At 44.7% G+C, this 205,762-nt stretch overlaps 1 protein-coding gene across 1 annotated transcript; it reads left to right on the top strand.

Annotated features, from left to right (window-relative positions):
* The first annotated feature begins 38,871 nt into the window (after positions 1–38,871).
* PSIP1 (PC4 and SRSF1 interacting protein 1) lies at positions 38,872–174,492 on the top strand. Its single transcript, XM_056521122.1, has 17 exons — positions 38,872–39,084; positions 50,323–50,456; positions 65,961–66,037; positions 66,943–67,081; positions 69,001–69,120; positions 70,605–70,703; positions 109,838–109,888; positions 117,132–117,225; positions 127,940–128,024; positions 138,188–138,389; positions 153,841–153,959; positions 154,692–154,741; positions 154,831–154,901; positions 162,506–162,607; positions 165,865–166,081; positions 171,670–171,766; positions 173,075–174,492. The coding sequence occupies exons 2-17, from the start codon at positions 50,385–50,387 to the stop codon at positions 173,115–173,117; spliced, it is 1,638 nt and encodes a 545-aa protein (XP_056377097.1). The 5' UTR covers positions 38,872–39,084; positions 50,323–50,384; the 3' UTR covers positions 173,118–174,492.
* Positions 174,493–205,762: the final 31,270 nt, after the last annotated feature.

A 205,762-nucleotide genomic window follows, 5' to 3' on the forward strand; every position in this document is an offset into this window, starting at 1 on the left:
AAATTCACTAACAAACTGCCTTGCATTGGATTCCATGTTCTTTTAAAGTGCTCTGGTTCTCTACTATAAGGCTAGTTTCACACTACGGAATTTCTGCCTGCAATTCTGCTTTGAAATTCCAGGCAGAAATTCCGCTTGCTAAAATGTACTGTATAGTGAATAGGTTTCCGTTCACAAATTCACACTTCGGAATTTGTGAAATGGAATTTGTGAACGGAAAATCTGCTTGGAAATTTCCGCCTGAAGAATGGCATTGCTAAGTAACCGCAGAACACATTGCAGTCTATTAGAGACTGCAGTGCCCGCACGGTCCTAGCGCCGACAGTCGGCGCTGTTCTGCCCGGAGATTCCGCAGTGTGAACCTAGCCTAATTGTTTTGATGTGCACTAGTCTATGTTTTGGATAGAATCCTCAAGCTATTGAAGATCTTGACAAATTTGGCTTTGAGGCATTCCAGTGTTCATATATTTTCTATTTATTTATTTGTATGATGTTTTGTTTATTATCTGTATCTCACATTGTATTTCCTTTCAAAAAACTTTTAACTACGTATATTTCATTTCAATTATTTTGATTTTTCTACTGTGAATATGTACACACATAATATTGTTCAGTATTGCTAAGTTAAAGAATCAGCTGTGAGAGCATACACATGACCTAAAACAAGTCAGGAGAGGGCATTCCTATGAAAAATACTAAGGCTATGTTCACATGTCTGGAATATCCGCACATAGGGGGAGATTTATCATTGCTTTTAGAGCATTTTTTTTCGTCTATGTTCAGGCGCAGTTCAGTCGCAAGCAGCATATTTTTAGACTTTTATGCGTCTTTTGATATAGACAGTTTTACTCTTTTTGCCTACCTGTAGAACTTTTTATTTTTGACCATACAGTGGTCACGTATTTATCATTTGTGACTTTTGTCAAAAGTGGCTATTTTGTGCGAAAAGGTAAATTTTTTTTTAGATGCAAAGCTACACCACCTACCAGTAGGCGTGAGAATAATTTCTACCTTCCACAATTCAACCTTTAACCCCTTCCCGCAGAATCCCGTCTATAGATTTTGCGCCAGAATTGAAAAAACCCCAACTAACTCTCCATTTTGCTAAGAAAACACGAAAAAGGGGCGTGGACGCTGTGGAAAGGGGCGTGGTCACTAAAAGGGGCGTTTTCCCGACAGTTTCACAAAAACCCAACTTATTTACTAAGGTTTCCACATAAAATGTGGTGGATTTGAGCTGAGGAAAACCAGACAGATCAGAGCAGGTGTAAAAAAAGCAAAGTGTAGGGAAAATGGAAATTGTAGGGAAAACTTAGTAAATACTGTGGAGAAAAAATTGTAGGGAATTAAAACCCACAAAGAAACCTACACAACACTCTTAGTAAATAAGGGCCATTGTCTTTTTCTTTTCCTTTTTCCACTTTAGACTACTACTCAGAGTAAACATCCTGGCGAAACTTTGTTTGCTCCAAAGAGCAGCCAAAAGCAAGCTGCACAAGGCAAAACCGGTGGGAAGGTAAGTGGTGACTTAACATTAACCTCTTAAGGACGCAGGGCGTATGGATACGCCCTGCATTCCGAGTCCTTAAGGACGCAGGGCGTATCCATACGCCCGTGGGAATTCCGGTCCCCACCGCTAGCCGGTTGGGGACCGGAGCCGGATGCCTGCTGAAATCGTTCAGCAGGCATCCCGGCATATCGCCCAGGGGGGTCATTATGTCAATTCAGTCCAGCGATCTGCGGCGATTCCGGGTCAATCGGGTCCCCAGTGACCCGGTGACCCGGAATTACTGGCTGTTCGGGGCCGTCTCTGACGGCCCCGAACAGCCAGAGCCTGCAGGGGTGAGGTGTCACTGGTGCCACCTCACGATCGCCCTGATTCGTCGGCCGGATTACCGGCCGACCAATCAGAGCGCCTGCTGCGGGTGTCACTCCCGCACCCGCTCCGCCCCTCATCTGGAGGGCGTGAGCGGGTGCGGGAAGACGACCCCGGGTGCTGGGGACCCCGATCCCCGGTGTCCATGTTGGGATCGGGGCCCCAGGAGCGACGGCTGCGGCGAGGGACAGTCCTGCGATGGAGCAGCAGCAGGAGGTGAGTTACAGCCTCCTGCTGTTGCTTAGCAACAGCTCCCAGCATGCAAAAAGGGCATGCTGGGAGCTGTAGTTATTCAACAGCAGGAGGCAGACCACCACAACTCCCAGCATTCCCTTATGGGCATGCTGGGACTTATGGTTTTGCAACAGCTGGAGGCACATTTTTTCTATGGAAAAGTGTACCTTCAGCTGTTGTATAACTACAATTCCCAACTTGCACAAACAGCTAAAGTGCATGCTGGGAGTTGTAATGGTGCATCTGCTGGTTGCATAACTACAACTCCCAACATGCCCGTTGGCTGTCAGTGACTGCTGAGAGTTGTAGTTTTGCAACAGCTGAAGGCACACTGGTTGTGAAACCCATTATTTTTTTTACCTAGCTCAGTGTTTCACGACCGGTGTGCCTCCAGCTGTTGCAAACTACAACTCCCAGCAGTCACCTTACACCATGCACCGTACATGCTGGGAGTTGTAGTTTTGCAACAGCTGGAGGCACACTGGTTTTGAAACACTGAGTAAGGTCACAAACTCAGTGATACGTAACCAGTGTGCCTACAGCTGTTGCAAAACTAAAACTCTCAGCATGTACAGTCTGTCAGCGCATGCTGGGAGTTGTAGTTTTGCAACAGCTGGATGTCTCCCCCAATGTGAATGTACAGGGTACACTCACATGGGCGGAGGCTTACAGTAAGTATCTGGCTGCAAGTTTGAGCTGCAGCAAATTTTCTGCAACAGCTCAAACTTCCAGCGAGAAACTACTGTGAACCCCCGCCCGTGCGACTGTACCCTAAAAACACTACACTACACTACGACAAAAAATAAAATAAAAAGTAAAAAAACACTACATATACACATACCCCTACACAGCCCCCCACCCCTCCCCAATAAAAATGAAAAACGTCTGGTACGCCACGGTTTCCAAAACGGAGCCTCGAGCTGTTGCAAAACAACAACTCCCAGTATTGTCGGACAGCCGTTGACTGTCCAGGCATGCTGGGAGTTTTACAACAGCTGGAGGCACCCTGTGTGGGAATCACTGGCGTAGAATTCCCCTATGTCCCCCCCTATGCAATCCCTAATTTAGGCCTCAAATGCGCATGGCGCTCTCACTTTGGAGCCCTGTCGTATTTCAAGGCAACAGTTAACGGTCAGATATGGGGTATCGCCGTACTCGGGAGAAATTGTGTTACAAATTTTGGGGGTTATTTTCTGCTTTTACCCTTTTTAAAAATGTAAAATTTTTGGGAAAAGCAGCATTTTAGGTAAAATTATTATTTTTTTTTTACATATGCAATAGTCGTGAAACTCCTGTGGGGTATTAAGGTTCACTTAACCCCTTGTTACATTCCCCGAGGGCTCTAGTTTCCAAAATGGTATGCCAAGTGGTTTTTTTTTTTGCTGTCCTGGCACCATAGGGGCTTCCTAAATGCGGCATGCCCCCAGAGCAAAATTTGCTTTCAAAAAGCCAAATGTGACTCCTTCTCTTCTGAGACCTGTAGTGCGCCATCAGAGCACTTTTCACCCCCATATGGGGTGTTTTCTGAATCGGGAGAAATTGGGCTTCAAATTTTGGGGGGTATTTTCTGCTTTAACCCTTTGTATAAATGTAAATTTTTTGGGAAACCAAGCATTTTAGGTAATTTTTAAAAAATTTTTTTACATATGCAAAAGTCGTGAAACACCTGTAGGGTATTAAGGTTCACTTTACCCCTTGTTACGTTCCCCAAGGGGTCTAGTTTCCAAAATGGTATGCCATGTGTTTTTTTTTTTTGCTGTCCTGGCACCATAGGGGCTTCCTAAATGCGGCATGCCCCCAGAGCAAAATTTCCTTCAAAAAAGCCAAATGTGACTCCTTCTCTTCTGAGACCTGTAGTGCGCCAGCAGAGCACTTTTCACCCCCATATGGGGTGTTTTCTGAATCGGGAGAAATTGGGCTTCAAATTTTGGGGGGTACTTTCTGCTATTACCCTTTTTAAAAATGTAAAACTTTAGGGAAACCAAGCATTTTAGGTAAAAAAAAATTTTTTTTTACATATGCAAAAGTCGTGAATCACCTGTGGGGTATTAAGGTTCACATTACCCCTTGTTACGTTCCCCGAGGGGTCTAGTTTCCAAAATGGTATGCCATGTGGGGTTTTTTGCTGTTCTGGCACCATAGGGGCTTCCTAAAGGTGACATGCCCCCCAAAAACCATTTGACGCTCCTTCCCTTCTGAGCCCTCTACTGCGCCCGCCGAACAATTAACATAGACATATGAGGTATGTGCTTACTCGAGAGAAATTGGGCTACAAATACAAGTATACATTTTCTCCTTTTTATCCCTTGCAAAAATTCAAAAATTGGGTCTACAAGAACATGCGAGTGTAAAAAATGAAGATTGTGAATTTTCTCCTTCACTTTGCTGCTATTCCTGTGAAACCCCTAAAGGGTTAAAACGCTTACTGAATGTCATTTTGAATACTTTGGGGGGTGCAGTTTTTATAATGGGGTCATTTATGGGTTATTTCTAATATGAAGACCCTTCAAATCCACTTCAAACCTGAACTGGTCCCTGAAAAAAAGCGAGTTTCAAAATTTTGTGAACAATTGGAAAATTGCTGCGGAACTTTGAAGCCCTCTGGTGTCTTCCAAAAGTAAAAACTCATCAATTTTATGATGCAAATATAAAGTAGACATATTGTATATGTGAATTAAAAAAAATTTTTTTGGAATATCCATTTTCCTTACAAGCAGAGAGCTTCAAAGTTAGAAAAATGCAAAATTTTCAAATTTTTCATCAAATTTTGGGATTTTTCACCAAGAAAGGATGCAAGTTACCAAAAATTTTTACCACTAAGTTAAAGTAGAATATGTCACGAAAAAACTATCTCGGAATCAGATTGATAACTAAAAGCATTCCAGAGTTATTAATGTTTAAAGTGACAGTGGTCAGATTTGCAAAAAATGGCCGAGTCCTTAAGGTGAAAAAGGGCTCAGTCCTTAAGGGGTTAAAGTAGGACGGTAGTGCTAAAAAAGCTAATACCCTTTACCAAAGGATAAGGGGAAAGTTATAGATTGTGGGGAGTTCAACCGCCGGGACCCCCCCCCCCACAAACTCCTTTCTGGGGCCTCGGCAGTTGGCAGCAAGCCGCGTGACAACCCCTGCAGGAAGCCCAATCAGACATGCCCTCACCATGTATCATGGTGGAGGCGAGTTGGCCACCACATCATGCAAAGGTTGTGAATGTACCCTTCCTGTTAACTGTCCGTGCCCCGTACAGGTCCCAGCGGTCAGACCCCCGGCAATCTATTACTTTTCCTCTATCTTTTGGTATTTAGTTTTAATTACACTATTCCTAATTTTTATTCACTACAGTTCTCCTTGGACAATGTGTACTTGTTTAAGGGTATGTTCACACGAGATTCAGACACGAGATTCAGCCTGGCAGTCGTTTATGCAGTGCTCGCAGACTTCCACGCAAAGAACATGTTCTTTCTTTGTGCGGAACAATTTCAATGGCGGAATTGTCTGCCACTGAAGTTCCGCAGTTTGAACGAGTCTTGCGGAAGACCCATTCACACTGATGCTAATGTTCACTGTGCGGAATTTCATTTGCGGAATTCCGCTCACAGAATTCCGCAGTGTGAATATACCCTAATAGTGAGAGCCAGTAACGGTTCGACTGTTGGATATACGGTACCTTCTACGAACAGACGAGCCCATATTGTCTATCACTACTACACAAGTACACATTGTCTAAGGAGAATTGTATTGAACTAACTCTAAAGTATAGTTCAAATAGTTTAACAGTTTCAACATTTAACCCCTTAAAGACTATGGACGTAAATGTACGTCATGGTGCCATGGTACTTAAAGGGGTAGTCCAGTGGTGAAAAACTTATCCCCTATCCTAAGGATAGGGGATAAGTTTGAGATCGCGGGGGGTCCAACCGCTGGGGCCCCCTGCGATCTCTCTGTACGGGGGCCAGGCTCTCCGCCCAGATAGCGGGTGTCGACCCCCGCACGAAGCGGCGGCCGACACGCCCCCTCAATACTACTCTATGGCAGAGCCGGAGATTGCCGAAGGCAGCGCTTCGGCTTTGCCATAGAGTTGTATTGAGGGGGCGTGTCGACCGCCGCCTCGTGCAGAGGTCGACACGCCCCCTTCCCACGGGCTGTCGGGGCTCCGTACAGGAGATCGCAGGGGGCCCCAGCGGTCGGACCCCCCGCGATCTGCAACTTATCCCCTATCCTTAGGATAGGGGATAAGTTGCTCACCACTGAGTCACCACTGGACTACTCCTTTAATGCACCATGACGTACATTTACGTCCCACCATGACCGCGAGCACTGGACCGGTGCTCGCGTCATGCGCGGCAGGTCCCGGCTGCTATCAGCAGCCAGGGACCCGCCGGTAATAGCGGACATCCGCGATTGCACGGATGTCTTCCATTAACCCCTCAGATGCCGTGATCAATACAGATCACGGCATCTGCGGCAGTGCGGTACTTTGAATGGATGATAGGATCGCCCGCAGCGCTGCCGCCGGGATCCGATCATCCAGCATGGCAGCCGAAGGTGCCCTCACCTGGCTCCGGCTGTCTCCCGGGGTCTTCTGCTCTGGCCTGAGATCGAGCAGACCAGAGCAGAAGATCACCGATAACACTGATCAGTGCTATGCTCTATGCATAGCACTGAACGGTATTAGCAATCTAATGGTTGCTTTAAATAGTCCCCTATGGGGACTATTACAGTGTAAAAAAATTGTAAAAAAATTTTTAAATACAAAATCAGCTCGATCTCAGACAAGAGCAGAAGAAGCTGTGAAGGCGGCGGAGGCAGGTGAGGGGACCTCCGTTAGCCATGTTTGCTGATCTGATCAGCATAAAATGTAGCCACGCTGCCGCAGATGCCATGATCTGTGTTGATCACAGCATCTGAGGGGTTCATGGTAGACATCCGTGCGATCACGGATGTTGGCCATTACTGGCAGGTACCTGACTGCTATCAGCATCGCTTCAATGCTCGCGGTCATGTACAGGATGTAAATGTGCGCGAAGTACCACCACTACCAGGACGACCACGTCCGTGGTCGTTAAGGGGTAAGTATTGTGCAAGAACGAACCTTACTGTGGGAGAAGAAAGATCCCAAATATTCTGACAATGTGTACAAAAAAAAGATGGGCGGAGATATACACAACCTTACGTCTGGACTATGACAAATATGGGTGCAAGCTACAAGAGGCAATCAGTAAGAATCCTATGTGAAAGATTTCTTTGGGGGCATGTTCTTAGGGGTTTTGGGTTCAAACCCCGTTCTATGATACCTATGTCAATTTTGTTTTATTTTATCTATTTCATTAGCGGCGCTGACATAGAAAAGGTGGTGCTCGGTCAGGGACAGCTATTTCAAGTATGTGTGAGAGTCTCAGCTGCCAAATGGATTAGGAGCCAAAAGGAGTGGCTACAAGCACGCCACATGACTGTCCTTTCTGCATAAGGTCCTGGAATTAAGATCATAAGTTTGACTTTCTCTGTAGTCTAATTGTTAATTGGAGAAAAATACCAAAGTTTGGTTGATACTCTGCTTGTAGAAGCAGAGTATCATCTTAACTTTGCTAGCTTTCTCCAATTACACTAGTTGTTAGACCAGATTTTTCAAAACCTGGGCATATGATAAGTAATGCAGTTGCCCATAGCAACGAAACAGATTGCTTTGCTCAATTTCAGAGTCTTTTTAAAATTGAAGGTAACAGTCTGATTATTGGCCAGGGGCTACTCAAATACTTTTAGTCTGCCCTGGTTTTCAGTAAACACCTTTTTTGTTGTTGCTTTTTTCTTTTAGAACAGCTTCTAATACTGTCTCACCAATGCAGACTCCAGAGCCCATAGTTGTGGAAGCTATTCCAGAGAAACAGACGGATGTAGAGGGAGATGCTCATCCCCCCGCCACAATAAACACAAGCCTGCGACACAAATCTCAAAAGCATTCATCAATGAAAAAACATGACTCTCAGCAGGAACAACTCTTCCATGAAGCCCTTCAGAAGCTAGAGGAGTCTTGCACATCAAAATTTTTACATATGGATGTGAGGCTACTTCAAGTAGAGGGCTTAATAACTGGCCCGCCCCCAGTCCATGTAGGGACTTTCTCCTTACTCTAGTGCCTGCCATGGAGAAGATGATGGAAGAACAGCAGGTTAATTATAAAACAAAGATCATATGATTAATCATACGATTGTACCACCTTCCCCTTCAGTACAGCAGCCCCGATCCAGACCCTACCCCTTTCTCTGTACCCTTACCAGAAGGTTTGCGCTATGAGGACACTTATGAGGGACACTAATCGGTGACTATGAGCTGTTTTTTTTAAATAATATGTTTAACCCCTTAACGACGCAGGATGTAAATGTATGTCCTGGTGCGGTGGTACTTAACGCACCAGGACGTACATTTATGTCCTATACATGACCGGGAGCATCGGACCGATAGCGCTGATGTGTGCCATTAACCCCTCAGATGCCGTGATCAATACATATGACAGCATCTGCGGCAGTGCGGTCACTAAAATAGATGATTGGATTGCCCGCCGTGCTGCCATGGGGATCCGATCCAAGACACCCCCGATCCCCCTGAAAGAATAGGAGTGAGGTGCCACCCCTTCTATCCCTGTTATTGGTCGTTCAGAAGCGACGACCAATAGCAGATCGGGGGCGTAAGGGTTAACATTCGATTCCCCCACCCACTGTAGTCCAGACAGAGCGGGGGAACCAACGGTGACTGGTGCTGAAGGTGAACTTACCATCGGCGGTGACAATGGGCGATGATCGGCGGGCGACGATGACGTGCGGCTGGCTCCCTGCTGCAGACTACGGAAGCCAGTGAGTTGCCTAGCAACATCTGGAGGGCTACAGAGGTCTCTAAACTGTAGCCCTCCAGATGTTGCAAAACTACAACCCCAGCATGCCCAGACAGCTGTTTGCTGTTTGGGCATGCTGGGATTTGTAGTTTTGTAACAGCTGGAGGGCTACAGTTTGGAGATCACTGTGCAGTGATCTCTAAACTGTGGCCCTCTAGATCTTGCAAAACTACAATTCCCAGCCTGCCCCCACAGCAGTTTGCTGTCTGGGCATGCTGGGATTTGTAGTTTTGCAACATCTGGAGGGCCACAGTTTGGAGATCACTGTGCGGTGGTCAAGTTTGAGCTGTGGCAAATTTTCCGCCGCAGCTCATACTCCTAGCGTGAAACTCACCGTAACTACACTACACTAACACAAAATAAAGGGTAAAGCACTACATATACACCCACTTACACTGCCCCCCCTCCAATAAAAATTAAAAACTTATCGTACGGCAGTGTTTCCAAAATGGAGCCTCCAGCTGTTGCAAAACAACAACTCCCAGTATTTCCGGACAGCCACTGACTGTCCAGGCATGCTGGGAGTTTAGCAACAGCTGGAGGCACCCTGTTTGGGAATCAGTGGTGTCGAATACAGTGTAGGGTGACAGTCAGGGAGCGCGCGCAGGCTGAATGAAAAAGGACCGATGCCCGGCCACATCAGTCCTTTTTCAGGCGTGACGTCACGCCAGGCTGCAGCCGGCCACTAGGAGGGAGACCCCTAGTGGCCGGTTTTCAAATGTAAATTAAACTATTTTAATAAAAAATAAAAAAAATAAAAGTATATTAGAGATATGTTGTAGTACATAAGTACTACAAAAAATAAAGTTAGTGACAGTGCCCATTTAATGACAAACTTAATTGACAGTTTCTGTATCTAAAAGTAAGAGCACACTGTGTAAACAGAATGACAAAACATCTGCCAGAAGTAGAGCTTTTACACCTGAAAAAAATTAAATGAGCGAATGCCAACAGTGGTATTAAAAAGGTGGGCATAAATAAAAAACATAATAAAATCAGAACATTGTGGCCCTGATTTACTAATTTGGGGTAGATAAGCTTTTTTGATCACTTTTTATTCCAAATTCTTCTGGCCTATGAGGTGACCAAAAAAAACTTCCAACAATTCTGTGATTTGGTATTTTCTTTGCTTTCACCATGTGTTTTTCATAATTTGGACATTTCTGCACACAGAAAACATGTTTATTTTATTTATTTTTTTTTTTTTTTATTAAGAAGAAGGATTTGATTTGAATTTTTATAGGAATTTGTATTTGTCATTCAACAAATCTTTTGACATACAATAGAGACAGGTCAAGTGCCTTGATCAGTCAGAGTCTGATGTTCAGACCCCTACTTATCAATTCAATGAGCTGGTATAAGCGATTGGCCCAAATGCTTCTACATACCTTCCTTCCTTTTTTTTAAATTTAGTTATTCAATGTCTAATTTTTTTTTTATATCTGAAAAAGTCTTATCCCCCTTTTTTTTTTTACTGAGCTAGTTTCTCCTCTGCCTATGCTTTAGACGCTCTAATTACTTGCTTAGCCTCTTTCTGCCTAATCTTATAGATTTCCCTATCTTCATTGCTCTGTTTTTTTTTTTTTTTTTTTATAATTATTAAATGCTAGCTTTTTGTTTTTATGATTTTGGCCACTTCTGCTGAGTACAATATTGGTCTGTTTCTTTTTTTTTTCTAATGCAATTTTCTGTTGCCTTCAATAATGCAACTTTTAAGTAGTCCCATTTCTCCCAGAGTTCATTTAAACCATTCCAGACTGATCGGGACTCATTAACCACTAATCTAAATTTAGATTAAGGGGAAATTTATCAAAGGATTTAGACTTTTTTTTTTATTTTTGCTTTGGAGCAAAAAAAAGTTGCCCACATGTTGTGTGCGAAGTTTTTTTTGCAACTTTTTGCCCACAGCAGCTTTGTGAGAAAACACTATGGACAGTCAAATCTCTGTTTGCTGATGCAGTGGTCAGGAATGTATCATTACGACTTTTTCTAAAAAGGCCCGTGAAAAAAAACCCTAGTTTTTTGCAGGTCACCGCCAGGTAGTGACCATGCTTAGAAAAATGACTGGCCACAAAAATGACTGGCCACAGCACTGCACTAATGTGTCTCTTTATAAAGTACAAAACTACAACTGCCAGCATGCCCTGACAGTGAGGACATGTTGAGAGTTGTAGTTTTGCAACAGTTTGAGAGACATAGGTTGGGGATTGCTGTCCTAACATGTGTCTCTCTATATAGTACACAACTACAACACTCAGCTGTTATAACCTCTTCAGGACGCAGCAGTTTTTTATTTCTGTACTTCTGTTTTTCCTCCTCGGTCACTTCTAAGACCCATAACACTTTCAATTTTTCACCTACAGACCCATATGAGGGCCAATTGTATTTTACATAGGTGACCCATATGTCACCAATTGTATTTTACAATAACATCACTCATGTTGCCACCAAATACCATTACCGTATGTATGCGTAGTAGAGTGGATATGTGTGGTTGAGGATGATATGTTTCATACTCCAAGTTAGAGATTAAACTTCTTTAATATCCCATTGAGAACATCAGTGCCGACTAGTCAATACTTACACACTCATATACTGGTTTGGGAATTTAATAAACTCTGCAGGTGCCGAAATACAGTGACCCTGATTTATGAGTGGAGTGCAGTTTTCTTCGTGGGTTTTGTTTCCCAACAGATATTTTCCCACAGTATTTACTAATGTTTCCCTACATTTTGCTTTTTTTACACATGCTCTGAGCTGTGGGGTTGTCCTCAGCTCAAATCTACCACATTTACTATGGAAACCTTAATAAATATGTTGGTATTTTTTGAATGTCGGGTACATGCCCCCTTTTTGATGACCATGCCCCTTTTTCCAAATGGCTACATCCCTTTTACGGGTTTTCTCAGTAAAATGGAGAGTTGGTCTGTTTTTTTTCCAATTCTGGCTCAAATTACTACTTTAAAAAATATATATAACATGTGAGTACTACAAGAGTATGATCCCCACAGCACTGCAAGTGTTAATTGTACAGTATGTTACAGTGACGTAAAATTATCATATGGGGTGCTAAGGTGCAAGGAGGTGAAGTCTTTTAACAATGAATGTAAAGTAAGAATTCACGTGGCACTCGACATATTATGATAAAGGCTTGGTCACTTCTGTCTTTTATTCGAGAATTTCATCAGTTCAGTGGATGCCAAACCATACTGCTAATTGTGCTGGGAGGGTGAACCAGTGCAGGGGAGAGATGAGACGCTAGAACAGTTATGCGTCGAATGACACTTCTTTCGGCCTCTGTGTGATTCAGGTGCTGCACGCTTACATAAGGAGTGCTCAAACAAAAAGGGGAGTGAACAGTACAGTACGCATATGATCGATTAATCTTAGGGCTCCTGAGCCTGTTCTTAGACTATACAGATGCTCCCTTATGTGTATTAACAAATTTTTTTTACCTACATAAAATAATCTGCATGTGCATACTAGGCAATAGACTATGTGTAAACTGCTGCATGTAATAAATTGTTGGACCCGTACTTCATATCCTCCTAGGGTAAAATGCTGTTTTCCTAAATTGTGACTACAGAAGGAGCTATTTTTTTTTTTTTTTTATAAGGGAAATTTCCTGCTGGGGCCATCTTATTTGAGCAATTGTAGGATTGTTTTTCCCCTGATCTTTGCTCATCTTTTTTATAAAACCTCCCACTGTGTTGTTTCTTTTATATGTAATAATGGGACGGTTTCTGGCTATTTCTTGAATATCTTTGTCCCTTTCTAGGATGTACCAATTTTTCGGAACAGAATTTTTAATAATCTGATTCTTTGCTGTATTTTTAAAACTAAAACTAAACCTATTTTTTAGGGATGTCCCGATACTAGTATCGGTATCGGGGCCGATAACAGGTATTTGCATGGTATCAGGGACTCGTCTAATGTCCCCGATACCAAATCCGATACCTGATGGAGTGCTCCGCTTCCCCGTTCTATGGTCCGCATCACTGCCGCTGCCCCGTTCTGGCGTCCGTATCATGGTGTCTTATGGAGAAGCATGTGACACACACACGTCACTCCACTGCGCCCAGGGTAACGCTATGGAGGAAGCAGAATGACGTGTATGTCACATGCTCCTCCATAAGACGCCATGATGCAGACGGCAGAAAGAAGCAGTGGCAGTGATGAGAACAGGGCTGCGGAGCGGCAACATCGGTCAGGTGCAAGTGAAAACTAAACGGGGGGGGGGGGCTGCTGTCTACAAGGACACTGGACAGTTGCAAGTGAGAAACTACAAGGGGGGGGGCTGCTATCTACAAGGGGGCTGCTATCTACAAGGGGGTCCTACTATCTACAAGGGGATTCCTGCTATCTACAAGGGGGAGACCTGCTATCTACAAGGGGGGGTGGTCTGCTGGCTACAAGGGGGTGCTGCAGTCTACAGGAGGGCTGCTACTAATGTCTGCATCTATCTATACTCCCTACTATTAAAGGCAATCTTACAGTAGAGTCATCTGCACTAACTTGAATTTATAGGCAAATAGTGCAGGTGACCCGGTTTCTATTGCTGCTCGCCATGTGATCATCAGCGCAATCGCTCAGGAGACATTGGTCTCGCCGCCAATGCATATGTTCTGCCCAATGGAGAAGAGAGAAATCTTGGCTCATACTACAGCAGCCGCCTCCATTGCATACAACAAGGAACTCACATATCAGCATGGTAAGCAGCGCAGGAAACCGCATCACCCTGCTGTCAGATTCCCTTTAAAATAAAAGTACTCGTAATTGGTATCGGCCAGTACTAGAATTAAAGTATCGGGACTTGTACTCAGTCTTAAAAAAAAATTGTATCGGGACATCCCTACTATTTTTGTCTTGTTCTCTGTTCACTTTTTTTTTTGTCTATTTGTTTTCAATATTTTTCCTGAACTTTTTTATATGTATTTTCAATGACTTCTTTTGGTGCATAGAATCTTTGCTATTTATCCATTTTAGCCGGAGGAACTGGTTGTAAAGTATGTTATTACGGGCATGTTTTGTATGGGAACTTTTATAATGCAACAAAGAGTTTTTCATTATTTTTTTTCTGTAACCTGTTTAAATAGTTTTATCCTCAATCCAGATGCGTACGTCAAGGAAATCTTAACTCTGGTCCCATGACTGATACATAAAAAAAAAAATTCTCCTAATTCTCTGTATTGAGATAGTGAACAAATTGGAAAAACAATTCTGCTGACCTGTCCCATATTATGAATATATCATCCACATATCGAAGATATCTTCACATAACAGGCAAAAAGATAAATGATGCAAAAAATGTGTTTACTCTCCAACATAGGCAAAAAAATATTGGCGTATGTACAGGAGACCGAGGTCTCCATAGCGGTCCCCCGGCTCTGCACATACCATTGCCTGCCATGTGAAAATGTATTACTAGTCCTCCCCTACCTATTCTCTAAAAGAAGCTGATTTGTCTGTGGTTGTCAAAAATGTATTTAAAGCCTCTACATCTGCATTGTGTGGGATGCAGGTGTACACATTTTCTACGTCTATCGATGCTAAATGAAATGAATCTTGCCAAACGAAACACTTAAGGGCAGATAACTCCCTGATATTTAGTTTAAAACAATAGCTGAATTTAGTGACGAAGAAGAACTTTGTGCTCAGATTGTGTGTGAATTGATAGAAGATAGATCTTAACCCCCAGAATAGATGCACCTTAAAATTTTTTATCTTAAAGTAGGTAATCCTTCTACTTTTAGCACCCGAAGGAGCAATTGATTTGTTCCAAAGAGGACGTTAAAGCGTTAGTATACCCCAAAAAAACAGATAATATAACTAAATCTGAAAAGTAAGCACTAATTTGGTTGGCCTATCAATCCAATATCATAGTAACTAAGTCTGATAAGGGGGATTCTGTTGTAGTATGGAACAAACAGGAACATGACATGGAAGTTCAGTGTCATTTATCTGATGTAGCCATGTACAGAAAACTTATTGAAAATCCCACAGGCCGTACTATAGAAAAGCTTAGGGCACTCCTTCTGAAATATGTGAGCAGAAATGTTATAGGAGAAAATACACCAGAATTCTTAATACGTAGAGCACCAAAACCAGAAATGTGGTACATTATACCAATAGTCCAAAGTCCAGGTCTGCAACAGAGGCTTAATCATTCTTTCTATAATGGCTACTAACACCTGTCACGATTCCGGCTGGCAGGTAGTGGATCCTCTGTGTCAGCGAGGGATTGGCGTGGACCGTGCTAGTGGACCGGTTCTAAGAGGCTACTGGTTTTCACCAGAGCCCGCCGCAAAGCGGGATGGTCTTGCTGCGGCAGTAGCAACCAGGTCGTATCCACTAGCAACGGCTCTACCTCGCTGACTGCTGAGAAGGCGTGGGACAGAAGGACTAGGCAGAGGCAAGGTCAGACGTAGCAGAAGGTCGGGGGCAGGCGGCAAGGTTCGTAGTCAGGATGGGTAGCAGAAGTTCAGGTACACAGGCTTTGGACACACTAAACGCTTTCACTGGCACAAGGCAACAAGATCCGGCAAGGGAGTGCAAGGGAGGAGACTAGATATAGCCAGGGAACAGGTGGGAACCAATTAAGCTAATTGGGCCAGGCACCAATCATTGGTGCACTGGCCCTTTAAGTCTCAGAGAGCTGGCGCGCGCGCGCCCTAGAGAGCGGAGCCGCGCGCGCCAGCACATGACAGCAGGGGACCGGGACGGGTAAGTGACCTGGGATGCGATTCGCGAGCGGGCGTGTCCCGCTGTGCGAATCGCATCCCCAACGGCCAAGACAGTGCAGCGCTCCCGGTCAGCGGGACTGACCGGGGCGCTGCAGGGAGAAAGACGCCGTGAGCGCTCCGGGGAGGAGCGGGGACCCGGAGCGCTAGGCGTAACAGTACCCCCCCCCTTAGGTCTCCCCTTCTCTTTGTCCGGTAACTGCCTCCCCTGGGATGAGGACACCTGGAAAGAATGGAGGGTTTCCTCAACGGCAGGCAGTACAGCAGGAGTGGGAATGGGGAGGGAGGGCAGAGGGCGAGGCCTGGCACGGAGCAGTGTGACACCAGGACGGGGACCATGGGGAGGCACAGAGGCTTGCCTGACGGGACTGGGAGGGGGGGAGAGGCACTTCCTGTGGCAGGCAGAGTCCCAGTTCCTGATCTCCCCGGTGGTCCAATCAATGGTGGGGGAATGAAGCCGGAGCCAAGGCAGACCGAGGAGGACCTCAGAGGTACAGTTGGGGAGAATAAAGAACTCAATCCTCTCAAGGTGGGGTCCAATAGACATGAGGAGGGGCTCTGTGCGGTAACGCACGGTGCAGTCCAATCTGGCTCCGTTGACCGCGGAAATGTAGAGCGGCTTGACGAGACGGGTCACCGGGATGCTGAATTTATTAACCAACGACTCCAAAATAAAATTTCCTGAGGCACCGGAGTCCAAGCAGGCCACGGCTGAGAGGGAGGAGCTGGCTGAAGAAGAAATCCGCACGGGTACCGTGAGACGTGGAGGAGCAGACTTGGAACCAAGAGACGCCAAACCCACGTGAGCTGGGTGCGTGCGTGCGTTTCCCAGGCGTGGAGGACGGATAGGGCAATCCACCAAGAAATGCTCGGTACTGGCACAGTAAAGACAGAGATTTTCTTCCCTACGGCGATTCCTCTCTTCCTGGGTCAGGCGAGACTTATCCACTTGCATGGCCTCCTCGGCGGGAGGCCCAGGCGTAGATTGCAACGGATACTGTGGGAGAGGTGCCCAGAAATCTAAGTCTTTTTCCTGGCGGAGCTCTTGGTGTCGCTCAGAAAAACGCATGTCAATGCGGGTAGCTAGATGGATGAGTTCTTGCAGATTGGCAGGAATCTCTCGTGCGGCCAGCACATCCTTGATGCGACTGGATAGGCCTTTTTTAAAGGTCGCGCAGAGAGCCTCGTTATTCCAGGATAACTCTGAAGCAAGAGTACGGAATTGTACGGCATACTCGCCAACGGAAGAATTACCCTGGACCAGGTTCAACAGGGCAGTCTCGGCAGAAGAAGCTCGGGCTGGCTCCTCGAAGACACTCCGGAGTTCAGTGAAGAAGGCCTGGACTGTGGCTGTGGCAGGATCATTGCGGTCCCAGAGCGGTGTGGCCCAAGACAAGGCCTTTCCTGAGAGAAGGCTTACTACGAACGCCACCTTAGACCGTTCTGAAGGAAACAAGTCCGACATCATCTCCATATGCAGGGAACACTGAGACAAAAATCCACGGCAGAGCCTGGAGTCCCCATCAAATTTGTCCGGCAGGGACAAGCGGAGGCTAGGAGCGGCCACTCGCTGCGGAGGAGGTGCAGGAGCTGGCGGAGGAGATGGTTGCTGCTGTAGCAGAGGCAGAAGTTGCTGTAACGTGGCGGTCAACTGCGACAGCTGCTGTCCTTGTTGGGCAATCTGCTGCGATTGCTGAGCGACCACCGTGGTAAGGTCAGCGAGACTTGGCAGCGGCACCTCAGCGGGATCCATGGCCGGATCTACTGTCACGATTCCGGCTGGCAGGTAGTGGATCCTCTGTGTCAGCGAGGGATTGGCGTGGACCGTGCTAGTGGACCGGTTCTAAGAGGCTACTGGTTTTCACCAGAGCCCGCCGCAAAGCGGGATGGTCTTGCTGCGGCAGTAGCAACCAGGTCGTATCCACTAGCAACGGCTCTACCTCGCTGACTGCTGAGAAGGCGTGGGACAGAAGGACTAGGCAGAGGCAAGGTCAGACGTAGCAGAAGGTCGGGGGCAGGCGGCAAGGTTCGTAGTCAGGATGGGTAGCAGAAGTTCAGGTACACAGGCTTTGGACACACTAAACGCTTTCACTGGCACAAGGCAACAAGATCCGGCAAGGGAGTGCAAGGGAGGAGACTAGATATAGCCAGGGAACAGGTGGGAACCAATTAAGCTAATTGGGCCAGGCACCAATCATTGGTGCACTGGCCCTTTAAGTCTCAGAGAGCTGGCGCGCGCGCGCCCTAGAGAGCGGAGCCGCGCGCGCCAGCACATGACAGCAGGGGACCGGGACGGGTAAGTGACCTGGGATGCGATTCGCGAGCGGGCGTGTCCCGCTGTGCGAATCGCATCCCCAACGGCCAAGACAGTGCAGCGCTCCCGGTCAGCGGGACTGACCGGGGCGCTGCAGGGAGAAAGACGCCGTGAGCGCTCCGGGGAGGAGCGGGGACCCGGAGCGCTAGGCGTAACAACACCATTACTGCCAGGGATACCAGCTTTCTTGAAAAATACCAGTGAGTTATTACCTGCCCTTGAGGGTTATGTTTGTCAAGATTCATTTCATTTAGCATCGATAAACATGGAAAGTTTGTACACCCACATCCCACACATTGCTTATTTTTCACGCCAACAATTCTACTTTGCAGTGACATTAGTCATTTTACAAAAAAATCCACGGCGAAACGGAAAAAAAATTCTTTGTCCGACAGAATTGAAGAAAAAATTTCATTTTGTAACTTTTGGGGGCTTCCGTTTCTACACAGTGCATTTTTCGGTAAAAATAACACCTTATCTTTATTCTGTAGGTCCATACGGTTAAAATGATACCCTACTTATATAGGTTGGATATTGTTGTACTACATGCAGGAAAATGTAGATGTTAAAAATTCTCATCTTCTAACCCCTATAACTTTTTTACTTTTCTGCATACGGGCCGGTATGAGGACTCATTTTTTGCGCCATGTTCTGAAGTCTTTATCGGTACCATTTTTTGTATTGATCGGACTTTTTGATCGCTTTTTATTCATTTTTTCATGATATAAAAAGTGACCAAAAATACGCAATTTTTTTCGCGTACGCCATTGATCGTGCGGATTAACAATATATTTTTATAGTTCGGACATTTTTATTTACACTTTTTTTATGGGAAAAGGGGGGTGATTCAAACTTTTATAATGAAGGGGTTAAATGACCTTCGTTAACTTTTTTTTTTCAGCGTTATAGCTCCCATAGGGGACTTTAACACTGCACACACTGATCTTTTACCCTGATCCCTGCAAAGCCATAGCTTTGCATGGATCAGCGAGATAGGGGCTCGATTGCTCAAGCCTGTAGCTCAGGATTGGAGCAATCAAATGTCGATCGGACGCGACGGAGCAAGGTAAGGGGGTCTCCGCTCGTGTCCTAGCTGATCGCGATGTCCTGTTTAGCCCGACTGAACTGCCGGGAAGCGTTTATTTTAATTTTTAGATGTGGCGATCGGTGCCGCATGCTGTTAGCCTAGGGTCCCGGCTATTGTTAGCAGCCGGGTCCAACCCGGTGTGATGCGGGGTCACGGTGTGACCCCGTTTTAAACACTGGGACCGGGCGTGGGGCGCACAAGTACGTCCTGAAGGATTTAAAGGGTACTCCGCCCCTAGGCATCTTACCCCCTATCTAAAGGGTAGGGGATAAGATGTCTGATTGTGGAGGTCTGGCCGCTGGGAACCCCCGCGATCTCCATGCAGGCACCCCATCCTTTGGATAGGGGATAAGATGTCTAGGGGCGGATTACCCCTTTAAGTATGCAGCACCTGAATCACACAGATGCTGGAAGAAGCATCATTCAACACAAAACAGTTCTGTCATCACATCTCTCCCCTGCACTGGTTTACCCTCCGAGCACCTTAGCCGTATGGTTTGGTGTCCACTGTACTGATTAAAATCCTTCAAATAAAAGACAAAAGTGACCAAGCCTTTATCATAATATGGATAGTGCTATGTGAATTCTTTCTTTATATTCATTGTTAAAAAAATTTTTATTACTTTGTAGGATAATTAGGATGCTTAAAAATGTTCCTCTTCTGACTACTATAACTTTATTTTTCCATATACAGGGATGTATAAGAGATCAGTTTTTGCGCCATGATTTGTAGTTATGGCTGCTTTCACACTAAGTTCTTCTGTTTTAAAGACCCATTATAATGTTCCGTTATGAAAACCCTTAAAAACGGCCATTAAACAGCCGTTACAAAATCCCATACGGCCGTTACAAAATCCCACTTAAGTTGTAGCCCGTCATTAATAACGTACATTATTTGTGACGGGAGAAAAAACTTTACATGTACTATTTTTCTCCCATCACAAAATAACGTCCGTTATTAATAACGGGCTATGACGGGTTAAAATGGATAATTTAAAAATCCCATAGACTTTAATGGGATTTTGTAACGGCCTTTTAACAACCGTTTTTAAGGGTTTTCATAACGGAACATTATAATGGTTCTTTAAAACGGAAGTACTTTATAATGTGAAAGCAGCCTATTATCGGTACCATTTTGTTTTCATGGAACCTTGTGATTGCATTTTATTATATATGCATATATTTTAATATACAGGGTGGGCCATTTATAATAAAATGGGAATGGTTGGTGATATTAACTTCCTGTTTGTGGCACATTAGTATATGTGAGGGGGGAAACTTTTCAAGATGGGTGGTGACCATGGCGGCCATTTTGAAGTTGGCCATTTTTAATCCAACTTTAGTTTTTTCAATAGGAAGAGGGCCATGTGACACATCAAACTTATTGGGAATTTCCACAAGAAAAACAATGATGTGCTTGGTTTTAAGGTAACTTTATTCTTTCATGAGTTATTTACAAGTTTCTGAACACTTATAAAATGTGTTCAATGTGCTGCCCATTGTGTTGGATTGTCAATGCAACCCTCTTCTCCCATTCTTCACACACTGATAGCAACACCACAGGAGAAATGCTAGCACAGGCTTCCAGTATCAGTAGTTTCAGGTGCTGCACATCTCGTATTTTCACAGCATAGACCATGGGTGCCAAACACAAGGCCCGAGGGGCCGAATCCGGCCCGCCAGACCTCGTCATGTGGCCCGCGTAGCCGCCGCCGGCCTTCACCTTTTATTTATTTATTTTTTTGACACAAGAAAGCCGCCTCTTCAGTGCATGCGCGGCAGCCTACAAGCCAGAGAACTTCTGCCATCTAGCGGCGCCGGCCGTTCTACACAGGAAACCTCCACTTTACATGCATTCAGGAAACCTCCACCTGTTTTAATATTGAGCGCATGCCATCCTGTGATGTGACAGATCCAACGGCTGCCTGAACCCTTCTCTCCTGTACTGTAAGTACATATGATGTATGTGGGGGGGAGGGGGGTCTGCTTATTAGGGGGGTCTGCTTATTATTCTGATTAAAAGTCTGAGCGGTAAACTTTGGATATACTAAACACTTCCGTGTCACTTTACAGTGGTATAGGGACTATAAACTACAATCAAATAACCCAAAAATGTCCAAGAAAAGTTGATGCAGAGGGAAGGCAATTTCAGGAGAGATGGGAAAGTGAATACATGTTTGTGATTAATGGAGACAAGCCGGTATGTCTTATTTGCTATGAGGCAGTGGCAGTGATGAAGGAATACAATTTACGCTGGCACTTTGAGACCAAACATGGAGCAAAATTTGCTAACCTTAGCCCACCAGGAAAAGCAACAAAAGGTCCAAGAATTAAAGGAGTACTCCGGTTCACACTTTTTTCATTTTATCCCGTCCGGGCTGCAAAATTAAAGAAAACACACTTTATCTTACCTGCCAACGAGCCCCCGGAGCTCTGGTACAGGTGTTCGGTTCCCGGGCTGTATTCTTCTTACTTCCTGTTAGCCCGGCACGTCACACGGAGCTTCAGCCTATCACCGGCCGCAGCGATGTCCCGCCTCGGCCGGTGATAGGCTGAAGCTCCGAATGACGTGCCGGGCTAACAGGAAGTAAGAAGAATACAGCCCGGGGACCGAACACCTGTACCGGAGCTCTGGGGGCTCGTTGGCAGGTAAGATAAAGTGTGTTTTCTTTTATTTTGCAGCCCGGACGGGATAAAATGAAAAAAGTGTGCACCGGAGTACTACTTTAAAAGGTAGCCTGCATTCTCAACGGAATATTTTTGCAAAAATTACAGCAAAAAATTATGCAGCAGTGAAAGCCAGCTATCTTGTGGCTGAAGAAATTGCGTGAGCTTCAAAGTGATTTTCAGAAGGTGCATTTGTAAAGCAGTGTATGCTGAAGGTATGTGAACAGGTGTGCCCTGAGCAGAGACAGGTTTTTAACAATGTCAGCTTGTCAAGAAACACCATCACAGACTGAGTCAGGGACCTAGCCTGTAATCTTAAAACAAAGTTGGTTGAAGAGGCATGCAGTTATCTGGCATTTTCATTAGCTGTTGATGAAAGCACTGTAACATTAGCTGTTGATGAAAGCGATCGCTGCAGGACGCCGGTAACTACTCACGTGTGACCCTGTGACCCGGATATAGATGGTGACTAGGAGGTACAATCACCATCCGTACTGTACTGGGGGCTGGCATTGTGGTCACCCCCCTCAGTACAGTTGTGATTGGGTGGCCAAAGTGGCCACACCAATCACATAGTAATGGGAGGGGATGGTGGGGGCTAGGAGCATGTTGCTCCGTTCTGCACGCCATTCCACAGAGATCTGGCGAGCAGGACGGAGCCCCGTGCTGCCCACCATCCCCTCAGTTGAAAAAAGTGTCCCTTGCCCCCTTTCTGTGGCCCCTTGGCACAGAAATCCCCCAGGGTTAGCTTTAGATTAGGTAGGGACAGGCTAGCGTTTAAAAAAGTTCTTTTTTTTTTTGCTTTGTTTTTTCAGCGTACATCAGTGGGTGTCCAGGGGTCCGTAGCACCTTTAGCTGCGTGACCCCGGCCTTGCTGGGTCGCTGCGGTCTGCCGCCAGCGGTTCTTCTTTTTGGCGCAGATCTTTTTTTTTTTCCCTAAGCGTGTGTGCGGACCCTCTTAGTTATAAAAGAGCGGTCCTCCACCGTTTGTTAAAGCCCACCCACCGCTGATCAGTCCCGTAGTACTGATCAGCGTTTTTTTTTTTTGTGGTGAAGGCGCTTTTTTCGGGTTTTCTAGCGTTTTTTTGCACCCATAGGCGGTCCGTGCCACCAGTAGCAGGCGTGTACTGTGTGGCCGGACCTTACCTGTGTGTGCGGCGTGCCTCACCGCTGTCAGTGATTTATAACTGATCAGCGTTTTTTTTTTTTTGTGGTAAAGGCACTTTTTCTGGTTAACACGTTTTTTATTTTTGCACCCATAGGCGGTCCGTGCCACCAGTAGCAGGCGTATACTGTGTGGACGGACTGTACCTGTGTGTGCAGCCTGTCCCACCGCTGTCCGTGATCAGCGTTTTTTTGGGGGTTCAGGTGGGTGCATTTTTTTGGGGGGTAATGCGTTTTTTTATTTTATTTTTCGGGTTTTTTTTGTGTGGGGGTCTGTGAACAAGCCACCAGCCACTGTTCTGGGCTGAGTGACTTCTGCGCCCCCTGCCGCCAAAAGCGCTAATCAGTGCGCACACCACTGATTAGATAAACACTTTTTTGGGGGCGCAGGGCTTTTTTGCGCTAGAAGTCCCCCTTTTTTTTTTTTTTTTTTTTTAAAGTCCCCTTTTTATTTTATATTTTTTTCTGTTAGGGCGGGTTAGTTTAGTTAGGTTAGGGCGGGTTAGGGAGGTAGTCTCGCACCACACCACACACACCAATAAAGTTTTCCCACAACCACACACACACACACACACACCCGTATCACCATTAGAGTAGGGAAATGGCCCGCAGAGTGTTTTCAGCGGAGGCATATGACATAATTGCCCCCGACTCTGAATGCATCTCAGAGGATGATGAAGACCCCACCTTCCTTATTTCATCGTCGTCCTCATCATCTAGTTCAGATGATGAGCCACCAGGGCGGCGAACTCGCCGCCATGTGGTGCCGCAAACCTCCTCTGCCCTTGACCCTGTGTCCCATGCTAGTATGAGTCCCCTGGCACTCATACTAGTGAAGCCCCCCAGCCAAGATCACTGGTACATTGTACCGGAGAACTTGCCTGGACTCAGCCAGCGGACCACGAGCCCGTGATTCCTGAGGTTGTTGGCGACTCAGGAATGAAAATTAACATCGCCGGGTTCACTGAAATTGACTTTTTCGGTCATTTTTTCAGTGACGACTTTGTTAATTTGATGGTTACACACACGAATCTGTATGCCCAACAGTTCGTCGCCGCTAACCCGGGCTCATTTTTAGCTAGACCCAGCGGCTGGACTCCAGTCGATGCAGCCTAAATGAGGACCTTTTGGGGCCTTGTGCTGCATATGGGTCTAGTTAAAAAACCCAGTGTTAGGCAATACTGGAGTGGGGACATCCTTTACCAGACGTCCTTTACCAGGTTCAAGACCATTCGGAGATGTTTGCATTATGCTGATAATGCAGCATGTCCCCCCCCCCCCGAACTGATCCCGCTCATCAGCTTCAAGGTGAGACTCAGCTTCCGGCAATACATCCCGACCAAGCGAGCGCGGTATGGCGTGAAGATGTATAAACTTTGCGAGAGTACCTCCGGGTACACTTGCAAGTTTATAGTGTATGACGGACGAGATTCCCGTTTTGAACCCCCAGAATGTCTCCCCACTCTGTGTGTTAGCGGGAAAATCGTTTGGGGCCTTTTGCACCCATTGCTAGATAAAGGTTACCACCTTTACGTGGATAACTTTTATACTAGTATCCCTCTCTTCACATCCCTCGCCGCCAGATCCACGGTCGCTTGTGGGACAGTCCGGAAGAATCAAAGAGGCCTTCCGCCCCATCCCCTACATGCTCCTATCCCCCGGGGTGAGTCCTGTGCCTTTTACCCCTGAGAACCTGTTGTTGGTCCGGTATAAGGACAAGAGGGAGGTCCTTATGCTCACCACTATTCATGGGAATGGCAGCACCCCTGTCCCTGTGCGAGGTACCGCGGGACCGGTCCTCAAGCCCGATTGTATTCTGGACTACAATCAGTATATGGGGGTAGTTGATCTTTCTGATCAAGTCCTCAAACCATATAATGCCATGCGGAAAACACGTGTATGGTATAAAAAGGTTGCGGTCTACATGGTACAGGTTGCCATGTACAACTCTTTTATACTGTACAAGTATGCTGGCAACACAGGGACATACCTGGAGTTTCAAGAGGTAGTTCTAAGGGCCCTCATCTTTGGTGACCGCCAAAGAGCGGGTCAGAGCACCTCTGGAACTTCAGTGCCCCGGATCGTCCCCGGCCAACACTTTCCAGGTGAGGTCCCCCACACTGGAAAGAAGGGACGATCTCAGAAAAAATGCAGAGTGTGTCACAAGAGGGGGATTCGGAAGGACACCACCACTCAGTGTGACACTTGCCCCGATCATCCGGGCCTCTGCATTAAAAACTGCTTCAGGGAGTATCACACTTCCATGGAGTACTAAATTTTTAATCCTTTTCCCCGATTTTAATTCCCCAGAATTCGGCTCCAATGTACCAGTCCAGGGCACATGGTCTTCCAAATTTTATACCAAAATACCCTACCCCCAAAAAATCAAACCCAAAACCTATTTCCCAATGCCCCTCATAATATCTTTGTCCCCCGAAAAATGGGTCATGGAACACAGAGTCAACAGCATTGGAGGTTTGCAGTTGCCTCAAATGCGCAACGCTTTCTCCCTCCCTGAGCGGGTTGCGCATTTGAGGTAACAGAATAGGGATGGCCCCACACATCCCCTTCCCAGAATGATGATTCAGAGTATAGGGTTTGGGGCAGGCATCATTTTTACTTTTGGCTGTACTCTGGGAAAATAATTGGCATATCAGTTCTAAAATTGCAATTTTCTTCCCCCCATAGTACTCTTCATCCATTCCTGGAAAATAAATGAAGGGAACACCCGTCTGTTCCAAATCTCCACTTCACCCTATACATCTTCCCTAGGGGGTGTACTGTTTGTAATAGGTTCACATGTGGGTGCTCCTTTCTTGTATTTTCCTCCGAATGTATGTAACTGTTAGGTCCGTAACAAACATCTGCCTCAAATGCAAAGAGTTCTCGCTGAGCTCTGTCGTATTTCCAGGCGACAATTCGGAGTCAAATGTTAGTTGTTCCCAGAAAAATGAAGCAGAGAATAGGTTGAAAATTGCAATTAGTGATGAGCGAACTTACAGTAAATTCGATTCGTCACGAACTTCTCGACTCGGCAGTTGATGACTTTTCCTGCGTAAATTAGTTCAGCCTTCAGGTGCTCCGGTGGGCTGGAAAAGGTGGATACATTCCTAAGAAAGAGTCTCCTAGGACTGTATCCACCTTTTACAGCCCACCGGAGCACCGGAAAGCTGAACAAATTTATGCAGGAAAAGTCATCAACTGCCGAGCCGAGAAGTTCGTGACGAATCGAATTTACTGTAAGTTCGCTCATCTCTAATTGCAATTTTCAAAAGCTACCCTTCATCTATTCCTGGAAAATAAATTTAGGAAACACCTGTGCTTTCAAAATGTCCTCTTATACCCCTATACCCATTCCTCAGGGTGGGTACTTTCTGTAATGGTGTCACGTGTGGGTGTTTCATTTTTGTATTTTCCTCGGAATGTATGTAACCGTCAGCTACTGATATGCCATAGGCCACAAATACAAAGTGACCTCTATGACTTCTGAGCCTTGTTGTACGCCCGTCCTGCACGTTACCCCATATGTGGATGTATTTTTATAGTCAGAGGAAAAAGCCCTCCAAAATGTGTAACCCAATTCCTCATATTACCACTTGTGAAAATGTAAAAAATTAGGTAACCCCAGCATTTTAGTGTAAAAAAAATCTAATTTTCCAATTTATGGCTCACTTTTCCAAAAACCTGTGAGGTGTTATTTTCCACTGTACCCCTTGTTACATTCATTGAGGGGTGTAGTTTCTAAAATGGTGTCACATGTGGGTTTATTTTTGCTTTTGGGGGCTTTATAAATGCACATGACCCCCGACTTCAATTTCAACAAAATTTTCACTCCTTCTATTCTGAGCATTGCAGTGCGTCCACAGAGCAATTTACATCCACATATGGGGTATTTATTTTTCTCAGACAAAATTGTTCTAAAAATTTTGTGGGCCTTTTGCCCTATTACCCAATGTGAAAATGAAACATTTGGGGTAACACTATCAATATAGTGCAAAAAAAATCTAATTTTTCACTTTTACGGCCCACTGTTCAGAAAACCTGTGAGGTGTAAGTACTGACTGTAACACTGTTACGTTCCCGGAGGGATCTAGATTCCAAAATGTGATGCCATGTGGGTTTTTTTTTTTTTTTTGCTATCCTGGCACCATAGGGGCTTCCTAAATGCGGCATGCCCCTAGAGTAAAATTTCCTTCAAAAAAGCCAAATATGACTCCTCTTCTGGGACCTGTAGTGCGCCAGCAGAGCACTTTTCACCCCCATATGGGATGTTTTCTGAATCGGGAGAAATTGGGCTTCAAATTTTGGGGGCTATTATCTGCTTTAACCCTTTGTAAAAATTAAAAAAATTTTGGTAAACCAAGCATTTTAGGTAAAAATATATATATTTTTTTTACATATGCAAAAGTTGTGAAACCCCTGTGGGGTATTAACCCCTTAAGGACCAGGCCATTTTATACCTTAAGCACCAGTGCGTTTTTTGCAAATCTGACCACTGTCACTTTAAACATTAATAACTCTGGAATGCTTTTACTGATCATTCTGATTCCGAGATTGTTTTTTCGTGACATATTCTACTTTAACATAGTGGTAAAATTTTATGGTAACTTGCATCCTTTCTTGGTGAAAAATCCCCAAATTTGACGAAAAAATAGAAAATTTTGCATTTTTCTAACTTTGAAGCTCTCTGCTTGTAAGGAAAATGGATAACCAAAATAAAAAAAAAATTTGATTCACATATACAATATGTCTACTTTATGATCGCATCATAAAATTTAGGTGTTTTTACTTTTGGAAGACACCAGAGGGTTTCAGAGTTCAGCAGCAATTTTCCAAATTTTCACAAAATTTTCAAACTCAATATTTTTCAGGGACCAGTTCAGGTTTGGAGTGGATTTGAAGAGTCTTCATATTAGAAATACCCCATAAATGACCCCATTATAAAAACTACACCCCCAAAGTATTCAAAATGACATTCAGTAAGCGTTTTAACCCTTTAGATGTTTCACAGGAATAGCAGCAAAGTGAAGGAGAAAATTCAAAATCTTCATTTTTTTCACTCGCATGTTCTTGTAGACCCAATTTTTGAATGTTTGCAAGGGGTAAAAGGAGAAAATTTTTACTTGTGTTTGTAGCCCAATTCCTCTCGAGTAAGCACATACCTCATATGTCTATGTAAAGTGTTCGGCGGGCGCAGTAGAGGGCTCAGAAGCGAAGGAGCGACAAGGGGATTTTCGAGAGTACGTTTTTCTGAAATGGTTTTTGGGGGGCATGTTGCATTTAGGAAGCCCCTATGGTGCCAGAACAGCTAAAACCCCCCACATGCCATACCATTTTGGAAACTAGACCCCTTGAGGAACATAACAAGGAATTAAGTGAGCTTTAATACCCCACAGGGGTTTCACGACTTTTGCAAATGTAAAAAAAAAAAAAAAAAATTATCTAAAATGCTTGGTTTCCCAAAAATTTTACATTTTTACAAAGGGTTAAAGCAGAAAATACCCCCCAAAATTTGAAGCCCAATTTCTCCCGATTCAGAAAACACCCCATATGGGGGTGAAAAGTGCTCTGCTGGCGCACTACAGGTCCCAGAAGAGAAGGTGTCACATTTGGCTTTTTTGAAGCAAATTTTGCTCTGGGGGCATGCCGCATTTAGGAAGCCCCTATGGTGCCAGGACAGCAAAAAAAAAAAAACACATGGCATACCATTTTGGAAACTAGACCCATCGGGGAACGTAACAAGGGGTAAAGTGAACCTTAATACCCCACAGGGGTTTCACGACTTTGGCATATGTAAAAAAATAATAATAAATTTTATGTGCTAGGCGGGCGCACAACAAGGCTCAGAAGTCATAGAGGTCACTTTGTATTTGTGGCCTTTGGCATATCAGTAGCTGACGGTTACATACATTCCGAGGAAAATATAAAAATGAAACACCCACATGTGACACCATTACAGAAAGTACCCACCCTAAGGAATGGGTATAGGGGTAAAGAGGACATTTTTAATGCACAGGTGTTTCCTAAATTTATTTTCCAGGAATGGATGAAGGGTAGCTTTTGAAAATTGCAATTTTCAACCTATGCTCTGCTTCATCTTTCTGGGAACAACTAACATGTGACTCCGAATTGTCGCCTGGAAATATGACAGAGCTCAGCGAGAACTCTTCGCATTTGAGGCGGATGTTTGTTACGGACCTAACAGTTACATACATTCAGAGGAAAATACAAGAAAGGAACATCCATATGTGAGAATACTACAAACAGTACACCCCCTAGGGAAGGTGTATAGGGTGAAGTGGAGATTTGGAACAGACGGGTGTTCCCTTCATTTATTTTCCAGGAATGGATGAAGTGTACTATGGGGGGAAGAAAATTGCAATTTTAGTACTGATATGCCAATTATTTTCCCAGAATGATGACCCAGAGTACAGCCAAAAGTAAAAATGATGCCCGCCCCAAACCCTATACTCTGAATCATCATTCTGGGAAGGGGATGTGTGGGGCCGTCCCTATTCTGTTACCTCAAATGCGCAACCCGCTCAGGTGGGGAGAGAGAGCGTTGCGCATTTGAGGCAACTGCAAACCTACAATGCTGTTGACTTTGTGTCCCATGACCCATTTTTTAGGGAGAAGAAAGAAAAAAAAAGATATTGGGCTATTGGGAAAAAGGTTTTGTTTTTTGGGGGGGTGTTTTGGTTTAAAATTTGGAAGTCAATGTACCCTGGACTGGTACATTGGAGCCGAATTCTGGGGAATGAAAATTAGGGCAAAGGATGGAAAATTTAGTACTCCATGGAAGTGTGATACTCCCTGAAGCAGCCTATGCAGAGGCCCGGATGATCGGGGCAAGTGTCACATTGAGTGGTGGTGTCCCTCCGTCTCCCCTTCTTGTGACACACTCTGCATTTCTTCTGGGTTCGTCCCGTCCTTCCAGTGTTGGGGATCACACCTGGAAAGTGTTGGCCGGGGACGATCCGGGGACCTAAAGTTCCAGAGGTGCTCTGACCCGCTCTTTGGCGGTCACCAAAGATGAGGGCCTTTAGAACTACCTCTTGGAACTCCAGGTATGTCCCTGTGTTGCCAGCGTTCTGGTACAGTATAAAAGAGTTGTACATGGCAACCTGTACCATGTAGACCGCAACCTTTTTATACCATACGCGTGTTTTCCGCATGGCGTTATATGGCTTGAGGACTTGATCAGAAAGATCAACTCCCCCCATATACCGATTGTAGTCCAGAATACAATCGGGCTTGAGGACCGATCCCGCGGTACCTCGCACAGGGACAGGGGTGCTGCCATTCCCATGAATTGTGGTGAGCATAAGGACATCCCTCTTGTCCTTATACCGGACCAACAACAGGTTCTCATGGGAAAAGGCACGGGACTCACCCCGGGGATAGGAGCATGTAGGGGATGGGGCGGAAGGCCTCTTTGATTCTTCTGGACTGTCCCACAAGCGACCGTGGATCTGGTGGCGAGGGATGTGAAGAGAGGGATACTAGTATAAAAGTTATCCACGTAAAGGTGGTAACCTTTATCTAGCAATGGGTGCAAATTGCCCCAAACGATTTTCCCGCTAACACCCAGAGTGGGGGGACATTCTGGGGGTTCAAAACGGGAATCTCGTCCCTCATACACAATAAACTTGCAAGTGTACCCGGAGGTACTCTCGCAAAGTTTATACATCTTCGCGCCATACCACGCCCGCTTGGTCGGGATGTATTGCCGGAAGCTGAGTCTCCCCTTGAAGCTGATGAGAGACTCATCAATAGAGACCTCCCGCCCCGGGACATAGGCCTCCCAAAATCTGGCCCCGAAGTGATTGATGACCGGCCTGATTTTATACAGGCGGTCATACGCGGGATCAGTTCGGGGGGACATGCCGCATTATCAGCATAATGCAAACATCTCCGAATGGCCTCGAACCGGGAGCGTGCCATGGCCATACTGTAGAGGGGTGTCTGGTAAAAGACGTCCCCACTCCAATATTGCCTGACACTGGGTTTTTTAACTATACCCATATGCAGCGCGAGGACCCAAAAGGTCCTCATTTCGGCTGCATCGACTGGAGTCCAGCCGCCGGGTCTAGCTAAAAGTGAGCCCGGGTTAGCGGCGACGAACTGTTGGGCGTACAGATTCGTCTGTGTAACCATCAAATTAACAAATTCGTCACTGAAAAAATGACCGAAAAAGTCCTTTTCAGTGAACCCGGCGATGTTAATTTTGATTCCTGAGTCGCCAACAAACTCAGGAATCACGGGCTCGTGGTCCGCTGGCTCAGCCCAGTCAAGTTCTCCGGTACGATGTACCAGTGACCTTGGCAGGGGGGCTTCACTAGTATGAGCGCCAGGGGGACTCATATTAGCATGGGGCACAGGGTCAAGGGCAGAGGCTCCGCCGCCTTGGTGGCTCATCATCAGAACTAGATGATGAGGAGGACGATGAAATAAGGAAGGTGGGGTCTTCATCGTCCTCTGAGCCGCTCTCGGTGTCGGAGGCAATTAGGTCATATGCCTCCTCCGCTGAAAACACTCTGCGGGCCATTTCCCTACTCTAATGTGGATACGGGGTGTGTGTGTGTGTGTGTGTGGGGGGGAAAACTTTATTGGTGTGTGTGCTGCGTGTGGTGTGGTGCGATATTACCTCCCTAACCCGCCCTAACCTAACCTAACTAAACTAACCCGTCCTAACAGAAAAAAATATAAAATAAAAAGGAGCCTTTTTTTTAAAAAAAAAGGTGGGACTTCTAGCGCAAAAAAGCCCTGCGCCAAAAAAAAGCGTTTATCTAATCAGTGGTGTGCGCACTGATTAGCGCTTGTGGCGGCAGGGGGCGCAGAAGTCAGTGGGGGGTCTGGCCACTGACCCCCACACAAAAAAAAACCGAAAAATAAAATAAAAAAACGCTTTACCCCGAAAAAATGCACCCACCTGAACCCCCCAAAAAAACTCTGATCAGTGATAAATCACAGACAGCCGTGGGACAGGCTGCACACACAGGTACGGTCCGTCCACACAGTACACGCCTGCTACTGGTGGCACGGACCGCCTATGGGTGTAAAAAATAAACCGCGTTAACCGAAAAAAGTGCCTGTACCACTAAAAAAAACGCTGATCAGTGATAAATCACCGACAGCGGTGAGGCACGCCGCACACACACAGGTAAGGTCCGGCCACACAGTACATGCCTGCTACTGGTGGCACGGACCGCCTATGGGTGCAAAAACACTCTAGAAAACCCGAAAAAAAAGCGCCGGCACCACAAAAAAAAACGCTGATCAGTACTACGGGACGGATCAGCGGCGGGGGGCTTTAACATACGGTGGCGGACCGCTCTTTTATAACTAAGAGGGTCCGCACACACGCTTAGTGAAAAAAAAAAAAAAAAAGATCTGCGCCCCCAAAAAAAAGGCTGGCGGCAGACCGCAGCAACCCAGCAGGGCCGGGGTCACGCAGCTAAAGGTGCTACGGACCCACGGACACCCACTGAGGTACGCTGAAAAAAAGACAAAAAAAACACTTTTTTTTTTTTTAACCCTAACCTGTCCCTACCTAATCTAAAGCTATCCCTGGCGATTTCTGTGCCAAGGGGCCACAGAAAGGGGGCAAGGGGCACTTTTTTGGGACTCAGGGGATGGTGGGCAGCACGGGGCTCCGTCCTGCACACCAGATCTCTGTGGAATGGTGGGCAGAACGGAGCAACGTGCTCCTAGCCCCCCACCATCCCCTCCCATTACTATGTGATTGGTGTGGCCACTTTGGTCACCCAATCACAACTGTACTGAGGGGGGTGGCCACAATGCCAGCTCCCAGTACAGCATGGATGGTGATTGGTGGTGTATACTACACCACCAGTCACCATCTATATCCGGGTCACAGGGTCACACGTGACCCTGAACCGCTGCAGAACGCCGATAAGTAGTTACCGGCGTCCTGCAGCGATCGCAGATATAGGAGGTCCTCCGGACCTCCTCCTGCACACTGCCGGGATGTCTGCTGATAGAAATCAGCAGACATCTGGCTCCGATCCCCGCCCGGCGAGCGGCGGGGAACGGAATCGCAGCGCATCGCTCGTCTGAATTGACGAGCGATGCGCTGCGATCGCCGACATGGGGGGGCATAATGACCCCCTGGGCATTGTGCCGCGATGCCTGCTGAACGATTTTAGCAGGCATCGGGCACCGGCTCCCCTCCGGCTAGCGGCGGGGGGCTGGGAATGGACAGGACGTACTCCTACGTCCTCGGTCCTTAAGGACTTGGAAACGGGGGCGTAGGAGTACGTCCATTGTCCTTAAGGTTCATTTTACCCCTTGTTACGTTCCCAAAGGGGTCTAGTTTCCAAAATGGTATGCCATGTGTGTTTTTTTTTTTTGCTGTCCTGGCACCTTAGGGGCTTCCTAAATGCGGCATGCCCACAAGGCAAAATTTCCTTCAAAAAAGCCAAATGTGACTCCTTCTCTTCTGAGACCTGTAGTGCACATGCAGAGCACTTTTCACCCCCATATGGGATGTTTTCTGAATCGGGAGAAATTGGGCTTCAAATTTTGGGGGGTATTTTCTGCTATTACCCTTTTTAAAAATTTAACATTCTTCGGAAAACAAGCATTTTAGGTAACATTTTTTTAATTTTTTTTTTTACATTTGCAAAAGTCATGAAACATCTGTGGGGAATTAAGGCTCACTTAATTCCTTGTTATGTCAAGGGGTCTAGTTTCCAAAATGGTATGCCATGTGTTGTTTTTTTTTTTTTGCTGTTTTGGCACCCTAGGGGCTTCCTAAAGGTGACATGCCCCCCAAAAACCATTTCAGAAAAATGTTCTCTCCAAAATCCCCTTGTCGTTACTTCCCTTCTGAGCCCTCTACTGCGCCCGCCGAACACTTTACATAGACATATGAGGTATGTGCTTACTCGAGAGAAATTGGGTTACAGATACAAGTAAAAATTTTCTCCTTTTACCCCTTACAAAAATTCAAAAATTGGGTCTACAAGAACATTTTCTCCTTCACTTTGCTGCTATTCCTGTGAAACACCTAAAGGGTTAAAACACGGACTGAATGTCATTTTGAATACTTCGGGGGTGTCGTTTTTATAATGGGGTCATTTATGGGGTATTTCTAATATGAAGACCCTTCAAATCCACTTCAAAAGTGAACTGGTCCCTGAAAAATATCGAATTTGAAAATTTTGTGAAAAATTGGAAAATTGCTGCTGAACTTTGAAGCCCTCTGGTGTCTTCCAAAAGTAAAAACATGTCAATTTTATGATGCAAACATAAAGTAGACATATTGTATATGTGAACCAAAAAGAAATGTAGTTTGAATATCCATTTTCCTTACAAGCAGAGAGCTTCAAAATTAGAAAAATGCTAAATTTTCAATTTTTTCATCTAATTTTGGGATTTTTCACCAAGAAAGGATGCAAGTTACCACAAAAATGTACCACTATGTTAAAGTAGAATATGTCACGAAAAAACAATCTCGGAATCAGAATGATAAGTAAAAGCATCCCAGAGTTATTAATGTTTAAAGTGACAGTGGTCAGATGTTCAAAAATGCTCTGGTCCTTAAGGTGAAAAAGGGCTCCGTCCTTAAGGGATTAAAAACATGGTTCTTCCTTGGATGATGTCCTCTGTATCCATCACTTCAGGCCGCACCAAGGTAAATGAGGCTCCAGAATCTTGTAAACCCACTGTCACCCGGTCACCCACAGTTACACTCTAAGTTATCCCCTCTTTTCTCCACCGCTCCAGACACCAGAGGAACGTCTGTGTGTCCTCCAGCTGCCGGTGGAGAATTCTTCTTGTTGGGGCAAGTGGCACTCAGGTGCCCAATCTTATTGCATCTGTAACATCGGCGGGTGTCCCCCTGACCCAATGTTGTTCCTGTTGCTTTTGGTGATGATGGCAAGAATTTCCCGGCTGGCCTGGTGGTGGTTTGTGGTTATGTGGCTCCCCTCCGGGTACCTGCTTCAGCTTGTGCAGATCCACGCTTTGCTGCTGGCACCCAGTTATTGGCAAAGTCATCTCCTAGTTCTGCTACTTCCACTGCTATCTTGGGCTTGTGGTCCAAAATCCACTCTCTGGCTTCAAAGCTCCATGTTTGCAGAAACCGATCCAGGACCATCAATTCCTCCAGGGCCTCATAAGTAGTGACTTGTAAGCCTCTGGAGTCAGTTTAAAACTTTTTAGCAGGGCAGAGTTTATTGCCTCATAGTCCTGGTGACTTTCAGAGGGAAGCAAACACATCCAGGGCTTTCCCTCGCAACCGTGGGGTTAGATATCGTCCCCACTGTTCCTTTGGAAGATGGAACTGCTGGCAAACCTTTTAAAATCCCATCAGGAACACATCCACATCACTATCTTTCTCCAACATGGGGAAATGTTCCAAGCGAGGTTTGTGGTCTCCTTGATCCTGCATATCACTGCGTGCAGATAAAGCATCCCCTCTGAGAGAGCCTCAGAACCTCCAGTTAATGTCTCCACTGGGCCTCTCTCTCTGCGGCTCATGCCTGTGCCTCTCTATCTCTGCAGCTCGTGCCTCTCTGTGGCTCGTGCCTCTCTGTGGCTCGTGCCTCTCTCTCTGCAGCTCGTGCCTCTCTGTGGCTCGTGCCTGTGCCTCTCTGTGGCTCGTGCCTGTGCCTATCTCCTTGCAGTTTGGTACTGGAGAAGCAGTTGGAGTTTTATATTAGCATCCACATTCCCAAGGTGTTGTAAGGCAGCCCGGATATGAATCCAAGGCCTCATGTGGAGTACTGTCCTGATAGGGAGTAATGTTGCTGCGTTCCCCAGGAGATATTAGTCCTTGGATGGTAGTTCCAGTTGTAGGACTTTGTCTCATGACACTCAACTCTGCTGCATGGGCATCATACTCCAGATGATCAGCAATAAGTTGTTCCTTGTTCTTTCCCGCAGTAGAGATCTCCTTTTCTTGGCACATAAGCTCCAGAGCAGGCTTGGACTGCTTGCGATATGCCTCCGTATTTCCAAGATGAGACAGAGGAGGTAAAACAGGAGATGGGGAGGGCAGAACTGCCTAGCACTCTTTTTGTGTGTCTTTTAAACCAGCACTGTATATACATTTTCTTTTAGTGCTAAGATTTCTTTACAGGTAAAATCCAGCAAGCACTAAAAATCTCTAAATATATCCCGATGTTGCCACCAGTTGTCACGTTCACACCCTATCGGTCCAGCTAAGATGCTACAGAGAGTGTGATGGTGCAAGGGTTAAAGCCACCAGACCTCTGGGTACCCACTACTAGTTCCAGCAATCACCAAATTAACCCTTTGATAAGACCAGAGCTGATTAATTAAATATTTAATCTGATTAAAGGTATCACAGTGCTACGTATAAAATAAACAAATGACATACAGGTACAAAAATGAATAAAAGTTCGTTAAGACAAGTTCAGAAAACAAAAAGAAAAGTCCTTACAGCATAATGGTATAGCAGTCCTTGAGAGTGAGAGTCCAGCTGTATCTTAGGATCTTGTCAGCTTTTTCCACAGGCTTGAACAAAGGTTTGTCCAGCATCTCAGTTTCATAGTGACCTTTTAGGAGGGAAAACTCCCTCTCTCCCCCCCTCCTCTCTGATCCCACCAGGTGGGGGCATCTCTCTTCTGGGTCCCTTATCTCATTATGGGCCCAGAGACATCTCACATCCTGCTGCTACGAAGGCCTTTGACTTCAAAGATTATAACACATGCAGTTAGACCCGCCCCAATAAAACTGGAATACACAAAAACAAATACAGAGTCTGAATGAACCCTCACCGATGCCTTAGATTATACATTATACACAAATACAATTATAACATGCGTGTATGATTCCATAATCAGGCCCTGGGCCTGACAGGGCCCCTTGCACAGCTCAACTAAGGTGGTAGGTAGGTAGTGGCTTTAGGAGGTAGGTAGTTGATAATGCCCCCAGTATGTAGTTCTCTCAGGAATATAATGCCCCCAGTAGGTAATGCACCTAGTAGGTAGTGGCTCCAGGCAAGTCATGCACACAGATAGGTTGTGTCCCACAGAGAGGCAGTGTGCCCTGGGTAGGTAAGGTCTCGAGAGAGGTAGTGCCCATATATAGGTAAAAAAAAATAATTCCAGTCATGTTTCAGCCAATCCTGCACTTGAGGTCAGGCTCTCAGGATCCTCTGGAGTGGTACGGGACTTCTCTGGCACACCGCGTGATAAAATTACATAATTACACAGCCTGCAGTGTAAGTCTATGCTTTCCACATTCATTACATAAGCTATTTGTGTACTGTACATACAGAAGGTCACTGTTTAACCCCTTAACGACAATGGATGTAAATGAACGTCATGGTGACGTGGCACTTAACGCACCATGACGTACATTTACGCGCCGACATGACTGCGAGCATCGGACCGGTGCTCGCGTCATGCGCAGCCGGTCCCGGCTGCTATCAGCAGCCAGGGACCCGCTGGTAATGGCGGACATCTGCGATCGTGCGGATGTCCTCTATTAACCCCTCAGATGCCGTGATCAATACAGATCATGGCATCTGCGGCAGTGCAGTACTTTAAATGGATGATCGGATTGCCCGCAGCACTGCCGGGCGATCCGATCATCCAGCATGGCGGCCGGAGGTCCCCTCACCTTGCTCCAGCTGTTTCCCGGGTCGAGCAGACCAGAGCAGAAGATCACCGATAATACTGATCAGTGCTGTGCCCTATGCATAGCGCTGAACAGTATTAGCAATCAAATGATTGCTATAGATAGTCCCCTATGGGGACTAAGAAAGTGTAAAAATGAAAGTAAAAAAAGTTTAAAAAAAGTTAAAATAAATTTGAAAATCCTCTCCCCCCAATAAAAGTATAAAATGTCCTTTTCCCCCCCCATTTTCCCCCCATAAAGTGTAAAAAAAAATAAAAAAAAATTAAAGGGGTATCCAAACGATAGGGGATAAGATGTCAGATCAGAATAATGATAAGGTGTCATTTTTACTGAAATATGCACTGCTTAGAAACGGAAGCCCCCTAAAGTTACAAAATGGCGTTTTTTCTTCGGTTTTGTTGCACAATTATTTTTTTTTTCCGTTTCGCCGTGGATTTTTGGGTAAAATGACTGTCACTGCAAAGTAGAATTGGTGACGCAAAAAATAAGCCATCATATGGATTTTTAAGTGGAAAATTGAAAGCGTTATGATTTTTAAAAGGTAAAGGAGGAAAAAACAAAAATGCAAAAACTGAAAAACCCTGCGTCCTTAAGGGGTTAAACAGGGGTCTTATGCTTCTGTGCTGGGGCTGCTGCAGGAGGGTGCAGCGGGAGTGCATGCCCCCTCCTGATGGTGACCCTGCAAGGAGTTGTAGTTTTGCAACAGCTGGAGGCACTCTGGTTGGAAGACGCTGCTCTATACCTTTAAATTTTATTTAAAATCATAGACTACTGTAGATTTTTTTAGGGGATGATAGTTGTGTAAATACTCTACGGAATCTAATCATTACCTGATTTATTATTCTTTTTATATTTTCTTAGTCAAATATGTGAAAAGTGATAGTATGAGCACTGGTGGGGAACTGTCTGTCCCGTCTCCTGGTCTTGTTGCTCATGGAAACTAAAGTCCTCATTCTAGACCTCAATGAAAGCTAACTCTTGATTGGTAGCTAGGGGGCATGAAGACTAGCTGACCTTTCTTATGTACACAGTACATGGCCGGTGAGGTGAAGAAAACTGTGTCTTGAAGCGTTCTGTACACCGTAAAAGAAGCACAGTGCTACTAGTGCGCAGCTTACTGTCCTATATCCAGCACTAAATCTGCTAGGCAGCCTTCTTTTCATTCAGAGAAAGGGAGGGGAGCACCGGGCCGCACCACTTCACCTCCGTAGGGGTTCACCAAGTCCTCTTGTGGGATGTACGCGTACAGAGTCCCTAAAATACCGGGACGCGTCGCTGCTTGAGAGCGCCCGGTGAATCACTGACAAAACATTGAGGCCTGTGCGCGAGCTGAGCTGCAGACAGTTTTGGCGGGAGTTGAGCTCGTGTGTTCCTCCCCTTTGCCGCTAGTGAGGACGCCGAAGGAGGAGAGCGGAGCTGGCTGCAGGCGGGAGAGAGCAGAAGTGTGGAGTACACAGGCTGCGGCGGGGCTGAGCAATAACAGAGGTAAGAAGACTCCTGTCTGCCATGACACCACTGTACAGCGTTCGGTCCCTCCATTACATGAACACACGGCTAGTGGAGTGGAAGTAGCGGCGAAAGCCATGATGTCTTTGCCTGATGCCTGAGCGGCTGGTATAAATAGCCGAGAGGACGCGCCGCCTCTCTGCAGCCTCCGTTCCATGTAATGTGTTCGGGGAAGAAAGGGGGGGGAGCCCGAGCCATGATCACTGCGGCTGGCACCACACGACTTGTCATCAGATGGGCACATGTTGTGGGGGGACTCTTATAGTGGCGGCTAGGGCTGTATGCAGCATGTGAGCTGTGGCCTGATGCCAGCTTTGTCTTGTTTATGTTTACTCCCATCCAGTGTGGGCCACACAAGGGCTGACTGTGTTGTTGCTCGCTGCTGCCCATGTTACATGGTGATGTGTGAGCCTGTGGAGGGGGTGTGTCTGCTTTGTTATTGGGTTCTGTGTGTGGCATGTATGCCGAAGCCTTCAAGTGGCACGTGTGTAAAAATAGACATGCTGCATTGTGATTGCTGGGCTCACATACTGTACAGGCAGATCTATTTTAAACTGTACTATTGGAAAGTGGTTTCCCATAGCGACCAATCATAGGACAGCTTTGATTTCTTAAACTTCTGTTAAAGTAAAAGCTGTGCTGTGATTAGTTACTATGAGTGACAGACTGTTTTCACTTTAACCCCTTCCAGCTATTGGACATATGCATACGTCCAGGCGAACTACACGTTTGCGCAAATGGACGTATGCATACGTCCAAGCGATCTCCTGCTCTGCCGCAGGCAGCGCAGGAGATTGCCGGCGGGACTCAGCTGTCAGTCACAGCCGGAGACCCACCGCAGCTGCCGGTGCCGCGATCGCGCCGGTCCCAGCAGCATTAACCCCATAGATGGCTTGATCAGTTCTGATCACGGCATCTATGGTGTTTGCAGGGGGAGTGCTCCAACGGCGGCGACGCGATAAAATAAGGGGGATCAGGGGTGTCCAAGACACCCTCGATCCCCCTAAAGGGATAGGAGTGAGATGGCAGGGGTGCCACCCCCTCCTATCCCTGCTATTTATTGGCCGGAGCGACCAACCAATAGCAGACTGGGGGCGGGGGGGTTAAAGTTCGGTCACCCCCCCCCCAAACCCCCCCCCCCCCCCCCCGCTATGCCCACCCATCGGTGTCCGGGCACAGCAGGGTGAACCGTGTAGTAGTGGCGGTGGTCACTTACCCAGCGGCACAGCTCCAGATGACGGTGGCGGCTGTGATCATGGTGGAGGTGAGTATGGCAGCGGCATGTCCGGGAGTCTGTTGCCTAGCAACATCTGCAGGGCGACAGTTTGGAGAGTGGTCTCTAAACTGTGGCCCTCCAGATGTTGCAAAACTACAACTCCCACCATGCCTTGACAGCTGTTTGCTGTGTTGGCATGCTGGGATTTGTAGTTTTGGAAGATGGGGTTCAGGCTAGAGATCACTGACAGTGGTCTCTAAACTGTAGCCCTCCAGATGTTACAAAACTACAACTTCCAGCATGCCCAGACAGCAGTTTGCTGTCTTAGCATGCTGAGATTGTTGTTTTGCAACATCTGGAGGGCTACAGTTTAGAGACCACTGTCAGTGATCTCCAGCCTGAACCCCTCTAAATGTTGCAAAACTATAACTCCCAGCATTCAGGAACAGCAAAAGGCTGTCTCGGCATGCTGGGAGTTGTACTTGCGTGCCTCCAGCTGTTGCATAACTACATCTCCCAGCATTCCCTTTGGCAATCAGTACATGCTGAGAGTTGTAGTTCTGCAACAGCTGGAGGCACACTGGTTGGGAAATACCGAGTTAGGTAATAGGTTCTATTACCTAACTCAGTATTTTCCAACCAGTGTGCCTCCAGCTGTTGCAAAACTACAACTCCCAGCATGCACGTTCTGTCAGTGCATGCTGGGAGTTGTAGTTTTGCCCCCCCCCCCCCATGTGAATGTACAGGTTACATTCACACTGGCGGCGGATTACAGTGAGTTCTCTGCTTCAAGTTTGAGCTGCGGCAAATTTTCCCTCGCAGCTCAAACTCCTAGCGGGAGACTCAGTGTAATCCGCCGTCAGTGTCAATGTAGCCTAAAAACACTACACTACACTAACACAAAATAAAGAGTAAAACACTACATATACACACACTGCCCCCCCCCCCCCCCCCAATAAAAATGAAAAACTTATCCTACGACAGTGTTTCCAAAACGGAGCCTCCAGCTGTTGCAAAACAAAAATTACCAGCATTTCCGGACAGCCATTGACTGTCCAAGCATGCTGGGAGTTTTGCAACAGCTGGAGGCACCCTGTTTGGGAATCACTGGCTTAGAATACCCCTATGTCCACCCCTATGCAAATCCCTAACTCAGGCCTCAAATGCACATGGCGCTCTCACTTCGGAGCCCTGTCGTATTTCAAGGCAACAGTTTAGGGCCACATATGGGGTATCACCGTACTCGGGAGAAATTGTACTACAAATTTTGGGGGGCTTTTTCTCCTTTTACCCCTTATGAAAAGGTTAAGTTGGGGTCTACACCAGCATGTTAGTGTACAAAAAAAAAACAAAACATTTTTGTACACTAACATGCTGGTGTTGCCCCATACTTTTAAATTTCACAAGCGGTAAAAGAAAAAAAGCCCCCAAAATTTGTAACGCAATTTTTCCTGAGTACGGAGATATCCCATATGTAGGCGCAAAGTGCTCTGCGGGCGCACAACAAGGCTCAGAAGGGAGAGCGCACCATGTACATTTGAGGTCTAAATTGGTTATTTACACAGGGGTGGCTGATTTTACAGTGGTTCTGACATAAGCGCAAAACAATAAATACCCACATGTGACCCTATTTTGGAATCTGCACCCCTCACGGAATGTAACAAGGGGTATAGTGAGCATTTACACCCCACAGGTGTCTGACAGATATTTGAAACAGGGGTCTGTGATATAGGGGCTTCCTAAATGCAACATGCCCTCCAAAAACCATTTCAGAAAAACGTACTCTCCAAAATCCCCTTGTCGCTCCTTCGCTTCTGAGCCCTCTACTGCGCCCGCCGAACAACTTACATAGACATATGAGGTATGTCCTTACTGGAGAGAAATTGGGCTACAAATATAAGTATACAATTTCTCAAAAATTGGGTCTGCAAGAACATGCAAGTGTAAAAAATGAAGATTTTGAATTTTCTCCTTCACTTTGCTGCTTTTCCTGTGAAACACCTAAAGGGTTAAAACACTTACTGAATGTCATTTTGAATACTTTGGGGGTGCAGTTTTTATAATGGGGTCATTTATGGGGTATTTCTAAGATGAAGACCCTTCAAATCCACTTCAAACCTGAACTGGTCAATGAAAAATAGCGAGTTTGAAAATTTTGTGAAAAAATTTAAAATTGCTGCTGAACTTTTAAGCCCTCTGGCGTCTTCCAAAATTAAAATCACGTAAATTTTATGATGCAATCATAAAGTAGACATATTGTATATGTGAATCCAAAAAAAAATTTCTTTTGAATATCCATTTTCCTTACAAGCAGAGAGCTTCAAAGTTAGAAAAATGCAAAATTTTCTATTTTTTTCACCAAGAAAGGATGCAAGTTACACAAACATTTACCACTATGTTAAAGTAGAATATGTCACGAAAAAACAATCTCGGAATCAGATTGATAAGTAAAAGCATCCCAGAGTTATTAATGTTTAAAGTGACAGTGGTCAAAAAAGGGCTGTGTCCGAGAGGTGAAAATGGGCTGCGTCCTTTAGGGGTTAAGGGTCATGATTTCATGCGCAGGATTTTTTGCTGCAGATTTAAATTAAACACAGCTTGAAATCCTGCACATCAAATCTGCGCAGAATACTGTACATGGGAATAGACCATAAGGGTCCATTCACACCACTTTTGTGAGATCCTGCTGGGAAATTTCAAAAATCCCAGTATCCTAGCCAGATCGGCTCTGAATCTCATTCATTTATATTGGCTGACCGGAGTCAGATAGCAACTCTGGTCATCTCATTTTTGCCCCGTGGTATGCTACAGTTTTCAGGCCGGCCACAAAACCAGGTACGGGGCAAAAATGAGCTGACCAGAGTCACTATCTGACTCTGGTTGGCGCATTTAAATGGATGAGAATCAGCACCAGTCCGGCTGGTATACAGGAGCGCCCAGTTTTGAAATTTTCGGTTGCCGGATCTGGCTGGGATCTCATAAACTTGGTGTCAATGCACCCTTAAACAGTTCTGATGAAGCTGTCCTTAGCATTTTTAGCCAGAACACCGAAAAAGGAGCAAAGCTTTCCATTATAGTTTTTCGCTGGGTCTATATAGCAGCCAATGCTTTCAGAGCTTTCAATTTATCAGAGCTACTTAACCCCTTAAGGACCCTTGACGTACGCGTACGTCATGACACCCTGGTACTTAACCTGTTGGGGACAAAGGGCGTATGCATACGCCCTTGCGTCCTAGTACTTAAGGACGTATCCATACGCCCATGGGAATTTTGGTCCCTGCCGGGCGGAGACCGGACCGGGGTGACTGCTAATATCGATCAGCAGGCACTCCACGCAAATGCCTAGGGGGGTCATTCCTGAATGTGACATGCCCCCCAAAAACCATTTCAGAAAAACTCACTCTCCAAAATCCCACTGTCGCTCCTTCCCTTCTGAGCCCTCTACTGCGCCTGCCGAACACTTGACATACACATATGAGGTAATTCCTTACTCGAGAGAAATTGGGTTACACATTTTAGGAAGATTTCTCTCCTTTTACCCCTGGTAAAAATTCAATAACTGGGTCTACAAGAACATGCGAGTGTAAAAAATGAAGATTTAGAATTTTCTCTTTAAATTTTCTGCTATTCCTGTGAAACACCTAAAGGGTTAACAAACCTTTTGAATACTTTGAGGGGGTGCAGTTTTTATAATGGGGAATTTGTGGGGTATTTCTAATATGAAGGCCCTTCAAATCCACTTCAAAACAGATCTGGTCCCTGAAAAAATTGGATTTTGAAAATTTTGTGAAAAATTGGAAAATTGCTGCTGAACTTTGAAGCCCTCTGATGTCTTCCAAAAGTAAAAACACGTCAACTTTATGAAGCAAGACATATTGTATATGTGAATCAATATATAATTTATTTGGAATATTCCTTTTCCTTACAAGCAGAGAGCTTCTAAGTAAAAAATAAAAATTTTCATCAAATTTTGGAATTTTTCACCAAGAAATGATGCAAGTATCGACAAACTTTTACCACTAACATAAAGTAGAATATGTCACGAACATAAATCTCGGAATCAGAATGAAAGGTAAAAGCATCCCAGAGTTATTAATGCTTAAAGGGACAGTGGTCAGATGTGCAAAAATTGTCCGGGTCCTTAAGGTGTTAAAGGGGTACTCTGCTGCTCAGCTGTCATGCCCCCTACCATAGACTTGCATTGAGGGGGCGGGACGTGATGTCAGGAGGGGGCGGGGCTATGACAGTTTGTTCCAAGCGCCGAGCAGCGGAGTATCCCTTTATAGGGAACCAATCATCAAAATGTACCCCCTGTAGCCATAAGCAACACTTCCTTGAGCTGTTTCTTACCATATTTCTATTTCCGCTGCCCGATTCCCTCCCCATCTTCTGCTTTCATATTTATCTGTCCTGGGGCGTGCACCTGCAGGCTCTGTACCGGAGGTTTCCTGTGCGGTCGCTGTGCGCTGACGAGTGACATCCTCAATGCAACATCACTGGTGATTGCACAGCGACTGTGCAGGATGCTGCCGTAGCCTGCTGGAGCGCGCCCCAGACAGGTATATATGAAAGCTGGGGATGGGGAGGGAATCGGCCGGTGGGACTCTGGCCCCCCCAGAAGCTGTTGCAGTGAATTTGAAAAGGGGGCATGGCTTCTTGCTCCCCGTGCAGATCTGCGTCCTCTGCCTTCACTCCCCCCAGCTGTAGCTTCGGAGAGCTGAGGGGAGGTGGCACGTCTGCACGGGGAGATGCATGCGGCGCTCTGCAGTATGTATGGAGCGGGCTCCGGATTCCTGCCCGCTCCATACTCTGCAGCCCCCGGCTGTTCTCAGTAGCCGGGGGCTGCCGCTAATAGCCAGCATGCGGCGATCGCTGCGGCTGGCTATTAACCCTTTAGATCGCCGCTAACAGCGGTGTCTAAAGGTACATGTGAATGCTCCCTGGTGGGCTAGTAAGGTGGATCGCAGCGCGATCGCGGGGGGAGATCCACTATAGAGGTAGCCGGAGGGCTTACTTCTGTTCCATGCTGTCCCGCTCTGTCATTGATAGAGCCTAGTCCAGCCAGGCTCTATCAATCGATCACAGAGCACACAGATTAATAGAGTTCAATAGAACTCTATTCATCTGTCTGAGGAATCTGATTCCTCATATAAGTGTAATAGTGTTAAAAAAACAAACAAAAAAAAAAGTTTTAATAAAAGTTTGAAGGACACACATTAACCCAGTGGTCTTCAAACTGTGGCCCTCCCAGATGTTACAAAACTACAATTCCCTAGTGGCCGGTTTTCAAATGTAAAATAAAATATTTGAAACAAAAAATAAATAGTTGATATATGTTAGAGATGTTGTAGTTTGTAAGTACTACAACATATCAAAAAAAAAAAGGTTGGTGGCAGTGGCCATTTAAGGATGAAGCCCATGTTGGCCTTAAGAAATGGGCCAATTTTCATTTTTGTTTTTTTCCTCCTTTTTAAAATCAAGAACCCTTTTTTTTTTTTTTTTTTTTCTTCATCTACAGATCCATGTGAGGGCTTGTTTTTTGTGTAATCAATTGCACTTTGTAATGACTAGAGATGAGCGAACTTAGTCATTTGTTTCGTAACAAACTTCTCGGCTCGGCAGTTGATGATTATCCTGCATAAATTAGTTCAGCTTTCAGGTGCTCCGGTGGGCTGGAAAAGGGGAATACAGTCCTAGGAGAGAATCCACCGAATAGAATTACTGTAACTTCGCCCATCTCTAGTAATGACATCTTTCATTTCACCATAAAATGTACAGCGCTGCCCAAAAAATATTATTTACAGGTGGAAATCTATAAGAAACCGACAATTTTGCAACTTTTGGGGGGTTTGGTTTTTACGCAGTGCACTTTATGGTAAAATTGATACATTATCTTTATTCTGTAGGTCAATGCAATTTAAAACAATACCCAGTTTAGTTTTTCTATTTTACTAATTTAAAAAAAATGCTAACTTTTTTTTTAAACTAAATTGATGTGCATAAAATTGTCATTTTCTGACCACATTTTTATTTATTTTCCCGTATAATGACATGTATGAGGGCTCATTTTTGTGCCGTGATCTGTAGTTTTTATGGGTACCATTTTTATTTTGATGGGACTTTTTGATCGCTTTTTATTTTTTCTCCAATATATGATGTGCTTAAAAATCAGTATTTTCGCTGTTATGTATAAATTTATTTTATTTTTTATTTTTTTTGCCTTTACGCCGTTTACCATGTGGGATCATAAACATTATAATTTATAAATATTATAATACCTGTCAACAAAAACTTTTTACATAATGTAGATAATACCATTCTATGTATATTTGTAATATACATTGGTTCAAAAATATGTATATTTTTGTCCCTGCAGCTATTGCCTGTCTGTCTCGGTAAGGAGACCAAACACAGGAAATGAGGGTGGACAAGCAGGGCTCTGTGGCATGCTCCCGGCTCACACATCAGGATGATTGAAAAACCAGGAGTCTGCACAGAGCCCTGCTTGTCCTGCCCCCACTTCCTGTATTTGATCTCAAACAACAAAAAACGTGGTCTCAAATGGCTGGAGGTGCTCAACCCCAAATGCGGTTGTACATTTATACTGGGGGAGCAGATCCTGCCCTTGTAATCCGTTGCTAAGGGCGATCCCCGGCATAAAAATGCATACAATGGAGGATGCCTGCAGCGGACTACAAGTGCCACAATAGAATCCTACACCAGATAGACGGTGTGGATGTGTAACAATTAGAATAATACAATACAGGAATATGGGTGCACTACTGTGGTAGATGTATACAATGACATTGGCTATCCCTCAACACTGATGTTAAAATTGAGACATTCACCAGTGTATCCTTATATGAAGGACATACAAGAGCCTGCACACCAACGCCAAGGTTTCTCAAAATGGCGCGGGACCTAACGCTAATCCTACCTGTGCATGATAAGCAAAACGGGCCAGTGGCCAATTATGGCAGCATTCGGTCGACTCACAACCTCCTCCCAGATACGCTCAGGCGTGACTGAGCACACATGCAATGGGAGGAGGGAGACAAGTTGTAAGCCCCACCTAAATTGCCTAATATGGGTGCATAGCCTCACAGATGCTGCCTTAATGCTGCCTTGAAGATATTCAAGGCGCATTCATTTTGGAGTTTACACACCTCCAAGTATAAAATTTAAACAAACAACAAAAAACGTGGTCTCAAATGGCTGGATGTGCATTTATACTGGGGGAGCAGATCCTGCCCTTGTAGTCCATTGCTAAGGGGGATCCCCAGCATAATATTTAACATCATTGTTGAGGGATAGCCAATGTCATTGTATACATCTACCACAGTAGTGACCCATATTCCTGTATTGCTGTATTTGGTCTCCTCATAGAGACACACCAACAATAGCTGCAGAGACAGCATTTTTTACCCAAAATACACATTTTTCAACCAATGTATATTACAAATATACATGGTATTATCTGCATTATATAAAAATTGACAATAGGTACACTTTAATAGTTTGGATATTTACGCACTTGGTGATACCAAATGTACATTTTTTATTTAAAATGAGAAAATAATGTTTTTTGTTTTTTTTTTATTAGGCAGGGCTTTGTATAATTTTAGAAACGTTTTAATTAGGGATCAGGTGATCAAAAAAGAGCAAAAAAGACCTCGCAAATGGCGCTGCTGGTTCCGTGGAGATGTAGGAATAAACCAAAATCCAAGTTGGAATATTGTAAAAGCTTGTGGATTTTATTGCAAATGAATAAAACCAATAAAAGCAATAGCAATAAAAGAGTGATATAAGTTAAGATTACGCGTTTCGGGGGAGCCACCCCCTTCTTCAGATCAGTATGCATACTGTTGGCATACTGATCTGATCTGATCTGAAGAAGGGGGTGGCTCCCCCGAAACGCATAATCTTAACTTATATCACTCTTTTATTGCTATTGCTTTTATTGGTTTTATTCATTTGCAATAAAATCCACAAGCTTTTACAATATTCCAACTTGGATTTTGGTTTATTCCTACATCTCCACGGAACCAGCAGCGCCATTTGCGAGGTCTTTTTTGCTCTTTTATGATCACCTACTCTCTCCAGGAGACGGTTTTTACCTCACCTGTTACCTCAGGCTCAGCAGCGGCTCCGGCTATTTTGTAACCCGTGCATTGGGTTGATATGCAAGTTTAATACTTGCTCTAAGGTGAGCAGTTACTACCTAAGGGGCCTGCAAGCCCCGCACCTACTTCCCTTCCTTTTCCCTCAACCACCCAACGGTATCACACGAGGCGCCCTCTCTGGTCTCTCTTTTTTTCTCCCCATACAGGTTAATTAGGGATCGACCAATATTGATTTTTTTTTTTTTTAGGGCCGATACCGATAATCTGGTACCTTTTCAGGCTGATAGCCGATACCTTATACCGGGATATCGGCCATAACCTCCACCGATTATCGGTCCTAAAAAAAAAAAAGATATCGGTCGATCCCTAATTTAAAGCGCCCGCTTTAAATAATTGATCTGCAGCAGCTTCTGCCCCACCGGGCAATAGCCGATACCTTATACCGGGATATCGGTATAAGTTATCGGCTATTGCCCGGTGGGGCAGAAGCTGCTGCAGATCAATTATTTAAAGCTGGCGCTTTAAATTAGGGATCGACCGATATCGTTTTTTTTTAGGACCGATACCGATAATCGGTGGAGGTTAGGGCCGATAGCCGATAACTTATACCGATATTACGGTATAAGTTATCGGCTATTTATCCCCCTGCGACACCGCTGCAGATCATTGATTTAAAGCGGGCGCTTTAAATCAATGCACTGCAGTGGCTTTTGCGGTGCCATAGACCGCCGCCCGCTACTCTCCCCCTGCCTCTCCGGGGATCCTATCGCCGCCACCCCCGCACCGCTGCCGCCGCTCCGCGCCCCCTACCGCCACGTCGCACCCCCCACCGCCCCGGCCCCATTGCCTCCCCCATCCCCAGTTTTATAATTACCTGTGCCCGGGGTCCACTCTACATCTGGCTCCGGTGGCGTCCTTCTGAGCTGTCGCTGTGCGCACTGACGGTGACATCACGTTGCATACGTCACGACACTCGTCATTGCGCACAGCGTAATGCAGGACGCTACGCCGTGACGTCAGGTGCGTCGCTGCGCAGCAGCGTCTATGCTGCGCTACTAGGCCGGAGCCTGCCCGGAGTGGAGAAGAGCACCCCTGGAGAAGGACAGCCCGTACCGGTTCACCCTCCACCCGGAATGCCGCCGGACACTACAGGAAAGATGGATGGCCCGGACCACCCTGACAGGTAGGGGGAGAGAAGCGGGTGGTGGCGGCGGCGGCCTATGGCACCGCAAAAGCCACTGCAGTGCATTGATTTAAAGCGCCCGCTTTAAATCAGTGATCTGCAGCGGTGTCGCAGGGGGATAAATAGCCGATAACTTATACCGATATTACGGTATAAGTTATCGGCTATCGGCCCTAACCTCCACCGATTATCGGTATCGGCCCTAAAAAACGATATCTGTCGATCCCTAATTTTAAGCATACTTTTTATTCAATTTAGTTCCTTTTTTTTTTTTTTTTTTTTTTGTTTTGTAGTACAATTGGAAAGATATGTCAATACAGGTATCATTTTAGTTGTATTGACCCGCAGAGTAAAGATAACATGTCAGTTTTACTGTAAAATACAATGTAAAACCCTGCTGCAATCACAAGTTATAAGCCAGTGATGTTGGCAGCAGTGCTCTTCACTCCCTAGTTTGCTACTCTATCCGAATCATTCACTGCTTAAACTGAATGAATCTGATCTGATTGACAGCTCGGGAGTGAGGCATGCACTTCACTGGCTTTGATTTTTCGACCTTAGTAGCGATCTAAAATGTTGTCACCTCATGCTGTCATTCCAAATGGCAGTAACGTTTTAAACACTACATAAGTCTAGAAAACCACTTCAACAATCTTTAATTGGCAGGTGGACTTATTTTTGCCTTTTCTTTTTAGGTACATTCTGGACTTCTGGAAATAATCTTATTCTGCCACTGCCTGATTTATCCCAAGACAACATGACTCGTGACTTCAAGCCTGGAGATTTAATTTTTGCCAAGATGAAGGGGTATCCACATTGGCCTGCCAGGGTGAGTTAGATGCTTTGATACCTTATCAATTTATTATTTTCTTTTTAGTAAAGGTTTGTCTTTTTATTTTTTATTTTTTTTATGTATTTAAATTTTGCATTTTAATGAAAAAACACCACCGACCGACTAGGTGGAACAAGATAAAACCTATATAATAACAGCCTCCTCAGGTCCCAAAGACAAGCTCCATTGCAATAACAGGGATGCAAAAAATGCCATTAGGACAGAAGAGCACATCTGAGACCAAACCTGAGGAGGCCCAACACAGACACAAACACTTACATATACACAAGCACACATCCCGTTAACCCCAACATATCTTTACTTCTGACTACAGTGGCATAATAAGAGCCTTCAACCTCCTTCCACTTTGACTTTCAGACAAAGCTGGGATATCAGCCACCCATTTGTGAAAGGCTTGTGAGAATGGGCTAGGCCCCAGTGTCTGAAGGAGAGCATAGGACTGAGAAAGGGGTTTATAAAGATCCGTAGTGCCAAGGAGAAGCTCCACATCTGAAAACACGGGTAAAAGTCAGGGAGCCAAACTGTCTAATATGAAGATATATTTATAAAAGGCATTTCCAGGGATGCTATAATGTTCATTCATATCCGAGAAGGATAAGAAAACCTGGTCCTCCCCAAACAAGTGGATCATAAATTTTACACTGAGAACCCCAGAAACTTGCCTCCTGTAACCAATGCAGGTGAGATAAATGTACGTTCCCCCACGAGGGTGCCCTAGGAGAAACCAGAGGTTGTGGAAATTTACTTGACACCACGGACCACACTTCAGCTATAGTTTACAGGTATCACTCTCAATCTTCCTTTCCTATTTCCCTTCAGAGTGTATTAGTGAGAGCTTCATAGGAACCCATAATTGCACCAGCCAGGGCTGTCGCTGAGTTTGACAGATCCAGATCGATCCACCATGCTGCACAGACCAAGTTGGGAGGCAAGAAAATAGTTATATTCATCAGGGGCCGCTAAGCCACCATGCCGCTTAGGAGCCTGGAGAAGAGCACAACCAAGTCTGAGAGGTTTTCCCTGCTAGTAGAAGGATCCCAGAGCACCCACATAGTGTACTAAAATATTTCCTAGGTGAGTTCACGGGGGCTAAATGAAAAAGATAAAGGAATTCAGGAAGGTAAATCATTTTAAATTGATCCTGCCAGCCAGGGAGAGAGGGAGTGAGGACCAGGCAGTTAATCACTCCACAGTGGAGCATAAGAGCGGTTCCAAGTTTAGGGACAGAAAATCTAGCAGGGACGCAGTAACCTCCACCTCTAAGTATCTAAAACGGGAAACCACCCACACCCCGGCCCGAAGAGAGGGAGAAAGGGGGACTCCAGACGAAAGTTCCAGTAGGGAGGACTTAGCCCAGTTGACCCGCAAGCCTGAAATCAAACTAAACCGGTCAAGAAGGGACAAGAGAGGACCCCCAGCATCCGCCAGTAACACCAGTGTGTCATCTGCATAAAGGGAAACCTCCTCTACAATAGACCCCCTGGGAACATCACTGATAGCAGGGTACCTACGAATGGCTGCCACCAAGGGCGCCATCGACAGCAAATTAAGTGAGAGAGTGGGCACCCCTGCCTCGTCCCACGACCCAAAAAAGGAGCAGAAACATCCAAGTTAGTTTGAATGCTGGCCCTAGGACTAGCCTATAATAAGCGAACCCAAGTAAAAAAATCTGTCCAAAGCCATACATGAACCCAGTACCTACCAGAGATAGGGCCACAGTGCCGAATCAAAGGCCTATGACCCCACACAGGCGAGTAGCCAATACTCTAGCCAAAATCTTAATATCCACATTCAAAAGGGAAATAGGTCTATAGAAGTCAGGCAGTAACATAGTTCATAAGGTTGAAAAAAGACCAGAGTCCACCTAGTTCAACCGATATCCCTAATGAGTCTCTACTGAGTTGATCAAGAGGAAGCCAAAAACAATTCCTTCCCGACTCCAAATATGGCAGTCAGAATAAATCCTTGGATCAACATTCTGTCCCTATAAATCTAGTATACATAGTCTGTAATGTTATTACTCTCCAAAAATGCATCCAGACCCCATTTGAATTCTTTTAGAGTTCCCCATGACCTCTTCATCTGGCAGAGAATTCTACAGTCTCACTGCTCTTACAGTAAAGAACCCCCGTCTGTGCTGGTGTAGAAACCTTCTTTCCTCAAGACGTAGAGGATGCCCCTTGTTATAGATATAGTCCTAGGTATGAATAAATCATAGGAGAGATTTCTGTAAGGTCCCTGATATATTTATACATAGTTATTAGGTCGCCCCTAGCCTTCTTTTTTCTTAACTAAATAACCCTAATTCTGATAATCTTTCTGATTAGTGTAGTTCTCCATTCCCCGTATTACTCTGGTTGCCGTCTTTGAACCCTCTCCAGCTCCACTATATCTTTCTTGTACACTGGTGCCCAGTACTGTACATAGTATTCTATGTGTGGTCTGACTAGTGATTTGTACAGCGGTAGAATTATTTCCTTGTCGTGGGCATCTATGCCCCTATTGATGCACCCCATGATTTTATTTGCCTTGGCAGCAGCTGCCCGACACTGGTCACTACAGCTAAATTTACTGTTAACTAAGACCCCTAAGTACTTTTCCACGTCACTTGTCCTTAGCGTGCTCCCATTTAATACATAATCCCTCCCCGGATTTTTCTTCCCCATGTGCGTTACCTTACATTTATCAGTGTTGAACCTCCTTTGCCACTTCCCAGCCCAAACCTCCAACCTATCCAGATCCATTTGTAATAGTGCACTGTCCTCTATAGTGTTTACCACTTTACAGAGTTTAGTATCATCTGCAAAGATTGTTACTTTACTATTCAACCCCTCTACTAGGTTACATTAATAAATATATTAAACAGAACAGGACCCAAGATGGACCCCTGTGGTACCCCACTAGTAACAGTCACCCAATCAGAATAAGTACCATTAATAACCACCTTCTGTTTCCTATCAATGAGCCAGTTACTTACCCACTTACACACATTCTCCCCCAGCCCAATCCTTCTCATTTTATGCACCAACCTTTTATGAAGCACTGTATCAAATGCTTTGGAAAAAATCCAGATATACGACATCCAGCTATTTTCCCTGGTCCAGTCTGGAGCTCATCTCCTCATAAAAGCTGATCAGGTTAGTTTGACAGGACTGATCCCTCATAAAGCCATACTGATAGGGGGTCATACGTTTATTTTTATCAATATGCTCCAAAATAGCATCTCTTAGAAAACCCTCAAACAATTTACGTACAACGGAGTTTAAACTAAAAGGCCTAGAATTTCCTGGGTCACCTTTTTGTTCCCTTTTGAAATATTGGTACCACATTTGCTATGCGCCAGTCCTTTAAAACAGTCCCTGTTGCTATAGAGTTCCGGAATATTAAAAATAGGGGTCTGTCTATAACATTACTTAATTCCTTTAGAACACGGGGGTGAATGCATCTGGACCTGGTGATTTGTCGATTTAGATTTTTTGTAGGCGGCACTGTACTTCTTCCTGGGTTAGACAGGTGACCTGTACTGCGGAGTTTACCTTATCACATGGTATTTCACCTGGCATTTCATTTTCCTTGGTGAACGCAGTGGAGAAGAATTTGTTTATATATTTGCTTTTTCCTTATCCCCATTTATAATTTCTTCCTCATTTTTTAATGGGCCCACACTTTCTTTTTTGACCTTTTTGCTATTTACCGTATATACTCGAGTATAAGCCGAGTTTTTCAGCACGATTTTTCGTGCTGAAAACACCCCCCTCGGCTTATACTCGAGTGAACTCCCCCACCCGCAGTGGTCTTCAACCTGCGGACTTCCAGAGGTTTCAAAACTACAACTCCCAGCAAGCCAGGGCAGCCATCGGCTGTCCGGGCTTGCTGGGAGTTGTAGTTTTGAAACCTCTGGAGGTCCGCAGGTTGAAGACCACTGCGGCCTTCAACATCATCCAGCCCCCTCTCACCCCCTTTAGTTCTGAGTACTCACCTCCGCTCGGCGCTGGTCCGGTCCTGCAGGGCTGTCCGGTGAGGAGGTGGTCCGGTGAGGAGGTGGTCCGGGCTGCTATCTTCACCGGGGAGGCCTCTTCTAAGCGCTTCGGGCCCGGCCTCAGAATAGTCACGTTGCCTTGACAACGACGCAGATACGTCGTTGTCAAGGCAACGGCTCTATTCCGGGCCGGAAGCGCGGAGAAGAGGCGCCCCCGGTGAAGATAGCAGCCCGGACCACCTCCTCACCGGACCACCTCCTCTCCGGACAGCCCTGCAGGACCGGACCAGCGCCGAGCGGAGGTGAGTACTCAGAACTAAAGGGGGTGAGAGGGGGCTGGATGATGTTGAAGGCCGCAGTGGTCTTCAACCTGCGGACCTCCGGAGGTTTCAAAACTACAACTCCCAGCAAGCCCGGACAGCCGATGGCTGCCCGGGCTTGCTGGGAGTTGTAGTTTTGAAACCTCTGGAGGTCCGCATGTTGAAGGCCGCAGTGGTCTTCAACCTGCGGACCTCCGGAGGTTTCAAAACTACAACTCCCAGCAAGCCCGGACAGCCGATGGCTGCCCGGGCTTGCTGGGAGTTGTAGTTTTGAAACCTCTGGAGGTCCGCAGGTTGAAGACCACTGAGGGCGAATGATGAGAAGAGGATGATGAAGGGGGGGGGGGGTGTGGGGATGATGAAGGGGGGTGGGGATGATGAAGGGGGGGGTGTGGGATGATTACAAGGGGATGATGAAGGGGGGTGGGGATGATGAAGGGGGGATGTGTGGGATGATAAGGGGATGTGTGGGATGATGACAAGGGGATGATGAAGGGGGATGTGTGGGATGATGACAAGGGGATGATGAAGGGGGGATGTGTGGGATGATAAGGGGATGTGTGGGATGATGACAAGGGGATGATGAAGGGGGGATGTGTGGGATGATAAGGGGATGTGTGGGATGATTACAAGGGGATGATGAAGGGGGGATGTGTGGGATGATAAGGGGATGTGTGGGATGATGACAAGGGGATGATGAAGGGGGGATGTGTGGGATGATAAGGGGATGTGTGGGATGATGACAAGGGGAGGATGAAGGGGGGATGTGTGGGATGATGACAAGGGGATGATGAGGGTGTTAATGACGGGTCTGGATGATGACAGGGGGGGATGAGGTATTTCCCACCCTAGGCTTATACTCGAGTCAATAACTTTTCCTGGGATTTTGGGTTGAAATTAGGGGTCTCGGCTTATACTCGGGTCGGCTTATACTCGAGTATATACGGTATATAGTTAAAGAACATTTTGGGGTTCGTTTTACTCTTTGGCAATGAGTCTTTCTCTCTCTATTTTTGCAGCTTTTATCTGTTTTTTTTACATATTTTACATTTTTCTCTATAGCTTATTAATGCCTCTTCACTGCTGTCCTGTTTTAGTATTTTAAATGCTTTATTTTTGTCCTTTATTGCCCCTTTACTGTTTTTATTCATCCATATTGGTTTTCTTTTATTTCTGACCCTTTTATTCCCATAAGGTATATATTTATTACAGTGATAATTTAAGATACCTTTAAACGTCTCCCATTTAGTGTCAGTATTCTTGTTTTTGAGGACATTATCCCATTTTATACTGTTAAGGGCTTCTCTGAGCTGATCAAACTTTGCCTTCCTAAAGTTCATTGTTTTTGTGGTCCCTCGAGAGATTCCCTTATTGAAAAATAGGTTATAATGTATTATATTATGATCACTATTTCCCAGGTGTCCTTTTACCTGCACGTTAGTTACTCTGTCAGGTCTGTTGGTTAATAAGTCTAGTAGGGCGCCCCCTCTGGTCTGGCTCTGCACCATTTGGGACAGATAATTGTCTTTAGTTATAGTCAGAAACCTGTTTCCTTTGAGATTCACCGGTCTCAGTCTCCCAGTTTATATCAGGATAGTTATCACATTATTTTGATTTGCTGCTTTGTTTATTTGCCTCAGTAATTGATCTGCTTCTTCCATTATGTTTGGTGGCTTATAACAAACCCCTATCAGAATTTTTTTTTATTTTTATCTCCATATATTTCTACCCATAATGCCTCCACATTGTTTCCCTCCCATATATCCTCCTGCAGTGCGGCCGTCAGACTTGATTTCACATAAAGACAAACTCCTCCCCCATTCCGTTTTGTCCGATCCTTCCTGAATAGACTATAATCCTGTATATTGCCCACACAAAGCTATCATCCAACCAAGTCTCTGTTATACCCACTATGTCATAATACTTCTCAGACATCAACCACTCCAGTTCCTCAGTTTTATTGGACACACTTCTGGCATTAGTCATCATGCAATTCAATGGTGTATGTTTTTTCTTCCTATGAAGCCTATCCATATTAACTATTCTAACCCCCCCTCCACCCCAGGTACATTACTAAGTCCCCCCTCTCTATCTACACTGTCTTCCCCCTCCCCCCAGTCCCTAATTTAAACACTCCTCCACCCTTCTAGCCATCTTCTCCTCGAGCACAGCTGCACCCTCCCCATTGAGGTGCAGCCCGTCCCTACGGTAGAGCCGGTAACCGACAGCGAAGTCAGCCCAGTTCTCCATGAACCCAAACCCCTCCTTCCTACACCAGCTTCTGAGCCACTTGTTTACCTCCCTGATCTCCCGCTGCCTCTCTGGTGTGGCTCTTGGTACAGGTAATATTAACAGGTCCTTCCCAAGTTTAGGAAGAACTACAATCAACGCCTCCCTCATAGTCTGGAAGAGCATCAGCTATCGAGTGAAACAATTTGAGTATAGAGGCCAGTCGCTCCTCATTCATCCTATACCAATCGCCTATCATCCCATCCAAACCTCCGTGTTGTAGGGCTCTTACAATACAGGATTTCCTTCTATGCCAATGTAGGAACCTTCTTTACTCAAAACCTAGAGTAAGCCCTCTTGCTATAAATTCAGTCCTGGGTATAAATAGGTCATTGGAGATCTCTGCATTGATCCCTGATAAATGTATTCATAGTTATAAGGTCATCCATCTGCTCAAACTCTTCAGGGTCTTCCTTATACACAGTTTTAAATTTCACAATATCCCAGTGTAATGGGATCGCTCTCACCTCTTGTTTACCCCACCTAAAACATAACTTATTAGCCCTCTGAAGACGCTCTGCTGAGCAAAACAGGTCAGGGGCTAGGTGTTTTTAATTTAAAGTCTAGTGTCACCAGAGTACTTTAGCAACTTTGGACGTATATTCACGTCCGTGGCCGTCTCCTGTTATGTGATGCACGCTCAGCAACCAGGACCCGTGGCTAATACCGGACATCACCGATCGGGCTGATGTCCGGCATTAACCCTTTAGACGCAGCTATGATCATGATGTCTAAAACGGTAGAAGAAACTGCCGGATAGCTCAGCGCAGCTGTTCGGGACCGTCGCGGTGTCCATAACAGCTGAGAGGACGCGGGGGTATACGAGCTGGTGACAGATCACTTGCGTGCCGAGGCACTGGCCTGACAAATTGCCTTGGCATGCAAATGGCCCATCGCCAGCTCCTATACCCACGCATCTGTTCCATCTGCTCCCCTGCATGGCTAACCCTACTAATTTCTACGAATAAAGACGCTCCTGATATGTATACATATATATCGAGATATAACCGAGGATTATTCTGGTGTAGCTTCTAGGGAATGTGCAGGCTATTCTGATTGTTTCTCCTACGTTGCTTAAGCGGATGCCGGATGGTGCCGAAATAATCTCTATTGGACTTGGTACTTTAATGGTGCGTTCACACGCTAGTAACTAGCAGCGGGTTTCCCGCTGCAAGTTACGCTATCATTCATTTGAATGGGTCCGCGGACAGTCCGCAAATCTGACTCTATTGCGGACTGTCTGTGGACCGATTTAAATCAATGGTAGCGTAGGTGTCCCAGCGGAGGCACCCTCACGATCAAACATCTGATTACCTATCCTTTGGAATGGGGATAAAGTGTCTAAGCCCGGAATACTCATTTAACTTACCTGTGACCCCACCGGGTACGTTTTGTATTGTTCCTTATACACAGAGCATAATACTTCTAAAAAAAAAATAAAGGGAACACTAAGATGAAACATCCTAGATCTTAATGAACTAATGGTATGAAATACTTTCGTCTTTACATAGTTGAATGTGCTGACAACAATATCACACAAATTATCAATGAAAATTAAATTTATCAACCCATGGAGGTCTGGATATGGAGTCACACTCAAAATCAAAGTGGAAAACCACACTACAGGCTTATCCAACTTTGATGTAATGTCTTTAAAACAAGTCAAAAGGAGGCTCAGTAGTGTGTGTGGCCCCCACGTGCCTTTATGACCTCCCTACAATGCATGGGCATGCTCCTGATGAGGTGGCGGATGGTCTCCTGAGGGATGTCCTCCCAGACCTGGACTAAAGCATCCGCCAACTCCTGGATAGTCTGTGGTGCAACGTGGCGTTGGTGGAAAAAGCGAGACATGATGTCCCAGATGTGCTCAAACGGATTCATGTCTGGGGAACGTGCGGGCCAGTCCATCGCATTAATGCCTTCCTCTTGCAGGAACTGCTGACACACTCCAGCCACATGAGGTCTAGCATTGTCTTGCATTAGGAGGAACCCAGGGCCAACCGCACCAGCATATGGTCTCCCAAGGGGTCTGAGGATCTCATCTCGGTACCTAATGGCAGTCAGGCTACCTCTGGCAAGCACATGAAAGGCTTTGTGGCCCTTCCAAAGAAGTTCCACCCCACTCCATTACTGCCCCACCGCCAAACCGGTCATGCTGAAGGATGTTGCATGCAGCAGAACATTCTCCACGGCGTCTCCAGACTCTGTCACGTCTGTCACATGTGCTCAGTGTGAACCTGCCTTCATCTGTGAAGAGCACAGGGCGCCAGTGGCAAATTTGCCAATTTTAGTGTTCTGTCAAATGCCAAACGTCCTGCACAGTGTTGGGCTGTAAGCCCAACCCCCACCTGTGAACGTTGGGCCCTCATGGAGTCTTTTCTGACCGTTTGATTGGACACATGCACAATTGTGGCCAGCTGGAGGTCATTTTGCAGGGCTCTGGCAGTGCTCCTCCTTGCACACAGGCGGAGGTAGCGGCGGTCCTGCTGCTGTTTTTTTGCCCTCATACGGCCTCCTCCACATCTCCTGATGTACTGGCTAGGGATCGTCCGATATCGTTTTTTTATGGCCAATACTGATACCGGGGGGAGGTTGAGGCGGTGCATTATCGGATTATCGGCAAGGTAATTGCCGATAAAGTCCAAAATCGTGAATATCGGCCAAACCGATAATCTGTTGATCCCTAGTACTGGCCTGTCTCCTGGTAGCGCCTCCATGCTCTGGACGCTATGCTGACAGACACAGCAAGCCTTCTTGCCACACCTGGAATTGATGTGCCATCCTGGATGAGCTGCACTACCTGAGCCACTTTAGTGGTAGTATGAGACTGAGTCTACAACCCACACGAGTGAAAGCACCGCCAACACTCAAAAGTGACCAAAACATCAGCCAGGAAGCATAGGAACTGAGAAGTGGTCTGTGGTTACCACCTGCAGAACCACTCCTTTATTGGGGGTGTATTGCTAATTATCTATATTTTCCACCTGTTGTCTGTTCCATTTGCACAACCGCATGTGAAATTGGTTGTCAATCAGTGTTGCTTCCTGAGTGGACAGTGTGATTTCACAGTGTGATTGACTTGGAGTTACAGTGTGGTGTTTTTTTTTTTTTTTTTTTTTAGCAGTGTATATACTTTGAGTATGACAAGTTGCAATAAATGTGTTATTTCCTTTAAAGAAGCACTCCTAAAATAGTTTATTCTTTAATATAGACTGTTATCAGAGAGTAATGTAGATGTGCTTGTGCTTATAGATATAATAGATGCCTTGTTCTTTTAGCAGATGTGGCATTGCAACAGAAAGAAGTTCCTAATGCTGCCTACATTTCCCATAAATCCTCTGGCTTTGCAGAGAAAGGGTGTGAAGCCTGGTGTATATGACTAGATTCCAGCATCTATCAGCTGAGACTCCTAAGTGGGTTGGGATCAGTTCCTGTTATGTACAGTTTTGATGCATTCCTATTCAAAGTGTGCTTTTAGACCTTTTGCCTATAGGCAAAAGGGATTTGACCTATAAACACAACTGAGGTGTTGTATTTTGCATTTTACTGCTTTTTGATAATGTTTTTGCTGTAATATCCTTGTGATTTGCGTTAAAAAACTGACGTTCTCCCGTTATTTCGGGAAAAATTACATAAAAAATAAAAAGTTTGCTATGAAAAAACAACCTACCTGATTACCTTGCTCCACCCTTGTGACGTCTTTTGGGGTTTAGTGTTCATGACTAGTATTTAGGTAGAGTAGAAGGCATAGATAAATCCTTTGGTACATACTAAACTATTAAGATAAGAACTCTGGTTGCTATAGACAAAAAAGTTTTTGATTATCTAGTCGATTATCTCTTTCCTAGGATTCCAGTTCTGTGCAGTTATATTTGCAAATTTATTTTTTAACCCCTAAAGCAGGGGTCGGCAACCCGCGGCTCCGGAGCCGCATGTGACTCTTTTACATCTTTGCCGCGGCTCCAGTGTGTGGTTAAAAAGGAGGGGCAAGTTTTCCGAAGCTACAGCGATGAGGATCGAGGGCAGAGTGGGGAGGATCGAGGGTAGAGCCATGGGTTTGATTTTTTTCACCGCACGTCTGCAGATAGTTAAGCCACGCCCCCTCACGGAGGATGAAGAGCGCGAGAGCGCAGCTCTGCATAATACAAGGAGACAGTGGGACAGTGGGGACGGACACAGCTCCTCCCTCCCCCTTCTCTGTACAGACAGGACCTCATTTTTCACGGGGAGGTTTCATGTTTTCACGGGGGGGGGGGGGAAAGCTCCTCCCCTCCCCCAGCTCTGTACACACAGGACCTAATTTTTCACGGGGAGGTTTCATGTTTGCACAGGGGAAACACAGAGCGGGTGAGGGGAGAGGAGACACACTGCATTGCAGGGGCTGGGGAAGATTTCTATGTGTGAGGAGACATATTACACAGGCTGGGGATGTAAAGACTGCAGGGGAATAAATATCATGCTGGGAATGATGGGGGGACGGGAACTGCTGAATGACACATGCTGGGAGTTGTAGTCCCTCTTATGTGTGTGTATGCCAGTGTTTCCCAACCAGGGAATGCTGGTAGTAGTAGTTTTGCAACATCTGGAGGCACCCTGGTTGGGAAACACTGGTGTATGAACTGCAACTCCCAGGAGATTACTGGTATAATAGAGGTGTTGGTGAACTACAACTCCCAGGAGACCACTCAGATACAATATAGGTGTTGGTGAACTACAACTCCCTGAACTACAACTCCCAGGAGACTGCTGAGATACAATAGAGGTGTTGGTGAACTACAACTCCCAGGAGACTGCTGAGATACAATAGAGGTGTTGGTGAACTACAACTCCCAGGAGACTACTAAGATACAATAGAGGTGTTGGTGAACTACAACTCCCAGTAGACTACAGAGGCAGCATGCTGGTGTTATACCACAGACTGAAGACTCCTGAATAACACATGCTGGGAGTTGTAGTCCCCTTTGTGTGTGTATGCCAGTGTATCCCAACCAGGGCATCAGAGGGGAGGGGGGTTTTGCGGCTCCCAGTTTTTCTTTTCTTCGGAAACGGGTCCAAGTGGCTCTTTTTGTCTTAAAGGTTGCAGACCCCTGCCCTAAAGGATGCACGCATCAAGGCGTACATCTACACCCTGCATATTACCGATCACCCCACTAGCCCAGGGGGCTATCGTTGTAAATCTGTACTGTAATCATTATTGATCACTGCATCTGTGCAGTATCGGTTGCTGATCTGATTGTCCGCAGGGATCAGATCAGCTAAGATGGCGACCGGAGGTCCCCTCACCTGCCTCCTTCTGCCATCATGGGGTCTTCTTCTTCTCTGGTCTGCCATTGAGCAGACCAGAGAAGTAGATCACAGATAACACTAAAGCCTATGCATAGCACTGATCTTTATCTGCAGTCTAAAGATTGCAATATAAAGTCCCCTGTGGGGACTATAAAAGTGTAACAAAAAAACTAAAAACTTTTAATAAGTGAATAGGCCCCTCCACCAATAAAAAAAAAAATTCCCTCATTTCCTTTAACCCCTTAAGGACCGGGGTTTTTTCCGTTTTTGCATTTTCGTTTTTTGCTCCTTGCCTTTAAAAAATCATAACTCTTTCAATTTTGCACCTAAAAATCCATATGATAAACGCAGTTTTGTAACTTTTGGGGGCTTCCGTTTCTACGTAGTACATTTTTCGGTAAAAAAAATGACACCTTATCTTTATTCTGTAGGTCCATACGATTAAAATGATACCCTACTTATATAGATTTGATTTTTTAAGACTTCTGGAAAAAATCATAACTACATGCAGGAAAATTAATACGTTTAAAATTGTCATCTTCTGACCCCTATAACTTTTTTATTTTTCCGTGTATGGGGCGGTATGAGGGCTCATTTTTTGCGCCGTGATCTGAAGTTTTTAACGGTACAATTTTTGCATTGATAGGACTTATTGATCGCTTTTTATTCATTTTTAAATGATATAAAAAGTGACCAAAAAAGCACTATTTTGGACTTTGGAATTTTTTTGCGCGCACGCCATTGACCGAGCGGTTTAATTAATGATATATTTTTATAATTCGGACATTTCCGCACGCGGTGATACCATATATGTTCATTTTTCTTTTTATTTACACTGTGTTTTTTTTTTTATTGGAAAAGGGGGGTGATTCAAACTTTTAATAGGGGAGGAGTTAAATGATATTTATTCACTTTTTTTTTTCACTTTTTTTTTGCAGTGTTATAGGTCCCATAGGGACCTATAACGCTGCACACACTGATCTTCTATGTTGATCACTGGTTTCTCATAAGAAACCAGTGATCAACGATTCTGCCGCATGACTGCTCATGCCTGGATCTCAGGCACTGAGCAGTCATTCGGCGATCGGACAGCGAGGAGGCAGGTAGGGGCCCTCCCGCTGTCCTGTCAGCTGTTCGGGATGCCGCGATTAGCCGCGGCTATCCCGAACAGCCCGACTGAGCTAGCCGGCCACTTTCGGTTTCACTTTTAGCCGCGCGGCTCAGCTCTGAGCGCGCGGCTAAAGGGTTAATAGCGCGCGGTGCCGCGATCGGCACTGCGCGCTATTAGAGGCGGGTCCCGGCTTCACTATGACGCCGGGCCCGCCGCGATATGACGCGGGGTTACTGTGTAACCCCGCGTTATATCAGGAGAGCAGGACCAAGGGCGTACCTGTACGCCCTTGGTCCTTAAGGGGTTAAAAAAGGAAAACATTTTAATAAATTTAAATATTTGATATTCTTGGGTGCGTAAATGTCTGGTTCATAAAAACATTGTTAATGAGCTATATAATTTTATATAAATTTTATTTATTTATTTTTTAAATCTCATCATATATCAAAAACAACAAAGACGTGGCCTCAAATGGCAGGAGATGCTCAACCCCTAATGCAGTTGTGCATATATATTGGGGGATCAGATCCTACACTTATGGTCCATTGCTAAGGGCGATTCCCAGCATAAAATGCATACAATGGGGGATTCGTGCAGCAGACCACAAGTACCACAATGGCATCCTACACCAGATAAAAAGGTGTGGATGTATAACATCTAGAATACAAAACAGGAATTTAGGTGCACTACTGTGGTAGATGTAAACAATGACATTGGCTAACCCTCAAAACTGATGTTAAAATTAAGACATTAGACACTGGCTCACAGACTGCTCCCGGGTTACCTCCAGTGGGGTTAGGCACACATACAATGGGAAATGGGAGAAAGGGGCTATAAGCCCCAAGTTGGTTGATATGTTGCCGGCCTCACAGGTGTAGTTTAAATTTTATTAATGTGCCTGTATCGTGACCATAGGTAGCATTAATTTGCACCTGTGAGGCTGGCAACAAATCAGCCAACTTGGGTGGGGCTTATAGCCTTTCTCCCACCTCCCATTGTATGTGTACCTAGCCACCCTGGAGGTAACCAGGGAGTAGTCTGTGAGCCAATGTATACACTATTGACTGTGTGGTTTAATATATTTTTATATTGTGTCCCTCGGGAATTAGAGCAGTGCCGACTGTACTGTCTCTTCTTTCAATATATTTTTATAGTTCGGACATTTATGCATGTGGCAATACCACATGTTTATTTTTATGTACATAGTTTATTTTATTTTATTTTTTTATGGGAAAGGGGGGGGTGATTCAAACTTATATTAGGGAAGGGGTTAAATCGTTTATTAACGTTTCTTTTTTTAAATTTTTTTTTCCTTTTTTTAAACAGTGTTACAGCCCCCATAGGGGACTATTACATGCAATACATTGATTGCAGACACTGATCAATGCTATGCCAAAGCATTTCATTGATCAGTGTTTTTGGATCTCAGGCATGGAGCAATCAATCGCTGATCGGACGCCGAGGAGGAAGTTGGGGACCCTCCTCGTGTGTCCAGCTGACCCTGCATCATATTGGGTCGGTCCCGGCACCTAGCAATGGCCAGAACCCGTGGCTAATATCGGACATCACCGTTCGTGGTGAAGTCTGGTATTAACCGTTAGACGCGGCGATTAAAGTTGATCGCTGCGACTAAAATGTAAATAAATGCTTCGCGGTGTCCCGATCAGCCCAACTGAGCTGACAGGAAGCATTTTTTTTTACATTTTAGACTTGGCGATTAACTTTGATCAACGTTGCTAGGTGCCGGGACTGACCCAATATTATATGGCGGGAGTAGGCGTACAAGTACGCCCTGTATCATTGAAGGGGTAGTCCAGTGCTGAAAAATTTATCCCCTATCCTAAGGATAGGGGATAAGTTTCAGATCGCGGGGGTCCGACCACTGGGGCCCCCCGCGATCTCCTGTATGGGGCCCGGCTCGCTGGCCAGATAGCGGGTGTCGACCTCCGCATGAAGCGGCGGCTGACACGCCCCCTCAATACATCGCTATGGCAGAGCCGGAGATTGCCGAAGGCAGCGATCCGGCTCTGCCATACAGTTGTATTGCGGGGGGGTGTCAGCCACCACTTCGTGCGGTGGTCAACATGTCCCCTTCCCGCGGGCTGTCGGGGCGCCGTACAGGAGATCGTGGGGGCCCCAGTCGGAAATAGGTGTCTGATAGCGGTTTCCTGCATGGCACCCCGGCAGTCCCCAGGAACTGGGCGTGTGGATAGCACACACCCCCCCCCCCTTATGAAGCAGTGCCCGATACGCCCCCTCAATGCATCTGTTAGTTATCAGCTCTGTTTTTAAACTGTATGTGTGAACATACCCTTAAATAACCCCTTTTTAAGGGTATGTTCACACGTACAGGATCTGCTGCATATTAACTTCAATGGGTAGAAAAATAAGCTGTAAAAATATGCAACGGATCCTAAACGTGTGAACATACCCTTCAGAGGTTATTTTACATGATCAATTTTTAACTTTTTTAATTCTATCATTTTTATTTACAGGTTGATGAACTTCCAGATGGGGCTGTAAAACCTCCCACAAATAAAATGCCCATTTTCTTTTTTGGTACCCATGAAACGTAAGTTGTCTATAAATTTCTTTTTAGGGTCCTTTTATAGTGTGTGTGTATTTTGTAAATTTCATACACCCTACTGCTCATTAACTTCAGTACACACACCAAATTATCTATTTACTGCATTTTAGACAAATTTTGTACACACATAGCAGCGATCACAGCAGGCCATTCTATCAGTTATCTTGTCTAACTTTTCACCTCAGATTGCAGCCCACTCTTGTAGTCGGATATTTTTAACATACCTTTCCATATAATGCCAAAAATCATTGACATAGTTTTGACAGTACCCATTTAAATCTCGCCGCTTGCTATTTGTTGTAAGTAGACAAGCTGCTTATAACCAGAAGCAGTGACTGCTTGTGAACAGCACAGTGCCACCTGCCTTATTCCTTCTGTGTAACAGCCTACTGTTGGTGTGGTCACACTGAGGAAATTTCACTAGGCATTACCTCACTTACAGGATAAGTATCATGAAGGATAGGGGATACAATACAGAGACTTATGGAGGCTGCCTTGCCCCCTCCATAAAGCTCTATGGGAGAGTTGTTCGGCAATCTTTGTCTCTTCCATAAAGCTTTATGGAGGGGGCAAGGCAGCCTCTGCTTCGGGCGGGGGTTATGACACGCTCCTGTGCGTGAGAACTGGGGCTCCAAGCAAGAGATCGCGGGGGGGTCGGCGCTCGGACCCCCCCGTGCTCGGACCCCCGCGATCTAAAACTTATCCCCTATCATTTTGGATAGGGGATATGTTTTTCTTCATGATACTTATTCTTTAAGTTCCTCAGTGAAACCGCTCCCTTCTCATAGTTAGACACTTTGGGCTCAGAAAGATCTCTGTATTGTCCAGTTATACTATTTTGTTAATTATAATAATAATAATTAAAAAATTTTTTTTCTTCACCTTTTAAGAGCTTTCTTGGGACCAAAAGACATATTCCCATATGAAGAGAATAAAGAGAAATATGGTAAACCAAATAAACGAAAGGGGTTCAATGAAGGATTATGGGAAATTGATAATAATCCTAAAGTAAAGTTCTCAAGTCCTCAGGTAAATGAATTATTATTTTTTTTTTGCTGTAAAAATTTAGCAATTGCACTACTTATACTGCTAGACTTGGGACAACTGCACAATAGTGAGCGCATTCATGGGTATTATGAATTAGAAGTAGAAATAGTTCATGAACTACGTTTAGAAATGCAGCTGTGATCACACCCCCCTCCATTCAGGTCTATGGGAGAGACAGTAATACAGCATTCGCATATCTCCCATAGAGAGTGGGTGTGTTATCCACAGCTTCGGGCTGTGGTCGCCAGTAATCCGGAGACTGCTCCATGCAAGCATATTACTGGGATACCGGGCAGGAGATTGTGGTGGCTCCTGTGGATAGGGGATAAGATGTCTAGGAGCCGAGTACAGGGGTGTGTAAATTAAAAACAAAAAAAGAAAACACTACTCATTTAAAGGACTAAAACGAAGCACAATCTACTTGTCCCTCATGACAATCTACTTGTTCAGGTACACAAAATAATTTCAACCAAAATAGTTTGTAAATAAGGTCATTATTAATTGGCAGACCTAAATATACTTAAACCACTCTAGGATTGGCCCATATGGTGACTTGTATTTTGCAGGACCAATTGTATCTTTGTAATGCAAACCTTTCATTTTACCATAACATATGCTCTGAAAAAATGAGTTGAGGTGAAATTACTAAATAAAATGCAATTTTTCAAAGTTTTTTTTCTCCCTTTTTTTCACACTATTCACCTTGTGGTCAAACGAATATATTGTTTTGATACTTAAAGGGGTTATCCAGGAAAAAACGGTTTTCTTTACATATCAACTGGCTCCAGAAAGTTAAACAGATTTGTAAATTACTTCCATAAAAAAATCTTAATCCTTTCAGTACTTATGAGCTTCTAAAGTTAAGGTTGTTCTTTTCTGTCTAAGTCCTCTCTGATGACACCTGTCTCGGGGAAACGCCCAGTTTAGAAGCAAATCCCCATAGCAAACCTCTTCTAAACTGGGCGTTTCCCAAGACAGGTGTCATCAGAGAGGACTTAGACAGAAAAGAACAACCTTAACTTCAGAAGCTCATAAGTACTGAAAGGATTAATATTTTTTAATAGAAGTAATTTATAAATCTGTTTAACTCTCTGGAGCCAGTTGAGAGATAGAGATAAATATATCTCTATCTCTCTCTATGTGTTTTTTTCCTGGAATACCCCTTTAAGGTTAGCACGATTACAGCAATACCAAATTTGTTTAGTTTCAGTCATTATTTACTAATTTAAAAAAAAAATCAAAACTTTTCAGAATTTTTTTTCTTTTTTAAATTGCCATTTTCTGACCCTTTTTATAAAGTTTTAATTTTTTTTTCATATACTGGGCTGTATGATGGCTTATTTTTTTGCGCTGTAATCTGTTTTGTATTGTTACCATTTTGGTATTGATCAGATTTTTTTTTTTTATATATTTTTTTTTTTTGGTCACCCTTACCTGCATTTTTTTTTTTTTTTCTGGGATATGACTTTATTTAAAAATAATAAAAATGAAATGCAATTCTGGGGTTTGGTATAATATGTTATGTTATATTTTTATAGTCCGGACAAATATGCACGCAGTGATACCAAATACATTTTTCATTTTATAGTTATATGACCTGGTCCTGCCAAACAGGCCACAGTTTAGAGAACCACAGCACAGTGGTGTACATCAGTGATGGTTATTGTCAGTGTGCTTATACCCTGAGTGTGTGTGTGTGTGTGTGTGTGTGTATGTATGTATGTATATGTGTGTGTGTATGTATCTATGCATGTATATATATATATATATATATATATATATATATATATATATATATATATATATATATATATATACACACATACACTCACACACACACTTTATTTTAATTATTTATTCTGGGAATTATAACCTTTTTACAATATTTTTTACTGGTTTAGAACTATTTGTCATTTGTCAATGCTGCTGAGGGAGAGGCAGAAGAAGAAGAAACACACGAGGGCATGGAGGAAAATGAGGATAAGACACCACACAAAAAAAGAAAGTATTCAGTACCAAAGGTACGTGACTCAAACTGGCTTTGCACATGGCAATTTCTTGCCTGATTAGAACAATTATGTTTACAAGTGCAGATTTTATGATTTTGTTACAATTACACTGTCATACACATATAAATTCAAATTCACCAAATATAATTTAGATATTACATCTGATTTATCATTCTTTTTATGCAAAGCTGTGTTTTGCTTCAAGCTCACTACTGTTGTGGAGGCCTCCTGTTTCCAAGTACATTTATTAGTCTACCTGTAATCTGCTTCAGCTCAAAGCTGCTGTAGATTTCAGTTTGTGGTGCACATACATCCACAGATGGGACGTGCATGTCCTTCTTCATAAACTTGTCAGACTTTTTCATTAAAATGAATCTGACACCTTGTTCACTGACCCTAAACCCAATAAACAGAGTTATAGTGCTAGGGAAACTGATTTTAAAGAGGTATAACTCTGTGGTTAGGTTCCAGAAATCCAGGCTGTATACTGTACCCCAAACAATGGAGGCGGGAGCTGGCATACAGAGCTTCCCTGTTTTCGTCCTCTCTGCTTCTATATGCCTGTCCATCTTGTTTTCGCATGAACGAAGGGGCAATGAATATTTTGAGGAGGGCGGGCATATCAGAACAGAATTGGATGGAGGCAGGGAAACTCTGGATACAGGCTCCCACCTCTATTTCGTAATGGGGATTATCAATGATACCTCCTGTATACAGCCTTGTTCTCCATGACCCAACCATGGAGTTTCTTTTTTTTATCAGGTTTACCTACACTATAGCACTATTTATTGGGTTTTGTGCGGGTAAAAAAGGTGTCAGATTCACTTTAAGACTGGAATAGGAAATTGCAGATCTCCTTTAATACTGCCATGTTACACTTACCCTCTATCCACAGGATAGGGGATAAGTGTCTGATCGTGGGGGGAATGCCGTGGCCCTCCCCATGCAGTAGGGGTGTCGGCAGCAGCATGAGTCCACCGGCGACACGCTCCCTCTATGTATCTCTCTGTACCTCAGTGAGGTTTACGACAAACACATTAGCCATGCAGAGCCACGGCAATGCCGGGTCCCCGTAGGGGAGATCGTGGGGGGTCCCAGCGGTCGGCCCTATCCTGCGGATAGAGGACAAATGTTTAACATTACAGTACTCCTTTTAATATGCAATAATGAGAAAACTGCACTGGTATGAGTGGTATTTTAAATGCGTGTATTTAAATGGGACCCTCACCAATCAGCTTTTCATCCCCTTTCCTATAGATGGGGGGTAACAGGTTGAGATGGGATTCCCTCCTTTGAAATAGGATTGTTGGGTTCCATGGAATGCAGCACTATTCTTCTCATGAAATATAACAGTACCTTGCTTGTCCAGTATGAGCAGTAATATTGCCTCCTTTGATTGTAATGTGTGTTTTTGTTTTTAATTAGATTTCATGTTGTAGATTTTTTTTGTATTCAGATGGTAATGGTTTTGAACTTTGAATATTTTTTTTTAACAGATTTCAAGCAAACACTCAGATACATCTTCCAGTGAAATTGGCTCTCCGGAGAAAGATTTAAATGCTTCAAAGGATGATAGCCTACATACTGGCAGCGATGTAAGTTTGATGTAGCTAGCTTCACAGTTTTATTTATTTATCATTATTATTCATTTTACTTAATTATATATATATATTTTTTTTTATAAAAAAAAATTATAGAAAGATAGTGGCCCTGATTTACTGAGTGGTGCTTACACATCTTTTCCCCATCCAAAGGATAGGGGATAAGATGCCTGATCGCGGGAGTCCCGCCGCTGGGGACCCCCGGGATCATGCACGCCGCACCCCGTTTGTAATCAGTCCCCGGAGAGTGTTGGCTCCGGGTCTGATTACAGGCGACCACAGGGCCCACGGCGTGTGACGTCACGCCTCCGCCCCTCAATGTAAGCCTACGGGAGGGGGCGTGACAGCTATCACGCCTCTCCCGTAGGCTTGCATTGAGGGGTGGAGGTGTGACTTCACACTGGGGCGGAGGCGTAACGTCACACGCCGCCGGCCCGGTGGTCCCCTGTAATCAGACCCGGAGCGAACACGCTCCGGGGACTGATTACAAACGGGGTGCCGCGTGCATGATCCCGGGGGTCCCCAGCGGTGGGACTCCCGTGATTAGGCATCTTATCCTTTTGGATAGGGGAAAAGATGTGTAAGCACCGGAGAACCCCTTTTAAAGCCACCAAATTTTTTGTGGAAACCTTAGTAAATATGTTGGGATTTTTCAAAAATGTTGGGCCATGCCCCCTTTCCCCAGCAGCCACGCCCCTTTTTGGGGTTTTCTCAGTAAAATGGAAAGTTGGTCGGGTATTTTTCAGTTCTGGCGCACAATAGTAAATCAGGGCCAGTGTGTATGTTATGACCTCAAGAATCTCCTCTGTGAGCTTGTCCATAAATGTAAAGGCTTTTATTTTGACTGCTATGTAAAATGACAGCTGATCACCATGGATTCCTGAAGCTGGTCCCATGTCAGTTTTCTGGTAGGCACTTGGGATGTGACAATTGCCTATAGGTCATTGGCTTGTGTATAAACTCTGTAAAGTTACTGTAGTTGGCCTAGGGGTAGAGGAGACCTTCCTATGTTCTGAAGACACAACTTGCTGTAATCAGAATAAGCAATAGGAAAAAACACTAGGATACTTAAAAACATACTTTTATTGGTGTACATTTGTTATATAGGCACAAAAAAATCACACATTTAAACAATAGAAGGTACAATGCAATGTTTATAAAATTCTTCACAAACCTAGCTTGTCCTATTTTGAGGATAGTTTGCTAGAGTAAGGCTATACTGGCCCTACTAGTCGCATAGGACCCCCTACCTGTTACTGCAGGGAGGCTTTCCTAGAGAACGCCAACCTACAACAGGAACCTCCTATCTCTCCCTGGTTCTGGAGGGAATGGAGGTACCGGGTGCAGTACGTATAGCACGTCACCAGCAAAAAAATCAGCCGGTTTGTGGACCTCAGCTGAATTATTCTGTGAGGATACAACTGTAAGCACATCAAATTGGTACAATGATTGCATACAGATATAGTACAAATTAGAACCACATATTTCCAACGCGTTTCGTTGCGGCACAATTTCAAGCGTCGCAACTCTTCAGGGACAAGTGTTTGGAGAGCAGGAGTATAGTTTCTCCCGTCACCTATCTCACTGAATAGTAGTATGATCGTGATACGACAAAGGTATAGATAGATAGATATTCTGATGTGCTTAGATAGTGAAGGCCCAGATGAAGTTATGTGGGTAATGGTCCAAGGGCTTGTGTTCCCTCTTGTATATAGATAAATACCGTCCTGAAATTAAAGAGAGATTCTGTATATAGTGTTGTTTTATACACATTGTTTGGGATTTTGAATAATATTTAAAGCCTACCTTAGATTGGTACAGCAAATGTGTAGGTGCAGAGGCGATACTTGCACAGATACAGTAGTTTAATATGATTTTAGTTTGTATTGTTGTAGGCTGGTAGAGGTAAGCCTAACAGGGAGGAACATAATATAATTACATTATCATAGGTTGGGTTGGTATAGTGACAGGGGAAATAGATAGAGGTATTATTTACCTAGTATGTGAGGGCACAGGGCATTTACCCACAGGATCTAGTTTTTAACCCCTTAACGACGCAGGACGTATATTTACGTCCTGCGCCGGCTCCCGTGATATGAAGCGGGATCGCGCCGCGATCCTGCATCATATCGCGTCGGTCCCGGCGCTCATCAACGGCCGGGACCCGCGGCTAATACCACACATCGCCGATCGCGGCGATGTGCGGTATTAACCCTTTAGAAGCGGCGGTCAAAGCTGACCGCCGCTTCTAAAGTGAAACTGAAAGTGACCCGGCTGCTCAGTCGGGCTGTTCGGGACCGCCGCGGTGAAATCGCGGTGTCCCGAACAGCTGATCGGACACCGGGAGTGCCCTTACCTGCCTCCTCGGTGTCCGATCGACGAATGACTGCTCCGTGCCTGAGATCCAGGCAGGAGCAGTCAAGCGCCGATAACACTGATCACAGGCGTGTTAATACACGCCTGTGATCAGGATGAGAGATCAGTGTGTGCAGTGTTATAGGTCCCTATGGGACCTATAACACTGCAAAAAAAAGTTTAAAAAAAGTGTTAAAGGTCATTTAACCCCTTCCCTAATAAAAGTTTGAATCACCCCCCTTTTCCCATGAAAAAAATAACAGTGTAAAAAAAATAAATAAAATAAACATATGTGGTATCGCCGCGTGCGTAAATGTCCAAACTATAAAAATATATCATTAATTAAACCGCACGGTCAATGGCGTCACTTTTTATACCATTAAAAAAATGAATAAAAAGTGATCAAAAAGTCTGATCAAAACAAAAATCATACCGATAAAAACTTCAGATCACAGCGCAAAAAATGAGTCCTCATACCGCCCTGTACGTGGAAAAATAAAAAAGTTATAGGGGTCAGAAGATGACCTTTTTAAACGTATACATTTTCCTGCATGTAGTTATGATTTTTTCCAGAAGTGTGACAAAATCAAACCTATATAAGTAGGGTATCATTTTAACCGTATGGACCTACAGAATAGTGATAAGGTGTAATTTTTACCGAAATATGCACTGCGTAGAAACGGAAGCCCCCAAAAGTTACAAAATGGCGTTTTTTTTTTTTTCAATTTTGTCGCACAAAGATTTTTTTTTTCCGTTTCGCCGTGCATTTTTGGGTAAAATGACTAATGTCACTGCAAAGTAGAATTGGCGACGCAAAAAATAAGCCATAATATGGATTTTTAGGTGGCAAATTGAAAGGGTTATGATTTTTAAAAGGTAAGGAGGAAAAAACGAAAGTGCAAAAACGGAAAAACCCTGAGTCCTTAAGGGGTTAACCATGCCTTAGGTAATTTTACTTTGTCCTATAGGCAGGTACCTGCATCCTAATGGCTCTCTAAACTATCCCAAGGACGCCATATGGTAGGACATCTAGGGATTATCGCGATTTTTTGTTCCGCGATACTGAATCGATTTTAAAATTCTGAGAATCGATTTTTTTTTTATAAATTATTATAATTAACATTTACTGTATTTCACTCACTGAGTCACAGTCCTATTTGTCTGTCTTATTTTTTTTATAACACTTAAACTCCTGACCACTAGTTGGCAGTGTACCTGTTATCAGCTCTGTCCCACTCGCAGGCTGCTACCGCGAGACTACAGACTCAGAACAAACAGGAAGGAGAACGTACGCACTCTCAGGACAACTCTCGCGGGATCTTGTTCTTTCTCAGCTAGAATAAGTTTTCCCAAGCTTTTAATAGGGAATATCGCGATATATCGTGATATATCGCCAACATGATAGTATCGCAATATATTGCAATATATCGAATCGCCACCCTGGTATCGCGATTCGAATCGAATCGCCAAATTATTGGCGATTCACACCCCTAAAGACATCTATAATTTATTATTTATTTTACCACTCTGCATGCCCATCTCTAGATAACCTGGCACTCCCACTGTTTTACCCATGTACTTTACCCATCTATTTACCCACAGATATTGCCCTATTCTTAATGTGGGAACATCATCCTGTGGGTAAATGCCCTGTGCCCTCACATACTAGGTAAATAATACCTCTATCTATTTCCCCTGTCACTATACCAACCCAACCTATGATAATGTAATTATATTATGTTCCTCCCTGTTAGGCTTACCTCTACCAGCCTACAACAATACAAACTAAAATCATATTAAACTACTGTATCTGTGCAAGTATCGCCTCTGCACCTACACATTTGCCGTACCAATCTAAGGTAGGCATTAAATATTATTCAAAATCCCCAACAATGTGTATAAAACAACACTCTATATACAGAATCTCTATTTAATTTCAGGACGGTATTTATCTATATACAAGAGGTAACACAAGCCCTTGAACCATTACCCACATAACTTCATCTGGGCCTTCACTATCTAAGCACATCAGAATATCTATCTATACCTCTATGTCGTATCACGATCATACTACTATTTAGTGAGATTGGAGAGCAGGAGTATAGTTTCTCCCGTCACCTAACACTTGTCCTTGAAGAGTTGCGAGGCTTGAAATTGTGCCGCAACGAAACGCGTTGGAAATATGTGGTTCTAATTTGTACTATATCTGTATGCAATCATTGTACCAATTTGATGTGCTTACAGTGGTATACTCACCGAATAATTCAGCTGAGGTCCACAAACCGGCTGATTTTTTGCTGGTGACGTGCTATACGTACTGCACCCATTCCCTCCAGAACCAGGGAGAGATAGGAGGTTCCTGTTGTAGGTTGGCGTTCTCTAGGAAGGCCTCCCTGCAGTAACAGGTAGGGGGTCCTATGCGACTAGTAGGGCCAGTATAGCCTTACTCTAGCAAACTATCCTCAAAATAGGACAAGCTAGGTTTGTGAAGAATTTTACAAACATTGCATTGTACCTTCTATTGTTTAAATGTGTGAATTTTTTGTGCCTATATAACAAATGTACACCAATAAAAGTATGTTTTTAAGTATCCTAGTGTTTTTTCCTATTGCCAATTGAATATTACACATAGGTCTACACGCATCATATGCTCCCTCCTATATTGTAATCAGAATAAAGCTTGAGTAATCTTGACTTTCAGCCACCATTATTCAGACACTGGGGAGGTAATCAAAAACAATGTAATTTTTAGGCTATGTTCACGTGTGTTGGAGCGTCGCCATATAATCAGTTTTATTAAAAACAAAAAAACAAAACTCTCATCAAATTTCCATACTCTGACAAGACCACAAAAAAATATTCAGAATCCCCTCATACATTTATTTTCCTCCCAACGCCTGAGAGAATAAAAAACACTATTTCTTCCATACTTTATTATATCTAATGAAACTCTTCAATTTACCGGCTAGCATAATTTCATAGTGGCTAATCTAGTCCACTAATCTCTCCCAATCCTGGACAGTAGGTACCTTCTTATCCATCAAAGACCTAGTTATTAATCATTTAACATGAAAGGCGGGGGGCTAATAAGGAAATCATTATAGCCACCAAAACACCTGAAATCTCAGTAAAAAAAGGAAGTCCCTGGGGTGGAAATATCCCGCCAATATTTTACTCTTGACCTTCCCAATTGCTTTTCTCCAAACATTTTTAACTTAACCTCTTCAGGACACAGGGCGTATGGATACGCCCTGCATTCCGAGTCCTTAAGGACCGAGGGCGTATCCATACGCCCGTGGGAAATCCGGTCCACACCGCTAGCCGGTTGTGGAACGGAGCCGGATGCCTGCTGAAATCATTCAGCAGGCACCCTGGCACATCGCCCAGGGGGGTCCTGAGACCCCCCCATGTCGGCGATCGGAGAAAATCGCATGTCAATTCAGACATGCGATTTTCTCCAATTCCGGGCTGATCGGGTCTCTGGTGACCCGATCACCCGGAAAATAGGGCTGATCGGAGTTGTCAGCAACAGCCCCGATCAGCCTAAAGGATAGGAGTGAGGTCGCAAAGCTGCAATCTACTCCTATCCCCTGCCATTACTCAGAACGGAGTTCTGACCAATGGCAGCACAGGACCCCCGTTCTGGCCGCCCCTGGATGTCGAGGGGCTCTGGGAAGAAGATGGAGGCCGTACCTGCAGGAGAAGATGCATGGGGACCTGGGATCTTCGCTGGAGCCTGCAGGATCCTGATCAGGTAGGGAATCGACAGTGGGGGGGGGGAATTGAAAGTGAAAGTAAATCGATCTTTACTGTGGCAACCACTAGGGGGGCCAAACTGCAACTCCCAGCATGCCCAGAGAGCCAAAGGCTGTCTGGGCATGCTGGGAGTTGTAGTTTTGCAACATCTGGAGGGTCACAGTTTGGAGACCACTGTTACAGTGGTGCCCAAACAGTAGCCCTCCAGATGTTGCCAAACTAAAACTCTCAGCATGCCTCGACTGCCCAGGCATGCTGGGAGTTGTAGTTCTGTAACATCTGTCCCTTCAGATTTAGCAATTTTCATGACATTTTTGAAAATTGCTGCTCTACTTTGAAGCCCTCTAATTTTTTCAAAAAGCAAAAGTATGTCCATTTTATGATGCCAACATAAAGTGGACATATTGTGTTTGTGAAGAAAAATAAAATTTATTTGGAATATCCATTTTCCTTACAATTAGAGAGCTTCAAAGTTAGAAAAATGCAAAATTTTCAAAATTTTCATGAAATTTTGGGATTTTTCACCAAAAAAGGATGCAAGTAACGCCGAAAATTTACCACCAAAAAAAAGTAGAATATGTCACGAAAAAACAATCTCAGAATCAGAATATTCGGTAAAAGCGTTTTCGCGTTATTAATTTGTAAAGTGACGGCGGTCATAATTGCGAAAAAGGGCTCAGTCCTTAAGGTGAAAAAGGGCTGCGTCCTTAAGGGGTTAAAGAGGCACTGTCATTATGAAAAACTTTTTAATATTTTGCAGTAAAGCTGATAAGATTACCGTACATACTCGAGTATAAGCCGAGACCCCTAATTTCAACCCAAAATCCCAGGAAAAGTTATTGACTCGAGTATAAGCCTATGGTGGGAAATACATCATCCCCCCCTGTCATCATCCAGACCCCGTCATTAACATCCTCATCCTCATCACCGCCTGTCATCATCCAGACCCTCATCATCATCACCTGTCATCATCCCACACATCCCCCTTCATCATCCCCTTGTCATCATCCCCACCCCCCTTCATCATCCCCTTGTAATCATCCCACACCCCCCCCTTCATCATCCCCTTGTAATCATCCCCACCCCCCCTTCATCATCCCACACCCCCCCTTCATCATCCTCTTGTCATCATCCCACACCCCCCCCACCTTTCATCATCCTCTTCTCATCATCCGCCCTCAGTGGTCTTCAACCTGCGGACCTCCAGAGGTTTCAAAACTACAACTCCCAGCAAGCCCGGGCAGCCATCGGCTGTCCGGGCTTGCTGGGAGTTGTAGTTTTGAAACCTACGGAGGTCCGCAGGTTGAAGACCACTGCGGCCTTTGACATCATCCAGCCCCCTCTCACCCCCCTTTAGTTCTGTACAGTACTCACCTCCGCTCGGCGCTTGTCCGGTGCTGCAGGGCTGTCCGGAGAGGAGGTGGTCCGGTGGGATAGTGGTTCCGGGCTGCTATCTTCACCGGGGGCGCCTCTTCTCCGCGCTTCCGGCCCGGAATAGAGGCGTTGCCTTGACAATAACGCAGAAGTACGTTGGCAATGAACGTACCTCTGCGTCGTTGTCAAGGCAACGTGACTATTCTGGGGCCGGGCCCGAAGCGCTTAGAAGAGGCCTCCCCGGTGAAGATAGCAGCCCGGAACCACTATCCCACCGGACCACCTCCTCTCCGGACAGTCCTGCAGCACCGGACCAGCGCCGAGCGGAGGTGAGTACTGTACAGAACTAAAGGGGGTGAGAGGGGGCTGGATGATGTCGAAGGCCGCAGTGGTCTTCAACCTGCGGACCTCCGGAGGTTTCAAAACTACAACTCCCAGCAAGCCCGGACAGCCGATGGCTGCCCGGGCTTGCTGGGAGTTGTAGTTTTGAAACCTCTGGAGGTCCGCAGGTTGAAGACCACTGCGGGTGGGGGAGTTCACTAGAGTATAAGCCGAGGGGGATGTTTTCAGCACGAAAAATCGTGCTGAAAAACTCGGCTTATACTCGAGTATATACGGTACTTTCTCTATCGGCTCCATTGGGGGACACAGACCATGGTGTATGCTGCTGTCTCTAGGAGGTATGACACTATGGCAACAAAACTCGGCTCCTCCCAGCAGGATATACCCGCCTCCAGGCCCTGAGCTTATCAGTTTAAGCTTAGTGTCTAAGAGGTGGACATGGTCTGGAGTTCTCTCCAGACCAGGTCTTATGTTTTATTATTTTCCTAGATTTAAGGATGTGTTCGATTTTTTTTTTTATTTATTTAGTTTTTTTTTTTTTTATTCCATTTTCTTTCCTGTTTTCAGGTGGGGACTCAGGAACTGCGGCTCACTGTTTCCCCATTGCGAGTAAGGGGGCACAGACATTGCGTTTATGCGCTGTTCACCCCCTCTCGCCAACGGTCAGCGCCTGGGTTTGTACCTCATTGGTCCGGGTCACCCTATTTCCCTGCTCGGCTCGCTCGCACATGGTAGCCCGGCATGATGCAGGTGATAAAAGCTGGCTGAAGACTTCATAGGAAGACTTCATGAGGTAAGTTCTTCTGACTGAGGTGAGTATATTTCCCTTTCTCCTTAGGTGCAGATTTGCAACATCTGGAAACCCTCAGTTTTGGCCCACCTTTCTCATGGATCTAATGGGGCTGGCCTGGACAGGGGGTCCTTTGTTACTGGGGTGAGCAGTGGCAGTTTGGATGGGGCACAGCTTTCTACACTTTATTTATATATATGTGTGTGTGTGGAATCGACTGTGTGTCTGTTTTTTACATTGAAGCGGCTGACAGCCGTGGCGTTCTTCAATGCGGGCGCTCTTAGCGCCGGCTTACTTTCACTTTCAGCAGCGGCTGCTGCCTGCGGCGTCTAGTCCGCTTAATTCCCCGCGAGCGCACATGCATTCGCATGTGCGCTCGGGGCAAGGAGTGGGCGCCATTACGGGACTTCTTGTTAATACTTGCGGCCTGGTGCGCTTTAGCTCCGCCTACCCAGGGCCGCCGAAGCTTCTCTGGGTGCGTACTGTCCACCAATCATCTCTGTGTGCGCGAATATGGTGGCAAGGGCCAATCAGCAATGCCCCCTGCTCCTACCACGCCCCTCCCTTGCTATTGGCCGGCATTTCTCCTCTCTGACAGCCTGGAGACCACCACGGGTTCAAGTCCCGGGGTGGGACTTAGTGTTGTGGTTTAATTTTAACTCCTTAAGGACACATGTCGTACTGGAACGTCATGTGTCTGCTCCCGATCTATAACGCGGGGCCCGGCTATTAGTTAGAGGCTGGGACCCGTGGCTAATAGCGCGCGGCATTGATCGCGATGCCGTTCGCTATTAACCCTTTAGACGCGGCGTTCAAAGTTGAACGCCGCGTCTAAAGTGAAAGTATGCAGGATAGCTCAGTGGGCTGTTCGGGATAGCCGCGGCGACATCGCGGCATCCCGAACAGCTTACAGGACAACAGGAGGGTCCCTACCTGCCTCCTCGCTGTCTGATCGCCGAATTACTGCTCAGTGCCTGAGATCCAGTGGCAGAATCATCGATCACTGGTTTCCTATGAGAAACCAGTGATCAATGTAATAGATCAGTGTGTGCAGTGTTATAGGTCCCTTTGGGAGCTATAACACTGCAAAAAAAAAGTGAATAAAGATCATTTAACCCCTTCCCTATTAAAAGTTTGAATCACCCCCCCTTTTCCCATAAAAAAAAAGTGTAAATAAAAATAAATATATGGTATCGCCGCGTGCGGAAATGTCCGAATTATAAAAATATATCATTAATTAAACCGCACGGTCAATAGCGTACGCGCAAAAAAATTCCAAAGTCCGGAAAAGTGCATTTTTGGTCACTTTTTATGTCATGAAAAAATGAATAAAAAGTGATCAATAAGTCCTATCAATGCAAAAATGGTACCGCTAAAAACTTCAGATCACGGCGCTAAAAATTAGCCCTTATACCGCCCCATATGCGCAAAAATAAAAAAGTTATAGGTGTCAGAAGATGACAATTTTAAACGTATTAATTTTCCTGCATGTAGTTATGATTTTTTTCCAGAAATTCTTTATTACAGAATAAAGATAAGGTGTCATTTTTACCGAAAAATGTACTACGTAGAAACGGAAGCCCCCAAAAGTTACAAAACAGCGTTTTGTTTTTTTTCAATTTTGTCTCACAATGATTTTTTTTTTGTTTCACCGTAGATTTTTGGGCAAAATGACTGACGTCATTACAAAGTAGAATTGGTGGCACAAAAAATAAGCCATCATATGGTTTTTAGGTGCAAAATTGAAAGAGTTATGATTTTTTAAAGGCAAGGAGGAAAAAACAAAAATGCAAAAACGGAAAAACCCTCGGGGTTAAAAAGGTCCATTGTGGTCTATGGGGATCTCAAGGCATGTGAAACATTAAGATATGCAGACTGTATCAGCAACACAGTGAAATGGAACACAGTCTTGGGTGAGAGAGGCCCAGAACGGCCTCCCTCTAAACAGTTAACTGGAGTGTTAGCCACTCCTTTACTCTGTTAATACTGCAACTCTAAACTGTCTGGTTCTGCTGAACCACTTGTTCTGCCTGCTCCCCCAGACCCCCTTGCTACTCTACCCCGGTTGTTCTTCCAGACCCGGTGGGTTCGGCCACCCCTCCAGCCTGGGTTCCCTCCCTCTCCCAGTCTATATCCGACTTGGCTCAGGTCTCCCGTCATACGGGACTGCCTTGGAGAGGCCCTCCCTGCACCGGCCTTCCGGAGGGTCCCGCTCTCCCCCTATTATGATGCTCTCGCAAAATCATAGGGGTGTGTCATCTGACTCATCCCCTGAGTCTTCTGGCAGGCACGGGCGCTCCCCTCGCAGGCATCGCCCTGTTACTCCGACCTGTAGATAGCGTTGCTCCTCTAGAGAATGCTCCCAGGGTCGCCGCTCTGGCTCTACAGACCCGCGTACCAGGTCTGTCTCTCTCTTTCTTCCAGGGCCGCCTCACACGTTCCCATTCACCTGGAGAACTTGTGGAAGAAGTTTCTGATTCGGCCTCCGACTCAGAGGACCGCACGGATGTGCCTAATGTATACTCATTGGTTGCGGCCATAAGAGACACCTTCCAGTTAAAGGACCCAGGAACTTCGGACGTGGTCCAAAAGTTTCCTTTCATCGTGTCCGACCTCTTCCAGGGCTGCCTCACCTCGTTCCCGTTAACCTGGAGAACTTTTGGATGAGGTTTCTGATTCGGCCTCCGATTCAGAGGACTGCACGGATGTGCCTGATGTAGTGTACTCAGTGGTTGCGTCCATAAGAGACACCTTCCATCTAAAGGACCCAGGAACTTCGGACGTGGCTCCAGAAGTCTCCTTTCTTTGTGCCCGACCGGCACTCAAGATGTTCAGCTCTCACGCTGAATTTTACGCCCTGCGGGTATCCGCCTGAAGTCACCCTGACAAGAAGTTTCAGGAAACGAAGAAGGTTCAAGTGCGGTATTCCTTCGCCAAGGACCTCATTGCTCGGTGGACCTCCTCTCCAACTGTGGATCCGCCGGTGCCCCGCTCCTCTAAGGCGCCTACCCGGCTGTTCGCTGGATTCTTGAAGGCAGCCGCATCAGCTGACAAGAAGGTGGATACTTTGGCAATCTCTGCCCTTGAGGCAGCAGGTTCTTCCTGCTTTTGCTTCTGCCTGGGTGTCAAAGGCCCTTCTAGTATGGTCTTCCAACTCTGCCAGGGTAGTCTTCAAGATCCCTCCGGAGGATTTATTTAATCTAGCTCTCCGATGCTCCGCAGCCGGAGATTTTTGTGTTCTGCTTCCATGTGCAGCCACTGTGCTGCCTTTACCACAAGCTACCTGGTAGCCACCATCCCTTCATGTGGCTTTAAGCCTGGAATGCAGACGCCACCTTCAGGAAGTGAGGCAACAGCTGGAAAAAGATTTCTTTATTACCTCTGGTAAAACTCACAGAGCCGCTTTCCGTCTTAGTCCTCCTTCCGGTTCTGCGGACCTTTGGTACCAACAAAGGGTCTAGACAGGCGTCTTCATGGGAAGAGGGCTCCTCTTTCCGATCCCATTCCTCCCGGAGGTCGGCTATCCGTTCCGCCCGTTTGGCTGCCCCATCAGACACCTGTAGACCTTCCTCGGCCTGAAGGGTTGCCCCCACCCGCCGACCTCTCTCGGGTGGTTGGTCGCCTCTTACCCTCCGGGATGCCTGGACATGCAGCTTCAGGCGAACGTTTTCGAGGTTTATTCCAACCTCTTGGTGGTCTCCAAGAAAGGCGTTTCTGTTCGCCCAGTCTTGGTTCTCGAGTATCGCAGCCAGCATCTTGCGTTCCCATCTCGAATGGAGTCTCTCAGGTCGGTGCTAGCGTCCATAGGGAGTTCCTCTCTCTTGGTCGAGCCTTGTCCTACCTTGTCTATTTGGTGGTCGGGCTTTGCCCTGCCTTATCTGTTTCCTCCCTTCTCTTTTCGGGGTCCTGAGGAAACTCTTAGTGGGACGTTTCCGACATTTTAGTGGCCCAGCAGGCGTGGTACGTTGTCATGGTCAGGCTCTTGAACGACTTAACGTTGTGCCTTCCCTTTCGTTCAGTCCTCCTATCTCATGTCTCCTGTGCCACCCCTATTACCGTCTCTGCTTTGACGGCGTGGCGGTCGAGACCGCGGTTTTGAGAGCAGCGGTTTCTCTTCCCAAGTCATTCGCACCATGCTCAGGGCTCGTAAGTCCTCCTCTGCAAAAATTTACCACCGTACCTGGCGGTCTTATTTTAGTTGGTGTGAAGCTCAGGTCTTGTGTCCTGTTACCTTTTTTGGTTTCACGTCTTCTCTCTTTCTTGCAGTCGGGATTGGAACTGGGGTTGTCTCTCAGTTCCCTTAAGGGTCAGGTTTCGGCCCTTTTCTATTCTTTTTCCAACGCTTCTAATTCTCATGTCCGGACCTTCCTTCAAGGAGTAGCACATGCTGCCCCTCCTTATCAGTCCCCTTCTCCCCTGTGGGACTTAAATCTGGTTCTGGGTGTCCTCCGAGGTCCCCCTTTTGAACCTCTTAGGGAAGTGTCCTTGCGCCTTCTTTCTTGGAAAGTGGCGTTTCGTATAGCTATCGCCTCTATTCGAAGAGTGTCCGATTTGGCAGCTCTTTCCTGCCGTTCTCCGTTTCTGGTGATTCACCAGGACAAGGTCGTTTTCCGGCCAGATCCTTCTTTTTTGCCTAAAGTAGTTTTGGCTTTTCATCTCAATGAGGACTTCGTCCTTTTGTTCCGCTCCTTCTCATCCCAAGGAGCGTTTACTCCACAATCTGGCTGTGGTGCGGGCCGTTCGGTCCTACCTTTCTGTCATCGCTTCCTTTCGTCAGTGCGATCCTTTTTCGTCCTTACGGAAGGTCGTTGCTAGGGACAACCTGCTTCCAAGGCCACCATTTTTCGGTGGATCCGGTCTGCTATTTCGGAAGTCTATCACTGTAGGGGGAAGATCCCTCCCTTCAGGGTTTTGGCTCATTCTACCCGTTCTGTTGGGGCTTCTTGGGCCCTCTAGAACAAGGCCTCAGCCTTGCAGATCTGCAAGCGGCTACCTGGTCACCTTTTGCATACTTTCTTAGCATACCTTAGCATCGGCTGATGCTAGTCTGGGCCGAAAGGTGCTGCAGGCGACGGTGGTTCAGCCATCCGCCTGACAGGTTTTCTTCTTCCCACCCAAGGGGACGGCTTTGGTACGTCCCATGGTCTGTGTCCCCCAGTGGAGCTGATAGAGAAAAGGAGATTTTTTTATTACTTACCGTAAAATCTTTCTCGAAGGATCCATTGGGGGACACAGCTCCTGCCCTTTTGGGGTTCTCTTTGGTTCTCTGTCCGAGGGTGAGTTCAGTTATATATAATTTCTCTGGTTCTTGGACAGTTCGTGTTTTCTTCTTGACCTGTCGGTCCTCTCCTATTGCTCTGGAACTAAAACGGATTAGCTCAGGGCCTGGAGGCGGGTATATCCTGCTGGGAGGAGCTGACTTTTTTGTTGTCATAGTGTCATACCTCCTAGAGACAGCAGCATACACCATGGTCTGTGTCCCCCAATGGATCCTTCGAGAAAGAGAATTTACGGTAAGTAATAAAAAAACTCCTTTTTTTAAATATACATTTATTTTAAAAAAATTAAATTTTACTAAAAAATCTAAAATGAAAATAGCCGCCACTAGGGGTCATCAGTCTTTATGCAGACAGACTACTCTGTATTTTGCAGCATACTGGATTCCGGCAGCAAAGTGTGTTGGTATCCAGTATAGGAGATCACCATTGCACCACTACAGCCTTCAGCTGTCCCTAAACTACAACTCCTGTGATGGAAGTTGTACCGGATGGGCCATTTATATGGATACACCTTAATAAAATGGGAATGGTTGGTGATATTAACTTCCTGTTTGTGGAACATTTGTATATGTGAGGGGGGAAACTTTTCAAGATGGGTGTTGACCATAGTGGCCATTTTCAAGTCGACCATTTTGAATCCACCTTTAGTTTTTTCAATAGGAAGAGGGTCATGTGACACATCAAACTTATTGGGAATTTCGCAAGAAAAACAATGTGCTTGGTTTTTAACGTAACTTTATTCTTTCATGAGTTATTTACAAGTTTCTGACCACTTATAAAATGTGTTCAATGTGCTGTCCATTGTGTTGGATTGTCAATGCAACCCTATTCTCCCACTCTTCACACACGGATGGCAACACCGCAGAAGAAATGCTAGCACAGGCTTCCAGTATCCGTAGTTTCAGGCGCTGCACATCTTGTATCTTCACAGCATAGACAATTGCCTTCAGATGACCCCAAAGATAAGTCTAAGTTGGTCAGATTGGGAGATCTTGGGGGCCATTCAACTGGATATGCGAAATTGCTACATGATGATGTGTTTCCCTCTTTATGCACTGATGCTGGCATGTTCCCTGAGTTTTTCCAGCAAGATGGTGCACCACCACATTATGGGTGTCAGATCCGAGCATTCCTAGATGAACAGTTTCCTGGAAAGTGGATTGGTCGTCGTGGGCCAGTTGAATGGCCCCCAAATTTCTCTTTGAGGAGGAGAAGAGAGTAGTTATCTAGCAGTCCTGCTAAATCAAAGGATAGATGTGTCATGTGGATCTTTAAAAGAGAATTGCGGCATAACACTTTTAACTTCCCCTGCAAAAACAAAAAAAAAAACTAACTTTAACTCTCCTTCCTACGTTGCCCCGTTCCTCCGGTGCTGCTTGGCTTCCTGCTTCTTAGGCTCGGAACATCAAACTGCAGTCAGCGGATTTCAGGCTGCAGCGATGTCCCGCCTCAGTCGGTGATAGGCTGAGCACACTGTCATGTAAGGAGCCCAGGCCCCGCCTTCTCCCTGCCTCCCGTTCTCCTTACATGACAGTGTGCTCAGCCTATCACCGGCTGAGGTGGGACATCGGTGCGGCCAGCGATACGCTGACTGGACTGTGATGTTCTGAGCCTTAGAAGCATAGCAGCAGTGGAGGAACGGGATACAGATATCTACACAACGGGGGAATGTAGAAAGGTGAGCTAGGTTTTTATTGTTTTTATTAATTTTATGGCAAATTAAATTTTCCCAGCAGATAAAACATTAGACTGTGTTTCATTGATACATAATTTGACACGAATGAGGGAAATTTATGAAGCCAGTACTCCTGTTGTCGGGCATTAAAAAGTCTTAAATTCTGCTCTTTCCAAGTGGTCAGGGCTTGACATAAATAGGGAATGTCCTCTAATGCACACCAGATTTACTTAAAGGAAAACGGTCACCGGCACTTAAGAATATTTTAATCTAGCCGGTAGGCCCTCCTCAAAGCGCAAGTTAGCGCTGGAAGAAGGGAACCTTTTGGAGCAGTGGGGCTCCGGACTGCAGGTAGGTATAGCAGTCAGACCCCGCATCGGTCTCCTGTTCACCTGCACTATAACCCGGTGTATCGGGTTATAGTGTGGGGGAACCGGTTACAGTTTTCCTTTAAAGAGGTTGTCCGATCTCCTTACTTCTCCTTTTTCCAGCCATCTACTGCCTTTTTAGTGCTGTCTGAGGTGGTTGGGAAAGCCGAAAGCAGCCAAAGCAGGGGAGATACGCAATTTGCATGATTCCCAGTTAACTTTAATGGGAGTTTCGCAAACAGCATAGTCCCTCAGGTTACTCTGTTTTCGTAACTCCAGATATTGCATAACTTCCCCAGTTCGGCTGCTTTTGGTTTTTCCGACCACCTCCGGCCACTGCAAACAGGCTGGGAAAAAATGGAAGCAAGGAGATGGCACAACACCTTTAACCCCTTAAGGACACATGACGTACTGGAACGTCATGTGTCCACTCCCAATCTATAACGCGGGGCCACGGCGTGGCCCCGCGTCATAGCGGTTCGGGCCCGGCCTCTAACAACGGCCGGAACCCGTGGCTAATAGCGCGCGGCATTGATCGCTGTGCCGCGCGCTATTAACCCTTTAGACGCGGCGTTCAAAGTTGAACGCCGCGTCTAAAGTGAAACCGAAAGCATGCCGGCTAGCTCAGTGGGCTGTTCGGGATAGCCGCGGTGAAATCGCGGCATCCCGAACAGCTGACAGGACAGCGGGAGGGCCCCTACCTGCCTCCTCGCTGTCCGATCGCCGAATGACTGCTCAGTGCCTGAGATCCAGGCATGAGCAGTCATGCGGCAGAATCATCGATCACTGGTTTCTTATGAGAAACCAGTGATCAATGTAAAAGATCAGTGTGTGCAGTGTTATAGGTCCCTATGGGACCTATAACACTGCAAAAAAAAAGTGCAAAAAAAAAGTGAATAAACATCATTTAACCCCTTCCCTATTAAAAGTTTGAATCACCCCTCTTTTCCCATAAAAGAAAAAACACAGTGTAAATAAAAATAAACATAAATGGTATCGCCGCGTGCGGAAATGTCTGAATTATAAAAATATATCGTTAATTAAACCGCACGGTCAATGGCGTGCGCGCAAAAAAATTCCAAAGTCCAAAATAGTGCATTTTTGGTCACTTTTTATATCATGAAAAAATGAATAAAAAGCGATCAATAAGTCCTATCAATGCAAAAATGATACCGTTAAAAACTTCAGATCACGGCGCAAAAAATGAGCCCTCATACCGCCCCATACACGGAAAAATAAAAAAGTTATAGGGGTCAGAAGATGACAATTTTAAACGTATACATTTTTCTGCATGAAGTTATGATTTTTTCCAGAAGTGCGACAAATTCAAACCTGTATAAGTAGGGTATCATTTTAATCATATGGACCTACAGAATAAAGGTAAGGTGTCATTTTTACCGAAAAATGTACTACGTAGAAACGGAAGCCCCCAAAATTTACAAAATGGCGTTTTTTTTTTCAATTTTGTCTCACAATGATTTTTTTTCCCGTTTCACCGTAGATTTTTGGGCACAATGACTGACGTCATTACAAAGTAGAATTGGTGGTGCAAAAAATAAGCCATCATATGGATTTTTAGGTGCAAAATTGAAAGAGTTATGATTTTTTAAAGGCAAGGAGCAAAAAACGAAAATGCAAAAACGGAAAAAACCCCGGTCCTTAAGGGGTTAAATTCATGCTAGAGAGCTAGCGCAAATTGTATCTGTAATCTATGCTATCTCGGAGCTAGTGTAGATTTCAATAAATTATGCTCGGGAGTGCACCTCTTAGTAAAACCCACTAGCTTCTGATTCTCTAGATTTATTAAGACCAGCGTGCGAAGCTCAGCTCATGGTAAATTAGTGCCTATTTTTTTTATTTTATTACAATTTTAACTTACACAATAAAAAAGAACATTCTGTAAAAAGGATAACAAAATAGATAAATAACTGATATGTGGTACATGGAATATAATTATTGATCAGCAGTTTCTCCAATATTGTTTTGCATAAGAAAAGTGGACCCAATTGACCCATTCGAATTCAACTAATCATCCATATTTCAAAAATCCAACCTGTATCTAAATGCAAACTTGTCAAGAGAAAGGAGGACAAACAGAAAACAAGAAAATAAATAATTTAATAAATATAAAAAAATAGAAAAAAAATAGCTTACCAAAACCCATACAGTTTAAAGAGAATCTGACATGCTGTTCAACCGCACTAACCACAATATACTGGGTTATATTGTGGGTGAACAACATTAAAAAGCGGGATCACTTACTTGTATTAATGAAGTATAGGCAGCATTATAGATCTTTTAATCTTCTTCCTGCATTGTGCAGCTCTGGGCCTTGGAGGTGGAGAGCCAGCTCGCCACGCTTCCCTGCCTCCTCTATATTCCCGGTCTGCCCTGCCCCCGTAATGAATATTCAAAAGTATTCACTCACGTCGCTAGGTCATGATATCTCTCCTCCTCCCTCAGCTCCTCCTCCCTCTGAGCAGAGCGCTGCCACATGTCCTAACCACGTGAGAGTAAATATTTTTGAATATTCATTAGGGGGGGGCAGGCCAAAGCAGGGAATATTGAGGAGGCAGGGGAAGCATGGCACGCTCCATTATGTAGAGCTGCGCAATACAACTAAAATACTTATCATGCTGGTAATGCTTCATTAGTTCAAGTTAGTGCCTCCGCATTTTAATGCTGTTCACCAAACACTATAATCCAGTATATTGGGTTTAGTGCGGTTGAAAAGTCTGTCAGATTCTCTTTGATTTCAAATAAGAATAAAATTCCACCCAAACCCCCTGCCAAGCACTCCCAATATTGTGTATAATAACGGATGAAATAACAGGTGCTAATGGCTGAATAACATCCGTCAAAATAACGGGCATATTCTTCCGTTAAAACTGCCATATAATAACAGTACATGACGGATGTTATAACGGGTCTTAACACATCTGCCTACAGACTCCCGCAGGCGGGACTACTACCACTCCCATCAGGGAACAGACTTGTTTCCATGATGGGAGTAGTAGTTCACCGGCCTCGGGAGTCTGCCGGTGGCTGGGGAGGCTACATTAGTGTTTATACTACTACCCTCATCATGGAATAGACTGTTCCATGATGGGGGTTGTAGTACAAGGGCCAAGGGATTGATCGCATCTGGTCTCCCTTCTGAGACCCGATGCGATCAGAAGTTATTAAACGGGAGCTGGTGGCATGCTCCGCTCCCCTGCAATGTACAAAGTATTTTTACTTTTAAATTACCCGCCGGGAGACCTGAATGGCCGATATGGAGGAGCCATTCAGGTCTCCCGGTGGGGGTTTTTGAACTTAGCGTGCCTAATTACTGTATAATTACATTCTCCCTGACTAAAGTATATTCATTTCTCTATCGGCTCCATTGGGGGGACAGACTTTGGGTATATGCTGTTGTTGCTAGGAGACTTGACACTATGGTAACCGAAAAGTCGGCTCTTCCCAGCAGGATATACCTGCCTACAGAGCATGAGCTAATCGGTTTTAGCTTAGTGTCTGCAGCAGACAGATGCTGGTCTGGGGTTCGCCAGACCTGGTCAAACATTATTATAATTTTTTTTCCAGATTAGGGACATTTAGTTTATTACCTTTTATTTTCCTGTTTTTAGGTGGGGACTCAGGAACATAGCGTTCACTGTTTACCCATTTGCGATTGAGGGGGCACAGGCATCTTGGATGTACTGTCAACCCCCTCTCGCCAACGGTCAGCGCCTGGGGTTGTACCTCATGGGTCCGGGTCCCCCACCTTTCCCTGCTCGTCTCGCTGTTTCAGCCTGGCATGATGCAGGTGACAAAAAGCTGCCTGAAGACTTCATGAGGTAAGTTCTTCAGTTTAAGGTGAGTATTTTCCCCCTTTTTTTCTAGGTACAGGAATTCTCAACCTCTGGAGACCCCCTTTCTGAAGCCCACTCCTCTATATTTTTACTAAAGGAATCCCTGTTTCCTTTGTTTCGGGAGGGCTTATTATCTGTCAGTGTTCTCAGACTTCTCTGCAGTGGTGTAGGACTGTTTTTTTTTTTTTTTCTCCCACTTCTCCGGCGCTGCCTGTGTGCAGACGCCGGCACCTATCTGTGAGCTCAGCTCTCCTGGCGCTGTCTTATACAATAGCGGAGCTCGGGCTGTCATTCATTCTGCAGCCGTGCTCTGCTGATGGCCTCCCTTCTAATCCCGGCGCCGGCCCTCCTGCTTCGGTCGCACAGAATGACCGGTGCACAGGGTTCGGCACTGCGGGGGCTCCATTCGCTGTGCGATAACTGCTAATAACATGGCTGCGGGCTCCTCCACTAGCTCCGTCCGCTTGCGGCCAGCAGGACCTTTCTCCCTCATGCAGTGCCAATCAGCATTCTGCGTGCGAGGCAGCCTGCCCTTTGGACCAATGGGATGCGTTCTAGTCTCTAAACCAGCCCCCCCCCCCCCGCTTCTCTTTGGCCCCTGAACTCCTTCCCTCCGGTCCTCTCCTCAGTTGTAGACGTTCTCCTTCAGCTGCTACTTTTTACTGGGGACACAGTCTCGGGTGAGATTGTTTCATCTTGTTTTCTCTATGTCCAAACCCAGGACTATCCGTCCCTCTAGACAGATACCTGGAGCCCTGGTCACCTATTATACTTGCAAGGGCTGTAATACCAAAATGTCAGGTTCTGCTGAACCCACTTGTTCCGCCTGCACTACTGCACCCCCTGAACCTCCTAGTATTTCTACTTAGGATTCTCCCCCAGACCCTGTGGGCTCTGCTATCCCTCCAGTTTGGGTGTCTTCCCTCTCCCAGGCTATCTCTGACTTGGCTCAGGTCTCCTGTTCCGTGGTGACTGCCCTGGAGAGGTCCTCCTTAGGCCGACCCTCTAGGGAGACCCACTCCCCCTCTCCCTCTGCTAAATGCTCTCGCAACGTAGTAGCGCTGTTTCCTCTGACTCATCTCCAGAGTTTCCTAGCAGATATAGGTGCTCCTCTCACAGGTATCGCCCCTCTGCTCCAGCCTTCTGTAAGTGTCCCTCTTCTAGAGGATGGTCGCAACTCTTGATCTCCAGACCCGCATACCAGGTCAGTGTCTTCCCTCATCCAGGGCTGCCTCCCCTCGTTCCCACTCTCCTGGAGAGCTTGTAGATGAGGCTTCTGATTCTGCCTCTGATTCAGAGGACTGAACAGATACGGCTGACATGGTGGACACATTGGTTTCGGCCATAAGGGACACCTTCCACCTAGAGGACCAAGGAACTTCGGACGCAGCTCCAGAGGTTTCCTTTGACCGTGACCAACCGACACCCAACCACACTCTGAAGCTGAATTTGAAGCCTTGTTGGAGTCTGCCTGGAGGCATCCGGACAAGAAGTTTCAAGAGGCAAAGAAGGTTCAAGCACTGTTTCCCTTCACCGAGGATCTCATTGCTCAGTGGACCCCCCCCCCCCGATTGTAGATCCACCGGTCTCCCACCTATCAAAGGTGACTACCTTGCCATTGGCTGACGCAGCTTCCTTAACAGATCCGGCGGACAAAATGGTGGAGACTCTGGCAAAATTTGCCTTTGAAGCAGCAGGTTCTTCACTTCTTCCTGCGTTTGCTTCTGCCTTGGTGTCAAAAGCCCTTTCGGTCGTGGCCACTCAACTTCGCCTGGATCCCCCTCGGAGGAATTGGCTGACTTGGCTCTCCAATGCTGGAGACTGTCTGTGTTCTGCTTCCATGCAGTCGGCCCGCTGTGCTGCCTTTGTCACAGGCAACCTAGTGGCCCTATGTTGATCCATATGGCTCAAAGCCTGGGATGTGGATGCCGCTTCCAAGAAGTCTCTGACTAAACTTCTCTTTACCGGGTCTCTGCTCTTTGGTAAGCGCCTGAATGAAATTATCTCGGAGGTGACCGGGAGTAAAAGTTCCTTATTACGTCAAAATAAGGCTTGCAGTACTGCTTCCCGACTCAAGTCAACCTCCTTTCGGACCTTTGGTGCCACTAAGGGGGCCAGGCAGGCCTTCGCGGGACAAGAAGGCTCCCTCCTTCCAGACCCGTCCATCCTGGAAATCGAACAACCGTTCCGGCAGTTTTGCAGCCAAAGCAGGCAACCGCAAACCTACTTCTGCCTGAAGGGACGCCCCCACCCGCAGATTCTTCTCTGGTGGGAGGACGTCTGTTACTCTTCCGGGACGCCTGGACCATGCATGTGCAGGACTCCTGGGTCAGGGACGTGGTATCCAATGATTACCGGATCGAGTTTGCCTCCCTTCCAAGGGATCGCTTTTTTCTTTCCCGAGTGCCCCCGGTCCCCCTCTCTAGCAAAGGCCTTCCAGGGCGCGCTACAGTCCCTCCTCATCCAGGGAGTCATTGTCCCAGTTCCTACCAAGGAACATTTTCAAGGTTTTTATTACAACCTCTTCATGGTCCCCAAGAAAGGGTGTTCTGTATGCCAAATCTTTGAGCCCAATCTTGAATCTGAAGCGCCTCAACCAGCATCTTCTCCTTCGCCATTTCCGCATGGAGTCTGTTCGGTCGTGGCGACCATGGATCGAGGGGAGTTTCTTTCTTCGGTGGATATCAGGGATGCCTACCTCCACGTTCCGATTTTATTTTTTTTTTCCCAGGACACCAGTGGTACCTCCGCTTTGCTGTTCCGGAAGGCCATTTTCAGTTTGTGGCTCTCCCCTTCGGCCTGGCCATTGCTCAGAGGGTCTTCACCAAGGTCCTAGTGCCTGTGATCGGCCTTCTACGGACCAGAGGTATCTCAGTGATTCCTTACTTGGACGACCTCCTGATCAAGGCTCCGACCAGAGCCCAGAATCTAGAGTCTCACTATAGCCCTTTTGGCCTTGTCTCGTTTTGGCTGGATGGTCAATCAGGACAAGTCCAACCTCTCTCCCACCCAGTCCCTGATATTTCTGGGACTCCAGTTCGACACGACGTCTGCCCGGATTTGGCTCCTGCCGGACAATCTGCTGACTCTCCAGTCGGGGGTTCGAACACTTCGGAACCTCACCCTGGTTTCCATCCACTTTTGAATGGAAGTCCTGGGTCGCATGGTGGCGGCCATGGAGGCAGTTCTGTTCGTTCAGTTTTAGTTCCAACCCCTTCAACTGGCGATTCTATCCCGGTGGGACAGGTCTCCCTTGTCTCTCAATCGCAGGATTGTCCTTCCTCGGACGTCTCGCCGGTCCCTTCTGTGGTGGCTTCGCCCCCCCTACTTCCTCAGGGGTGCTCCTTCCTGCCCCTCCACTGGCAGGTCTTTACGACAGATGCCAGCCCTTCGGGTTGGGGGGGGGGGGGGGAGGTTTCCGGGACCGGACAGTCCAGGGCCTTTGGTCCCCACCGAGAAACCCTTCTCCCAATCAACATATTGGAGCTGAGGGCAATCTATCTCTGCCTGTTACATTGGGAGATCCTTCTTCATGGCCACCCGGTTTGTGTCCAGTCGGACAACTCCACTGCTTCGGCGTACGTCAATCGCCAGGGCAGCACTTGCAGTACTGCGGCGTTGGCCGAAGTATCCAAAATTATTCTCTGGGCAGAACTCCAGCCCTCTCCAGTTCCAGCCCTCTCGGCGATTAACATCCTGGGAGTAAACAACTGGGAAGCGTACTTTCTCGGCCGGTCCTCAGCTGACCCCCGGTGAGTGGTCCCTTCATCTGGAGGTGTTTGCAGAGATCTGCAACCTCTGGGGCACTCCAGACGTGGACCTCTTTGCATCCCGCCACAACCTGAAGGTTCCCCTCTTTGTGACAAAGTCCCGGGACCACCCGGGCTCTAGCCGCGGATGCTCTGGTGATTCCTTGGTCGGGTTTCGCCCTACCCTATTTATTCCCTCCTCTTCCTTTCCAGGGTCCTGAGGAAGCTCAAAGCAGAGGGCGTTCCCGCCATTCTTGTAGCTCCGGACGGTGGAGGGCGTGGTATGCAGACGTGATCCGGCTTTTGGACCACGTACCGCTGTGCCTCCCGCTTCGTCCAGACCTTCTCTCTCGGGGTCCCCTGTGCCACCCCAATTTACTGTCTCTTCATTTGACGGCATGGCGGTTGAGACCACGGTTCTAAGGGCCCGAGGTTTCTCAACCCAGGTGATTCGCACCATGCTAAGGGTGCGCAAGCCCTCCTCTCCAAAGATTTACCACCGTATCTGGTAGGGGTGTGAATCGCCAAGAATTTGGCGATACGATTCGAATCGCGATACCAGTGTGGCGATTCGATATATCCCGATATATCGCGATACTGTCTAGGTGACGATACATCACGATATATCCCGATACATTGCCCACCTGGGAGCATTCCTAGATCCCAATAGACGCCGCTGTCAGCTTTGACAGCGGCGATCTAGTAGACCGGTGCTTACTTTTCACATTTTATCCCGCCCGGGCTGCAAAATAAAAGAAAATGCACTCTCTCTTACCTGCCAAAGAGCCCCGGAGCTCCGGTACAGGTGTTCGGTCCCCGGGCAGTATTCTTCTTACTTCCTGTTAGCCCGGAATGTCACACAGAGCTTCAGCCTATCACCAGCAGAGGCGGGACATCGCTGCGGCCAGTGATAGGCTGAAGCTCCGTGTGACTTGCTGGGCTAACAGGAAGTAAGAAGAATACTGCCCGGGGACCGAACACCTGTACCGGAGTGTACCGGAGCTCCGGGGGCTCGTTGGCAGGTAAGAGAAAGTGCATTTTCTTTTATTTTGCAGCCCGGACGGGATAACATGAGAAAAGTGTGCACCGGAGTACTCCTTTAATAGCCAGCCGCGGCGATCGCCGCATGCTGGCTATTAGCGGCGGCCCCCGGCTACTGAAATCAGCCGGGGGTCGCATAGTACGGAGCGGGCAAGAGTCGGAGCCCGCTCCATACACTCAGAGCGCCACCGTGTCAGATCCGGCCTGCCCGGCTCCACAAATGTGGAACTTTTATCTCCTGATGCCCAGGACATGCTGTTCCGGGCGTCAGGAGATAAAAATTCCACATCCCTAAAAGAATCAATTCAAAAATATTTTGAATCTATTCAGTATCGGCAAATGAAAAAATCGCGAGAATCGATTTTTTCTTACATCCCTAGTATCTGGCGGTCTTATTTTTGTTGGTATGAATCTCAGTCTTTCTCCGGTTGTGTTCTTCCTCCCCGACTCCTTTTCTTTTTGCAGTTGGGGCTGGAGCAACTATTAGCTCTCAGCTCCCTGAAGGGTCAGGTTTCGGCCCTTTTCATTCTCTTCCAACGCTCTCTGGCATCCGATTCCCATGTTCGGACTTTCCTTCAGGGAGTGGCCCACGTGGCCCCTCCTTACACAGGGGTGTGGAAATTAAAAAAAAAACTACTTGTCCAAGGGACTAAAGAGGGACACAATCTACTTGTCCCTCAAGAAAATCCACTTGTCCTGGTTGATGAAATAATTTCAACCAAAATAGTACGATTCACCCTACTAGACCACCAGGGATGGATAGAAGATCCTTTAGACACTGCTGACAGTGATGATCTAATGGGTTAATAGGTGATCGCAGCATGTCAGGCTATTAGCGGGGGGAGAGCTGTAGCTCCTCTTACACCTGAGACAACCACAGAAAAGTCTAGATGTAACTTTTTGATCACCTTATAAAAAATTTCTCATATGAAGTGACCAAAAATGAGCAATTCTGGACTATTATTTACATTTACACCGTTCACCGCACGGTTTAATTAACATCATATTTTAATAGTCTGGACATTTCCACATGCAGCGATACCACTTATGTTTATTTTTGTACGTTATTTTTATTTAAAGAAAATTGGAAACTTTTATTAGGAAAGGGGCTTATTCACATATATATACGCACTTTAAAATATTTTTTTATCACAATTTTTCAGTCTCAATAGGGACTTATGTGTTACTGAGGGGGGGGGGGGGGGGGGTTCTGCTTCTCCAGTTTATATGGTGCATTTTGTGTCAGAAAATGCTGGAAGTTGCATTTAGTTACTAGATGACTACAGCTCCCAGCATGTCCTGATACAGCCTATGGTTCTGTGGGTGTCGCAGCATGTTGCACTGTATAGTAGGACAGTTAAGGTTATTGTGTAACATGCTGGGAGTTGTAGTTTTGGTTTGTCAGCTGCAGAGCCATAGTCTGTGTCAGGGAATACTGGGAATTAGTTAGTAACTACAACACCCAGCATGCCCTGATGCAGCTTATGGCTCTGCAGCTGACCCGAACCAAAACTACAACTCCCAGCATGTTGCACTTTATAGTTCTACAGTTTAGGTTATGGTTCAACATGCTGGGAGTTGTAGTTTTGGTTCGGGCGTGTTTGTGTGCATCCGTGGGGCTCTTGGTTGGCGGGTGAGTATGAAGGGGGCGGGATTCTGGGGGTGCAATTTAGTGCAGGGGCCACTAAAAAAAAAAAAAAAAAAAATTAGATGGCACAACTGCCCTAATGCCCGACGTGACAGTCCGCTCCTATACAAAACATTCATGCATACACATCAGACATGCACCAGCCACTGCCCCCATATCATACATACACACCCCCGCCACATCATACATTACATACACACATACACTCGCACCATACATATACACCATACATACACCTGCCGCTGCCCACCCCACATCATACATACACATCACACTTAGACATCATACACACATCATACATTACATACACATCACACATAGACAGATATTATACACACATCATACATTACATACACATCACACATAGACATTATACACACATCATACATTACATACACATCACACATAGACATTATACACACATCATACATTACATACACATCACACAGACATCATACACACATTATACATTACATACACATCACACAGACATTATACACACATCATACATTACATACACATCACACATAGACATTATACACACATCATACATTACATACACATCACACATAGACATTATACACACATTATACATTACATACACATCACACACAGACATCATACACACCTTATACATTACATACACACATCACACATAGACATCATACACACATTATACATTACATACACATCACACACAGACATCATACACACATTATACATTACATACACACATCACACACAGACATTATACACACATTATACATTACATACACATCACACACAGACATCATACACACATTATACATTACATACACACATCACACATAGACATTATACACACATCATACATTACATACACATCACACACAGACATCATACACACATTATACATTACATACACATCACACATAGACATTATACACACATCATACATTACATACACATCACACATAGACATCATACACACATACACTCACACCATACATATCCACCAGTGTTTCCCAACCAGGGTGCCTCCAGCTGTTGCAAAACTACAACCTGGGCATGCTGGGAGTTGTAGTTTTGCAACAGCTGGAGGCACCCTGGTTGGGAAACACTGATATACACCATACATATGCACACATCATACATACACCTGCCGCTGCCCCCCATCATACATTACATACACACATCACACATACACTCACACCATACATATACAACCACCCTTCCTGCCGCCTGTATTCTCGGCCTCCTCACCTGAGCCGCCATGAGTGGACATCAGAGCTGTAGTCCCGGTCGGTGTGAGGTGAGATTTCCGTCCTCTCCCCTCCCCCCTGCTCTGTGTTTTCCCCGAGCAAACAAGCAACCTCCCCATGGTGGATTAGGTCCTGTCTAGACAGAGCAGGGGAGGGGGAGGGATAGAGCTGTGTGTGGGGGAGGAGCTGTGCACGGAGCTGTCTACGTCCTTCCTCTCACCCGGCTGTGTCTTCTGAGCTCCGTCCATCCTCCGGGAGGGGAGATAAGGGGGCTCTGCAGTCAGCTGGAGGCCGCCGCCCCCTCCATACACTCTGAGGCCGGTGTGAGGTGGAGACTTCCATCCGCTCCCGCGCCTCACACCGACATTAAAGAAAAATAAGGGGGAAGTCTGTCTGTCCCTGCTAGCCCGATACAGGGCTAAATCCATAAACAATTCACCTGCCCGGCGCCCAAAACTACTTGTCCCGGGCGTCGGGCTATAGGATTTCCACATCCCTGTTACAGGTCCCCTACACTTCCTTGGAATCTGAACTTGGTCCTTGTTGCCCTGCAGGGCACTCCCTTTGAACCCCTCAGGGGTTTCCCTTCTCCTTTCCTGGTTTCAGAGTTGGCGGCTCTCTCCTGCAGCTCTCCCTTCTTAATCATCCGCTAGGACAAGGTTGTTTTTCGTCCGGTTCCGGTTTTTACCTAAGGTGGTTTCAGCTTTCCACCTCAATGAGAACATCATCCTCCCATCCTTTTTGCCCCCGCTCCATCTCATCCCAAGTAGCGTTTGCTCCATAAACTTGATGTGGTACGGGCTGTACGAACCTACCCCTCTCACTTCTTCCTTTCATCAATGTGACTCCTTTTCTGTTCTTACGGACGGTCGCTGTAAAGGACAACCTGCATCTATTGACGCTAGTCTGGGCCGAAAGGTGTTGCAGGCGGTGGTGGTCCAGCCTGTCCCCTGACTGGTTTCTGTGCCCACCCTAGGGACGGCTTTGGTACGTCCCAAGGTCTTTGTACCCCAATGGAGCCGACCGAGAAAAGGAGATTTTTTTTTTTTGTTCTTACCGTAAAATCTTTCTTTTGGTGTTCCTGGTTTGGTTACCTGTCCGAGGGTGCGTTCAGTTATTTTTTGTTCTGTGGTTACCTCGGAATGGTCTTGGTTTTCTGCTTTTCGGTCCTCTCCTACTGCTCTGGGACTAAACTGATTACCTCAGGCTCTGTAGGCGGGTATATCCTGCTGGGAGGAGCCAACCTTTTTGGTTTCCATAGTGTCAAGTCTCCTAGCAACAACAGCATATACACTTCAGATCACAGTGCAAAAAATGAGGCTTCACACATCCCCATATACGGAAAAAATAAAGTTATAGGGGTCAGAAGAGGACATTTTTAATTATATAAATTTTCGTGCATATAGTTAAGATTTTTTCCAAAAGTTGCCATAAACAAAATCAAAACTATAGAAGTATCATTTTAATTGTAGGGGCCTACAGAATAAAGATAAGGGGGAGATTCTCAAAGAATTTCGCACCAAAATTTTGGCATGAAAAGTATCGACCACATTTTCAAAGATACAGGTACACCCTCGCGCCCCAGTACTTAACCCCATAAGGACGCAGGGTTTTTCCGTGTTTGCATTTTCTTTTTTTCCTCATCACCTTCTAAAAATCATAACTCTTTCAATTTTGCACATATAATTCCATATGATGGCTTATTTTTTGCGCCACCAATTATATTTTGCAGTGACATTAGTCATTTTGCCAAAAAATCCACGGCGAAACAGAAAAAAAATTCATTGTGCGACAACAATGAAGAAAAAAAAATCATAACTACATGAAGGAAAATTTATACGTTAAAAATTCTCATCTTCTAACGGGCCGGTATGAGGGATAATTTTTTGTGCCGTGTTCTGAAGTTTGTATCGGTAGCATTTTTGGATTGATCAGACTTTTTGATCGCTTTATATTCATTTTTCCATGATATAAAAAGTGACCAAAAATACGCTATGTTGGACTTTTGAAATTTTTTGCGCATACGCAATTGACCGTGCGGTTTAATTAACAATATATTTTTATAGTTCGGACATTTCCGAACGCGGCGATACCACATATGTTTATTTTTATTTACACAGTTTTTTTTTTTTTTTTTTTTTTTATGGGAAAAGGGGGGTGATTCAAACTTTTATTAGGGAAGGGGTTAAATGATTTTATCGCCATGTCCCGATCAGCCCGACTGAGCTGCCGGGAAGCGCTTACTTTCACTTTGATCGCCACGTCTGAAGGGTTAATAGCGCGGGGCACAACGATCGGTGCCGCACGCTATTAGCCTAGAGTCATTATGGACCGACCCGGTGTGATGCGGTGTGACCCCGTTTCAAACACCGGGAACGGGCATAGGGCGTACAGGTATGCCCTACGTCCTTAACAGGTTAAAGGCATATTAGCGATCACTGCTTCTCCCAAGGCAGGGATCAGAACTGGATGCCTGCACAAATCATTCAGCAGGCATCCTGTGGCAATACCTAAGGGGGGTCCTGAGACCCCCCCTCAATAATGGTGATCGCCATGATTCGCCATTCATTTCTGACCAGCGAATCATGGTTATTCCGGGCTGATCGGGTCTCTGGTGACCCAATTACCCAGAAAATAAGGGTGATCCGTGCTGTCTGAGACGGCACCTATCACCCTGAAGGTTAGGAGTGAGGTGGCAGGGGTGCCACCTCCTCCAATCCCCTGCTATTGGTCGGTCACTTGTGTGTGTTGGACGGGGGGGTTGAAAGGTTAGTTACCCTGCTCTGCCCACCCATGGTAGTCCGGGCAGAGAAGGGGGGAACCAGTACAGGAGTGGCGAGCGGGAGCGATCAGCGGCAGCAGGCGGCGAGCAGCAGTGCAGGCGGACACTGTGGCCTTTCCAATATTACAAAACTACAACTCCCAGCATGCATAGGCATCTGTTGGCTGTCTGGGCATGTTGGGACTTGTAGTTTTGCAACATCTTGAGGTCCACAATTTGGAGACCACTGTGTAGTGGTCTGTAAACTGTGGCCCTCCAGATGCTGCAAAACTACAACTCTCAGCATGCCCAGACAGTCCAGGCATGCTGGGAGTTGTAGTTCGGCAACATCTGGCCCTTCAAATGTAGCCGAACTACAACTCCCAGCATGGCTGGACAATCTGGGCATGCTGAAAGTTGTAGTTTTGCAGCATCTGGAGGGCCACAGTTTACAGACCACTATGCAGTGGCCACACATTTTCCAACGTGTTTTAAAAAGTGGTACAAAACTCTGCAATTTGGGCGCAAGAATTAAACATTTTGGCGCAAAAAAAAATTGGCGTGGAAAAAAAGCCATTTTCAAAGGGAGACGAGCCAATTGAAGAAAATATAAGAAAAAAAAAATAAATACATAATAGTTTAGCACAACTTACAAATACAGCAGTTTTTGAGAATCTCCCCCACTCGAAATAAAAAAAATAAAAAAAAATTTATTTTTATGGTTTCACCATAGATTTTTGGATAAAATGGCTGATGTTATTACAAAGTAGAATTGGTGTCACAAAAAAAAAACAAGCCATCATTTGGGTCTGTAGGTGCAAAATTGAAAGGGTTACGATTTTTAAAAGGTATGGAGGAAATAATGTCCTCCTTAAAGGGTAACTCTCATTAAAACAAATTTTTGCTATTGCACTCCTTATGCACTCCTTTTGCTATTAACTCCCATATGCTGTCGGTTGAACAATTCCCCCCCCCCCCCCCCCCCCCCCCCCCCCCACAGCACTCGAGGCTGCACTTCCTGTGTTTGGGCTTCGGTTTAAAGTGTATGAGATGGGAGAAAATGTGCTCCTGAGCTTTTTTAACCACAAATAAAACATAGAAAACTTCATTTTTTTTTTAAGCAAAGTATATTAGAAATATTTTTTATTTACCATAAGGAGTGCAATAGCAAAAATTTGTTTTAATGAGTTACCATTTAAGGGGTTAATGACAGTCCCCATTTAAGGACCAGGCCAATTTTAATTTTTGTTTTTTCCTCCTCTCCTTTTTAAAATCCATAACACTTTTATATTTTTTCACCTACAGACCCATATAAGGGCTTGTTTTTTGTGCGAACAATTGTACGTTGTAATGACGACCTCTTTCATTTTACCATAAGATGTACGGCACATCCCAAAAGAAATAAGAAAACTGCAGTTTTTGGGTTTAGGTTTGCTTTTTACGCAGTGCACTTTATGGTAAAAATGATACATTATCTTTATTCTGTAGGTTAATGCAATTAAAACGATACCCAATTTATTAGTTTTTCTATTGTAACATTTTTTTTAAAAAAAGCTAATTTTTATTTATTTTTTACAAAAATGGTATGCATAAAATTGTCATTTTCTAATCCCATATAACTATTATATCTGCTATCTGTACCATTTTTGCTTTGAGACTTTTTGATCTCTTTTTATAATTTCTTTTCTGATATATGATGTGATCAAAAATCTTTATTTCTCTATCAGCTCCATTGGTGGACACAGACCTTGGGTATATGCTGTTGTTGCTAGGAGACTTGACACTAAGGAAACCAAAAAAGTCGGCTCCTCCCAGCAGGATATACCCGCCTACAGAGCCTGAGGTAATCAGTTTTAGCTTAGTGTCGCAGGAGATGGACACCAGTCTGTGGTTCTCCCCAGACTTGGTCTAACATTTTTTTATTTTTCCAGAATAGGGACGTTTAGTTTTTCTTATTCCCTTTATATTTTTCAGGTGGGGTCTCAGTTCACTGTTTCCCCATTTGCGATTGAGGGGGCACAGGCATCGTGGATGTACTGTCAACCCCCTCTCGCCAGCGGCCAGCGCCTGGGGTTGTATCTCATGTGTCCGGGTCCCCCACCTTTCCCTGCTCGTCTCGCTTTTCAAGCCCGGCATGATGCAGGTGACAAAAAAGCTGTCTGAAGACTTCATTAGGTGAGTTCTTCAGATTGAGGTGAGTATTCCCCTCGGTGCGGGGGCTTGCAACTGCTGAAGACCCCCTGTTTTGGTCCCATTCCTTTTTTATTTTATCTAGTTAGGGGTCCCTATTGGGCAAGGGCTCCCTAACGTTTATTGGGGGCACTTAGGGAATGCAGGGGGCTAGAAGGAGTCAGTGGTGTAGGACGGTGTGTGTGTGTATTCACTTTTGGCAGTTATTCAGCAGCCGTGGCTGCCTTTTCACTTCACCTCATTGCCTGGTGGACTTCACCTCCTACGGTGGACCCACCAGTCTCCCGTCTATCTAAGACTACTACCCTGCCTTTACCCGATGCTGCTTCCTTTAACCCCTTAAGGACTAAGGGTTTTTCAGTTTTTGCACTTTCGTTTTTTCCTCCTTACCTTTTAAAAATCATAACCCTTTCAATTTTCCACCTAAAAATCCATATTATGGCTTATTTTTTTTGTCACCAATTCTACTTTGCAGTGACATTAGTCATTTTACCCAAAAATTCACGGCGAAACGGAAAAAAAAATCATTGTGCAACAAAATCGAAGAAAAAACGCCATTTTGTAACTTTTGAGGGCTTCCGTTTCTACGCAGTGCATATTTCAGTAAAAATTACACCATATCATTATTCTGTAGGTCCATACGGTTAAAATTATACCCTACTTATATAGGTTTGATTTTGTCGTACTTCTGGAAAAAAATCATAACTACATGCAGGAAACGTTATACGTTTAAAAATGTCATCTTCTGACCCCTATAACTTTATTTTTTCACGTACAGGGGGGTATGAGAACTCATTTTTTGCGCTGTGATCTGAAGTTTTTATAGGTAGGATTTTTGTTTTGATCAGACTTTTTGATAACTTTTTATGAATTTTTTAATGGTATAAAAAGTGACCAAAAATACGCCTTTTTGGACTTTGGAATTTTTTTGCGCGTACACCATTGACCGTGCGGTTTAATTAATTATATATTTTTATAGTTCGGACATTTACGCATGCGGCGATACCCCATATGTTAATTTTTTTAAATTTTATTTACACTTATTTTTTTATGGGAAAAGGTTTTTTTTTTTTTTTTTACTTTTTTTTTTTGCAGTGTTATAGGTAACACTGCACACACTGATCTCTCATGCTGATCACTGGCGTGTATTAACACGCCTGTGATCAGTGTTATCGGCGCTCGACTGCTCCTGCCTGGATCTCAGGCACGAAGCAGTCATTCGTCCATCGGACACCGATCAGGCAGGTAAGGGCCCTCCCGGTGTCCTGTAAGCTGTTCAGGACGCCGCGATTTCACCACGGCGGTCCCGAACAGCCCAACTGAGCAGCCGGGATACGTTCACTTTCTCTTCAGACGTGGCGGTCAGCTTTGATCGCTGCGTCTGAAGGGTTAATACAGGGCATCACTGCGATCGGTGATGTCCTGTATTAGCCGCGGGTCCCGGACGTTGATAGCCGCCGGGATCGACCCGATATGACGCGGGGACACCGCGTGACCCCGCAGCATATCGCGGGAGCTGGCGGAGGACGTAAATATACGTCCTGCGTCGTTAAGGATCCAGCGGACAAAAAGGTGGAGACCTTGGCCAAATTTGCCTTTTGAGGCTGCGGGTTCATCTCTTCTCCCTGCTTTTGCCTCTGCCTGGGTTTCCAAGGCCCTTACGATCTGGGTTTCCTGACTCCATCAGGGATTTTCTTCTGGGGCTTCCTCGGAAGAACTGGCCAACTTAATTCTCCTGCTTTCTAAAGCGGGAGATTTTCTATGCTCTGCTTCCATGCAGTCGGCCCGCTGTGCTGCTTTTGCCACGGGTAACCTTGTGGCTCTCTGTAGATCCGCGGGGCTCAAAGCTTGGGATGCGGACGCAGACTCTAAGAAGTCTCTCACTGAGCTTCCTTTTACTGGCTCTCGGCTTTTTGGTAAGCGCCTTGATGAGATCATCTCGGAAGCCACGGGAGTGAAGAGTTCTTTATTACCTCAATAAGGCCCGCAGTACTACCTTCCGCCGTAAATCTACGTCCTTTCGGACTTTCGGGGTCACGAAGGGGGCCAGGCAGGCGCCTTCTCGGGACAAAAAGGCTCCCTTCTTCCAGATTTGCCCATCCTGGAAATCGGATAGCTGTTCGGGCCACTTTGCGGCCAAGGCGGGTACTCGCAAACCCACCTCTGCCTGAAGGGACACCCCACCCGCGGATTTTTCTCGGATGGGAGGTCGTCTGTTGCTCTTCCGGGACGTCTTGACCACACATGTTAAGGACTCCTAGGTCAGAGATGTGGTATCAAATGGTTACCGGATGGAGTTTGCCTCTCCTCCAAAGGCTTGTTTTTTCCTTTCCTGAGCCCCGCGGTCTCCCTCCCTGGCAAAGGCCTTTCGGGGTGCGCTTCAGTCCCTCCTCGTTCAGGGGGTCATTGTCCCGGTTCCCCCCGGGGAACGCTTTCAAGGTTTTTATTCCAACCTCTTTGTAGTTCCCAAGAAAGGGGGTTCAGTACGCCCCATCTTAGATCTCAAGCTCCTCAACCGACACCTCCTCCTGCGCCACTTCCGCATGGAGTCTCTCTATTCGGCCGTGGCGACCATGGATCAGGGGGAGTTTCTTTCTTCAGTGAACATCAGGGACGCCTACCTCCATGTTCCTATTTTTCCGGGACACCAGCGGTTCCTCCGCTTTGCTGTTCCGGAGGGACATTTCCAGTTTGTGGCTCTCCCCTTCGGCCTAGCCACAGCTCCGAGGGTGTTTACCAAGGTCCTTGCGCCGGTGATCGGCCTGCTACGGACAAGGGGGGGGGTCTCAGGGATTCCTTTCTTGGACGACCTTCTAATCAAGGCCCTGTCCAGGGACCAGAATCTAGAGAGACTCACCCTCGCTCTTCAGGCCCTATCTTGCTTCGGTTGGTTGGTCAATCGGGACAAGGCCAACCTATCCCCCACTCAGTCTTTGGTTTTTCTAGGACTTCAGTTCGACACCCAATCCCCTCGGGTTCACCTCCCGCCGAACAAGCGGGTGACCCTTCTGTCGGGGGTTCGTATACTCAGGAACCCCTCCCCTGTGTCCATTCGCTTTTGCATGGAAGTCCTGGGTCGGATGGTGGCGGCCATGGAGACCGTTCCCTTCGCTCAGTTTCATTTTCGACCCCTTCAACTCGCGATTCTATCCCGGTGGGACAGGTCTCCCTTGTCCCTCGATCGCAAGATTGTACTTCCTCGGACATGTCGCCGCTCCCTTCTGTGGTGGCTCCGCTCCCCACTACTTCTTCAGGGGCGCTCCTTTCTGCCCCTCCATTGGCTGGTTGTCACGACGGATGCCAGCCTTTCGGGTTGGGGGGGGGGGTGTCTTCCGAGACCGCACAGTCCAGGGCCTTTGGTCTCCCAGGGAGACACTCTTCCCGATCAACATCTTGGAACTGAGGGCAATCTACCTTTGCCTGTTACATTGGAAGATCCTTCTCCAGGGCCGCCCTGTTCGTGTCCAGTCGGACAACTCCACTGCGGTGGCGTACATCAATCGCCAGGGTGGCACTCCCAGCTTGGCGGCGATGGCCGAAGTTTCCAAAATCCTTCTCTGGGTGGAACTCAGGGTTTCGGCAATTCACATCCCAGGCGTAAACAATTGGGAAGCGGACTTCCTAAGCTGGTCCTCTCCCGACCCCGGCGAGTGGTCCCTTCATCCGGAGGTATTTGCAGAGATCTGTGAACTCTGGGGAACTCCAGATGTGGACCTCTTTGCATCCCGCCACAACCAGAAGGTTCCCCTCTTCGTGTCGAAGTCGCGGGATCCACGTGCTCTGGCAGCGGATGCACTGGTGATTCCTTGGTCGGGGGTTCACCCTACCTTATCTGTTCCATCCTCTTCCTCTTCTTCCCAGGGTCCTGAGGAAGCTCAAAGCAGAGGGCATTCCCGCCATTCTCGTGGCCCCAGATTGGCCTCGTAGGGCGTGGTACGCCGACGTCGTCCGGCTCCTGGACGATGTTCCGCTGCGCCTTCCGCTTCGTCCAGACCTTCTCTCTCAGGGTCCCCTGTGCCACCCCAATTTACCGTTGCTGTATTTGACGGTGTGGCGGTTGAGGCCGCAATACTAAGGGCCCGTGGCTTCAACACATGTGTTTTGCACCATGCTCAAAGCGCGCAAGCCCTCTTCCGCGAAGATATACCACCTTACATGGTGGTCTTATTTTCGTTGGTGTGAGTCTCAATCTCTTTCTCCAGTGGTGTTCTCTAGAGATGAGCGAACTTACAGTAAATTCGATTCGTCACGAACTTCTCGGCGCAGTAATTGATGACTTATCCTGCATAAATTAGTTCAGCTTTCAGGTGCTCCCGTGGGCTGGAAAAGGTGGATACAGTCCTAGGAAACTCTTTCCTAGGACTGTATCCATCTTTTCCAGCCCACCGGAACTCCTGAAAGCTGAACTAATTTATGCAGGATAAGTCATCAACTGCCGAGCCGAGAAGTTCGTGACGAATCAAATTTACTGTAAGTTCGCTCATCTCTAGTGTTCTCCCTTCCCCGACTCCTTTCATTTTTGCAGTCAGGGCTGGAACAGCAATTAGCTCTCAGCTCTTTAAAGGGTCAAGTTTCGGCCCTTTGCATTCTTTTCCAACGCCCTCTGGCATCTGATTCTCATGTTCGGACCTTCCTTTAAGGAGTGGCCCATGCGGCTCCTCCTTAAAGGTCTCCTACACCTCCTTGGGATCTGAATTTGGTCCTTGGCGCACTACAGGGTCCCAAGGTCTGTGTCCCCCAATAGAGCCGATAGAGAAAAAGGGATTTTTGTCTTACCGTAAAATCCTTTTCTCTGAGGATCCATTGGGGGACACAGCTCCCGCCCTTTCTTTGGTGTTCAGGTTTTGGTTACCTGTCCGAGGGTGTGTTCAGTAAATTTTTTGTTCTGTTTACCTCGTACTGGTCTTGGTTTTTGCCTCTCGGTCCTCTCCTACTGCTTGGGGACTAAACTGATTACCTCAGGCTCTGTAGGCGGGTATATCCTGCTGGGAGGAGCCGACTTTTTTGGTTTCCTTAGTGTCAAGTCTCCTAGCAACAACAGCATATACCCAAGGTCTGTGTCCCCCAATGGATCCTCCGAGAAAAGGATTTTACGGCAAGACAAAAATCCCTTTTTTTTTGGTGCTCGATATGTTTTTTAAAGTTTACGCCATTTACTGGGCGGGATCATAAACGTTATATTTATTTAAAAAGTTTGGACATATAAGCGCACGGCGATGCCAAATATGTAAACTTTTTTTTTTTTTTTTTATGGGGAAAATAAGGGTAATTAAATTTTTTTATTATGGGAGGGAATTTAATATAATTTTGGAATTTTTATTTTACACCTATGGCATAGCATTACACAGTAAGATCTGCAATCCGCTGATATAGCCAGGCTACATCATCGGATAGGAGATCGGGCTGCAGATAAGGGGACCCTCCACCGCCATTTTGGTTCCTCAAACCCCCACGATCACTTCACAGGGGTTCCGTGAGCTCCACTGAGCTGCCGGCATCTTCCACTTTCACATTTAGATGCAGTGATCGGATTGATCACGGCATCTAAAGGGATAAATGCCGGGCAGCGGTGGGATGGCTGCTGCTAGGCATAAGCAACAAGTGGAAGGCTACTGATTAGTATCCAACACTCTTGAAATCAAGCGATCTGCTCTAAATCGAGCACAGCTCCTCCGTGTGTCTTAAAGTATCTTAAGGATTCAGGGCGTACAGGTGCCCCCTTTCTCCTTAAGTACCAGGATACAAGGGCGTACCTGTATGCCCTTCGTCTTTAACAGGTTAAAATGAGTTGATTTATGTTGGTATATAACATACAGGCCCCTCCAAAAAAAAATCTGAAATTTATTTTTTAATCTTGCGTGAGACGTGATTACGAAATGCGATTCTCGGCCTTTGCCCAAACCTCTGATCATGCGCAGTGGATGGTGTTGGCCTTTCTGGCTTGTCACTCACTTGCAGCAGTGAGACCATGACTATTTCTTGGAAGGTACCAGTCTTGATTGCTAGTAACAGGGTATTAGTTCACTTTCTGAAAATTGGATTTTGCCCTCTATATTGGCTTTGCAATGTCTGATTCCGGGGGTCCCGCCGCTGGGAACCCCCACGATCTCTCCTGCAGCACCCCCCTGTCATCTGCTGCAAGAAGTGAACTTCGCTACGTGCCTGACGGGCGATACAGGTGGTGGCCGTCATGCCCATTCCCATAAACTTGCATTGAGGGGCGGGGTGTAACGTCATAAGGGGCGGGGCCATGATGTCACAATACTCTGACCCCTGTATCGCTCATCATCAAGCACGGAGCTAAGTTCGCTCCGTGCAGCAGATGACTGGGTGCTGTAGGAGAGATTGTGGGGTTCCCCAGTGGAGAGACCCCTGCGATCAGACATCTTATCCCCTATCCTTTGGATAGGGGATAAGATGTCTAGGGGTGGAGTACCCCTTTAATCACAGGTGTTTAACATGCTTTTTCAACAGCAGCTGGCAAAGTGATTTGTAAAAGTATTTCTTGACATAATATCCCTGACCTCTGCCAATGATTAGAATGATGTGGTGGTGCTTGCGTTTGGAGATGAGGAGCAGTAGTTTGATCCTTGTGATTGTGTTAGTTTGGTAATTCCTGGCATGTTCAAAAAAGAAAAGGCAAAAGTCTATTGGGAATTACTAAGAGAGTTACTAACAATTACTGTTTTTATCCTTCTATGTCAGGCTATTCCTGCTCCTCCTGTTGTCAAGGCCAAAAGAGGAAGAAAAAGAAAGGTAATAAAAAATTGTGTAGAATATAGTAGGAGATCAAAAAACTACGGTATACAAGTAGAAACCTCTATAGATGGATGTCAGCTGACAGATGAATATGTATGGCTAAATGACCCACTTAAAGACACAGCAGATTTTTGTCTTTGACAGTCAATAAAATGTTTGCATTTTAGTTTTTTCCTTGTCTCCTAATAGCCATAACGCTTATGATTTTTCCATACACAGAGCCATATGATAGCTTGTATTTTGCGCGACCAAACGTACATTGTAATGATACCTTTTATCACACTCTTAAGCAAACGAAAAGCATTATTATTTTAAAGGGGTTCTTCGGTGCTTAGACATCTTATCCCCTATCCAAAGGATAGGGGATAAGATGCCTGATAGCGGGAGACCCGCCGCTGGGGACCCCCGGGATCATGATCGCGGCACCCCGTTTGTAATCAGTCCCCGGAGAGTGTTCGCTCCGGGTCTGATTACAGGCGACCACCGGGCCCGTGGCGTGTGACGTCATGCCTCCGCCCCTCAATGCAAGCCTACGGGAGGGGGCGTGATAGCTGTCATGCCCCCTCCCATAGGCTTGCATTGAGGGTTAGAGTGTGACGTCACACGCCGCTGGCCCTGTGGTCGTCGGTAATCAGACCCGGAGCGAACACGCTCCTGGGACTTATTACAAACAGGGTGCCGCGTTCAAGATCCCGGGGGTCCCCAGCGGCGGGACTCCCACGATCAGGCATCTTATCCCCTATCCTTTGGATAGGGGAAAAGATGTCTAAGCACCGGAGAACCCCTTTAAGGGTAAAAATGCAACTTTGCAATTATTAGAAAATGTAATTTTTATGCAGTGCACTTTGATAAAACTGACATGTTGGCCCAGATTTATTAAACTGTGAGAGGAAAAGTGGAGTGATTTTCCCTCAGCAACCAATCACTCAGCTTTCACTTTACCAGAACTCGTTAGCCGAGCTGTGATTGGTTGCTGTTGGAAAATATTCCCACTTTTTCTCTCACACAGTTTGATAAATCTCGGTCAATTTCATTACAACTATACCCATACTTACATAGTTGGGTATTTTACTACTTTAACCTGTTAAAAACATTGGGGGGCATTTACTAAGGGGTTTAGTCATTTTTTTCTGACTATTTTTGGCGCAAAATTGTCGCAATTGCGCCTACCCTATAAATTGTGCGACTTTCCCTAGCAAGAGCTAGAAAGTCAAATTTTTTTTTCCCGCTTAATTTACGCAAGTTTTCAGTTTTGACTTGCAGTGGTCAGGAATTTATTAACTGAGACAGTCGCAGTTGCGCAATAAACTGTTGCAACGGCCGTAAAAATTGACTAAATTTACTCCAGCTCCAACATGGAGCAGGAAAAGCTGCTGCCGCCCGGGCTCCGACATACTTTCTCCCCGCTACCCTCACTGCGCTACCGGGGCACTACAGTCACTACAGTGATTTACATCCCACCCCTCTCACCTGCCAGCGCCACACAACTCCCATCTGTCTGCTGTTGCAAGACTACAAGTCCCAGCATGGCCTTACAGTGAGGACACGCTGGGAGTTGTAGTCTTGGAGCAGCGGGAGCTGAGCGGCGCGGGCGGGAGACAAGGGGGGGGGGGGGTAGCGGGGAGGCCGTGTGAGGAGCCCGGACGGGAGACAAGGGGGTAGCGGGGAGGCCGTATGAGGAGCCCGGGCGGCTGCACTGTAATGTCAGCCCGGGCTCCTGCCCTGAGAGCCATAGGCTTTGGCTGTCAGGGCATGCTGGGTGTTGTAGTTTTGCAACAGCTGGAGGGCCACAGTTTGCAGACCACTGGTGTGTGGTCTGTAAACTGTAGTCCTCCAGCTGTTGCAAAACTAAACAGCTGAAGGGGACCGGCGAAGAAGTTCACTTACCCTTCCGAGGCTCCAGCGACGATCGCTGACGGAGATCGTCGCGCGGCACTGTCGCGCGGCAGTGTCGTGCAGCGCTGGATCCTACGGAAGCCGGTAAGTTGCGCAAGCTTCCCAACCAGGGTGCCTCCAAATGTTGCAAGACTACAACTCCCAGCATGCCTGGACACCCTTTGGCTGTCCGGGCATGCTGGGAGTTGTAGTTTTGCAACAGCTGGAGGCACCCTTGCTGGGAAACACTGGCCTAAAACAGTGTTTCCCAACCAGGGTGCCTCCAGATGTTGCAAGACTACAACTCCCAGCATGCCTGGACAGCCATTGGCTGTCCGGGCATGCTGGGAGTTGTAGTTTTGCAACAGCTGGAGGCACCCTTGTTGGGAAACACTGGCCTAAAACAGTGTTTCCCAACCAGGGTGCCTCCAGATGTTGCAAGACTACAACTCCCAGCATGCCTGGACAGCCATTGGCTGTCCGGGCATGCTGGGAGTTGTAGTTTTGCAACAGCTGGAGGGCCACAGTTTGCAGACCCCTGGTTTGTGGTCTGTAAACTGTAGTCCTCCAGCTGTTGCAAAACTAAACAGCTGAAGGGGACCGGCGAAGAGGTTCACTTACCCTTCCGAGGCTCCAGCGACGATCGCTGTCGGAGATCGTCGCGCGGCACTGTCGCGCGGCGCTGGATCCTACGGAAGCCGGTAAGTTGCGCAGGCTTCCCAACCAGGGTGCCTCCAGTTGTTGCAAGACTACAACTCCCAGCATGCCTGGACAGCCTTTGACTGTCCAGGCATGCTGGGGCTTGTAGTTTTGCAACATCTGGAGGCACCCTGGTTGGGAAACACTGTTTTAGGCCAGTGTTTCCCAGCCAGGTTGCCTCCAGATGTTGCAAAACTACAACTCCCAGCATGCCTAGACAGCCTTTGACTGTCCAGGCATGCTGGGGCTTGTAGTTTTGCAACATCTGGAGGCACCCTGGTTGGGAAACACTGGCCTAAAACAGTGTTTCCCAACCAGGGTGCCTCCAGATGTTGCAAAACTACAAGTCCCAGGTTGGGAAACACTGTGCCCGGCCTCCGCCCCACCTTACTGTAAGGGCATGCTGGGAGTTGTAGTCCTGCAGCTGGGGGCAGGGGACAAGCTTGTCACATTTATTATCACCTGCTCACACATCTCCTGCACCACACAACTACAACTCCCAGCATGTCCTTACTGTAAGGGCATGCTGGCAGTTGTAGTCGTGCGGGGCGGGAGATGTGTGAGCAGGTGATAATAAATGTACTAACCCATTTTTTTTGTTTTCTTCTCATTTCAGATCCGTTTATCCTGTGGACTCCTTCGGATTCGGTGGACTACTTCGATGACCAGCGTTTTTCTTTGTTTGATTTTAATAAAATGGTTAACGAGGGCTTGTGGGGGAGTGTTTTTTGTAATAAAAATTTTTTAAAACCTGTTGTGTTTTTTTCTTACTTTACTAGACAGGCTTAGTAGTGGAAGCTGTCTTATAGACAGAGTCCATTACTAACCTGGGCTTAGCGCTAGCCACAAAAACAGCTAGCGCTAACCCCCTATTATTACCCCGGTACCCAACGCCACAGGGGTGCCGGGAAGAGCCGGTACCAACAGGCCTGGAGCGTCAAAAATGGCGCTCCTGGGCCTAGGCGGTAACAGGCTGGCGTTATTTAGGCTGGGGAGGGCCAGTAACAATGGTCCTCGCCCACCCTGGGAACGTCAGGCTGTTACTGTTTGGTTGGTATTTGGCTGAGAATGAAAATAGGGGGGACCCTATGCGTTTTTTTTTTTTTAAATAAATAATTAAATACATTAAAAAAACGCATAGGGTCCCCCTATTTTTATTCTCAACCAAATACCAACCAAACAGTAAGAGCCTGACGTTACCAGGGTGGGCGAGGACCATTGTTACTGGCCCTCCCCAACCTAAATAACGCCAGCCTGTTACCGCCTAGGCCCAGGAGTGCCATTTTTGACGCTCCGGGCCTGTTGGTACCGGCTCTTCCCGGCACCCCTGTGGTGTTGGGTACCGGGGTAATAATTGGGGGTTAGCGCTAGCTGTTTTTGTGGCTAACGCTAAGCCCGGTTTAGTAATGGACTCAGTCTATAAGACAGCTTCCACTACTAAGCCTGTCTAGTAAAGTAAAATAAAAATAAAACACAACAGGTTTTAAAAAAAATTTATTACAAAAAACACTCCCCCACAAGCCCTCGTTAACCATTTTATTAACATCAAGCAAAGAAAAACGCTGGTCATCGAAGTAGTCCACCGAATCCGAAGGAGTCCACAGGATACACAGATCTGTAGAAGAAGTAACCAAAAAAAAAAAAAGTGTAAGTACATTTAGGGAGAAAAATATGTAATAAACACACACACACACACACACACACACTAAACGCCGTTTACCACTTCTGAGCCATGACTACAATTTACAGTGATCCCTCAACTTACAATGGCCTCAACATACAATAGTTTCAACATACAATGGTCTTTTCTGGACCATCGTAAGTTGAAACCAGACTCAACATACAATGCTACAGACAGTCCAGATCTGTAAAACGTGTCAATGGCTGGAAGAACCAACCAATCAAAATGGGCATTCACTGGTAAAACCCCTGTATTACTGAAGTGTATGCACTGACTGGTATTACATGTTCTGTACACTTTACCTGTATCAGGGTTAGCTGCTCTTTTGGACACCAGGTGAGGGCAACTCCATTACTTGTTTTGGACATTGCCTGTACTGTACAGGACCCCTGAAGAAGCTCCTGTCCTCTACATAGACCAGTGTTTGCCAAGCAGGGTGGCCCCATTTTTTGCAAAACTACAACTCCCAGCATGCCCGGACAGCCTTTGGCTGTCCAGGCATGCTGGGAGTTATAGTTTTGCAACAGCTGGAGGCTCCCTGCTTGGGAAACACTGACATAGACAGTGATTTACAGCTCCCAGCAGATCTTTCTTACTTTTATATGTAAGGATTTGCTTTATCTATATCAGTTATCTACTTATTTTTCTTTGTCACTTTTTCCTATTTTTGGATGACATTTTGGTGCCTTTAGAACCAATTACCCTGTTTCCATAGAGTTATGGTCTCAACATACAATGGTTTCAACTTACAATGGTTTTCCTGGAACCAATTAATATTGTAACTTGAGGGACCACTGTAGTTATTGAATTATTTAGATGTGGTGAAAAAGCTAAAAAAAACTCAAAAACAAAAGATCCAGAAGGAAACCAGCAGCCAAACCTATTCAGACAGCAGGAAAAAGGAACAGACTATTTTTTCGACTACATGAAGTAAATTTCCCACTTTTGCCTATGTGTGCCAAATTTATTAATGCCGTGCAGCAATTTAGTAAATTTGTCGCACATAGTCAAAAATGAAGTAGAAAAAAACAGGGTAAAAACCAGACTACATAGTAAAAGATTAGTAAATGCCCCCCATTGAAGGTACAAGTATGCCCTTGATGTCCATTACTTAGCGCACCAGGGCTGTATGAGGGCTATTTTTTTGTGCTGTGATTAGTAGTTTTTATTAGGACCATTTCTGCTGGGACTTTTTGATCACTTTTTATTTAGTTTTTCTGGCATGTAATGTGACCAAACATCAGCAGTTTTTTTTTTCCATTTATATTTTTGCGTGTCTTATTTTAATAGTTTGAAAAATTCTGCACGTTGCTTTTTTTTTTTTTTTTTTTTTTTTTTTATGGTAAATGGCTCATCTGGCAAAAAACCTATCCATGGTGTAAAAAAGTATAATAAAGCTAATTACTATTATTATGTTAGCCATACTGCACAGATCTCTTAGGATCAGTCGCGTTGTCTATCTTGTAGAGAAGACGTCCAGTCACACACTCTCTTAAACAGAGAGCTCCTGACCCTATTACTGCTCCTTCGATTTTAAAGCAGCAGAAAGAAAAAAATTATTAAAAATCCTCAGGTGGGTATGCTGTGGATTTTATTTTTATTTTTTTCCACAGAAAAAAGTGCCATCGGCCCATTCTGTGGAAAAGCACTTAAATTTTCTTGCTGTGTCCTCACTGGAAAAAATAACCAGTTTATTTGGGCACTGTGTAACAGTTGTATTGTGCACTGCAGAACAAGACACCCTCCAGTGTGTTAAATGGTAGAGATGAGCGAAGTTACAGTAATTTGATTCGTCATGAACTTCTCGGCTCGGCAGTTGCTGACTTTAGACTGCATAAATTAGTTCAGCTTTCAGGTGCTCCGGTGGGCTGGAGACTCTCTCCTAGGACTGTATCCACATTTTCCAGCCCACTGGAGCACCTGAAAGCTGAACTCATTTATGCAGGCTAAAGTCATCAACTACCGAGACGAGAAGTTCATGACGAATGGAATTACTGTAACTTCACTCATCTCTATTAAATGGTGTTTTTTACAACTCTTTTCTTTGGACAAGAGATGGAAAATCAGAAAATGGGGACTTCCTCCATTACATCATTATTCTCTAATGGAGCATAACAAAATCTGTTTTATGGATAACATCTTTAAAATGCAACGGTCACAAAGAATATGCTTGTGAAGCTGCACACGCAGTGCACTAGATCTTCAAAAGCCTATTCTTGGCATACCTTTACAAATACATTTAGGCTGTTTTATACTTTCCAAAAAACATCATCCTCCTTGAACCGGACCAACAGTCTGTGAGGCAGAGCCCAGGTCTGCTCTGCGGCTATGTTGCGCAGTTGATTGACAGCCGGCGCATATGCAGCAGAGATACAGGGCTGCAGGCAGATGAGCCCTGTGTGTCAATCAACTGTGTGACGTAGCCAGAGAGAGGCAGTTCGGCCCTGGAGCAATGTGGAACCTGAATCCCAGAGGGATTATTCAATTTTAAATATTAAATGTATCCCCTTTTTAACCCCCTTATTTCCCTATGGGACTTCCTGAGCATGCTCCGTAGCAATAACTAAACTGATCATAACGGAATATGAAAATAACAGATGCTGTTTGTGTTCATCCATAGACTTCAATGTTAAATTTATAACTGCAGTTATTAGTCTGTTATTTTTGATAACCAATAACTGACGGTAACTGTTGATAAAGGATGACCCGTTATCAGAAGTTCATGATGGGAGGGAATGATTCAGAGGATATATATGGTACTGTGAAAGATCCCTAATTTATTTATAAGGATATGCCGACAATATGCTTGTGAAGCCCTAGTGCACTGTGTGTGCGCAGCTTCACAAGCATATTCCTGGTAACAGTAGCAGTTAAAGCACTGTAGCCATATGCCCAAAGTGTGTTGAGTGTCTCTAAAACATACTCTTCTAAAGTCTGTTTCAGTATGCTATTCATATCATCTGTGTATTTTTACTTTAATTTCAGGTGGATATTATGGCAGAGGCAGAGCGCAATGCAGCTGCTACCCCACAGACTCCACCCAAACCTAGCCCAAAGCGTGGCAGACCACCGAAGTTGGGTATGACACATTTATGTTTTGAACAATGTTAAACTGTTAATGCTAGAAAAAAATATTAATCCTGAACCCTCTCGTACAGCCAATTTTAATTTTATATATTATTTTTTTTTCATCACTGCTTTTCCATTGCATAACAGTATGAGATCTTGTGTTTTGTGACACAAATTTGGTTTTATTTATGGTAATATTTAATTTACCATAAATAGTATTTTATAAATATATATTTTTTATATATAATATATTATTTAAAAAAAATTGTTGGGTGAAATGGAAATAAAGTCAATTTTCTTTCCTATATGTGTTTATTTTTTTTTTATTTTTTTTTATGGTGTTCAGCTAACCCTGTGCATAACAAAACGGTTTCTGGCTCAAGAGTGGCCTTCCTGTCAGCTAGTGAGCTTGTGAGTTTCTCTATCCAGTTCCACAGGTTTTAAAGTTTTGAGCAGTTCCAGAAGATATGCTACAGGAGGCAAACTAACCTGCAACCTCTCCAGTATTTCATTAAAGGAGATATCCAGTGGTGAAAAACTTATCCCCTATCCTAAGGCCCCAGCGGTTGGACCCCCCTCGATCTCATGTACGGGGCCCCGACAGCCCGCGGGAAGAGAGCGTGTTGACCACCGCACAAAGAGGCGGCTGACACGCCCCCTTCGGCAATCTCCGGCTCTGCCACAGAGTTGTATCAAGCAGGCGTGTCGGCCGCCACGTGGTCAACACGTGCTCTCTGGCCAGCGAGCCGGGGCCCCGTACAGAGAGATTGCGGGGGGCCCCAGCGGTCAGCCCCCCCCCCCCCCCCCCCCCCCCCCACGCGATCTGAAACAGATATTTGGGAAGTTAAAATTGTGGGGGGAGGGAGGTAAATTTGGGGTGGTTTCATTTTCACATTATTCAGTGTGGTAAAATTAACAAGTAATCTTGATACTTTTGGTCATCACAATTAAAACAATACCCAATTTGTATACCGTATTTTTCGCCCTATAGGACACTCCGCCATATAAGACGCACCCAATTTTAAATGAGGAAAATCTAGAATACAATGTAAAGTATAGGTCACAGTGATCTTCAACCAGCGGACCTCCAGATGTTGCAAAACTACAACTCCCAGCATGCTCTGAGTTGTAGTTTTGCAACATCTTGAGGTCCGCAGGTTGAAAACCACTGGTATAGGAGGTAATACTCACGTGTCCCTGCCGCTCCTGACCCATCACCGCTTCCCTAGATGTCGCCCTCCATCGCTGTCGCCGTGTCCCCGTCGCTCCGGAACGTCTCTGCTGCCCAGTATCCTCGCTCTCCGTCACCGCCGTCACGTCGCTATGCACGACGCTCCTATTGGATGCGTGACGACATGATGATGATGATGACGATGACGGAGAGTGCCGGCTATGCAAGGGATCTCGGCACGAAGCAGACACCGAGGATGCAGGTAAGGTCTCTCCCGGTGCAGCCGGGTTAGTGTCACTTTCGCTTCAGACGCGGCGGTCAGCTTTGATCACCGCATCTGAAGGGTTAATACAGGGCATCACCGCGATCGGTGATGTCCTATATTAGCCGCGGGTCCAGGCCGTTGATGGCCGCAGGGACCGCCGCAAAAGGTGTGTATTCGCCGTATAAGATGCACCAACTTTCCCCCCCTTTATACGGTGAAAAATACGGTAGTTTGCGTCATATTTTACCAATTTAAAAAAGTTCTAAAAAAAATAAAATAACTTATTGCCAATTTCTGAGACCCCTATAACTTATTTTTCCGTATAGTGGGCTGTTTGAGGGCTTATTTTTTGCACCGTAATCTGTCTGAATTGGTACCATTTTGGTATTGATCGGACTTTTTTACCTTCCGACTGACAGTTTTATTAGGGCTTATTTTCTATGTGACAAGTTGTACTTTACACTGAATTTTTTTTTTAATCATAAAATGTATTTATGAAGCCAGAAAAAATATATATGTAGGGCAAAATTGAAAAAAATATGGTATTCTACTATTTTTTTAGGGCAATAATTTTTTCGGAGTTCAAAAAAACGGAAATCTGACATGCTATCTTTATTCTATGGTCAGTAAGATTCCAATGATACCAAACTTGAATAACTTTTCAGTTATATGGTTAAAAAAAATATTTAAACTGGAAAAAGAGAGAGTAAAAAAACCCCTTCATTACCATGTTCTCACCCCTGTAACTTTATTTTTCCACCTATGGAGTTTTGTTAGGGTTTGTTTTTTGCACCATGAGCTGTAGTTTTTAACGGTACCACTTTTGTGTAGTTTTTGTTTTTTTTTTGGGGGGGGGAGGTATAAGGTTACCAAAAATCAGCAATTTTGGCGCTTGGAATATTTTGCTGCATCAGAAACATAATAATTTAATAGTTTATTAAATAGTTTATACCAAATATGTGATTTTTTTTCTCTTTTGTACAGTGGGACCTATAGCACTGCACACACTGATCTCTTATGCTGATCCCTGCAAAGCCATAGCTTTGCACGGATCAGTGAGATAGGGGCTCGAACCTGTAGCTCAGGCTTGGAGCAATCAAACCCCGATCGGACGCTGCGGAGACAGGTAAAGAGACCTCTGCTTGCGTCCTAGCTAATTGGAACATAGCGATTTTATCACAATGTCCCGATCAGCCCGACTGAGCTGCCGGGAAGAGTTTACTTTCACTTTCAGACGTGGCGGTCAACTTTGACCGCTGCGTCTGAAGGGTTAATAGCGCGCGGCACAACAATCGGTGCTGCGCGCTGTTAGCCCAGTGTGATGTGGGGTCACGGCGTGACCCCGTTTTAAACACGGGGACCGGGCTCAGGGCGTACAGGTACGCACTGAGTCCTTAAGAGGTTAAAGGGGTTATCCAGCTTTCTTTTTCCTGGTCGCTTTTCATTGGGGGACACCTATGCTGATGGGTATATGCTCTTGTCTCTAGGAGACGCTGACACTAGGAAAAGAAAAGTCTGCTCCTCCCTTGTAGGATATGCCCATCCATTGGAAGTGAGGTAATCGGTTTTAGCTAGTGTCAATAGGAGGCAAGACACAGGTCTGGGAGCTTCCCAGACCTGGTATTTTTTATTTTCTAGTCAGGGATGTCTAGTTAGGTTTTTATTTCCCTTTTTCAGGTGGGGGTTCAGGAGCATGGAGCTACCTGTTCCCCCATATGCGACAAAGGGGCACGGAATATAGGAGTATGGGCTGTCAACCCCTTATCGACAATGGCCAGCGCCTGGAGGTTGCACCCTGGGTCCGGGTCCCCTCTTGCCCCTGCTCGCCCCGCTATCTTAGCCTTGTATGATGCAGCATGGCCATAAGCTGGTTGAAGACGCCGGGGAAAGTATAAGACGGCATCTGCAGGCGAGTATGTACACCCGCCACCCCCCCCCCCCCACCCCCCTTCATCCCTCTTCATTCCCCCCCCCCCCCCCCTTAAAAAGGGACTCTATCCTTTATAGGGAGCTTAAAGGGATAAAAGGATAGGGGATAAGATGTTAGATCGCCGCGGTCCCGCTGCTGAGGACCCCGTTGATCGCTGCTGCGGCACCTCGCCATCTTTACTGCACAGAGCGAGTTCGCTCTGTGCGTAATGACGGGCGATACAGGGGCCGGAGGAGCGTGACGTCATGGCTCTGCCCCTCATGACATCACGGCCCGTCCCATTAATGCAAGTCTATGGCAGGGGGCGTGACTACCGCCACGCCCCCTCCCATAGACTTGTATTGACGGGGGCTGGCCGTGATGTCACGAGGGGCGGAGCCGTGACATAACGATGCTCCAGCCCCTGTATTGCCCGTCATTACGTGCAGAGCGAACTCGCTCTGCGCAGTAATGATAGCGGGGTGCTGCAGCAGCGATCCCCGGGTCCCCAGCAGCGGGACCCCGGCGATCTGACATCTTATCCCCTATCCTTTGGATAGTGGATAAGATGTCTAGGGGCGGAGTACCCCTTTAATGTGTGGGGCCCGCTCAGGTCCCCTGGGGGGGGGGGGCGTTTGTGTTTCTGTGAAATACACTAGGTCAGCCACCAGCCCTTTGCAGTGGCTCCCTCCGCTGGTGTTCTTCCCTGCTCACCTCTGCACAGCTTTCTGTCATGTGTGGGGTTCTTCCATTCGGCCAACTATATGGTTTACTTTACCCCCACTGGGGGTCCGCAGCGTGCTGGTTGAGGGCTCCGCCCTTCTTCTCCCCCGTACCAGCGCACGATCCAGGGGTTATGGCGGAATGTGGCTGCGCAAACAGAGGGGAGGCAGCGACACCGCTGTAGGTTCCCACGCGCCACGGCCTCTTCTTACGAACTGCGGGCGCTACCCACGGCCATAACGCTGTGCTCCTCCAGCCGAGTTTTGCTCCACCACTCCACCATGCGGGGATTGGCGGCGCTCTGTAGCAGAGCGGCTCAGTCAGCCTCCCTAAGTTGCGGCCCTGAGGGAGCTATTCCCACCGGCCCGTTTGGTTACCTAGCCTCTGAGCTCTGCGGTGGCTTAGCAGGCGTTTCTAAGTGCGCTTTTCTGTGCCGTCGCTGCTCCTGGGGCTGCCAACATGTGTTTTTTCCTTACTGTCTCCGGGCTGATTACCTTTCTCTGGTGGTGGTTTTTCCCACCCTGGGGGACTGCTTTGGTACATTCCATCAGTATAGGTGTCCCCCAATGAAGAGCGACTGAGAAAAATTTTTTTTTTTTTTATTTTTTTTTTTACACACCGTAAAATCTCTTTTCTCATAGCCTTCATTGGGGACACCGCACCCACCCATTTCTTCACTTTTGATCCGGATGATATTTTCCGCTTGTGTTTTATTTATTTATTTATTTATTTTAATCTGGGGTTCTTTTCTAGTTCTTTGTTGGCTTCTCCTACTGCTCTGTGACAAAACGGATTACCTCACTTCCAGTGGGTGGGTATATCCTGCCAGGGAGGAGCCGATTTATTTTATTTTTTTCCCTATTGTCAGCGCCTCCTAGTGGCAAGAACAAATACCCATCAGTATAGGTGTCCCCTAATGAAGGCTACAAAAGATTTTACAGAGTACAAAAAAATCTCCTTTTTGTGTGTCAGTCAAACAAAAGTTTAAAGGGGTACTCTGGTGTAAAACTTTTTTATTTTAAATCAACTGGTGGCAGAAAGTTAAACATATTTGTAAATGACTTCTATTAAAAAATCTTAATCCTTCCTGTACTTATTAGCTGCTGAATACTACAGAGGAAATTCTTTTCTTTTTGGAATACTCTGATGACATCACAAGCACAGTTCTCTCTGCTGACGTTATTATAATAATAATAATAACGCTTTCTTTATTGCTGTCCTTAGTGGGATTTGAACCCAAGTCCCCAGCACTGCAAGGCAGCAGTGCTAACCACTGAGCCACCATGCTGCCCTTAGCAATACATCTGCTATGCATGGTTGCTAAAATGGACATAGATGTCAGCAGAGAGCACTGTGCTTGTGATGTCATCAGTGTTCCAAAAAGAAAGGAATTTCCTCTGTAGCATTCAGCAGCTAATAAGTACTGGAAGGATTAAGATTTTTTAATAGAAGTAATTTGCAAATAGGTTTAACTTTCTGCCACCAGTTGATTTAAAAGAAAAAAGGTTTTCACTGGAGTACCCCTTTAACCCCTTCCCGCTATTGGACGTATGCATACGTCCAGGCGAATTACACGTTTGCGCAAATGGACGTATGCATACGTCATCGGGACGTATGCATACGAGATCGCGGGTGGGACTCAGCTGTCAATCAGAGCCGGAGTCCCACCGCAGCTGCCGCGATCGCGCCGGGGCCGGCAGCATTAACCCCATAGATGCCGTGATCAGTTATGATCACGGCATCTATGGTGTTTGCAGGGGGAGCGCTCTCCCCCTGCCCATCAATGGCGGCTCCGCGATAAAATAAGGCACCCTCGATCCCCCTTGAAGAGATAGGAGTGAGGTGGCAGGGTTGCCACCCCTCCTATCCCTGCTATTGATCGGCCGAGCGACCGACCAATAGCAGACTGGGGGCGGGGGGGTTAAAGTTCGGTTCCCCCCGCTATGCCCACCCATCGGTGTCCGGGCACAGCGGGGGGAACCGTGCAGTAGCGGCGGCGGCGGCTGTGATCACGGCGGCGGTGGAGGGGAGTATGACTCCGCATGTCCGGGAGTCTGTTGCTAGCAACATCTGCAGGGCGACAGTTTAGAGAGTGGTCTCTAAACTGTCGCCCTCCAGATGTTGCAAAACTACAACTCCCACCATGCCTTGACAGCGGTTTGCTGTGTTGGCATGCTGGGAGTTGTAGTTTTGCAAGATTTAGAGGGGTTCAGGCTAGAGATCACTGACAGTGGTCTCTAAACTGTAGCCCTCCAGATGTTACAAAACTACAACTCCCAGCATGCCCAGACAGCAGTTTGCTGTCTTAGCATTCTGAGATTTGTAGTTTTGCAACATCTGGAGGGCCACAGTTTAGAGACCACTGTCAGTGATCTCCATACTGAACCCCTCTAAAACTTGCAAAACTACAACTCCCAGCATTCAGGAACAGCAAATGGCTGTCTCGGCATGCTGGGAGTTGTACTTGCGTGCCTCCAGCTGTTGCATAACTACATCTCCCAGCATTCCCTTTGGCAATCAGTACATGCTGAGAGTTGTAGTTCTGCAACAGCTGGAGGCACACTGGTTGGGAAATACCGAGTTAGGTAATAGGTTCTATTACCTAACTCAGTATTTTCCAACCAGTGTGCCTCCAGCTGTTGCAAAACTACAACTCCCAGCATGCACGTTCTGTCAGTGCATGCTGTGAGTTGTAGTTTTGCCCCCCCCCCCCATGTGAATGTACAGGTTACATTCACACTGGCGGCGGATTACAGTGAGTTCCCTGCTTCAAGTTTGAGCTGCAGCAGCCGCAGCTCAAACTCCTAGCGGGAGACTCGGTGTAATCCGCCGTCAGTGTGAATGTAACCTAAAAACACTACACTAACATAAATTAAAGAGTAAAACACTACATATACACACGTACACTGCCCCCCCACCACCCCTTCCCCCCCAATAAAAATGAAAAACGTATCCTACAGCAGTGTTTCCAAAACGGAGCCTCCAGCTGTTGCAAAACAAAAACTCCCAGCATTTCCGGACAGCCATTGACTGTCCAAGCATGCTGGGAGTTTAGCAGCAGCTGGAGGCACCCTGTTTGAGAATCACTGGTGTAGATTACCCCTATGTCCACCCCTATGCAAATCCCTAATTTAGGCCTCAAATGCACATGGCGCTCTCACTTTGGAGCCCTGTCGTATTTCAAGGCAACAGTTTAGGGCCACATATGGGGTATCGCCGTACTCGGGAGAAATTGTCTAACAAATTTTGGGGGGCTTTTTCTCCTTTTACCCCTAATGAAAAGGTAAAGTTGGGGTCTACACCAGCATGTTAGTGTAAAAAAAAAAAACATTTTTGTACACTAACATACTGGTGTTGCCCCATACTTTAAAATTTCACAAGCTGTAAAAGAAAAAAAGCCTCCAAAATTTGTAACGCAATTTCTCCTGAGGACGGAGATACCCCACATGTGGGCGCAAAGTGTTCTGGGGACGCACAACAAGGCTCAGAAGGGAGAGTGCACCATGTAAATTTGAGGTCTAAATTGGTGATTTGCACAGGGGTGGCTGATTTTACAGCGGTTCTGACATAAGTGCAAAACAATAAATACCCACATGTGACCCCATTTTGGAAACTACACCCCTCACGGAATGTAACAAGGGGTACAGTGAGCATTTACACCCCACAGGTGTCTGACAGATCTTTGAAACAGGGGTCTGTGAAAATGAAAAATAAAATTTTTAATTTGCACAGCCCACTGTTCCAAAGATCCGTCAAATGCCAGTGGGGTGTAAATTCTCCCTGCACACCTTATTACCTTCCGTGAGGGGTGTAGTTTTAAAAATGGGGTCACATGTGGGGGGTCCACTGTTCTGGCACCACGGGGGGGCTTTGGAAATGCACATGGCCAAATTCTCTCTCCAAAAGCTCAATGATGCTCCTTCTCTTCTGAGCATTGTAGTTCGCCCCCAGTGCACTTCACGTCCACTTACTGGGTATTTCCATACTCAGAAGAGATGGGGTTACAAATTTTGGGGGGTATTTTCTGCTATTATCCCTTGTTAAAATGTAAAATTTGGGGGAAAACAAGCATTTTAGTGTAAAAAAAATAATTTTTTTTTACATATGCAAAAGTCGTGAAACACCTGTGGGGTATTAAGGTTCACTTTACCCCTTGTTACGTTCCCCAAGGGGTCTAGTTTCCAAAATGGTATGCCATGTGGGTTTTTTTTTCTGTCCTGGCACCATAGGTGCTTCCTAAATGCGGCATGCCCCCAGAGCAAAATTTGCTTCCAAAAAGCCAAATGTGACTCCTTCTCTTCTGAGACCTGTAGTGCGCCAGCAGAGCACTTTTCATCCCCATATTGGGTGTTTTCTGAATCGGGAGAAATTGGGCTTCAAATTTTGGGGGGTATTTTCTGCTATTACCTTTTTTTAAAATGTAAAATTTTTGCTAAACCAAGCATTTTTGGTAAAAAAAAAAATTTTTTTTTTTACATATGCAAAAGTCGTGAAACACCTGTGGTATGCCCCCCCGAGCAAAATTTGCTCTCAAAAAGCCAAATATGACTCCTTCTCTTCTGAGCATTGTAGTTCGCCCATAATGCACTTCAGGTCAACTTATGGGGTACCTCTATACTCAGAAGAGATGGGGTTACAAATTTTGGGGGGTATTTTCTGCTATTAACCCTTGCAAAAATTTGAAATTTGGGGGGAAACACAAATTTTAGTGAAAATTTTTTTTTTTTTTTTTTTACATATGCAAAAGTCATGAAACACCTGTGGGGTATTAAGGCTCACTTAATTCCTTGTTACGTTCCTCAAGGGGTCTAGTTTCCAAAATGGTATGCCATGTTTTTCTTTTCTTTTTTTTTTTTTTTGCTGTTTTGGCACCATAGGGGCTTCCTAAATGCAACATGCCCCCAAAAAACCATTTCAGAAAAACGTACTCTCCAAAATCCCCTTGTCGCTCCTTTGCTTCTGAGCCCTCTACTGCGCCCGCCGAACAATTTACATAGACATATGAGGTATGTGCTTACTCGAGAGAAATTGGGCTACAAATTCAAGTATAAATTTTATCCTTTTACCCCTTGTAAAAATTCAAAAATTGGGTCTACAAGAACATGCAAGTGTAAAAAATGAAGATTTTGAATTTTCTCCTTCACTTTGCTGCTTTTCCTGTGAAACACCTAAAGGGTTAAAACACTTAATGAATGTCATTTTGAATACTTTGGGGGGTGCAGTTTTTGTAATGGGGTAATTTATGGGGTATTTCTAATATGAAGACCCTTCAAATCCACTTCAAACCTGAACTGGTCCATGAAAAATAGCGAGTTTGAAAATTCTGTGAAAAATTGTAAAGTTGCTGCTGAACTTTGAAGCCCTCTGGTGTCTTCCAAAAGTAAACACTTGTCAATTTTATGATGAAAATATAAAGTAGACATATTGTATATGTGAATCCCAAAAAAAAATATTTGGAATATCCATTTTCCTTACAAGCAGAGAGCTTCAAAGTTAGAAAAATGCAAAATTTTCAATTTTTTCATCAAATTTTGGGATTTTTCAACAAGAAAGGATGCAAGTTACCACAAAAATTTACCACTATGTTAAAGTAGAATATGTCACGAAAAAACAATCTCGGAATCAGATTGATAAGTAAAAGCATTCCAGAGTTATTAATGTTTAAAGTGACAGTGGTCAGATGTGCAAAAAAGGGCTGCGTCCTAGAGGTGAAGGGGTTAAAGAGTACCTTTCATCAAAAAACTTGATATATTATAGATTAATGTGTGCAGAATAACTTTCCAATTGCATGTTAGTAAAAAAATATGCTTCTTTCTATTTAATTTTCCACTTTGAAAAAATGACCACTAGAGGTCTCCCTACCAGTCCTGGCCGCAAGCCCTTTTTAAAAAATATATATATATTTTTTTTATAGATTTTATACTCATACTGGAGTCCTAAATCTCAGACTGCAGCTGGGACACAGACAAGCTCAGCACTGCTCCCTGCCTGTCAATCAGACAGGAACCAGCACTGTGCTCATAGCACAGCAGGGCATACTCCTGTCTCTGCCTTACTGCATGCCCTCATTCATTTAATTTTACTATCTAAGCTCCGGTCTTTCTTCTCTCTGCACATGCAGTTGTAAACAGAGAGAAAAAGATTCAGAGCTGCCTGCTGAGCTTGTCTCTCTGTTTACAACTGCATGTGCAGAGAGACAAGAAAAATCGGAGATAAGATAGTAAAATGAATGAGGGAATGCAGTAAGGCAGAGTCAGGAGTATAACCCGCTTTGCTATGAGCACAGTGCTGGCTCCTGTCTGTCTGATTGACAGGCAGGGAGCAGTGCTGAGCTTGTCTGTGTCCTGGCTGCAGTCTGAGATTTAGGACTCCAGCATGAGTCTGAAATCTATAAAAAGGGCTTGCGGCCAGGACTGGTAGTGGAAAATTAAATAGAAAGAAGCATATTTTTTAATAACATGCAATTGTTGTTCTGCATACATTAATCTATAATATATCAAAAGTTTTTATATATATATATATATATATATATATATATATATATATATATATATATATATATATAAGGTACCCTTTAAGAGGTTTTTGTAGTGGATAATGGAATTTTTTTATTTATTTTTGTTAAATTTTTTTGTTTGCTTTTTATGTAATTTTAGTATCTCCAGAAGTTGTACAGAAGAAACCTAGAGGAAGGCCAAGGATAATAAGGCCACCTCCTTCGCCTCCACCGGAACCTGAAAAGTAAGATTTTTTTTTGTTTTTGTTTTTTTACTTGTTTAGATTTAGATCTGTTGTATTTTGCGCAAGTTTTTTACTTGCCTGTGTCATTGGGGGAGTACACAGACTCCTTGTGTATTGGCTGCTTTGAAGGGAATCTGACATCACCCGCATACCATCTCTCTTCTCTACCCCCCCCCCCCCCCCCCCCCGATCAATGTGCAGCACTTGTGCCAGGCGCTGCTCGTGAGACTGAAACCTGACTACACGCCCCATTCAATAGACAGAAATCGAGGGGGGCGTGGCATGACTTTATGTCTCTGCCTTGACGGTGGGACCCCTGCGATCAGACATCTTATTCCTTATCCTTTGGATAGGGAATAAGATGTCTAAGGCTGGAATACCCCTTTAATGATGTATGAACCGGGAACCTCATGTGATCCTGCTCCATACATGGTGACCCCCAGCTTTTTTTTGTACCCTTTAAATTGTAATTTTCAGACATTGCAATAATAAACACTAAATACTGGAAGGGAGTGAGGCGCCTGCTCGTTAGAGCTTATGGTCTAAGGGATGGCGCTGTGTCAAGGGGAAAAAAATGTTTTTATTTATGCAGTTCAGCCATATTAGTGTTCATTAACACCACAAATATTCCATAAAGCTGTTGGATCTCAATTATTTAAATGAGCCAAACGGAGTAAGCTAGTGACTCTGTTCTGCTCATTTTTGACAGTATCTGTTTTATTGCAAGTCTAAAATACAGGGCAGGCCACAGTTTTCAGTCCAGCAGCAAAACCGTACACAGTCCAAAATACTCTGCCCCCTATGTAGCCCTATACATAGGAGGTAGTCCATGAAAAGGGGGGTGAACCAGTCACCAACCAATCTCTTAATATCTATAGTGCATACGGCTAGGGGAAAATTAAATATTACTGAAGTTTAAGTATTAAGATACAGCACTAAATATATAATATGTATTATGTGGGAATTATCTTATTAAGTAGTTAGGATACATAACTAATCTGTAAGGATCTGATTTCTTTAATAAAGAATAGAACTCAGTTCTCTGCAGGAGAAAATTAAGTGCCATTACCCAAAGACTACAATCTACAGGGTGGGCCATTTATATGGATACACCTTAATAAAATGGGAATGGTTGGTGATATTAACTTCCTGTTTTTGGCACATTAGTATATGTGAGGGGGAAACTTTTCAAGATGGGTGGTGACCATGGCGGCCATTTTGAAGTCGGCCATTTTGAATCCAACTTTTGTTTTTTCAATACGAAGAGGGTCATGTGACACATCAATTGGGAATTTCACAAGAAAAACAATGATGTGCTTGGTTTTAATGTAACTTTATTCTTTCATGAGTTATTTACACGTTTCTGACCACTTATAAAATGTGTTCAATGTGCTGCCCATTGTGTTGGATTGTCAATGCAACTCTCTTCTCCCACTCTTCACACACTGATAGCAACACCGCAGGAGAAATGCTAGCACAGGCTTCCAGTATCCATAATTTCAGGTGCTGCACATCTTGTATCGTCACAGCATGGACAATTGCCTTCAGGTGATAAGTCTAAGGGGGTCAGATTAGGAGACCTTGGGGGCCATTCAACTAGCCCACGACGACCAATCCACTTTCCAGGAAACTGTTCATCTAGGAATGCTCGGACCTGACACCCATAATGTGGTGTGGCACCATCTTGCTGGAAAAACTCAGGGAACGTGCCAGCTTCAGTGCATAAAGAGGGAAACACATCATCATGTAGCAATTTCACATATCCAGTGGCCTTGAGGTTTCCATTGATGAAGAATGGCCCCCTTAGACTTTTATATTTGGGGTCATCTGAAGGCAATTGTCTATGCTGTGAAGATACGAGATGTGCAGCACCTGAAACTACGGATACTGGAAGCCTGTGCTAGCATTTCTCCTGTGGTGTTGCTATCAGTGGGAGAAGAGGGTTGCATTGACAATCCAACACAATGGGCAGCACATTGAACACATTTTATAAGTGGTCAGAAACTTGTAAATAACTCATGAAAGAATACAGTTACGTTAAAACCAAGCACATCATTGTTTTTCTTGTGAAATTCCCAATAAGTTTGATGTGTCACACGACCCTCTTCCTATTGAAAAAACAATAGTTGGATTCAAAATGGCCGACTTCAAAATGGCCACCATGGTCACCACCCATCTTGAAAAGTTTCCCCCTCACATATACTAATGTGCCACAAACAGGAAGTTAATATCACCAACCATTCCCATTTTATTAAGGTGTATGCATATAAATGGCCCACCCTGTTTATCATTTAAGCTAAATTGATTTAACATTAGTCTCCATATTTAATTTCTTCAGCATGCAAATAAGTTAACTTTATCAAATAAGAAACCTGTGTATCTTATGAGACTATATATAATAGAAAAATCGAATTTGTGCTGAGACTTGTAGTCCCTTAAGCAGATGACGGACATCCTCATGGTGATTTCATGAATGTCCACCATTAAAGGGGTACTACTGTGGAAAAAATCAACTGGTGCCAGAAAGTTAAACAGATTTGTAAATCACTTCTATTAAAAAATCTTAATCCTTCCAGTACTTTTTAGGGGCTGTATCCTAAAGAGAAATCCAAAAAAGAATTGCATTTCCTGTGATGTCCTGACCACAGTGCTCTCTGCTGACCTCTGCTGTCCATTTTAGGAACTGGAGAAAATCCCCATAGCAAACATATGCTGTTCTGGACAGTTCCTAAAATGGACAGCAGAGGTCAGCAGAGACCACTGTGGTCAGGACATCACAGGAAATGCATTTCTTTTTGGATTTCTCTTTGGGATACAACCCCTAAAAAGTACTGGAAGGATTAAGATTTTTTTTAATAGAAGTGATTTACAAATCTGTTTAATTTTCTGGCACCAGTTGATTGAAAAAAAAAAAAGTTTTCCACGGTACTACCCCTTTAACCCCCTTTAGGCGCCATTATCAGTAGCAATCACATAATTTAGGAGCCTTTAAAGTCCCCTTGCCTGCAACATGTTTGTAGGGGCCCGATTTTATGTCCACTGGAGGTCTCCTTACCTGTTCAGTACAGGTCCCATTGCAATCTGTAGAAACTCTGCTCTTGCAGGCATAGCATTTTTCTGTATTTGCTCCTAAAAGTCCCCTAAAAAGGACTTGTGTTAATGGTTTTTTAAAATATAAAAGACTCTCCCCTTATAAAAACTTAAATTGCCCCATTTTTCAAATTAAAAAACATATTTCATATCACCCAGTGTTGAATTCTTCTGTACTTTTTGACATATGCAAACATATTGAACCCCTTAACGACCACGGACGTAAATGTACGTCCTGGTTTGGCGGTACTTCACACACCAGGACATACGGAACGGTGCTTGCGTCATACACGGCAGGTTCCCGCCGTTAATGGCAGACATCCGCGATCGTGCGGATGTCGGCCGTTAACCCCCTCAGATGCCGTGATCAGTACTGATCACGGCATCTGCGGCAATGTGCAAGTTAAAATAGATGATCGGATAGCAGCGCTGCCACGGCGATCCAATCATCTGTAATGGCGGACGGAGGTCCACTCACCTGCCTCCATCCGTCTCCCGATGTCTCCTGCTCTGGTCTGAGATCGAGCAGACCAGAGCAGGAGATAGCCGATGATACTGACCAGTGCTATGTCCTATGCATAGCACTGAACAGTATTAGCAATCAAATGATTGCTATAGTCAGTCAACTATGGGGACATAAAAAGTGTGAAAAAGTAAAAAAAAGTTAAAAATCCCCTCCCCCAATAAAAATGAAAATTGTCAGTTTTTCCCATTTTACCCCCAAAAAGCGAAAAAAAAAATTTATATACATATTTTTTATCGCCGCATGTGTAAATGTGTGAACTATCAAAAGAAAATGTTAATGATCCCGTATGGTGAATGGCGTAAACGTAATTTTTTTTTAAAGTACAAAAATGCTGCTTTTTTGTCCCATTTTATTCCCAAAAAAATTAAAAAATTATCTAAAAGTTTTATATAGGCAAATGTGGTATTGATAAAAAGTACAGATGATGGCGCAAAAAATGAGCCCTCATACCGCCCTATATATGGAAAAATACAAAAGTTATAGGTTGTCAAAATAAGGTGATTTTAGATTACTGATTTTGTACAAAAAGTTTGATTTCTTTTTAACCCCTTAAAGGGGTAGTCTAGTGGTGAAAAACGTATCCCCTATCCTACGGATAGGGGATAAGTTTTAGATCGCGGGGGGTCCGACCGCTGGGGCCCCCTGCGATCTCTCTGTACGGGGGCCAGGCTCTCCGGGGTTGGACCCCCCGCGATCTCAAACTTATCCCCTATCTTTAGGATAGGGGATAAGTTGTTCACCACTGGGTCACCACTGGACTACTCCTTTAAGGACCAGGCCATTTTTACACCTTAGGACCAGAGCGTTTTTTGAACATCTGACCACTGTCACTTAATAACTCTGGAATGCTTTTAGTTATCATTCTGATTCCGAGGTTGTTTTTTTGTGACATATTCTACTTTAACATGGCGGTAAATTTTTGTGGTAATTTGCATACTTTCTGAAAAATCCCAAAATTTGATGAAAAATTTTAAATTTTGCATTTTTCTAACTTTGAAGCTCTCTGCTTGTAAGGAAAATGGATATTCCATTCCAAATATCCATTAATGGATATATTTTTTTAATTCACATTTCCAATATGTCTACTTTTATGTTGGCATCATAAAATTGACAAGTTTTTACTTTTGGAAGACACCAGAGGGCTTCAAAGTTCAGCAGCAATTTTCCAATTTTTCACAAAATTTTCAAACTCACTATTTTTCAGGGACCAGTTCAGGTTTGAAGTGGATTTGAAGGATCTTCGTATTAGAAATACCCCATAACAGACCCCATTATGAAAACTGCACCCCCCAAAGTATTCAAAATGACATTCAGTCAGCGTTTTAACCCTTTAGGTGTTTCACAGGAATAGCAGCAAAGTGAAGGGGAAAATTCACAATCTTCATTTTTTACTCTTGCATGTTCTTGTAGACCCAATTTTTGCATTTTTACAAGGGGTAAAAGGAGAAAAATTTTACTTGTATTTGTAGCTCAATTTCTCTTGAGTAAGCACATGCCTCATATGTCTATGTAAAGTGTTCGGCGGGCTCAGAAGCGAAGGAGCGACAAGGGGATTTTGGAGAGTAAGTTTTTCTGAAATGGTTTTTGGGTTGCATGTTGCATTTAGGAAACCCCTATGGTGTCAGAACAGGAAAAAAAAACACATGGCATACCATTTTGGAAACTAGACCCCTTGAGGAACGTAACAAGGAATAAAGTGAGCCTTAATACCCCACAGGGGTTTCACAACTTTTGCATATGTAAAAAAAAATATATATTTTTTTCCACTAAAATGTGTCCCCCTCCCCCCCCCCCCCAAATTTCACATTTTTGCAAGGGTTAATAGCAGAAAAGACCCCCCAAAATTTGTAACCCCCATCTCTTCTGAGTATGGAGATACCCCATAAGTTGACCTGAAGTGCACTACGGGGAACTACAATGCTCAGAAGAGAAGGAGTCATATTTGGCTTTTTGAGAACAAATTTTGGTCGGGGGGCATGTCGCATTTATGAAGCCCCTATGGTGCCAGAACAGCAAAAAAAAAAAAAAAACATGGCATACCATTTTGGAAACTAGACCCCTTGAGGAACGTAACAAGGAATAAAGTGAGCCTTAATACCCCACAAGGGTTTCACGACTTTTGCATATGTAAAAAAAAAAAAAAATTTTCACAAAAATGTTCCCCCCCAAATTTCACATTTTTGCAAGGGTTAATAGCAGAAAATTCCCCCCAAAATTTGTAACCCCATTTCTTCTGAGTATGGAAATACCCCATGTGTGGACGTCAAGTGCCCTGCGGTCGAACTACAATGCTCAGAAGAGGAGGAGCGCCATTGAGCTTTTGAAGAGTGAATTTGTTTGGAATGGTAGTTGGGGGCCATGTGCGTTTACAAAGGCCCCCCGTGGTGCCAGAACAGTGGACCCCCCCACATGTGACCCCATTTTGAAACTAGACCTCCTCACAAAATGTAATAAGGGGTGCAGTGAGTATTTACACCCCACTGGCATTTGACAGATCTTTGGAACAGTGGGCTGAGCAAATGAAAAATAAAATTTTTCATTTTCACGGACCACTGTTCCAAAAATCTGTCAGACACCTGCGGGGCATAAATGCTCACTGTACCCCTTATTACATTACGTGAGGGGTGTAGTTTCCAAAATGGGGTCACATGTGGGGGGGTCCATTGTTCTGGCACTATGGGGGCTTTGTAAACACGTGGCCTTCAATTCCGGACACATGTTCTCTTCAAAAATCCCAATGGCGCTCCCTCTCTTCTGAGCATTGTAGTTCGCCCGCCGAGCACTTTGCATCCACATTTGGGGTATTTTCTTACTCAGTAGAAATGGGGTTACAAATTTTGGGGGGCTTTTTTTCCCCTTCTTTTCCCTTGTGAAAATGAAAAATTTAGGGTAACGCCAGCATTTTAGTGAAAAATTTTTTTTTTTCATTTTCCCATCCAACTTTAACAAAAAAATTAAGGCTCACTATACCCCTTGTTACATTCCGTGAAGGGTGTAGTTTCCAAAATGGGGTCACATGTCGGTATTTATTTTTTTTGCGTTTGTCAGAACCGCTGTAAAATTAGCCACCCCTGTGCAAATCACCAATTTAGGCTTCAAATTTACATGTGCGCTCTTACTCTTGAGCCTTGTTATGCGCCCGCAGATCATTTTACGCCCACATCTGGGGTATTTCCGTACAAATTTTGGGGGTCTTTTTTTTTCCTTTTACCTCTTGTGAAAATAAAAAGTAAAGAGCAAATTATTTTTTTTACACTAACAGGCTGGTGTAGACCCCAAAATTTCCTTTTCATAAGGGGTAAAAGGAGAAAAAGCCCCCCAAAATGTGTAGTGTAATTTCTCCCGAGTACGCAGATACCCCATATGTGGCCGTAAACTATTTCCTTGAAATACGACAGGGCTCCGAAGTGAGAGAACGCCTTGCGCATTTGAGGACTAAATTAGGGATTGCATAGGGGTGGACATAGGGGTATTCTACAGGGTGCCTCCTGCTGTTGCTAAACTCCCAGCATGCCTGGACAGTCAGTGGCTGTCTGGAAATGCTGGGAGTTGTTGTTTTGCAACAGCTCGAGGCTTCGTTTTGGAAACGCTGCCATACAATACGTTTTAAATTTTTATTGGGGGGGGGGGGACAGTGTAAGGGGGTTTATATGTAGTGTTTTACCCTTTATTATGTGGTAGTGTAGTGTTTTTAGGGTACATTTGCACTGGCGGAGGTTTACAGTGAGTTCCCTGCTAGGAGTTTGCGCTGCGGCGAAAAATTTGCCGCAGCTCATACTTGAAGCAGAAAACTTACTGTAAGCCTGCCTGTGTGAATGTACCCTGTACATTCAAATGTGGGGGGGGGGGGGGGGGGCAAACCTCCAGCTGTTTCAAAATTACAACTCCCAGCATGTACTGACAGACCATGCAGGCTGGGAGTTGTACTTTTGCAACAGCTGGAGGCACACTGGTTGGAAAACCTTCAGTTAGGTTCTGTTATCTAACTCAATATTTTCCAACCAGTGTCCCTCCAGCTGTTGCAAAACTACAACTCCCAGCATGTACTGATCACCGAAGGGCATGCTGGGAGATGTAGTTATGAAACAGCTGGAGGGATCACAACTACAATTCCGAGCATGCTGGGATTTGCAGTTTTGCAACATCTGGAGAGCTACAGTATAGAGACCACTGCAAACTGTGGCCCTCCAGATACTGCAAAACTACAAATCCCAGTATGCCCAGACAGCAAACAGTTGTGTGGGCATGCTAGGAGTTGTAGTTTTGCAAGATCTGGAGGGCTATAGTTCAGAGACTACCATATAGTGGTCTCAAACTGTAGCCCTCCAGCTGCTGTAAAACTACAACTCCCAGCATGCCCAAACAGCTGTCTGGGCATGCTGGGAGTTGTAGTTTTGCAACATCTGGAGGGCTACAGTATAGAGACCACTATATAGTGGTCTCTGACTGCAGCCCTCCAGATGTTGCTAGGCAACTTACCGGCTTCTGTTGGATCCAGGGAGCTTGCTGCACGACATCGCCGCCCGCCGATCTCCGACACCGATCGTCGCCTGCAGCCTCCGCAGATCGGCAAGTGGACTCCGGCGCCGGTCCTCTGTCGTTAACGAAAGTTAACCCCCCCGCGCCCGATCTGCTGTTGGTGGTCGCGTCTAGACCACCAATAGCAGGGATAGGAGGGGTGGCACCCCTGCCACCTCACTCCTATCTCTTCAGGGGGATTGTGGGTGTCTTAGACACCAGCGATCCCCCTTATATTCCGGGTCACCATAGGCCCGTAATGACCCGGAATCGCGCAAATGGCAAGTGTGAATTCACTTGCGATTTGCGCCGATCGCCGACATGGGGGGGTCTGATGACCCCCCTGGGCATTTGCTCGATTGGATCGATATCAGTAGTCACCCCGATCCCCGCCCGGCGCGCGGGAGGGACCAAAATTCCCTTAGACGTACACGTACGTCCTTGGTCCTTAAGGGGTTAAGCGGTAAAAAAAATATAAAAGTATCTAGTCATGGGTATCATTTTAATCGTATTGACCCACAGAATAAAGAACACATGTCATTTTTGAAAACAAAACCCTCCAAAATTTGTAAAATTGTGGTTTTAATTTAAATTTCCTCCCTAAAAAATGTTTTTGAGGGTTTGCCGTACATTTTATGGTAAAATAAGAGGTTTCATTACAAAGTACAAATGGTCACGCAAAAAACAAGCCCTTAAATGGGCACTGTCACCAACTTTATTTTTTGATATGTTGTAGTACTTATGTACTACAACATATCTCTAATATACTTTTATTTTTATTTTTTTCATTAAAAAGGTTTAATTTACATAAAAAAAACGGCCACTGAAAAAGGACTGATTTTGGAGTGGCAATCGGTCCTTTTTCAGTTAGGCTGCACTCGCTCCCTGCCTGTCAGACAGGCGGGAGCGAGCGCATTGGCTCCCTGCCCATTTGCTGGGAGGCCACTCCTCCCGCACATCGCCGCCGCCGCTGTCCCTGCACGCCCGCTGCCGGACTCTGCAGTAACTGCAAGTGTAATGAGGTAACAGGGTATGCGGGGTGGGGGGGCCTTGGGGGAGGAGGAAACGGGCTAGTGCCGTAGCAGGGGGGGGGGGGGGGACGGGCTAGCAAAAAAGAAATAGGATGGTGGGAGCTACCCTTTAAATGGGTCTGTAGATGGAAATAAAAAAGATTATGGATTTTAGAAGGAGAGGAGGAAAAAACGAAAACACTAAAATAAAATTGGCTTGGTCCTTAAGGGGTTAAACGTTTAGCTCAATTGGCTTCTCTAGATATAGTTGTGTTAAAGGGGTAGTCCAGTGGTGAAAAACTTATCCCCTATCCTAAGGATAGGGGATAAGTTTGAGATCGCGGGGGGTCCGACCGCTGGGGCCCCCTGCGATCTCTCTGTACGGGGCCCCGGCTCTCCGCCGAGATAGCGGGTGTCGACCCCCGCACGAGGCGGCGGCCGACACGCCCCCTCAATACATCTCTATGGCAGAGCCGGAGATTGCCGAAGGCAGCGCTTCGGCTCTGCCATAGAGTTGTATTGAGGGGGCGTGTCGGCCGCCGCCTCGTGCGGAGGTCGACACGCCCCCTTCCAGCGGGCTGTCGGGGCCCCGTACAGGAGATCGCGGGGGGCCCCAGGGGTCGGACCCCCCGCGATCTGCAACGTATCCCCTATCCTTAGGATAGGGGAGAAGTTGCTCACCACTGAATCACCACTGGACTACTCCTTTAAGCTTGCAGCAGTGTGCTTCACTACCTGGCTCTTTGCTCAGCCTAATTGCAGGAGACTGTCTCCTTTTGAGTCAGGGAGTGAATTGCCTTGCCCCACGCTTCACCTGGCTCTCTAGTGTCGATTTATTTTAATTTATTTTTTTAATAAATTACAGTAATTGTTTTAGGTAATTTTTAAATCAGTGCTAATTGTAAGATAGGTTGCATTTGTTTTTTGCAAGTTGACTATTGTGTTAATATTCCATCTATTTTCTCACCTACTTTACATCTAGCATAAGAGCTGTTCTTTCTGTTTTTCTTTCTGAATAGTCAAAGTGAAGAAGATCAGAATAAAAAGGCTGCCTTGGATATCAAACTTCAAAAGCAGCAGCCTGTAAGAAAAGATGAAGGTGGAACTGGAGAGGAAGAAGAAAAACAAAGAAGAGAAACAAACAAAAAGGAAACCGAAACTAAGAAGAAAGTTGCTGACAAAGTTTCAGATTCTGAGGATAATGATCGGGAAGAAGAAAAGGTGCGCATTTTATTGTGTGGGTGTATAGATGGCTTATTTTATTTTTTAACCCTTCGTTACCTCCCAAATGTTTTGTGGCTTACGTTTTCGGTGTAGATCACTGCGTTTATACAATTAAATGACATCAGGGCAATCTCTGATGTCTGTCACTACGGCAGACATCTGCTGCTGATAGCAATGGGCCTGGTTACAGTGTGACTACCAACAGTTGGCCACTGAGCACGTACAGAGGAATCCAAATTAACAACACTATAACTCCGGGGGGTTAGCAAAAACCTCTATATAGGTATGTGTTCTAATAAAATATAACTTTTATTACAAAATGTTAATTTGGTGAAAAAAACACACAATTAAAACCACTAACCCAATGGCATCACTATTGTGTCACGTCGTAACAAGTGACCACAGGTATATACATTGGTCAGTTAGTAATTGACAATCAAAGTATGCTAAGACCCGCACACTTAGTGAAACTTGCATGATTGATTAGAATAATCAGTCACTGATTATTACTGACCATGGGTATTGATTAGGCTATATGGATTAAGGGTGCTCAACCACCCTCAAGGGGTAATCCTTTATTCACACCCTTAGTGGCAGGGATAATTAGCTTCAGTGTCTACATTAGTTTACACATCACTCCTAGGAGTAACATTGCCAAGTGATGTGACCATGTGGTTCACTTGATATTATGTATCTCAATATCTCTTATCGATGTCCTGTACCCTGCTGTGCACCGCAGGTACAGACTATTAGGCTTATAGTCGCCAGCCACTTGATTCCTAGAGTTACATTTTGTAGGCACGAATTAGTGTAAGATGCATTTGGAAAGCCATTTAAAGGGTATAACAGTCAAACCCGACATGTTTCGCCACTCAACGTGGCTTTATCAAGGGGAATGACCGACAGCATTGAGTGTCAGAAGAATGTGAGGCCCTTTTGTCTATCCAGGATGATGTCATTATCAAACTAGCCAATATTAACCACTATACTATCAGCCAATGCCACCAATTCCTCATCCACTATGTACCCATTCACTGTTCATCATAATTGCACCTTACTCTGTGAGCCAATCTGTAATCATTGGTTGACATCACCTGCCACCAGTAGCCCCCATTTGCTTACCGCCAATGGGAGTAACCTATTTCCATGCTAATCACCTGTCGGTACGATGTAAACATCCGCCCGCATCATTGCAGGAATGCGCAGACTCTGCTATCGATGTCGGCTGCTCTCCTCGGATCATGTGACAAGTCCAGGGCATTCAACTATTTCTTACCTACATACAACCGTTGTGAATAGAACTACAACCTGAGGCAGTATCTTCTTCATTCGTGCCAATATTAATAGATATGAAAAACCTGATGCGGCGTATCGGTCCGCATATATCTTGCCACTTTTAAACAATTGTACATATCAGGTACTATTGGCATGATAAATATTTTTTGCATTTCCAAGCCAATAAACCCTAGGCCCAAGGGTCCTAGAATATCATAGTTATGGGCATGGTGGCATAATACCTTTTGTACCACATAATTCCAAAGGTCTATATTATGATGAGCACATACCAAAATGAGTAGGCGCATTCCTGAATGATGCGGGTGGATGTTTACATCGTACTGACAGGTGACTGGCATGGTATTAGGTTACTCCCGTTGGTAAGCAAATGAGGGCTACTGGTAGCGATTGACATCAACCAATGATCAGATTACAGATATGCTCACATAGTAAGGTGCAGTTATGATGAACAGTGAATGGGTACATAGTGGATGAGGAATTGGTCACATTGGCTGATAGTATGATGGTTTCTATTGGCTATTTTGAGTATGACATCATCTTGGATACACATAAAAGGGGCTCATTTTCTACTGACACTCAATGCTGTCAGTCGTTCTCCTTGATAAAGCCACATTGAGTGGCAAAACATGTCGGGTGTGAGAGGTACACCTTTTTAAATGGCTTTACCAATGCATCTTATACTAATTAGGGCCTACAAAAAAGTATCTCTTCGAATAAAGTGGCTGGCGACCGTAAACCTATTAGTCTGTACCTGCGGTGCTCAGCAGGGTACTGGACACCGATAAGAGATATTGAGATACATAATATCAAGTGAACCACATGGACCCATGACTTGGCAATGTTACTCGTAGGAGTGATATGTAAACTAATGTAGACATTGAAGCTAATTATCCCTGCCACAAAGGGTGTGAATAAAGGGTTATCCCTTTAGGGTGGTTGAGCACCCCTAATCCATATAGCCTAATTAAAGGGGTACTCCACTGGGGGGAAAAAGTTAAACATTAGCAAATTACTTGCATAAAAAAAAAAATCCCAATCCTTCCAGTGCTTATCAGCTGCTGTATACTACACAGGAAGTTAACAAACATCGCCATCCTGGCGAGAGAACAACGCTCCCTAGAGATCCAAGTGAGCCCCAATAAACGATAAGGCATACCAGAAGAATCTGCAAGGAATAATACAGAGGGCTACTCTGAGGCCCGGATACTACTCGGGGGACAGGTGAAATATAGAAATTTAGGGAGGTAAATCATTTTAAAGATATTGATCCTGCCTGCCAGGGAGAGTGGGATGGTAGACCATGCATGCAGTCGCTCTACAGTGGAGTGCAATAGTGGCTCCAAGTTGAGAGGCATATAGTCTAACAGGGACAGAGTAACCTCCACTCCCAAGTATCGAAAACGGGGAACCATCTGCACCCCAGCCGGAAGAGAGGGCGGAAGGGGGAGCCCAGAAGAAAGCGCCATCAGGGAGGATTTAGTCCAGTTAACCTGCAGGCCTGAAATTGCACCAATTCTGGTAAGTAAGTCCATAAGGGACAGCAGGGAACCCTCAGCATCCGCTATATATACCAGAGTATCATCTGCGTAAATGGAAACCTTTTCCACAATAGACTCCCTGGGAATGCCACATATATCTGGGTCCCTCCGTATGGCAGCTGCCAATGGCTCTATCGCAAGCGCAAATAAAAAGTGAGAGAGCGGGCACCCCTGTCTTGTCCCCCCAACCCAGGGAGAATGGGGCCAAAATGTCCAAATTAGTACGGGTCCGTACCCTAGGCTTATCATACAGCAGGCGAACCCAAGCACAAAAGCGGGGACCAAACCCAAACGACCCCAACACCTCCCAGAGATAAGGCCACAAAACAGAGTAAAAGGCTTTATAGATATCCAAGCTCACCACCGCACCCCGTGGGAAAGCCCCTGTCTACGGCCCCTATGTTGCGCTGCAGACGTTTCACGTTTACATCTGTGGCCCTGCCTGACATAAACCCAGTTTGGTCAGGATGAATGATAGCACCGTAATTCTATACAATCGACTAGCTAGGACTCTGGCCATAATTTTGATATCCACATTCAGAAGGGAAATAGGTCTATAGGAGCCAGGGAGCACTGGATCCTTCCCAGGTTTAGGAAGCACAACGATGAGCGCCTCCCTCATAGAATCCTGGAGGGTACCTGCATCGATGGATGGAGTGAAACAATCTACATAAAATAGGGGCCAGACGCTCCTCATTCATCCTATACCGATCACATACCATCCCGTCTAAACCCTGAGTCTTCCCCCGAGGGAGATCTTTAATAGCATGAGCCACCTCCTCCACAGTAAAGGGGGTATCCAATGCCTCCGCCTTAGCACGTGTAATCGAACGGAGAGTCAAATCCTGTAAGAAGGAGAAAATCTCCCCCTGACAGGGAACAGAGGGGGCAGCAGGAAGAGTAGAATTCTTGGAAAACTGCATTTATCCCTGGAGGATCCTTAACTACCACCCCATCACTTCCCATGATGCAAGGAATAGAGGCCGTTGGGCGAATAGCCCTAGCCAAATATGCCAATAATTTACCCTTCTTATGTCCAAATTTGAACAGGGCAGCTTCCCTCTCCGCTAACTTCAACTTGACCCTGTCTTTCTGGACAACTAACAACGATCGCTGAGCCTTAGCCCACTCCCTCTCATTTTTAGGGGGACTGATTCCTAACATACTCAGCCTCCAGAACCCCCACCCTCTGTAAGAGTGCACCCTCCATGGCCGACCTACATCTCCGCTGACCGGCGACCCCCCGCGATGAAAGCACCCCTAATCTTGGCTTTGTACGCATCCCACTGCATTAAAAGGGTCAGGATAGTCAGTATTATGTTCCCAGTATTCAGTGTGAGCCACCCCCAAAGCCTCCACAACAGCCTCAGCCTGTAGCCAGCCCGGGTGCATGCGCCATATGCGGGAAGGGGGGGGTAGGGCCAAGGTGCAGAACTACCACAATGGCGGAGTGGTCTGAGATCCCCTTAGAGGTGTAGAAAACTTCTCTTACCGCCGGAAGAAGATCCTCAGACGCCAGAGCCAGATCTATGAGAGAAAACGACCTATGGGCCACAGAGTAAAAGGAGAATGAGGACCCAGTAGGGTATTTCCATCTCCAAAGGTCAGTCAAGCCCAACGCCAACCGCCAGGTATTGAACGTAGAGGAGCCATGGTCAACAGCTGTGGTGCGGTCGAGGACTGGATCAGGAACCACGTTTAAATTCCCTACAAAGAGGACAGTGTCAGAGGGAAAAGAAAGCAGTTCGTTAGTAATGATCCCCAGTACTGAAACTTGGAAAGGGGGGGGGGGGGGGGCACATACACAACAACAAGAACAAAAGAGACAGGCCCCAAAGACCAGTGTAAAAGGACAAACCTCACGAATTGATCACAGGCCACCCGAGAGACAACCAACGGCAGGGTTTTAGTATTCAGCACAGAAACCACCCAAGTGGAGTAGGTAGCATGATAACTCCTCACAATCCAGGCCTGTTTAAGGGCCAGGATCTTCTGACCAGTTACATGGGTCTCTTGTAGGCAGACTATGTGAGGAGACCTTCGCTTCATAAAATCAAGACAAAGGGCCCTCTTAAATTTGGAATTGAGCCCCCAGACATTAAAACTAACGACCCTCAGAGTCCCCATCTGGATATAGTACGCTATTAAGAAGCAGGATGGGCCAACTCCTGACCAGGGAGGATCTAGCACCTCGACCGCACACACCCCACTCACACAACAAACAGACAAACAGACATAACACAAACCTAGAAAAGAAAAACAAATGCAACATAGCATAAAGGAAACAACCCCATGAAGACCCTGTCTAACACTAACCGGGACATACTAAACTGTTAAGCCCTAACACAGTGCAGACCTACACCCACTACAGGCACCTGAGGACACCGAGAAAGACTAGTCTAATAAGCCCCCCAATCACTCCCACCACACCAGAAAGAAAAAATAGGCCTGTAACTGAAAACTATCCCAATAGGACCTAGGGGCACAACCTATGGAGGCCCTACACAAGAATTTAACTCCCTGACCACTAGCTACAAACTTTCACGGAGATCAGTCAGAAACAGGCCAGTACAGCACAGCTCAGTCCGGTGGTCTGGAAGGGGGAGCAGCATCAAACCAACCGAGAGCTTCAGATGGAGAAATAAAGAACTTGGTGGAAGTCCCATCTACCACTCGTAGGCATGCAGGATACAACATGGAATAACGATAGCCCTTGTCTCGCAGCTTCGCCTCCATAAACTGCACCCGATGCTTGCGAAGTTCAACCGAGAAATCAGGGTAAAGGACACACTGCTTCCATCCCGAATAATTTCACCTTTGAGGCGCACAGCCCTAAGGATAGCATCTCTGTCCTTGAAATGAAGAAGCTTAGCCAAGAAGGGACGAGGAGGCTGGGCCGGGACCCGGTGAGCCCGCTCAACCGAAAAGTAGTGAGAGGTGGTGTCTGCTGGAAGAATCTCCTTCAGCCAGGATTCGAGGAACCGTACAGGATCTTGCCCCTCAACTCTTTCAGGAAAACCCACGAGGTGGATATTATTGCATCTCAGGCGATTCTCTATGTCGTCCAGATGGCTCAGCACCCCTGTCACCTGTCTCCGCAGTGAGTCAACCTGCTCCGGGAGCGGGTGCAGGGTATCTTCCACCGCAGAAACTCTGCGTTCCAACTCCCCGGTACATTCACAAATCTTTTGTGTTTCATGCCGGAGAATAACAAACTCCTGTCTCAGCTCATCCACCTTTGTCACCATGATGGACTGACAGGATGTAAAGGCAGCCAGAAGTTCAGAAAACCGCTGGTCCAGTGCCACAGCATCATGCATTTGACGAGCAGGAGACTGTTGCTGCGGAGGAGACAGAGAGCCCTCAAAGAATGACAGCGGAGGGTCAGGAGATGTCACCCCAAGGGCGATCCGGATCCCGGGAGAACTGGCTCTGTACTTTCGCCGCCTGCTTAGACACCTTAGCGGCCAATGGAGATGGAGCACCGGGGTCCAAGTGCGAGGGGCCCCACGGAACGGGAGGACCCCTTATTAGAGGAGGCATCCTCATCAGAAGTCGGTCTTGGAGCATCAACATTCGGTTTAGATTTCTTGTGCCTCTGGCTGCCACAGGGGGGCAGCCCATGGTCAGGAGGGAAAGGCAGAGAGCAAGTAGAAAATCACTAGAGTCCAAGCACCACAGCAGAGCACCACAAGTCCCAGCAATGCACCACCCAGAAGCACTGGCAACAGTCTCCAACAGTATGCAGAAGAGCCCCAACAGCAGTTTCACCTTGGGGAGAGGAGCAGTCCAGGAACTCTTGATAGGACTGAAGGAGCCACAGAGTCTGGCCAGCGAGGGGTTGCAGAACTCACCGCTCCCACTACAGCAGCCTCAGCCAAGAGCACAGTAGAGCCCCGGGGCAACGGGAAGCCACGCCCACAAAGCCCCTAATGGCACCAGCCTTTCCTCTATAGCAGACCCCGAGCTCACAGCCTCCCAGGGACCTGGAGAGCCGCCCGGACCACAGCCGACAGCAGAAGCCCCTCACCGCAGCCTCCGCCAGCCAGATTTACTCCTACTCTGGATAGTTCTTAAATTGGACAGAGGTGTCAGCACAGAGCACTGTGGTCAGGCAGAAAGGAAATTCAAAAATAAAAGCACTTCCTCTGTAGTATACAGCAGCTGATAAGTACTGGAAGGATTAAGATTTTTAAATACAAATAATTTACAAATCTGTTTTAACTTTCTGGCACCAGTTGATGTAACCAAGGACATACCGGTACGTCCTGAGTCCTCTGCCTTACTATAACGCAGGGGCCATAGCATGAGCAGTCAAAAGGCAGAATCATTGATCTATGTTCTCCTATGGGATAATAAAGATCAATGTAAAAGATCAGTGTGTGCAGTGTTATAGCCCCATATGGGAGCTATAACACTGCAAAAAAAGTGTGTGTGTGTGTGTGGGGGGGGGGGGGGGGGGAGTTAATAAAGATCAATTAACCCCTTCCATAATAAGTTTGAATCACCCCCCCCCCCCCCTTTTACATAAAAAAAAAAAAAAGTGTAAATAAAAATAAACATGTGATCTTGCCACGTGTGGAAATGTCCGAATTTTAAAAATATATATAGTTTAAACCGCATGGTCAATGGCGTACACGCAAAAAAATCCCAAAGTCCAAAATAGCGTATTTTTGGTCACTTTATATCATGAAAAATAAAAAGCAATCAAAAAGTCTGATCACTACAAAAATGGTACAGCTAAAAACTTCAGCTCACGGCGCAAAAAATGAGCCCTCATACCGCTCCGTACACGGAAAAATAAAGTTATAGGGGTCAGGCGATGACAATTTTAAACATATAAATTTTCCTGCATGTAGTTCAAACCTATATAAGTAGGGTATCATTTTAATCTTATGGACCTACAGAATAAAGATAAGGTGTTATTTGTACTGAAAAATGTACTGCGTAGAAACGAAAGCCCCCAAAAGTTACAAATTGGGGTTTTTTTTCCTTCAATTTTGTCGCACGATTTTTATTTTATTTTTTCCTGTTTCGCCGTAGATTGTTGGGTAAAATGACTGGTGTCATTACAAATAGGATTGGTGGCACAAAAAATAAGCCATGATATGGATTTTTAGGTGCAAAATTGAAAGGGTTATGATTTTTAAAAAGTAGGGAGGAAAAAACGAAAGTACAAAAACTGAAAAAATGCTTGGTACTTAAGGGGTTAAAAGAAAAGAATATTTTTCAGTGGAGTACCCCTTTAATATCCATAGTGGCAGTGATTGATTATTCTAATCAATTGGGTAAGTGTGTGGGTCTTAGCATACTGTGATTGCCAATTACTGACAAATGTATATACCTGAGGTAATGGTTACGATATGACAAGATAGTGATGCCATTGGGTTAGTGGTTTTAATTGAGTGTGTGTGTTTGTTTTCTCACCTATTTTACATTTTGTAATAAGTTAGATTTTATTAGAACACATACCTCTCGAGCTTTCCCATGGCATACATGTACATCATGGGTGGGGAGACTGAGGTTAATCAATGACTAGTTCTACAAATTCCTGATCATATTGAGACTCGAATTTATATATGCATTTTCTATCTTAGCAATTTTAAAGTGACATGTTAGCTATTAGAGATGAGCGAAGTTACAGTTAATCGATTCTTCACAAACTTCTCGACTCGACAGTTTATGATGACTTTAGCCTGCATATATTAGTTCAGCTTACAGGTTCTCCAATCGGCTGGAAAAGGTGGATACAGTCCTAGGTCCTGGAACATTGTAACTTGAAACCATAGAGCAGTGTTTCCCAACCTTTTTCGGGTCGGGGGACACTTCGGAAATTTTTTTTTCCTCGGGGCACCGCTACCGAGGTTGACAAGCAAGAAAAAAAAAGGAAAAACTGTAAAAAAACGCAATGCACTATATCTATTTTTGTAGTTTAAAGTGCTGCTTTATACTGCAACTCACCAATGACGTCTTCTCTAATTTGCATCGTTGCCTTCTCTTCTCCATCTGGTCTGGGCCATCATCACGATTTCTTCCACACACAATTCTTCACCTTTAAACCTGCAAAACAAACCTATTAGGCGCCAAACTTCTTTTTCTTTTTTTTTACATGGGTGACAGAGGGGTGTAGAAGAGTGGACATGGGTGACAGAGGGGTGGACATGGGTGACAGGGGTTTAGAGAGGTGTTGAGGAGTGTACATGGGTGACAGAGGGGTGTACATGGGTGACAGAGGGGTGCAGAAGAGTGTACATGGGTGACTGGTGTAGAGGAGCGTACATGGGTGACGGGTGTAGAGGAGCATACATGGGTGAAAGGGGTGTATAGGAACGTACATGGGTGACGGGTGTAGAGGAGTGTACATGGGTGACAGATGGGTGTACATGGGTGACAGGGGTGTAGAGGAGTGTACATGGTTGACACGGGTGTAGAGGAGTGTACAGAGGGGTGTAGAGGAGTGTACATGGGTGACAGGGGTATAGAGGAGTGTTCATGGGTGACAGATGGGTGTACATGGGTTACAGAGGGGTGTAGAGGAGTGTACATGGGTGACAGGGGTGTAGAGGAGTGTACATGGGTGACAGAGGGGTGTACATGGGTGACAGGGGTGTAGAGGAGTGTACATGGGTGACACGGGTGTAGAGGAGTGTACATGGGTGACACGGGTGTAGAGGAGTGTACATGGGTGACAGATGGGTGTACATGGGTGACAGGGGTGTAGAGGAGTGTACATGGGTGACACGGGTGTACAGGAGTGTACATGGGTGACACGGGTGTAGAGGAGTGTACATGGGTGACAGAGGGGTGTAGAGGAGTGTACATGGGTGACAGGGGTGTACATGGGTGACAGAGGGGTATAGAGGGGTGTACATGGGTGACAGAGGGGTATAGAGGAGTGTACATGGGTGACAGATGGGTGTACATGGGTGACAGAGGGGTGTAGCGGAGTGTACATGGGTGACAGAGGGGTGTACATGGGTGACAGGGGTGTAGAGGGGTGTACATGGGTGACAGGGGTGTAGAGGAGTGTACATGGGTGACAGAGGGGTGTACATGGGTGACAGAGGGGTATAGAGGAGTGTACATGGGTGACGGGTATAGAGGAGTGTACATGAGTGACAGATGGGTGTACATGGGTGACAGAGGGGTGTAGAGGAGTGTACATGGGTGACAAAGGGGTATAGAGGAGTGTACATGGGTGACAGAGGGGTGCAGAAGAGTGTACATGGGTGACAGAGGGGTGCAGAAGAGTGTACATGGGTGTCAGAAGGGTGGAGAAGAGTGTACATGGGTGACGGGTGTAGAGGAGCGTACATGGGTGACGGGTGTAGAGGAGTGTACAGACGTGGTGGGTGACGGGGGGGGGGAGGGGGGTGGAGGACATGGGTGACGGGGGAGTGGACAAGGGGGCAAAAGAGGGACAGGAGTGACAGAGGGGTGGACATGGGTGACAGGGTAGACTACAGGGGTAGACAGGGGGGTAAACATGAGTGACAGGGGGGGTGGACAAAGCGGACATGGGTGAGAGGGGAGGTGGACATGGGTGACTGGGATGATAGGTGGGGGGACATGTGTGAGAGGGGGTGGACATGGGTGACATGAGGGTGGACATGGGTGACAGGGGGGTGGACATGGGTGATAGAGATGGACATGGAGGTGGACATGGCTGATGGGGGGGGGGTGGATATGAGTGAAGGGTGGGTAGAGGGTGGACCTGGGTGACGGTGGGGGGTTTAGACAGGGTTGAGAAGGTGAACAGAGGGGTGGAAAGGGTACGGTACCTTAAGCAAGCCGGCCCGCGCAGCTTGCAGTTCCACAGCAGGCACGGGAGTCCGGCGCAGGTGCAGCTTGTTCCGCCCCAGGCAGGGACCGATTTTCGGCTCACTGCGCCGTAAGGGAGAGGGAGACGCAGGAGACGGGGGGTGAAGGAGGGGGACGCGGGGGACACAGGGAACACGGGGGATGCGGGAGACGCAGGGGACGGAGGGGAACACAGGAGATGCAGGGGGACGCTGTGCGCGCACTGCGCACGCAGACTTCCCTTCCCCCCTGCGCCGTCAGGCTGGGGTGGGACATTTAAAAATAAAAACAAAAAAATCACGGCAAAATCCCGCGGCACCACGGGCAGTGCTGAACGGCACACACGTGTGCCGCGGCACCGCGATTGGGAATCACTGACATAGACAGTGACTCACAGCTTCCAGCAGATCTTCCAGACTTTTATATGTAAGGACTTGCTTTCTGTATTAGATACAAACACACTTAATTTTCTTTAACCCCTTAAGGACCGACCCATTTTTTACCTCTATGACCAGGCTCTTTTTTAAATTTGACATGTATCTCTTTAAATGGTAATATCTTTAGAACACTTCTGAGCAGAGCGATTCTAAGATAGTTTTTTCGTGACACATTGTACTTTATATAACTGGTGCATTTTTGTTGACACATGAAGCATTTTTTGTGAAAAACTTCAAAATATTGTGAAAAACAGGAAAATTTCAGGCTTTTTTTTTATGGTGTACACTGTGCGGTAAAAGTGATGTTATATTTATTCTGTGGGTCAGTACGATTATGGTGATAACCATTTTATATAGCTTTCTATGTTCTTTTCCTTTTCTGAGCAAAATTCTTTTTCTTCCATTCATTTTCCAACAGCCGTAACTTTTTTATTTTTCGTCCGATGCCATTGAGTAAGGGCTTATTTTTTGCAGGATGAGCTCTACTTTTTATTGGTATCATTTTTCTGCTACCTTTTTGATCTTTTTTTATTCCACTATTTGTACCAAAATTGACGAATTTTGCGCTTTTTTTTAATGTTTTTTTTTTTACGGTGTTCACCGTGCGGGATAATTTACATTATAGTTTTATAGTATACGTCATTACGGACGTGGCAATACCTATAAATGTATATGATTTGTGTTTTTGACCTTTTTTGGTAATACAGGGCGATCGCGGCTGCGGTGGGACTCCGGCTGTGATTGACAGCCGGGTCCCGTCGCCGATCTCCTGCGCTGCCCGCTGCAGTGCCGGAGAGAGAGGACGTATGCAGAAGTCCAATTGCGCGAACCTTTTGAATGATTGGACGTATGCGTACGTCCTATAGCGGGAAGGGGTTAATCTTTTTTTTTTCCCCATAGTTATATCAACGGACAGTGGTTTTAATATAAAATGGTCATTCTGGTACCAACTGATATTGAAACTTAAAAAATATATATTTGAGGGGCTCTTGTCTATCTAACTATCAATAATGACCTGGGCTACCCAATCTGACACTTATACCCACAGTGTCTGCAAACATAAAATATATCATAAAAAATATTGGGGCTCAAGGTCAAAGATATATAGGTCCACAAATTTATTAGAATAATTAATACAATACAAATATGTGCTATAATACCTGGAACTCACAGGGCCCTTGTGAGTGACCAGGAACAATATATTAGTATAATTAATAAAATGTTAAAACATAGTAAAACTACTTAATTGAGACCAATAAAAATATGTCATAAAATGTATCCAATGTTGCAAATGAGCGAGACCAAAAAAGGGGTTCAAAGAATTCTAGGTACTTGTCTCCCTAGATAAGTTGCAAAGTTCAAATAGGATACATTGTATTAGAGTAGATTAATTCCTGTAAGAGTCATTGAAACAATGTTTCATTGGGCAGTTAGTTACTGTAGTAATTACAAGTTCACGGACACGGTCAGCTGTGCTGACAGTAGAAATAGTCTTTTGATGCTACAGATCAGTAGTGCAACAATAATATAGCAAGTAGATAGTCACTGTAATTGTGTCAAATAGCTTGGTCTGCTGCGCTAACAGCCCGCTTATATTCTTTATAATAACCAGGTATGACAGTTAGAGTTGTGCAATTTTCGGTACTGTCGGCAAATGGTAATGAAAGATGCAACACCCACTGGGTGTGTATGTATGGTCACCGGTCCCTCTGGCTACAGATACTGCGATCTCCGGTGGCCTCCAGTCCTGCGGTCGCGATCTCCCGGTGCGGGCTGCCGATAGCACTGGAACAAGATCTCTTGCTGCTGTGCATAGGATGCGAACACGCTGCTGGAGATTCTGCCTTCTCCTAAGTAGCGGTGTGGCACAGCTGTGGGCAAGGAAGTTGGGGACTGCAGCGATTCAAACGGCATCCACTAATACAGACCCAGGCAGCGTCCTCGTGTAGGAATGCGCGCGCTGCATGGGGAAGGTGATTGACAGGTATCTGTCCTGTGCTTACAGGTATCGATGGGTGGTCTCAATAATAAGTGGTCAGTATTTTCGCATATATACATATACATACACGCATATGGTCCCTCCCCTACCAATTGTGACATCATATCCAGTGTAAACAATAATAGTAGTGGCAATTTATGAATGAATGTGTTAAAAACCTTTCTTTCAGGGAAATAGGACTTTAAACCAGATTATTTGTTATGGGGTTATTAAACCAACTGGCTGCCAATGTGTAGTGATGTAAAAATATAATAAAAGTGTAATAAAAATATATAATTATATATAATAAAAATAGTATACAAATTGCAGCATGAGTAGAATACATAACTTGTGCAAATAGAAATATTCGTGATATATAGCAGTCAATAATAAAAATGTACCTAATAATAAATTAGTATAGATATAGTATATGTAATGATTAACTAATAGGTTGTTGATGGACTACCATAAATATATTATAATATAAATATGTTGTACAATATATAGAACCATATGAATATCTATGAAATCCATAAAATTATGAGGTAACATGAGTACTCAAATACTAAAAATGATAATGCAGAGAAATAGATAAAGTAAAATATGTAATAAATATAATAAGATATATACAATGTGAGCAAAAACTAAAAATGAATATGACCTATTTAATATTAGGAATATTAATTTGACTAGAACAAAATAACATGGTAATATTGGATCCGTAGACTGGGGAGAGGGCCCAATAAAGAGACCGTCGGAGTGCTGGGAAACAGCCAAACGCTGACAGACTGTCCAAAGGGACCACACCTGTTAATCCAAAAATCCAAATATCTCCATATCATTATTCAGGCCTCTAGGTATCAGGGAGCCAAATTCGAATATTTTAAGATATTCGGCCCTGGACATTTTACTAATATAATTCCCACCTTGATGAATTTGTTGTAGGGCAATATATTTCCAATTTTTGGGGTTACCCTGATGGAAATGTTTAAAATGTGCCGACAAGGGGTGTTTATCGTTCTGTTTTTTTATGTTGTAGCGATGTTCTAAAATTTTTGTTTTCATTATGTACGTCCCACATATTGTTTGTGGCATGGGCATTCGAATAAATATGACCCCCTTACTGGCACAGTTTAAAAACTCATTAATTTTAAAATTATAATCATTAGATGTGGATTTAACATTTAAAGTGCATTTTTTCAAAAGTAGTTGCTTTGCAATTGGGACACTGTCCAAACCTTTGAGGTCCACCAAGGTAGATGGGATTGTCCTTACGGACGGTGGGGGCTATTTTAATCCCTAGATTAGGTGCTCTCGTGTATACAATTGGTGGTCTGTCAGGCAATAATTCATTCAAAGTTCGATCCTGCTGAAGGAGTGGCCAGTATTTTTTATTATATTCTCAATTTGTCTGAGTTGTGTATTGAATGGAATGATCAATTTAGAATTGTCCTCATTGGTAGATAAAACGGGTTCTGGATTACAGGGTGTAAAAAATGTAGATCTGTCTAAGTTACGAATTTTATCCAAGGATTTATGCAGACTCGTCAACGGATACTGTTTTTCTATTAATTGATTTGTGAGTGCTGCGGCTTCAATTTCAAATTGGTCATTTGATGTACAGTTTCTTTTCAACCTGCGAAACTGACTAGTGGGTACATTTGTTAGCCACTGTGGTAAGTGGCAACTTGTGTGCAGAATGAAGCCGTTTTTTGCTACCGGCTTTCTAAAAGTATGGCATATTAATTTATCTGTACTTGTGGTAATTAATCTACTGATGTTGTACTAATATTTGGTGTAAATTTAAGTAGTTTTACTATGTTTTAACATTTTATTAATTATACTAATATATTGTTCCTGGTCACTCACAAGGGCCCTGTGAGTTCCAGGTATTATAGCACATATTTGTATTGTATTAATTATTCTAATACATTTGTGGACCTATATCTTTGACCTTGAGCCCCAATATTTTTTATGATATTGTAACTTGTAACTCTCTCTAGTACAGGGGTCTCAAACTCAAATTATCTGGGGGCCACGGGAGGTAGAGGCTGGATGAGGCTGGGCCGCATGTCCCCTTCAGCCGCCCCTCACATATAATGCCCCCTTCAGACGCCCCTCACATATAATGCCCCCTTCAGGCGCCCCTCACACCGTGGCTGGTGTCCCAGCGGCTCACGCGCTGTGTACTCGCAGCATGTGAGGAAGATTTGTGAATGGAAGAACAGGAGTATACAGCTTCTGCTCCACCATTCTACAGTACCCCCCTTCCTACGCCACACTGCAGCGGGCCACAAAACTTCATTCCGCAGGCCGCGAGTTTGAGACCCTTGCTCTAGTATATGCATATATGTGAGAGTATATGCTCTGTTTAATGAATAATTGTCTTTTTCAAATAGAAGGGCAAAGTTGGAAAATCTACCCAACCTGCTCAAAAGAGAGGCCCAAAACCTCTGCTACATGAAAAAGAAGTTGTTGAGAAGAAAAGGAAACCGGAAGATGCTGTGGAGGTGGAAAGGTGAACAACTTGACAGTTAATTTTATTCTTCAGCTATTGTAACAAATTAAAGAGGACATTTGTGGAGAAGATTTATCAAAACCTGTCCAGAGGAAAAGATGCTGAGTTGCCCATAGCAACCAATCAGATCACTTCTTTCATTTTCCAGAGGCCTTTTCAAAAAGGAAAGAAGCGATCTGATTGGTTGCTATAGGCAACTCAGCAGCTGTCTCTCTCTCTCTCTATAATATTTATTAATTTTTTTATATTTATACACGTGTTTAGATAGAGATATGCATTTTAACTGGACAAAACAGTGCTTACCACTATTCCTTTATTTTTTTGTCTAATTTTTAGAACGGTCTGTGTCTGAGGCCCTGAATAGCTGCAGGTGTGAACTTAGCCTTAAAGTGTAACTAAACTTTCATCCAGCTACTGAGACCATCGCTGGAACAAAGTGATCAAAGTTCTCCCCAGAGCACTGTCCCTTTTTATTTTTGCAGACTTTCCTCGGAAAGCAGAGCGCAAAAAGTATAGCCTGAGTGAAAGTCTCTCAGAAAAGCGGAGCAGAAACTTAAAGCACAGCGCTCAGGGGTGTGCTTGTGTCCCTTTGGTCCAGCGATCCGTAGGGGTTTCAGCAGCCAGACCCCCATTGTTCACAGCTTGACTTGTCTCGTTGATGTAAGATTTGCTGCTATGTCTTACTGTGTGTAATAAAATATTTAGTTTTGGTCACTTTTCTCATCCCTACAGCAAAGAAGAGACAAAAAAGCCTGAAGTGAAGAAGTTTGACAAGAAGAAAGGTTTGCTTTTTTTTTATAACAGATTTAAGTTTTTTATGTCAGCAATGCAATCTAGTGATTGTTTTATTAATGTTTCACACACATTTTAGAAGTCTCCATAGATTCCAGACTTCAAAGGATACATGCTGAAATTAAGAACTCTTTAAAAATTGACCACCAGGTATGTTGTGCAGAATTGTCAGAACAATTGCCATACTTTTACAAAATGAACGTTTAGTTTTTTTTTTGTTTTTTTTTAAGGAAAGTGATCTGTTTAAGAATGATAGTGAGACCAAATGAAATTATAACATAATTATTCTATAGTCTGTTATCCCCCATTAAATGGGCACTGTCAGATCCAAAAACTTTTTATATGTTGTAACTGATGAAAATTAAAGACCTTTTGTCATATGGTTGTTTAAAATGTTTTGATTCTTTAATTAAGAAAACTGCTCCTAAAAATCTCACCACTAGGGGTCCCCATGCCTACTGGGAAACTAACCAGTCCTGCAGCAGCATCAGGCTTGTCCATGAGTAATGGACAAGAGATGACTCATAGACAGGGCTAAATGAGCAGAGAGACCACCTCGCACCACCAAAAGGGAGGGACATGCCTTCTTCCCCTGAGAGGATTTCTAACACTGAGCTAAGGAAGAGGTATTTTTACAATAAAAATAGATAAATAAATAAATGTTACTCAGTACCTTATCCTTACCATGTACATCTATTTTCTCAGTAGCTCTTCATTGGGGGACACTTTACTGATGGGTATATTCTCTTGCCACTAGGAGGCGCTGACACTAGGAAAAAAAGTCTGCTCCTCCCTGGCAGGATATACCCACCCTCTGGAAGTGAGGTAACTTGTTTTAGCTAGTGTCAGCAGGAGGCAAGACACAGGTCCCAGACCTGTTTTTTTTTTTTTTTTTTCCTAGTTTGTCTGAAGTTTAGTTTTTCTCTCCTTTTTTTTTTTTCTAGCCTGGGGCGACTGGAGCATGGCGCCATACCAGTAAGCCTGACTATTTCTGCGTGGTTCCTCTGCTGCCTGTCTCATCATACAGCTGTTGTATCTACGGCAGGAGTTCTGGTACCTCGCTACTGTGCAAGGTGCTGACAGAATGACTCGTTGTCTACTATGGACCCATACCATGCTCGATATGCAGAAAAAATTGGAAACACAAAAGGGAAGCGCATCAATGTGCCGTAAAAGTTTTCAGATATAACGAAGACAAAGAAGTGAAAAAAACTTGCTCACCTTCTGGTGTTGTGCAGTGGGCACAACACCATATCGCGCTTGTATCCCGTTGCAAAGGGAATAGTGAAATCAGAGGCGTCCTGGGATTCCTGGACGTCTGGAGAATGCAAGAGGTGAAGATCCCCGGGGCTCCGGTTCACTTGTAAAAAAAAGGTGTGTTCAAACGCTCACTCCTGTAGAATAGCTTGGCTGGGATCGTGGCAGTAAGAAGTAGCCGGACACGGTTAAAGATATAATAACCGGATTTTATTTGTATAGATCACAGAACGCGTTTCGAGGGGTGGGACCCCCTCTTCGTCAGATCAATGATGTGGCAGATGTGGGAGGCCACTAATTTATGCAAAAAAAAGCCCGCGAAATTTAACAGCAATTACCGGGTACAGATTAAAATACAAATATGCATCTGTGCAATACAATTTCCACAGTGTTGAAGATGTCTCAAATCCAAAGCAAAACATAAATTTAAATTTAACACATATTACAATTAACATGAATGGTGCTTGGATGGCAGATCAAATAAGGTATTACTGCTATTAGCCTGGCCTTCCGTTCAGGGAGCTGAGCAAGTAGAAAAATCAAAGCGCCGCTCTCCATGTTGCGGCGTCATCTCAAAGATAGAGGCACATCTGGACCCTGGTCTTCCCCTGTATGGGAGACCCCTCATCCAGGTGCTCGGGAGGAAATGTCCCAAATTACAAAAAAGTTCATAGTAGAAGCGCCTGTGTTTGTTAAATCGGTCCAGCGCAGGATATGCGCTTCTACTATGAACTTTTTTGTAATTTGGGACATTTCCTCCCGAGCACCTGGATGAGGGGTCTCCCATACAGGGGAAGACCAGGGTCCAGATGTGCCTCTATCTTTGAGATGACGCCGCAACATGGAGAGCGGCGCTTTGATTTTTCTACTTGCTCAGCTCCCCGAACGGAAGGCCAGGCTAATAGCAGTAATACCTTATTTGATCTGCCATCCAAGCACCATTCATGTTAATTGTAATATGTGTTAAATTTATGTTTTGCTTTGGATTTGAGACATCTTGAACACTGTGGAAATTGTATTGCACAGATGCATATTTGTATTTTAATCTGTACCCGGTAATTGCTGTTAAATTTCGCGGGCTTTTTTTGCATAAATTAGTGGCCTCCCACATCTGCCACATCATTGATCTGACGAAGAGGGGGTCCCACCCCTCGAAACGCGTTATCTGTGATCTATACAAATTAAATCCGGTTATTATATCTTTAACCGTGTCCGGCTACTTCTTACTGCCACGATCCCAGCCAAGCTATTCTACAGGAGTGAGCACTCGAACACACCTTTTTTACACGTGAACCGGAGCGCCGGGGATCTTCACCTCTTGCATGGACCCATACCAGTAAGCCAGACACTGGTCTGCATGGTTTCCGCTGCAGTTTGTCACACATTGCACGGCTGATGTATATGCGGCTGGAGTTCCGGTACTTCCCTACTGAGCAAGGTGTCTGATGGGGTGACCCGTTGTCTACTATGGACCCATACCAGTGAGCCAGACAGTGGTCTGCATGGTTTCCTACATTGCCTATCACAGTGCTGATGTAGCTGCGGCTGGAGTTCTGGTACCTCACTACTGCGAGGTGCCCGATGGCATGACTTGTTATCCACCACGAACCATACAAGTCAGACAGTGGCTGCATGGTTCCTCTTCCACCTGTCGCACATCAATCGGCTGATGTATCTGCGGCTGGAGTTCCGGTAACTCACTACTGTACTAGATGTCCGATGGAGTTACCCGTTGGCTACTATGGTCCCATACCAGTAAGCCAGACAGTGGTCTGCATGGTTTCCTACACAGTCTGTCACTAGAGATGAGCGAACTTACAGTAAATTCGATTCGTCACAAACTTCTCGGCTCGGCAGTTGATGGCTTTTCCTGCATAAATTAGTTCAGCTTTCAGGTGTTCCGGTGGGCTGGAAAAGGTGGATACAGTCCTAGGAGACTCTTTCCTAGGAATGTATCCACCTTTTCCAGCCCACCGGAGCACCTGAAGGCTGAACTAATTTTACGCAGGATAAGTCATCAACTGCCGAGCCGAGAAGTTCGTGACAAATCGAATTTACTGTAAGTTCGTTCATCTCTATCTGTCACACATCACATGGCTGATGTAGATGCGGCTAGAGTTCCTGTACCTCACTACTGTGTGTGGTGCCCGTCTGAATAACTTGTTGTCTGCTATGGACCCCATACCAGTACGTCAGACAGTGGTCTGCATGATTTCTTACACCGCCTGTCATTGGCTGATTTATCTGCGGCTAGAGTTCTGGTGCCCCACTGCCATGCGCGGTATACGTAGAAGTGACCAAGCGTGTCCTGCAGACCCTATCAGGATGACAGGGATGCATTCCACATCTCCTCGCCCTTCCCCTATCTCCAAGGGGGACAGAGTTTCTATCCATGTCTCCTAGTCCTCCCCGCCCTCCCGCCTATGACAAATGGGAACAGTTATTCTCTGTTTTCTTTTTGCCAGCACCAGGAGGTGTTCTTGTTTAACCAGGCTGTTGTACGCACAATTTCCGGCACCTTCGGTATTTCATCTCAGGACTGCCGCGGACATAGCCAGGTTTCCTGTACCCCACTGCTGGATAAGGATCTGGAGGAGGGTCCCTATACTTACATAGGATTGATGCCAGTCAGACAGTCCTTCGTCTGTTGGGTCTTCTATGCCACCAGGTCGCCTGTTGGATGGGCCGCACTCCAGTTCCCTGTTTTCTTTGGGTGGTTGAATGGAGTGACTCAGGAACTTCCTAAGGTTGCAATGTTGGGCTGCTAGAGGCATACCACCCTTCCTGCAGGGCCTTTTTGGATGTCTGCGGTTTCTTTCGTGACTGCAGTCTTGGTACCCCACTACTATCGTGAGGTACCCATGTCTGTGTCCCTTCTTATGATGAGGCCGCTCTGTCAATGTAGAGCCCACTTTTCCTTCTGTTCAGTGGGGTGTGCCTTGGGGCTTCATGGGATTTTTTTCCCCGCAGTTCTGTGGAGCACCTCTGTTCTGGCATGGTTCCTGTTGGGGCGACGCAGTCAGTTCTGCCCCTCCCTATACCTTCAGGTACCTCTGGGGTTTCTGTCTAGGGTGGCTTGAGCACCTACTCTGTTGCCTTAATCATCGTCCTTCATCAACCCCAAGAAAAACAGACGATGAAACTATTCAATTTATCCTCCTATTTACTCACTGAATATGAAACCATCTTATTGAGTAGGAGTCTTTCATTTTGCCCCACTTCTAAACCAAGTGATTTCCAGCTATTTTTAGACCTAAATCAATATATTCGAAAGCTGACATTGACACGTCACTTTTCTGTTATTAAAAGAAATACACAGATACAGCCTATGGAGCCCATGATAGCCACCACTATTGATCCCACAGTTAAACATGTTTCAGTTAAACCCACATCATCCTTTTATCCCCTTCACCATAAGGGTAATCATTTGGATACATGTTATTCAGTTGTTCAAAAATGTTTTTATCAAATGTGTGAAAATACACCAACATCTTCATTTAGAGATAATCTAAATGAGAGAGCTGCTATTAAGTCACTACAAAATAATAAAAAAATATGATTATCCGCCCTGCCGACAAGGGAGGGCGGTATAGCTATTCTTGATAGGGAAATGTATATTAATGAAGCGACTAGAATTTTGTCTGATGGTGAGTATTATGAAAGGCTGCTGAAGGATCCCTCACCTGAATATTTTTTGCTATATACAGGACTAATAAATGGAGCCGTTGATCGAAAGCTGTTGGATAGGAGAGAACACACATTTCTTAATATTAAAAACTATTCTGTTCCTATTTTTTATTTGCCCAAGTTACATAAAGATTTAGTTAATCCCCCAGGTCGTCCCATTATTTCTGGTATTCAATCCATTACTGCTCATTTATCCCATTTATGTAGATTTATTTCTTCAGCCTTATGTGTTACATTTACCCTCTTATTTGAGGGACTCCACACAATTGATTCAAGTTCTCAATGACACTTCTCTTCCCCCTGCTTTTTCCTTTCTTTCCTTGGATGTGTGTTCTCTCTATTCCAACATCAGTACAAAACTGGGTCTTGAGAGTGTGGCACATTTTTTAACCAATGATTTAGATATAAATAAAGAACAATCTTTTTTGTTGAGTTGCATACAATTTATTTTAGAGCACAATATTTTTATGTTTAATGATATTATTTACAGGCAGACGAAGTGCTGTGCCATGGGTGCTCGTTTTGCCCCAAGTTATGCTCAAGTGACCAAAAATACGCTGTTCTGGACTTTTTATTTTTTATTATTTTTTATGTAGATGCTAATGGTTTTATTGACATAATATTTTCATAGTTTGGACATAAGGCGATGCCACATATGTTTATTTACATATTTCTGGGTAAAAAGGAGGTGATTCAAAAATTTCTTTAGGAAAGGGGTTATGTCTCTTGTATGTCGGTGATGTCCGACATTAGCCATGGGTCCCAGTGGGCGCTAGGACCATCCTTCTATGACACGTCCTCAGCTTCTGAGAAGCTGTTTGCTTAAGCAAATAATTTTTATGTGCCTTTACTTTTATACCTCCCTCTTTTAGCCTCCAGTCTACAACGATGTGTTGTCTAGATGTGACACTTATGGTGGGTTCAAATCAATGACTTGACCCTTGTTCAGGAGTTTACAATTTTTACATAGCAATATCATTTTTGGTTGCAGAACCATTGAGAGATTGCACTTACATACAGTGATTTGGTGACCTTACAGTCAAGATCTTTAGCACCCCTCAAAGCCTACCTGTCAGATCCCACAAAAAAAATTGTTACTCAGCATGTACATTACATTTTTATGCCTCTAACACCTATATTTATTATAAAAACACCTCTTTTCATTAGCTCAGTGTTAGAAATCCTCTTAGTGGAAAGAGGTGTGTCCCTCCCTTGTGGTGGTGGGAGGTGATTGGTGTGTCTGCTCATGCAGCCTTGTCTATGAGTTATCTTTTGTCCATGACTGGAGTACTGTTTTTAGTGTCCCTGTAGATATAGGAACAGGATATGAAGCTGTGTTCAGGAGTTATGTCTCTTGTGATTGGTGATGTCCGACATTAGCCATGGGTCCCAGTGGCCGCTAGCATTTGAAGCTGTGTTCAGTCATTTAGTTCACATTGAAATCTGCAGCAGAAAATCCTTCACATGAAATCTGCGCAGAATCCTGTGTGTATGATAAGACCATAAATGTTCAAAACATTTTAAACAACCATATTGCAAAAGTTCTTTCATTTTCTTCAGTTACAACATATAAAAAGATTTTTAATCTGACAGTGCCCCCTAAACCTGTCCCTGACTCTCACTGACTCTATCCCTGTTTTTTTTTTTTTCATTTAAACCCCCCTCTTTCTACCTGATTTATTGTCTTCTTGGCTGCTTATTCAGCTTTCCTAGAGTGAGGGAGGAAGGGGGCGTGGCCCAGCATAGAGGCTAGGAACACAGTAGCCAGCAGCTCTGAATCTTCTCCTCTGTTTACAACTGCATGTGCAGTAAGAAGAAAGATTGGAACTCAGATTGTAAAATGAATGAGGGCATGCAGTAAGGCAGAGTCCGGAGTATACCCTGCTGTGCTATGAGCCCAGTGCTGGTTCCTGCCTGTCTGACAGGCAGGAAGCAGTGCTGAGCTTGTCTGTGTCCTGGCTGCAGTCTGAGATTTATAACCACATCATGAGTCTGAAATCTATAAAAAAAAAAAAAAGGGTTTGCTGCCGGGACTGGTAGGGAGACCCCCTAGTCGTCTGTTTTTTTTTTTTTGTTTTGTTTTGTTTTGTTTTAGTGGAAAATGAAATAGAAAGAAGCATATTTTTGTGATAACATGCAATTGGAAAGTTATTCTGCATACATTGATCTATAATATATCAAGTTTTTTTTGTTGTTGTTTTTTTTTTATGAAAGGTACCCTTTAAAGTTAACCTGTCATATTAAAAAAAAAAAAAAAAATCAAATGTCAAAATTCTTTATTGGTGATCACTGAACAAGGCGATCTTGTAAGCATGCATTATGAGACTCTGACTTTCTTTTGGCCACATGACAGAACCAAAGAGTGCTCTTTTTTTTTTTTTTCTTTTTTTTTTTTTAAGAACTTTCCCTCTCATTTAAAAAGAAAAAAAAAACTTGACAAATCAGACACATCAAAAGATTTTATTGGTTGACACATGGGTGTTTAGACTCCCCCAGTGATTATTAGAATGAGAAGCACATGACTGAGCTTTTCACCCCAACTCACTGCAAGAGAGGAGCTTTCTATACTTACTATAGAATCAGTCTCCTTCAGCAAGACAGGGAGAATAGTGGTCAGCACGTGCTTCTCCAGGCCCCAAATGAGCAACATTTTTAACATGTTTGTGTCTGATTGAGGGCCCTTCTAAGTAGTACTTTAAAGGGTTGGACTTGGCATGGGTTTCTTGAGTAAAAATCATGTAAATTGCTAAATAAATTCTATATCACAACCAGCACTTAAGTTTTTATTTTTTTTATATCTTTTTTAATAGGATGTAAACAGATGTATTAATGCCTTGGATGAATTGACCTCTCTCCAGGTCACAATGCAGCATGCTCAGAAGCATACAGATCTGATCACTACACTAAAAAAAGTAAGACCTACCAATGGATTTAGTTTGTATTTTTTTATTAATATTTTTATAAAAACATAAAGTTGTATGGGACTTTAAATGAAAACCCTGACCCTCACAAATGGGGGGTGGGTAAGGGTTAATCTATCCTATATTTTTAGCTGACCTACTAATAACGTGTACCATATTCACCTATAAACGCACTACATGCGCACACATATAGCCCCAAATTTAAAATCAAGAAGAAAATAATTAAAATTAATGTGAAAATATATAGTTTTATTCAATCAATTCATCATAACAACAATATAGTACACACAAGGACTGGATTAAATGTAATAAAATATTATAAAAAGATATGTATATATGTGTGTATGAATAAATAAAATCAATAGGAGACAGGAGGGGAGTCCAGAAAATTGCCACCTGTATACACAGGATAAGAACGCTGCTGCGCAATATAGGGATGAAGGTGATGAAAGGTGCAATAATGAAATATAGGGGAGAGGGGTGACCAATAACTCAGGCCAAAAATTTGCCTACAACATGTGCCAAATTCACACTAAAAGATCTAAACAATAAAGTGCATATGTGCAAAAAGCTCCAAAAATACAGCATATGTGAAAAACAAAGAGGGACATTTATTAATGTTTGCTTATGTATTCTTTTTTTTAGTAATTTTTTCCTTACTTTTTTTTGCTTATGTGTGACTTATTTATCAACTGGTTTCAGTCTGTTGATAATTTTCTTTCACGTAAGCAATTTTTCCTTTTTTACTTTGATAGTAGCTTTTTCTGCTCCATGTTTGAGCTGGAGTAAATTTTGTCAATTTTTAACCCTGTTGCGACTTTTTTGCGCAGTTGCGACTGTCACAGTTAATAAATACCTGACTACCCGTAGTCCATTTTAAAATTATTACTACGTAGTTAATTTCTGGAAAACTTGCTTTTCTCGCTTTCCAGTCAAAATGTCGCACGAAAAATCACGTAGTCGCAGTTGCGACAATTTTGCGACAATTATAGTAAAGAAAACCTGACTAAACCTGTTGATAAATGTCCATAAAAGTGCCTGTGCAGAGAAATAGCAGCCAGACTGGTGATGAACAATACATACAAGGCAGGACTCCACAGCTCTGCTGTTACCCCGCGTTTCGCTAGGGGCTTTGATTTTCATATTCTGAATTTTTATAGCTTTTTGCGCTCCTTGACAAAGCCCCTAGCGAAACACGTCAGAGTAACAGAGCAGAGCTGTGGATTCCTGCCTTGTATGTATTGTTCATCACCAGTCTGGCTGCTATTTCTCTGCACAGGCACTTTGTTTTTCACATATGCTGTATTTTTGCAGCTTTTTGCACATATGCACTTTGTTTGATCTTTTAGTGTGAATTTGGCACATGTTGTAGGCAAATTTTTGGCCTGAGCTATTTGTCACCCCGCTCCCCTATATTTCATGATTGCACCTTTCATCACCTTCATACCTATATTGTGCAGCAGCGTTCTTATCCTGTGTATACAGGTTCAATTGGTTATATACTAATTCTACTTGGCAATTTTCTGGATTCCCCTCCTGTCTCCTATTGATTTTATTTATTCATACATATATTTTTATACTATTTTATTAAATGTTATCCAGTACTTGTGTGTACTATATTGTTATAAGGAATTGATTCAATAAAATTATGTTTTCACATGAATTTTACTTCTTTATTTTAAATTTGGGGTTTTGTGCACATGTAGGGTGTTTATAGGTGAATATTGTCTGTATTCTTAACCCCTTTTTTCATCCTCTTTGAACCAATTACGGGTAGGGTTATTTTGGTCTTTCTCTAACATGTGTACCATGTTTCATGTAAATATCTTTAACAGTTTAGAAGTGATGCAGGAACACACACACATACAATATGGGGGAGATTTATCAAAACTGGTCTAGAGGAAAAGTTGATAAGTTGCCCATAGCACCCAATCAGATCACTTCTTTCATTTTTCACAGGCCTCTTTGAAAATAAAAGAACCAATCTTGATTGGTTTCTATGGTAACTCAGAAACTTTTCCTCTGGACACGTTTTGAAAAATCTCCCCCATAGAGAGGCATTTTTTATTTTATATAATTTTTCTTTTTTTTTTTTTTTTTTTGTCATTTCGTCTTCATGACAGCACCACCTGAGACATGCCCTATTGGCCCCAATATAAACAGGAAGCAAAAAAGAGGTAAAAAAATAAATAAAAAGCCCCCCGAACCACCCCTCAGTAAGTATGGTGGAAAAGGCAGCAGAAGTCAATTTCCTTTTCTTCTATGTGGTCGCACCAGGTCGTGAGGACTACTGTGGTCTCCTCCTTCCCCTCCACCATGCTCAGGGAATTTATGCAACTTTGGAGTCTGCCTCGGGTATATGGGTGTGCTTCCTCTGCTCCCCTTCTTGCACCCGGCTGCTTCCGGCAGTTAGCCTGTGACACTATTGGTCACAACACCAAAAGCTCCTCCATCCAACTTGGCACTGTCATTCTATGAGATGCTGCTGAATGGTCCCCTAAAGCAGCAGGGCGGCCTTAGTACCCACAGATGTGGGTTAATTTGGTCCCGGATTCAAATGCCTGATCTGAGCAAATGTCTGACAACATAAAGGTAGAAGAAGCTGCATTTCATTATTCTTTGTAGTTCAGCACACACCATGGAGAATACACCACCTTTCAGGCTTTGACTCTGCAGAGCAAGTGGTTGCAATCAGCCCAGTGAATACTTGTCTTTTTAGAGTTAACTAACTAACTTAAAGGGGATTTTTCCTCAATTGTCCCTGTTCACCTACGAGTCTCCTTCCTAGAGAGATATGGAGGCCCAGAAAAAAAAACCGACAGTTAAAGGGGTACTCCGCCCTTAGATATCTTATCCCCTATCCTTTGGATTAGATTATAATCTACTGTTTAGTAAATATATCCCAAAACAATGCCAAAGATGGAATGGTACTTTTATAGCTGGGGTTCCCTTAGGCCTTCTTTACATATGTCCAATGATACAGCATGGTATAAAAGCACCAAAAGGAAACTGATGCTAGAGTTGATTCCATGCTTTTCCTGGTAGTTGTAGCATCAGTTGTATTGTTTCACTGCTGGGTGTCTCCTTGCAAGAGACAATCTACATGCAGCCTTTTCTAAGACTGGGTCAAAATGTCAGCATTTGTGTCCAAGTTAATTGGCCTGACAGCGGTTGTGTGAACCCATCCTTGGGAAGTGAAAAAAATGATTGATTATACTGAAAATTCTATATTTCTGTTCAATTTGCAGATTCGACGGTTTAAAGCCAGCCAGGTGGTTATGGAAAAAGCCACCATGCTTTACAATAAGTTCAAAAACATGTTCCTTGTTGGTGAAGGAGACTCTGTAATAACTCAAGTTCTCAATAAGTCTTTAGCAGAACAGCGGCAACAGGAGGAAGCCAATAAAGGCAAGGAACCTGGCAAGAGGGGACCTCCTAAAAAAATGGAAAAAGAACAATCCTCTGGTAATTTTAATACATATATATATATATATATATATATATATATATATATATATATTTTTTTTTTAATAAATACAATTCTTTGCTGTGGGGGGGGGGGGGTTACTTCCTCCCGCCCTGCCCGGCCCCTTGAAGTCCGGAGAGGACGGGAGGAAGACCGGAGAACGCGGCGGGGGATGGGAGAGTGCTGGGGCCCGGGCCCGGTACTTACCTCGTCCCTGAAGACCCGGATCCCGGCAATGAAGACGGCGGCGACAGGTGAGTTCCTCTTCAGCCGCGGTCGGGCCCTTTACAGTAATGCACGTTGCCGTAAAGCGACATGCATTGCTGTATATGGACCCTGTATACTACAACTCCCAGCATGCCCAGACAGCCCTTGGCGGGCTTACAGTGAGTATCAGGCTGCAAGTTTGCAATGCAGCAAATTTTGCAGCCTGATAAAACACTACACTACCACAAAATAAGATAAAAAGTAAAAAATACTACATATACACATACCCCTACACAGCCCCCCTCCCCTCCCCAATAAAAATGAAAAACGTCTGGTACGCCACTCTTTCCAGAATGGAGCCTCCAGCTGTTGCAAAACAACAACTCCCAGTATTGCCGGACAGCCGTTGACTGTCCAAGCATGCTGGGAGTTTTGCAACAGCTGGAGGCACCCTGTTTGGGAATCACTGGCATAGAATACCCCTATGTCCACCCCTATACAAATCCCTAATTCAGGCCTCAAATGCGCATGGCGCTCTCAATTCAGAGCCCTGTCGTATTTCAAGGCAACAGTTTAGGGCCACATATGGGGTATCGCCGTACTCGTGAGAAATTGCCTAACAAATTTTGGGGGTCTTTTTTTCTCCTTTCACCCCTTATGAAAAGGTGAAGTTGGGGTCTACACCAGCATGTTAGTGTAAAAAAATTAATTTTTTACACTAACATGCTGGTGTTGCCCTATACTTTTCATTTTGACAAGAGGTAAAGGGGGAAAAAAGCCCCCCAAAATTTGTAATGCAATTTCTCCCGACTACGGAGATACCCCATTTGTGGGCGCAAAGTGCTCTGGGGGCGCACAACAAGGCCCAGAAGGGAGAGTGCGCCATGTACATTTGAGGTGATTTGCACAGGGGTGGCTGATTGTTACAGCGGTTTTGACAAACGCAAAAAAAAAAATCACATGTGACCCCATTTCGGAAACTACACCCCTCACGGAATGTAATGAGGGGTGCAGTGAGAATTTACACCCCACTGGTGTCTGACAGATCTTTGGAACAGTGGGCTGTGCAAATTAAAAATTTTGTACAGCCCACTGTTCCAAAGATCTGACAGACACCAGTGGGGGGGTAAATGCTGTCCTGGCACCATAGGGGCTTCCTAAATGCGACATGCCCCCCGAGCAAAATTTGCTCTCAAAAAGCCAAATATGACTCCTTCTCTTCTGAGCATTGTAGTTCGCCCGTAGTGCACTTCAGGTCAACTTATGGGGTACCTTCATACTCAGAAGAGATGGGGTTACAATTTTTGGGGGGTATTTTCTATCAACCCTTGCAAAAATGTGAAATTTGGGGGGGAAACACACATTTTAGTGAAATGTTATGTTCATTTTTTTACATATGCAAAAGTCGTGAAACACCTATGGGGTATTAAGGCTCACTTTATTCCTTGTTACGTACCTCAAGGGGTCTAGTTTACAAAATGGATGCCATGTTTTGTTTTTGTTTTTTCCTGTTCTGGCACCATAGGGGCTTCCTAAATGCAACATGCCCCCCAAAAACCATTTCAGAAAAACGTACTCTCCAAAATCCCCTTGTCGTTCCTTCGCTTCTGAGCCCTCTACTGCGCCCGCCGAACAATTTGCATAGACATTTAAGGTATGTGCTTACTCGAGTGAAATTGGGCTACAAATATAAGTATACATTTTCTCCTTTTACCCCTTGTAAAAATTCAAAAATTGGGTCTACAAGAACATGCAAGTGTAAAAAATGGAGATTGTGAATTTTCTCCTTCACTTTGGTGCTATTCCTGTGAAACACCTAAAGGGTTAAAACGCTGACTGAATGTCATTTTGAATACCTTGGGGGGTACAGTTTTTATAATGGGGTCATTTGTGGGGTATTTCTAATATGAAGACCCTTCAAATCCACTTCAAACCTGAACTGGTCCCTGAAAAATTGTGAGTTTGGAAATTTTGTGAAAAATTGGAAAATTGCTGCTGAACTTTGAAGCCCTCTGGTGTCTTCCAAAAGTAAAAACACGTAAATTTTATGATGCAAACATAAAGTAGACATATTGTATATGTGAATAAAAAAAAAAATATTTGGAATATCCATTTTCCTTACAAGCAGAGAGCTTCAAAGTTAGAAAAATGCGAAATTTTTCACCAAGAAAGTATGAAAGATACCACAAAATTTTACCACTATGTTAAAGTAGAATATGTCACGAAAAAACTATCTCGGAATCAGAATAAGTAAAAGCATTCCAGAGTTATTAATGTTTAAAGTGACAGTGGTCAGATGTGCAAAACATGGCCGGGTCCTAAGGTGTAAAATGGCTGGGTCCTTAAGGGGTTAAAGGGGTATTCCAGGCAAAAACTTTTTTTATATATATATCAACTGGCTCCAGAAAGTTAAACAGATTTGTAAATTACTTCTATAAAAAAATCTTAATCCTTTCAGTACTTATGAGCTTCTGAAGTTAAGGTTGTTCTTTTCTGTCTAAGTCCTCTCTGATGACACCTGTCTCGGGAAACGCCCAGTTTAGAAGCAAATCCCCATAGCAAACCTCTTCTAAACTGGGTGTTTCTTGAGACAGGTGTCATCAGAGAGCACTTAGACAGAAAAGAACAACCTTAATCCTTTCAGTACTTATGAGCTTCTGAAGTTAAGATTTTTTTTATAGAAGTAATTTACAAATCTGTTTAACTTTTTGGAGCCAGTTGATATATATAAAAAAGTTTTTGCCTGGAATACCCCTTTAAGTGAACAGTTTACCAATACATTAAATATAAAACGAACAGTTACAAGATTACTTCAACCACTGACTTATATTTTACATCCGTGGCCGGCTCCCAATCTGTGAAGCTCGCTCAGAAGCAGTGTGTGCTTCGTATCTGCGGGGTCACGGTATTATGTCTGGTATTAACCCTTTAGACGCGGCGATCAAAGTTGATCGCGGTTTCTAAAATGGGAGAAATCCATTCCCTCCCTACCTGGCACCACACTGTCCGATCGGCGTTTCATTGCTCCATGCCTGAGATCCAGGCTTCAGCAATCAAGCACAGATAAACCTGATGTATGCTATGGCAGTGCATTGAATAGTGCCTGCAATCAGTGTAATGCATATAGCCCTATGGGGGCTATAACATAGCAAAAAAAGAGTTAATAAAGAGGATTTAACCCCTTCCCTAATAAGTTTGAATCACCCCCCTTTTCCCATAAAAAAAACTGTAAAAAAAATAAATAAACGTTGTATCACCGCATGCGTAAATGTCCGAACTATAAAAATATATGGTTAATTAAACTGCACGGTCCATGGCGTACGCGCAAAAAAAATCCCAAGTCACGTAAAAAAATTCTGATCAAAACAAAAATGGTACCGATAAAAACTTCAGATGACCGCGCAAAATATGAGCCCTCATATCGCCCCGTACTTAGAAAAAAGTTATAGGGGTCAGAAGGAGAATTTTAAACGTATTCATTTTCCTGCATGTAGTTATGACTTTTTCCAGAAGTACGACCAAATCAAACCTATATAAGTAGGGCATCATTTTAACGGTATGGATCTAAAGAATAAGGAGAAGGTGTAATTTTTGCCGAAAAATGTACTACGTAGAAACGGAAGCCCCCAAAATTTACAAAATTGCATTTTTTCTTAAATTCTGTCGCACAATGATTTTCTTTTTCTCTTTTCTGTTTTTTGGGTAAAATGGCTGATGTCATTACAAAGTAGAATTGGTGGTGCCAAAATAAGCCATCATATGAATTTTTAGGTGCAAAATTGAAAGGGTTATGATTTTTAAAAGGGAAGGAGGAAAAAACGAAAGTGCAAAAACAGAAAAATGCTCGGTCCTAAAGGGGTTAAACACTTTAAAACTTAATTTTCTTCCAGCAAACCCTGCAGCTGTCTGCTGGATGCTCTGTGATTCTTTCGGCATCCCCCGGTCAAAACTGAATGCTCCTGAGTAGTAGTTATACCCTTTTGTGACCACTTTAACCAGAATGTCTGTTTGGAAATAGTTTATTGGCCATTTATTTCTTTCAGATTCAGCTGACAGACGTCCTATAATCACCAACCTGATTAGCAATTTTTGATCCACGAACATAACCTTTAAACACAATTTCCATTTTACCACACTCTCATGGCGTTATCATTTATTTGTCACATAGGTCATGAAATGACACGCTTTCTCAAGGATTGTGGTATTATAGTGTTACCATGCCCAAACAACAGTCCAGACATAAATCCAGTAGACGAATTATGGGTAGTTGCAATGGAAAAAAATCCATAACTAATAAACTGCAACTGATGGAAGACCTTAAAGGAAAACTGTTACACAGGTATTGGTGGATAGTGCGGGAGACGCTGATTAAAACGAGCCCTACTTTGGTCTGATCCGTGCCGCCGTTCGCCTGTAATTGTAGTTTTAATCTCTGTGTATATCCTGCTGTAACTGGCAAGGGCGGGGCTTCTGCGGGCTAACGGACACTGACGTCAGCGCCGCTCATGAATATTCATTCCTCCTGTTCTCCCTCTCTTCGCCGCTCCTAACCAGAGGGAGGGATGAATATTCATGAGCGGCGCTGACGTCAGTGTCCGTTAGTCCACAGAAGCCCCGCAATTGTAGTTTTAATCTCTGTGTATATCCTGCTGTAACTGGCAATGGCGGGCAAACGGCGGTGCGGATCAGACCAAGGTAGGGCTCGTTTTAATCAGCGTCTCCCGCACTATCCACCAGTACCTGCGGATAGTGCGGGAGAAAATATGTGACAGTTTTCCTTTAATAGCTATATGACTGATCACTGCAAAAACTTGGTAACTTTGTGCCTAAATGAGTTAAATCCTTGATATTGGGCAAATGGTCATGTATAAAACATTAATTAAATTTTTTTTACCTATAAAAACATGTTATGCATGTAAAGCAAAGTATATGGAGTGTTTTCATCATGAATTGACATACAGGGAAAAGCAACAATCAAAATGCAGGTTTTTGAAACATTTGTATAAATTTGGCCAACACAGTGCATTAGTCCAGTGCTGAGGAGTTAGAATGAATCTTCAAACCAGATTCTACACTTTTGTTTTCATATATATATATATATATATATATATATATATATGAAATTTTTTATTTATTTTTTATTACAATTGATTATTGTTGCCTGCTATTTGTACATTCAATAACCATTTAATGCTAATGAAGTGTTGAAGAAAAAATATATTATACATTCTTAATATTGGGAGAATCCTATTTAAGCCATGTGTCTGGAAAAAAATGCACATTAGTATTGTAGTTGCCCACAATATTAACATTATCTGGACATAGAAGTGTACAAGCACTTAGTATTGACCAGACTTCAAAATGTTATTTTATTCCTTAGATTTAAAAGCAGTAAATGGTGGCCGGGAAAAACAGGAACAAGCGCAACAGAATGGAGACAGTAGTGAGGAGAATAAGGAAGACAAAAGTACTAAACGGTAAGATGCTCTTGCCAGAATGATGGCACATTTGTCTGCGGTAAAGCTGACTACACTGGCAAGGATCAGAGAGAATGTCAGTCCTAGCTGTAACCCTTTGATGCTGTGATTAGCAACCATGGCATCTGAGTGGTTAGAGGGAATATGGTAATAAGCATAGAGTAATTTGTGTCTCGATATTCTGAGACCTACATGTTTGTTTGTTTGTTTTTTATGTAACCATTGTATTAAGCGGTCTCATGGAAATGCAGTTAGAGTGCTCGATCACTGTTCTATATAAAAAAAAAAAAAAGGAATACAAGACGTTTGTGTGATTATTGGGGATCCCAGCTGTTGGGCTTCCAGGATCATTTATCAGTGATCTTGTGGATAAGTGATAAATAACATTTCCCATAATTAACACTTAAAGGCGTTATTGGGCCGATAAAACTTATCCCCATCCACAGGATAGGGCATAAGTGTCTGATTGCAGAGTGCCCCACCATTGTGATTCCCCCCCACGATCTCCAGAAAGGGGGCCTGTCTTACCTCATAACAATCTGGCCCCCACCTTATGTGACTAACTGCTCTCGGGAGTGATGGCCAGCTCCGCCAATTACCGGCCGCAGTGATGTCTCATCTTAAAGGAGAACTCCAGAATATAAAAATCGTCGCCCATGCAGCCGGCAGTAAAAAAAATAAAATAAAGATGTACATACTTTCCTTCGCTCCCCCGGGGCCTCCAGTAACCGTCTCCGGTCTCCGCCGCGATCCTCTTCCTGGTTGCTGGTGGTCGGCGAGTCATACTGTGCTCAGCCAATCACCGGCCGCAGTGAAGTCCTGACTTGGCTGGCGATAGGCTGAGCGACAGTGTGACATTTTCGGCCCCAGCAGCAGGTGCCAGTGTGGTGAAGAATTTTGTGTCTTGAAGCGTTCTCACACTGCCGCTCAGCCTATCGCCTACTGAGTCGGGACTTCGCTGCGGCCGGTGATTGGCTGAGCGCATTATGACTCGACGACCACCGGCAACCAGGAAGAGGATCGCGGCGGAGACCGGAGCCGGTTACCGGAGAGGAGCGAAGGAAGGTATGTACATCTTTATTTCATTTTTTTTCTGCCCGCAGTATGGGGGACAATTTTTATATTCTGGAGTTCTCCTTTAAGCAGTAATTGGCTGGGCATGCTGTCACTCCATAGACCAGTGGATAGGGGATAAAGGCTTTATCCATCAAATAACTTCTTTTTTTTTTTTTATAAGTTTATGTTGTTTGTTCATAGTGTAAATCTAACTTTCTGAATTTGTTTCCTTTTTTTTTTTTTTGTGCTCAGTTCGGAGATCAGTAAGCACACCAGCGATGACTCTGACAATTAGTGGAAGAAGATGATCTGCTTTTTTGAGAACTTTTGTGGCAGTTTGACAACTGACAATTTTAGACTGCTCAGTGTTTTAATTCATTTTGTATCTGCAGTATATTGTTGTTCGGAATGAAAGACCTTGTTCAATGGAGTCAACACTATTTTATTCAGAATTTTTTTATTTTTTCTCTTGTAGTTCTACCGAAAATGGTGTCTCCGCTCTTTAAATAGTTTCTACAGTTAACATGCCTTCCTGGAATGTTTTGCTTACACAGTATTTAAGTACAAGTACACTGTTCATCCAGTCCATTCCATACCATTGCTTGCTGCGGTTAAGTTGATGTCTCCATTGATACTGCCATAGGACTTGCACTGATTTGATTTGGACACAATAAACACATTTGTTGGACATATTAAAGACTTCAGATCCTTTCAGATGTCCTTAATAGGGAATTCTTTTTTTCTGTTATATGATAAAACCTAAGTAACTGCGGCAGTTTTACACACAGAACTATCAAAAAGGCACCTGCTGCCACCACAAATACAAAGCGGATATTTTTTCATGGGCCACCTTGTTTTAATGTTTATTACAAACTGCACATATTGCTACTTACATTCCCATTTGGTTCAGTTTACACCAAAACTGTTCTTATTACCAAGATCATTTTTGCTGGTTGGCTCATTTAAGATTTGGCTTTCACAAAGAAATTTGAGTGTATAGAATACAAAATGCTAGAATTTGAGCTAAAGCATGTATAAATATGCAAAATCCTAAAAGTAAACAGCCAGTACCCTTTTTTTTTTTTTTTTTTTTTTTTTTTTTTTTTTTTTTTTTTTTTGCTTACGGTGAGAATTCTAGCATGGTTTTGCATAATTCCATATACATATTCTGGAATATTATATGCTATATTGAAGGAATATTACTGCACATTAAACAAGAAAAGCTAGATTCTGGAAGCTTTTGATTTCTCTGCCGCTCCACAGGATGTCAGTGTACTCATCTTAACACTCTATACCTTCTTTCTTGTATAGATCCATTAGTTTGTTAGTCTAAGTACCGTAATATTGGTTGTTGTTGTTGTTTTTTTTTTTTTTTTTATTACAGTTTGCCGTACAGCTCCTAATAACCGTTCTCTGTATAATTCCATGTTGTACTTGTGCAGACAACTAAGAAAATGTTGATATATTTTTTATATAGCAGTAACAATTGTTAGGAAAGTGAACCTGAAATTCAGAATTTTTGTGTCTTTTTAATAAAAATTTTGGTTCATTTTTTTTAAATGGTCGTATACTGTGCAAATTAAGCCTGCTATGTAAATATACTGCTGTGCCTGACATTTTGTTGTGCTTTTGTATTGAAGGCTTAAATAAATCTTGGAAGTAAAGATCTAGCTATTACTTAGTTTCTGATCTGCATTTGTTTTACCATATAATTTTACCATAGAATGATAGCCCTCTTTTTCAAATTTGACATGTATTTTTATGTCTTAATACCTTTTGGAATGCATTTACTGAATTTTTTTTTTCGGGACGTATTGTACTTTTATTTTGGTTATAAATTTAAGTTAATACATTCAGCCTTTTGGAAAAAAAAACATGAAAAATTTACATTTTTCTGTCTGTCGACATTTGTTAAATATTCTTTTTAAAGGACGTTAGAAGGTTTGAATATTTGGAAAGATGCTGATACTAAAAGGACATTTCAAAACCAGTTTTGAGTGTCCTCTATGTAAGAAACACACATAAAAAAATAAAATAAAATGAAAACTCCAGCCCCCAAGGTTAGGTGGTTAATAAGCAAAGTTAACTCTACCTATACACCCAGGCATTCTGCTAGCATTTCCTGCTGCTCTATGGCATTGTCTGCCTACCTTTCTAAGTCTTCTGAAATAATGACCCCTCAATCCCTTTTAAATTTCAGTTGCCAGACTTCTGACCATTCCTCTAGTCAACCTAGATCCATTTCCATTTGACGTATTCCTCCAGGAACATCAACCCTGTTATAAATCTTTGTGTCATCAGCAAAAAGACATACCTTACCATGACACCTTCACAAGGAGCACAGAGGGAAAAGACACCTGCTAACTTTAAGAAAAATGCATATTATATAGCAAAAGTACTACAGTTAAAAACTACAGCTCATGGTGTAAAAAAAAATAAACCCTAACATAGCTTCGTGGGTGGAAAAACAAAGTTATTGGGGTCAGAACATAGCATTTAAACAACTTTTTTTTTTTTCCTCCCATTTTCACTTTTTTTTTTTCTCCCATTTTCACTTTTTTTTTTTTTTACCTTTTAGGGTACGGTCCAATGTAGTACATACGCAGCATATTTCCTGCTGCGAAAAATCTGCAGCAGCAGTGGGAAATATGCTGCGTATTTCTCACTGACCGTACACACAGGGCTTTCCAGCGGCAGCCCTATTTGTGTACTGCATTTTAAAGGCGGGGCCGCGTGTCAGTCACACGGCCCCACCTCCAAAATGCATTAGACACACAGGACTGCTGCTGGAAATCCCTGTGGTGTATGGTGAGCGAGAAATATGCAACAGATTAGTGCGCGGTCCCAAGTATGTGCTACTTGGGACAGCACCCTAAAACGAAACAATTACCCAAATTTGGTATCATTGGAATTGTACTGACCAATAGAATAAAGATAGCATATCATATTTGCCATATTGTTAACACTAAAAAAATTCTCACAATGAGAGAAGAGAAGAAAGAAATAACTAGAGATGAGCGAACTTACAGTAAATTCGATTCGTCACAAACTTCTCGGCTCGGCAGTTGATGACTTTTCCTGCATAAATTAGTTCAGCTTTCAGGTGATCCCGTGGGCTGGAAAAGGTGGATACAATCCTAGGAGAGTCTTTCCTAGGACTGTATCCACCTTTTCCAGCCCACCGGAGCACCTAAAAGCTGAACTAATTTATGCAGGAAAAGTCATCAACTGCCGAGCCGAGACGTTTGTGACGAATCGACTTTACTGTAAGTTTGCTCATCTCTAGAAATAACCAGAACCACAAACCTGTGCCCACTCAGCTATTCAGCCATTGCCTCCTGTAGCACAGCACATTGAGAGCAAATTAGAAGTGTAGAGAAGAGGTCCCTTACCAGGGTAGTTGGTCTAGTCTGCTCTAAACAGATGCGTTTCAAGAAGGCAAGCCATGGTTCCTCCATGCGACACAGAAATAGTATCTCCTTATACCAGTCCGTGACAGTTAGGGATCACAGTTCGTGCCACCATCAGAAGGAAGTGGGCTAGGACCCTAGAAGGGGTTTTCCTCGACACAGGGAGGATAGTTAGGAGGATTACCTTGGGGTCATTGCGATGTCACGCCAGCGATAGTCGCTCTACGGGACACCACAGTCCAAAAGGGGAAAAGAGCATAACCACCAGATATGTGACATTGTGCCTCGGGCCCCCTCACTGCCAGCACAAGTCAGAGACAGAAGGGTACATTCTGTGTAACTCTGCAGGCACCCTATACCACGTAGAGAGGAGTTTAAAGTTGGTTTCTTGTGCCCTGCAAGAAATCGACAGTTCAGGACACAAAGTGAAGGCTGCAGACCAGTCCGCTGGGGCAAAATAAGTCTGCAGTTCAGTCTCCCAGGCTGTCACATGTCGGCGGATGTTGAGCTACTGCCTCTAAGAGAAGGCCATAGATCAGAGATAACACCTTGAAAGCCGGGGAGAAGGAAGTGCATAACTTCTCAAAAGGAAGGAGGGGTCTAGCTAAGCGCAAATGCCTACCCCCAGTTTCGACAAAGTGTTTGAGTTGAAGATATTGCATGTGTCTAGCTGGAGTGAGGAGATGTTCTGGAACCAAGAGATCATAGCGGTGGAGTATCTTTCCCTCTAAGGGAAGGCTGGAGGGTCAGAGATGCCAAGGAAAGAGGAGTATTCAGCTCCTGGTAGAAACATAGGATTACCGAAGACAGGTGTCAACGGACCATCAGGGGGAGAAAAGTTTGGTTTTAGAAAGCTAATGTTTGAAGGTCGTGACCAGTTCCCTACACACCCACTGTAAAGCTTGCAATTTCTTCACTGGGATTGTTAGAGGGCAGCCACGGGAGAGATGTGATCTCTATCTCCACCCCGGACACCTCCACATCCACCCAGTGTTTCAAGGAGCGACCATGGAAAAAGTCCAGGAACCGCGTCAATGAGGCTGGGATATAGTAGGCTTTGCAGTCTGGGACTGCTAGCCCATCCGCCTGCTTCCTTCCGGTAAAGATCTGTTTAGATGGCTGCCCCACCAAAACAAAAGAGCGGATCAACTTATCAAGCCTCCTAAAAAAGGAGAGAGTAAGAGCAATGGAGACTGCCTGAAAGAGGTAAAGCAGTCGGGGGAGGATGTTCATTTTCAGGATATTAGCTCACCCGAGCCAAGAGAAATTGCCAGCCGACCACTTCACTAAATCCCTCTCCAGGGCTGAAGACAAAGGTAGAAAATTGAGAGCATAACTGTTGAGGGGGTCAGCTGGGACACGCACCCCAAGGTATTTAATGGACCCGGGGGGAGATTGAAATGGGTGTTCGTGTTGTATGCATGACACTCTGTATCTGAGGTAACATTCATGGCCACACTCTAGTAACCATAGAATTAACGTGACAGAGTGAGAATAGAGTTGAAGGGAAGAGGTGAGGGATGTGTTAACCTGCGGCTGTGGATTGCGATTTAGTGCAGCCACTCGACCCATCATGGATGGGCCCAGACCTATTTGTGCCAGGGAGGCCTCCGTGAACCTCCAGCTCACCCGATCAAATGCCTTTTTGGCATCGAGAGAAAGAAGCCCAAAGCACCATGGAAAAAGCCCACACTGTGGCCCTCATTTACTATTCTAAACCCGACTTCTTTTGTCGGGTTTTTTTGGCGCATCTTTGTCTGCAACATGTCGCAGACATTGTGCGCCAGTCTGCGACACGATGTGGATTCTCCCAAACCCGAAAAAGGGGCGTAAACCGACATTTCTGAGCTTTCCCACGTATTTATAAAGGTTTCCAACCCAAATGTGTTGAATTGTTGTGGATTCTTTCCCGACAACTCAGAGGAGTTGGAAACCAAAACCAACAAACCCACGTGCGACAAACAGGATGCGACATAATAATAAATACCAGGGGAAAAAGCAGTCGGGTAAGAAAGCAAGATAGAAAATCGGGTTGTAAGTCTAAGTAAATGAGGGCCTGTATTGTCGTGTGCCTCCCTAGAGCAAAGAAACCAGACTGATCAGGGTGAACCAGAGGTCCAAGGACTGCCAGACAGTCAGCGAGCAATTTAGCAAACAACTTGGTGTCCGTGTTTAGGAGAGAGGTAGGGTGGTAGCTGGCGCAATGATTCGGGTCCCAAAATTCTTTTGGGTATGACAGTAATATAGGCCCTGAGAGGGGCCGAAGGGAAGTCCGATGTGATGCTATTAAAGGTCTGGCATAGGAGGGGGAGCAGGTCAACTTTTAGAGTCTTGAAGAATTTAGCTGTGTACTGCAGGGTGCTGAGGGAAGGGATCTGGACTGTACAAAGGACTGGGGCATGATCAGAAAGGTATAGGTTCCCTATCTGTTTGGAGGAGAGGTGATGTAGGTAATAGTGAGGCATGAAGATGTCTAGTCTACTATAGGTCCCATGGGGACTAGAGAAGTAGGTGTAGTCCCTGTCACTTGGGTGCTGGAGACACCACACATCTGCAGTGAGTGGAGAAGTCGCCAAAGCCTACTGAGCTGGCGATGAGACAGCAGGGTGTTGTGAGGACGTGTACAGCAGGGGTTGGAGCGGGAGATTGAAATCGCCACTTAGTAGCAACATACCATGCGTGAAGAAGTCTTCTAGGGCACATGTCAAAAAGGAGACCTGAGAATTTTTGGGGGCATATATAGTCGGCACAGTCACTACCTGACTGGAAGCCCCAGGAAAGTGACCCCATTTTAGGATATGTACCCCTAAAGGAATTCATATAGGGTATAGTGAGCATTTTAACCCAAACATTTTTTTTCCAAAAGCTAATTCTGATTGTGCATTTGTGATTATTTCCACAAATGCCATTTCAGTGCCTAATATGTTGTGCCCAGCTTGCACCACCAGACACATACACCCCACGAATTATGTGGGTTCTCCTGGGTCCCGCAATGCCTAGTGTGATGCATGGGCTAGGCAGACTGGGCACATGGCAGGGCTCTTTAAGGAAGGACTGTCCAGGGCCTACTGGAGTACAGAGTTTGCGAGAATGATTTTGGGGTAAAATGAAAATCCAGAACATCTTACTAGAGCAGCTCATCATGTGTTGTTTTTTTTTTTGTAAAGTCCTGCTTCTTGAGCTTTGATGTGGTGAATTATATCCCTGTATTCCCAATGAAAACCTGAGACTTGTGGTACATGGTCAGATGACTAGGGGCCACTTCCATCCTTCAATTACTTCTTGGGGCTCTTTATAGTTGCTAGAGGACTACAGTAGGAAGGTGGGAGGCCATCATCCTCACTAGCAGACTCTGGTGTGTCTGAGGCCAGAGATCGATATCCCTCCTTGGCAATATACATGTTGGGAAATATTTTATCATATGAGCTGTATTTTTTTTAGTATTTGGTGTACAATTTAAGAGACACTGATTTACAGTAAAAACTGACGTTAAGCATACTTGAGGAAGGTAGACTTGACGTGCCCACAGGGTGGGCTGTTGGCAGATGGTTTAAAAAAGCGTGCAAAAAATATAAAGGTGATCCCATAAAATCCAAGGGAAACGCTGACGCGTTTCGGTTTATTAATAAACCTTAGTCATAGCAATATTCATATGTGGGAACCTGTTCCTCTCTTTATACCTGTAGTAAGTGTGGTTTAGGAAAATACAAGGTCCACCCACCTGGAGGGTGGGGGCAGGCATTAATCAGATATGTGTGGGAATTCAAACCTGTGTAATAGATCAGGTAAGAGAGGAGGAAAAAAATAGAAAGAATATTCAAAAAAATATTTATGAATATACATCACAGCAGTATCAATATTTGAACTTGTAATTAGAAATGTACATAAGGTCATTTTTGTAGTTGAGTCCTCGGGGGAATTTGATATCCAGGCGGAGGATCCAGAACGCCTCCCATCTGAATACCAGCTTCCCCCAGTCACCACCTCTGTTAGGAGGTTTAACCCTCTCTATTACTTTACTTAGACTGGACAAATCGCCTCCATGTTCTTCAAAAAAATGTTTAGAAAGTCCTGACATGAAGCGTTGGGTCTTGTTCAGATAATACGGCATATGAAGATGTTCCAGAATTCTTGTTTTGAGTTTGAGAGAAGAACATCCGATGTATTGTAAATTGCAAGTATGACAAACAGCAGAATAAATGACATGGGAAGTATGGCAATTTATGAATGATTTCATCTTGTATGTTGTGTTGTTGGATATGGATTTAAATTCAGAAGAAGTATTCATAAATTTGCATATATTGCAACGAGTATGGTTGCATGGGTAATTACCCTTACAGTCCAGCCAGATACAAAAGAATGTGAAATACTTCAGAAAAATATGTACCTGTCTCTACAAAAACTAGAATCATCCATAACTGATATGAAAAAATCTAAATTTAACAGAGACTTAAAAGACTATACGAACAATAAAGTCTACACTTGGCATCGGAAATATGACAATAAACCAAAATCTATCCTCAAAAAACATAACCACTACAAACATGATAAGGAAAAGAAAAATGTTAGTTTCAGCTCCTCAGATACTGAACGTACAGACTATTACACAGATGGCTCAGAAAACGAACTAGATCAACATGTGGAGTCAGTTCACTTTAACCCTTCCAATACCCAAAGAAATCAACATTCATAAAAACGGGCAAACGCCCTGTGTGAACAAGATCAACACAGATTCCCGAGGAAAAGACACAATACACAAAGGGTGGGAAAAAAACACAAGAACCACATACCCCAGAACAAAAAAAAGAACTATCAGAAATAAAATAAATACCTACCCAGTCTACAATCTTTCGGCTACTATTTTATCTACTTTTTAGTTACAGATCTTGGAGAAAGGTCTAACATTTGTACCTGATGAATCTTTTGATCTATATTATACCTTGCTGGACATTAATACATTTCTAAGATTACTCACAGTTAAAAGACATTTTTAAGTAAACAATGAAAACATTGATGTTCAAGCAAATAGTGAGAATACTATAAATGAATGTCCTCTCAATATTAAAGGAAGAAGCCACATGCCTTTAGCAAGCAGTTTTTCAGAACAACTAGCTACACTAGCACTGACGGAATTACAGGACACACCCTCACTGACTTCTCTAATAGCAACCACCACTTCTACATTTTCCACCTCTAACCCTAAATTTTACCCTATAAATTCACACTGTGAAGCCATGGACATGTTTCAAATACGGGTTGAAAGGGATTTAAAGGAACTGAAAAACACTAAGAAGAAGAATATTACCTCCAATCTTACCTGGCAACAGAAAAAAGCAATTATGGAACTTAAAAATAATGATAATATTATTGTCCGACCATCCGACAAAGGCGGTTTGGTGGTAGTTATGGACTGTTCCCTCTATGAAAAACTTATGCTACAAATGTTACAGGAGATACTACCACCTTCCGTCCGGTGAAAACGGAACCAACCAATATTGTAAAAAAAAAAAACTGTACAGACTGCTGGAAGATGGGGTTAGTTTAAACATTATTACACCAAAACAGAAAGAATATTTATCTCCAACTACACCCACATGTCTGGTATTTCATGCATTCCCCAAAACCCATAAAAATGATTTCCCTCTGCCACTTAGACCTATAGTGGCCGGAATTGATTCTTTACAGGAACTATTGGGTGCATGGCTTGACCATCTTCTCCAGCCCCCACCACCCGGATCCCAGGATTTATACAGGATACGAAAACCTTACTTCAAGCTGTACAAACAATATTTCTTTCAAATAACAGTCTTCCTCCTGGTGTAGGTCACGGGGGTAGGGCTGTACACCTGGAAGTGGCGTTCTCCTGCATAGATAGATATGCAGGAGAATGCCGATTCCGGGCGTGACCTACACCAGGAGGAAGACTGCGATGAGGCAGCCATGAATATTCATGAGCCGGGCAGCCGCTCCGCCCGGTGAAAATGACGTAAGCGAGTCCGTGCTGATGCTGCGGACCTCCCACTGAGTCCCAAGCCTGGGAATACCATATAACTAAAAATGAAGATATCTGGCGAACCGCTGCACAGTTTTTAATGAGGTAAGAAGCGTTTTAATCAGGATCACCCGCACTACAAGCCTGTGTAACAGGTTTAGTGCGGGTGATTCTGATGACAGATTTCCTTTAAGGATGCAGGGCGCACACTGTGACCCCGCATCATACCGGGACTAATAGCCTACGGCACAGATCGTTGTGCCGCGTGCTATTAACCCTTCAGACGTGGTGAACAAAGTTGATCGCCAGATGTAAAACGAAAGTATAAGCTTTGCGGCAGCTCAGTCGGGCTGATCGGGACTATCGCAATAAAATTGCGATGTCCCGATCAGATAGGACGCGAGCGGAGGCCCCCTTACCTTGCTCACTAGTGTCCGAGTGGCATTTGATTGCTCCAAGCCTGAGCTACAGGCTTGCGCAATCAACCCCCTATAACGCTGATCCATGCAAAGCTATGGCTTTGCAGGATCAGGGTAAAAGATCAGTGTGTGCAGTATTATAGTTCCATATGGGAGCTATAACACTGCAAAAAAAAAGTTAATAAAGGTCATTTAACCCATTCCCTAATAAAAGTTCGAATCACCCCCCTTTTTCCATTAAAAAAAGTCCAAAATAGCGTATTTTTGGTCACTTTTAATATCATGAAAAAATGAATAAAAAGCGCTCAAAAAGTCCGATCAATACAAAAATGGTACTGCTAAAAACTTCAGACACCGCGCAAAAAATGAGCCCTCTTACCAGCCCGTACGCAGAAAAATAAAAAAGTTATAGGGGTCAGAATGTGACAATTTTAACCCCTTAAGGACCATGGGCGTACGCGTACGTCTAAGTATCTTGGTAGTTAAGGACCAAGGACGTACGCGTACGTCCGTGGGAATTTCGGTCCTTGGCGTGCGCCGGGCGGGGACCGGACCGGGGTGACTGCTGATATCGATTAGCAGTCACCCCGCGCAAATGCCCAGGGGTATCATCAGACCCCCCATGTCAGCGATCGGCGCAAATCGCAAGTGAATTCACACTTGCGATTTGCGCGATTACGGGTCTATGGTGACCCGGTGATCCGGAATATAAGGGGGATCGCGGGTGTCTAAGACACCCACAATCCCCCTGAAGAGATAGGAGTGAGGTGGCAGGGTGCCACCCCTCCTATCCCTGCTATTGGTGGTCTAGACGCGACCACCAATAGCAGATTGGGGGCGGGGAGGGGGTTAACTTTCGTTTTCCCCGACCTGCCCATCCACAATAGGCGGGGCAGAATGGGGAAACGACAGAGGACCGGTGCCGGAGTCCACTTATCGATCTGCGGAGGCTGCGCGCGACGACCGGTGTCGGAGATCGGCGGGCGGCGATGTCGTGCAGCAGGCTCCCTGGATCCGACGGAAGCCGGTAAGTTGCCTAGCAACATCTGGAGGGCTGCAGTCCGAGACCACTATATAGTGGTCTCTATACTGTAGCACTCCAGATGTTGCAAAACTACAATTCCCAGCATGCCCAGACAGTTGTTTGGGCATGCTGGGAGCTGTAGTTTTGCAACAGCTGGAGGGCTACAGTTTTAGACCACTATATGGTAGTCTCTGAACTATAGTCCTCCAGATCTTGCAAACACTACATATACACCCCCTTACACTGTCTCCCCCCCACCCCCCCCCCCCCCAATAAAAATTAAAAACGTATTGTACGGTAGTGTTTCCAAAACGGAGCCTCGAGCTGTTGCAAAACAACAACTCCCAGCATTTCCGGAAAGCCACTGACTGTCCAGGCATGCTGGGAGTCTAGCAACAGCTGGAGGCACCCTGTATGGGAATCACTGGCGTAGAATACCCCTATGTCCACCCCTATGCAATTCCTAATTTAGTCCTCAAATGCGCATGGCGCTCGCTTACTTCGGAGCCCTGTCGTATTTCAAGGAAACAGTTTAGGGCCACATATGTTTTATTCCCGTACTCGGGAGAAATTACACTACAAAATTTTGGGGGGCTTTTTCTCCTTTTACCCCTTATGAAAAGGAAAATTTGGGGTCTACACCAGCCTGTTAGTGTAAAAAAAAATTTTTTTTTACACTAACATGCTGGTGTTGCCCTTTACTTTTTATTTTCATAAGAGGTAAAAGGAAAAAAAAGACCCCCAAAATTTGTAACACAATTTCTCCTAAGTACGGAAATACCCCAAATGTGGGCGTAAAATGATCTGCGGGCGCATAACAAGGCTCAAGAGTGAGAGCGCACATGTACATTTGAAGCCTAAATTGGTGGTTTGCACAGGGGTGGCTAATTTTACAGCGGTTCTGACATAAACGCAAAAAAATAAATACCAACATGTGACCCCATTTTGGAAACGACACCCCTCACGGAATGTAACAAGGGGTATAGTGAGCCTTAACACCCCACAGGTGTTTGAAAAATTTTTGTTAAAGTTGGATGGCAAAATGAAAAAAAGTATTTTTTTTCACAAAAATGCTGGTGTTACCCTAAATTTTTCATTTTCACAAGGGAAAATAGAAAAAAAGCCCCCCAAAATTTGTAACCCCATTTCTTCTGAGTAAGAAAATACCCCAAATGTGGATGCAAAGTGCTCGGCGGGCGAACTACAATGCTCAGAAGAGAGGGAGCGCCATTGGGATTTTGAAGAGAAAATGTGTCCGGAATTGAAGGCCACGTGTGTTTACAAAGCCCCCATAGTGCCAGAACAATGGACCCCCCCACATGTGACCCCATTTTGGAAACTACACCCCTCATGTAATGTAATAAGGGGTATAGTGAGCATTTACGCCCCACAGGTGTCTGACAGATTTTTGGAACAGTGGTCCGTGAAAATGAAAAATTTAATTTTTCATTTGCTCAGCCCACTGTTCCAAAGATCTGTCAAATGCCAGTGGGGTGTAAATACTCACTGCACCCCTTATTAAATTTTGTGAGGGGTGTAGTTTCAAAATGGGGTCACATGTGGGGGGGGTCCACTGTTCTGGCACCACGGGGGGCTTTGTAAACGCACATGGCCCCTGACTACCATTCCAAACAAATTCACTCTTCAAAAGCTCAATGGCGCTCCTCTTCTTCTGAGCATTGTAGTTCGACCCCAGGGCACTTAACGTCCACACATGGGGTATTTCCATACTCAGAAGAAATGGGGTTACAAATTTTGGGGGGGTATTTTCTGCTATTAATCCTTGCAAAAATGTGAAATTTGGGGGGAAACACACATTTTTGTGAAATTTTTTTTTTTTTTTTACATATGCAAAAGTCATGAAACCCTTGTGGGGTATTAAGGCTCAATTTATTCCTTGTTATGTTCCTCAAGGGGTCTAGTTTCCAAAATGGTATGCCATGTGGTTTTTTTTTTTTTTTTGCTGTTCTGGCACCATAGGGGCTTCCTAAATGCGACATGCCCCCCGACCAAAATTTGTTCTCAAAAGGCCAAACATGACTCATTCTCTTCTGAACATTGTAGTTTGCCCGTAGTGCACTTCAGGTCAACTTATGGGGTACCTCCATACTCAGAAGAGATGGGGTTACAAATTTTGGGGGGTATTTTCTGCTATTAACCCTTGCAAAAAATGTGAAATTTGGGGGGGGAAAACACACATTTTAGTGAAAAATTTGTTTGTTTTTTTTACATATGCAAAAGTCGTGAAACCCCTGTGGGGTATTAAGGCTCACTTTATTCCTTGTTACGTTCCTCAAGGGGTCTAGTTTCCAAAATGGTGTGTGTTTTTTTTTTTTTTTTTGCTGTTCTGGCACCATAGAGGCTTCCTAAATGCAACATGCCCCCCAAAAACCATTTCAGAAAAACGTGCTCTCCAAAATCGCCTTGTCGCTCCTTCGCTTCTGAGCCCTCTACTGCGCCCGCCGAACACTCTACATAGACATATGAGGTATGTGCTTACTCGAGAGAAATTGGGCTACAAATATAAGTATACATTTTCTCCTTTTACCCCTTGTAAAAATTAAAAAATTGGGTCTACAAGAACATGCGAGTGTAAAAAATGAAGATTGTGAATTTTCTCCTTCACTTTGCTGCTATTCCTGTGAAACACCTAAAGGGTTAAAATGCTAACTGTAGGTCATTTTGAATACTTTAGGGAGTGCAGTTTTTATAATGGGGTATTTTATGGGGTATTTCTAATACGAAGACCCTTCAAATCCACTTCCAACCTGAACTGGTCCCTGAAAAATAGTGAGTTTGAAAATTTTGTGAAAAATTGGAAAATTGACGCTGAACTTTGAAGCCCTTTGGTGTCTTCCAAAAGTAAAAACATGTCAATTTTATGATGCAAACCTAAAGTAGACATATTGGAAATGTGAATAAAAAGCAAAAACATTTTGGAATATCCATTTTCCTTAGAAGCAGAGAACTTCAAAGTTAGAAAAATGCTAAATTTTCTATTTTTTCATCAAATTTGGGGATTTTTCACCAAGAAAGGATGCAAGTTACCACAAAAATTTTCCACCATGTTAAAGTAGAATATGTCACGAAAAAACTATCTCGCAATCAGAATCATAACTAAAAGCATTCCAGAGTTATTAATGTTTAAAGTGACAGTGGTCAGATGTGCAAAAAATGGCCGGGTCCTTAAGGTATAAAATGGCCTGGTCCTTAAGGGGTTAAACGTATACCTTTTCCTGCATGTAGTTATGATTTTTTTCAGAAGTACGACAAAATCAAACCTATATAAGTAGGGTATCATTTTAACTGTATGGACCTACAGAATATAGATAAGGTGTCATTTTTACCGAAAAATGCACTGCGTAGAAACAGAAGCCCCCAAAAAATACAAAATGAAATTTTTTGTCGCATAATTAATTTTTTTCCGTTTTGCCGTGGATTTTTTGGTAAAATGACTAATGTTGCTGCAAAGTAGAATTTGTGGAGCAAAAAATAAGCCATCATATGGAATTTTATGTGCAAAATTGAAAGCGTTATGATTTTTAGAAGGTGATGAGGAAAAAATTAAACAGCAAAAACGGAAAAACGCTGAGTCCTTAAGGGGTTAAGGGTGACTCTATTTCAAACTAAATTTACACTAAACTCTATCATAAGGAATGTGCAGGCAACAGCTTATTACATGCTGAAAGTTGCCACCCTCGCCATGTAATCAAAAATCTCCCTATAGGGGAATTTGTAAGAACCAAGAGAGCTTCATCTATAGAACAAAATTATATCTCCACATGTGAAGATATCACACAGCACCTCACAAATAGAGGCTATAAAAAAGGTGACAGATAGAGCAAAAAATATTGTAAACGCCAAACCTGAAGGTTATTATCTAGAAAATAGACAAATGGAAAAAAAACAACTAAAGAAGACTCACCTACTTTCAGCACTCCTTACAGTATACATTTCAATAAGATAAGAGAAATCATCCTTCACCATTTACCTGTATTACACTAGGACGAGAAACTCTCAAATATAATAAAAGATGGTATCAGAATTGTCCCACATAAAGGGAAATCCTTATGCAATCAACTATCTCCTAGTGATTTTTCCCTTTCAAATAAAAAGACCACAAAAAACTGGCTAGACTATAAGGTTAATTACCCATGCAATCATACTCGTTGCAATATATGCAAATATATGAATACTTCCTTTGAATTTAAATCATTGTTATTTATTCTGCTATTTGCCGTACAATTTACAATACAAAGGATGTTCTTCTCGCAAACTCAAAACAAGAATTCTGGAACGTCTTCATATGCCGCATAATCTGAACAGGACCCAACGCTCCATGTCAGGACTTGCTAAACATTGTTTTGAAGAACATGGGGGCAATGGGGCCAGTTTAAGTATACAAGGGATAGAGAGGGTTAAACCTCGTAACAGAGGTGGTGACTGGGGGAAGCTGGTAGATGGGAGGCGTTCTGGATCCTCCGCCTGTATACCAGATTCCCCCGAGGACTCAACTACAAAAATGACCTTATGTACATTTTCTAATTACAAGTTCAAATATTGATACTGCTGTGATGTATATTCATGTATATTTGTTTAATATTCTTTCTATTTTGTTCCTTCTCTCTTACCTGATCTATGACACAGGTGTGAATTCGCACACATATCTGATTAATGCCTGCCCCCACCCTCCAGGTGGGTGGACCTTGTATTTTCCTAAACCACACTTACTACAGGTATAAAGAGAGGAACAGATTCCCACATATGAATATCGCTATGACTAAGGTTTATTAATAAACCGAAGCGCGTCAGCGTTTCCCTTGGATTTTGTGGGGTCACCTTTATATTTTTTGCATGCTTTTTTAAAGGATTGAAATAAAAAAAAAATATGGAACTTTTTAACCCCTTAAGGACCCAGCCATTTTACACCTTAGGACCCGGCCATTTTTTGCACATCTGACCACTGTCACTTTAAACATTAATAACTCTGGAATGCTTTTAGTTATCATTCTGATTCTGAGACTGTTTTTTCGTGACATATTCTACTTTAACTTAGTGGTAACATTTTTTGGTAACTTGCATCCTTTCTTGGTGAAAATTTCCAAAATTTGATGAAAAATTAGAACATTTTGCATTTTTCTAACTTTGAAGCTCTCTGCTTGTAATGAAAATGGATATTCCAAATATTATTTTATTCACATATACAATATGTCTACTTTATATTTGCATCATAAAATTGACGAGTTTTTACTTTTGGAAGACATCAGAGGGCTTCAAAGTTCAGCAGCAATTTTCCAATTTTTCACAAAATTTCCAAAATCACAATTTTTCAGGGACCAGTTCAGGTTTGAAGTGGATTTGAAGGGTCTTCATCTTAGAAATACCCCACAAATGACCCCATTATAAAAACTGCACCCCCCAAAATATTCAAAATGACATTCAGTCAGCATTTTAACCCTTTAGGTGTTTCACAGGAATAGCAGCAAAGTGAAGGAGAAAATTCACAATTTCCATTTTTTACACTCGCATGTTCTTGTAGACCCAATTTTTGAATTTTTTCAAGGCGTAAAAGGAGAAAATGTATACTTCTATTTGTAGCCCAATTTCTCTCGACTAAGCACATACCTCATATGTCTATGTAAAGTGTTCGGCGGGCACAGTAGAGGGCTCAGAAGGGAAGGAGCGACAAGGGGATTTTGGAGCATACGTTTTTCTGAAATGGTTTTTGGGGGGCATGTTGCATTTAGGAAGCCCCTATGGTGCCAGAACAGGAAAAAAAAAACACATGGCATACCATTTTGGAAACTAGACCCCTTGAGGAACGTAACAAGGAATAAAGTGAGCCTTAATACCCCACAGCTGTTTCACGACTTTTGCATATGTAAAACATTTTTTAAACAATTTCACTAAAATGTGTGCTTCCCCCCAAATTTCATATTTTTGCAAGGGTTAATAGCAGAAAATAGCCCCCAAAATTTGTAACCCCATCTCTTCTGAGTATGGAGGTACCCCATAAGTTGACATGAAGTGCACTATGGGCGAACTACAATGCTCAGAAGAGAAGGAGTCATATTTGGCTTTTTGAGAGCAAATTTTGCTCGGGGGCATGTCGCATTTAGGAAGCCCCTATTGTGCCAGGACAACAAAAAATACCCACATGCCATACCATTTTGGAAACTAGACCCCTTGAGGAATGTAACAAGTAATAAAGTGAGCCTTAATACCCCACAGGGGTTTCACGACTTTTGCATATGTAAAAAAAAAAAAAAAAAATTTCCCCAAAATGTGTGTTTCCCCCCCAAATTTCACATTTTTGCAAGGGTTAATAGCAGAAAATACCCCCAAAATTTGTAACCCCATCTCTTCCGAGTATGGAGGTACCCCATAAGTTGACCTGAAGCGCACTACGGGCGAACTACAATGCTCAGAAGAGAAGGAGTCATATTTGGCTTTTTGAGAGCAAATTTTGCTCGGGGGGCTTGTCGCATTTAGGAAGCCCCAATGGTGCCAGAACAGCAAAATAACCCCCACATGGCATACCATTTTGGAAACTAGACCCCTTGAGGAACGTAACAAGGGGTACAGTGAGCATTTACCCCCCACTGGTGTCTGTCAGATCTTTGGAACAGTGGGCTGTACAAAATTTTTAATTTGCGCAGCCCACTGTTCCAAAGATCTGTCAGATACCAGTGGGGTGTAAATTTTCACTGCACCCCTCATTACATTCCGTGAGGGGTGTAGTTTCCGAAATGGGGTCACATGTGTTTTTTTTTTTTTTTTTTTGCGTTTGTCAAAACCGCTGTAACAATCAGCCACCCCTGTGCACATCACCTCAAATGTACATGTGCACTCTCCCTTCTGAGCCTTGTTGTGCGCCCCCAGAGCACTTTGCGCCCACATATGGGGTATCTCCGTAGTCGGGAGAAGTTGCATTACAAATTGTTGGGGGCTTTTTTCCCTTTTACCTCTTGTCAAAATGAAAAGTATAGGGCAACACCAGCATGTTAGTGTAAAAAATTTATTTTTTTACACTAACATGCTGGTGTAGACCCCAATTTCACCTTTTCATAAGGGGTAAAAGGAGAAAAAGCCCCCCAAAACTTGTAAGGCAATTTCTCCCGAGTACGGCGATACCCCATATGTGACCCTAAACTGTTGCCTTGAAATACGACAGGGCTCCGAAGTGAGAGCGCCCTGCGCATTTGAGGCTTGAATTAGGGATTTGCATTGGGGTGGACATAGGGGTATTCTACGCCAGTGATTCCCAAACAGGGTGCCTCCAGCTGTTGCAAAACTCCCAGCATGCTTGGACAGTCAACGGCTGTCCGGCAATACTGGGAGTTGTTGCTTTGCAACAGCTGGAGGCTCCATTTTGAAAACAGTGGCGTACCAGACGTTTTTCATTTGTATTGGGGAGGGGAGGGGGGCTGTGTAGGGGTATGTGTATATGTAGTGTTTTTTCCTTTTTTTTTTATTTTGTGTTAGTGTAGTGTTTTTAGGGTACAGTCACACGGGCGGGGGGTTACAGCGATTTTCCCGCTGCGAGTTTGAGTTGCCGCGCAAAATTTGCTGCATCGCAAACTTGCAGCCTGATACTCACTGTAAGCCCCCTGCCCATGTGAATGTACCCTGTACATTCACAAGGGGGGGACCTCCAGCTGTTGCAAAACTACAACTCCCAGCATGCACAGTTTATCAGTGCATGCTGGTAGTTATAGTTTTGCAACAGCTGGAGGCACACGGGTTGGGAAACACTGAGTTAGGAAACAGACAATGTTTCCCAACCAGTGTGCCTCCTGTTGTTGCAAAACCACAACTCCCAAACATTCTCAGGCATGCTGGGAGTAGTAGTTCGGCAACATCTTTAGAGCCAGATATTGCCGAACTACAGTTTGCAGACTACAGTTTGCAGACCACTAATACAGTGGTTCCCAATCTGTGCCCTTCCAGATGTTGCAAAACTACAACTCCCAGTATGCCAAAACTGTCCAGGCATGCTGGGAGTTGTAGTTCTGCAACATCTGAAGGGCCAGATGTTACAGAACTACAACTCCCAGCATGCCTGGACAGTAAGGGCATGCTGAGAATGTGTAGTTTTGCAACATCTGGAAGGGCACAGTGGTCTCCAAACTGTGGACCTCCAGATGTTGCAAAACTGCAACTCCCAGAATGCCCAGACGCCAAGGGCTGTCTGGGCATGCTGGGAGTTGTAGTATATAGGGTCCCAATACAGCAATGCATGTCGCTTTACGGCGACGTGCATTGCTGTAAAGGGCCCGATCGCGGCTGAAGATCTACTCACCTGTCGCCGCCGCCGCCGCCATCTTCCTCGCCAGGATCCGGGTCTTCAGGGACGAGGTAAGTACCGGGGCCGGTCCCCAGCACTCCCCCGTCGCGTCCTCCGGTCTTCCTCCCGTCCTCTCCGGACTTCAAGGGGCCGGGCAGGACGGGAGGAAGTAACCGCCCCCCCTCCTGCGATTGGTCGGTTAACTAACCGAAGAATCGCAGGGGATCGGAGGAGGTGGCAGGCTTGCCACTTCGCTCCTATTCTTCAGCATGGTCCTGGCTGTCTGTGACAGCCGGGATCATGCGAAATTACCGGGCGGTCGGGACCCAGAGACCCGATCAGCCCGGTATCGCCGCAGATCACAAGGGCGATTTCCCTTGCGATTTGCGGCGATCGCCGACATGGGGGGCATACATGGCCCCCCTCGGCGTTTGCCCTGGATCCCTGCTGAAGGATTTCAGCAGGGATCCGCTTCTGATCTCCGCCGGGTGAGCGGCGGAGACCAGGAAAAGACATGACGTATGCATACGTCATGGGTCCTTAAGACCCAGGGTGTGATGACGTATGCATACGTCATGGGTCCTGAAGAGGTTAATGGAAGCTGGAAATTAGCTTTTTTTCTCCTATAATGTATGTGGACCTGTGAAGTAATTGAGGATTGCATTACACAGTCATAGGTGTGGACACTAGTATCCATACACATATCCCAGTGACTTCTAATCCTTGAAGTATGCATTATCTGTTGTGTGATAACAGCCAGTTATACAATATATTTATATCACTGGTTCTAATAGTGGAAAGAGGTTGTCATGTCGTCCTTTGTATTACAGTCTATTACCAGTCAAATTAGTTTCTTGTACTATTCTAGTTGTAAGTATCACAGTGGATGAGACTGATGGGTTTTAGCTATAATGTGTCCACCTGAGAGGATATTAGCTTTTATTATCATGCATTCCACTTCTAATAGTACATTGGCAAACATATTACCTTGCTGTGTTTTTAAATAACAAAAGTAAAATTGCCCCAAAACTATGAAAAAATACGTTTTAATACATGGGTGGGTGCACAGTACATAAGGTTTTGTGTTTTTTTTTTTTTTTTTTACTTGGATTATTAGTTGTTTATAATGGTGCCCTATTGGTTCATATTCTGAATGGGACCAGATAGGGATGTTTTTGTCAGATAATTTTTTTTTTTTTACAAAAAAGCTGGTTTTCCCCCAAATTTTACATTTTTACAAGGGGTAATAGGAGAAAGTGTCCCCCAAAATTTTCAACCCCATCTCTTCTGAGTATGAAAATACCCCATGTGTGGACGTCAAGTGCACTGCGGGCGCACTACAATGCTCAGAAGAGGCCCCACAGGTATTTGATAAATGTTCATTAAATTGGGATGTGAAAACAACACTAAAATGCTGTGGTTACCCCCAATTTTTTATTTTCACAAGTGGTATTAGGAGAAAATGTCACCGTAAATTCGTAAATACATTTATTTGGAGTAAGGACATACCTCATATATTCACGTAAACTGCTCTGCGGGTGCACACCAGGTCTTTGAAGAGCAAGAGTGCAGTCAGGGGCCTTGAGCATTTACTGAGCTATACATCAGGACCCCCCCTCAAGGAGTGTTACATGGGATAAACTGTTATTAAAGTGTGGGTACAGTGGGCCGTAAAAAAGACAAAATAGGTGGAGAGAGAGCGCTGCGCATTTGAGGCAACATAAAAAAGTCCCCAATGATAGTGACTCATTTTTGGAAAAAATAACCCCAAAGGTCTTATCAGTTTTTTTGTTTTTTTTTGTGGTTTATGGGGTTAAAATTTGGAATGTACTCAGGACTTGGTACATTGGGGTCAAATTATGGGAAGTTAAAATGAAAAGGGAAAATGTTGTACTCCATGGAAGTGTGATACTCCCTGAAGCAGTTTTTAATGCAGAGGCACGGATGATCGGGGTAAGAGTCACATTGAGTGGTGGTATCCTTCCGTATCCCCCTCTTGTGACACACACTGCATTTTTTCTGGGATCGTTGGGGGGACCTCACCTGGAAAGTGCTGGCCTGGGACGATCCTGGCACCTATAACTTCAGTTCCTTGGGAAGTCTGGCCTGCTCTTTCCCGGTTACCAAAGATCAGGGCCTTTTGGACTTCTTTTTTGAACTGGAGGAATGTCCCTGTGTTACCAGCGTACTGGGACAGTACAAAAGAGTTGTATATGGCAACTTGTACCAAGTAGACCACAATTTTTTTTGTATCATACCCGGGTTTTCTACATGGCCATGTATGGCTTGAGGACTTGATCAGAGAGATCAACTCCCCCCATATACTGATTGTAGTCCAGAATACAATTAGGCTTGAGGACTGTTGTTGTGGTACCTCACAAAGGGACAGGTGAGCTGCCGTTACCATGAATTGTGGTCAGCAAAAGGACATCCCTCTTATCCTTATACCTGACCAGCAACAGGTTTTCATGGGTAAGGGCATGGGACTCACCCTTGACCATAGGTGTCTGAGCAAAATTTAGAGGGAGGCCTCTCTGGTCTTCCGCACGGTCCCACAAGCGGACGTGGATCTGGCGGCAAGGCATGTGAAAAGAGGGATGCTGGTATAAAAGTTGTCCACATACACGTGGTAACCCTTATCGGGAAATGGGTGCACGGGGTCCCAAATGAGTTTCCCGCTAACACCCAGAGTGGAGGAACATTCCGTACGCGAATCCCATCCCTCATATACTCTAAACTTGTAAGTGTACTCGGAGGTACTCTCACAAAGTTTGTAGAGTTTCACGCCACACCGCGCCCGCTTCGAGGAAATACACTGGTGGAAGATAAGTCTCCCCTTAAAGCTGATAAGAGACTCATCTACCAAGGACTCCCTGAGGGGTACGTAGGCCTCCCATGCTGCATTATCAGCGTTATGCAGGCATTTCCGAATGGTAAGTGTGTATGTGCTTGGTGTTTACTATATATATAACGGTGTGATTAGAAATTACTGTTATAATAAAAAAAAAATTTTTAAATGCTGTGGCCAATAGCAGCGCTCGTGGCAAGTGATAGAATCGCCACCTCCCCAAGCAACAGGAGGGGATTGGGGGTGTATACTACACTGCCGATCACCCATATGACCGGAATCACCACAGATCGCCAGTGTGTATTCACTGGTGAACTGGGGCGATCATGGACTTGGAGGGGTCTCAGGACCCCCTCAGCATTGTCAAGGATGCCAAGTATTCCGGTCCGGTCCCCGCCCGGCGAGCAGCGGGGACTGGAATTCCCAAGGGCGTACAGGTATGCCCTTGGTCCTTAAGTGTCAGGGCGTACCCGTATGCCCGTGGCCCTTAAGGGGTTAATATGGGGGTCACTGTAGGCAAACCATAAATGTTTGCTCTTTGCTGATAACCATTTGGTCTATGTTTACTGGAGATCCTACATAAACTTTAATGGTATTCTGTGATGAGTAAGGTTCATGTCAATTTCCAAAAATCGGAGATTGAACCTGCCAGACAGAAGAAAGAAATTTACAATCGGCCCTTGTGTTCCACTGAAGGAAGGATTCCATTAAATTATTGGGGATTCAGTTTGGGTATTTGCCTGCTGATCCTCAGTTAGCAAATACTGGGGGAGATTTATCAAAACCTGTGCAGAGGGAAAGTGGTGCAGTTGCCCATAGCAAACAATCAAAATTGCTTTAAATTTTTTTGAAAATTAAAGAAGCAATCTGGTTGCTATGGGCAACTGGTCAACGTCTCCCCCACTCTGTCTACTGATCTCAACAAACTCTTCCTGACTTTGCCATTTACCACAGAGTATCAGTATGCATCTGCATTGGACCTCTTCCATAATTGCACCACCAAACTATGTGGAGTTCTCTGGCCCATTTTTAGACACAGGGGCTCTTCTGGCTCTCTAAGGCCATGTTCACGCGGCAGATTGTCCGTGCGCGCATAAATATTCCGTGGCAGCAGAGTCCCTTTTATTTTAATGCTGCACCGTTCGCACAGTAGAATTTCCAGGCCAGATGTTTCTGGCGCAGGAATGCGGATTCTGCAAGGAAATGCATTGACTTCTAGAAAAATGCATTTCCAAGCAGTCCGAGCTGTCAGTAAAATGCATGAACTGAGAATTTCTGTGAGGACATTCTTGGTTGTGGGATGTCTGCTTTTAAATTTTGGTTAGCCCTCATCCCAGGTCCTCATGTTGGAAACCTCTCCTTTCCAGCAGCAGCCTTATGTTCCCTGTTCTCTTTCCTTGGGACTTATTACCAAGAGTGAGGGATGTTATGTGTGGATCCCTCCTCCACTGTCACTCTGGGCTTGTAGTTTGGTTTCTTTAAACTCTTTAACAGGCTGTGCGGGTTCCAAACTCCTCTATGCTCTTGTTTCCTCAGTTATAGATCTTTGATTTTTAGGTTTGGGATATCAGTATCAATTGGATTAATGATGGCTAGGTACAATTTTGTGTATTTAATTCTACCTCTTTCTTCATCGTCCTCTTGGCTACACAGATATAATATAAAATCCCCATGCCACCCCAACTGGACTGCCCACCTAGAGGAAAATTATTTCTAGATAAACATATGCAAGTTACCCTAACTACCATGCATAAGAGACTTCCTATACCAACATGCATTGTAGTTTAAGTCCTTATTACTTGGTGAGATCCCCTGGATCGGTCTTGCTTGGTCCTGATTGCACCATTTTTCTAGTGTCAATGTGAGTGTCCCTGGACAAATTATGGTGAAAAGTATACCTTGGTGGGTGTGTGGCCTGGCGCTTGGTATGAGCGGTCGCATGCTGTGAGTGCTCCAGTTCCGAACCTGCTAATCTACTATCCTGCATGCACATCTTGGCTTACCAGACCACTAGAAACAGGGTCAAGACTGGGAGGATGGGCCCTAAGTTGGACCCGGCCTGAAATTCCGATAAATCGGCTGCTGAAAAGCTCCAGGAGTTTGCGCGGGTTGACAAACAAAAGGGTGCCGGCTCCCATGTGGCGCACTCCTCTCCTGCACCCCAGCCAAATTCCCTGGTCGGAGGTCCTAAGGAGCCAGAGGATCTTACCCTTAAAGAAGTGAGTGAACTCCTTCTCTTGGCCATTCCATCTTCTAATACCTCTCTCACAGGCAAGTTGGAGGAACTCAAGGTGGATGTTGGCCTTATACGCCATGATCTACAGACAATGAGAGACTGGGTCTCTGGGGCCGAACAACGCATCTCACCAGTGGAAGACACAGTGAAGCCAGTGCCTGAATCTATAGCTGCCCTCTGGTCCCAGGAGTCCATCTTCCCCAACTTTTACTTGGACCTCCAATGACGACGTGCCTCCTTCGCTGCAGTAAAGGGACAGCTGAGAGCTTAAGGTATCTTGTATTCGATGGCCTATCCCGCGCAGTTGCAGATCGTGAATGGTGATTGAGCAGTTTTCTTCACAACGCCGCAGGAAGTGGACAAATGGCTGTCCCGCCACCGGAGAGGTAAATTACCCTGACGCGGCTCCTGTTGAGGCTCGGAGGATCTTTGCTGACTGTATCTTGTTCTCTATGCCCTGTTCGGTGATACAGAGGGGCTTTTCTTTGCACTACTGCGGACCATGAGTTCCCCAGAGTTTGAGACTGCCCTGAACATTCCCAAGTCCTTAGCACTGGCTCTCATCCCTCTTCCCAGAGTCTCACCGCTGCCCACCTCTCCATGTAGATCATGCTCCCTTCCCCTTATCCCCCATCTAGCCCCAAGGCCCTGTACCCCCTGATGTTGCCCTCTCTGTACCTTTCCCTCCCTCGAGTGGCTGTGACACGCCCATGTACTGATGGACTGCCTGCCCTCGGATGAACCATTTGTTTATGGCCTTTGATCTCCTCATCTCCGGGCACACTACCAGTATACTCCTCACGTCCATGGACTATGCCTTGGTTACATTATGTCCTCCCCCCCACCCCCTCGTTTGATGGTCTCTTCAGGATATCCAATGTTCTCAGCATGTGTGATACTGAATACTTTGGTTTCTGCACCCATTTCTTTGTCTTTTCCCCTCTTCCCTCTGCTCCCCCCTTCTTTTCCCTCACCACCCTTTCTTCTTTTTTCTTTCCTCTCCCTCTTCTCCCCCTCTTTTTCTGAACCTCCTCTGATTTCCCTGTTCTTCCTTCTACCCCTCTGCTCTTCCCCATGCATGTGCCTTTTCTGTGTTCCTCTATTATATGCTCCCCCCTCCTTTCCCTGCACTTGATCCTTTTCTCAATTCTATGTTTTCTTTCTCTTTTTCTATGTTCTGGTCTGGTATAGCCCGATCTTATGTGCAATAGCAGGGTTGCCCCACTAGATGGTGCCATAACTGTGAGGATGCTTTCTGCATTATATGTTTTCTATAGGTTTATTTTGTATTTGTTCTTTTCTTCCGCACTAGCTTTGCAGTTGGGTTTGAGACATCTTGGTTTCTCCATCCAGTCCTGTTGTGCATGATGTCTTATTTATATTGTTAGACCTGTCAAAGCTGCCTGTTTCCCTTCTACCTTCCATGTTTGGCTGTGTCCCCTGTGGTGTTGTATATCATTACCTCTCATGGCTACCTTAAGAATGATGTCATGGAATGTGGAGGTTTTGGTACCCCTAAGAAAAGGGCATTAGTATTTTATCAGATCCTACCTTTAACCCCCACATTGTTTCCTTGCAAGAAACCCATCTTACCTCAGATAAGAAACACTTGCTCTCTCACCCCTGGGTACAGTGGTCATTACACTCCTTCCATACTTCCTTATTTATACATGCCTATATCCATAACATCCTGTATGTTTTACTTTTACCGTATGTGCCCCCTCCTGCCTCCCTGGACATAGTGCATATGGCAGTTGTCTTGGCAGCTGACTACCCTAATGCGAAGACTATTTGTCTCGGTGACTTCAACTTCCTGATAGATCCCATCTTGGATAGACATAGTCCCAGGGGAGTTCCTCTTGATGTGACCTGCCACACACAGCCCACCCCATTTGCTTCCTTATTTGAGGAGGTGTGCAGGATAGATGTATTTCGGGCCCACATCCCCATTCTCTGAGTTTATTCCTGCTATACCCTGGGACGTAATGCCCTCTCTCGTATAGATTTGTAATGCTATGGCTCTCTCGTTAGTCTCTGATGTCACCTATGCTCCCCGTGGTGTTTCTGATCACTCCTCGTTTCAGCTCACAATGTCTATGGGTAAGGCCTCTGGATTCTCCCGTTGGAAAATCCACCCCTTTTGGTTAGACCTTATTGGCACTTCTGATAGGATCCCTGATCAGTTGCAGGTGTTTTTGCAAGCTAATGTAGTTGATGCCCCCTTACCTCTAGTATGGGAGACTTTAAAGGCCTATTTGAGGGGTTGCCTCCGCTCTACAATTTCCTACATCAAAAGAGAGGGTTCTCGTAAAGAGGTTGAACTCGCTGCCCGGTGCTCTGAACTGGAAGCGCTGTATGTGGCGGATCCATCCGTGGCTCGTAAAGTGGCTTGGCTCACAGCGGGCCGACAATATATGCTAAATTTAAATGAGAAAATGAAAAGAAAGCTGTTTTTTACAAAACAGCATTACTTTGAACACGGCAATCAATCTAGTAAGCTCACTTAGTTCACCAAAATTCTACCTCGTTCGTTATTTTGAAACTCAGAGCCTCGGATGGGTCGTCCTCATAGATAATTATGCTATTGCCAGGCAGTTTTCATTGTTTTGTATGGATTTATATACTTCTAAAGGTACAATATGATCTTTTGCAGTTGCATGCCTACCTGGATGACATCAGTTTTCCCACTCTGATATTCATTGTGAATTCTTAGATGCCCCAATTTCCCCTTTGGATTTACAACAAGCTATGAAAGATATGGCCACGGGAAAGGTGCCGGGGCCTGATGGGCTCCCGGTAGAGGTATACCTTTGTTATTCCGAGATACTTCTCCCGGTTCTGGATGACATATATACTTCTGCCCTCTGTTCGTGTGCCCTTCCTCCCTCTCTTTATGAGGCTACCATAGTGGTCATTTTGAAACCAGACAAGGATCCTATGGACTGTGGGTCCTATCAAGACATATCCTTATTGAACCTTGACTACAAAATTATCACTAAAGTACTGGCTAATAGACTTAACCAAGTTATCCTTACCATTATACACCCTGATCAATCAGGCTTTATGCCTGGCAAATTCACTTCTGACAATATTAGACGCGTGCAGGTTGCTGTCCAGGCGGGTACTGTGATGCGGGGTGATTGGGCTTTGGTGGCGCTAAACGCGGCCAAGACTTTTGACTCCATTCAGTGGGATTACTTGCAAGAAGTGCTCTGTAGATTTGGCTTTGGCTCTGTTCTTCAGAAGTGGATTTCTATCTTGTATAAATATCCTATGGCACAGGTCATGGTTAATGGTATTTACTCCCTTCCATTCTCCCTGGGGAGGGAGATGCGACAGGGGTGCCCGCTGTTGCCACTTGTTTGTGGTGGCAGTGGAGCCCCTGGCGCTCCTCATTCGGCAGGATTCTACTTATGAGGGCATGTGTCTGGGAGGGGGGGGGGGATTAACGTATAGGCCTATATGTGGATGATATGGTTTTATTCATGTCAAGACCCAGGATTGTTCTGCCTAATGTTATCCCCTTGATGGACAGGTTCAGAGTTTTCTCAGGCCTTTGTATCAACTGGACAAAATCAGAATTCATACCTCTGCTGGAGGAAGATTGACCTTCAGTGGTATGGGGCCTACCGGTTTGTCCAGTCCTTTAAATACCTAGGCATTTTTATCAATAAAGACCCCTCATTAGATCTACATTCTAATATTTTTCCCTTGCTTTCTTATGTCCGTACTAAATTTAAGATATGGGGTTCTCTCCCCCTGCTGGTAGCGAGCCGTATTAATCTAAACCAAAATAAAGCATTTAAAATACTAAAACAGGATGGCAGTGAAGAAGCATTAAAAAGCTATAGAGAAAAATGTAAAATATGTAAAAAAATAAATAAATAAAAAATCAGAAAAGCCGCAAAAATAGAGACAGAAAAACTTACTGCCAAAGATAGGCTGGGTTCACACTACGTTTTGTAACTACGGTTCCCGTATACGGCTGGGAGGAGGGGGGGGCAGGCTTAATCACGGTGCCCGCACTCAGCTGTATAGGGGAACCGTATTTAATGCATGTCTATGAGCCGACCGGAGGGAACCGCAGCCTCCGGTCGGCTGCTTTTTCGGCCGTATGAGATTTCCCGACCGTAGGCAAAAACGCAGTCGACCACGTTTTTGCCTGCGGTCGGGAAACCGCATATGGCCGAAAACCCGAAAACGCAGCCTCCAGTCGGCTCATAGACATGCATTAAATACGGTTCCCCTATACGGCTGAGTGCGGGCGCCGTGATTAAGCCCCCTCCGTATACGGGAACCGTAGTTACAAAACGTAGTGTGAACCTAGCCATAGTAAAATTAACCCAAAAATGTTTAACTATATAAATAGCGAAAAGGTTAAAAATGAAGGTGTTGGCCCTTTAAAAAATGATGAGGAAGAAATTATAAACAGGGATCAGGAAAAAGCAAATATATTAAACAAATTCTTCTCCACTGTATTCACTGAGGAAATTGAATTGCCAGGTGAAATACAGTGTGATAAGGTAAACTCCCCAGTACAGGTCACCTGTCTAACCCAACAAGAAGTACAAAAAATGAAAATAGGCAAATCACCAGGTCCAGATGGCATTCCCCCATGAGTTCTAAAGGAATTAAGTAGACCCCTATTTTTAATATTCAGGGACTATATAGTAACATGGACTGTTCCCCAGGACTGGCGCATGGCAAATGTGGTGCCAATATTTAAAAAGGGGTCAAAAGGTGACCCTGGGAATTATAGAATTATAGGCCTGTTAGTTTAACCTTCATTGTATGTAATTTGTTTGAGGGTTTTCTAAGGGATGCTATTTTGGAGTATCTTGATAAAGATAAATGTATGACTCCATATCAGCATGGCTTTATGAGGAATCGGTCCTGTCAAACTAACCTGATCAGCTTTTATGAGATGAGCTCCAGGCTGGACCAAGGGGAATCGCTGGATGTCGCATACCTGGATTTTTCCAAAGCATTTCCACATAAAAAGGTTGGTGCATAAAATGAGAAGGATTGGGCTGGGGGAGAATGTGTGTAAGTGGGTAAGTAACTGGATCAATGATAGGAAACAGAAGGTGGTTATTAATGGTACTTATTCTGATTGGGTGACTGTTACCAGTGGGGTACCACCGGGGTCCGTCTTGGGTCCTGCTATTTTGGAGTATCTTGATAAAAATAAATGTATGACTCCATATCAGCATGGCTTTATGAGGGATCAGTCCCGTGAAACTATCCTGATCAGATTTTATGAGGAGGTGAGCTCCAGACTGGACCAGGGGCAATCGCTGGATGTCGTATTTCTGGGTTTTTCCAAACTATTTGATACGGTGCCACATAAAATTTTGGTGCATAAAATGAGAATACTTGGACTGGGGAAAATGTTTGCAAGTGGGTAAGTAACTGTCTCCATGATAGGAAACAGAGTGTGGTTATTAATGGTACTTATTCTGATTGGGTGACTGTTACTAGTGGGGTACCACAGGGGTCCGTCTTGGGTCCTGTTCTATTTAATATATTTATTAATAACCTTGTAGAGGGGTTGAATAGTAAAGTAGCAATCTGCAGATGATACTTAACTTTGTAAAGTGGTAAACTATAGAGGACAGTGAACGGTTACAAATGGATCTGGATAGGTTGGAGGTTTGGACTGGGAAGTGGCAGATGAGGTTCAACACTGATAAATGTAAGGTAATGCACATGGGGAAGAAAAATCTGAGCTGGGATTATGTATTAAATGGGAGAACACTTGGGACCACTGACGTGGAAAAGGACTTGGAAGTCTTCATTAACAGTAAATTTAGCTGTAGTGACCAGTGTCGGGCAGCTGCTGCCAAGGCAAATAAAATCATGGGGGGCATCAATAGGGGCATATATGTCCACAACAAGGAAATAATTCTACCACTGTACAGATCACTAGTCAAACCACACATAGAATACTGTGTAGAGAACTGGGTACCAGTGTACAAGAAAGATATAGTGGAGCTGGAGAGGGTTCAAAGAGGGGCAACCAGAGTAATACGGGGAATGGAAAGGCTACAGTACCCAGAAAGATTATCAGAATTAGGGTTATTTAGTTTAGAAAAAAAGGTAGTTTAGGGGAGACCTAATAACTATGTATAAATATATCAGGGGGCCTTACAGAGATCTCTCCCATGATCTATTTATACCCAGGACTGTATCTATAACAAGGGGGCATCCTCTACGTCTAGAGGAAAGAAGGTTTCTACACCAGCACAGACAGGGGTTCTTTACTGTAAGAGCAGCGAGACTGTAGAATTCTCTGCCAGAGGAGGTGGTAATGGTGAACCCCCGTAAAAGAATTTAAAATGGGTCTGGATGCATTTTTGGAGAATATTAACATTGCAGGTTATGGATTCTAGATCTATGTCAACTCGGTAGGGACTCATTAGGGTTATAGGTGGAACTTGATGGACTCTGGTCTTTTTTCGACCTTATGAACTATGTATTCTGATTAAATTGATTATTCTTCCCAAATGCCTATACTGTATTGCCTGGAGCATTCTGCTGGCCCTGTGCCTAAGCCCCTTTATTTTTTAAATTTTATCCAGTCCCTGATGTATCTATTCATGTAGGGACCGAATAGAGGTAAGGTGGCCCATTCGATCTTACAACGCGTGGGCTGGGGCCGCACTCCCTGAACTCCATATGTACTACTTAGACAGTCAGCTCCACCACCTATGGTCCAGGTTATTACCTGACCCCTTGGCCGGTTCTGAGCAAACCTTGGCGAGATTTATGCATACCATGTCACTGCATCCTCTCTTGGAGGGCTCCATATTGGGAGGCTTGCTTCTCCTTCACAAAATTGCGATACAAGTTTGGAAGGAAGCCAAGAGGATACATGCCTATACTGATGTGCCGTCTGACCTACCGCTGTGGCATAACCCTCACCTGCCTCAGTTGCTGGGGTCCCAGGACTCTGGCTTCTGGATTGGGGTAGGTTTTGTTTCTTTGTCTGATATCTACACTGATGGAGTACTTATCTCCTTTACCCAAATGCAGGAATCTTATAATGTGCATAGGAACTCTTTTTACAAGTATTTGCAAATCATGTTCTTCAGGAGCAGTTGCCGGTGGGAAGCCCTCCGATCTCTGATTACCCCCTGATAGGGGTTTTAAAGTCTCAGGGTCCTACAGGTCTGATCTCTGCCTTATACACCTAGCTCATCCAGGCGAAAATTACCCACAATCCTGTACCGGCTGAAAGACGCTGAAGGGATCATATACCTGTGATGTCTGCTGAACAATGGGAGGAGGCATCTCACACAATGGTTTCTCCAGTGGCTAACAATAAATTGATTCAATTATATATTATTCATTACAGCTACATTACCCCTGTTAGATTGTTTGCCATGGGTCGTTCTGACTCGGTGGCAGGTCATCGTTGTCATGCGCCTAGGGCGGACTTCTGGCATCTTATCTGGGACTGTTCCTATGTTGTGCAGTTCTAGACGGAAGACCTCCAACTTTTAGCTACTTTTGTACATCCTACGGCCCCTAGATATCCTCTTCTTTGCTTATATGGTTTCCTGGATGAGGAGGTGTGGCCACATCATGTTCGTGTGCTTCTCAGGGATTCTCTTCACTGGATGGACACTAGACTAGTTGGTTAACGGGATTCTCCCGTTCATGCACGCTGTCTACAAGAATAGGATGTGTCCTGATAAATTCTATAAAGTATGAGGAGATTAGTGCTCTTCTCCTCTCACACAGTGTGCACCTGCAGAGATGCGCAACTTGCGTTCTTTGATACCATGAGTATGTGTTCATTTGCCCTACGTATATGTTTTAGTCCTTCTCTCGCTCCATGTCTTATCCTCTCTTCTGTGTGTCTCCATTTTCCTTCCCCTTTATCCCCTTATTTTACAGGCAGCGTTGACACGAGTGTCAGTTAAGCTCTGTACTCTGTTACTGGTGGGTAAGGTAGGACGGAGGTATTTTGTCCATTCACGTGACTGTATTGTTCTGTTTTATGTACTCTTTTACTGTTGATGCCGGACTATCCTGCATAGTCTCTACAAATCTAGTCAGAATGATTATTTATGTACATTGGTATGCACATTTTGCTGTTTTTTCTCTGTATTTACTACCATTGTATTGCTGCTCTGACTTCTGTAAACCGGTGTTTTTTTTTACTGTTCCAATAAAATGAATTTAAAAGAAAAGTATACCTTGGTGCCAGTGCTGGGTCCTGGTGGTTGGCTGCCCACACAAGACCTGAGTCCAGGCAGACATTACCAAAGTTGTGTTTAGGTCTCCAGAAGCTTATTATTACCAGTGCTTGGCCTGGTTGTAGAGCGATACATTCTGGTATGCCGCAGAAGGTTCTAAGCCTCCGTTCAGCAGCTAGCGCTTATATGGAGGACAGCCTCTTGCTTTAGTAGCTTCAGGAGATGTGCCAATCGGAATCTTCGGCCTGCTGTTTGGTGCCATATTTTGGTTCCTCCCGCCTGTCACTTCCAGTCGCTAGCATGGTATCAATGGCTTACTTCTGGTGGGTGGGGCTTAGCACAGAGCATGCCAGATATGTTATTTAATCCTGGGAATCTGGTGCCACAGAACTCTGATGTGCTAGACAGCAAGATTCTGGCCTGCTAGAGGTAATGCATATCTGCAGGAGTACTGCTGCACATAATATAAATATTGTCTATTCTGTTATGTGTCAACAGATGTCAGGGAGGAAGCATAAGC

Source organism: Hyla sarda, chromosome 1 (assembly GCF_029499605.1).
Source record: "Hyla sarda isolate aHylSar1 chromosome 1, aHylSar1.hap1, whole genome shotgun sequence".
NCBI classification, from domain to species: domain Eukaryota; kingdom Metazoa; phylum Chordata; class Amphibia; order Anura; family Hylidae; genus Hyla; species Hyla sarda.

Bases quoted from the DNA above. Each gene is read 5' to 3' on its own strand.
- PSIP1 (XM_056521122.1), top strand. From the start codon at position 50,385: ATGACTCGTGACTTCAAGCCTGGAGATTTAATTTTTGCCAAGATGAAG. The intron at 67,082-69,000 runs GTAAATGAATTA...TTACTGGTTTAG, and splicing joins TAAAGTTCTCAAGTCCTCAG to AACTATTTGTCATTTGTCAA. The intron at 154,742-154,830 runs GTTTGCTTTTTT...CACACATTTTAG, and splicing joins GAAGTTTGACAAGAAGAAAG to AAGTCTCCATAGATTCCAGA.